Raw genomic sequence first — 288,358 nt, forward strand, 5'->3', positions numbered from 1 at the left:
CAAGTTCCAAAGGGAACGGCATAATTAAAACAATAATGAAAATACACATGACACCTTTATGATCATTCTTCTCCTATACAGAAATCAAAATAATTTTGTACTTCCCACTCAAGGTCTGCCACAGGCACACAAAAACCTTAAAGTAAAATTAAAAAATAGAAAAAACAATTCTGTCTTCAATTCTCTGACTTAAATAGGGGATGAATGTTCAGTCTTCTTCCCAGATTATTAGCTCCTGCTAATTTTTGTTTGCTAGAACAATGCAATGATCTTTAACAATCATATACTTTGAAATTACCACAGGGACTAAAGAGAGGAAATAAGAGAAGGAAACTTCCACTCTCAAAATTGAACTAAATCCTTAATAATGAAGTATTTCATTATTACTCTCTCTGACTAAATCATGGACTTACAAATGAAAAACCCGCCATTTTGTCATAGGGACAAAAAGGAAGTCAGAGAAATCCAAAGAACCACTCTGCTAATGTCAAGTGAATTTGCTTCCTGAGTGGGTCGAGATATCTAAATCCACTCCTGGCCGCATAATAAAAGCCTTACCACCTTAACAACGTGCTGTGAGGTGAAAGCAAAAGATGACATACGACTCCTAGATTTTTCAGAGGTTGTTTTAATACATTAATCTCTTTCCTTTGAGAAAAATCTTTATCTTGATGTCTATAATCGAAACCAATCACTTCTTCTCATGGGTCAGGGGTCCTATGGTCTCCTGAACTTTAATGTGGCTGTGAATCACCTGGGAATGTTAAAATACGGAACAGGATTCAGAAACTCTGGGTTGCGTGCCCAGCAAGCTCTCAGCTTGTGGCAGTACTACTGTCTGATGGACCACACTGAGCAATAGGACTCTAAGGGAGGTTTCCAAATGAAATAACCTCAACCAGATGTTTATTTTCAAAATATACAGCCTACACCAAGTTTATAAAGGGAGATAATATCCAGACCTCAACAAGATATCTGCTCCCCTTCTCATTTTTGTGATTTTTCCCATCTGGTTGCAAACTCAACGTAATACCTTAATAAAGAGCAATTTTCAAGAATATTTTTGTGCTGACCATTTATTGGGACTTGACTGACCAGGGCTTGTAAGGATGGACACAAAACTTCAAGTCTTTCGTAATGAAAGGATTGATTCAAAATAAATATTCTAAAAATTATGTCAAACACTAATGAATAAGTGACATTTACAAATAGTTTATAAGAGAATCATTTGGGATGAACAATTTTCATTTCACAAAATAAATAGCTCATATCCAAAAAAGACACCTCTCCTTAAGCAGGGAAGAAAAAGCCCAACAAAAATCAAGTCATGCCCGTGGCACAGCCCTAATGTTAGTTTTAGGGAGGAAAACACCAACACTGAGACATACAAAAGTATTTGAGGAGAATTACATGTTATTAAATTTGTCCTAGAACCTGGGGGAGAGTTCAGGGAAAGAGAACAGCTGGTATACTTAAGAAAGATTTAAATAGAAAACATTACACATGAGAGCAAAATAGTCCATTTCTCTTAAGAAAACCAATAAACACTCACAAACTTTCATTTTTAGGTTTTCAGCAATGTTTTTTTCACATTAGTCCAACTGCCACCCCAAAATCCAACCAGCCAGCATGACAATTAAGGTGACAACAGGTCCAGTTGGCCATACTCCCTGTGCACCCTTGGATGCTTTTCAAGCCAATGAGGGTAACATTTGTGGTGGCAGGAGCCAGAGTCAAGGGAGAATCACTTCTCTTCACTCAGGAGGAAACCTCCCTCTTGTGCATCTTCGGAATTTTTCATGGGAAGGCGTCTCAGTGTTTGTGCGCACGCTTCAGCCCCATAACTGTGAAGGTGGCAGCTGTCAGTTTCTCATAAACAAGGAACATGAGAGCAGCAGTGAGGACTGTCTGCAGCAGTTTGGCTTCAAGGCCTTTGTAGAGTCCCATTATTCCAAAACGTCTAAAGGGAAAGAGGTTTGAAAAAACAGAAGTCAGCTCCTGCATCAGAGAACATGCTACCTAGATAGCTACTTTGATAAGAACAAGCAATGGAGGTTTTAGATTTCAACACAGACTTCTGTTGTCAAAGTACTTTCCTTTTTTTGAGACGGAGTCTCGCTCTGTCGCCCAGGCTGGAGTGCAGTGGCGCGATCTCGGCTCACTGCAAGCTCCGCCTCCCGAGTTCATGCCATTCTCCTGCTTCAGCCTCCCTAGCAGCTGGGACTAGAGGCACCCGCCACCACACCAGGCTAATTTTTTTTTGTATTTTTAGTGGAGATGGGGTTTCACCATGTTAGCCAGGATGGTCTCGATCCCCTGACCTCGTGATCTGCCCGCCTCAGCCTCCCAAAGTGCTGGGATTACAGGTGTGAGCCACCGTGCCCGGCCCTAGTTTTTGTTTCTTACAAATAATGTCTTAAATTTGGAAGCAAGCTACGAGTCCATCAACAGATAAATGGATAAAGAAAATGTGGTACTTATACAAAATGCAGTACTATTCAGCCATCAGAAAGAATGAGAGTTTGTTGTTTGTAACAACATGGATGGAACTGGAGGTCATTCTGCTAAGTGAAACAAACCAGGCACAGAAAGACAAATATCGCATGTTCTCACTTATTTGAGGGACCTAAAAATCAAAACAATTGAACTCATGGAGATAAAGGTAGAAGGATGGTTACCAGAGACTACTGGGAAGAGTAGTGGCGGGGGGAAGGTGGGGATGGTTAATAGGTACAAAAATAGATAGTTTGAATAAGACCTAGTATTTGCTAGCACAACAGGTGACTATAGTCAATAATAATTTAATTGTACATTTAAAAATAACTAAAAGAGTATAATAGGACTGTTTGTAACAAAAAGAATAAATGTTTGAGAGGATAGATACCCCATTTTCCATGATGTGATTATTATGCTTTGCATGCCTGTATCAAAACATCTCACATACCTCAAAAATATATACCTACTATGTACCCACAAAAATCAAAAATTAAAAAATTAAAAAAAAAACAAAGCCATTATTAACATTTGTATACAAGCTTTTGTGTAGACATATGCCTTCATTTCTCTTGGGTAAATACCCTGAAGTGGATGGCTGGGTCCTATAATAGGTGTGGTATATAAACATTTTTAAACAAAATGCCAAATTGCCTTCCAAAGCAGCTGTACCATTCTATATTCCCACCAGCAGCATAAGAAAGTAAGTTCTGGTTGCTCCAACATCCCTCCCAATACTTGATATAGTGAGTATTTATTTTTTACTTTATACATATTCTTTGTCTTTTATTTTATTTTATTTTTTGATAGAAGGTCTCACTCTGTTGCTCAGGCTAGAGTGCAGTGGCACAATCACAGCTCACTGCAGCCTCGACCTCCTGGGTTCAAGCAATCCTTCCACCTCAGCCTCCTGGGTAGCTGGGACTACAGGCAGGCACCAGCATGCCTAGCTAATTTTTTATTTGTGTAGAGACAGGGTCTCACTATGTTGCCCAGGCCAGTATCAAACTCCTGAGCTAAAGCGATCTGCCTGCCTTGGCCTCCCAAAGTGCTGGGATTATAGGTCTGAGCCACCACGCCCAGCCTAATTTTGTCTTTTAGTCCCTTGAATGTTCTTTTTTTTTTTATTTTTTTTATACAAGGTCTTGCCTCTTTAGCCCAGGCTGGAGTACAGTGGTGCCATCATAGCTCAGTACAGCCTCAATCTGCCGGGCTCAAGTGAATCTCCTGCCTCAGCCTTGTGTGTAGCTGTGATTACAGGTTTGTGCCACATGCTTGGCTAATTTTGTAAATATTTTTTGTAGAGACAGGGTCTCACTACTTTGCCCAGGCTGGTCTTGAACTCCTGGCCTCAAGCCATCCTCCTGTCTCAGCCTTCCAAAGTATTGGGATTACAGGCATGAGCCACTTTGCCTGGCTGCATATTTTATTTTAATAATAAATTTATTTTCAAAGTATCTTGTATCTAGGAACAGTAATAAAGTTATAAGAGCTTTTGCTTCAAAGGAGGTCCCTGACTTATCTGACTTCACTAAATGTCAGTTTCTTTAAATGAAACAGGAAATGACAATAGTTCTTAACTCACAGAGCTACTGTTAGGATTGACAAGGCTGGGCGCGGTGGCTCACACCTGTAATCCCAGCACTTTGGGAGGCTGAGAAGGGCAGATCACGAGGTCAGGAGATCAAGACCATCCTGGCAAACACAGTGAAACCCCATCTCTACTAAAAAATACAAAAAATTAGCCAGGCGTGGTGGCAGGCGCCTGTAGTCCCAGCTACTTGGGAGGCTGAGGCAGGAGAATGGTGTGAACCCAGGAGGTGGAGCTTGCCGTGAGCAAAGATAGCGCCACTGCACTCCAGCCCGGGCAACAGAGCGAGACTCTGTCTCCAAAAAAAAAAAAAAAAAAAAAAAAAAAAGGATTGAGATTACCTATGTGTAGCCTCTAGCTCAGTGTCTGCCACATGGCAAACCACTGAAAATGTTAGCTACTCTTACCACCACCACCATCATCATTATCATCATCATCATCACTATTATCACTTTTTCCACTGCCCCCTCCCTTCTCCAGTACTCCTATTCTATAGGCAGATGTTATATTGCTAAGAGGCATCATAGGATATGCCACTGATGAAAGCACACTCAGGGTGACTGAAGTATAGAAGGGTTCTCTTTCTGAAGGAGTTCTGAATATTTGTAACTAACAAAGAATAAGAACCTGAACTTTTCCATAATTTCCCAAAATGCTGTCATACTGTACTAGGCTCCTAAAATGGGAAATGTCTAAGCACAGCAAGCAAGGGAAAGGTTTTGGAGGTTGCCACCACCAAGGCAGTAGTGTGAGAGAGGGAAATGCAACCCCTCCCTGGCAGAGATGGCTGCTGAAGGAGAGCACGGAATGTGAGGCATCTACAAAGCTCACCTTACTCGTTGGTGAAGAAGATAGAGAATATTCCGAAGACTTCCCAATGTTCTGTTTTCTGGGTTTAGTCTATGACGCCCAAACTGAGGAAAGAGGGAAAAAAAACAAAAGTACTGTTGCTGCTTTTTAAAATCGTCATTTTTACCTGGGGAGGATATTATGTTGGAGTAGTATCTTATAGCATACATTAATAAATTTATCCAATTAGTACCATAGATTTCATTAATCCTGTATTTTTCAACTGAGTGAAATATTTCAATCAAATAAGTGAAAATAAGAAAAATTTTTCCCTTTTTTTTTTTTTTTTGAGACATCTTCTCACTCTGTCACCCAGGCTGGAGTGCAATGGCACAATTTTGGCTCACTGCAACCTCCACCTCCCAGGTTCAAGTGATTCTCCTGCCTCAGCCTCCCGAGTAGTTGGGATTATAGACATGTACCACCACGCCCGGCTAATTTTTGTATTTTTAGCAGAGATGTGGTTTCACCATGTTGGCCAGGCTGGTCTCGAATTCCTGACCTCAAATGATCCACCCACCTCGGCCTCCCGAAGTTCTGGGATTACAGGCATGAGCCACCATGTCCGGCCTAAGAAAAATTTTTCAATGAAGCAAGAATAATAATTTTCATTTTATAGAGAGGTATAGGGAAAATTCTACCTCAAAAGAAAAAAATATGCCCAGGATGATGATTTAGATATTGATGGTAATAACTTCCACTTCTTTAAGAAATTCTGAGAAATGAATCATTTAGAACATCTGCAGTCTAAGCTCTTCACATTATGTGTTTACATTATAAAAGTGTTCAAATACATTTATAAGGATGCTACTGAATTCCCTTATGTTAAGTACCAATTTTAAAATAATATATTAGTAAAAATGCTTTTAACAGAAGGTACTAATTTTTCTGAACTGGAATATTCTCACTACCACCCCTATTTTATCTAGCAACAAGCCTTTTGAAATTTTTCTCCAAAACAGATCTTGAATCTGTCCTCATCCTACCCCTCTCCTCTCCAGTGCCACCACCGTGGTCCAGGCCACCATCCTCTCTTGCCTGTATTACTGAAATGGCCTCCTACTAGATTGCCCCTGGCTTTCTCTCTTAGCTTTCTGACCAATTCACCACATAACAGCCACAACAGTCTTCTTCAATTGTAAATCACAGCACATATTCCCCAGCTTAAAGCCCTTCCCATCACATATTCTCAGCTTAAAGTGCTGAGGATAAAAATCTACATTCCTCACCTACAGTTTCCCTGCTGCTCTTGCAATCTCACCCTGAGCCACGCTACTGCCATAGAGGCCTTCTTTCAGTCCCTAGGATGCACCAAATTATTAGTACATTGATATGGTTTGGCTGTGTCCCCATCCAAATCTCACCTTGAATTGTAATAATCCCCACAAGTCAAGGGCAGGGCCAGGTGGAGATAACTGAATCATGGGGGTGGTTTCCCCTATACTGTTCTTGTGGTAGTGAATAAGTCTCATGAGATCTGATGGTTTTATAGGAGGAGTTCCCCCTGCACTTGTCCTTGCTGCCGCCATGTGAAGAAGGACATGTTTGCTTCGCCTTCCACCATGATTGTAAGTTTCCTGAGGCCCCCCAGCCATGCTGAAATGTGAGCCAATTAAACCTCTTTCCTTTATAAATTACCCAGTCTCAGGCAGTCCTTTAGAGCAGCATGAGAATGGACTAACACACACATCATGCTCCCCCTGCCTGGAATGCACTTTCCTCCACTCTGCCCCGCTAGGGCCTTACCCTCCTTGGCATCTTGATTTAAATATTCCTTCTCAAAGAAGCACACCTCCAATCATGCTATCTAAGAAGAGCCCCACCATGCCCCTCTCCAGTAAATAATTTCCTTTATAGTTCTTTTTTCAATTTGTAATTACCAATTTATTTTGCTTGTTTACCTGTTCATTCTCTCTTCCACTAGCTCCATAAGGGCAGGGATTATGACTTTTATTTACCACTGCATGCCCAGGTCCTCCCACAGTGTGGATGCTTAGTAAATATTTGAATGGATAAATAACTGAATGAAATAAAAAACAGAAGTTTGAGAGTGCTTCAGAAAAGCTAAATCATTCATTTCTCCTGAGTGAACTAAAGGAATTAACCTCTGACTTTGTAAAGGATAATCCCTGCTGGGGCACCAAACCAATCAACTTGAATGAGAAGGAATCAAACTTCTGCTTTCCTGAGGTCTTTAAGGAACTTGTCTCCACATCTGTGTTTTCTGAGACATTATGTTACCTAAGAAATTACAAATGCAAACTTCATTCTAAACCAATGACAGCCAGCCTAGTTAAGCAGAATATCAAACAAATGAAAAAATGGGGGCCAGGCACAATGATTCATGCCTATAATCCCAGCACTTTGGAAGGCCAAGGTGGGAGGATCGCTTGAGTCCAGGACTTTGAGACAAGCCTGGAAAACATGGTGAGACCCCATCTTCACACAAAAAAATTTTAAATTAGCTGGACAAGGTGGTGTATGTAGTCTCAGCTACTTGGGCAGCTGAGGCAGGAGGACTGCTTGAACCTAGGAGGTCGAGGGTATAGAGACCCATGGTGCACCATGGTACTCCAACCTGGGTGACAGAGGGAGATCCTGTCTCAAAAAAAGAAAAGAAAAGAAAAAAACAGATAGGGAATATTCTGGTATACCAACTAAGTGCTTTATTGCTTTATTAACATTGTTTTAAATCAAGAGACCACATGTATTCGAATGCTGTTTGACTAAATGCGAAGAGAACTCCAGCACTCACCCTCAGAATTGACTGTACCGTCTGCAGGGGATAGGTCACCGTGGTGGCAATCGCTTTGGCTACTGCACCAATGATGAACACATCCAAGGAAGAAAGCTGGAAAGCAAAGGAAGAACAAACCATATCAATCAAGTCAACAAGAAGGTGTCAGACAGAATTATTTTACTGCTTTCAAAATCAGGGATTACCTTCATCCGTTTCTTTAAAAGCTGCCGTTTTAAACCTTCATAAAACATGAACTGGATGGCAGGATTGAAGACCAACAGCAATGAGGGAAATGTGCCATTCCATAAAGCCGAGATTCCTTCATCGCGAATGATCTGATGAAAAGCATCTAAGCAAGAAATCAGGGACTTTTGAAAAGCATGATCACAATCCCCCAACTAGAGAAGACAACATGAATTCTGTTGAAATGTACCCAGAACACAAACCATACTGGTTCTATAAAGATTTCCTTCTTGCAGCCGGTTGCAATGGCTCTTGCCTGTAGTCCCAGCACTTTGGGAGGCCGAGGCGGGTGGATCACGAGGTCAGGAGTTTGAGACCAGCCCAGCCAGCATGGTGAAACCCTGTCTCTACTAAAAATACAAAAATTAGCTAGGTGTGGCGGTGCATACCTGTAATCTCAGCTACTTGGGGGGCTGAGGCAGGAGAATTGCTTGAACCCAGGAGGCAGAGGTTGCAGTGAGCCAAGATTGTGCCACTGCACTCCAGCCTGGGTGACAGAGCAAGACTCCATTTCAAAAAAAAAAAGATTTCTTTCTTGCAATGATAGTTTGGGGGCAAGTTTATCAGTTAATTACTTTTTGATAATCAGACATTGACAGTCACCAAGTTATTGAGAGACCAACTTCAATCACAGGCAACTGTTCCTGATGATCGAATCCTCCTAAGTCATTATCACCATCACTGGGAATTCTGGATTACACAGAACTGTGAACTGAGCCCACATATTTCACAAAAAAGTCCAGCACAAGAAAAGATAAGATCGTTTCCTAGAATTTATTATACAGGATTTGACTTTTAAAAACCACTATTTCACTACAAAGATTGATATATGGGAAAGGAGAACCTGGCAATGCGGTACTATTGAAAGGCAGAAGCTCAAAGATATCAGATACCAATCTGGTGTCTATCCAAAGACAACACTAGAATAAAAAAGTATAGATCATTCTTCAAAAATATTCATTCCCTCCCATTGATACTCCTTGGGAGCAGCATACTTCTCTACCCCTTGTCTTGGGCTTGGCTATGTGATGTGCTTTGGCCACTGGGATGTCAGCAGACAAGGTGCCAACAGGGTTGAAAGGTGTTTATACCATTGGGTGTGTCCTCTTGACCTTTTGCCATCACAATGAGAAGAATATGCTCATGCTGGTCCCAGAAAGAGGAGAGCCATGTGAACTGAGACTGTCAGGCTACGGTCAGCCTAGATGAGCCAAATCCACGTCAATCCACAAACGTGTTAAAAAGAAATGCTACTGATGGATGCCGAGATTTGAGGTTGTCTGTTATGCAGCTTTTATTTTTTTTAAATTATACTTTAAGTTCTAGGGGACATGTGCACAACGTGCAGGTTTGTTACATATGTATACATGTGCCATGTCGGTTTGCTGCACCCATTAACTCATCATTTACATTAGGTAAAAGCAATGGCAACAAAAGCCAAAATAGACAAATGGGATCTAATTAAACTAAAGAGCTTCTGCACAGCAAAAGAAACTACCGTCAGAGTGAACAGGCAACGTACAGAATGGGAGAAAATTTTTACAATCTACCCATCTGACAAAGGGCTAATATCCAGAATCAACAAAGAACTTAAACAAATTTACAAGAAAAAAAATCAAACAAACCCATCAAAAAGTGGGCAAAGGATATGTTATGTAGCTTTATGTGGCAACATATTCCAGATACAAAGAAGGAAGAAAACCCTTAAATAGGAATTCAGCAAAGAGATACTTACCAATGATACCTTTGTAGTTTGTTGGTACAATGTCTTCATTCCTAAATTTTGCCCCTTGCAGCTTCAGTCTGGTGTTTACCACCCAGAGTGGAGTTGTTAGCAACACATTAACCACTCCTTTAACAAGAAAGATGGAGAGAAAAAGGGAAAGCAAAATGTCAGCTTTTAAGCTTTGCTGCTTTAAAGCTACATACCAATATTCCATTTATATCTCTGTCACTGACCTCTTAGGAGACCTAAGGTAAGGTGTCTCTTTGTGCCAGGGTACAACACAAGCCACTACTGTTAGAAGCGATTTGGAAGCTTTGCTGATAGCAAAATGGCTGGCGGCAGCAGCTCTCCAGATGAAGAGCAATAAGTTCCCTCATTTGTACAATAGGCAATCTATTTGTCAATTTATATACCATTCAAAGTAGCAATTTTGATATAGCTTTAAATATAATTTTAACGTAACAGCTTTAGAGATGAGAGTGGCTTACAGCTAACATGCTAGGTCCATGACAATATCAGATAAAACACACAATTTACAACTCTTACTTAAGTAGCTCACACGGTTTGAAGTGAGTATGGATATGGTACAATGAGTGACAGGAGGGGGAAAGGTGGTGACATTTAAAAGTGCCTTAACAGAGACTAGAAGCTCGCTGAAGAGTTCCTCCTTGCTGAGAGCATTAGGATAGGCAGGCAGCAAGCATCAGGTAAGTGTCACAGAACACCTGAAACAGCTTCACAAGCATCATGATCCTTACAAGCTTAAGGATGGGGATCTTGGCCCCCCAAGGTTGCCTCAGAGTAGAACAATACAATGAGCCAGGTGCTTCTTTTTTGAAAACATATGATCCCAATTTAACACCATCTTGAGATATTAAAATATTCCTCACCAGTCCTGAAATGATTAAAAAAAAATACCAGATAGAATTGTAACAATGTGCCTGACACATGGTATATACTTTATAAACATTTGTTAAATAAATAGTGGAAAAAATGAAGCAATGAACAAACTCAGTAAAAAAGCACACATCCAACTGTCTGGCTCTAGTCAAGATCTGAAGAACCAAGAGAAAAAATCCTAAGGAAGAGAAGTCTTTTACTAAAATCCATTTAAAGATAATTGAAGAAATAAAGTTTTGATTTAAGGTATCTCAAAATATTATATATAGGAAATACAGTCTAACCAAGGATAAACTTGACAAACAAAACAGCCAAGAGATTCAAATTCAATTTTTTCATTGGTTGCATACAGTTGTTAAAGATATTTTGCTGCCTATCTCTAAGGAGCATTATGAGAGCACATTTCTCAAAATAAAAGACATCACCTAATAATTTTATCAGTCGTATTTGTTATATTTTTATAGATTCACATAACATTAAGGAGTCATCTTTATAACTTAAAAGGCTCATACATTGTCACTGGAGGCATTGCCTATAATCTAAAAAACCCTTAGTTACAGATTCTTGCTAGTCTCATTTTTTCAAAAGCACCCATGCCCCAGAGGCCAGTATAGAGGGATATTAACACATTCCTGTTTGCCTAGATTTTAGAATGTATTCCTATTCAATGCAATGCACACTTCACTTAACAGAGAAAAACCAACAGCCAGAAAAATCAGACTAGAAAGTGCTATTGAGCAGTCTACTGCATTTGTTTTAAGAGAAAAGGAGGACAGGCGAGCTCAGGACCAGAGATCACAAGCTTCCACAGATACCGTAGAAAGGTATAGTGCACCCATCTTTCTAAACAAGTGAAATATGTTGCCTGTTAAATAAATTCTTCAGAAATAAAAATTTTCTTCATTTAAGAGGTAGGCACATACAAAAACACTTAGGAGGCAATGCAGCTAAGATTAAGATCTAACCATTCTTTAAAATTCTGCTTTCATACCCAGTGTGGTGGCTCATGCCTGTAATCTCAGCACTTTGAGAGGCTGATATGGGAGGATCACTTGAGCCTAGGGGTTCAATAGCAGCCTGGGCAAAAGAGGGAGACTCCATCTCTAATAAAAATATTAAAAATTAGCCAGGCAGGGTGGCACACTCCTGTGGTTCCAGCTACTCAAGAGGCTGAAGTGGGAAGATTGCTTCAGCCCAGGAGGTTGAGGCTGCAGTGAGCTGTGATCATGCCACTGCACTCCAGAGCTGGGCAACAGAGTGAGACCTTTTCTTATTAAAAAAAGAAAAAAGAAAAAAAAAACCTGCTTTCATATCCCCATTATTAACACAAGCAGAAAGACTAAAAGGATTCTTTTTTTTTTTTTTTTTTGAGATGGAGTCTCGCTCTTTCGCCCAGGCCGGAGTGCAGTGGTTCTATCTCGGCTCACTGCAAGCTCCACCTCCCCGGCTCACACCATTCTCCTGCCTCAGCCTCCCGAGTAGCCAGGACTACAGGCGCCCGCCACCGCGCCCGACTAATTTTTTGTATTTTTAGTAGAGACGGGGTTTCACCGTGTTAGCCAGGATGGTCTCGATCTCCTGACCTTGTGATCCGCCCGCCTCGGCCTCTCAAAGTGCTGGGATTACAGATGTGAGCCACCGCACCCGGCCTAAAAGGATTCTTCTAAAGGACAACCTCAAGTACAAAAATGTACCACATTACTTAAATAACAGATTATAAGGTCCTTGTAAGAACATTTGGTATTTCAAAGCTTTTTATCTGAGAAGTTCAAGTACTTTTTTTCACTCTCTAAGCCAAAATAGATGGAGGAGTATTTTTTAACCAGTATAATTTTATGAGTTCTGAGAGAAGCTACTCAAAATACTTGAGAATCCAAAGCTTTACTAAAACTTGCAACCTATATCATCAAGCAAAGGTCAGCATTCCACTGAGAGAAGCATGCCACAAACCATTCGTGAGTACCAATTCCAACTCCTGACAGGCCCAAAGGATAAAGAAAATTGTCTGCTTTTTTATAAGCCCGTGTAACTCTTCTGCCAGTTCCGGCCGGGTGCGGTTGCTCACGCCTGGAATCCCAGCACTTTGGGAGGCTGAGGCGGGTGGATCACAAGGTCAGGAGTTAGAGACCAGCCTGGAATCCCAGCACTTTGGGAGGCTGAGGCGGGTGGATCACAAGGTCAGGAGTTAGAGACCAGCCTGGCCAACACGGCGAAACCCTGTTTCTACTAAAAATACAAAAATTAGCCGGGCATGGTGGCGGGCGCCTGCAGTCCCACCTACTCAGGAGGCTGAGGCAGGAGAATCGCTTGAACCCGGAAGGTGGAGGTTGCAGTGAGCCGAGATCGCACTACTGCACTCCAGCCTGGGTGTCAGAGCGAGACTCCATCTCAAAACAACAACAACAACAACAACAACAACAACGACAACTCTTCCGCCAGTTCCAAGCTGTGGATGCTACTTTAGCTCTAAAGTAGAAATACAAATTAATACTTTACCTACCAAAGGGCAGAAGACTGTTTTTTTTTTCTAATTCTAATGTCTATAATTCTATTTTCTTTCTTTCTTTTATGTAACAAATCATTTACAAGAAAGAATAAACCAAAATTAAGAGATGAATAACAGTAATTGAACACACTAAAATTATTCACTAAATCAAGGAACAATTAGAACACAGCTATTTACTCCTGAAATCTTGAAAACAAATAGTTTTATCAGCAGTGAGTCTCCTTTGTTATGGAGAGAAAACACAAACGAAGTAGGCTAATTGGGTATGCACTTCTGGAAAATATGTGCAATGACCATGGATATAAGAAAATGGCAAAACAAAGGCACAAATCTAACAAATCTCACTTGACTCCGTAGGAAGGAATGAAACTTCACACACAACAGGAACAAACCTGTCTTGCCAGATTTAAGGCCAGAGGGCAGGAAATACATTTTGAACTATCACAACAATGATAATACCTTTGGCATTCAGTAAGAGTTATTGCTAAAAATTCCAATTTCATAAAAATAAGTGTCTCTTCATTTATCTGTTAAGGTTCTGTTCCCACATTATTCCCCAAGATATGAAGCTTTATAGGCTTGTTTTTCTGGGAAAATACAATAAATAATAAATTTATAAGTTTCAAGAAGAATTTGAAGAGCAACAACGCTGTTCCTAGTTCTCCTTAGAGATGATACAACTCATTTCTACAGTGATTATAATACTCACAGCAGGAAGAAAGCTGTTATAATTATTATAAAAATATGTACATATTAAGATATAAAAACTTGTTACGAAGAGAAGTTTAAAACTCACAAAAGTAATTTTCAAGGAACTCTCAACCTTCAGAAAAAGAGAAGACCTACAATCAGAGAATCTCACAATTACAAAGGATTGTAAAATTCTTTAACCCAGAGTCTCCCAACTGTGACAGTACTAATATTTTGGGGTGGAAAATTATTTGTTGTGTGTGTATGTGGGCTCTTGTGTAGGATGATTAGCAGTCTCCCTGGCCTCTACCCACTAGATGCCACATTTGACCCTGTGGGTCAAAATCAGCCTCAGTGGAGAACCACTAACCTAATCCAATCACCAAGTGATTATTCCTTTTATTCTTTACAATTTCAAAACACAGGAATTCACTTTCACACCTGTTTTATTCCATTAGCTGTTACAATTATTTATTTTATTTTGTTTTGTTTTTTTGAGACATGGTCTTGCTGCAGCCTCCTACTCCTGGGCTCAAGTGATCCTCCCTCCTTAGCCTCCCAAGTAGCTGGGATTATAGGCACATGCTGGCTAATTTATTTTTAATTTTTTACCATTCCCAGCACTGAAGTTAAAATATGTAGAGACAGCTTTAATTTGAATTAACACCATACTATCTAAAATGGTACCTCTTTTTTTCTTTTTTGGAGATGGAGTCTCGCTCTGTCTCCCAGGCTGGAGTGCAGTGGCTCGATCTCCGCTCACTGCAACCTCCGCCTCCTGGGTTCAAGTGATTCTCCTACCTCAGCCTCCCAAGTAGCTGGGATGACAGGTGCCCGCTACCACACCCAGATAATTTTTGTATTTTTAGTAGACAGGGGGTTTCGCCATGTTGGCCAGGTTGGTCTCAAACTCCTGACCTCGGTAATCCACCCGCCTCGGCCTCTCAAAGTGTTGGGATTACAGGCATGAGCCACCGCGCCCGGCCAGTGGTACCTCTTTCTAATCCTCAGTACTCTCTATCCCTTCTCTGCTTAAATTTTGTCTGTAACCTTATCCTCTAACATACTATGTATTTTCCTTGTTTATTATCTATCTTACAATATTAGATTGTAAGCTTCATGAGGACAGAGATTTTCATTTTTTATTTACTGCCATATCCTTAGCATCTAGAACTGGATTTAGCACATACTAGACACCCAATATATATTTGATGAACAAACCATGATGAATAAATGGCTTGTGGGAAAGGGTATATACTTTTTCTTTATTGTCCAAGCGAACTAAGCCAGGATCACAATATATTTACTTATCCTAAAGTATACAAAAAGTCATTTTGGAATTGCTAACTCATACGTTTGCAGGGGGAGAAAACATATGTACTAAGTTTCATCTTTGTTTCTAGTTGCTTTAAGAAGGCAGATTTAATATCAATAAAAATAAATATTCTTTTTATTTTTTTAAATATTCAGCTGGGAGCAGTGGCTAATACCTGTAATCCTAGCACTTTGGAAGGTCGAGGCAGAAGAATCGCTTGAGGCCAGGGGTTTGAAACCAGCCTGGGCAACACAGAAAGACCCCCATCTGTACAAAAAATAAAAAAAAAATTAGCTGGGTGTGGTGGCATCCCTGTAGTCCTAGCTACTTGGGAGGCCGAGGCAGGGGGATCTCTTGAGCCCAGGAGTTGGAGGCTGCAGTGAACTATGACTGCACCACTGTACTCCAGTGCCCGGATGACAGAGCAAGACCCTGTCTCAACAACAACAACAACAACAACAACAAAAAAGGAAAGGAAAAAAAATAACCTTGAAGGTTTCTCAGTATATAGTGAACTATAACCTATCTGGATCTTGTGCCAATCATAGAGTTTCAGCCAATCACAGGCAGCCAACTGTTCAAATAAGGTAAACAAGTGGTAACTAATCTGGCTGTTTCTGTACCTCACTTCTGACTTCTATATGTCACTTTCCTTTTTCTGTCCATAAATATTCTACCATGTGACAGCTCCAGAGTCACTCTGACCTTCTGGTTCTGAGGGCTGCCCAATTTGTGAATTGTTCTTTGCTTGATCAAACTCTGTTAGGCCAGGCATGGTGGCTCACGCCTGTAATCCCAACACTTTAGGAGGCTGACGCAGGTGGATCACCTTAGGTCAGGAGTTCGAGATCAGCCTGGCCAACAGAGTGAAACCCCGTCTCTACTAAAAATACAAAAATTAGCTGGGCATGATGGCTTGCGCCTGTAGTCCCAGCTACTTGGGAGGCTGAGACAGGAAAATCTCTTGAACCTGGGAGGCGGAGGTTGCAGTGAGCGGAGATCGCGCCACTGCACTCCAGCCTGGGCGACAGAGTGAGACTCCTTCTCAAAAAAACAAAAAAAAAGCTCTGTTAAACATAATTTGTCTAAAGTTTATCATTTAACAGTGGCCATTTAGGGAAAAACCTAAAAGGAGGCAAAGGAGTCATCCACATGGTTACCAGGCAGAGGTCATAGCAGGTACACAGGCAGACACATGCCAGGAGTGTTTAGGCTGGAGAAAAGAAGTCAGGGTGGCTGCAGCAGTGTAAGTAAAGAGAATAGGACGGCCGGGTTAAACAGGCTTTGCAGGACAAGGTAAGGACTTTGGCTTTTCCCCTGAGTGAGATGGGAAGCAACTGGAAGGCTCTGAACAGAGAAATGACATGATCTCATTCACTTTTTAAAATTTTTTTCTAAGAGACAGGGTCTCACTCTGAACAACTCCTGAATAGCTAGGTCTACAAGTGCATGCCACCATGCCCTGCTAATTTTTTTTTTTTTTTTGTAGAAATGAGGTCTTGCTATGGTGCCCAGGCTGTCTTAAACTCCTGGCCTCAAGCGATTCTCTCACCTTAGCCTCCCAAACTGCTGGGATTATTGACATGAGCCACTGTACCCAGCCCTCATTCATGTTTTAACATGATCACACTGGCTGCTGTGCTGAGTACAGACTGAAGGAGACTAAGGAGAAAGTGACAGATCAGTTAGGAGGTTCTGGCTGGGCACAGTGGCTCACGCCTGTAATCCCAGCACTTTGGGAGGCCAAGGCAGGCAGCTCACTTGAGGTCAGGAGTTTGAGACCAGCCTGGCCAATGTGGTGAAACTCCGTCCCACAAAAATACAAAAAATTAGCTGGGCATGGTGGTGTGTGCTTGTAATCCCAGCTACTAGAGAGGCTGAGGCAGGAGAATTGCTTGAACCCGGGTGGCAGAGGTTGCAGTGAGCCAAGATTGTGCCACTGCACTCCAGCCTGGGTGACAAAGTGAGACCCTGTGGCCAAAAAAAAAAAAAAAAAAAAAGTAGGAGGCTCTGGAGATAATTCCAGAAAGATTTGATGATGGTGGTTGGGACTGAGGTGCTGGTGGAGAGGAAAGTACGGTTACTTCGCAGTATCTTAGGGGAAGTGGATCCAGGACCCCCTTGGATATCAAGATCCCCAGATGCTCCAGTCCCTGATATAAAATGACACAAGTATTTGCATGTAACCTACATACAACCTCCCATACACTTTAATCTCTAGATTACTTATAATACAATGTAAAGGCTATGTAGATAGTTGTTATACTGTATTGTTTAGGGAATAATGACAAGAAAAAAAAGTCTACATGTTCAGTATAGATGCAACTACCCTCTTCTTTTTCCCCAAATACTTTCAATCCACAGTTGGCCGAATCCACAGATGTGGAACCCACGGATGAGGGCCGATTGTAGTTGAATTCTGGGTATCATAAGAAGAAAGCTTTGCTCATGGATTGGAGGTGGGGTCAGAGAGAAGGAAGATATATTCAAGATTTTTGGTGGAGCAACTGGAAGACCAGAGCTGCCATTTAGTAAAATGGAGAAGACTCCAGGAGGAGCAGTATTTTAAATTTAATTCATTCACTCAACGTTTAATAAGTACCTTCTATGTACTAGGCAGTGTGCTAAGACACTGGGGATATGGAAATAACAAAAATGTAATCTCTGCCTTTAAGGAGCTTACTGTCTAGCAAAAGATGAAGAAGAATATGCAGACTTATTGTTAGACAATAAACACTAAGACAGAGGTAGATGCCATGTTGGAGCACATAGAAAGGGCACCTAACCCAGAATAAAACCTAGGGGTGGTGGGTACAGGAAACAAGGAAAGATTCCTGAAGAAGAGGTAGCTGAGAATAAAGGGATGAATGGGAGTTAATAAGATGAAATAAGCAGTAAGACTGTTGTCAGACAGACCACAGTTGCTGTAGAGGAATGGGGTTACTACATGGCTTGGTACAGTCAAAGACTCACAGTTTGGCATGGAAGTACAGCCATACCATAATGCTTTCCCTACAGTAACAGATGCAACTGGCATAAGCAGATTTGAGAATAAACAGTTCACTCTTGGTAAGCGTAAAGCTCAGTTACTAGAAGTGGAAGAGCACAGGCATCCTAGCGAGTAGCCTACCTGTTACAAGGGCTCAGCGTGCTGTGGTGTCTGCAGTCAAGATCAGTAAAGATCAAGCTTGAGGTAATTTGTATCACAGCAGATAAGATATGTCAGGCTTTTATCCTATAAAAGTATACCAGCAGGAGTCTGGTATACTGAAGGTGCCAAGCTGCATGCAAGGAACAGATACTGAAAGCTTTTAAGCAGGGATAAAACAGACTTAGAGTTTCAGAATAGCAGTTCTTGACAGTTTTCTTTTCTTCTTTTTTTTTAGACTTGAAAAACACTTATTTTACTGTCTTTGACAACAACAACAACAACAACAACAAAGATAGGCAGGGAAAGTCTAGAGGACTTAGAATTGAACCAGCTCCATACAAAAATGAAGATGGTATAATGATGTGATTCAAAGAAAATGACTAAAACAAAATTTTACAAACATCTTTGTAGGTTTATGATAAACTGTCAACCTTCCATTTAATGCATTTACTTTTGTTTTATTTATAGAGATGGGGTCTCGCTATGTTGCCGAGATTGGTCTTGAACTCTGGAGCTCAAGCAATCCACCCACCTTGGCCTCCCAAAGTGCTGGGATTACAGGCGTGAGCCACTGCACTTGGCCTTAATCTGTTTACTTTTATAAGCCTTCTCTATTTAGAAGTACGCACTATACAAGTACATACATGCTGGTATTTTACCATGAAAATTTTACTTTTCATCACAAACTAGTGACTTGCCTTTTTACCCATACTTATACACATGTAATACCTTCCTAGTGGTACATCTTAATCAATATATATTTTTTAAATCTTGATTTTTAAATGAATCTTTTTGGTGCTATGACATGATGGGCTTAATTTAACAGATGAAGCATGATATGGTAACTACATTGTACTGTTTAAACTAATTCACAGGTGTAGGAAAATGTTTGATTTTTGAAATATAACCAAGATGAGGCTGGACAATAATAAACACTGGGCCGGGCGTTGCGGCTCATGCCTATAATCCCAGCACTTTGGGAGGCCAAGGCAGACAGATCACGAGGTCAGGAGTTCGAGACCAGCCTGACCAACATGGTGAAACTCCATATCTACTAAAAATACAAAAATTAGCCAGGCGTGGTGGTGTGCGCCTGTAATTCCAGCTACTCAGGAGGCTGAGGCAGCAGAATCACTTGAACCTGGGAGGCAGAGGTCACAGTGAGCCAAGATCACGCCACTGCACTCCAGCCTGGGAGAGAGAGCGAGAGTCCATCTCAAAAACTTAAAATAAAATAAAATCAAAACAAAACACTGAAATACTGGAAGACAGTGAATGAATAAATAATATGATTTTTCATCAGTGGCCATTCATTATTTTGCTTTTAGAAACCTGGAAGAAATTGTCTTCTTTGAGTTTCAAATGTTCTGGTAAATCTAGTCATTTCTTAGCTTCCTCAAAAATCACCTTGAATTGCTGAAATAAGTGACTCTCATGAATCAAAGTTCTTTTCTGGTCTGAGGTAGCCAACAATGGCCACATTCAGGATTTCCCCATAGAAGTGCTCTTTGAAGGTATGCATGGTATGTGTTTCCATGGACTTCTTCGTATTCTCATAGTATGGGTTCCATCCTATGCCCACCACCATCTTCTGACCATCTCTACTTCCAGCACTGGCCCAACCATAATAAATGCCACTGGATATATCGGCTGGCAGATTATCTACCACTTGCTCAGGAAAATTAGCTGTGGGGGATGCCCAGCTGCTTGTAGCCACGGCCGAAGCCCCATACCACTTGGTCCCGGCAGGAGTATGACAGATGCTTCGTAATGCAGTCTGCTCGAGGCATGGGCTGCAGCCCAGTCCCTGCGTCCTACAGAGCCACCGTCCACGCGGTGCCTGGACCCCGGACCAGCCACGGGGTGGGAAGGGGCGTGAGCTCTGTCTGCCGCGGGGGTGCACCAGGGGCCCGACGATGCCGATGACACGCCACGGAGGATCCCTGATGCCAGCGACTCAGGAGCTGGGTCTCCCGACCATTTTCATTTTCTTTCTTTCCTTCTTTCCCTACCTTTTAAAATATTTTGTTTGTTTGTTTGTTTGTTTATTTAGAGGTAGAGTTTCCCTCTTGTTGCCCAGGCTGGAGTGCAGTGGTGTGATCTTGGCTCACTGCAACCTCTGCCTGCCAGGTTCAAACAATTCTCCTGCCTCAGTCTCCCAAGTAGGTGGAATTACAGGCACCTGCTACCACACCTGGCTAATTTTTTGTATTTTCAGTAAAGGTGGGGTTTCACCATGTAGGCTAGGCTGTTCTCGAACTCCTGACCTCAGGTGATACACCCGCCTCAGCCTCTCAAAGTGCTGGGATTACAGGCATGAGCCACTGCGCCTGGTCTAAAATTTATTTTTTATAGAGATGGGGTCTTGCTTTGTTGCCCAGGCTGGTCTCAAACTGCGGGCTCAAGTGATCCTCCTGCCTTGACCTCCCAAACTGCTGGGATTACAGGGGTGAGCCACCACACCTGGCCTTGGACCATTTTCTGACAAGACAACAGATGATGCTCACAGTCAACACAGAGCCGTAGACTCTCCTATGTGTCAACTGTAATCCTACCCCCTTCTCACACACTGAAGAAAACACTTTAGGCTGGGCGCGGTGGCTCACGCCTGTAATCCCAGCACTTTGGGAGGCCGAGGCAGGCAGATCACCTGAGGTCAGGAGTTCGAGACCAGCCTGGCCAACATGGTGAAACCCTATCTTTACTAAAAATATAAAAAATTAGCTGGGCATGGTGGTGGGTGCCTGTAATCCCAGCTACTCAGGTGGCTGAGGTAGGAAAATTGCTTGAACCCAGGAGGTGGAGGTTGCAGCGATCCAAGATTATGCCATTGCACTCCAGCCTGGGCAACAGAGTGAGACACAATCTCAAAAAAAAAAAAAAAAAAAAAAGTGGAAGAGTGAACTTTAAAGTTAAAATACAACAATTAAGGTTAGTAGGCTATTTATTATATGTGTTACTTTAACTGACTTTTTAAAATTGAGCCCTGAAAAAAAAAAGAAAAAAATTGTTCATGAGCCCTGAAAAAAAAATTTTAAACAAGTGGAAAAAAGTAAAAAATGAAAGCTAACTGCCCTACTATACCAGTCCAGCTGTGTTAGGTATGGGGGAGTCTGCTGTAATCCTAAATTGCGCTAAGAGTTAGAAAGATGAACAGGACAGAGAGAGTAACACAGGGGTGGTATACATCTGGTGGGTAATGGGATGGCAGACACAGCAAATAAACCGCTTTGGACAATTTAAAAAGCAAAAGATTTCAACATATAGTCCATGAATTAGAAGTTTCATGGAAAGTTATATGAGTTACTCCCTGTAAGTTATAATCTTTCAAATGCAAATACATATAAACTAATCTAAAATGATTAAAATCAAAGTATTACAAATAACTGGTCTCAAGTATAGAAGATCCCACTAGATTGCCATTTGTTGTAATTTATGTAAAAAACAAGTCTTTTTCTGTACAGGAACTATTCTAATTTTTTTCCCCAAGTGAACAAATCTCAAACTTGAGTTCTTTGAGTCGTGATACTCTTTGAAAACTACTCTCCTAGAAAGGCTGCAAAACTGTGCAAAGTGGGTTCATGAGGAAGACCTCAAAGGGAAGATCAGACTATAGTGCAATAGTCCAGGTGAGCAATGATAAGGTTTGATTTGGGGAAATGGCTATGGATATGGAGAAGAGGAAATGGATCCAAGAGATAGTGAGGAGACAGACCAGTGGTTCTTGATGGCCAAGCAGATGTGGAGGGTGGGAAGGCACGAAGAGCCTGTGATGACTCCTAGACTTCTATCCTGAGTTATTTATCCAAAATTCAACCTCTCTCCCCTTCTCTCTAAGCACATGGCTGGTTCCTCTGGCCACCAGCCTCCATCCTGAAGCTATCTAGGAGCCCACCAATAGTAACTTTATTAGCCTAAACTCAGGGATAGTTCAAAGGGGCTCATTAGGAATAACAAAAGATACTACCACTCAGGAAATTCCAATGGTTTTAGGAACTGTGCCAGGAACCAGGGACAAAGGCCACATACATTTTTTATTATACCACATACAGACATCCTACAACTTCAGAGCAAAAAAATGTAATAACCTGATTAAAAAATAGACAAAGAACCAGAACAGACATTTCTGCAAAGATAATATACAAATGGCCAACAAACATATGAAAAGTGATGTTCAGCATCACTAATCATCAGAGAAATGCAAATCAAAGCCACAGTGAGATATCACCTCATACCCATTAGGATGGCTACTATCATAAAACAGAAAGTAAGTGTTAGTGAGAATGTGGAAAAATGGGAACTTCTGTGTACTGTTGGTGGGATTATAAATGTTACAGTGTTATGGAAAACAGTATGGAGGTTCCCGAGAAAACTGAACAGAATTCCAAATGATCCAGCAATCCCACTTCTGGGTATATATCCAGAAGAATGGAAAGCAGGCTCTCAAAGAGAGAGCTACACATCCATTTTCATAGCACTATTCACAACAGCCAAAAGATGGAAGCAACTTAAGTGCCTATTAACAGATGAATGGATAAACAGAATGTGATATATACATATAATGGAATATTATTCAGTCATAAAAAAGTAAGGAAGTCATGTCACATGCTATATGGCATGGATGAAAGTAGAAGACATTATACTAAGTGAAGTAAGCCAGTCACAAAAAAAACAAGTAGTGTATGATTCGACTTATATCAAGTATCTAAAGTAGTCAAATTCTTAGAAACCGAAAGTAGAATGGTGGTTACTAAGGGGCTCAGGGAAAGGGAAAAGGGGAGTTTAATGAGAATAGAATCAGGTCTGCAATATGCAAAAGTACTGGAGATTTGTTTCATAACATTGTGAACATGTTTAACACTACTGACCTTACACTTAAAATTAACATGGTAAATTTTATGTCACGTTTTTTAACACAATTAAAAAAAAAAAAAACCAAGTTGCAAAACTGGCTATATTCTTTGTAAGCATTACTTTGGGCTAAGTAACCTCTTAGAGGATATAAAACCACAAGGTAAATATAAAAACATTTTATACCCAGAAAACCTTGTTACCTGCAACAAACCCAACTACCAGATCTTTTCCAGTGGTAGAATGTTGACCTTTGACCCAGAGTGCTTTGAGGCTATTAAAAGTGTAGAAGTAGACAAAATTGGAGCAGCAGAGACTGGAAATCACTGGAAACCACCCTCGATATGGTGCCAGGCTAGGGGAAAAACACAATAAGCAAAGTAAAGGTCATGGACAAATTAGAAATTGGCAGAGAAATCCTAGGAAAGGCTGACCATCATTCACATGGTCTCAAGCTTCACTCCTACACGAATACAAGGGACTCCAAACTGTACACACACCTCACATTCTGAAGGATATCCAAATCAAGAAATCTATTCTAGCACTAATGATACCAAAGAAACAACACAAAGTCTGATTGATTTATTAATTCCTTCCCTTAATTTTCTTTAGTAACGTTGGTATATAAAATTAGAGACAACTTCCTCATGGCTGTTAGTTAATAGAGTACCATTCATGTTTCATTACAGGGCAAGAACAGTTAAAATGAAGTAATTATAGGAAATAAGTATCAAAAAAAAAAAAAGATGGGGGAATTCACAAGGGCACAGGAGCTCACAGGAGCTCCTACAGGCCAAATCTGGGGCAATTTGAATACCAAAATAATGAAGTACAGTAATCAATTGTAAACCATTGAAAAATAGACATTTCTGAGCCTATACCAATAATAAGTAGATAAATAAATGAAGGAGAAGGGGAGGTCCTGCTTATAGCAGAATGCCAACACTGGTACCTGTGGAGGCAATGCTGGAGTTGGAAAGTCGTCATTTTGCAACTTCGTGGTAAATTTAGGGGAGAAATGTTGATAAAGCACAGGATATTTGTATTGTTTTGAAGTATCTCCACATAGACTGCTTATAGTTGCAAGGGAAGAAAAAAGTAATTGCACAGTGGCTAAATCAAATTTAAGAAATCATAATTAGCCAACCAAAGGCAGGCAGACAATATGTGAGTCAAGATGTGATACCTTGAGAAGGACACAATATCACCTGTGCATTATTCAGGCCAATAATGTATAACCTCAATGGAATCATGAGGAAATGTGAGGCAAACTTAAAAATGAGAAACTTTCTATTTTTTTTTTTTTTTTGAAACGGAGTTTTGCTCTTGTTGCCCAGGCTGGAGTGCAATGGCGCGATCTCAGCTCACCGCAACCTCCACCTCCTGGGTTCAAGTGATTCTCCTGCTTCAGCCTCCTTAGTAGCTGGGATTGTAGGCATGCGCTACCACGCCCGGCTAATTTTGTATTTTTAGTAAAGACGGGGTTTCTCCATGTTGGTCAGGCTGTCTCGAACTCCTGACCTCAGGTGATCCGCCTGCCTCGGCCTCCCAAAGTGCTAGGATTACAGGCGGACTGTATTGTTTAAAAGTGTCAGTGTCATGGGGCTAAAAGGCTTTGATGTATGTAACTTACTCTCAAATAATTCAGAGGAAATTTGTGTGTGGTGTGTGTAAGGAGAGAAGGGAGGTGGGAGAGAGACAGCATGAGCAAAAATAGTAAAACAAACAGGAAAAGATGTTAACAGATGAATCTGGGTAAAGCATATACTTGTCTTCTTTGTACTAAGTTTAGTTTTGCAAATTTTTGTAAATTTAAAATTATTTCCAATAAAAAGCTAAAACAAGAAGTACATAATCTGCCTTAATGCACCTGACAGGAATGAACTAAACAACTATTATTTTTTTTTCAGTTTACTGTATATAAAACAATGCATTTTAGTTTCATGGAAGACTCCATGATCAAGAATCAAATGGCTTAAGGTAAGCATTGTATAAAAATAAATAAAAAGAATCAAATGCCTCACTACAGATCTTTAAGAAACTGAAAACAATTATGTACTTATAAATCAGGCAATTCCAAATTCACAACATTATAGTGCTATGAGAAAGATAGAAAGTAAGCATAACTCTACTGGAAGCACAGGAATCTCCTAACAAGTTGCTTTAACGAAGGTGAAATGAGGTAGTACTCACAGTCCTTCTTCTTTAATGATCTCCAGGAGCACCATGTGTGTAGTTTTGGATTTTCTTTTCTCATCAACTACAAGACCAAACAGTGCATGTTTATTTTATTAATTAAAAAAAAATTTTTTTTTTTTGAGATAGTCTCACTCTGTCGCCCAGGCTGGAGTGCAGTGGCGTGATCTCAGCTCACTGCAACCTCCACCTCCTGGGTTCAAGCGATTCTCCTGTTGCAGCCTCCCAAGTAGCTGGGATTATAGGTGCACACCACCATGCCCAGCTAATTTTTGTATTTTAGTAGAGGCAGGGTTTCGCAATTTTGGCCAGGCTGGTCTTGAACTCCTGACCTCAAGTGATCTGCCCACCTCGGCCTCCCAAAGTGCTGGGATTATAGGCATGAGCCACTGTGCCCCGCCTATTTTTTAATATTTTTAGAGACGGAGTCTCACTATGTTGCCCAGGCTGGTCTCAAACTCGTGGGCTCAAGGGATCCTCATGCCTCAGCCTCCCAAAGTGCTGGGATTACAGGCGTGAGCCACCATACTCGGCCTGTGTATGTTTAAACTAAATCCTTTGAGGATTATAATTGTCAACATCAGCAAGTTTCACTGAAATGCCATTTACCTCACCTTTGAGCTCCCTAGGTTGCCCCAGAACTAAATGATGCCCCTGTGTGACCATGTGCTAAATTCCCACTGCAGATCCCTTGCCCTTCATCTGTTACTCATGAACCATAAAGCAGTCTAATTTAATTCCTAATTTCCAAAGGAAAAGACGACAGAAAACATTTCTTCCTTTTTTTTTTTTTTGAGACGGAGTCTCGCTCTGTCACCCAGGCTGGAGTGCAGTGGCGTGATCTCGGCTCACTGCAAGCTCCACCTCCCGGGTTCACGCCATTGTCCTGCCTCAGCCACCGGAGTAGCTGGGACTACAGGTGCCCACCACGATGCCCGGCTAATTTTTTGTTTTTGTAGTAGAGACGGGGTTTCACTGTGTTAGCCAGGATGGTCTTGATCTCCTGACCTCGTGATCCACCCGTCTCGGCCTCCCAAAGTACTGGGATTACAGGCGTGAGCCACCGCGCCCAGCCTAATTTATTTCTTATATTTCATAAATTTCATAAAGCTCTCGTTTTATTCAATTAATGTATATATTTTCTCATTTTAGCATCTTATAAAGCAGAGAGGAAATAAATTACTATCTACCTTTTACAGGAGAGGCTATAGACACAAAAACTGGAAGGACAGATATGGTCGGCAGCAAAGCCAGTATTAACGTTCAAGTTTCTTTTTTCTTTTTTTTTTGAGACGGAGTCTCGCTTTGTCGCCCATGCTGGAGTGCAGTGGTGCGGTCTCGGCTCACTGCAACCTCTACCTTCTGGGTGCAAGCAATTCTCCTGCCTTAGCCTCCTCAGTAGCTGGGATTACAGGCTCCTGCCACCATGCCCAGCTAATTTTTTGTATTTTTAGTAGAGACAGGGTTTTACCATGTTGGCCAGGCTGGTCTTGAACTCCTGACCTCAGGTGATCCACCCGCCTCGGCCTCCCAAAGTGCTGGGATTACAGGCGCCAGCCACCACACCCGGCCTGAAATTCAAGTTTCTTAAAGGGTTTTAGCCTTGCGTCTGTCTCCTAATCTAAAAAATAAAAGTCTCAAAAGGACGAGGACTGTGTTTTTCCTGGCATTCTCACTGAAAACAAAACTCACCTCAATTAACTTCAAATTTCCTACCCATACCTGAAAAGTAATTTTAGAACATAAAATATGCAAATTAACCAATTTCCTAAGAATTAAAATTGGTACCAGTATGGCTTGTGGGATGGCAAACTGGCAAACTCCTATAGAAGGCAATCTGAGGCTGGGCATGGTGGCTCACGCCTGTAATCCCAGCACTTTGGGAGGCCGAGGTGGGTGGATCACCTGAGGTCAGGAGTTCGAGATCAGCCTGGCCAACGTGGCGAAACCCCGTCTCTACCAAAAATACAAAAATTAGCTGGGCATGGTGGCACATGCTGTAATCCCAGCTACTCGGGAGGCTGAGACAGGAGAATCACGTGAATCCAGGCCGAGATTGTGCCACTGCACTCCAACCTGGGTGAGAGAGACTCTGTCTCAAAAAAAAAAAAAAAAAAAAAAAAAGAAGGCAATCTGGCAATAACCATCAAAATTACAAATACAATTACCCTTTAATGCAGTAATCCTATATCTGGGAATTTATCCCATAGAATTCACAGAAACAACATGGCATAGGAACAAATCTATTCTTACATCATTTCTGTAATAACAAAAGGGTGGAAACAACCCCAGAATCTACAACAGGGGAAGGGTGATACAGATTATGTTGCATTCACACCATGGAATGGAACACTCCATGGCTGTAAGACAGACGAAGACGCTCCCAATGCGCTGATTCGGAAGGCATCTAAAACATACTGTTAAGTGAAAAGTTCAAAGTACAGGACAGCATGTAAAGTATGCTTTTTGTGTAAAAAAGGGAGAGAAAAAAAAAGTAAAAAGGGGAGAAAATTAAGACTACATATTCTTATTCGCTTGTTATTCCATAAAGAAAGTCTGCAAGGCTACTCAAGAAACTGATAAACATGTTACCTGCAGTGAAGAGGAAAGGGAGACAGGGCAGACTAAGAGTGAGCATTTTCACTGCACTGTATACCTTTTTATATATTTTGCCTGTTGAATCATGTAAAATTATTTATCCAAAAACTATAAAATTAACCAAAAATAGTAGGCATAAAGGGTTTAACCTTTGAATTACTATTCAAAGCTAATCTTACTCATCTCTTCATGCAAGTTCTGGCATAGGTTTACAATTTCAACTTGAACAAATCTGAGGGAAAAAGAAGCAAGAATCACAGTGAGTTGTAGAGTCCCATAAAGCTGCAAAGGCAGATTAGGACTACATGCCTACATTAGCAATGGCATTGAGTATGTGGCTCCAGTATGTTCCTATTCTGCCTCTTCTTTTGAGACCATCTAACTCCCTCAAAAAACTCTCCACTGTGTGCCTTAAAAAAGTCATATGGCTTTTTAGAAAAGGATTGTAACACATCAAAATTATTAATGCAAGCCCACTCAGGTTCTTAGATTAGAAAATGGCTAAGGCTATGACTCATCCAGGAATGACTCTCTGTTAATTAGGAAACATGATGTCTTCTAGAAAGAAAAGGAAAATAAACCTTAAAAATAAAAAATAAAATAGGAAACAATGATGACCAGTATTTAAAGTCAATGGTGGATCTCTATAGCATCAGAAATCATTGATTAATTCAGAAATCACTATACTGGGGTGGAGGCCGAGGTGCGCCAGGCCTGTATGCCCGGCCAGCCCTTCCTCCGCAGCCAACAAATGCACATGGGTTTTTCTTGCTGTGGCCACAAGGACATCTGATAAAGCCTTTGCCCCATGGGCACCTCTGGCTTTCCCACCCTGACCTGGAACCTCTGCAAGGGCTGTAGAGTAAGCACTGCCTCTGCACCCCGGGAGGAGCAGCGGTCCTGAGCGTCTCAGATCTGCATAGAAGGGGGCACTGCCCATTCTCATTTCCAGGCTAAAGTCACCCCAGAATGTGGCTTCACAGGGTGTGTGGAGAAAACCGCAAGCAGCTCATCTAAGGAATGAGTTTGAAAGCCTCCCGCTTGGCTCTGATGGAAATACACCTGTTCTGGAAATTCGAAGGGGCTGTTGATATGGCCTTGATCTTTGCCTGTCTTGTCATCAGTTGTCAGCAACAACTGGGCGAAAAGCTCTGGAAAAGGTCTGGAGGCAAATTGAGTCCACAGAGCTACAGTCCACCCTTTACCCTGGGATCACTGATGGGCAGAAAAAGAGTGAAAGCTTCCTTCCCCACTGTAATCTGGAGCAGGAAGTCAAGGGGCCTCTAGAGTGGGAAAGGGGGTGGGCAACTTTAGGCCCCAGTCTACCAGGTATCTATCTTCTCCCTCTTCTACAACTTATTTCAAACTTCTGGGATACAGTTTCAGCTGAAAAGTTTATTTTCTCAGTCAAAACTTGTTCCCCCTTAACCCTATCCCCTCTAGAAAAATAAAAGCACACATACATTAAAAAAAAAAAAAAAAGAGGCTGGGTACGGTGGATCATGCCTGTAATCCCAGCGCTTTGGGAAGCCAAGGCAGGAGATCACCTGAGATGAGGAGTTCAAGACCAGTCTGGCCCATATGGTGAAACCCCGTCTCTACTAAAAAAGAGGTTCCTGTAATCCCAGCTACTTGGGAGGCGGAGGCAGGAGAATCGCTTGAACCCGGGAGGCAAAGGTTGCAGTGAGCCGAGATCATGCCATTGCACTCCAGCCTGGGCTACAAAAGCGAAACTCCGTCTCAAAAAAAAAAAGAAATTACTAGAGAAAATGTTTGCTTCCTGACACCATACAAATAGGAGTATGATTTCTACTTACCCTGAAGTCGAAGTCTAGCTGTATCCAGGGGAAAAAACACTGTCATTGCTGTCACGCTTCCCTGAAAATTTGAAAAAGGCCATTACAGCATCACAAACATAGTTTAAGTCACAACTTTTTTTTTTTTGAGACAGGATCTTGCTCTGTCATCTAGGCTGGAGTGCAGTGGCGTGGTTGTGGTTTACGGCAGCCTTGAACTCTTGGGCTCAAGTGATCCTCCCACCTCAGCTTCTCAAGTAGTTGGGGTTACAAGCACATACCCTCCAGGTGTATATCACCATGTTTGGCTAATTTTTAAATTTTTCTGTAAAGATGGGGGTCTCACTTTGTTGCCCAGGCTGGGAGTCACAACTTTTTTTTTTTTTTTTTTTGAGATGGAGTCTTGTTCTGTTGCCCAGGCTAGAGTGCAGTGGCACGATCTCAACTCACTGCAACCTCCGCCTCCCAGGTCCAAGCGATTCTCCTGCCTCAGCCTCCTGAGTAGCCGGGATTACAAGTGCCTGCCACCACGCGACTATTTTTTGTATTTTTAGTAGAGACGGGGTTTCACCATGTTAGCCAGGATGGTCTCGATCTCCTGACCTCATGATCCACCCGCCTCAGGCCTCCCAAAGTGCCGGGATTACAGGCGTGAGCCACTGTGCCTGGCCGGGAGTCACAACTTTTAAATGAACAAAAGTTTATTATTAGCAATCGATCAAATCAGATTTTTAGTGAACAAATACATACAATATTTTAATCTATTAGGATTAGCAATGTTCAAGCTTCTACTATGCTTTAGTAGAAGTATTTAATTTTTCAGAAGAAAACTCCTCTTTCTGTCTCTCTCAGACACTGAAAAAGAAAACATTTCCCTGCATATGACAAACTTAGGGGTTTGCAACCTAGGACACATGTCAAAGATAGCAGGCAAATGGATTTTTAACCTTCTACAGGTCAGTTTCTGCTATCATGAGCACTCCCTGATAACCCCCAAAACCAAAATACCCGGTAATTAAACAGACACATACTTTTATTCTGTGCTTAATACATTCACCACAAATTGAAAGGACATGTAAGAATCATATTGTCTTTGAAATAGTAGTTTGCTTGTGTTTTAAATTAAATAGGAACAATCTCTTTGCTAACAATTCTTTAAGCTCATCCAAGATAACACAATGACACAAATTATCAATGAAAAAAAACAAGCAAACAACAAGTTTTTCCACTCATAAGGTCCTATATAAAAACCACAAGCATATATTTAGGGATGAAACTATATACATGAAACTTCCATTTTGGTTTATGGTTCTCAATCCAGATGCATACCCACTGGTATAGATTTACAGGCATAAAATCAAGTTTCAGACTGCTGATCTAATAATGGTTACCAAAAAAATTAACTAATTAATTAGTTAATTATTTTAGAGACAGTGTCTTGCTATGTCATCTAGGCTCCAGTGCAGTGGCGTGATCATAGTTCACTGTAACCTTGAACTCCTGGGCTCAAGCAATTTTCCTGCCTTAGCATTCCAAGTATTTAGGACTACAGATGTGTGTCACCACATCCAGATAATTTTATTTTTTGTAAAGACAGAGTCTCACTATATTTACCCAGGCTGACCTCAAACTCCTGGCCTCAAGTGATTCTCTGGCCTCAACTTCCCAAAGTGCAGGAGTACTAGGTGTGAGCCACTGCACCTGGCTTCATACAGTATTTTAATCATGAGGTAGAGGTTGCAGTAAGCCAAGATTGTGCCACTGCACTCCAGCCTGGGTGACAAAGCGAGATTCTGCCTCAAAAAAAAAAAAAAAAAAAATTGAATAAAGGCCAGGCATGATGGCTCACGCCTGTAATCAATTCCAGCACTTTGGGAGGCCAAGGTGGGCAGATCATGAGGTCAGGAGTTTGATACCAGCCTGACCAACATGGTGAAATCCCCTCTCTACTAAAAATGCAAAAAAATTAGCTGGGCCTGGTGGCATATGCCTGTAATCCCAGCTACTTGGGAAGCTGAGGCAGGGGAATTGCTTGAACCAGGGAGATGGAGGTTGCAGTGAGCCGCGATCATGCCACTGCACTCCAGCCTGGGCAAAAGGGACTCTGTCTCAAAAAAGAAAAAAGAAAAAAAACTATTTTATATATATATATATATGATAAATAACTAGGAGCTAGGTCAACTTAAATAAGAAAATTTGGTAGGCCTATTATCAATTTAAATAGGTCAGCCTCCATGACAAGGGAGAATACTCTAATATTTGTATTCTTCAAAACACATATTAAATGTTACCTCTCCCCGCCTATCAGCTTACAATTGGTTGTTCAGTCCTCTAGGTTGCCATTAGCACTTATTTATGGCTCTTTCAGCACATATACTACAGTGAAATCCAACTCTTCTGCTAATTTGTGAGAGTATTCTTTCTATATCTGTGCACATCCTAGATTCTCAATTAAACATTTATTCAATTCACTGTACTTTCACTTATTTATGCTTTTTTGATGACCCCAACATAACTGTTCTTTTCTAGTCATGATAAATGATTAAATGATACTCAATGTTTCAAGAAATGACACTCAACGACTAAATGATATTCAATGTCTCACAAAACACTGAACCCACAAAGCTTTACAAATCCTACAAATCCATGCATCCAGCATCCTTGCTCATCTTCAGGAGGCAATTTCCAAGAAAAATGGGAGCTGGAAAGTTAGAGAAAGCTTATTAAGTTTATTAAGGCTCTGGCACTCATTTTCTATCGCATGGTACTGCATTTCTTTTCTTTTTTTAAGATGGAGTCTTGCTCTTGCTGCCCAGACTGGAGGGCAATGGCGGGATTTCGGCTTACTGCAACCTCCACCTCTTGGGTTCAAGCGATTCTCCTGTCTCAGCCTCCCGAGTAGCTGGGATTAAGGGCGCCTGCCTCCATGCCCAGCTAATTTTTTGTATTTTTAGTGGAGATGGGGTTTCATCATGTTGGCCAGTCTGGTCTCGAACTCCTGACCTCAGGTGATCCACCCGCCTCGGCCTCCCAAAATGCTGGGAATACAGGCGTGAGCCACCATGCCTGGCCGGTACTGCATTTCTTTGAAGGGTACTGCATAGACAGGGCATCTCCAGACAGAAAAAGTCTAGCCTGGAAGCTACCTCTTCAAACACTGGGCCACCTTCATCCCTCTTTTCTGCCAGCTTTAAATAGATACTTGAAGGTTCCTAAACATAGAAGTCCTTGCCTACCTACCTGGATATCTTGAAGTGAAACACCAAGATAAAGAGAACAGTCAGCCCAAACAGCTCATTGGTCTATTACTACCTCAAGAACTGGCATATGAAAATTCAAATCAGGCCAGGCACGTTGGCTCAAGCCTGTAATCCCAGCACTTTGGGAAGCCGAGGCAGATGGGTCACCTGAGGTCAGGAGTTCGAGACCAGCCTGGCCAACATGGTGAAACCCCCCCCCTACTAAAATACAAAACTTAGCCAGGCGTGGTGGTGGGCACCTGTAATCCCAGCTACTTGGGAGGCTGAGGCAAGAGAATCACTTGAACCCGGGAGGCGGAGGTTGCAGTGAGCCAAGATCGTGCCACTGCACTCCAGCCTGGACAACAAGAGGGAAACTCCTTCTCAAAAAAAAGAAAATTCAAATGAGTAACACCAAGTAACAGTTTTATAAATTTAGTAGCACTGGAAAGACTGGATCAAGAGGGTTAGCTGAAAACCCACCACTGCCTCCTCCCTACTCCAATGATTAATAATGAGAACAGATTTTTATATAAAAGGACTATATAGAAAAACAAAAAGGGGTCTAATTGGTAGATGAGAATTAAAAGAATACCACAGTGAGACATTTCAAAATTTATTTATTTATAAGTGCCATGTAATAATTGTACATGTTTATGGAGTGCAATGTAGTGTTTCAATGCATGTACACACTGTATAATGATCAAACTGGGGTAATTACCACACCCATTACTTTAAACATCATTTCTTTGTGGTGATAACATCGGAAATCTTCTCTTCTAGCTATCCTGAAATACACACGACATTGTTATTTGCTATCGTCACCATAGTTTGTAATAGAACACCAGAACTTATTCATGTCTAACTTTTTCTTCTTTTAAAGAGATGGGGTCTCCCTGTGTTGCCCAAGTTGGCCTTGAACTCCTGGGTTCAGGCGATCCTCCTGCCTCAGATTCCCGAGTAGCTGGAACTGCAGCCCTGTGCCACCACAGTACCTGGCTTAAATGAAACTTTGTACCCTTTAACTAACCTCTCCTGGTCCCCCTCTCCTTCTTACCATCTCTAGCCCCTGGTAACCACTATTCTACTCTCTACTTATATAAAATCAATTTTTTTAGATTCTACTTATGAGTAAGATCATGCGATGTTTGTTCTTCTGTGCCTGGCTTACTTCACTTAACATAATATTTATTGTCCAGGTTCATCCATGTCACCACAAATGGCAGGATTTCATTCTGTTTTACAGCTGAATAAAATTCCCATTGGTATATTTACATTTTTCTTATCCATTCATCTGTAGATAAGCATTGATTCCACATTTTTTCTACTGTAAATAGCACTGCAATTAACACAGATATGCAGAGGTCTCTTTGACATGCTGATTTCATTTCCTTTGGATATATACCCAGTAATGGGATTGCTGGATCATATGGTAGTTCTATTTTTAATTTTTTGAGGAACCTCCATAATGTTTCCATAATGGCTGTACCAATTTACATTCCCATCAACAGTGTGCAAGAGTTCCCTTTTCTCAGTATCCTCACCAGCATTTGCTAGTTTTTGGTTTTTTTTTTTTTAATGGCTAAGTTGGAAAGTGGCTCACCATATGCTACACATTTCCACTATGTCGGATCTCACTTCTACTTTCCAGCTGAGCCATCTGAGGTGACTGGGCAAGTCCTTTCTCTGAATGTTTCATTTCCCATAAACGAGAAAACAGGTGGAGGGCCTTAGAGAGTTTTGATGTGAATAACAGCTATTAGATATCATCAAGAGCTTTTTCTCCAGACGACACTGACACAGGCACACTGGGTTCTGCTTTCCTTATATCCCCCTTCTGAGCCCAGGCCCTGTTCCTCTCACTTTCAATCCCAATTCGGGCTTCAAAGGACTAGCAAAATGAGTCCTTTTAATAATATCTAGTGCTCCTTTGTCCTGAAATCTGGCTAAGGGAAGATTTCAGGGCCTCAGCTGGTTGAGGAATGGTAGAGACAATCCATCCTCGCCCATCTACGCACCCAACCCCAGAGCAAGTGTGTACTTGGGGCTCGCTGGTACCTAGACGTGCAAGGTCACTCTACCAGGGCCCCTGTGAAGGAATGGGATCCCTATTTTCTGTCTTTTTTATAATAGTCAATCTAATTGGGGTGAGGTGATATCCCATTGTGATTCTGACTGGCATTTCTCTAATGATTAGTGATGTTGAGCTTTTTTTTAAGTATCTCTTGGCCAATTCTATGTCTTCTTTTGAGAAATGTCTATTCAGAGCTTTCATTTTTTTAATTATTTACTTGGTTTTTGTTTGTTTTGTTTTTGTTTGTTTTTGCTATTGAGTTGTGTGAGTTGCTTGTATATTCTGGATATTAACCTCTTGTCAGATGCATAGTTTGCAAATAGTTTCTCCTATTGTATAGGTTGTTGTCTCTTCACTCAGGCCAGCCATTACGCCCAGCCTGAAGTGTTTTATTGAGTGTGTGAGAAAAGGGTGGGATTATGGTTGACATGCAGGAGAGCCTCCGGGTCTGTGTCAATTGTGAGCATCATCTGTTGTCTTGTGAGAAAATGGCCCAAGGCCAGGTGTGGTGGCTCACCCCTGTAATCCCAGCACTTTGGGAGGTCAAGGCAGGTGGATCACTTAAGCCAGGAGTTTGAGACCAGCCTGGGCAACATAGCAAGACACTGTCTCTATAAAAATAAATATAAAAAAGGTGGGGAAAGAAAGAGAAGGAAGGAAAGAAAGAAAGAAAGAAAAAGAAAATGGTTAAGAACTGCTGTTCTGAACAAAGCATTATTGGCTGGGAGCAGTGGCTCACGCCTGTAATCCTAGCACTTTGGGAGGACAAGGCAGTAGATCACTTGAGGTCAAGAGTTCAAGACCAGCCTAGCTAAAACGGTGAAATCCTATCTCTATTAAAAATACAAAAATTAGCTGGGAGTAGTGGCACACGCCTGTAATCCCAGCTACTCAGGAGGCTGAGGCAGGAGAATCGCTTGAACCTGGGAGGCAGGAGAATCGCTTGAACCAGAGGTTGCAGTGAGCCAAGTTCGTGCTACTACACTCTAGCCTGGGCAACAGAGTGAGTGAGACTTCGTCTCAAAAAAAGATAGCAGAGGAATACAGAAGAGTAGTGGGAATGCTGCAGTGTGATAAGGACTCAACCCAACATTCCTGGCTTTGAAGATGGGATAAAAAGCCACTAGCCAAGGAATGTGGCGGCCTCTAGAAGCTGGAAAAGGCAAGGAAATGGATTATCCCCTAGAGCACACATGTCCAACCTTTTAGGGATAATCCTGGAACATACTGGAAGAAGAAGAATTGTCTTGGGCCACACATAAAATATACTAACACTAATGAGAGCTGATGAGCTTAAAAAAAGTTCTGTGCATAATTTTTGTGATATCCGCCACACCAGATAAGCAAAAAAGTCCTCGCATTCAAAGGGCTGGACACGGCTGCAGGCCTGGAGTCTCCAAAAAGGAATACAGTTCTGCTGACACTTTGATTTTAACTCTGTGAGACCCGCATCAGTCTGATCTACAGATCTACAAGAACTACAGAAAATAAATTTGTGTTATTTTAAGCCACTAAGTCTTGGTCATTTGTTACAGCAGCAATAGAAAACTAATACAGCAGGATTACTATTACGCAAATTGTGGACACAAACACTGGGAAGCAGAAGGAAGCCCTGGGCCAGCTTTCAGGTTGACTGACTGGGTGCCACAGTAATACCAGACAGGCAGTACCAGTCCCAGCTAGTAACTGTGAGTATGGGAACCTGACATGCCAAAGGTGACTTGGAGCACCCAGCTGGAACAGGAAATTCTGTGCCCAGAAAGCTAACCATTATCATATTTTGCCAGAAACCCATTCCACCTTTTTGCTACACTCCCTGGAGGCTGGAAGCAGTAAACAGATAGGCAGAGGCAGGGGGGAAAGCTGTGAAGTGGGGAGGAAACTAAAAGCTGACCAGTTTTAACCAATTAAAGGAAAGGGTACACACACATACACACACATGTATGGATTTCTTTTAGGCTTTGTTAGAAAACGTAAGTGTAAATGTGAGGGTTAAATATTTAAAGTTGAAATGTAGGCTTCCATTTCCAGCAATATGGTAGCCTAGACAACGTGCTGCAAAATACCTAGAAATGTCGAATAAAATATATATAACAAATATCCTTTAAATGCTTAGCTGAGCTTGCAAGAAAGTAAGGGAAATCCATTGGGGCCAGAAAGAAGATTAAAAACCTACAGGGTTATGAAGGCTCTTCTATTTTGGTTGTCTGAGGATTTTTTTTGCCAGTCTAATTGCTCAAGGGGCTTAAAAAAAAAGGTGGAATTAACATATTATAAAATTAACCATTTTAAAGTATTCCATTCTATATATTCATAATATTATTCAACCACTACCAAAGTTCCAAAATATTTTCATCATCCCAAAGAAAATCTCATACTCATTAAGCAAGTACTTCCCATTTCCCCCTTCACTCAGTTCCTGGCAGCCACTAATCGGCTTTCTGTCTCTATTCTGGATATTTACTCTAAAGGAAATCATGTAACCTGTGACTTTTTGCTACCGGCTTTTCCTTTCTTGTCTTAGAGATGGGGTCTTGCTATGTTGCCCAGGCTGGAGTACTGTCTGTACCTATTCATAGGCACAATCATTGTATACTACAGCCTTGAACTCCTGGCTCAAGTGATCCTTCTGCCTCACTCTCCCAAGTAGCTATGACTACTGATGATTGCCACCATGCCCGGCCATGGCTTCTTTACACTTATCATGCTTTCAAGGTTCACCCATCTTGTAGCACATACAAATTCTTCATTCCTTTTTATAGCTGAGTGTTCCATTGTGTGTATATGCCACATTTTATCTATTCAAAATGTTTTGGAATGAGATAGAGGTGGTGGTTATACAACATTGTGAATGTATTAAATACCACTGAACTATGATTGAAATAAGTTTATGTTGTATGAATTATATCTCAATTAAAAAAATTAATCCTCACAACAACCCAGTGAAGCAGGCACTATCATTCTCTTTATTTTATAGACAAGGAAGCAGATGCCAAAAGGTACAGCAATTTTCCTAAAGTCAGACAGTTTGTGATAGAATCAGTATTTGAACATAGGCAGCCTGACTACAGAACTCACGCTCTTACTATAATTAAAACTTTTAAAAAATTACTAATATAGAAATAAAAATTAGAGGCCAGGTGCGGTGGCTCACGCCTGTAATCCCACCACTTTGGGAGGCCAAGGTGGACGGATCATGAGGTCAGGAGATTGAGACCATCTTGGCTAACACAGTGAAACCCCTTCTCTACTAAAAATACAAAAAATTAGCTGGGTGTGGCAGCGTACACCTGTAGTCCCAGCTACTCAGGAGGCTGAGGCAAGAGAATAGCGTGAACACGGGAGGCGGAACTTGCAGTGAGCCGAGATCGCGCCACTGCACTCCAGCCTGGGTGACAGAGCAAGACTCCATCTCAAAAAATAATAATAATAATAATGTACTCCAAATGCTAAAGGTAAATTTGGAACACAGCATTCTATACCTCAGGGACTTGCTATATTTGTCTCCTAGCCAAGCAAACACAAAGATGACTGTTTTTATAAGCAGCTGTTACCTGAAGCAAAATTATTTGTTATATATGTGAGTCTTATGCCAAGCTGTATAAGCACCTAACTTTTCAGAATTTGAATTAAATTTATCTTAACATAAACACTCATTTTTTTCCCCGAGGACTGTCTGTTCACTTACATAAAATTAGAAGGCACAAAATACCAAGAAGATAACCACAATGTACAATACTGTTGTGCGAGAGAGGCATAAAATAAATCCATTATTTTGAGTCCCACAGAATTCTAACCATCTATCTGAGTGGGAGTTCTAACGCTGACAGCAATTACAATTTTAAAGAATCTATTTCCCAAGAGACACCCTTCTTTGTATCTCACTCAAAACATTTTTAATTACAACACTCTATCTTCCCACCCCCACAGCATTTAACCATTCAGTGTTGGGAGAATAAGTGACTTCCTACACTATATTGGCACTTGAAGCAGTGGAGTCCCTTCAGCTGAGAAGTGAGGAGATGGGGCAGGGTAGTTAAGGGGTCTGCCCAAAGCCAGAGTGGCAGAGGCAAGGTTACAACCAAGATCTCTGACTCCTACTCCTACTGTTTATTGTTCTCCTACAGAAGTTCTCAACCTTTTTTCAATGAAGACACATATGACATTGAAATTTTCTTTTCCACTTATAAAAGTGTACACAACACACACACATAAGATCTGGGAAAATCAAACAACTAATTCTTAAGAATGATTATATGGGGAGGGAGGGAATTAAGAGTGGTTTCCATTTCTCATGCTACGCATCTCTGTACAATGTTTTTATAAAGAAGCATGTGTTAAACATTTCCATTTTGAAGTGGGTAAGAGGCAAATATTTTTTGTAAAAGACATCAGAACACAAGATATAATACAGTCTAGTGATTCTCAAACTATAGTCTGGAGATCCCTAAAAGTCCCCAAATCCTTTCTAGGAGGTTTTGTAGGATTAAAAACCTTTTCATAAGAATCATTATGAAATAATAAGATGCTATTTGCCTTTCTCATTCTTATTCTCTCACAGTGTGTAGCAAAATTTTCCAAAGGCTACGCATAAATGTGTGATATTGCAACAGACTGAATTCAGAAGCAGATAAAAGGATCCAGCTATCTTCTATCAAGTCAAAGAGAGGTTTGCAAAACTATACATCAATGCCATTCATCTTATGACATTTTGGAAAATATGGCTTAAAAAATATAGCTTATGTATGTTAACATGTAATGGATGTATTTTACCTTTTTTTTTTTTGTAGAGGCGAGACAACATTGGAATTTTAGGTATGAGCAACCACACCCAGCTAATGTATTTTTAATGATTTTTAATGAATTAACAAATATCTTGGCCGGGCTCAGTGGCTCATGCCTGTAATCCTAGCACTTTGGGAGGGTGAGGTAGGAAGACTGCTTGAAGCCAAGAGTTCAAGACCACCATGGCCAACAACATAGACCACATCTCTTTAAAAAAACAAACAAACAAAAAGGCTCACACCTGTAACCCCACTTTGGGAGGCCGAGGTGGGCGGATTGCTTGAGCCCAGGAGTTCGAGACCAGCCTGAGCAACATGGTGAAACATGTAGAAACCCAGTCTCTACAAAAAAATTAAAAAAAAAAAAAAATTAGCCAGCGTGGTGGTGCACGCCTGTAATCCCAGCTATTTGGGAAGCTGAAGTGGGAGAATTGCTTGAGCCTGGGCTGTTGGGGCTACAGTAAGCTGAGATTATGCCACTGCACTCCAGCCTGGGTACACAGTGAGACCCTGTCTCAAAAAAAAACACCAAAAAACAAAACCAAATATCTCAATGATTTCTCAGTTTTAATTTCTAACACAATAATATTGATTGTTATAACCACATAAGCAAGACTCTGGGGTTGGTGAAAATTTTTAGGAGTGTGAATGGGTCCTATGAGTATAGTTTGAACACAGGCCATTAACTACAAAAAAAATACATTATTAACAAACTTCATTATTATATACTATCATCTAACCTGACATCATCACACTACCTCTGGGTTGGCCACTGTCCTTTCCAGGAAAACTCTATAAAAAGGTAAATACCTCTAGGAAGCTATATATTATATAGGATATTAATTATATCCTATAATTAATGTCTCACAGATGATCATTTATTAGGGTTTTTTTAAAATGATGGGCTGTGATATTATGATGCAAAGTATATATTTGGTCCTCATCCTAGGCTCCCGACACAGAGCTCCTGGTAAAATTCTTGTAATTTCCTGAATGACAGGAATGTCTTTTGTTATAATAGTGTCTTAGTCCCTGGTTCCTGATACAAGAGCATCCAAGACCCTTGGAATCTCCAGAGTGCTAACAGTGTCTTTTTGTATACTGGTGGTCCCTATCTTTTAGTGCATTAATTGCATCTTCAGCTGTATCTAATATGTTCAGAAATCTGTGCTTGAATCTGAACATATCACTAAGCTTCAACAATTAACAAATTCATAGCTATGCATTAAATATTCTTTTTTTTTTTTTTTTTTTTGAGACAGAGTTTCACTCTTGTTGCCCAGGCTGGAGTGCAATGGCGTAATCTCAGCTCACTGCAACCTCCACCTCCCGGGTTCAAGTGATTCTCCTGCCTCAGCCTCCTGAGTAGCTGGGATTACAGGCATGCGCCACTACGCCCGGCTGATTTTGAGTTTTTAGTAGAGACACGGTTTCTCCATGTTGGTCAGGCTGGCCTCAAACTCCCAACCTCAGGTGATCCGCCCACCTTGGCCTCCCAGAGTGCTAGGATTACAGGCGTGAGCCACCGAGCATTAAATATTCTAATAGTAAATTTTTAATCGATCAAAGCAAAGCATGCACATAGTTTAAAAAATCACATAGTATAAATGACAAAATATAGCAGTTTTTGCCCCACTCCTCTCTATTTTATCCAATCTTCCTTCAGAGAGGCAATTAAATTCTTCTAGTTGTTTGTTTTGGAATTTATACATCTCCATATAATAATATACTGATATCTTATTAATCATTTTTAGACATTATTTACATTCTCTTATGGGGAATGAGAATTCAGCTCTCTTATACCACATTCCCTCTTTTTTCGTGGTTATTGTTTTGAGACAGGGTCTCACTCTATTGCCCTGGCTGGAGTACAGTGGCACAATCTCAGCTCACTGCAACCTCCACCTCTGGGTGGAGGTCAATTAATCCTCTCACCTCAGCCTCCCAGGTAGCTGGGACCACAGACGTGAGCCACCACACCCAGCTAATTTTTGTATTTTTTGTAAAGACAGGGTTTTGCCATGTTGCCCAGGCTGGTCTTGAATCCCTCTCTTTATTCTCTCCATCCTTCTAATAGTTAAGATTTTTGCTTAAATCAATATTCAGTGTTCCCATGATTATCATGTATTAACTTTTATTTTTAATTTTTGTGTTTTTTTTTTAGTAGAGATGGGGTTTCACTGTGTTGGTCAAGCTGGTCTCAAACCCCTGGCCTCGAGTGATCTACCCGTCTCAGACTCCCGAAGTGCTGGGATTACAGGCGTGAGTCAATGAGCCTGGCCAATCGTGCAGTAACTTTTAAATTGTAGTCATTTTATTTCTAGATTTCTTTTTTTTTTGAGACAGGGTCTCATTCTGTCGCCCAGGCTGGAGTGCAGTGGTGCAATCGTGGCTCACTGCAACCTTGGCTTCCCAGACTCAAGCGATTCTCCAGCCTCAGACTCCTGAGTAGCTGAGACTACAGGTATGAGCCAGCACAGTGCTGGCATCTGCTTCTGGTGAGGGCCTCAGGTGGCTTATGATCATGGTGGAAGGTGAAAGGGGAACAGGTATGTCACATGGTAAGAGAGGGAGTAAGAGAGAGAGGCGTGGGTACCAGGCTCTTTTAAATAACCAGCTCTCCCATGAACTAACAGTGAGAACTCACTCATCACCAAGGGGATGGCACCAAGCCATTTATGAGGGATCTGCCCCCATGACCCAAACACCTCCCACTAGGCCTCACCTCCAACACTGGGGGTCACATTTCAACATGAGATTTGGAGGGGTCAAACATCCAAACTGTATCAGTCACATAAACGATTTTTAGCCTAAGTTCTTGGGGATTTGGGGGGTTCCTCTTTTTTGTGAACAATTCTGCAACTGACACCTGGATTTCTTTCTTTTTCTCTTTTTCTTTTTCTTTCTCTCTCTCTCTCTTTCTTTTTAACTTGTTTATTTTTAGAGATGAGGTCTCACTACATTGCCCAGGCTGGTCTCAAACTCCTGGCCTCAAGTGTTTTGCCTGCCTCAGCCTCTCAAAGTGCTATGATTACAGGCGTGAGTCACCACGCCCAGCCTGGCACCTGGATTTCTTAAGAATGCAACATCATCTACATTTCAGGCTACTTACTAAAAAAAAATAGATGGTTTATTCATTCTGGGCTATATCTCTCCTGTAAATATCTAAAGTATACTTTTTAATTTGGTCAACACAATCCGCATATGAAGTTGGGCTTACAGACAGAGTAAGAATGAAACACTGGGTAAATCTGGTCAAGACTTGGTCCCCCCAGCGTGTGCAATCTTATGGGAATAATAGATAGGAACATACATAAATACAGAAGCATATTTTCATGCCTTTTAAGCATAAAACAATGATGTTTGGGTTGGTATACCAACCAAATCACCAAATGTGACTGACTGTTTCTAAAATGTTGATTCATCCTAGCAGGGTGAAAACTAGTGGTGGGGGTAAAAAAGACAATGCTAGTCCAAAATCAGTTTCCAGAGGGGTCCCGAAGTGGCTGAGTCACAGCAGCACCACTGAAATCAATGTATAGCCTCTCCTGATTTAGAACACTGCATTATAGAACAGAAAGATTATTTTAAAGCCAGGCACGGTGGCTCACACCTGCAATCCCAACACTTTAGGAGGTGGGAGAATGGCTTGAGCTCAGGAGATTGAGGCTGCAGTGAGCTGTGATCATCCCACAGCACTCCAGCCTGGGAAACAGAGTGAGACTTAGTCTCAAAACAAATAAAAATTAAAAAAAATTTTTAAAAACCACCCAAGATGTTTTCTGTGGTTTGAGCTAATAAAATTCTAAAGATTAAAAGCCACTTACAATGGCTTTCATATTTAAAAATGTTATTCACCTCATCAGAGTTAATGTAAGTCTTTTCCCTGACATAACAATCAAGCTACCTCATACATACACAGACAGATAGGCAAGTTACACAAATGGCCTCATGGATGACACTCTCGAGTGTTTAGGGATAAAATCTAGGTTTAGGTCCCAAGTATAGTATATATTATATAAGTAACAAATCTCTATGTCTCAATTTCCTCATTTGTAATTTTGAGACTGGTATTTGTCAAGGTTGCTATGAGAAGTTAGAATCAAATTATGGAAAGTAGCTGGGCATGGTGGCTCACACCTGCAATCCCAGCACTTTGGGAGGCTGAGGTGGGTGGATCACTTGAGGTCAGGAGTTCGAGACCAGCCTGGCCAACATAGCGAGACCTCATCTCTACTAAAAATACAAAAATGAGCCAGGAGTGGTGGCACACACCTGTAGTCCCAGGTACTCTGGAGGATGTGGCAGGAGAATCACTTGAACCTGGGAGGCAGAGGTTGCAGTAAGCCGAGATTGTGCCACCGCACTCCAGCCTGGGTGACAGAGCGAGACTCTGTATAAAAAAAAAAATACCCTCTCTATAAAAAATACAAAAAGATTAGCCGGGTGTGGTGGCAGGCACCTGTAGTCCCAGCTACTCGGAAGGCTGAGGCAGGAGAATGGCGTGAACCCAGGAGGCGGAGCTTGCAGTGAGCCGAGATCACGCCACTGCACTCCAGCCTGGGCGACAGAGCGAGACTGAGTTTCAAAAACAACAACAAAAAATTATGGTTGGCACCTAGCATCATACCAGGCACACAGGTGGCACTCAACAATTGTTGGTTTCTACATGTCCTTTATAGCTACAGTATCTGTTAGTAGTAGAAACCACTGTTAATTTTAGGGCCCTAAAAGGAGTAATGTCTTCTCAAGTTCCTTCCAAAAGAGCAATTGCTATTTAGTAAAAAATAAACACCAACTGCTCTTTCAGAAGGAGCTTCAGAAAGGTAGAAGGGTCAACAGTATAGAATACTTACAAAGAACTGGAATCAATTAAGAATGCAAAAACAGTCAGTAGATGTATAGAGCACTCTTGACATAAGTAACTCCATCTTAGAAAAAGACTCCTATCTTTCATTTCAAAAAGCACTTTGACAACAGGGACCAGATGTTTTTCCAGATAAAGACACAACCAAGCATGCTCTTCCACTATCAGTCCTTACCAGAAGACTCTGTGACCATAAAAAGAACAGGACTTAAAGAACTCAAAATGGTCTTAACAGACACTGTCTTGCTGTCACTTGTTATAAAAGCCTGATATCTGTGTCCAAAGGCTCTGCCCACATCAAGGATTCTTTCTTACAAGACCAACACACTGCCATGATGAAACCAGGATACTTGTCTATACCACTCTCCCCGGACTGGTTAGGTAACCCTTTTTCCTCACCCTTTTCTCTTGATGTTCAATGTTACTTTGTTGCAGAATGTTTAATCTACATCATTTACGTATTAATTAGGTATACTATTATATATGATTTACAATATTGACTGACTACCTAGTGAATGAGAAGTACTAATAAAAATTGCCTCCTTGAGAACTCCATGTAACTTGCCTTTTATAACTGAAATAACACAATAAAAGTCTGACATTGTGAAAAGACACAAATGTGTGTGTACCTGGTTATCCGTGACCTTATACCATTCACAATAGTGGATTAAGCTGTTAGGAAGTCAGAGTTGACCTTTGGAAGAACAGTTCCACTGGTCAAAGTAGGATGAGGAAAGGCAGTACATGCAGAATATATATATATATATATATATATATATATATATATTTTGTTGTTGTTGTTTTGTTTTGGTTTGGTTTTTTTTGTTTTTGAGACGGAGTCTTGCTCTGTCGCCCAGGCTGGAGTGCAGTGGCGCAATCTTGGCTCACTGCAAGCTCCACCTCCCGGGTTCATGCCATTCTCCTGCCTCAGCCTCCCGAGTAGCTGGGACTACAGGCGCCTGCCTCCATGCCCGGCTAATATTTTGTATTTTTAGTAGAGATGGGGTTTCACTGTGTTAGTCAGGATGGTCTCGATCTCCTGACCTCGTGATCTGCCCGCCTCAGCCTCCCAAAGTGCTGGGATTACAGGTGTGAGCCACCACACCCGGCCCAGAATATTCTTTAAATAAGCTTAGCACAAAGGGAAAGAGAACAGGCAGAGGCTGAAGAAGCTGCCAGATTCCAGATCAGATTGGTATAGTTTTCTGATGGGACAGGCCTGACCATGTTTGAGGGCTGAACAGAAGCAGATACTAGGTTAAAGCTATAGGCAAGAGATGAAAATTACTGGAGCAAAGTCCTGGAAGAAAACTGGCCATGGGCTGGAGGGGAGGACAAAGATCGAAGGTAGCAGACACTGAATATGTCTATTTTTCCTCTGAGACCAGCAGAATGTAGAAAACACGAGTACAACTGTAATTGGAAAAAACTGAAAAAACTCATCCCAAGTAGGTTCTATTTTATCTAGAGAGTAAAAGGTAAGATCATCTGCAACAAGTGAAGGGAATGGGTGGAGATGGCCATGAGGCAAGAGAACATTTCAATTCCCTTAAATTTCTAAAACTAGGTATAAGTGCTGTATTTGCAAGAATATACTTGAGACAGAAATGAATAATTATGGTCTTACGACAATGTTCCATTATGCTAGATGCTCCACAAATATAATCACATTTACTTCTCACAAGAACCCAGTTAAGTGAGGCGTTGTTATTGTCCCTGTTTTATAGTTCGATTGACGATGACATTCATAGTTAAGCTTTACTACAGAACTTTTTTTTTCAGCTACTATGCCATATTTGCTTCTTAAAAAATTAAGTTATACAATACTATGTATGACGATATAATTTCATTAATCGTTTTTGATTCAGGCATAAACAAAGTTAGAAAAGCAATTCCAGGCCAGGCACAGTGGCTCACGCCTGTAATCCCAGCACTTTGGGAGGCCAAGGCAGGCGGATCACCTGAGGGCGGGAGCTCGAGACCAGGCTGACCAACATGGAGAAACCCCGTCTCTACTGAAAATACAAAATTAGCCAGGCGTGGTGGCACATGCCTGTAAACCCAGACACTCGGCGAGAGGCTGAGGCAGGAGAATCGCTTGAACCCAGGAGGCGGAGATTGTGGTGGGCCGAGATTGCATCACTGCACTCCATGCACTCCAGCCTGGGCAACAAGAGCGAAACTCCATCTCAAAAAAAAAAAAGAAAGAAAGAAAGAAAAAGAAAAAAAGAGAAAAATAGGCAACAAGTGAAAAAAAGAAGTATCTTTGTAGATTAAATAGAAATATATTACCACTATTGCCAGTCACTCTCTCTATAGCAGGAGTCAGAAAACTATGGCCTATGGGCCAAATCCAATCTAATATCTGTTTTTGAAAACAGTATTTTATTGGAACACAGCTCTGTCCATTCATTTACTGTCTACAGCTGATTTCACACGACCATGGCAATGTTGGGTAGCTGTGACAACGGTACACAAAGCCTAAAATATTTCCCATCTGCTCTCTTTTAAAAGTTTGCCAATCTCTATGTTCTTTTATAGCACTCAACTGTATCTAAAATTATTCTACTTATTTTTTATTTATTCATTTATTTTTTATTGTTTTTTTTTTTTTTTTTTCTTGAGACGGACTCTTGCTCTTGTCACCCAGGCTGGAGTGCAATGGCACAATTTTGGCTCACTGCAACCTCTGCCTCCCGGGTTCAAGTGATTCTCCTGCTTCAGCCTCCCGAGTAGCTGGGATTACAGGCACCCACCACCATGCCTGGCTACTTTTTGTATTTTTAGTAGAGACGGGGTTTCACCATGTTAGCCAGGCTGGTCTCGAACTCCTGACCTCAGGCGATCCGCCTGCCTCAGCCTCCCAAAGTGCTGGGATTACAGGCGTGAGCCACCGCACCCAGCCTATTCATTTATTGTCTGACTCCCCTATTGCAATGCATAGTTCATGAAGAAAAAGACCTTCTTCTCTACTGTACTCCTTGCACCTAGAACAGCGTGTGCCACATAGAATGCACTCAATAAAGGTGTTTAATGAACATTTATTGCAAGAAGGAAGAGAAAAACATTTCCCATCTTCTCACTTTCTTCTCTTAGATGCACTCCAACTATTTCCCCCACCACTCTACCAAAACTGGTCTTTTCAATTAACCACTGGATTTATCAACATGATAAATTCTCAGTTATTTCTCAGTCCTCACCTTACTTGACCCATCAGCAGCATCTGACCCAGCTGGTCTACTTCCTTCCCCAGAAACACTTTCTTCACCTGGCTTTCACTCTTAGTTCTCAGCTTCCCTCCTGCAGTACTGATCCATCCTTCGTTTGTCTCCTTTGCTGGTGCAATCTTATTTTCTCGGCCTCTTAATGGTTAGCCTGCTCCAAGACTCAGTCATTGAGATTCTTCTGTCAGTCCATATACACTTCCCTAGTGAGCTCATCTAGTCTCACGACTACTCTTAGGCATTTCAAACTCCTCCAAAACCAAAGCCAAATTTATCATTTCCCCCAAAACCTTCTCCTTCACAGCCTCTGCCATCCCAGTAAATACCACCATCCCTCCAGTTACTGAAGCCAAAAACTCTTGGAGTCAACCAACCCTCATTTTATAAATATATTCCAGGTCAATGATCACTTCTACCATGTCTGCTACCACCCTGATCCAAGTCACCATCATCTCTCGCCTGATACTTGCTTGTCCCCTGTTCCCTTACATTCTACTCTCAACACAGCAGCCAGGGTGATCACGTTTAAAGGTAAATCAGCAGTTCAACAGCTAGCCAGAGTGAAAGTCTCACACAATTTGGCCCCCTGAAACCTATTTGCCTCTTTGTTCCCTCCACTCCGGAAACACAGGCCTCCATGCCCATCTTAAAGCAAGTCACGCAAGCGTCCATCTCAGCCTTCATGCTGGCTGAAAGGCTCTTCTGGCTGAACTGAATGAACCAGGCTTCCTGAATTAGGCATTTTCATGAAATGCTGTGTCACTTAATTCTCTAAACTCTGTGAGGTAGGTATCACTTCCCCCACTTTACAGATTAAGAAAGTAAGGTTTACAGGGCATCTAGCTAACAAATGATGGAGTTAGGGTTAAATCCAGATTAGTCTACAGAGAAGGTGAGCTCTCAGTGAAGTTTCTGGAGGCTAAACAGAGGATTCATTGATGTTCCTCTGAAGTCACAGTGATTTTAACAGCTAAAGGTGTGTGCTAACAACTGGTGAAGAATATGAGAAAAGGCAGTCAAAAAGATAAAAGAACCACAAGAGGAGTCACCCAAGCCAAAAGTGGAAAGTTTTAAGGAAAAGAGGGGAGAGGGGAAGTGTCAAGTGGAACCTAGACACCAGAAGCCCAAGAATCAAGCGTATACCTCATAACAAACCACACTTGTGGTAGACAGGAACCCAGATCTTGATTTAGAAAGAAAGAAAAAAAAGCCAGGCACAGTGGCTCATGCCAGCAGTTTAGGACGCCAAATCGAGAGGATCGTTTGAGGCCAGGAATTCGACACCAGCCTGGGCAACATTGCCAGACCCCAAAAATTTTTTTAAAAAATGTAGCCGGGTGTGGTGGCTCACACCTGCAGTCCCAGCTACTCAGGAGGCTGAGGTGGGCGGATCGCTGGAGCCCGGGAGATCGAGGCTGCAGTGAGTCGTGATCGCGCCACTGCACTCCAGCTTGGGCAACAGAGCAAGACCCTGTCCGGAAAAAAAAAAAAAAAAAAAAAAAAAAAAAGGATCTATCTTCTCCTGCCAATAACGGTACCCAGAGCTATCCTACTAGGTACTGCCACTTGCCCGCGGCAAGCGTGAAGACAGGCTGTAGGGAAGCATGTGACTAAGCAACACGGCTTCACACCTACGTTCTCCTCCGGGCCAGTAAAGCAAAGTGTGTGAGTGTGCGGTGGTAGCCTGACCTTAAACTTCCCAAGGCAAAGATGCGGACCCTGAGCGGGCACGTGTGAACACGGCTCTCTACCCCACAGTCTCTAGGAGACCAGGAGGTGGCGGAGTCTCGGCCCTTACCCCGAATTCCTCCAACAACTTTCCGCCAATGGCCCATTCCTCTCTGCCCCACAGTCATGACAGTGGACCCCAACCCACACTACCTCCCTCTCAGACCCATCCCTCAGGCATATCCCGGGACTGGCCCCCGAGAAGCCTTACAACCCGTTGCGGCCCGGGCGTGAAGACCCCGTCTCACCACGGCTCCGGCCACGGCGTGGACCAGGCTTTCGTAGGACAGCACGGAAGCCATTGGTGCGGCTCCTCGAAGACCCAGCCACACTTTTCCCACAGATGCCTCAGCCAGTGGAGTTAGGAAAGGAGCACCGGAGCTCAGGGTGTGAGAGTCGCAATCCCCGCTCTCTCAAACCCGCCCGCCTGCCCTAGAACCACTTCCGGGTCGCGGGGCGGGAAAGCGGGGGGGCGGCTAAGAACGCCCCTGAACGCGGATTGGCCCCTGTGGGCGCGGGGCGGGACAGCGAGGTGTTCGCGGGGCTGGGCTCCAAGGCGCAAGGCGGCCTGACACCAGGTACCCGGCTCCTGGTTCCTCCGACGTTCTCTGGCGTTCCCGGGCCCTGACCAGTTCCTCCATCTCAGAAGTCTTAATGGCCTTCTTTTACTCTGGTGACAAAGATGGGGAAACTCAATGAGACTCCAGTCTCCCTGTTTCTCTGCGCCTGAGCTCTTTTCTATTCTGAAAGTCACATTTTGGCCAAGAGGAAAAAAACTCAGTTGCGGACTTGGAAACTTCTTCCTCCCGAAAAACCCTTGAGTGTGGTGGGAAGAGATGTTGAGCATCAGGAGCCCAAAATACAAGACGCGAGTGGGAGCCTCCCCCTAGTTGGCAACTATGGAAGTCATTTAACCTCTTGGGTTTCCTCTGTGAAATGACAATGTACTAGTACCAACAATCCCCATCTGCTGTGAGGATTACGAAAGCCAATTTATGTAGTAGTACTTCATAAAATACTGAAGGAAAAAATTTTTTTTCCATGTTGCAAAGTGACTAACAAAATTACACAGAACTAAAGAAGCCACATTCAGCTTTAACCTGTCATACTGTGAGATTCTGCTTCAGGATGCTCCTCAGGGACTCAGGGATTCTTTCCTGAGACACCATCACCACTTGTCTTTACCATGTTTCCTTTTAGAATATCCTCGTGATAACTCCTCAGTGCTGACTACATGCCAGGCTTAGTGTTTTATGCCCATCATCACACTTAATCCCTGGGAGAGGGGCCTAACAAAGTTTAACTTGGCCGTTTTCACAAAATTTGCAGAAGATACTGCTTCCAGGAACATTCCCATCACGCCATAGAATCATGACGTGAAAGTGCAGGACCAAAAGTGAAGCGAAGATGATTTTGGGCTGGGCGCAGCGGCTCAGGCCTGTAATCCTAGCACTTTGGGAGACCGTAGCGGGCAGATCACTTGAGGTCAGAAGTTTGAGACAAGCCTGGCCCATATGGCAAAACCCTGTCTCTATTAAAAATAGAAAAAATTAGCCGGACATGGTGGCACGCGCCTTGTAGAAATTACAATGTTGAAACTGCAGCTACTAGGGAGGCTGAGGCAGGAGAATCGCTTGAACCCAGGAAGCAAAGGTTGCAGTGAGCCAAGATTGCACCACTGCACTCTAGCCTGGGACAGAGTGAGACTCCTAAAAAAAAAAAAAAAAAAAAAAGATGATTTTGGCATGGGAACATAGAAACTAGTTGGCTGTAAAACTTGAGAACTCAGTTCTCATTGACTCCTGATCAAATTGGGAGCTTGCTGTCAAGAATATACTGGATTATGCATCATAGTTATGAAAACATTGTTAATACTTTGTTTTGACGTTTTTGTATCTTACATACCAAAAACATTTTGATCAGCTTTTTTTTTTTTTAAACCTGAGACAGCGTTTCTCTGCGTTGTCCAGGCTGGTCTTGTACTCCTGGGCTCAAGTGATCCACCTGCTTCAGCCACCCAAAGTGCTAGTATTACAGGCATGAGCCACTGTACCGGGCCTTGCAACCTTTTTTTTTTTTTTTTTCAGATGGAGTTTCACTCTTGTGGCCCAGGCTTGGCTCACTGCAACCTCCGCCTCCCGGGTTCAAGTGATTCTCCTACCTCAGCCTCTCGAGTAGCTGGGATTACAGGCATGCGCTACCACGCCCAGCTAATTTTTGTATTTTTAGTAGAGACGGGGTCTCATCATGTTGGTCAGGATGGTCTCAAATCTCTTGACCTCGTGATCCGCCCGCCTCGGCCTCCCAAAGTGCTGGGATTACAGGTGTGAGCCACTGCGCCCGGCCTGATCAACTGAAGACTGACATACTGAAAACAGTATTTTTTTTTGGTTTTTTTTTTTTTTTTGAGACGGAGTATCGCTCTGTCGCCTAGGCTGGAGTGCAGTGACGCAATCTTGACTCATGTTAGCCTCCATCTCCCGGGTTCAAGTGATTCTCCTGCCTCAGCATCCCGAGTAGCTGGGACTACAGGTGCACGCCCCCATACCTGGCTCATTTTTGTATTTTTAGTGGAGACAGGGTTTCACCATGTTGGCCAGGCTGTTCTCGAACTCCTGACCTCAGGTGATCCACGCACCTCGGCCTCCCAAAGTGCTCAAATTAGAGGTGTGAGCCACTGCACCCAGCCAAAGTCATTTTCATATAATCAGTATGCACTGAAAAACGTAGACATTGCATAGCTACATCAGTTATTAACTGGAACTATGAAGCTGTGATGTTCGAGACACACACACACACACACACATATATATATATATTTTTTTTTTTTTTTTTTTTGAGAGTTTTGCTCGTCGCCCAGGCTGGAGTGCAATGGCGCAACTTCAGCTCACTGCAACCTCTGCCTCCCAGGTTCAAGCAATTCTCCTTCCTCAGCCTCCCGAGTAGCTAGGACTATAGGCATGCACCACCACGCCTGGCTAATTTTTGTACTTTCTAGGGACAGGGTTTCACCATGTTGACCAGGCTGGTCTCGAACTCCTGACCTCACCACCCCACCCCACCCCCCGGCCCTTGGCCTCCCAAAGTGTTGGGATTACAGGCGTGAGCCACCGTGCCCAGTTGAGACATAATTTTTAAAAATTATAACTTAGTTGAGCACAGGGGCTCACGCCTGTAATCCCAGCACTTTGGGAGGCTGAGGCAGGAGGATTATTTGAAACCAGGAGTTCCAGACCAGCCTGGACAACAAAGTAAGACCTCACTGCTGTTAAAAACAAACAGATGGGCATGGTGGTGCACGCGTGCAGTCCCATCTACTTGGGAGGCTGAGGTGGGAGGATTGCTTGAGCCCAGGTCAAACTGTAGTGAGCTGCAATTGCATCACTGCACTCCAGTGTGGGCAACAGAGAAAGATTCTGTTTCAAAAAACCTAAGGATTGTAATTTTTGGCTGCTTTTTTCGTTCTAAACAAATATCTACTTATGTGTCCAATTTAGTGTTCATAATTACATTCTTTTCCTTAAAGAGGGTCCTTTGAATTATATAAGCATCATACCCCTTGACACTACATAAGGTATATAAAAAATTTAGGGCCATTCTATATACACCCATGCTATAAGAATTAAAGGAACCTAGCTAGTACTTGCCATTTCGTGTATGTTGCTTTTACACTGGCTTAAGTATGGTCAGGTTACTTACCCTGCAATCTAAAAATGTCCCAGTGATCTGTGTGAGTAAACTACTTAATTATGTATTAGATGCCTAGATTTTCAGAGCACCACAGACATTTACATTAGTTCTACTTACTTCCTGGCTTCTTAGAGCCGTAATTTTAAAATTAGGATTTCACCAAACGTCAAAGTTTTTATTTATTGCTAAACAACTTTATAGAAAACCATAAACTTACACTTCCACCAGCACTATATGAAAGGTCTCACTGAAAAATTGCCAACTTGACATACTATTTAAATTTGCTTTTTAAAGCTCAGTTATTCACTTTTGTTGCCTATTTACTTTAGGACATTTTCCTCTCCAAACTGTATGAGCTCTATTAAGTACATTATATACTGGTTGTAAATACTGGCACATATTGAACTTTTTATAATTACTGTACTATAATTTTTTTTACTTATTCTTGCCCTTATTTGGGGGCTCGTCATGCACTTCAATTATGCTGTGTCCCTATTAGAAACCCCCTGGATGTACACATCAGCACATCAAGTGTGTGACACTCCTTATTTAACCAACCTTATTCAAATGTACATTTTAGTTTTCCGTTCCTTAAACAATTCTGCAAGAATCAACCTTGTACACAGAGGCAGCACAGTACAGAGTTTGGGAGAAAGCCCTTTGAAGCCACAAACCTCTGTATTCAAGAATCTCAGTTTTACAAATAATCAGCTGTGTTATCCTGGGCAATTTACTTATTAAGTGCTTCAGTTTCCTTATCTATAAAATTGTAAAGTGGTGCTAACAGTATCTACCCTTATGGTCATTATCAGAATTGATCCAATACTTGCAAACTGATTATAACAGGGCTTGGCACAAACACTACTTACCTGTGCCTACTCAGGTGCATTAATTTTAGTCATCAGCAAATCTCTAAAATGAAATTGTTTCTCCTTTATCTTATCAAACTAGTATTTCCTAGTATGGTAGACTGCTAGGTGTCACCCCAAGTCATCTTTCCTGTTTCTACTCAAGTTTTCTCTTGAGCATGTGACCACACAGTTATGGATGACAAACTGGCTTTCCCTGCAGCTAAACATAGCCTGAACACACAAACTGACCAATGGGATATTAGAAGTAATAAAATGTTAACATCATATATTATCTTCAGTATCTCAGCGTGTTTCCCAGAGCCCCCTTCTCCTATTTCCTCAATTGGAGAATGAGCACCAGAGCAAGCAACTTTGGACTAGAAATGGAAGCTACCTTCTAAGTATGGCAGAATGCCTGCCTCTGAACAGCTACCCAAAATAAAGTACATGTTTTTTTAGGGGTTCTTGTTTGCAGCACTTAATAGTCTGCAGCCTAATATACCTAGTAAATAACCTGAGTACCAGAGACATAAAATAGAACATATGCTACAAAAAGTCGGGGGTGGGGGGGGAAATTAATAACTAGTTTTTGTTTTTTGAGACTGTGTTTCGTGATCTCAGCTCACTGCAACCTCTGTCTCCCAGGTTCAAGTGATTCTCCTGACTCAGCCTCCGGAGTAGCTGGAATTACAGGTGCCCAACACCATGCCTGGCTAGCTTTTGTATTTTTAGTAGAGACGGGATTTCGCCATGTTGGCCAGGCTGGTCTTGAACTCCTCACCTCAGACGATCTGCCCGCCTCGGCCTCCCAAAAGTGTTGGTATTACAGGTGTGAGCCACCGCACCTGCCCAATATCTAGTTTGAAACCGTATTTTAAAGACAGCTAGAAATATAACTATATTTTTAAGCAGAAAAAACTTCCTTCTGATAGCATCAGTACAAGAAAACATTTCTGGTTTAGAATATTGAGTTGAAAAATAAGAATGTGTATTATGGAATTTAAAAATCTAAAAGCACAGGACACATTTTCAGAAGAGGAATTTTACTTTTACCCACTTATGGTAATATTTGCAATATTAGAATATAATTAGGTTAAATAAATCAAATAAGGAATCCAGAAGAAACTGTTCTTGAGTTAAGCCAAGTACACACTGGCAATTTCGAGAAAGGAGAACTCTACACATTAACAAAAAGAACACACAAGCTCAAATGCAAGTTTATATGGTGAGTGTTTTTAAAGGATTTAAAAAGCATGCTCCATCAGCATAATAGCTTTTTCTCATTTATGTAACAGATGCATTTCTGTCTGCTTGTGTACAGCAAAGGGTTAGAACCTGAATAAACTTATTTATGATTTCAGAAATGTGCTATTTTAGAAATGTACTCCATAGAATTTACTTCACTGCTCCTACCACTGATTCTTCAAATAAGCGAAGTACGGAAGGCCTTATCCCTTGAAAATGTTTTTAAACACTAGCACTTTAAATTGAAACATTGGTAGAAACGTAGCAATGTCAGGTACAATGCCTATACTTAGTCTTATTTAAAATAAGAATTGAATGCACAACAGAAAATTTATCATTTTCTTTATCATTGGAGGGGAGGGAAAGAAAGCAAGCAGAGGTGGGGATATGGTTACACTATTTAAGAACTGAATACAAAGACAATGAGTCTTTCATAGTCTCAACTCCACAATGAATAACTGTGGATTATCTCATTTATAATTCACATTGGATAAAAAAAATCAGTTCCCCTCTGTGTGTATCAATTTAATTCAAACCTTATCTTCAGAATACAAAGATGAATACTACAAGATAAACTAACTGCAATAGGTTTTTCTAAGTAGAAGACCAAACACCAAAGGGAATCCCTCTTTCCAATGTCTTCTGATACGGCAAGATTTTGCCAGAATGGAAATCTAACACTTAAATAAGCATTCTCTTGGCCAAGTAAGAAACTACAGTTGTTGTGGGTATTACCCTACAATTACCATATGTATTACATATTAAATTAAACTCAGCATTAAATACGCTTGTATAATTATGCTGTTAATGATGATAGCAGTGATGATGCCGGTGGAAAAAGCCTGTCTTTAGCTCAAGAAAAGTAAGGGAGACAAATGTAGCAAGCAGAAAGCAAACACAGGTTTGGGCAATTTTTGACTAGGAAAGAGAATTTTAAGCATAGAAATATAAAAAGAAAAGTACTACCTTATTTCCCTTACGTGGAAATAATATGAAAAACACTTATTAGATATACTGGACAACAAGAGAACTAAGTACTCCAACTCTACTGCAGCATTACAAAAAAAATCATCCCTTCACCACAGTGTAAGATTTAAGGGCAACCTGCCCAAGGATGCATGTTATATCAAACACAGCCAGATTGCTGCTGCCCTGCCAAGTACTTCCAATCCCTACCCAGGTCCTACTGAAATACGGGTGGTCCCAATTAGTTTTATTGAAATAAATCTTTAAAGAAAAAGATAAAGCATTTAAAAAGACAAGTCAAAATGCATCAGGAACCACATATCCAACACAAACTTTATCCTCAAATGAGTTGTTTGCCTTGCACTAATAACTTTTATTTCACTCAGAGCAGTAATCTTCCATACATAAGTATATTCCCTGCCAATAATTCAAAGAAAAAAATCCAAAATGATTAGTAAAGAAAAATATAAGAATTAACAGACCCTTTAAATTTGTTTTAAATATTTTGAAGATTTAAAAAGTGTTTAAAGTTTGTAATTCCTAGTAGGAAAACATTATCTGAATGAATACCCTAATGGCAAACCACTGTAAAATGCTTCAGCTGCATTTGGGGGAGGGGGTAGGGATTATCTTCAAAGCACCCCAGCTCTCTTGATGAGAAGGTCGGAGGTACACTGGTTTGTATTATTGCGACATCCATAAGGTGATCTAGGTTGCTTTTCCTTCAGCAAGGGCTTTATCAGAAGGACATTACGCTTGACCTCCAAATTTGGCTGACAATTTACTGATGAGATTCATAACCTTTGGGTTGCTCTGGTATTTTGACATATTTGCTGGGTTCTGAGCCACATCCTGGAAAGCCACCATAACTTCTGGATCCTGAAAAGAAAGGGTTCATTAGTATTTAAAAAGTGTCCTACTGGGTCAATAAGTTTATTATCCTAAATTCCATCTCTTATTTAGACCTGTAATTTGGTGATAGTTAAGTTAAATGGGGTTTAGATGAGTGCTTGAAGTATCAAAATCAAGCTGAATTAAGTCATTTGAACTGTATGATGAAAAAAGCACAATTTTGATACAAAGAAAAGGACAACTGGATATAATTGCCAATTGCTACTAAGTATTTCCTAGTTTTAAAAATTTAAGTTACTCACTCTGCATAAAGAAAATAAATGTCACTCCTGCATAATTAGCTATTTAGTAACTGTGATAAATAAAAAATAGCTATGAGAGTAACCTTTGTCTCCACACAGAATTATGAAAGAATTGCCTTAATGATACAAAGTCCAAAGTTTTTCTTCCAAGTCTTACCTGCATGGCTGCAAGAACCTCTGGATCACTAAGAATTTCATTGAGTCCAGGCATTCCAGCCATTCCAGGCATGCCCCCTCCCATTCCAGGCATTCCTCCGGGAAAATTACCAGGCATTCCCCCAGGAAAGCCACCTGTAATAAAAAATGAATAGACACTAATCATACTCCCAAATATTCTGACACAATATTTCATCCACAAAAAGTACAGGTTCAAAGAATATGGGTGCCACTAAGCACAAAGTAGTCTGAAGAGTCTGAAAATTCTAACCAGACTGCAACAAGACACAAGTTATAGCTTCTAATTATCTCTTTAAAAACAAGGCTGTAAATCAGACTTTGCTACCTCCTGGATTAATTTTTTTCTAGTAATAACACTGTTTTTTATTTTTGTTTGTTTTGAGACGAGGTCTTGCTCTGTCGCCCAGGCTAGAGTGCAGTGGTGCCATCTTGGCTGACTGCAACCTCTGCCTCCCGGGTTTAAGCAATTCTCCTGCCTCAGCCTTCTGAGTAGCTGAGACTACAGGCACACACCACTATGCCTAATTTTTATATTTTTATAAATATATTTTTTATTTTTATAAATATGTTTTATATTTTTATATCAAGTTGGCCGGGCCGCTCTCGAACTCCTGACCCCAGGTGACCTGCCTGCCTCCCTCAACCTCCCAAAGTGCTGGGATTACCAGTGTGAGCCACCGTGCTCAGCAACTTTTTTCTAGTAATAACACTGTTAAAAAAGACTAATCTCACCTTAAAAACAAAGAGTCATCTAACAGTTCCTTAGATAATTATAAATTGTATAATTATCTTAGATTATAAAGCTAGTCATTTTGATCATCTTTCAACTCTCCATTCTTGAATATTTGTCTGTTTCAATTTAAAATTAATTCATACGAGTTTAGTTTAGGTTTTTGTTTCAACTATACTCATCTAGCATAGATCTTCCTTCAGTTCAGGACGACCTTAAAAGGCTTATCTGTTGATTTTTCATTTCCATTTCAAATAAAATAAAAATTCTCTGAAAGTGAAACTGGAAACCTGGATTTTTAACAAGAATTCCTGGTACTTCTTTACAGAGAATAATGCTCTAGCAAAAAGGATTTTTTTTTCTCAGTATAATTTGTTAGATTATAAACCCAAATAATCTACTCTGTTCTTCAATATCATAAACCTGTATGTCTACTGGAGATATTCTAAAATTACAATTAATAATATAGAGAAAGATGGCTGGGTGTGGTGGCTCAAGCCTATAATCCCAGCACTTTGGGAGGCCGAGGCGGGCAGATCACGAGGTCAGGAGATCGAGACCATCCTGGCTAACATGGTGAAACCCTGTCTCTACTAAAAATACAAAAAAAAAAAATTAGCCGGGCGTGGTGGCGGGCGCCTGTAGTCCCAGCTACTCGGGAGGCTGAGGCAGGAGAATGGCGTGAACCCGGCAGGCGGAGCTTGCAGTGAGCCGAGATTGCGCCACTGCACTCCAGCCTGGGCGACAGAGCGAGGCTCTGTCTCAATAAAAAAAAAAAATAATAATATAGAGAAAGACAACATTAATGTATTCTACAAAGGGTCACTGTAAGTAAAGCCGTTTTAAAGAAGGAAACACGTGATAAAGTCATTTCTACCTGCTTCAACAGTTAATTAAAATATGGCCATTAATAACTAACAACCAGAGATGAAGAAATCTAAGGGGACCATAAAACAACTTCTAGTTTCTCTTGCTGCCCCTACTTATCCCAAAGCTTTGAAAAATTAGTGCCTACCCGTAACGAAATTACTGACCCAAAGCTTGTCAAATCTAAATAAAATGTACATAACAGAAAATTCTCTCTAGTACTAGCCCAACATTAGCAGTCACTTTCTAAAACAAAGGTATCTGACAATAAGATTATTTATATTTTACATAGGAAGTAAACTATGAGCTAAATTTAATTTCTTGCTTTTTCTTCAAACAGCAGGTCATCCTCAATATTTGTTCTAGGTTTGTTTTCTGTTGCTGTGCACATACTCTTTCAGAATAAAGGCTAGATTTTCTAGCATCGGATCATGCAACTAAGTTCTAACCAGTGACATATAAGCATACGTAGCCTCTAAAAACTTTCCTTAAGAGAAAGCTAGTTATCATTAAACAACTGGAGACAGTTGTTTAAAAAACAAAAAATTAAGTCTTGTCCTGGTCTTTATATAAATTCCACACTGTCGTAATCAGGAAGTACTCAATAAATCTTCTGCGTGCCTTTTCCGTCTCTTCTATCTCTGTGTTAGTCCTGTCCTCTGGTATTCAAAGATTTGCCTCACTAGCAATTTCTGATCACATTTGGAAGAAAAATATGCTATTTTTACACTGGACAAAAAACATCATTTTTATGCCTAATAATTCCATCATTTCTTTTACCTAGGTTCTTCATGAATATCACTGTATAAGAGAACAAAATAAGAATATCACTTTATAATAAATATTAAGCATTATATTAAAATATCACTGTATAATAGAACAAAACAGTTTTAACTTTTCTTTAAATATACCTGGAAAAGAGCCATACTGAGCTCCTGACTGTCGTCTGGCTTCTTCCTCCTTTGATACAAAAGGAAATAAATTATATAATAGAAGAAGAAATAAGTGCTGTCCATGCAACCTGTCCATGCAAGACCATGAAAAAATTGTAAAATAACCTAGTAGATGGCAATACTGAACTGAAGGATATACTTCATACCCCCTTCAAACACATTTTTTCCAACTGGATTCTCAGTGGGCATTATTCTTGGTAATAATTTCAAGTAAAGTGTTTTACTTCTACTCTGGAAAGAAGCAAACCTGGAAAACAATTTACAGTACTAATATGAAAACTCTAAATTCATCCTGGCTTTAAAACACCCATAGGGAAGGACATGGCTAGATTACCAAGACTACCATGACTTTTGTTTCCTAGGTACATCTTTTCCGTTACTCTCCCTACATAATACAAATGTAGATTTATTGATTTGTTTTTGCTGCTTTTTAAAAGAGAAAATGAACAAAAAATAAATATCCCTCCTATGTAGTTTTAAAATTATCGAGGAGATATATTGCTTTTAAATATCAAGGAGATAAATTACTTTTAAAGATTATAAACTATAACCTTAAAATCAAGTATGATGCTTAATATTAAATGGACAAAAAATTAGAATGTAACATATTATATAATACAGCCTTAGGTTCTTTCATGTTCTTTCATTCAATAATGTTAGAAATAAGTAGGTGAATTATTGTAGCATCACACTATGTTGCCCAGGCTAGTCTCGAACTCCTGGGCTCAAGTGAACCTCCCACCGCAGCCTCCCAAGAGCTGGGACTATAGGCACTTGCCACCTTGCCCTGCTAGAATCATTTTTAAATAGCAACACATCCACTGTTGGAAGAGAGGAGGAATCATAAATTTAATTAATCTGGCGAAGCATCCTCAAAAGATCAAACAATAATACTGTCACATTTCAATTACTTGACCTGGAAAAACTCCTGATTTTATAAAAACACAAACAAGAATATAAAATGGTGAAATAAAAGCTCACTGAATAATTTATGACTAAAAATGTCCCCCAAATTAGATACAGTGAAAGGAGACTCCCCATAAGTAATATCGTTACTCTATAGAACTGTAGCCAGCATTAAATAAAAGAGCCAGGAATTAGAATTTTAGTGTCCTAAAGCCTCTACATAATTTGCTGTATTTTCCTTTCATGGCTTAGCTATAGGAAATTTACCCTCTGGGCTCTCTCATGCTCTTCTCGAGCCTTCTTAACTCGTTCTATTCTTTCTTTGATCTCTCGCTCTTCACGTTTTCGCTCATACTTTCTCCGATGTTCTGCAATTTTCTGTGCCTAGAAAAAAGAGCCATAGCAAAATAAGCTTGCTCCAAAAGCTGAATAACATCAACACAAATATTCTTTGTAGAGAGATGTTTAATTCAACATGCAGTTCAGAAAAATGACAGATTTGTCATGTAGAAAAAGACCTAACACAAGCTAAGCCTTTAAAAAAACCAACCTCAACTGCATGAGGCACTGTAAAACAGAGTAAAGGGGCCTGGGATTTGAAGTTAGAAATGTTATAATCTCAAACAATTAAGCTCAAAGATTAACAAACAGGTTTCTAAGTGCATGACAATTCTTGCCTGCTAGTTTCTATCAGATACACAGTGTTTAGGTTTCAGACGGACAGCTGAATTCAGTAGGAAGAGTATTATTACGGATGTCTGCCGTGGGAAGGCAGAGACTGGGAACACATACCCCAAGTATATGCCACAGTATATTTAAGTTTCTGTATCCATAAAATGGGAGAGGAAGAAATATTTAATATTATCAAATTGCTATAGGGATTAAGAGGGAAAAATGTAAATATGTATACCAGACACTAGTATCAAATAAATGCTCTGGATGTTATTTCCTCAGAGAATAAAATACATTTAAGAGATTCATATTCAACTGTCACTTTAGCTTGTTTACACTTTGCTGACAAAGTTACAACTTTGCCCTATTTTAAGAAGAAAACAGAAAACCAAATGAACTCTCTGGCAGTAAATAATTAAATTCAATACAATTCCCACTATCTTAAAATCTCTGAGAGTAAATTCTTGACAGCTGAACTTCCCACAAAATGAAGGATTTACCATGTAAACACATTAAAATTATTTTAACCAACAATTTTAGATAAAAATCATCCTTAAAAGCTGGAATGTTCTACTTTTGGGATTCAATATTATTATTTTTAAAAGATTGAAACTTCTTTGTTTTATTAAGACAGCCTCGCTCTGTCACCCAGGCTGGAGTGCTGTGGCGTGATCTTGGCTCACTGCAACCTTCCACCTCCCAGGTTCAAGTGATTCTCCTGCCTCAGCCTCCCGAGTAGCTGGGACTACGTAGGCGCATGCCACCACACCTGGCTAATTTTTTGTACTTTTAGTAGAGACAGGGTTTCACTACGTTGGCCAGGCTGGTCTTGAACTCCTGACCTCATGATCCACCTGCCTCGGCCTCCCAAAGTGCTGGGATTACAGGCATGAGCCACCGCGCCTGGCCGGAAAGCCTGAAACTTCTTAACTTCCACAAGGTCTTCTTGCTTTATAAAGTGGTTGTACACACCTATGATAAATAAGGACACATCAGATTCAATCCTGGGTAATGCTAATTATAGATTTTCTATTTGTTTCCTTGTTGTAAACCTGATACCCCCTTTTCTAATTTTCTGGTTATAATTCCACTGCAGGCTTCCAAACAAAGTAACAGAGTTTGCTCTAATAATGCATGAGAAATGAAAGCATGAAAACCTAATGAGATCTCCAGAGTTGAGCACAAACTTCAGCAATTACAGATTATATCTTCCAATGGTTTGTTTCTTTGCCTGTTTTTCAGATGAATTACAGCTGTCGGGGCCTAAGCACTACAGCGATGGAGTATTTAACTAATGACTTTCCCTTTCTCTACTTTGACATACCCTAGGTTGAACTTCTTTCAGCATTGCACTAGCATCTTCATCATAATCCAATTTACAGGCAAGGGCAAGATCATGGGCTGCTTCTTCCCAGTGGCCTAGAAGTCTGAAACAGATTTACACTCATTTTAGGAGCCTTTTATACATATTCACCTATGTGGCATGATATCTTTCTTCCTTACAAAAAAGGATTGTTCTAAAACAGGCTTAAGTTAAATATTAACTATAAACTTTCACCAACCAATTCAATTACTATATCCCATTTTAGTTAACTCTATAAAAACCTGAAAACATTTAAATTTCCTCTATTTAAAGCTGCTTTTCTACTAAAAGCTAAAAAACAAACAAAATCTTTCTTAATTCAGAATATCGTAATTTTCTAAGTACGTAGACCAGTAACTTTCAACTCACCCAAACCAGGACTAACATAATGTGTTAGCTTTTAGCTACCTTCTATGTAAGACAGAAGAGAAAATAATACATGTGTACAGGCTTTACGAAAAACTCAGAACAAGTAAACCAGAAACTAAAGGTTGGTGACAGTAGGTGAGAATGGGGCAGAGGAGACAGCAACGAAAATTGAGAATTCAGTGGGTATACCTTTTAACTCAGGTGTAACTCTTCGAACATTTAAATGCTTTACATACTCAAAAAATAAAATCAGAAAAATGGAAATAAAGCAAATCCTAAACCTGAATACAAACAGAAATAAGAAGCTGTGTGGCTGGGAGCGGTGGCTCACGTCTGTAATCCCAGCACTTTGGGAGGCCGAGGCGGGCAGATCGCGAGGTCAGGAGATCAAGACCATCCTGGCTAACCCGGTGAAACCCCATCTCTACTAAAAATACAAAAAACCAGGCGTGGTGGCAGGCGCCTGTAGTCCCAGCTACTCAGGAGGCTGAGGCAGGAGAATGGCGTGAACCCAGGAGGCGGAGCTTGCAGTGAGCCGAGATCGCGCCACTGCACTCTAGCCTGGGTGACAGAGGAAGACTCCATCTCAAAAAAAAAAAAAAAAAAAAAAAAAAGAAATAAGGTGTGGCTAGGCACGATGGCTCATGCCTATTATCCTAGCACTTTGGGAGGCTGAGGCTGGTGGATCACCTGAGGACAGGAGTTCAAGACCAGCCTGGCCAATGTGGCAAAACCCCATCTCTAATATAAAAAATTTGCCAGACATGGTAGCGCACACCTGTAATCCCAGCTACTTGGGAGGCTGAGGCAGGAGAACCGCTTGAGCCCGGGGCGGGTGCAGTGAGCCAAGATCGCACCACTTCACTCCAGCCTGGGTGAAGGAGCAAAATGCCTCAAAACAAAACAAAACAAAACAAAAAACTGTGTATTGCATTAACAACATAAGCTACACAGAAAAAAATGAATTCAAGTAACTTTTCATAGTTATCTTGACTGTATATTTCAAGTGGGATATATATTCTAAGAATAAGAACATCCTTGGGTCACACCTGTAATCCCAATGCTTTGGGAGGGGAAGGAGGGCAGATCACTTGAGGCCAGGAGTTTGAGAATAGCCTGGCTAATAGGCGAAACCCCCTCTCTACCAAAAATACAAAACATTAGCTGGGCATGGTGGGGCGCGACTGTAAGTAATCCCAGCTACTCAGGAGGCTGACTGAGGCAGGATAATCACTTGAACCTGGGAGGTGAAGGTTGCAGTGAGCCAAGATCGCACCACTGCACTCCAGCCTGGGCTACAGAGTGAGACTCTGTGTAGAAACAAAAGACAAAGCAAAACAAAAACTTCCCAAAAAACCTTCAAACTTTACTTAGAGTGTATACTGTTTTTAAGGTATTGTAATTCTGAAACAGTTTTATGTATATCACAGCATTGTAGTTAAGTAAATGTAAAACTAGGACAAAAATTTTTACCACACAAGTGTCAAAAATACAAACTAAAAGGTAAAACAAAACATTTAATCTTAAATTTTAATAGAAAATATCAGTATAAACTCACAATTTCAAGAATTTTTTCCCTAAATTCATGATTTTTAAAGTGTTTTTTTCTAGCTGTTCATTGAAACGACAGTACATACCAGAAGCAATGAACAGACACAGTGATCAAATCTTAGTTTCCACTATAATGAACCACGATTTCCCACAGAAATAGCTTATTTTCAGTCTGAGACAAGCAAAGCACAAGATGAGCCAACGCTGTCTTGTATTAGAAGGCAAAGAAATACTTGGACTAATGGGATTTCAAAAGGATCAACAGCAATGCATGGGCTTTTCCTGTGCTGACACAGCATTAATAAATTTTATTTCAACTTTTAATGTTTATCTTTAACATGTGTCATAAAATCCACTAGAGCTACTCTGAGTCAGCTAATACAGTTGTCCTAAAAACATATCCATCTTTATCTCCATCCACATTTGAGCACTTTCAACCCAGGTAACATGTGAAAGTCACTAAACGCTTCATTCCCAAGATACAAATATTCCTAAGTTTTGCTGCAAGGTATAATTACTAATCTGGGTTAAATTCACCTCTTTATGCCCCCCCTCCTTCTCCTAATTTTTCAGGTGGCCTAGCAGTGACTGAAGTAGTTTCAGGCTGGCATACTCCTTCTTCTATAATACACTGGTAGTTCAATGCTAACTTACAGAGTCTGAAAGTAAGAGAAAATTTGTAAGGACACTGATAAAAGATCATTCTTTCTTTTCCTGGAATTAATTTTAAGTAAAAATCCTTACCTTATATTTGGCCATGTGTAGTCAAAAACTGGTAAGAGTAGCTTTATTTGAATGAAAAAAATGAAAATACTTTTTATTTCTTCCTTCCTATATTCTCACTTCTTCTTTTAAATTTCTTTTTTTTTCTTTTACCTTTTAAGCAGCTGTCTACAAGCTATCTCACTTCTTGATACTAAGTACATACTAATTTGAAAATTAAGTCATTAGGAACTTTTGTGTTTTTGTTTAAACAAAGCATCTTAAAACATCAGATTTAAATGTAAAGAGTTCTGAAAATAATTAAATTCAATTATTTACCTGTGTGCTTTCCCCCGCCACTTGTAAGGCTGAGCTGAATCAGGATTTATTTCAATGGCTCTGTCACAGTCTCGGATGGCAGCATTTGGCTTCTGTAATTTGACGAAGACACTGAAAAATAAGTGTGTTATTAAAAAGTATTCATTTCAGTAAAAGTTTTGGGATCAACATAGAAGCAACTCTATTTAAACAAATGTGCAGAAATTATTTGCCAGGGGATGCTTTTCTGTTTAGAGTTCTCACCTGGCCCTCTTGGCATACAAAATGGCCAAGCGAGGATTCAGCTTGATGGCATCTGTGAATAAGTCAATGGCTTTCTGGAGTTCACCTAAAGTGAAACAAAAGTTATCAAGAAATATTCAGAGGATAAAAATATTAATAAAAAGTTTTGATCTGTTATCCAGTTAAGTCTTTTACATTTTTCTTTTAATCAAGTAAAAATAAAAAAGACAACTAAGTTATACTAAAACTGGCTCTTGAAAGCAAATCTTACCACACCTATACTGTAACTCACGAGGTAAGACAATTTCTGGGTACGTAAGCCCCTAACTAACAATAGAATAGCACATTCTTAGTATGACCCATATTGATCTTGTTTAAGGAAAAAGTAGACGGGCACGGTGGCTCACGCCTGTAATCCCAGCACTTTGGGAGGCCAAGGCAGGCAAATCATGAGGTCAGGAGATCGAGACCATCCTGGCTAACACGGTGAAACTCCATCTCTACTAAAAAATACAAAAAATTAGCTGGGCGTGGGGGCGGAGCCCTGTAGTCCCAGCTACTTGGGAGGCTGAGGAGTGGCGCGAACCCGGGAGGCGGAGCTTCCAGTGAGGCGAGATCACCACTGCACTCCAGCCTGGGTGACACAGCACGACTCCGTCTCAAAAAAATAAAAATAAAAATAAAAAGAAAAGAAAAAAGTAAAAAGATAAAATCAATTTAAAGGATAAGATAAATTAATTTTATTCCATTGATTTTCTTTTATCCATTAAATTAAAAAGAAAAAATTAAGCTTAGAAAGGAAAAGTAACCCATGCTAACTTCACAGGGCTGATTTTAAAAGAAAACAACAATATGCTTATTATTTGAATTCAAAGAAATGGTACAAAAATTCAAGAAAACTAGAATTCATAAAAGACCATAACCTATACTTTAATTCATTTTGTCCTATTCTCATAGTTAGCTTCTTTACTAATCCCTTATGTCATTCAACAAATAAAACACCCTATAGAATCAGAAGAGTTCTTTGCACAAAGTCTAAATCTTGGGGAGGCAAGACAAATACAGAATTTTTTTTAAGAGACAGGGTCTAACTGTCACATAGGCTAGAGTACAGTGGCATGATCATAGCTCACAGGCTGAAGTGATCATCCCACCTCAGCTTCCTGAGTAGCTGGGAATACAAGCCCACAACACTAAACCTGGCTAATTAAAAAAAATTTTTTTAGAGACTGGGCCTCACTGTGTCACCTAGGCTGCTCTCGAACTCCTGGGCTCCAGTAATCCCCCCAACTCAGCCTTCTGAGTAGCTGGGATTACCACTGTGCCAGGCCGAACACAGAAATTTTTAAATAAATGTCACAATTCACTGTGAAAGATACTTAGCCAGTTAGCGAATGAGTAAAGGACTTGAAAAGAACTCACAAAAACAACACAGAAAAATGCTCAGTCTTATTAATTACTACTACAGGTATCTATTACAGGTAATTACACTTAAATGTCTAATAAACAACTCAGACCTACCATGTTCAAAACCTAAATTTTTTTTATGACAGGGTCTTGGCCGGGCACAGTGGCTCACGCCTGTAATCTCAGCACTTTGGGAGGCCGAGGCAGGTGGATCACCTGAGGTCGGGAGTTCAAGACCAGCCTGACCAACATGGAGAAATACCAAGACCAGCCTGACCAACGTGGAGAAACCCCGTCTCTACTAAAAATATAAAATTAGCCGCATATGGTGGCGCATGCCTGTAATCCCAGCTACTCGGGAAGCTGAGGCAGGAGAATCGCTTGAACCCGGGAGGCGGAGGTTGCGGTGAGCCAAGATCGTGCCATTGCACTCCAGTCTGGGCAACAAGACCGAAACTCCGTCTCAAAAAAAAAAGGTCTTGCTCTGTCACCCAGGTTGGAGTGCAGTGACACAATCACAGCTCACTGCACCCTCAACTTCCTGGGCTCAAAGGATCCTCCCAGCCTCAAGGGAACCTCCCATCTCAGCCTCTCAAGTAGCTCATATTACAGAAACGTGCTACCACATCCAGCTAATTTTTTGTGTTTAAGAGATGGAGTCTCACTGTGTTGACCAGGCTGATCTTGAACTCCTGGACTCAAGAGATCCTTTCGCTTTGGCCCCTCAAAGTGCTGGGATTGTAAGTGTGAACCACCACGCCCAGTCAAAACTGAAAAACTGAATTCCCATTTCCTAGCCCATTTCCAAATCTATTCCCAATCTGTATCTTCCCAACTAAACAAATGGCTCCTCCATACATTTAGTTCAGGAGTTGGTAAACGTTTTCTGGAAAGGGCCAAATAAGAATTATTTTAATCTCTGCAGACCATACAATCTGTCATAACTACTCAATGATGCTGTTGTAGTGGGAAAGCAGCCACAGTTAAGTGCCAGACGTGGGATTCAAACCATACCACTCTGGCTCCATACTCCAGGTTTTAATTACATTCTCCAAACAAAACTGCCTTCACCAACCTTGGTGGAGCTTGGATTCACAACCCCTGCTTTAGAATACTAATCTTTTATCCTTTAGAATACACTATACAATTGCATAAATTCTAAAATCAGAACTAGATTAAATTTACAAAGGCACATGAACAGAGAGTTCAGAAAAAAGTGAGAAAACAAAAACATGATTAGGTGATAGCCTCATTTTCCTTTTGTTACATATTGCCGAGACAGTAAATTTTAAAATGGGCCGGGCACAGTGCCTCACACCTGTAATCCTAGCACTTTCAGATGCTGAGCTTGGGAGGCCTGCTTGAGGCCAGGAGTTCAAGACAAGCCTGGGCAACAGGATGAAACCCTATCTCTACCAAAAAAAAAAAAGAGATAATAATTAGCCAGGCATGGTGGCAGGCACCTGTATTGCCAGCTACTCAGGAAGATTGCTTGAGCCTACAAAACTTGAGGCTACAGTGAGCCATGACCATGCCACTGCACTCCAAACTGAGTGGCAGAGTAAGACTCTGTCTCGGTGGTAGGGAAATTAGCAAAAGTTTCGTGCAATGAAAAGGAATGGTACAGAAGAGCAATGGCTGGGAACAACTGATAGGTATGAATTAAAAGTTGAAATATGTGAAGAAAAGCTTTCCAGAGAAACAGTATAGCATAAATAAAAAAAAAAAAATTCTAGAACAGTAAAGTCTGACTGGAGAAAACAAGATTGGAGAAGTAAAATACAGGATCTTAGTCTGGCAGGCCTATAATCCTCCGATGAAGATCTTAAATATATATGCAAAAGTTAATCACAGGTTACAAGCAAGAGTAGAATAAAAAACAGCTCTAAGAATAACCTAGGGAAAGTAAACAGAAAGCAATAAAGGAATAAATTTTTCAGGAAGGTAAACTATTAAGGCAACTGCAGTATAAAACAGTATAAACATGTTTTAAGGAGCTAAATTAATCAGGTGGTAGAATCACAAAATGTTTAAAATATGTACTAACTCGGAACATCAATACTGAACTCATTCTAAAAATAACTTCAGTCATCTTCTAAATCTAATAATGAAGTCCAAATGCACATGAGCACTATACAATAGCATCTAGTCAACTATGGCATTGTGACACACTATCACTGTTATAAAGAGTGAAATATTACTCAAGCAGCCACAGTACCCAAGTTTATATATGATTTGTTCTTACAAATTATAACCGATCAAACATTATACTTAATACTACCATGGGCCGGGCGCAGTGGTTCGCGTCTGCAATCCCAGCACTTTGGGAGGCAGAGGCGGGCACATCACTCGAGGTCAGGAATTTGAGACCAGCCTGGCCAACATAGTGAAACCCCGTCTCTACTAAAAATACAAAAATTAGCTGGAGATGGTAGCACACGCCTGTAATCCCAGCTACTAGGGAGGCTGAGGCAGGAGAATTGCTCGACTTGGGGTGGAGGTTGCAGAGAGCCGAGATCACGCCACTGCATTCCAGCCTGGACGACAAAGCACGACTCTGTCTCAAAAATAAAAAATAAAATAAAATACAACTGAAAAACAGAAAAAAGAAAAAAATAATAACCTATTGTTACCTTGGAGAGTTAAAAAAATAAATATATTTTAGAAAAAGAGGCTGGGCGCAGTGGCTCATGCCTGTTATCCCAGCACTTTGGGAGGCTGAGGCGGGCAGATCACGAGGTCAGGAGTTCGAGACCAGACTGGCCAGCATGGTGAAACCCCTTCTCTAATAAAAATACAAAAAATTAGCTGGGCATGGTGGTACGCGCTTGTAATCCCAGCTACTCGGGAGGCTGAGGCAGGAGGACTGCTTGAACCCGGGAGGCGGAGGTTGTAGTGAGCCGAGATCGCATCACTGCACTCCAGCCTGGGCAACAGAGTGAGAATCCGTCTCAAAAAAACCAACCAACCAAACAAACAAAAAACAAAACCGAATACTATCACCACTTTCTCACTCTGAGGGGATTTACTCAAGAGAATCTAACATGCTCTGACTAGGACGAAGATTGGTATGCCTATGAACATCATCTATCAAGGGTATTAGTATGTAAAAAGTTAAGGGTCACTGTTCTAATACTACTTTTTTTTTTTTTTTTTTTTAAAGCCTTTCACCTCTTTAAAGCCTCTTCTCAGCAGAAAAACACCACGATAGGGTCAGGAAATCAGAGGCACTGAATCAAATAAGGATCTGTCCTTGCAGAGAGAAGTGATTTCAGCCTCTTTTATCAATGAGGAAGGGGTGACTGGATAATAGGACACTATCTTCTCCAGTATAGGACAGGTCCATGTAACTTCTCTTCTACTTTACACTATTTAAGTTACTGCAATAAATATTCTGACTACCATAGAAATGTAGCAAGAAGATTACTCACCATCATTTAGGGCTTCAATAGCAGCCACTTTTTTATCATTTGCCTGATCCATCATCTCCTCCGTTATCTAGGAAGAAAATAAAAATCATCTTAGAATTAGTAGAGAGAGAGAGAAGGAAGCAATTTATACTTTCTTAGGGATGAGGCGCAGTCACAATACCCATTTTCATTCATTCTTCTGTAGTCTCCAGAAAACAAAGAGACAATTATGATAACTCATTAGTGAGAAATTACATACAAGTTTTAACCTTTTATACTAAACAAATTTCACTCCTACACTCTGCCCGAGACATAACCTTTGCTTAACCTTCCATCCCAACCAAAGCATACCAGCTCCTACCTAGCTATCCATAAATATTAAACCCAATCTCCTCACAAAAAGATAACTAGCTCCTTTTAGGTTTAAATCCTCAGAAGAGAAAGGTCTCATTCCTTTGTTCCCACAAACAACTATTGAGCACCTATGCTATATAGATAGACCAAACACTGTACAAGATGCTGACAGTATAAAGATTAGTTAAGAACAAAAACGTGCATCTGGGCAACAGAGGGAGATCCCATCTCTCCAAAAAAAAGAAAAAAAAAACAAAAAAACAAGCTGGGCATGGTGGCACATGCATCTGGTCCCAGCTACTCAGGAGGCTGAGTTAGGAGGCTCGCTTGAGCTCAGGAAGTCAAGGCTGTAGTGAGTCGTGATTGTGTCACTGTACTCTAGCCTGGGTGACACAGAGCAAGACCATGTCTCACCCTACCCCTGCAAAAAAAGAACAAAGAGTTATAGCAAACATCCTCCTAAAATGGAAAGCTCAGGAGATCTTTAACCACAGGAAAAAAATATACAACTCATGCCTATAATCTCAGCACTTTGGGAGGCTGAGGCAGGTAGATCCCTTGAGCCCAGGAGTTCAAGACCAACCTGGGCAACATGGCGAAACTTCGTCTCTACAAAAAATAAAAAGAAAAAACAAATATTAAATATAAAAATAATGTTTTATTTAAAGACAGGGTCTACCTCTGTCACCCAAGCTCCGGTGCAGTGGTGCAATCACGGCTCACTGCAACCTCCATCTCCTGGGCTCAGCCTCCCCTCAAGTGTAGCTGGAACTACATGCTCGCAACCTACTAAATGTTTTGCATTTTTTTTTATAGAGACGGGTGTTCATCATGCTGCCCAGGCTGGTCTAGAACTCTTGGACTCAAGTGAGTTGCCTGCCTCACTCTCCCAAAGTGCTGGGATTAGAAGCATGAGCCGCCACTCCTGGCTGCAATTTTATTTTGAAGGTAATGCAGGACACAGGATACAAAGTCTATATTCAGAGGAAGAGAATGTATGTGGTCTAACCAGACACCTTCCAAAATAAATCTGGAACTCCAAATGCTAATACCGGCAGGCATAATGGTATAAACCTGTCCTACAGAAACGGACAGTTGAGTAGTGAGATTAAAAGAACTTCCCCTGAAAATTCAGAGCCACAGCCAGCCTTTCATCTGGAATTCTGTAATACCAAAGTAATTGGAACAAACAAAAAAACACCATGCTGAGACTTTCAAGGGGTCCTTGAGTTGGTAGCACCAATTCAGAGACTTCATGGAAGCAATCACCTTCTTACCTAGGCCTCAAAATTTTTCTACAGGTGAAGTTCCAAAGAACACATTTTCAAAATATCGCACACAACACACAAACACATCATAAAGTAAACAAGGTACCTTAATGAGCAAGAGCCATGAAAAATAAGAGTAAGACCAGCAAAGAGTTCAACAAGGAATTTAATGTGTTTAATAAAAGTAAATTCTGAAAATGAGTAAAGAGCAAAAGACTTACAAATAACCAAGTAGACTTCAAAAAGATTTGAAGTACCAAAATGAAAAACACAAGCATTCCAATTCAAACATCAATGGAACAGACAAAGCATAGACTGCTTTTCAGCAGAGTGATAAAGAAATGAAACTTAATAACGAAAGTCTAACATTACCAGGGATCCAGAATTAGAGCATAAAGTAAACAAGAAGGAGGCAATATTTAATAACAGCTGAAAATATTCTAGAGCTAAAGAAAGTTAACCCTAGAATTTGATGCTCACTGAATCCCAAGCAGGATAAATAAAAAATTATAAACCTAGACACATCATAAAAGAAGTAATACCATCAATAAACATAACATTTAACCTTTAAAGTTTCCTTTGACAAATGGTGACAGAAAGTACTTACATTTGTTCTTAACAAAAATGCACAAGACTTACGTCAGGTGCAGTGACTCATACCTGTAATCCCAGCACTCTGGAAGGCCAGGAGTTTGAGATTTTGTCTCTACTAAGAATTTTTTAAAATAAAAATAAAAAACTAGCTGGACATGGTGGTGCATGACTATAGTCCCAGCTGGTCGGGAGGCTGAGGTGGGAGGATCACTTGAGCCCAGGGGGTCAAGGGCGCAGGGAGCTATGATTGTACCACTACACTCCAGCCTGGATGGAAGAGTGAGACACTGTCTCAAAAAAAACAAAGCACAAGACTTATGGGGAACACGTTAGTAAGTTATTAAAATATTCTAAAAACACCTAAAAATTGGGCAGATAACATTATTTATGGATAGTTTATCTCAATGGTGAGGAGATATATCTTTTCCCGAACTTGATTTAGATTTAACACAATTCTAACAAAGGGGAAAAAAACCAATGGAAGGGGGGAGACTTGATTAACCTATTTCTAAAATTTACTTGGAAAAACAAAAAGCCAAGAACAGCCAAAAGACTAAAAAGTTTTGGGGGTCCTTGTTCTACAAAATAACAAGACTTAGTATCAGACGATGTGGCATTAGTGAACAGAAAAAAAATAGACAAGCAGAACAATAAACTCCTGAAACAGACCCACAATATTCAGAAACAGTGTATTTTAGTATTGGTGGGACCGGTAGATTAAAGGTGAAAGGTGAGTGTATAAAATGTTCAGAAGAGAAAAAGCAATGCACTACAGCAATTATAACCTCAAAGTAATAAAGCAGAAAATATCTGCATTAAAAGATACTATTTTTGAAACAACATGAAGAAAGATGAGTGAAGATGAGTTACAAACTAGCAGAAAATATATGCAGCACTAGCAACAAATTATTAGCATCCAGAATATTGAAATGAAATACAAAGCAGTAAGAAAAAGATCCAGCAAAAAGTGGAAAAAGTTTAAACAGGAGTTCGCAAATGCTGGTGAACAGCCAATAAACATTTAAATATGCTCAGCCTCATTAGGAATCAGGAAAATGCATTTTTTTTTTAAATAGAGTTTTGCTCTGTCGCTCAGGCTGGAGTGCAGGGGTGCGATCTCGCCTCACTGCAACCTCTGCCTCCTGGGTTCAAGTGATTCTCCTGCCTCAGCCTCCCAAGTAGCTGGGATTACAGGCATGCACCATCATGCTTGGCTTATTTTTGTATTATTAGTAGAGACGGGGTTTCACCATGTTGGCCAGGCTGGTCTCAAACTCCTGACCTTAGATGATCCACCCACCTCAGCCTCCCAAAGTGCTGGGATTACAAGCGTGAGCCACCCCGTCTGGCCAGAAAAATGCAAATTAAAAGCCACAAAAAGATACCATTTCCCACAATACTTGGCAAAGATGAAATCTGATAATATCAAGTTTTGAGGATAAAAACCAATCTTTTAAAACTGCTAATACTATATTAGAGTGTTTCTCAAATTTTTATCAGACACTAAGGAGCCTTTTTAGACATCTTTTCCTCATTTCCATATCCCCAATTTTAATACCACAGATACACTACATATTAATATTCTATGAGTCTTTGGAGGACCACTAACCATTGTAATATATAGAATTTTTTTTAAGCCCTCCTCCCAAGAACCAATTTTCACTCCCTTGAGGGCCTGTTATGACAAACCATTCTGTAATACAATTTGGCATTAGATATTCCATCAAGAGCAACTCCACTAATAGGTATGTATTTTAAGTGAATTCTGCGTTACAATGCAAGCAGTCACACCAGATGCAAATTTAAAAAACAGATAAAACAGAAAGTAACAGTATTTATTTTCATTAGTATTTTAAGTAGTAAAATACAATGCTTGCCTAAAACGCCTGAAGTCAGAGAAAGATTTACTATGCGCTTTTCCTGGAAGAATCGTGTCATAAAATCATTGCAACAGCAGGACCTTTCACATTTCTTAGAACAAGCAGGAAATCAAGTCACCGAACTTACCTCCGCATTTTCATCTCCCATTTCTTGAGGAGCATCAGTGTCTGGTTCAATCACACCTTCTTTATCAATTTCTGCCAAAGTCGAGAAAATGACAATAAGACCTGCACCGTACAATATAGTAGCCACTCCCAAGATTATTAAAAACTGACATACTATGACTACAATTAATTGAATATTTTAATTTTGATTTAAGTATTGATGCATTTTAAAATATGTTCCCATTAAACATTTCGTTACTTTGGTAAGACTACACTTTACGTTAACTGTCACATCATGTAAGATATTTATTATCAGGTTGTAGTGGGGTTGTTGACATGTGCAGTTTCTAGTATTACACATAAATACACCACTGATTTAGTCATTGTATATAAATACACCATTGTCAACAAACTGATTTAGTTCAAATAATTTTTTTCTACACACTGATGTACTATGTTTTTCAAAAATATGCAGGTAAGCTACGGTGATACTTCAACGTAAATCAAAATATTTTAATATAATTACATTCATTACTTTCCTTTTTTAAAATTAAAATAATTTTGGGGGGGGCACAGGATCTTACTATGTTGTCCAAGAAATCCTCCCACCTCGGCCTCCCAAAGCACTAGGATTCCAAGCATGAGCCACTGCACCTGGTCCCTGATTATTTTCATTTTTAAAAGTAGCATGGACAAGTTTTAATTTTAAAATAAAGGCTTACTACTGATGCAGAATCAAGTACCAAGGCTAGATTTAAAAATAAATTTAGTTTCCATATGTACAGTAGTGACCAAAGCTAGTACTTACAACCAAAACAGTAAAGAATGAAAAGCAGTATCTTGCTTTTCAAATTGTCATTTAACAGTTGTCAGTTAAATGACAACTGTAATTTGTTGCAAGAGGAAAACGAGTTTTATATACATACACACACACGCACGTATCATTTAAAAAGAACACATTTGCAAATAGTTAATTTGATAAGAAGTTTCCTTAGTCAAAAAAAAAAAAAAGAATTTAAAATCACCCACCTAAAATCAGAATTACTGTCCAGCAACAACAAAACTTGACGCATGACTGACAAACTATATATATACATATATGTATATGGTGTACAATGCGATGTTTTAACATACAGGCATATCGTTTTTTGAGACGGAGTTTCGCTTTTGTTGCCGAGGTTGGAGTGCAGTGGCGCAATCTCGGCTCACCGTAACCTCTGCCTCCCAGGTTCAAGCGATTGTCCTGCGTCAGTCTCCCAGGTAGCTGGGATTACAGGCATGTGTCACCACACCTGGCTAATTTTGTATTTTTAGTAGAGATGGGGTTTCTCCATGTTAGTCAGGCTGGTCTCCAACTCCCGACCTCAGGTGGTCCACCCGCCTCAGCCTCCCAAAATGCTGGGATTACAGGTGTGAGTCACCGTGCCCGACCTCAGGCATACCTCATTTTATTGTGTTTCACTTTACTGCACCTCACATAATGAAATGTTTCTCACCCATCATATTAATAACTATCCATCTCACATATTTATTTATTTTTGGTGAGAACACTGAAGATCCAGTCTCTCAACAAATTTCAAGTATACAGTATTATAGTCATGCTGTATACTGGATCTCTGGAATTTACTCAGATTATAGCTCAAAGTTTATGCCCTTTAACACAGTAAAAAAATTTTAATCCATTTTTTAACAGCAACTAAGCTTGTCTATCAAAGTTTGATTTGTATACAAAAAAGAAAACACTTTTAGGTGGAGAGTTGATTAAAAAATTTATTGTAGTTTTAGAAACTGGTAGAAAGTAAGACTAAAGAGGCATTTTATAAAAAGTAAAAGATCTTCAATTTAGCACTCAAACAACTGCCAGTAGAATCTAAGACCTCTAACGATATCAAAGATAATTTGATTCAGGCCAGGCGTGGTGGCTCACACCTGTAATCCCAGAACTCTGGGAGGCCAAGACGGGCAGATCACCTGAGGTCAGGAGTTTGAGACCAGCCTGGCCAACATGGTGAAACTCTGTCTCTCCTGAAAATACAAAAAAATTAGCCACGCATGGTGGCATACGCCTGTAGTCCCAGCTACTCAGGAGGCTGAGGCAGGAGACTCGCTTGAACCCAGGAGGGAGAGGTTGCAGTGAGCCGAAACTGTGCCATCACACTCCAGCCTGGGTGGCAGAGCGAAACTCAAGTCTTCCCAAAAAAACCCCCAAAAAACAACAAAAAAAAACGGATTCAAAATTTAAAACATTTCAAGTACTTTTCTTCAGGTTCTGTGATATAAGAGACTTCCAAATTCATGAAGAAATTTTGTCAATTTGTGGCCAAAAAACCAACCAAACTCATAGCACAGATAGCCACTCTTCTAAATATGAACCAGTTTTATCAACATGGTTGTAAGAACTAAACAAATACTATTTTTTGGCACTCAATTCAGTTATGGGAGAACTTTTGGCTGGGCATGGTGGCTCACATCTGTAATCCCAAACACTATGGGAGGCCAAGGCAGGTGGATCACCTGAGATCAGGAGTTCAAGACCAGCCTGACCAACATGGCAACATGGCAAAACCCTGTCTCTACAAAAAAAAAAAAAAAAATACAAAAATTAGCCGTGCCTGGTGGCACACGCCTGTAGTCCCAGCTACTAGGGAGGCTGAGGCATGAGAATTGATTGAACCTGGGAGGTGGAGGCTGCAGTGAGCTGAGATCACACCGCTGCACTCCAGCCTGGGCGACACAGTGAGACTCTGTCTCAAAAAAAGAAAAAAAAAAAAAAAAGAAAACTTTTTAAGTATGCTTAGAACAACTTTAATATGTAACCCAACTTTTTCTAATACAAACATTATGAAGTCTGATTTATTATCAATGAAAATGTAAAACCTGAATTGAGGGGTGCCACATGTATAAAATACCCTTTGGAGTTTGAATGCTATTAAAAAAAGCAGCAAAATAAATTATTAACAAATATTGAGGCCAGGTGCAGTGGCTCACGCCTGTAATCTCAGCACTTTGGGAGGCCAAGGTGGGTGGATCACGAGGTCAGGAGTTCGAGGCCAGCCTTGCCAACATGGTGAAAGCCCGTCTTTACTAAAATTATAAAAATTAGCCGAGTGTGGTGGCAGGTTCCTCTAATCCCAGTTACTCGGGAGGCTCAGGCAGGAGAATGGCTTAAACCTGGAGGTGGAGGTTGCAGTGAGCCGAGATTGTGCCAGTGCACTCCAGTCTGGGTGACAAGAGCACGACTCCATCTCAAAAAGAAAAAACAAAAAAAAAATTGATTACACATGTCAATATTTCAAACAATATGCCATTAACATCTGAATTTATTTCATCTGTTTCCTTTTACTTTCTAAAATGTGACTACTAGAACATTCTAAGTTTCATATGTGCCATTATATTTCTATTACACAGTGCTGATTTAAGTCACTTTAATAAAAATCAACAAAGTATCACATCATAGGTTTTCAAATACAAACTAACTACCGTCTCCTCACCTAGATCACTTTCCTCACTTGATGGTTCGTCTGCCTTTAAGTCTTCCTCCACCTTCTTACTATCAGGTTTTTCTTCCTAGCAAAGGGAAGACAAACAGTACTATCAGTATTTAATAACATACCGAATATTTATACTAATTTCTACAAATCTATGTATAAACTGTCAAATATGGCCAGGCATGGCGGCTCATGCCTGGAATTCCAGCACTTTGGGAGGCTGGGGTGGGTGGATCATTTGAGGTTAGGAGTTCAAGACTAGCCTGGCCAACACGGTGAAACCATCTCTACTAAAAATACAAATTAGCCGGACGTGGTGGTGCCCGCTTGTAATCCCAGCCACTTGGGAGGCTGAGGCAGGACAATCACTTGAACCTGGGAGGCGGAGGTTGCAGTGAGCTGAGATCATGCCACTGCACTCCAGCCTGGGCGACAGAGCAAGACTGTGTCTCAAAAATAAAAAAACAACTGTTCAAAATAAAGTTTGAACATTGACAATAAACAGTTTAGAGATTATAAATAGCCTCATGTCCACTCACATTATATTTTATTGCCAAATTTAGTAAAAATCTTTACAAGGGTTTTTGAGTTTTGGAACTGCAAATAAGAACCTGTGGAATTACAATAATAAACAATGAAAATTCAAAGAACTTAAAAGTGCACGACATATAGAAAGCAACATTTTCTTCCCATCCTATAAATAACCAGTGTGGTTTCTTGTATATCCCATTGCAGGATAGTCTCTCTATATATGAAACAACTCTATCCTTTGCCTTTTCCATTTAACAATGCTGTGTATCTTGTAAATTATATACCATTATCAGCCTACCTTCATCTATTCACTCAACCATATATTGTTAACCATTTTTAGGTTGCTTCCCTGTTACTTAAAAAATTAGAACCAAGGCAGGTGCAGTGGCTCATGCCTGTAATTCCAGCACTTTGGGAGTCCGAGGTGGGTGGATCACGAGGTCAGGAGATTGAGACCATCCTGGCTAACATGGTGAAACCCCGTCTCCACTAAAAACACAAAAAAATTAGCCGGACGTGGTGGTGGGCACCTGTAGTCCCAGCTACTCAGGAGGCTGAGGCAGGAGAAGGGCGTGAACCTGGGAGGCAGAGCTTGCAATGAGCCGAGAGATCGCACCACTGCACTCCAGCCTGGGCAACAGAGTGAGACTCTGTCTCAAAAAAAAAAAAAAAAAATTAGAACCAAAAACCTACCTTGTCACAAAATATTTGTTGAGTCCCTATAAAATGTACAAAGTCTAGGTATTCTAGAATATATTGAAAAGACAAGCCATAATTCTAGTTTAGAATGTTTTTCTTACAAAAAATTTTCAGCTGACACATAGGTTAAATATAATTTTGCCTTCATACACATTTGCCAAATAGCAAAATATCTAGGGCTCAGAAAATACCACTCTAATAAATGGTCCTTTTAAAAAAAAGGTAACTACTTTTTGGGCTTTTGCTTACCTTTTCGCATTCTCCTTCTTAATAGACATAACTTCCACTTTAAGATCCAAATAGATAACAATGTTTAAGTTTCTAAATAATAAAACAGCTATTTTATTGTCAATTTAAGACAGCTAATCAGAAAATTTGCAAAAAAAAAAAAAAGAGCCTTTTAGATATGAAGGCAGAAGAGAGAAATAAAAAATTATGAAGAAAGCATTCTGGGCCAGGCATGGTGGCTCACGCCTTAGTCCCAGCACTTTGGGAGGCTGAGAGATCACTTGAGGTCAGGAGTTCCGAGACCCACCTGGCCAACATGGCGAAACCCCATTTCTACTAAAAATAGAAAAATTAGCCGGGCATGGTGGGATGCACCTGTAATCCCAGATACTCGGGAGACTGAAACAGGAGAATCGCTTGAAGCCAGTAGGCTGAGGTTGCAGTGAGCCGAGATTGTACCACTGCACTCAGACCTGGGTGACACAGTGAGACTTTGTCTCAGGAAAGAAAAAACAAACAAATAAAACAAAAGAAAACATTCTTAAACATGTATGTTCCCCTTCATCTGTCTCTCAACTTCAGCTACTGGTAACCTTCTCCTAATCTTACACGTCCTTTAAGCAAATATGGTAACCCAACACCATGATTCACACTCAGAAATATCACTCAGATAGTAGCGCAAAAAAATTAAATTACTGACCTGGGATACTTCATTTACTCTGCAAATAATAAATAAAGTACCTACAATGCATATGACACACTGTAAGGCAATCATGAAGACTACGGATGCACACCATCACGGAGCTTACCACTTACAGGCCATACATGTAACTTTTATTGTCATGTATTCTAAAACAGTGAACATCCAACCCTAAATTCTCAGTTCTAAATCAGAACCCAGAGAATTCGGGTCTACAAAGTTATAAAGATAAAGAGGTCTTAAAAGGTCTTATTTCCAAGTGATCTGGGGGAAATCAGGAGTGATAATTGGAGAGCAGCAGTTTAAAAACAACCCCTAAGAAATCTTATAGTACTTTATCACAAAACATACAAATGAAATTAAAACTTACCTTGGTATTTTCTTCTGATTTAGCTTTCTGAGTAGCAGGTGGTACTTTACCACCCATGCTTGAAGAAGATGAGAAAAAAGATATTTGTTTAGAAAATTAAAATTCACTGTCACGCAACGTATTTATACCTAAAAAATAACGTTAGACATTTAGATGACTACCTTTTCAAAATTTAAAAGTAAACTCTCAATTAATCTGAATGCTGTGGTATTATTATGGTTAAATTTTTTCCAGCTTAAAATTTATTTTAAGGCTACTGGCTAATGAACCCCTTTCTTTGCCTCAATGAGTCAAATAAACATAATGTATAGCTTCTCTGTGCCTCTTCCCAGAGGAAAAGAGGCAGATATGTCAACATGCAATGACAAAATCATTTGCACAAGCTGTTAACTTAGAATTCAACTCAGTAGGTATATTTGAATCCTAAATTTGAAACTTGAAATAAGAGTTCAATTAAATTCAAATATGCAGTTTATGAAATAACTATACCGTCATGATATAATAATTCAAAATGTTTGTGTCCTGTGACTGAGACCTATGAGAATTTTTCTTGCTTATATTTGCATGCCCGTCACATTATAGATTTTCTCCTTATACACCCCTCCCAACCTCATCCATTAATACTTCCTCCTGACCCTACAAACCCTTCTTTCCCAAATAGTTCAGGGCAACACAATTCATTAAAAGCAAATAACTAGAAGAGAAAAATTACAAAGAATTAGCGTTACATGCTCCATTTGGTGCAGACCCTATAGTATATGGGCTACCTGCAACAATCCAGTGACTAAAATGGTTGATAGACTTAAGAGCACTCCACAACAGTTGGAAGCAACGTAGACATTATTAAAATTTGCCTTAAAAACAAACAACAAAAGCCATTAACTATGTAAAACAAGGGGATATATTAACTTTGAAAACAGAAAGGGTTGATTCTTTTTTTTTTTTTTTTGAGATGGAGTCTTGCTCTGTCACCCAGGCTGGAGTGCAGTGGCGCAATCTTGGCTCACTGCAACCTCCACCTCCTGGGTTCAAGCGATTCTCCTGCCTCAGCCTCCCAAGTAGCTGGGACTACAGGGTGCATGCCACCACACCCAGCTGATTTTTTGTTTTAGTAGAGACGGGGTTTCACCATGTTAGCCAGAACGGTCTCGATCTCCTGACCTCGTAATCCGCCAGCCTTGGCCTCCCAAAGTGCTGGATTTACAGGCATGAGCCACTGCGCCCGGCCTGATTCTTTGTAACTAGAGTTGTCATATCCACATTTACATTCATTTCAGTTGGGTGGAATTTGTGGTCATAAGGGTATGTGCAGGCTGAATTTAAATGGGCATCAGTTTTCTGAAGTTCTTTTATCAATTTACACTTTTATCAGCAATGTATGAGAATTCCAATTGTTTCACGCCTTGGCCAATGCTTAGCTATTGTCCATCTTAAAGATTTTTTAGCCATTCTGATAGGTGCCTACTGGCATCTCATTGCAGTTGAGTCCCTTTTCATATATTTACTGGTCATTTAAAAAGACTTTTTTGTACAGTTCAACTCTCATCCAGCTTTCTAATAGATTGTCCTTCTTTATTTGAAGGTGGTGTCTGTATTCTGCATATGAACCCTTTGTCAGCTTTATGTGTTGCAAATATTTTCTCCCACCCTGTAGCTTGCCTTTTCACTCTCTTAGTATCATCTGAGGATCCCAATATGAAGCAAAAGTATAAATGCAAAGTAGCAGATGGAATGAAAAGAAACAGAATTTGGAATTTCTTATAAGCACCATTCAAACGAAGAAAATGTGCCTACTTTTTCCATTATGTTTAATATGATAGAAGAAAATGTTACTCAGTACCCTTAATATGGAATAGCTCCCATGTCAAACATAAAGATTATATGATCCAAAACATCCTAATCTGCAATTCAAAGTAAAATGATTTAATGATAAGGAACAGGCATATAGACACCACAAAATTCTTTTCTATGGAAACACTACTTTGCAAAAGAGCACAGTAATCACCAGTCCTTTGTAGTTAAATTTTAATGAAGACACAGGGTTTCTTACACTGTGTTCTTCCTAAGTTTCAAAATGCAGCGTCAGGAATGTATTTTAGAGTGACATCCAGACATAGTATAACTTACAGTACACTAACTTTGGGAAGTGATATTCCTGCCAAGAAATGTATTAAGCTAAATCCAATCCTAAGGGAAGGCCAGACAAACCCAAATTGAGAGAAAGTCTATAAAATAACTTGCCAATAACATTCAAACTGTTAAGATCATGAAAGTCAAGGAAAGACTGAGGAATTGTTTCAGAATGGAGACTACGTGACATGGCAACTAAATGCAACACATAAATCTGAGGATTAGATAGCATAAATGCATCAGCATTAGTTTCCTAAGTTTAGTATTTGCATTGTAAAGACTTTGTAGGAAGTATACACTCACTGGTGTTGGGGTATAATGTTGGCAGCTTACTCTCAACTAGTTCAGAAAAAATTCCTTTGTACCATACCTGCAATTTTTCTGAGCTAGAAATTGTTGCAAAAAAAAAAAAAAAAACTTAAAAAAAAAAAGAGGATTTACTCATAAGCTAGATTTAGTTTCTCCCATCCCAAATTCTAGTTAACTAATGGAAGAAAACACCAACTCATAGGTACGAAATTTCAATTAATGCTTCCAAGGCTTAGAACAAGCTACTTTCTGGCCAAAACCTGCCACTTGGACTTTGGCACTACAGGCTTTTTTATGTTACACAATCAAGTAGGACCAGTGTAGACACTTTTCTCACATAGGACCACATAAAACTTCATTCACAATTCTCTTAATTTGATAACCTTCTAATCTGCTTTGTGCTATGGTTATTTGTACACATGTACAAAAAATTGGTTGCTGCACTCTAAATTCCATATTGAGGGTAGAAATGCATTCTGTTCATTTCCTTTACAACATTTAGGAAAAGCCATGTGCCACGTACTGTACTAGGGAGTAGAAAACAAAGACACTCTCTTCGATCTTAATTACCATCAAGTAAAGCCATGAAACCACATACAAGATACTAAATTGTTAAACGGGAGAAAATAGAGTGGGAGAATGCTTCTGTCTCTAAAAAGGGAAAAACAAAAATATCTCAAAACACAGTTCTTGAAAAGAACAGTCTCCCTGGATCCTCACTGACAACTAGTTCAGAAAGACTTTTAGTATTTCTCTTTGTGCAATTTAAAAGGTTAAACTAATAAATCCTTATATCAAATAAAACTAAGCTATAAACAATGCTAGCAATTATAGCAAATAGGCAGATGTACTGTTCTTCAACAGCTAAGCCTGTGAGAAACAGATGTTTTTAACTCGAGTAACCCTAACAGTAGCATCAGGCCTAGGAAGACGTCTGGACCTAGAAGTCTCCACATTCAGCCCCATCTGCCACAATCTCGAACTGCAGACTGATGAAGGCAGAGAGAAACGGATACAAACGCAAAGGCCTCAGAGTTTATAAAAATCTTAGTTTAAATACAGAAATAAGGAGAAAAAGCTTCTAATATTAAATATCTCAATGTAAGTTCAGAATAAAGTCCCTACATATGCCATGATGCTTCACCCCATACTTCAGCCAACTCAGGATGGCTAAAGAATGTAAGTGGAATCAGAAAGAAAAACTGGAATTACCTATGTTAAAATAAGGTACATGACTATTTCTTGTTTTTGTTTGGGAGATAGTAGTGCCTGACAAATATTTTGCAAACCTTAAAGTGGAATTCTCTACATAGGCACAATCACTCCAGCACAAGTCAGGAGGACACTGTTCTTACACATGCTTTTAATTTGTTCTTCTGTGTCTCCTCTTCCTCACTAGTAAGAATGAAACAAAAACATTGTATCCACTTAATGTAAAGTGGAGCCAGCTCTTGGAGCCGGCTGTTTTCTTCCTGTGATACTTGTCTACTTTACCTGGAATTTTAGAAAGAATTTATTAACTGCAGGTTCTTTCCTATAATTAGGATAAAAGCATACAAATATCTTAAGGCTTTTGGATCATCAAGCTGTTCAATAGAGAAAACAACTAAAATCTAGCCCTCAATTCCTAATCCTGACATTTCCCGGTTGAGGAGTTTGCAAAATAGACTTCTTACCAATATTCATAAAGTTACTATTAACATAGTAATATTAAATGGTCTCAGAATTTCACATATAAGTCAGTCTTCCAGTAGTTAGACAATTGGTGGGGAGCTAAAAATTGAAAAACTTCTTAGAGGAAAAAAATACAATATACAACACTGACAGACTGTAACGAGTTTTTTCCTTAGAACCAGCTTGTTGTTAAGAAATATTCTTTGAGCTATTTGGTAATCATGAGCTCATCTTCCCATATAAAAATATCACGCTGGGTGAAGTGGCTCACGCCTGTAATACCACCACTTTGGGAAGCGGGGGAGTCCCTTGAGGCCAGGAGTTCAAGACAAGCCTGGGCAACTTAATGTGACCCCCCATCTCTACAAAAAAATTAAATTAGCCAAGTATGGTGGCTCGATCCCGCACTGCTCGCCACCTGGGAGACTGATGCAGGGGGATCGCTTGTGCCCAAGAATTGGAGGCTGCAGTGATCCCGCCACTGTATGCGGCCTGGACAATCCCTGTCTCTAAAAGACAAAAATCACTAAACACATAACGTTCACAGCAGCACCTCTCAGGAGTCGCAATGGTCTCCATAGTTGCTATTTATCCCTGTTTAGTGCAATTTGTATGTCATCTTTACAGTTCCCCATTAGTAATAATTTTTTAAAAAGTCATCTTAGGGAAGACTTCCCTCTCACTTTTTCTCTTCGGTGCTCCTTCAACACATAAAATGCTAATTACTATTATACAGTAAATATCAAAACGAACTTTTCTATTTATTCGTCTAGACAGTACTTATACTGTTTCCTAGCACCAGGCACAGTGCCTTGTCAATTAACTCTTTGCACGTAGCGAAGTACTCTAAAGTTAAAGACAACAAGATTATATCCTGGAAACATGCCAGGCCTTAAGAAATTATTTTTCTCAGACGTGATTGGAGTGATAACACTGCCAAGTAACGGAGGTATAATAAGTGATTCTCAAGATAATTAATCCTACGCAGCTACAAACGCTGTAAGGTAAAAACAATCATTTTTACAGTTATCATTCTTACTAGTTTTGTAACTTTTAACTTACTAGTGTTATATTATTATAACACGATGTAAAGGGATAGTGCGTAAAGGAACTGCTATGTACCAATGAGACCTGAGCAGGGCACACAAGACTGAAAGAAAAACAACCCCACGCAAAATCTAAGTCTTGCAGTTTTCACTCCTCGCGTCTCCAGTGTCCACGCATCCGCAGTCCTGTTTTTGTATTTCGCCCAAGATACACCCCTGGGCAACCTCAGGATGCGAGGAACCCAGCTCTGCCTCCTGCTCCCCGCGGCTCCTGTACTACCCAAGGCTCGCGATCTTCCATGACCCCTCGAAGTTGCCTCCCTTTCCCGGGCAAAGAAGGGGCAGCGACCCCGCCTCGCCCGCCGGCCCGAGCCACGTCCAGCCCGGTTCCCCCTGCGGCCGTGCTTCCCCCCGCCCCCAACGGTCCTCAGGCCTGGGTCTCACCTCTCCACCCACTCCCTCAGGAAGCGCATTTCCTCGGTGTGCAGAACGCTCGGATCCTGCTTACACATTTTCACAAAGGCCCGAAGCTCGTTCACTTTGCGGGGGTCCATGGTAGGGAGGTGGTGGGCGAAACTGGGGGGCTACGGCCCGGTTCCAGGCCCAGGCGCTGGCTCGGCGTGACCGCGCAGAAGGGGGCGGCTGCCGCGAGACAGAACAGACTAGAACCTCCCCGGCCGCTGGCTCCTCCCACACAACGGTCTCGTGACCTCGGGTCCTCCGCCTGCTCATTCCTACTCCCTCTGCGCTGCTCCTGCGCGCTCCCTAGAATCTTCTAGAAGCGTGGCTGTTCGTGCTGTTGCCTGCCTCCCTGCGCATACATTCTCATATTCTTAACTAGGAACCAGCTCCCTGGATGGGGCAACCCCAGAAATGGGCGCCTTCAAGAAGGCGGGAGATAACATCCCCTCCAGGGGGCGACGTCCAAGAGCATATTGTGTGGCTGCGTGCACTGAGTAGAGCTCAACGCCCGGGACCTAAAAAAAAAAAAAAAGGGCGTGGAGCCGGAGGGTCGGTCCCAGCTCGGGGCATGACGTCACAACCTGCGCCGCCGCGCAAGGAAGGCCCGCGAGCCGCCTCCGCCGGAAGGGGAGGTGCGGCTGTCCCGGTTTCCTGGCGACGCGGCCCAGCAGGCGGTTGCATTCCCCGTCGTTACCCTCTTTCTCTTCCCGACGCGTGAGTTAGGCCGTAATGCCTTGGCTGCTCTCAGCCCCCAAGCTGGTTCCCGCTGTAGCAAACGTCCGCGGCCTCTCAGGTTAGACTCTCCTCCCACGGTCTCCTCCCATGGTGTCCCCTGGAGGGACCCAAGTTGGTCTCAGGCGATCCCTGGTTCGGCTGACCCTTCTCCTGGTGGGGCCTCCGCTCCCCAACCCTCTGTGCTCTCCGCGGATTTCTTCTATACCGGCTGCTCCTGGAAAGGGGTGGGTCCAGTGTGTTCTCTACCGTTGAGGTATTCTGTGAAGCCGAAATGACTGCAGAGAGAAAAGTGTGCCATCCCCCAGAGGGGCTGTCTTCCAAGTTACTCGGACTCCGAAGTTGTGGCAATTATCACACTTAAGTGACAATGTGTCTCACATCAAGTAGCTCTTGTTTCTGTTAGGCATGAGAGCTTGCTCCAGACTATACACGAAGCATGTTTAGTAACACAAATTCTTTCAGCAGCTCCTCTTAGGAAAGGTAACTGTTTGGAAATACTTCTGGGGCATTCTGTGTCTGAAAGTCCTGTTTGCAAAGACAAGACGAAGGATAAGGAGAATAATTTTTTGTAGGGTGTCCTCTATTGCGAGCAATTAATCTGATGAACATAAAGCTTAATCAGTGAAAACTGAATCACCTTCCTTGCAGGCGGATCTGCCATTGGATCGTATTTCAGTTTTTTGGGTCAATATATGAACAATGTGTGAACCAGAACGTATGGTGTTTGACATCAAAGCTATGTCTTGGCATATGTTTATGTTGATATACTTGAATTCATTTAAAATGGAATGTTAATTACATCGACTTCTTACTATAAAAAATAAAAAGTTATTGTCCAGTGCACAGAACTTGTTGTTCAGTTCTCATAGTAAAGCTGCAGAAAGACAACTCTCCGTGGGATTAGGTGAAAAGAAAGATGTGCAATTGTTCAGTCTTTTTTTGAGACAGGCTCTCATTCTGTTGCTCAGACTGGAGTGCAGTGGCAATCTCTGCTCATTTGCAACCTCTGCCTCCTGAGTTCAAGCAATTCTCGTGCCTCAGCCTCCCAAGGTAGCTGGGATTATAGGCGTGTGCCACCACGCCTGGCTAATTTTTGTAATTGTAGTAGAGACCAGGTTTTGCCGCGTTGGCCAAGCTGATCTCGAACTCCTGGCCTCAAGCGATCCACCCTCCTCTCTGAGCCACCGCACCAGGCCTGGAATTTGCTTTTATTTGAAAGGCTCTCCCCAACCTGACTAAAGGAGCCATACTACCAGAAGGAACACTTGCAAAGGCACAGAACTCTAAAACGGAATGGCCAGCACTAAGCGTTGCAATCGTTTAGTATGGCTGGAGAAGCTTTTTTTTTTTTTTTGAAACAGAGTCTTGCTCTTGTCGCCCAGGCTGGAGTGCAATGGCGCGATCTCTTGCCTCACTGCAACCTCCACCTCCCGAGTTCAAGCGATTCTCCTGCCTCAGCCTCCCGAGTAGCTGGGATTACAGGCGCCCGCCACCACGCCTGGCTAATTTATGTGTTTTTAGTAGAGATGGGGTTTCACCATCTTGGCCCGGCTGGTTTTGAACTCCTGACCTCGTGATCCACCCGCCTCGGCCTCCCAAAGTGCTAGGATTACAGGCGTGAGCCACCGCGCCCGGCTTAGGAAAAGATTTGTTGAAAGATGTTCTCAAACAAAATAGTAGGCATTGCACGAAAATGATTCTGTGATCAAATACTTTTGGGGAATGCTGCCTTTCATAATGTACATAATAGTTTAATTGTTTTTTTGGAGATGGAGTCTCGCCATGTTGCCCAAGGTAAACTTGAACTCTCACCTCAGCTTCTCATAGTGTTGCGATTATAAGTGTGAGCCACTGCACCCAGCCCTTAATAGTCTAGGTTTCTGAGAGATGTGTTCCGCAGTAATTTGCAAAATGTGTAAAAATGTATTTGACCATGGACCCCTTTTCTGTGATGAGTCTTGAACTGGTATCCCTGGAACAGATTTTGGGAGAAGTTGGGCTAGAGCATAAGATGAGTACAAGGAGCTGATAGGAAATCAAGTTGGGAAAAAAGCTGGTGGCTGGCTCGTGGAGGGCCTTGTGTATTATGTTAAGCAAACAATTAGCTTTTTCCTTTAGATGGTGGGAAAACTTTGAGGAATTTTAAGCTATTGAGTAAGATGATTAAATCTAAATTTTTGGTTTTCTGTTAAGAGTGAAGAAATGGACTACAGGGCATGTCATTACATTCTTAAATTTTCTGAGACACTGATTTTTGCTTTAGTTTTTGGAAAATTGCAATTTTTTTTTCAACTTTACTACCACATGCATGATAACAGATAAACTCTACTAAATATCACATCTTATATTAGAAGCATTTAAAATACCCTGGGCTTTTATTATTTTATTTTCTGAAAATAAACTTTGAATACTAATTGTCCGCAGTCTCTTCTATAGAATAAATAACCTTTCCTTCTCCCATCTGCCCACTAAAAATCAAATACCGATACAAAACATAAGCTCTTGACTATAGCTGTCTTTTAAAAATAGCAGATATTATAATTTTTTTCTAATTTTGCATGTGTATTTGGCCAAAGTTGAATAAGTTTTAGTGCTGCTAGATGTAACTCAAACTGTTTGCTCGATATCTGATGTATTTGTAACCCATCTGTTTTTCTCCCAACATGACTAAATTAAAATGGCTATAGGTGCTATTTTAGAGTAATGTATTTGTAGATTTTGTGTACAAACTCTAAACAAAAATAGAAAATTTCCTATCTGGAGTGATTCACTGATGGCCTACCATACAGACTGCTCTGAGGAATTCAGGGTAAGACTGGTCTTTAAAAAAAATGTGGTAAAATATACTACATAAAATTTACCATGTTACCCGTTTTTTAATTTTTTAAATTTTCTATAGTTTTTCTTTAGAGACGGTCACACTCTCCGCTGGAGTGCAATGGCAAGTGCAATGGCTCCCTACAACCTCAAACTCCTGGGCTCAAGCAATCCTCCCACCTCAGCCTCCTAAGTAGCTAGGACTACAGGCACGTACCACCACACCCAGCTAAATTTTTAAAAAAGTTTTTTCATAGAGGACAGGTCTCTTTATGTTACCCGGACTGTCGCGAAATTCTGACTTCAAGCAACCCTCCTGCCTGGGCCTCCCAAGATGCTAGGATTACAGGTGTGAGCCACTGCACCCAGCTAAGTCTATTTTTAACTTAAAATACTTTATACTTTAATTTTTAATTTGAAGTACCTTTAAGTTATAATGCATCAAATGCTGTACCTCCACTGGAAAAAAGCCATTTCATGAATAATTGTGTAGTCTGAACCTGTGTGTCTTAATACATTCTTGTCGCCTAATGCTATGCATGTTTTGTAAGTTTGTATAGTGGTTTTAATTAGAAAAAAGAAAAATAGGCTATAAACTCTACTAAAGAAAAATTCAAAAGTAAAAAACTCTTTGCAGTTTTCCAAATTCCTTTTTTTTTTTAAGACAGGGTCTTACTTTGTCACCCAAGCTGGAGTGCAGTGGTGTGATCCCATTACACTGCAACCTATGTCTTCCAGGCTCAAGCAGTCTTTCTACCAGCTTTCCGAGTAGCTGGGACTACAGGTGCGCACCACCACACTTGGCTAATTTTTAAATTTTTTGTAGAGAAAAGATCTCACTATACTGCCCAGGCAAATTCTTATTAGCACCAACTGTCACCACAAACTCATCCTTTTCTGACATACCCATTCAAAAAAACTACTAACCAAATGTCCACAATCCTGCTAAAAGTGTTGAAAAGCTCTTAGTATAGTATTGTGTTATCTACAAAATGTGTGATTAACCAAAACACACACAATTGTGTTCAAATGTTATATATTTGAAGAGTCAATTTAACAATTCCTTTTGGTAGACTTCTTTTGCACCTCTTTGCGCTTCTTTTTTTTCCTCTTACCACCCTCTTTGACTCCTGCTGAGAAAATAGGGGGATCCCCGTTGCTGGTAACCCAAGATATACCTCCCTCATCATTGTCCACGGAAGTATATTGAGATACATGTTTGGAGCTGTGAGAATTTGGTGAATAGTTGTTGAATGACTGTGTTCTCCAGCTGCATTCTTTTGCAAAGCCCTCTTCATTGGCCACACTATTTACAAGAAAAAATGTCAACTCTCCATTATCTTCAGCTTCTCTTTCTTGATCACTTTCAATAATTTTCTTTATATTAATATTTCTGCCATTAACAATTTTGTCTGAAGTTGTAACAGATACGTAGTTGTCCATCCCAGTATTATCAAAAGCCAGGGAAGAGAAAGAAGTAAGGCCTTCATGCCCCAATGAACCCTGTGATGTATATCCTGTATCATGTGAAGAAAATTTCTCAAAAATTGGATATTCACTGGCGGTGGAGAAAAAGTATCCTGCATCTCTGTTTCTGTTTCCATAGGAGCTTCTTGGACGATTTAACAGGTCCTCAAGCGAGTCTTCAAAGAAGTGAAAAGAAAATGGATCCCTTTTATGAAAAATTTCTTTAAAAACATCATCTGGCTTATGGAATGTGAAGCCATACTCACATCCATCATCAAAATGACTTCCACCTCCGTTTAATCCTTCTGTGCCATATTTATCATAAATGTCCCGTTTCTCATCATTTGATAATACCTCGTATGCCTCAGCTACTTCTTTGAATTTTCTCTCTGCTTCTTCTTTATTTTCTGGATTTTTATCAGGGTGCCATTTAAGTGCCACTTTATGATAAGCTTTTTTAATGTCCTCAGGTGAAGCATATCTTTGCAGTCCTAGAACTTCATAGTAATCCACCATGTTTTAACAGATAATTGGAAGTGGGTGTGCTGGGTATTGAGAACCGTGGTTTCCTCAGCTCAGGCTCTGCTGGTGGTGGTGACAGAGGTAGTGACTGCAAATAGGTACATTTTTATGTTAAAGACAATGTTATTACCATTGCTAGGAGATGAGGATACTGATTATGTGGCAAGCAGAGTTACAAATATGTCAGAGACGGCTGCATTATGGTGTCATTCTGGGGTCTGTAGGGACTGGACCTTCCAAATAGAGCTAGTCCAGAGTCGTACCAGACCATCCTGAATCCTCTGGACTGTTTCCCCTGTATGTTTCCCTGGAAGCTTCAGGCAGTGCCTCATAAGCCAATGGAATCTGTTGCTAATAGCCACAGCATATCCCTTGCATAATATGACCTCTAGATTACTGCGCCTTAATTGCTTCCCAGCTCTTCTATGCTTTGGTTTAGAAAAATGAAGTACTGACTTACGGGTGAAGAAAGTATTCAAACAGTTGACATATTTATTTCAGTCAAGAAACAGTTCAGAGGGAGATACAAACAAGTAACTTAGTTACAATGTAATAGTTATGATGAGAGGAAGTACTGGGTGCTAAACAATTACATGAGAGACAGCTCATGTACAAATAAGAGAACAAATAAAATAATTTAAGATAATGCGATATGTGCTCCAAAAAAAATAGCAATGTGCTGGGGGCAGAGTGCTACTTTAGATTGGTTTTAGAAGGCTTCTGAGGAGATGACATTATTGCTGAGACCTATAGGACAGTCAGCCACATAGTGATCTAATATGGTAGCCACTGGCCATGTTGATGGACATTTTGGTTGTTGCCAGTTGGGGCTGTTGGACATAAAGCTAGCACTTATTTCAAGTACAGTGGGAAGCCTTTGTGGGGAGTGGGGAATATGCAAGTTTAATGATGTGATTTACATTTGTAATGGATCAGTGGCTACTATTTGGAAATTCAGTCATGTATGGGAAAGTAGAATTCGAGAGCCAAGTTAGAAACAGACCAAAGGTGATTTTCTTCGGGGATAAACTACCAGTAGTCTAGACCCGAATTTAAAGGTCTTATATTCTATACCTGGCTCATTTTATTGTCTCAGAAAATTCCCTATAATCTTTGTTTTTCCTCCTCTATGTTGTGTTTATTTTATTTTCCATCACATTTATAACCCCTCAGTTAAATGATACTCTAATGAAATCTAAAACTGTAGTGTATGTTTCTAGTCTTTCAAGACCATTTGTCAGGTCTGAATTTTTTTTGCTTTGCATTTTTATATATACTCATTTTTGAGAGGTATTGTGAAATGCTTAAAACTCAATTTAAATTCTCTCCAGTGTATGTTCTTACATGTACTTATGTGTGGCTTACCCATGATTATAATTTGCCTACCACTGGAAATAATAACCAATAATGTCGAAAATTATTTGAGTACCCTCTGAGTCACACTGTAGCAAGTGCTCATTTAACTGACACAGCATTCTAGCAAAATAAATATTTTATGCCCATGAGAAAACAGACGTTCTGAGAGAGAAAGTAATTTGTCTAAGGCTACATAGCTTGTTAGTGAAAAATCTGATTTTTAAACTTGAGTCTAATTTCAAGTTCTCCTCATTCCACTCTACTGCATTTCTCGGACTAGGACTTAAAGAGTTTAGGTTCTAGGCATTCCACAAACAGATACTGAGAACCTGCTGTTACCGGAAAGGGGTCCCAATCCAGACCGCAAGAGATGGTTCTTGGATCTCGTGCAAGAAAGAATTTGAGTGGAATCCACAGAGTAAAGTGAAAGCAAGTTTATTAAGAAAGTAAAGGAATAAAGAATGGCTACTCCATAGGCAGAGCAGCCCCAAGGGCTGCTGGTTGCCCATTTTTATGGTTATTTCTTGATTATATCCTAAACAGGAAGTGGATTATTCATGCTTCCCCATTTCAGACCATATAGGGTAACTTCCTGACGTTGCCATGGCATCTGTAAACTCTTGGGGTGCTGGTGAGAGTGTAGCAGTGAGGACAATCAGAGGTTACTGTCATTGCCATCTTAGTTTTAGTGGGGTTTGGCCATCTCCTTTTTTTAAGAACATCACAGGTAAAGCTCACAGGAAGGTGACAGTCTAGGAGAAGATGTTTGCAGTGTCTAAATTTGACAGGGACTTATTTTATTATCATTATTATTGTTATTATTATTATTATTTGAGGTGGAGTGTCGCTCTTATTGCCCAGGCTGGAGTGCAATGGTGGGGTCTTGGCTCACTGCAAAATCTACCTCCCATGTTCAAGCCATTCTCCTGCCTCAGCCCGCTGAGTAGCTGGGATTACAGGCATGCGCCACCACGCCCCGCTAATTTTGTGTTTTTAGTAGAGAGGGGGTTTCTCCATGTTGGTCAGGCTGATCTCGAGCTCCCAACCTCAGGTGATCTGCCTGCCTCAGCCTCCCAAAGCGCTGGGATTACAGGCATGAGCCACCGCACCCAGCTGGTCAGCTTCTTTACTATAACCTACCTGTTTTATTAGCAGGGTTTTTATGTCCTGCATTTTGTGCTGACTTCCTATTTCATTCCTTGATTAAGACTGCCTTAACTTACTGGGAATGTAGCCCAGCAGGTCTTAGCCTTATTTTACCAAACCCCTACTGAAGATGGAGTTGCTCTGGTTCAAACGCCTCTGACACTATGATACAGAGAGAAGGTAGAAAATAGGAAATTCTGCTCTTAAGAAATTCATATAGTTTGAAAAAACTAATTTCAGTGGAGTGTAAAGTTATAATATGAGCACTTGTTTCTGCAGTTATACCCTTCTTTGTTGATCCTTTGCCTCCCAGCCATCCGCTGTGCCATTTTCTCTGCCTCTTCACAACAAAACTTATCCAGAGTATTGTCTCAGTGTCTTTGCTTTCTTACATCCTATTCCCTCCTTGGCACACTCCAATCTGTCTTCTGTCTTCTTTACTCTGCTAAAATCGCCAGGGTCTCCAGTGACTTTGATGTTACCATATCCAGTGGTTGTCCTTTTGGCTTCCTTATATTTTGAAGCACTTGCCACACTGTGAGCCCTCCCCACTTTTTTTTTTTTTTTTTTTGAGATGGAGTTTCACTCTTGTTGCCCAGGCTAGAGTGCAGTGGTGTGATCTCGGCTCACTGCAACCTCTGCTTCCCAGGTTCAAGCCATTCTCCTGCTTCAGCCTCCCGAGTAGCTGGGATTACAGGCATGCGCCACCATGCCTGGCTAATTTTGTATTTTTAGTGGAGACAGGGTTTCTCCATGTTGGTCAGGCTGGTCTCGAACTCCCGACCTCATGTGATCCACTTGCCTCGGCCTCCCAAAGTGCTGGGATTACAGGTGTGAGCCACCGCGCCTGGCATAGTCCTCCCCACTTCTTAAAACACTTGTTTTTTAACTTCCTAAATACCACACTCTTTTTTTGTGGGGGGCGGGGGGGCAGCGGGTAGAGACAGGGTTTAGCCATGTTGGCCAGGCTGGTCCCGAACTCCTGGCCTCAAGTGATCTGTCTGCCTGCGTTGGCCTCCCAAAGTGCTGGGATTACAAGCGTGAGCCACCACGCCCGGCCCTAAATACTGTACTCTTCTAGTTTTCCTTCTTTCTCCTGTGCTCTTTCTCACACTAAAATATTACAGTGCCAGGCTTTGTTCAGTCTCCCTGGGTAATGCCCATTCCCAGGGCTTTAGATGCCATCTGTGTGCTTATAACACCCTAATTTATATATCTAGCCTAGCACTTTTCTCCCTGAAATTAAGATTGCTCATTTGACCTCTCCATTAAATTTATTTCCAATAAATATCTCAGGCTTTCCTGTTTCATGTAATGGTACAACCATTTATTCACTTGTTCAAGTCAAAAATCAAGAATTATTCTTAATTCCTCTTTTTTCTTTATTTCTTATGTCCAATTAGAAGCCAGACTCATTGACTTTTAACTTCAAAATACATTCCAAATCAAGTCACTGGGAAAATAAAGTCAAATAACAAGTGATCTCTGCTTCCAAAGATTGTTCATAGTAGACTGGCAAACTAATTAGCAATTATGTGAAGTGTAGTAGGTATTAAAATAGAAATCATAGGAGCATTGGGGAAGACATCTGAAACAAGCAGAACAGAGGCAGTAGGTGTGAGAAGAGTAAGAGAAGTCTCTTGCATAAGTGATGTTTGAGCTGGTATTTTTTAGAATTTCTGTAATCATATAAGCAGGCAGTGTGCACTTTAGACTAAGAGAACTATATTTTTTAATGCAAATGCTATTATGATGGAGAATGATTTAGCCGGGGTTCTTCAAGTAGCTTAGTGTGGCTGCAATAATGTTTTTTGAGGATTAGGTCAGATAAGGGAGCAGGATCCAAATCATGAAGTTTCCTAAGCAAAAGAGTTTGAAGCTTATGAACTGGATATTTTTGAAATAGGGCTTAACACACCAGCTTTGCTACTAATTATATGACTTCGGGCAAAAGATGTTTAATGTAAGTAAAAAGCTATTGAGACCTTTTTTAAAAATTTACTGGGAATAAACATCTTAATTTATGTCTCCTGTTAAAGTGTTACTTGTTTGCTTTGAATTTAATAAAGTTAAGCTCCCTCTGCTTGAGAGTGGTCCAAAATATGCTAGGATTATTTCATATGAGCATTGAAAAAGGAATCAGTTAACTTTTTATATTCTGAAATTTTACTACCGAATGAGATTACAGAAGACACTGTGTGCATGAGTACGTGTGCACAAGCGTGCATGTGGAGAAGGTGCAGGAGGAGAGAAAGAGAAATCACCAATGCAACAGCAGCCTACTCCACCAGCGGGTTAGTGCTGCTGGAGGGAGATGAAAAGATTAGGAAGGTAAGATAGCTTTGAAGGCTTTGTATTCTAAATTAAGGAGTTAGATTTTTAACTGTCACATGAGGTAGGCATTATCATCATTATTTTACAAACACAGAATCAGACTCAGAGAAGTAATCTGGACAAGGTTACACACTTAGTACCAGAGAAGCTGAGATTCAAACTCAGGTTTATTTGACTTCATAATCTTTGCTCTTACCCCTCCCCCTTGCTGCTCACTAGGTCCTCTCTGTTTAATCTCAACAATCAATACTGTACAGTCTCCTTGTGAACATACAATTTCTGTAAGGACTATGAATTATGAATAATAATATATGTATTTGGGAGAGAAGAGTCTTAAAAGTTAATTCCAGTTAAGTTTGTAGAGGATTGTTTAGAAAAATCATAGCTTCTTCTAAAAAGATTTTAAAAAAAGAAAAATCATAGCTTCTAAGATGATTACAAAGAAATTGGTGTGGGTTTCCAACCTGGGCAACATAGTGAGACCTCATCTCTACCAAAAATTAAAAAAATTAACCAGTCTTGGTGGCACATAGCTGTAGTCCCAGCTACTTGGGAGGCTGAGCCACTGACTCCAGCCTGGGCGACAGAGTGAGACTCTGTCTTAAAAATAAATAAATGAATAAATATTGAAGGAGAGAAGGAAGGAAATATTAGTTTGCATTTTTCTAAAGCATCCAAACTGTTGGAGATGGATAAGTGCATTTATTCCATGAAGACTTTCTAGATCTATTGTTTCATTTCATTTATTGCCTAAGCCCAGAGGAACAAAGCTGCAGTGAGCTATGATCATGCCACTACACTCCAGCCTGGGCGACAGAGTGAGACCTGTCTCAAAAAAAAAAAAACCCAACAAACAAAACTCCTTATGTGTGAATCCACCATTGCATTCACCATTTAATATTGTAATGCTCTGTTTTGTCTCACCTCCACTAGACTGTGCATTCTTTAAAGACCACAGCATATAGCCTTGTCATTCATGTGTCTTTCTTTGAGCATGTTCCAATCATGTGCAAAGAATTTTTTAATGCTAATAGTAACATTTGTTGTACTCTATGATTAAGCATTTTCATAAATTATTTTATCTAGCTCTGACATTCCAAGATTAAATGAGATAGCATGTGCATATTTTCTCATGCTTAACATATTCTCAATAAAAAATGTTGATTATCTTTTCCTGAGTTTTAGGACACAGCTTTATGCTATCTCTGTGATACCCTTTCAAACTGCCTCTGTGATATCCTTCCCCTGCCTTTTTTGGTTCCTTTCTTCTGTTTTCATAGCTCCTTATTCATACCTTTATTATATATGTGTGTGTGTGTGTGTGTATGTATGTGTATAAAATATTGTAAAAGACAAATGTCTCTGAGGGTAAAGATGATCTCATTTCTGTTTTCCTAGGGCCCAACACAGAGTCTGACACAGAGCAAAGGCCATATAAATATTGAAGGAGGGCCAGGTGCAGTGGCTCATGCCTGTAATCCCAACACTTTGGGAGGCTGAGGTGGGCGGATCACTTGAGGTCAAGAGTTCGAGACCAGCCTGGCCAACAGGATTAAACCCCGTCTCTACAAAAATTAGCCAGGCATGGTGGCACGCACCTGTAATCCCAGCTACGTAGGAGGCTTGAGGCAGGAGAATCACTTGAACCCAGGAGGTGGAGGTTGCAGTGAGCCGAGATCATGCCACTGACTCTAGCCTGGGTGACAGAGTGAGACTCTGTCTTAAAAAAAAAATAAATGAATATTGAAGGAGAGAAGGAAGGAAATATTAGTTTGCATTTTTCTAAAGCATCTAAATTGCTAGAGGTAAGTGTATTTATTCCATGAAGACTTTCTAGATCTATTGTTTCATTTCATTCTCTTTATTCTTCATTCAGGATGTATGTTGTGTTCACAGCGAAGGTACTCCCTTCAGCCTGTCCCAGAAAGGAGGATTCCAAACCGATACTTAGGCCAGCCCAGCCCCTTTACACACCCACACCTCCTCAGACCAGGTAAGGCCTTTTAACTGTGCTATCTCCCCATTTAGGTTCTGTCTAGAGCAATGCTATTCAATAGAACTTCTTGCAGTAAGCTCTGGATCTGTGCTGTTCCATAAGGTAGCCACTAACCTCACATGGCCATTGTACACTAATAAGGTTGCTAGTACAGCTGAGGAGCTGAACTTTTTATTTTATTTAATTTTAATTAATTTAAATTTAAGCTTAACTACATGTAGGTACTGGTGCTTTATTGACACTAGTCTAGAACAAGGTTTAAATATGATAGACCTTATAATTCAGAATAATTAATGAAAGGTATGTCTTTCAGGATGTTTTTAAAGCAAAGTTCTATTTCTAAGTCAGCTTTTAGAAATGTATACTATTGTGAATTACTGTGTTAAAGACATTTTAGAAAACATGTTTTTTCTTGAAATTATCAAATATTTACTTTAAAATTATAACCTATTTCTATATAGATTAAGCAAGATTTCCAGATTTGTTTGTCACAGATTTGAGAGGTAGTATCCCAATTGATAAAGGTGATGCAAAAAAATGATAAAGGTTTGTTTTACTAATTTTTTTTTCTGCTATAAGATCCCAGCGTTGCTGCCAGAAGATGTCTTATAACTATTGCTCAAATTTAGACCTAAAGGTTTTTTGTTTTGATTTCTTGCACTTAAGGGGTGAACTATGACTAATGAATATCTCAAAGAGGAAGGTAGGGTAAAAGCAAACACATTGTAGAAAAAGCAATCAGGTTTTCAAGGAAAATTAATTGTTCTTTCTGCCATAAGAAATTAAATATGTATTTGCCATATAAGCATATATATTACTAATGGAAATTTACCTTTAGAAATATGTTCCTTTTTCACTATCCCCACTCAGTGAATGATACCAGTATGTTTCTCAGTGAGGGCCTCCTTTTGCTGATTTTTCATCAGACTCGAATTCCTGCTGGGAAGTTGGCTGAAACTAAGGAAATGCAGCTCACCACTGAAACCCACAAGAAATCAGAGTTTTTCAAAGCTGTAAGGTAAGCTTAATAGCAACCCAGTTGGTATTAATTTTAGTATTTATCTACCCTATCAACCTACCTGTAGACTCGAGTTATTTTTTTAAGTAGAATTGATAGTTTTACCAGCTTTGAAAATTACTGATTTTTTGTGGTGAGATATTTTTACATGGTAAGCTGCATTTTCCAGGCCTTAAACCTAGTAATTATATTGTCAAGATAATGGCCTCTGTATCTAGATTTTTTTGCTCTATACCTTAAGTGCATGTTAAGTATAAGTGAATGTAAATAAATATGTACACGTATATGTTCACATACATATGTATGTGAATATCTGGGGGAAAAGGGATGCCTGTCCTAATTTTACTCTCCTAGACGTGGGATTTTGGACATTGGGGTAAGTGAGAAGGGATGGAAGTAGATGGAATTTTAAAACAGAATTATTAGTATTTTAAACCTCAAACTATCAGATGTACCATTAGGTACAGATTTTTCTGCAGACAAAAGTATCAAAAGAATTAATCATTTGTGTTTCTCCTTCCAGAGATGCAAAACCTGTGGAAGTGTTAAAGTGATTGTAGGGTGAAGAAGAGTAAATTTTTAAGAAAAATTAAAAGGGGCCGGGCGCAGTGGCTCATACATGTAATCCCAGCACTTTGGGAGGCCAAGGTGGGTGGATCACCTGAGGCCAGGAGTTTGAGACCAGCCTAACCAATATGGTGAAATCCTGTCTCTACTAAAAATACCCCCCCAAAAAAAAATTAGCCCGGTGTGGTGGCATATGCCTATAATCTCAGCTACTGGGGAGGCTGAGGCAGGAGAATCACTTGAATCTGGGAGGCGGAGGTTGCAGTGAGCCAGAATTGTGCCACTGCACTCCAGCTTGGGGGACAGAGGGAGACTCTGTCTCAAAAAAAAAAAAAAAAAAAAAAAGGAAAAAAAATTAAAAGGCATGTAATACTTAAAAAGTCTCTTAGGCCAGGTACAGTGGCTCACGCCTATAATCCCAACACTTTGGAAAGACAAGATGAGAGGATCACTTGAGGTTAGGAGTTCGAGACGAGCATAGGCAACATAGCAAGACCCTGTCTCTATAAGAAATAAAAAAAATTAGTGCTCATGCCTATAGTCTCAGCTACTCGGGGGACTCAGGTGGGAGGATTGCACGAGCCCAGGAGGTCAAGGATGCAGTGAGCTGTGATCATGCCTCTGCACTCCATCTTGGGTGACAGAATGAGACCGTGTCTCTCTCTCAAAAAGTCTCTTACGCAGTTGGCTTGTTAGTTTAGGATATAAAATTATGTAATGTGCACTTGGTTTCTCCAAAAGGTTTCATGTTTTGCATATTTCTCTAATACATGGCAGTATGTACTTAATACTTTTGGGAAACATCTCAATGCCTTTCCTAATTATTATGCAAGTTCTATACATACAGAAAAAGAGAATACAGGTAAGCATAGATTTTTTTTTTAATTACTAATAATCCCACAACTCAGAGAAATCCACTGTTGAGAAGATTTTGGTATATGTTTCTTTTTAGTCCTATTTCTTACATAGGTGTATGTGTGCATAAGTGTACATGTGTACACATTCTTTGCATATTGCTCTATTATTTCCTTAAATTCTTAGAAGTGAAATTACTGGGGCCAGGTGCGGTGGCTCACACACCTGTAATCCCAGCACTTTGGGAGGCTGAGGCGGGTGGATCACGAGGTCAGGAGTTCGAGACCAGCCTGGCCAACATAGTGAAACCCCGTCTCTACTAAAAATAGAAAAATTAGCTGGGCATGGTGGCGCATGCCTGTAGTCTCAGCTACTCAGGAGGCTGAGGCAGGAGAATCACTTGAACCCAGGAGGCAGAGGTTGCAGTGAGCTGAGATCACGCCATTGCACTCCAGCTTGGGCAACAGAGTGAGACTTCATCTCAAAAACAAAAACAAAAGTGAAATTACTGGGCCAGTTCCTCTGAATTCTTGGGAGCTATTTTTCCTAGATTTTTCTTTGCCATACCTACCTATCCAAGTTTTCCTGAAGCATCAATAGCTTGGAAAATATTTAGCAGGATGATACGGGAAATAAAGAAATTCTGTTCTGGCTGTGCTAGGTTCTGTGATTTTACTGCTAGGTTCTAGTGATTTTCAAAACTTGTCATTTCCTTAGAGAAATCTGAGCACTGTAGACCATTTCTGCTTTTTATGACAGTGCCATCTCTGTGCTAAGGTCTGTATCTGTAGAGATGGAAAATGTTGGTCAGTCTCTTTGATTACTACCGTGTCTCACACTTGACACTCAGACATGAAAATGATTTCATGTAGGAAGGCAAGTGGCATTCTGAACTTGAGTCTACTTTTTTTTTTTTTTTGAGATGGAGTTTCGCTCTTGTCGCCCAAGCTGGAGTGCAATGACACAATCTCTGCTCACTGCAACCTCTGCCTCCCAGGTTAAAGCAGTTCTGCTGCCTCAGCCTCCCAAGTAGCTGGGATTACAGGCGCCTGCTACCACATCCGGCTAATTTTTGTATTTTTAGTAGAAATGGGGTTTCACCATGTTGGCCAGGCTAGTCTCGAACTCCTGACCTCAGGTGATCCACCCGCCTCGGCCTCCCAAAGTGCTGGGATTACAGGTGTGAGCCACCACACCCAGCAATATTTACAGATTGTACAGATTATATTATCTGTACAAGAAAGATGCTTCCATGGTTCCCTGATTATTGCCAAAGGAGTAATGTTGTCATTAGCAGGACAGCAAGACATTCATCTCAAAAAAACACTGAAACATATCAGAGAATGAACGGGAAGAATCAGTGGGATGCCTAATGAAGCACTATTTCTAAAATTTTTACATTCTCAAAATTAGTTTTAGAATATGTGGTATAGTTTGGAATGCTAGCTTTAGAAAGAGCTACTCAGGGAGTTGGGCTTGTCAGAATAACTTGTCTGACATATGTAGAACCACTTCATGGTTGTTTTCTTTTTCTTTTTCTTTTTCTTTTTCTTTTTTTTTTTTTTGAGACAGAGTCTCGCTCTGTCGCCCAGGCTGGAGTGCAGTGGCGTGATCCGGCTCACTGCAACCTCCGCCTCCCAGATTCAAGTGATTCTCCTGCCTCAGCCTCCAGAGTAGCTGGGACTACACGTGTGCGCCACCACACCTGGCTAATTTTTGTATTTTTAGTAGAGAGGGGGTTTCACCACATTGGTCAGGCTGGTTTTGAACTCCTGACCTCGTGATCTGCCTGCCTTGGCCTCCCAAAGTGCTGGGATTACATGCGTGAGCCACCATGCCTGGCCCACTTCTTGGTTTTCAACTACAGCAGCAAACAGATTTTTAGGGAAATAATCAGAATGCAACTGTGTGGCATGAAATATAAGACAATGCTTTCACCATTTACTGTTTCATCTCTATCCTCAACTATAATGGCAGAAGCCAGGTGCGGTGGCTCACGCCTGTTATCCCAGCACTTTGGGAGGCCTGGGCAACGTAGTGAGACCTTATCTCTGCAAAAAAGTAAGCAAAATTAGCTGAGTGTGTTGACACATGTCTGTAGTCCTAGCTACGCCTATAATCCCAGCACTTTGGGAAGCTGAGGTAGGAGGATTGTTTGAGCCTGGGAAGTCAAGGCTGCAGTCAGCTGAGACTGTGCCACTCCACTTCAGCCTAGGCAACAGAGCAAGACCGTCTCAAAAATAAAATAAAGTAGAAATAAAATAAATAAATATAATGGCAGAGACAATACAGTTACAGTGAATATAATATTTAAAATGATGAAATGATTGATTCTAGAGTGGGTTATAGATAATAATCCCCAAATCTTTTTCCCTTAAGAGTTTCAAAATCAGCTGCCCATCTTTCAGTGATAGTTTAATTGTAGCTGTCTCTTGAGCAAGGGATGCATTTTATTTTTAAAACTTGTTAAATATGGTTGATTTTAATAATATCTAAAAGACAAAGCTTATTTTGGTGGTGGTAAGATTTTTATACTATTTAAAAGATTAAAATGATGCTTGATAACAACTTTGGGGAGTTAGGAAGAAAAATAAAAAATAAATAAAATGATGCTTGAGACCAGGAGGTCAAGGCCATAGTGAGCCATGATTGCGCCACTGCACTCTAGCCTGGGTGACAGAGTGTTACCCCATCTCAGAAGAATTTAAAAAATTAAAAGGAATCAAGAAATAACAGAAATTGGAAGTGGTTTGAACCTGCCTAGACTGTTGGGTAAGCTTTTTCAAAATATACATACGTGCTAGGACTCTATAAAGAGCTGTTGAATGAGAATCTCAAAGGGAGGGCTTAGAACATGTGTTTTTGTTTTTGTTTTTGTTTTTTTTTGAGACAGGGTCTCACTCTGTCTCCAAGGTTGGAGTACAGTGCCGAGATCATGGCTCACTGGAGTCTTGACCTCCTGGGGTCAAACAATCTTCCTGTCTCAACCTCCTGAATAGCTGGGACTACAGGCATGCACCATCATGCCCAACTAATTTTTGTATTTTTTATAGAGATAAGGTCTCACTATGTTGCCCAGGCTGGTCTTGAACTCCTGGACTCAAGCAATTCTACCACCTTGGCCCCCCAAAGTGCTGGAATTATAGGCATGAGCCACCATACCCAACCGGCACATGTGTTTTGAAGAGCTCCCCGGGCGTTTCTCACATACACCACTAACCTAGTGGGTACTCATTTAGCTAGGTGCATGAGATGCCTGATGACTTAAGGGGACAAGCCAGATCTGTGGCCATTGGTCATGTTTTAAAGCAGAGAATGTGCCTTCCACATGCCTCTGTAGTCTCATCCCCAGTCACTCAGTCCTTAAATTCATTCACATCTTTATCATCACCACCATCAAATAAGTGATGACGTTATATTTATCTAACCATTTCAACACTTTTTTAATAGATTATACCTGATAGAATAGTAGACTAAAAGTTTTGTATCCTACAGGTTTTAAATTTAAGTTGAAGGTCTACTTTTTCTATAAGTACTTCACCATGAAGCCCACCTGTTTTTATAAAGTAATATATTTTATTTTCTCACCCCAATGTACCTATGTAATTTTATTTGTTTTTGTTTTTGCTTTTTTTGAGATGGGGTCTTGCTCTGTCTCCCAGGCTAAACTGCAGCGGCATGATCATATCTCACTGCAGTCTCGACCTCCCAAGCGATCCTCCCACTTCAGTTTCCCAAGTAGCTAGGACTACAGGCAGAAGCCACCATGCCTGGCTAATTTTTTAAATTTTTGTAGAGATGGGATCTCACTTTGTTGCCCAGGCTTACTTATATAATTTTTTTAAATCACTGTATTCATAGTGATTAAATGTTTCCTCTTGTCTTCATCTCCTGATTCAATTTTAATGCAGAATAAATAATGTCTCTATGTAAATAAATTTATAGGTGAATAAACCTGTTTTTTACTTACATGTCTAGTACATATTGATAGACCATTTCAGGATACCATTATACCGATAATCTGTAAACCACCATCTAGTGAAGAATTATAGAGGATTTCCCTGTTTGTTTGTTGTTTTTAAGCCCTAGGGAGAAATAGAAAATCTTGAAATATAATGAAGTTTTCATGTAGTATAAATACTAGAAAATTAAAAATAAATGACTTGGCTGGGCACGGTGTCTCACACCTATAATCCCAGCACTTTGGGAGGCCAAGGTGGGCTGATTGCTTGAGGCGTGGAGTTTGAGAACAGCCTGGCCAACGTAGCAAACTCCATCTCTACTAAAAAAAAAAAAAAAAAAAAAAATTAGCCAGGCATGATGGTGTATGCTTGTAATCCCAGCTACTCAGGAGACTGAGGCATGAGAATCACTTGAACCCAGGAGGCAGAGGTTGCAGTGAGCTAAGATCGCACCACTGTGCTCCAGCCTAGGCAACAGAGCAAGACTCTGTCTCAAAAAATAAATAAATAAATGACATTTGTATTTCTCTTTTTTACCTTTGTGTGTAGTCCTCATTGACACTGAGAAACTCTCTGAGGTAAAGATTAGCAAGAATCAGCCCTAGACAAGAATCAGGAGCTACCTAAAGAAATGAATAATAATGAAAAGTTTCTAAATGGTCAATGGAGATTCATTCCTAACATGTGAAAAAGCCAAAGACTTCCAGGTCTTCTATGTAAATAATTATTTTGATTTCATTTGTTGTCATAATAGCGGTTGTCCATGTAAATTTTACTCTTCTAAGATCCTGCCTGGCTTTGGATTCCAGGATGACAACCAGTTCAAGTGTAAATTTTTTATTTTGGTAATAATTATAGCTAATACTTATGTAGTGCTAAGTGTTATGTTTTAAGTGTTTTATGACTTAAATCCCCTTAGGTGGATTATTGTATAATCCACATAACAACTTTGTGAAGTCAGTGCTATTGTTATTTCCATTTTACATGAGGAAACTGAGGCACAGAGAAGTTTGGTAGCTCTTTCCAAGTCACTCAGTGAATTGCTAAGCCAGGATTCCAACTCACAAAAACCTAACTCAGAATCCACACTTTCAACCACAAAACAGTGCATAATACCTATGCCAAAAAATACTATCTGGTAATATTTTTTAAAGTATTTTCTCCTTACATATTTTATAAGACATCCATCTGAGAGAAGTCTTAGTATAAAAGTTATTTCAAGTTTGGAGAGTAGTATACTTTTTTTAAGTCAGGTAAAATTTATATGCAGCGAATTTCACAGATCTTACATATGCAGTTCAGTGAGCTTTAACAAAGGTAACCTACAGCTCAGTCAAGATACAGAACATTTCCATCGTCCTGGAAAGTTCCCTCATGCTCCTCCAGTCAGTCTCCACCTTCATAGGTAGCCACTCTTTTGGTTTCTGTCATCATAGACTGTTTTGCCTTTTCTTGACTTCGTGTAAGTAGAATCATACAGAATCATAATATGTATATGTAGCCTGTTTGTTTAGTTTTGTTCAATATATGCAAATCTATTTAGAGTATTTTTTATTCAGTCATTGCATTTTTTCTGAGAGGCCTGTTTTACATTATAAAGGAAACACTAGCTTTTTCTTTCACCCCATTCTCCAACTGCACAGTAATAGTTTATTAATTACTTCCTTATATGCTGTGAAAACTACCTAATATTAAGCAGACTTCTTTTCAAAATCAGACCATGTTAAAATTCTAATCTAGTTAGTTTCAGGAAATAATTAAAAATACAAACCTAGATTGTAGCAAAGACCTGTATCATTTCATCCATTTTCAGTCTTTGTTATATCTTCCTTTCTGGGTGTTTTGTGTAGCTGGTAAAATATGAAGAACATTATTGCTTTTCTCTTCGAGAGGCCTGATCCTAAGTGTCCTGGGAGAGCTTTCCTTCTTGGCTGCAGAATCTCAGAACTGATAGTGAGACTTTGCAGAGTCCAGCTTCCAATATCTAGGCTTTTGATTGGCTCAATAAACTTGTTAGAAGAGCCTTTCCATCTTAGGTGGTTCCACATCATAAAATGCTGACTTTGTTTTTTAATTCTTTACAGTTTTACCACGTTGCCAGAGGATCTATTGAGACATAGTTTTATCAGAAGCAATTCAGGCCAGATTGACTATAAAGTTGAGTTCTGTGATCAAAGGCCATAACACCTTCCAGGTTTACTCCTAGGGTTTAAAGGTCATTGCTTTAACACATTTTTTTTCCTCCTTCACATGAAAAGGTTTCTTTTTTCTTGAGTAAATTTTTTGTTTCTGGGTACAGTGGCTTACGCCTGTAATCCCAGCATTTTGGGAGGCCGAGGCCGGTGGATCACCTGAGGTCAGGAGTTCAAGACCAGCCTGACCAACATGGTGAAACCCCATCTGTACTAAAAATACAAAATTAGCCGGGTGTGGTGGCGCATTCCTGTAATCCCAGCTACTTGGGAAGCTGGGGCAGGAGAATTGCTTGAACCTGGGAGGCGGAGGTTGCAGTGAGCCAAGATTGTGCCATTGCACTCCAGCCTGGGCAACAAGAGGGAAGCTCTATCTCAAAAAAAAAAAAAAAAAAAAAATTGTTGTGATGGAGAGTGCTTTGTTGCATTGAGATTTTAGAAGTTTAGAAGCATTTACTTAATGATCACTCAATAGTGTTGATAATTAATAGGTTTGGGAAAATATAGCCAGTGTTTTAAATATTTCTCATGTAGTCAATTGTATGAAATTGGATTCAGCAAACATAGGAATACTTTGAAGGGTATAAAAGATAGTTTTTTTGATCCTGCTTTGATTTCCAAATAATTTTCTTGTTTTAGAAGTAACTTCCTGATATGTGTTAATGTATACTGTTACTAATGAAAATGAGAGATAACACATAAAGTTATTAAAATTATGGATTTTCTTACCTTCTGAAATAAAAAAGAATTGACTTTTAAATTTCTTTCTTTTTTTTTTTTTTTGAGACGGAATCTTACTCTGTCGCTCAGGCCGGAATGTAGTGGTGTGATCTCAGCTCACTGCAACCTCTGCCTTCTGGGTTTAAGCAATTCTCCTGCCTCACCCTCCCAAGTAGCTGGGACTACAGGTGTGCGCCACCATACCTGGCTAATTTTTTGTATTTTTAGTAGAGACGGGGTTTCATCGTGTTAGCCAGACTGGCCTTGAACTCCTGACCTCAGGTGATCTGCCTGCCTTGGCCTCTCAAAGTGCTAGGATTATGGGCGTGAGCCACTGCACCCAGCCGATTTTTAAATTTCTTTTTATTTTATGGACTATAGCTGTGAAATAGCCAAAAGCAAAGTTCAGGAAAGGAAGAAAATAAGATGAAAAAAAGGAAAGGTCGGATAATTCATCAGTTATAACCAGCCTCTGCTTTTGTAAGAGTATTTACTACTTGAGTAAATTAGGAAATTTTCAATGTTGAGTAACAGTGGCAGACTTAACATGAATAATTATCAAGGAAATAAATAGCTGTAGTACAAAGTTCAGTATTCTGCCTAAGAAACCTAGGAGACTCTTAGCTCAATCTTGAAAGAAAAAAATGTGATATGAGCTCTTCTTGGCCCCATTTTGTTGCTTCAGCTGCTTCACATTGGCCCGTAAGGCCTCCACTTATCACTCTCTCTTATTTCTTGCCAACTTCATCAACAAAAACATAAATTTGTTTCTATTGTAGATGTCTGAAAAGTTAAATAAAAATATTTTATTAATGGAATACAAGTTACAGAATTTGCTGGTGAGATAAACTATATATAGGTAAAACAATTAGATCCTAGGCCATGGGACATGGGTCACACCTGTAAATCCAACACTTTGGGAGGCCGAGGCAGGCAGATTGCTTGAGGCCGGGAGTTCGAGACCAGCCTGGGCAACATGGTGAAACCCCATCTCTACTAAAAATACAAAAATTAGGCCAGGCATGGTGGCTCATGCCTGTAATCCCAGCACTTTGGGAGGACTAGGCGGGCAGATCATTTGAGGTCAGGAGTTCGAAACCAGCCTGGACAACATGGTGAAATCTTGCCTCTACTGAAAATACAAAAATTAGCCAGGCTGTGTGGTACACACCTGTAATACTAGCTATTCGAGATGCTAAGGCAGGAGAATTGCTTGAACCGGGAAGTCGGAGGGTGCAGTGAGGTGAGATCACGCCACTGCCCTCCAGCCTGGGTGACAGAGCAAGACTCTTTCTCAAAAAATAATAGCAATAAATAAATAAAAATACAAAAACAGTCAGGCCTGGTGGCTCACGCCTGTAATCCCAGCTATTTGGGTAGCTGAGGCACAAGAATCACTTGAACCCAGGAGGTAGAGTTTCAATGGGCCAGGATCATGCCACTGCTCTCCAGCCTGGGTGACAAAGCAGGACTCTGTCTCCAAAAAAAAAAAAAAAAAAAAAAAAATTAGATCTAAGGTAATCATATACTGAACATGAGTACTAAGGAAATTCAAAGATCTTTGACCAAGCCATTTTTCTCCTGGGACTATCCCCATAATAATTAAAGCACCAGTACATGGGACATAAAAGTACTAAGATATAAGTACAAAGATATTTATTATAGCAGCAAAAAGCTGAAAAGCAGTTTGAATTCCTACAGTATAGAAATGGCTGAATAAGTTATGGTCTATTCACCCCAAGAAATGTCATGGAGGCATCAAGCAGAATGAATTGAAGCTATACCAAACAACTTGAAGGAAAAGAATTCCACGACATATTGTTCTGTTGGAAAAGGAAGATACCAAAAAGAGTGTGTAGTGTCCCATTTTGTAAAACAGTAGTGATCCAAAAAGCCCCAAATGCATGTATGTATGATTTTGTGAGAGTTGAGAAAACTCACCTGGGCAAGGTGTTGATGTGAGTAGGAGAAGGGAATAGGGATAAGGAGCCAAACAATGAAGGAAAGAAGGAAAAACATTTATTGAAATAATTCAGTATTACATTTATCTACAACTGTACAGTGTGTGTATATAAGGAAGTGAAATTGTTACCTTTTTAAAATTAAGAGGGGGCCGGGCACGGTGGCTTACACCTGTAACCCCAGCACTTTGGGAGGCTGAGGCAGGCCAAGATTGCGCCACTGCACTTCAGCCTGGGAGATAGCGAGACTCCCTCTCAAAAAAAAAAAAAAAAAAAACCGTTGGCCAAGTCAGCAAAGGCCCTATATTGTATAGTTTCATTATATAAAATCTCTGCAGTAGGCAAATCCATAGAGACAGATAATAGATTAGGAGTTGCCAGGGACTGGAGGATTGTGAGAAAATGGGGAGTAACTGCTCATAAACATGGAGGTTTTTTTTTGTTATTGAAATGTTTTAAAATGCATTGTGGTGATGGTTGCACAATTATGTGACATACCAAAAACTCTTGAATTATATACTTTATTATTATTATTTTGAGATGGAGTCTTGCTTTGTCGCGTAGGCTGGAGTGCAATGGCGGGATCTTGGCTCACTGCAACCTCCACCTCCCAGGTTCAAGCGATTCTCCTGCCTCAGCCTCCCAAGTAGCTGGGATTACAGGCATGCACCACCACACATGGCTAATTTTTGTGTTTTTTTTTAGTAGAGATGAGGTTTTACCATGTTGGCCGGGCTGGTCTTGAACTCCTGACCTCAGGTGATCTGCCTGCCTTGGCCTCCCAAAGTGCTGGGATTTCAGGTGTGAGCCACCTCAGCTAGTCGGGAGGCTGAAGTGGGAGAATTGCTTGAGCCTGAGAGGCAGAGGTTTCAGTGAACCGAGATCATGCCACTGCACTCCAGCCTGGGCAACAAGAGCGAAACTCTGTCTCAAAAAAAAAAAATTATATTCAGTGAATATAACTGAGTGAGTAAAAGAAAGAGCCAAAGACCTGGAAGAGATCTAAGGGGTCCATGATTCCAGATTTCAGGCGGGGCCACATTCAACTATCATTTCTTCCAAATTTTTACAGTGGAATAGAAATTTGAAACCTGGTTATCCTTAATTCTCCATGTGCTGTGAGGAGATTTGGCATAAATTGAACAACTGGACTTGAGTATTTCCATCTAATATTAAACTACCTTAAGTACTTTGGCACTGCAGAAATGTAAAGCATCCCTTTTATTTGTCATTTCTAGGGGAGGTAACTCCAGGACTATCTCAGGTGGAATATGCACTTCGCAGACACAAACTAATGTCTCTGATCCAGAAGGAAGCTCAAGGGCAGAGTGGGACAGACCAGACAGTGGTTGTGCTCTCCAACCCTACATACTACATGAGCAACGATATTCCCTATACTTTCCACCAAGACAACAATTTCCTGTACCTATGTGGATTCCAAGAGCCTGATAGCATTCTTGTCCTTCAGAGCCTCCCTGGCAAACAATTACCATCACACAAAGCCATACTTTTTGTGCCTCGGCGAGATCCCAGTCGAGAACTTTGGGATGGTCCGCGATCTGGCACTGATGGAGCAATAGCTCTAACTGGAGTAGACGAAGCCTATACGCTAGAAGAATTTCAACATCTTCTACCAAAAATGAAAGGTAACAAATGGGAGCAGAAGTCACATTACAAACCAGATTGGGATTAAAACCTTTCTTGCCTGTTTAGACAAGGCCTTGATTTCGTTATCGTAGCACCACCATGAAAAGACCATGAGCACCGTGAAAGAAATGTAAAGTCTTTTTCAGAAGATTGAGCTTCTTTAAAGATTTCATTTATGCCTGGTGCATTGGCTCACATCTGTAATCCCAGCACTTTGGGAGGCCAAGGCAGACAGGTTCCTTGTGGCCAGGAGTTCAAGACCAACCTGGCCAACATGGCGAAACCCCGTCTCTACTAAAAATAGAAAAATTAGCCAGGCATGGTCGCGGGCGCCTGTAATCCCAGCTACTCAGGTGGCTCAGGCAGGAGAATCACTTGAGCCCGGGAGGTGGAGGTTGCAGTGATCCGAGATCATGCCACTGCATTCCAGCCTAGGCAACAAAGCAAGACTGTCTTAAAAAAAAAAAAAAAAAGATTCATTTATTCATTTGCAGGAGGTTACAGTGAGCCAGTGAGCCAAGATCCCACCACTGCACTCCAGCCTAGGCGACAGAGCAAGACTCCATCTCAAAAAAAATAATAAAATGAAAGTATATAATTTAAGAGTTTTTGGTATAGTCATGGAATTGTGCAACCATCACCACAATGAATTTTAGAACATTTCAATAAAAAAAAAAACTCCATGTTCACTGGATTATTCATTAATGGAGACTGTTACCTATCCTAGTTTGAAATCTCAGAGAGAGAATTTTCTTTTAAAGCAAAGGATAAGCCAGACACAGTGGTATACGTCTGTAGTCCAGCTACTGGAGAGGCTGAGGTAGAAGGATCGCTTGAGGCCAGGAGTTCAGGTCCAGACTGCACAACGTAGTGAGACCCCATCTCCAAAAAATAAATTAAGGACAGGATGGGCATGGACCACTCTTCAAGATTACTGACCAGCTTCTTGATATTTGACTAGTACTTCTTATCTTAGTGCTCTTGCCAGCTCTTCAAAAGGAGGTACTGTTCTCCAAGAACGATCCATGCATCACAGCATCAGAATCACCTGGTAATGCATATTAAAATTAAAAATGCATAGTATGTAATAGAAATTAAAATCTCAGGCCTCCATCCCCTATCTACTGAATCAGAATCTGCATTTTAACAGATCTTTTGTGGTTCATATACAGTTGAGTTCTTTTTTTGTTTTTTTTTAGGCAGGGTCTCACTCTGTCACCCAGGTTGGGATGTAGGTATAGTGGCACACTCATGGCTCACTGCAACCTCGAACCCCAAAGCTCAAGCAGTCTTCCTGCCTCAGCCTCCAGAATACTGGGACTACCTGGGCACACCACTATGTCTGGCTAATTTTTTTTTTATTTTTTTGTAGAGATGGAGTTTCACTTTGTTGCCTAGGATGGTTTTGAACTCCTGGCCTCAAGTGAGCCTCCCACCTCAGCCTCCTGAAGTGCTGGGATTACAGGTGTGAGGCACCGTGCCTGGCCACAGTTGAGTTCTTGTCCCTCAAAGAAATTACTTTCTCTACAGTTATTCTGGTGAAATTTTAATCAATCCGAATGTTTTGAGATTTTTCTTCTGGGAATTTTTTCAGAACCTACACCACATTATAAACTATCTTTAGTAATTCTTAAAAAACTTTAGCTCTGGGAAGTATTTTATTTTTTGAAGTATCTTACTTGGAAAATAAGATAGATGCTCAAGTTTAAAAATACTGATTTTAGGTCAAGATAATGTATAATTATAAAGTTTTTGTTTGATTTTTCTTACATGGGTTACAAATCATATCTGAAGTTAGCTTCTAAAAGAGAATTCCAAAAATGTTTTTCCCAATCATGAAATATATTAGACTGTTTCCTGTAAAGCCTCTTTTGGAAGAAAATACTCATTTGAATATGTAAGTTCTAATACATTTGATTAAATTCTTTTTATTACTTTACAGAAATGTTTTCCATTTTATAGATAATTAGCCTGTTCAATTCATTGAACTTTCTTATGTCTTCAAAATCCACATAAATGTGGGGCATAGAATCATTTTCTTTCTAGCTTTTTTCTTACATTAGTTGCTACTTGTCATGTTCTACTGTCTAAGTTTTATTAATTCAGTATAGTTACAATCTCATGTAAAATAAATTTCTCAAAAGTACTTCTCGGTCACCATTCCTTTTTTTTTTTTTTTGAGACAGAGTTTCGCTCTTGCCCAGGCTGGAGTGCAATGGCACCATCTCGGCTCTCTGCAATTCCTGCCTTCTAGGTTTAAGTAATTCTCCTGCCTCAGCCTCCCGTGCAGCTGGGATTACAGGCACGCGCCACCATGTCTGGCGAATTTTTCTATTTTTTTTTAGTAGAGACAAGGTTTTACCATGTTAGTCAGGCTGGTCTCGAACTCCTGACCTCAGGTGATCCACCCCCCTCAGCCTCCCAGGGTGCTGGGATTACAGGCGTGAGCCACCGTGCCTGGCTGAAATCATATTTATTGAAAGGTTTAAAAACCTTTAAAAAAGTGAGCTATGATTTCATACACTTTGAACGGGTAGTAGAGATTGTTTTACTTTTTAAAAATTACAACAATTGGCTGGGTGCGGTGGCTCACGCCTGTAATCCCAGCACTTCGGGAGGCCAAGGGAGGTGGATTGCCTGAGATCAGGAGTTCGAGACCAGTCTGGCCAACATGGTGAAACCCCGTCGTCTCTACTAAAAATACGAAAAAATTGGCTGGACGTGGTGGCATGCGCCTGTAATCCCAGCTACTTGGGAGGTTGAGGCAGGGGAATTGCTTGAACCAGGGAGGTGGAGGTTGCAGTGAGCCGAGATCGCACCACTGCACTCCAGCCTGGGTGACAGAGCAAGACTACGTCTCAAAAAAAAAAAAAATTACACGACAATTAAATTTCCATCTATCGTAAGTAGGAAGGTGTTTCCCATGTAGTATATATTTAGAACCATTTTTATTTTTAAAATGAAAATATGTAGGACATAGAATCACATAGGACATAGAATCATAGAATCAGTGCATATCCAATCAAAGTTTTCTGGATTTTTTCCCCTCTACTTTCCCCAAAGTACTTTTTAGTCATATAAAATATTCAGACCTTCTCACTTGGATTGTTAGGAATACTGTTTGTAGCCTACCGTTAGAAAAAAAGAACAAATGTAGATCTGGTATTAAGTGCAAATCATTTTTATAATGAGCCTTTATATCGTATATCTTAGGCAAATACAGACCATTTCCTTAGGTCTCTAAAGTTCAAAGTTGAACTGTGATTGTTTACAAAGAGAATGTATAGCAGATGCAAAGGGAGAAGTGAGAAAATATCAACTGTAGTTTTTCCATAGCAATGAATAATTGCTCCAGAATAGGAGGAGAACCCTTTCCTCTAGTACTGAGATCATTATGTGAAAGATGGGACACTTTACCCATAAAGTCATGATCTGAGTATGCTTTTCTGTCCTTCTGTGTGCAATTATTCAACAAGTGCCTCTAGCTCAGTAAGTGGTGGTGAAGAACAGTTGTTTTAATTGTTTAATAATGAAGGCCGGGCATGGTGGTTCGCGCCTGTAATCTCAGCACTTTGGGAGACTGAGGCGGGTGGATCACAAGTCAGGAGTTCGAGACCAGCCTGACCAATATGGTGAAACCTCATCTCTACTGAAAATACAAAAATTAGCTGGGCATGGTGGCGGGTGCTTGTAATCCCAGCTACTTGGGAGGCTGAGGCAGAAGAATCGTTTGAACCTGGAAGGCGGAGGTTGCAGTGAGCCGAGATTGTGCCACTGCACTCCAGCCTGGGCAACAGAGCAAGACTCCGTCTCAAAAATAAAGAGAGAGAGAAAGAGAGAAAATCAAAGCTTGAATAAAGCTTTAGTCCTGTATCGTCCTTTATAAAGAACACTGAAGTTTAGGGGCAGAAAAGCTGTATATTCAGTCTTAGAATATCTTGCCATTTCCAGGGAATGATCTTTCTAGTGATTTATAATCAAACCTTTATTGCTTCAGTCCTGAGAGAGTCTTAAGTCTCAACACTTTAGAGTTCCACGTTAAAGGTTTTATAGTTTTGACTCTTGTTCAAGTCGTTATGACAGTTGATATTTCTTGTTGCTGGTAGTTTTGTTTTAAATTTATTTGTTGGCTTCTCATTCTAAGCTGAGACGAACATGGTTTGGTATGACTGGATGAGGCCCTCACATGCACAGCTTCACTCTGACTATATGCAGCCCCTGACTGAGGCCAAAGCCAAGAGCAAGAACAAGGTTCGGGGTGTTCAGCAGCTGATACAGCGCCTCCGGCTGATCAAATCTCCTGCAGAAATTGAACGAATGCAGATTGCTGGGAAGCTGACATCACAGGTATGATTCCTATTGAAAAAGTTTTTTCCAGCCGTGCGCGGTGGCTCACGCCTGTAATCCAAGCACTTTGGGAGGCCGAGGCAGGTGGATCACGAGGTCAGGAGATCGAGACCATCCTGGCTCAATCATGGTGAAACCCCATCTCTACTAAAAAAACATAAAAAATTAGCCGGGCATGGTGGCAGGCGCCTGTAGTCCCAGCTACTCGGTAGGCTGAGGCAGGAGAATGGTGTGAACCCGGGAGGCAGAGCTTGCAGTGAGCCGAGATCGGGCCACTGCACTCCAGCCTGGGCAACAGAGCGAGACTCCGTCTCAAAAAAAAAAAAAAAAAACAAGAAAAAAAGAAAAAGTTTTTTCCAGATTGGAAAAATCGTAAGCTCTTGAGGTCATATACCCAATGCAGCAGTCTCCTCACCGCAGAATGGCATCTAGCTTCTGCTCCAGTGTGTAGTGAACATACCTAGAGACTTGCTTAATACCTTGCAAGACAAAGTAAATCTGCCTTCTGTTAAGATGGTTCTTTTACCCATCAATCTTAATTATTTCTCCTTAGAACGACAGAAATTAATACTGTTTCTTTTCCTTATAGTTACACTAATAGTGTCAGTTAAACAGTTTGGTTCTAAGAAAGACTCAGGACCCAAAGTGACAATGCTTACAGATCTGCAGTTTATTATAGGAAAAGGGTAAAAAATAACCATAATATGAAAGTAAGGATATGTATCACAGCCAATGGCTGTCTCAAAGCAAGGAGTCTAGAGAAGCCAGGTGCAGGCTTCTGTGGTCCTCCCTAGGTAAGGGCCAGGCAGGATGTATCTTTCTCTTAACAGATTAGGAATCACGAGTGTTGTCATACTCTGCTCAGGCTGCCATTACAAAATATCACAGTCTGCATAGCTTAAACAAGAGAAATGTATTGTCTCATAATTTTGCAGTCTGGAAGTCCGAGATCAAGGTGCCATCATGGTCCATTTCTGGTGAGGGCTCTCCTGGCTTACAGAAAGCCGCTTTCTTGCTGTGTCCTTACATGACAGTGAAAGAGGGCCTTTTTACAAGGCCATAGTCCTATCAAATTAGAGCCCCACCCTTAATTACCTAATTTAACCTTAACTACCTCCTAAAGACATAGAGATTAGAGCTTTAACACATTAATTCTGTGGGAAACACAATTCAGTCCATGGCACATGCAACAGAATACCTCAGAATCAGAGACTCCAAAATGGAATCTCAGCTAGGGATTTTTGTTTTTTTGGTCACATAATCATATTCCTGCTACATAACAGTAAAGCCCCCCGAGAGTTTTCACAGAGACCAAGTGTAAACCATAAATCTCACTGGCAAACTGTTAGAAACTATCCCAAAACTCCCTATTTCATTTATTCTCTCCAAGGTGTTGGCCATTGACTTAATTTAAAAAAATGTTTTTTACTGTGGTGAAATGTGCATAACATAAAATATATCATTTTAACCATTTTTAAGTATGCAATTCAATGACGTTAAGTACATTCACATTGTTGTGCCCACTTTTTCCTGACTTTTTCCATCATTCCAAATAGAAACTATACAGATAAATAATAACTTCCCATTCTCCCCTCCTCCAGCCCCCAGTAACCTCTACTTTCTCTATGAATCTACCTATTCTAGCTACTTCATATAAATTGAATCATACAACATTTGGCTTTTTGTGACTGGCTTATCTCACTTAGCATAATGTTTTTAAGGTTCTTCCATTAGAATTTCACTTTTTTTTTTTAGATAGAGTCTCGCTCTGTTGCCCAGACTAGAGTGCAGTAGCATGATCACAGCTCACTGCAGTCTCAACCTCCTGGGTTCAAGTGATCCTCCCACCTTAGCCTCCCAAGTAGCTGGGACCATTGGTGCATGCCACCATGCCTGCTAATTTTTTAAATTTTTTGTAGAGACAGGGTTTCTCAGTGTTGTCCAGGCTAGTCTCGAACTCCTGAGCTCAAGCAGTCCGCCCACCTCGACCTCCCAAAGTGCTGGGATTACAGGTATGAGCTGCCGTGCCCAGCTTCATTCTTTTTAAAGACTGAATAATATTCCATTGTATGTGTATGCCATATCTTATTTGTCTATTCATCCATTGATAAACATTTGGTTTCTATCTTTTTTTTTTTTTTTACTATTGTGAATAATGTTGCTGTAAACATAAGTGTACAAATATCTTGTGTTCAAGTCTCTTTTAATTCCATTTGGTATATACACACAACTGGAGTTGCTAGATCAAATGGTAATTTTATGTTTAATATTTTGAGGACCACCATACTGTTATCCATAGTGGCTGCACCGTTTCACATTCCCACTAGCAACGCACCAAGGGTTTCAATTTCCCCACTCTACACCAACATTTGTTCTGTTTTTGTGGCAATAGCCAATCCTAATGTGTGTGAAGTGGTATCTTACTGTGGTTTGGATTTGTATTTCCCTAATGATTAGTGGTGTTGGGCATCTTTTTATGTGCTTCCTGCCTTCCTAATGGTTTTTTTTGTTTTGTTTTGTTTTGTTTTTTCTTTTTGAGACAGTGTCTCGCTATTGCTCAGGTTGGAGTGCATGGTGAGATCATAGCTTACTGCAACCTTGAATTCCTGGACTTAGGGGATACTCTTGCCTCAGCCTCCTGAGTAGCTTGGATTACAGGCACATACCACCATGGCTGGCTCATTTTTTAGGTTTTTGTAGAGATGGGGTGTCACTATATTACCCAGGCTGGTGTTGAACTCCTGGCCTCAAGAGATCTTCCATCCTCAGCCTCCCAAAACACTAAGATCACAGGCATGAGCCAACATGTCCAGCATCCTCTTAACACTTTCAGTCAGTATGTTTCCTGCCACACCTTGACCAAGGAAGGAACTTTAGCAAAATAGCTCTGGCTAATTCTAAGCCTGGAATTAGCACAACAGTTCACTCTACCCCCATAACCAATATTAACTCTATTTTTTGATAAAACAGTAATCCTGAGTTGACAACAGTTACTTCACTTCTCAATATCATATAGATAATCAAAATACGTAGACAAGCAGGGCATAGTGGCTCACCCCTATAATCTCAGCACTGAGGCCAAGGTGGGAGGATCACGTGAGGCAGCGAGGAGTTAGAGACCAGCCTGGCAACATGGCAAGACCTCACCTCTACAAAAAAAGATATTTTAATTAGCCAGGCATTGTGGCATATGCCTGTAGTCCTAGCTACTCTGGAGGCTGAGGCAGAAGGATCACTTGAGCCCAAAAGTTTAAGGTTACAGTGAAGTATTCTCACATCACTGCACTCCAGCCTTGGTGACAGAGCAAACACTGTCTATAAAAAAATGCATACACAGAATCCAAACATTTACAATGATCAGTGAAGGGTTGGTACTGATTTAAACAGACAGCTGAATTATCCAATTACACTTTCTTGTGTTTTTGTACGAACTGTACAGTCCTTTGGCCTCCTTGATCCACAGTTTTCTGCACTTCATGGTATATATCTGCTGAGTTATTGAAAATAATAATCTATCATTAATCAAGTCTAAATATTCATCAAGCCAATTCTCCTCCATAGGGATAACATCCCAATAGGACTTTAATTCAGTCTCTCAATGTATTTGATCATCATCATCAGTATTATACTAAATTTTATAAGCTCCTAAAATATTAATTTTACCTGACCCCTATATTACATCATATAGCAGTACCATTGAAGTGAGAAGTCAGACAAAATTTAGCTGCTAAAAGCTTACATTAAAATAAAAATTAAGACCAGGTGTGGTGACTCACACCTGTAATCCCAGCACTTTGGGAGGCTGAGGCAGGAGAATCACTTAAGCTTAGGAGTTCAAGACTAGCCTGGGCAACATGGAGAGACCCCCCCCATCTCTACAAAAAATTTTTTAAAATAGCCAAGTATGGTGGTCCCAACTGCTTGGGAGGCTGAGGTAGGATGATCACTTGAGCTGGGGCAGTTGAAGCTGCGATGAGATGTGATCGTGCCATTGCACTCCAGCCTGGGCAACAGAGTGAGACCACATCTCAAAAAAGAATAATAAAATTTTAAATAATAAAATTATCAAGACGGCTGGATGCAGTGGCTCACGCCTATAATCCCAACACTTTGGGAGGCCAAGGTGGGCAGATCACTTGAGCCCAGGAGTTCAAGCCCAGCCTGGGCAACATGGTGAAACCCTGTCTCTGCAAAATATAAAAAAATTAGCTGGGCATGGTGGTACGCACCTGTAGTCCCAGCTACTCAGGAGGCCGAAATGGGAGGATCACATGAGCCCAGGGAGGTCGAGGCTGCAGTGAGCTGAGATTGCACCACTGCACTCCAGTCTGGGTGACAGAGTGAGACCCTGTCTCAATAAAGAAATAAAGAAATAGAAGACAAAATCGTGGTGTAATTATTTTGTCCCTCCCTATGCAATTTACCTCTTCTTATATACTGTATATTATTTCTCATAGGAGTCTAAATCAGAGGTCATATCTCTGCTCTTTCAAAATTCAAAACATCTTGAAAACAGCCAGATTTCCTTCTCAAAAAGTTACATGATTTGGCCAGATGTGGTGACTCATACCTATAATCCCAGCACTTCGGGAGCCCAAGACGGGTGGATCACTTGAGCCCAGGAGTTTGAAACCAACCTAGGCCTCATAGTAAGACCCCATTTCTACAAAAAAAAAAAAAAAAAAAAGTTTTTAATTAGCTGCATGTGGTGGCACATGCCTGTAGTCCCAGCTACTTGGGAGGCTGACATGGGAAGATCACTTGAGCCCAGGAAGTCAAGGCTTCAGTAAGCCACGATCATGCCACTGCACTCTGGCATGGGTGACAGAGACCCTTCCTCAAAAAGTTACCTGGTTTAGCTGGGCGTGGTGGCTCACACCTGTAATCCCAGCACTTTGGGAAGCCGAGGCGGGCGGATCACAAGGTCAGGAGTTCGAGACCAGCCTGGCCTATATGGTGAAACCCCGTCTCTACTAAAAATACAAAAATTAGCTGGGCATGGTGGTGGGCGCCTGTAGTCCCAGCTACTTGGGAGGCTGAGGCAGGGGAATCGCTCGAACCTGGGAGGCGGAGGTTGCAGTGAGCAGAGATCGCACCACTGCACTCCAGCCTGGGTGACAGAGTGAGACTCCGTCTCAAAAAAAAAAAAAAGGTTACAAGGTTTGACAGATGTTCATTCTCAATGAGAAGGATCCTGCAACAGAACTCATTTATCTACCACAGAAAACACTAGTCCTGTTTAAAGTTTGTCCAGGATCCACAAACGGCACTACAGGAAAAGAATGCTTGACACTCAGTTGCATTGTTGGAGCTGTTAAAAAGCACCTCAACAGGCTGCATCCTTTAGTTAGAATTTCCATAGACCAGAGGTTCCGTGAGTCTCCCATGCATGCACAACGTGGGTTTCTGCTGTGGGAATCACTGGCAGTCGTGCTTGGGATACCTTGGACTCCATTTAAATTAAGATATCTGTAATGCAGCTTGTGTTAACATGCAAGCTTATTCCCGTTGTTGGGTTGCTTTGGGCATGCTGTCATAGTGCATGCTGTAAATTGTTAAGACCCATTTTGATAGCACTGTCTATCATTTCAAACAGCTTGCCACTTTTGTTCTTACTCCTGAAATAGGATGCCTTCAAGGCACACTCTTGGCATTGGCAAATGTATTTCTTTTCTTTTTTTTTTCTTTTTGAGACGGAATCGCTGTGTCACCAGGCTGGAGAGCAGTGGCACAATCTCGGCTCACTGCAACCTCCGCCTCCCAGGTTCAAGCGATTCTTCTGCCTCAGCCTCCCAAATAGCTGGGACTACAGGCGTGCACTACCATGCCCAGCTAACGTTTTTGTATTTTTAGTAGAGACGGGGTTTCACCATGTTGGCCAGGATGGTCTCAATCTCTTGACCTGGTGATCTGCCCGCCTCGGCCTCCCAAAGTGCTGGGATTACAGGTGTGAGCCACCACGCCTGGCTGGCAAATCTATTTCATCAGTATGTCTTTCCTCATTGAAAACAAATCCACCTGGCCAGTTGCTCCTAGCCTGGCTCCTAATTCCACTAAGGCTCTCTTATTTTGAGTGTGGGAACATGACATGTTGTCGCCATTAAATATTAGTACAACTAATATTTGTACAACTGTTTCATTTGTACAACTGCTTTACTACAACTAGAAAATAAATTTGGGACCCCAAAATATTGAGTCCCCCAGGCTTACGTCATATGAGTGGTAGTCACACCTAAATAGACTCATTTCAATGTACTTTCCAGAATCATCCACATTGAATTTTGAATTCTCAGGAATATAGGCCCACCAAGTTATACCTTGTTATTTATTTTTGTCACTGAGCCAAGTGTCCCAATTTTCTCTCCACCTCCTTATGCCTATTTACCCACAATAACAATGCAAATAGCTCTTTTTACACATATTATAACAGATGGAACATGGCATGAGACAGCATTCTGTCATCATATTCTGGTAACCTTTGTAAAACCGTTATCTTAATGGTTTTATGTGTTAGATTATTATCCATTGATTTTCAAATGTAACTGGCTAAATTTGAAATATTATTTATATTATATATTTAGTTTATATATAAATATAATATATATAAATATATATTATATATTGTATATTATATATTTATATATTATTATATTATAATATAATTAATATGCAAAACAGGTTGCTTTCCCAACACAGATCCTTTTTAATAGATACATCTGGCTGGGCGCTTATGCCTGTAATCCCAGCACTTTGGGAGGCCGAGGCAGGCGGATCACCTGAGGTTGGGAGTTTGAAACCAGCCTGACTAATACGGAGAAACCCAGTCTCTACTAAAATATAAAATTAGCCGGGCATGGTGGCGCATACCTGTAATCCCAGCTACTCGGGAGGCTGAGGCAGGAGAATCTTTGAACCCAGGAGGTGGAGGTTGCAGTCAGCCGAGATAGCGCCATTGCACTCCAGCCTGGGCAATAAGAGTGAAACTCTATCTCAAAAAAAAAAAAAAAAAAAAAGATGCATCCTGTGAAACAGGAATCAAGATATAGCCTTATTTGTATTATTCCACATAGTCATGGATAGCTGTCACATTTCTTTTTCTTTTTTGTTTTTTGTGTTTTGAGATGGAGTTTCACTCTTGTTGCCCTGGCTGGAGTGCAATGGCATGATCTCAGCTCACCACAACCTCCACCTCCCAGGTTCAGGTGATTCTCCTGCCTCTGCCTCCCGGGTAGCTGGGATTACAGGCACGTGCCACTACGCCTGGCTAATTTTGTATTTTTAGTAGAGACGAGGTTTCTCCATATTGGTCAGGCTGATCTAGAACTCCCAACCTCAGGTGATCTGCCCACCTCGGCCTCCCAAAGTTCTGGGATTACAGGTGTGAGCCACCGCGCCCAGCAGCTGTCCCATTTCTTCATCCATTTTGAGGACATATGTCACTCCTGGAAGTGTGCTTGTTAGACTGGCTATTGCCTAGCTCTCTTTTTGGCTCTTCAAAAGAGGAGGAGAACGCCAGACATGGTGGTGATGCCAGTAGTCCCAACTACCCAGGAGGCTGAGGGCAGGAGGATCACTTGAGGCCAGGAGTTAGAAGCTATAGTAGACTATGATACAGGTGCTGCTATGATCGTTTCTGTGAGTAGCCACTGCACTCACAGGCAACACAGCAAGACTCCGTTTCTTAAGAAAGGGGATTTCATAAGTTCTTTACCCCAAGGGGTATCTGAGTTAAAGCAAAGAGAGAATATTATTCTCTTGCTTTAAGCATCTCTTGAGACTCCAGAAGCATCTGTTGAGCTTCTGTACCACTCATTTATTGACTTCTTTCCCCTTAGCAACAACCTTGCCTTTCTTAATCATTTTTAAAATTTTTTTATTTATATATAAAGTGTACAACATATTTTGATATACGTATGCATAATACAGTGGTTACTGCAGTCAAGCAAATGCCTTTATATTAATTTGAATGCAAACCTTTCCCGCTGAAGGAAACTTCCTCGGTCAGCTATTGAGCTAGTCTAATCATAGGGAGATAAATTGGATAAATACAGAAAATGACACTATACTGTTGGCAGCCAGGACAATTTTTATTAATAGTTTAAGCTTCAATGGAGCCCACTGGTATATGTCATTGTTCAGTGCGTCACTGGCTGGCTTGAGTTCCTCCACCCATTTCATAGACTTGGTTGCCATTTCAAGAGATCAAGTTAGGCCATCAACTGTTGGTTCCAATCACCTTAAAATTCTGGCATAGAGTTTCTTTGGGATCAGCATGCCCTACTTTGATTTTTCCCTTAGAATTTTCATAGAGATTTCCAAAGAGCAGCTCCTCACATGGAGGGCCCTTCTATTGTCCAGTATTTTGTGACCCACTTGTTAGACCAATTGCAAGTCCATTAGTGACAGCCCAAGAATCAATATTTACCCAAATAATAGGGCTTTTGTGTCCAGTTCTTCTATCAGGACTATGATTATAGCCTATAATTCAGCCCTGTTGACCAACTCGTTCTTAACTTTTTCCAGAGGATTTTACTTTCTGCTGGACTCTGAACATCTACTTTTCATACAGAATTGCCCTCAGTTCTAGAACAGTCATCTGTGAACCAGTCCAATTGCCTGGCATCCATGGGCAAATAATTGAAAGGAGGGATCTTAGGAGAAAAAGACTACTTGCTCATGAATCTGATGATTCTTTCACATAGATCCCCTGGTAGCATGCTGCATATAGTTCATTTCCATTTTATGACAGAACTTCTTTGGACATTGTCTATCTTATTGAAATGCATTTCTTTTTTTCTTCTTAATAGAGATTAGTGCTTTTCTTTTCTTTTTTTTTTTGAGGCAGAGTTTTGATCTGTCGCCCAGGCTGGAGTGCAATGGCGCAATCTCTGCTCACTGCAACCTCTGCTTCCCGGGTTCAAGTGATTCTCTGCCTCAGCCTCCCAAGTAGCTGGGATTACAGACGCCCACCACCACGCCCGGCTTATTTTTATATTTTTAGTAGAGACAGGGTTTCACCATGTTCATGCCCAGGCTAATCTTGAACTGCTGACCTCAGGTGATCCACCCACCTCAGCCTCCCAAAGTACTGGGATTACAGGCATGAGCCACCGCACCCGGCCCAGACTTTTTTAAATTAAAAAATTTATAACTTTAAAAAAAAATTGAATTATAGACTTGAACCCTGGACTCTCACATTAAAAATCTGATGCTCGACCAACTGAGCTACACAGACTTCTAACCAGACTTTTTATCCTTTCACAGCAGCATCCCCACATCCCATGAGTTAATTCTGTCATTCTTAAGTTCTTCATTAAGAGGCCCAGACAGTATTGTACACTGTCTTACTCCATCCAGTAGATGTAAAAGAGTTTCTTTTCCACCTCCAGGCCATTTTACTCACACATTTGTGAAAGGTCTTGTGTTCCCTGCCAGGAGTTGGGATTATGAGATCCTGGCCTATATATCAATGTTCTTCATCTCTTACCATGCTGATATTAAAACACAGCATTTTGACATCTAATGTTAGAGACTCATTGGAACCTTTCTCTTTCTAAAATTCCTTTAAACTCAGATAATAAACATATCTGCCTTGGGATTTTTATAGTCTGAGGAGTTTAATGACAGGCAGTTGTGGATCCCAAACCTTCCTGTAAAATTCTATCAGGGTTGGCCCTCTGTCAATTTTTGTATCATTATTTTTGGAGAAACAGGGTTTCACCATGTTGGCCATGTGAGCTCGTGAGCTCGAGCACTCTGCCCACCTCGGCCTCCCAAAGTGCTGGGATTACAGGCAAGAGCCACCATGCCTGGCCTCTGTGTGTTTTTTATTTAATCGTGGTGAGATGCATATAAAATTTTATCATTTTAGGCCTAGCACGGTGGCGCATGCCTGCAATCCCAGCACTCTGGGAGGCTGAGGCAGGTGAATCACTTGAGGCCAGGAGTTTGAGACCAGCCTGGGCAACAAGGCGAAACCCCGTCTCTACTAAAAATATAGAAAATTAGCCGGCCGTGGGACACATGCCTGTAATCCCAGCAACTTGGGAGGTGGAGGTTGCAGTGAGCCGAGATCATGCTATTGCACTCCAGACTAGGCAACCGAGAGAGACTCTGCAAAAAAAAAAAAAAAATTTACCATTTTAGCCATTTTTAAGTGTATGTCTTAAAAATGGCTAAAATAGAAATTCAATGACATTAGGTATATTCACACTGTGTGTGACTATTACTACTATCTTTTTTCAGACTTTTTTATCATCCCAAATAGAAATTGTACTCAATAAATAATAACTTCCCATTCTTCCCTCCTCCCAGCCCCTGGTAACTTTTACTTTTTCTGTGACTCTGCCTATTCTAATTACCTCATATAAGTAGAATCATACAGTATTTGTCTTTTTGTAACTGGCTTACTTCACTTAGTAAAATGTTTTCAAAGTTCATGTTGTAGCATTTTTCAGAATGACATTCCTCTATGGCTGAATGGTATTCCATTGTATGTATAGACAATGTTTCCTTCATCTTTTTTTTTTTTTTTTTTTTTTTGAGACGGAGTCTCGCTGTTGCCCAGGCTGGAGTGCAGTGGCGCAATCTCGGCTCACTGCAGGCTCCGCCAGGTTCACGCCATTCTCCTGCCTCAGCCTCCTGAGTAGCTGGGACTACAGGCACCCGCCATCACGCCCAGCTAATTTTTTTGTATTTTTAGTAGAGATGGGGTTTCACTGTGTTAGCCAGGATGGTCTCGATCTCCTGACCTCGTGATCTGCCCACCTCGGCCTCCCAAAGTGCTGGGATAACAGGCGTGAGCCACCGTGCCCGGCCTCCTTCATCTTTTCATCTGTCATTGGACACTTGGGTTGTTTCCATCTTTTGGGCTCTGGTGACTAATGCTGCTATGTACCTGGGTTTACAAATAATTATTCAGGTCCCTGCTTTCAGTTCTTTGGGGTATATACCCAGAAGTAGAATTGTTAGATCTGTGGTGAGTCTGTGTTGTTTTTTTTTTTTCCTTTTTTTGAGACAGAGTCTCCATTTGTTCCCAGGCTGGAATGCAGCAGCACCATCTTAGCTCCCTGCAGCCTCGAACTCCTGGGCTCATGTGATCTTCCCACCTCAGCCTCCTGATTATACATTTAATTTTTTGAGAAACCACCATATAGTTTTCCACAGCAAATGGACCATTTCACATTTCTACCAGCAATGCACAAGGGTTCCAGTTTTTCTGCATTCTTGCCAATCGATACTTGTTATTTTCTGCCTTTTGAGTACTAGCCATCTTAATGAGTGTGAAATGACATCTCATAGTTTTTATTTGCATTTCATTAACAGTTAGTGATGTTCAGCATATTTTCATGTGTTTATTGGTTATTTGTATATCTTATTTGGAGAAATACCTGTTCAGTTCCTTTGCCCATTTTTTAAATTGGGCTGGATTTTTTTGTTGTTGAGTTGTGGGAATTCCTTATATGTTTTTGATATTAACTCTTAATCCGGTATATGGTTTGCAAATATTCTCCCATTATGAGGGTTGGCTTTTTACTATTGATAGCGTCCTTTAATGCTCAAAATGTTTTAATTTTTATAAAGTCCAGTTTGTTTTTTTGTTGTTGTTAACTGTGCTTTTGGTGTCATATCCAAGAAAATATTACCAAATCCAGTGTCATAAAGGTATTCCCCTATGTTTTCTTCTAAGAGTTTTATGTTTTATGTTTAGGTCTTTGACCCATTTTGAGTTACTATTTATATATGGTATAAACTAAGGGTCTAACCTTATTCTTTTTCATGCCGCATTTCTTTCTTGATTTTATTTCTTTTATAAAGTCCTAAACTTACTATCTTTTTATTATCCAGGAAGTTGGGATAAAAGATCTTAAACTGCCTTTTTACATCTTCCTGAGATCTAACAGCAAAGTCACATATGAAGTTCATGCTGGTGGATGCCTTTTATCACAGTATCAGTCATAACCTGGGTGAGGGGTATCCCATAATGGAGTTCATTTATGTCCTCATACAACCAGAACCGTACTGTCTGCATCCACAGCATTTCTGTAGCTTTAGGAGGCACTGACTATGTGATGAGGGAGGGGCAGGACAGTTGCCCATATCTAGATACATATGATAGGCCCCTCCCTTCATCCATTTTAATAAACTAGGGGTTTCCCTGTGAACCTTTCTCACTCAGCAATATTCAAAATGAGAGATACTGTTCTTTGATCTAAAATTCTCAGGAACCATTTTTAAAGAGTTCCTCAGGGTATTGCATGTAATAGTCTAGAAAATGGCTCATTTTCTTCACTGAATAGCCCCTTATGTCCATGGTTTTTTACCCATCGCTGTCAACTTGCCACTCGAATTATTTTAGCTGTGGTTGGTCTCAGCTGACTCATCAAAAATGATAGTAGCCCAGTTTCTTTGGGTTAGAGCTCCATCTGTTGATCAAAAAGAAGCTCATCTAAAAGAGATTCTGAGCTTACTTTCAGCCAGCACCGAAGGCACTAACCAAACTATCGAATATTTAGCAGACCTACCAGCGATTCAGAATTCCCTCCCAATCCATTTTGCTAGCTCGTGAAGTTCAGGGTCTATCATTTCCACATTCCATGATTTCAAAGCATGTGCCATATCAAACCAAGGATGAATTTTTTTAAAAATGAGTCAGTTCTGCTGGGACAGTTGGATATCCATATGCAAAAGAATGAAGTTGTGCCCGGACACAGTGGCTCACACCTGTAATCCCAGCATTTTGGGAGGCCAAGGTAGGTGGATCACGAGGTCAAGAGATAAGACCATCCTGGCCAACATGGTGAAACCTCATCTCTACTAAAAATACAAAAATTAGCTGGATGTGGAGGTGGGCACCTGTAATCCCAGCTACTTGGGAGGCTGAGACAGGAGAATTGCTTGAACCTGGTAGGTGGAGGTTGCAGTGAGCCGAGATCACGCTACTGCACTCCAGCCTGGTGACAGAGCGAGACTCTATCTCAAAAAAAAAAAAAAAAAAAAAAAAAGGAATGAAGTTGTACCCCTACTTCACACCTTATCTAAAAATTAACTTAATTAGCCAGGTGTGGTGGCATATGCCTGTAATCCCGAGTACTCGGGAGGCAGTCTCCCTTTGTTCCCAGGCTGCACTGTTGTGATAGGAGAATCACTTGAACCTAGGAGGTGGAGATTGCAGTGAGCCAAGATTACACCACTGCATTCCAGCCTGGGCAACAGAGCAAGACTCTATCTCACAAATTAAATAAATACATAAATAAAATGGATCAGTGACCTAAACTTAAGAGCTCAAATTATAAAACTATTAGGAAAAAACATAAGGGTGAATCTTCATGACCTTAGATTTGCCAAAGGATTCTTAAATATGATACCGAAAGTACAGGCAACAAAAGAAAAAGTAGATAAATTAGAATTTATCAATGTTTAAAACTTCTCTACATCAAAGGGTACTTTTCTCACACTGAGAAACAGCCTTAGGAAAAAAAAAAAAAAGGCCGGGTACGGTGACCCACGCCTATAATCCCAGTACTTTGGGAGGCTGAGGCCGGTGGATCACCTGAAGTCAGGAGTTCGAGACCAGCCTGGCCAACATAGTGAAACCCCGTCTCTATTAAAAATACAAAAAATTAGCCAGGCATGGTGGCGGGTGCCTGTAATCCCAGCTACTGGGGAGGCTGAGGCAGGAGAATTGCTTGAACCTGGTAGGCGGAGGTTGTCATGAACCGAGATCGCACCACTGCATTCCAGCCTGGGCAACAGAGCAAGACTCTGTCTCAAAAAAAATAATTAAACTTAATTTAAGAATAAATTAAAAGGCTAAGCACGGTGGCTCATGCCTGTAATCCCAACACTTTGGGAGGCCAAGGTGGGTGGATCTTTTGAGCCCAGGAATTTGAGACCAGCCTGGGCAACATGGCAAAACCCCATCTCTATGAAAAATACAAAAATAAGTTAGCTGGGTGTGGTGGCATGTTCCTGTAATTTCAGCTACTCAGAGGCTGAGGTGGGAGGATCACCAGAGCCTGGGTGGCAGAGGCTTCAGTGAGCCAAGATCGCAGCACTGCACTTCAGCTTGGGTAACAGAGTGAGACCCTGTCTCAAAACAATAATGATCTTAAAAAATAATAAAAAACAAAGGGAATGGGCGTGGTGGCTCATACCTGTAATCCTTGCATTTTGGGAGGCCAAGGCAAGGAAGATCAGTTGAACTCAGGAGTTCAAGAGCAGCCTGGGCAACATAGTGAGACCTCCTTTCTTTTTATTAAAAAAAAAGAATTTAAAATAAAAAACTTTAAAAAATTGTTTAAAAGGACACTGTCAAGAAAGTGAAAAAACGGAATGAGAGAAAATATTTGCAAATCATATATCTGATAAGGTTCTAGTATCTAGAATATTTAAAGAACTTTTTTTTTTTTTTGAGATGGAGTTTCACTCTTCTCTCGCCCAGGCTGGAGTGCAATGGCCCAATCTCTGCTCACCGCAACCTCCACCTCCCAGGTTCAAGCAATTCTCTTGCCTCAGCCTCCCAAGTAGCTGGGAATACAGGCATGCACCACCACGCCCGGCTAATTTTTGTATATTTAGTAGAGATGGGGTTTCTCCATGTTGGTCAGGCTGGTCTCTAACTCCCGACCTCAGGTGATCCACCCGCCTCAGCCTCCCAAAGTGCTGGAATTACAGGCGTGAGCCACCACGCCGGGCCTATTTAAAGAACTCTTACAGTTCAACAACAGGCCAGGGACAGTGGCTCATGCCTGTAGGCCCAGCTACTTGAGAGGCAGAGCTACTTGCGCTACCATGCCTGGCTAATTTTTGTATTTTTTGTAAAGACTGGGTTTCACCATGTTGCCAAGGCTGGTTTCGAACTGCTGGACTCAAGCAATCCACCCACCAAAGTGCTGGGACTACAGGCGTGAGCCACTGCGCCCGGCTATATGACTCCATTTATATGAAATATCCGGAATAGGTAAACCCGTAGAGACAAAAAGCAGATTAGAGGATATCAGGGAATAGGGTGAGAGGAGAATGGGAATTAACTGCTTAATGGGTAAGGGATTTTCTTTTCTGGTGATGAAAATGTTTGGGAACTAGAGAGAGGTGGTGGTTGCAAAACATTGTGAATGTACTAAATGTCACTGGGTTGTTCATTTTGTTGGTTAATTTATATGATGTGAATTTTATCTCAGTAAAAAATCAAGAATGAATTAGGTGTCTTCTAAACATTCCTTACTTTTCCTTACTTCTTTTTTTTTTTTTTTTTTTTTTGAGACGGAGTCTCGCTCTGTCGCCCAGGCTGGAGTGTGGTGGCATGATCTCGGCTCACTGCAACCTCCGCCTCCCAGGTTCAAGCGATTCTCCTGCCTCCTGCCTCAGCCTCTCAAGTAGCTGGTATTACAGGCGCCTGCCACCATGCCTGGCTAATTTTTTTTTTTTTTTTTTTTTGAGGTGGAGTCTCGCTCTGTCGCCCAGGCTGGAGTGCAGTGGTGCGATCTTGGCTTACTGCAAGCTCCACCTCCCGGGTTCACGCCATTCTCCTGCCTCAGCCTCCCAAGTAGCTGGGACTACAGGCGCCTGCCACACGCCTGGCTAATTTTTTTGTATTTTTAGTAGAGATGGGGTTTCACCATGTTAGCGAGGATGGTCTCGATCTCCTGACCTCGTGATCCACCCACCTCGGCCTCCCAAAGTGCTGGGATTACAGGCATGAGCCACCGCACCCGGCCAATTTTTGTATTTTTAGCAGAGATGGGGTTTCACCATGTTGGTCAGGCTGGTTTCAAACTCCAGACCTCATGATCCGCCTGCCTCGGCCTCCCAAAGTGTTGGGATTACAGGCGTGAGCCACCAGGCCTGGTCAACATTCCTACTTCTAAGTGGCAGTTAAATAGAGTTCAATTGTTAAAGAAGACCTAGAGATAGTGCTTGCAAATACACAGTCATTACAGGAAAAAGGTTTCAGATAGCAACTGCATTAAAGTTAAAGATATGTATCACAGCCTGTGGCTATCTCACAGCAAGGAGTCTGGAGAAGCCAGGTGCAGACTCCTGTTTTTCTCCCTATGTAAGGGCTTGGTGGTTCTCTCACAGACCAGGAACCAGTGATGAATGCCCAGAACACCTCAGAACCCAAGAGCCTAAAATGGAATCTCACTTAGGATTTTTGATTTTGGTCACATAGGCATATCCCTGCTACATAATGGTAAAGCCCTCTGAGGAGCTCATGGAGACCCAGTACAAAGCGTTGATCTGTTATCAGTACTGACAAGCTGATACAAACTGCTCTGAAACTCCCTGCAACACTGTTTATCAGTATGCTTCAGGCCGTGGCCCAAATCAGTGTCATACAGGAACTTTAGCAGAACAGCTCAGGCTAATTTCAGACCTGCTGGAATTAAACCTCACAGCATAATAGCACACAAACATTTCAGGCCTGCTTCTCTATATTCTACCTTTAGTCTTCCAAAGTTAAACGTTCTGTTTTCCTTAACCATTCCTCATATGTTATATTTCCCCTCATTTTGGTAACCCTCTTCTGTGTGCTGTCTAGTTTGTTAATATCCTTCAAGTACAGTGTTCACTGCTAGCCCCAGCCAGGCCAGCAAAGACTACTTAATACTTAAACAAGTGTGATGGACGTACATCTGTGTCTTCCTTCAAGTCATTGATTTTTTTTTTTTTTTTTTAAGATGGAGTCTTACTCTGTCGCCCAGGCTGGAGTGCAGTGGTGCGATCTAGGCTCACTGCAACCTCCGCCTCCCGGGTTCAAGCAATTCTCTGCCTCAGCCTCCCAAGTAGCTGGAATTACAGGTGCCCGCCACCACGCCCAGCTAATTTTTGTATTTTTAGTAGAGACAGGGTTTCACCATTTTGGCCAAGCAGGTCTTGAACTCCTCACCTCGTTATCTACCTGCCTCAGCTTCCCAAAGTGCTGGGATTACAGGTGTGAGCCACTGTGCCCAGTCTGAAATCATTGATTTTTAAAATAAGGAAGCTAAGAAAAGATCCATGGGACAATGTTAAGGGATCCCTCCCGCCATCTCTCTGACACACACACACACACACACACACACACACACACAACTTTCATGAAATGGTTTGTGAAATGCTTTTTCTCTCTACTCTCCCTTCTCCATTAGCTTTACAGTGTTCATTTGTGATGTGTTCTGATTATGAGATGCAGGGTGAAATGCAAAGAAAGCCCATTTTACATTTTTTAACAGTCAAAATACAAACATTCAGGTAGCACTTAGTGAAGTAAGAGTGTTAAGTCTTTATTGGGAGTATGGGCTATGTTGTGACAAGACAGTCCTAAGAAGTGCCAATCATAAAGTCTAACTCTTGATCTTTACTGGAAGGACATCAAGCATATAGTAAGGATAGGTAGCATTTGAACTGCATGTCATGTGTACCTGGAATGCTCTGTAAAGAAATTGACTCATAGGAGGCACATTCCTTACAAAAAGAAGTAAAGCAAGATTAGGCATTTGATCACCTAGGAAGGAGGAGGAACTTTTCTATCCTGTTGAGTCTGCATAACAGTTTGAAAGAGTCATGACTGTCCTGGCACAATGGTGTGCACCTACAGTCCCAGCTACTCAGGAGGCTGAAGCAGAAGGATCGCTTGAGCCCAGGAGTTCAAGGCAGTAGTGCACCATGATTGTGCCTGTGAATAGCCACTGCCCTCCAGTGTGGGCAACATAGCAAGACCCCATCTCTTAAAAAAAAATTTTTTTTAAGCCATGACATCAACAATTATCTATGCCAGGCAATAAGGGTTCAGAGCAAAATTAATAAAAAGACAAATCCTTCTTTTGAGTGAATGAAGCCACTAGGACTGCCATATGTTTTAGGTTTCATGCTAAAAATATAGTGCTGAATAAGTTATTTGTCAACATTTGTGATTGTGTGTGCAAGTGTCCTTTAATTGATTTTTTTTTTTTTTTTTTTTTTTTGAGATGGAGTCTTGCCGTGGTACCCAGGCTGGAGTGCAGTGGCACGATCTCAGCTCACTGCCACCTCCACCTTCCGGGTACAAGTGATTCTTCTACTTCAGCCTCCTGAGCAGCTGGGATTACAGGTGCCCACCACTATGCCCAGCTAATTTTTTGTATTTTTAGTGGAGACAGCAGGATTTCACCATGTTGGCCAGGCTGGTCTCGAACTCCTGGCCACAAGTGATCTACCTGCCTCAGCCTCCCAAAGTGGGATTACAGGCATGAGCCACCACACTCAGCCGTTTAATTTTTTTTTTTTTTAATTTTTTTTTGAGATAGAGTCTCACTCTTGTCACCCAGGCTGGAGTGCAGTGGCATACTCTCGGCTCACTGCAACCACTGTCTCCCAGGTTCAAGCGATTCTCCTGCCTCAGCCTCCCGAGTAACTAGGACCACAGGCGCGTACCACCACGCCCAGCTAATTTTTTTGTATTTTTAGTAGAGACCGTGTTTCACTGTGTTAGCCAGGATGATCTTGATCTCTCCACCTCGTGAACCACCGCCTCGACCGCCTGAAGTGCTGGGATCACAGGCATGAGCCACCACACCCGGCCCCTTTAATTGATTTTAATTGTTCATTATCCGGCAGATATTTACTGAACACCAACTGTGTGCCAGGCACTGCTCTGGGTTCTGAGGATACATTAGTGAGCACAATAGACTATCCATGCTCACTCTTCACAGTTACATTCTGGTGGAGGAGAGACAGTAAGCAAACAAGACATGAAGTCATCTGGAATTAAATGCTATGAAGAAAAGTGAAGCAGTGAAGGGGGATGAAATGTGATGGAAGGTGCTAATTTAGATGGGATAGTCGGGAAGGGCCTCTATGAGGAGGAAACATTTGAGGAAAGATTTGAATGAAGAAAGGGAGCAAGCCATGTAAATATTCCCACCATTGCACCACTTGCTTTTACTCTTTTGGGCATTTTGGCAATGCCGTTCAACCTCATACTATGAAATCTTTTCATGTTTTCTTTTTTTTAAGACAGAGTCTCGCACTGTGGCCCGGGCTGTAGTGCAGTGGCACGATCTCGGCTCACTGCAACCTCTGCCTCCCAGTTCACGTGATTCTCCTGTCCCAGCCTCCTGAGTAGCTGGGATTACAGGTGCACACCACCATACCCAGCTGATTTTTTGTATTTTTAGTAGAGATGGGGTTTCCCTCTGTTGGACAGACTGGACTCAAACTCTTGACCTCATGATCTGTCCGCCTCAGCCTCCCAAAGTGCTGAGATTACAGGCTTGAGCCAGCGCACCCAGCCTGTTTGTTTGTTTGTTTGTTTGTTTGTTTGTTTGTTTGTTTTTAGAGAGATAGTGTCTCACTATGTTGCCCAGGCTGGTCTCGAGCTCCTGAGCTCAAGCGATCCTCTCATCTCAGCATCCTGAAGTGCTGGGTTACAGGTGTGAGCCACGCTGGGAGGCTGAAAACATTAAAAATTGTGAAAAATTTAAAAATTAGCTGGGCATGGTGGCATGCATCTGTAGTCCCAGCTACTTAGGAGGCTAAGGCGGGAGGATCACTTGAGCCCAGGAGTTTGAGGCTGCAGTGAGTTCTGATCACTCCACTGCACTCCAGCTTGTGGGATGGAGTGAGACTCTGTCTCAAAAAAAAAAAAAAAAAATGCACACACATATAGTGTGGTTATCACAGAGAATTAATAAAATTACTTATACTGTAGGTCAGTGATTCTTAGTGGGAGAGCAGTGTTGTCCCCTAGGGAGCATTTTGGTAGTGTCCTGTTGTTACTATTGGGAATGCTTCTGGCATCCTACACTGAACAGGACAGCTCTCCCACGAGGAATTATCTGGCCCCAAATGTCAGTAGTACTGAGGCTGGGAAACGTTGCTATAGACTAGGCCATTCAATCCATAATTTCATACATGGGGCTATTGAGGTATTTTGTTACATAAATAACAAATGTATATCTTAGTATGTTTGTCCTGCTATTACAAAGTACCTGAGATTGGATAATTTATAAGCAACAGAAATGTATTTCCTCATAGTTCTGGAGGCTGGGAAGTCCAAGGTCAAGGTGCCAGCAGATTCAGTGTCTGGTGAAGGGAAATTCCTGATAGGTGGCACCCTCTAGGTATCCTCATATGGCAGAAGGGACAGAAAATCAAGAGGGGCCAAACTCACTCCACCAAGCCCCTTTATGGTCACTTATCCCATCTATGAGGGCAGAGCCCTCGTGATTTAATCACTACCCAAAAGGCCTCCCTTCTTACTATCACCCCAATGGGGATTAAGTTGCAACGTGAATTTTGGAGGGGACACATTCAAATCAAAGCAAAATGTTTTCCTTTCAGAAATCCGTATTATTGGCCCAGCACGGTGGCTCACGCCTGTATTCCCATCACTTTGGGAGGCCAAGGTAGGCGGATCACGAGGTCAGGAGATCGAGACCATCCTGGCTAACACAGTGAAACCCCGACTCTACTAAAAATACAAAAAATTAGCCGGGCGTGGTGGCGGGCGCCTGTAGTCCCAGCTACTCGAGAGGCTGAGGCAGGAGAATGGCGTGAACCCAGGAGGCAGAGCTTGCAGTGAGCCGAGATCGCGCCACTGCACTCCAGCCTGGGCAACAGAGCGAGACTCCGTCTCAAAAAAAAAAAAACAAAAAAAACTGTATTATTACCCCCAGTAGGTCACAACTTCAGGTTGACGAAATTGTGGGGAAAGGTGCTTTTCATTTGAGCTCCAGTATTTTGAATGTTTGAGTAAGCAACATAGAATGAGATCGTGTTCTTTTCATCCTCCTTTCTCTTTGCAGGCTTTCATAGAAACCATGTTCGCCAGTAAAGCCCCTGTGGAAGAAGCCTTTCTTTATGCTAAGGTGAGATTCAGATGGTTAGCTTCACCATCTTGTTGGAGATGAATATAATAATTTGATTTGCAGAAATGGCAGTGCAGTCTGCTTTTGTGATAGTGATGACCAGCATGTCATTGGAGAGGATTTGGTTCTGAAATATCACTGGTCATTTATAAGTCTAAAATATACTACGTTACAATTAAAGGAAGAAAATTGCAAAGTAGCACAGATGATGATGAAGGGAAGATTTAGCACTGTGAGGTGACAAAAGTAATACTGTTTAGGTCAATGTAAAGAAGAGGCTGAGGGCTGGGCGTGGAGCTCATGCCTGTAATCCCAGCAGTGTGGGAGGCCAAGGCGGGCAGATCACTTCAGGCCAGGAGTTTGAGACCAGCCTGGCCAACGTGGCAAAACCCCATCTCTACTAAAAATGCAAAAATTAGCTGAGTGTGGTAACGTATGCCTGTAATCCCAGCTATTCAAGTGGCTGAGACACGAGAATCACTTAAACCTGGGAGGCACAGGTTGCAGTGAGCCAAGATCATGCCACTGCACTGCACTTTAGCCTGGGCAACAGAGCAAGACTGTTTCAAAAAAAAAAAGAGGCTGAGGCCAGGCGTGCTGGCACATGCCTGTAATTCCATTACTTTGGAAGGCTGAGATGGGAGGATCACGTGAGCCCAGGAGTTTGAGACCAGCCTGGGCAACATACTGAGACCTCATCACTATAAAAATAAAAAAAAATTCGTTGGGCATGGTAGCACACCTGTAGTCCAGTTGCTCTGGAGGCTGAGGTGGGTGGATGGCTTGAGCCTGGAAGGTTCAGGCTATAGTGAACTATGATTGCCCCACTGCACTCCAGCCTGGGTGACAGCAATACCATGTCTCAAAAAATAGAGGTTGAGAAAGTGCTGTAGATAGTAGCAGATACTCACCAACCTCCAGCTCCATCCTGTATCCTGGAACGTAGTGAAATTAGTAGGACTGCAATTGTCCTAGCATCCTTTTTCACTTTTCCAGAGCATTTAGATTTGTAGCTATTTGAAAGATTGGAATTAGTAATTTAGAGCTGTTGTTAAAAATGTAAGTCACATTTCAGTGTTTAGCTAAATAAGAATAAACAAATAGTTACCCTTACATGATAGTATTTCAAGGCTCAGCCTTCATCATAGTTTTCTATCTTCTAGACTTAATTTGAAAATTATAAGAAATTTAGAGAACACTAAAGAAAAAAGAACAGATTTAATAATAGGGTTGAAATAACAGGATTTGTGGGAATAAAAAAGTATACTTACATAGATTATAGTACATGGGGTGAGAATAAAAGAAATGGACTGAAATTACAGCATAAAAGGTTTGGTTAGATATGATGAATAGCTTCCCAGTAATGACTTAAGATAAGTACTGGTATGGAGGTATGGGCTGTTGAAGAGAGCCTGGGCTGGGGCAGCCCTACAGAAACCCTTTGAGTCATACCTTGCTGTTGTTTTTCACAGTTTGAATTTGAATGCCGGGCTCGTGGCGCAGACATTTTAGCCTATCCACCTGTGGTGGCTGGTGGTAATCGGTCAAACACTTTGCACTATGTGAAAAATAATCAACTCATCAAGGTACGTGAGATGCCCTCAGTGCTACTCCCACTAGGTCCAGATAGCCTAGTAGAAAACCTGCTAATCTCATGTCCTCTCACCTTCAGCTTTCACAAATTAGCTGACATTTTAAAAGTATTTTATTGCTTATAAAATGGTTTTACAGACATTATCTCATTTTGTCCTTAAATTAACTCTGTTAGGAGGAATTATTAACATGCCTCTTTAATAGATGAGGAAAACGAACTTCAAAAAATAAAACAACATAGGCCAGGCGTGGTAGCTCAGGCCTGTAATCCTAGCACTTTGAGAGGCCAAGGCGGGTAAATCGCTTGAGGCCAGGGGTTCGAGACCAGCCTGGCCAACATGGTGAAACCATGTCTCTACTAAAAATACAAAAATTAGCCAGGCGTGGTGGCACGTGCTTGTAATCCCAGCTACTCTGGAGGCTGAGGCAGGAGAATTGCTTGAGCCCGGGAGGCATAAGTTGTAGTGAGCCGAGATCACACAACTGCACTCCAGTGCTCCAGCCTGGGCTACGGAGCAAGACTCTGTCTCTAAATAAATAAATAAATAAATAAATAAATAAATATTAAAATATTTAAAAACCTAAAACGACATATTAGTGCAGAGCCAAGTATTCTACTCTAAAGCCTCTGCTCATTTCATTATAACTCTCCTTCTCTGAGGACTTGCGGCAACAACAGTGAGCCAAGCAGATTTCCTGGGCAGAAAGATTTTAAGAAATTGCTATTAGCTGTGAGGGAACATATCTTCTATGATTTTCTTTCCATGTGACTATACAAGGAAGGAATTGTGTATTCCTTTATTAAGTCCATTTCTTTACTGATTTAGTATTCAGTAAATCCAAAAGAAAAAAATATAGCAAACATGTAAATTATACAGCATAATTTAAAAAAAAACAAAAATAAAAATGAATACCCGTGAACCAAGCAGTCGATTTTAGAGCTAGAACAGTAGCAATACAACACACCTACCCTTATGCTGTCCCATCCCACTTCCTCCCTCCCAAAGGTAACTGGTAACCTGAATTTTGTCTTTCCCTTGACTTTTAAGAAATAGTTGTATTACATATATGTGACTCCCCAAACAGTATTAATTAGCTACTGCTTGTTTATAAACTCTATACAAATTGTATGCTCTATATGTAGTTTGGAGGGATTTTTTTTAACTCCTAAATATCATAGGCTGGGTGAGGTGGCTCAAATCTGTAATCCCAGCACTTGGGGAGGTCAAGGCGGGCAGATCCCTTGAATGCAGGAGTTCAAGACTGGCCTGGGCAACATAGCAAAACCCTATCTCTACAAAAAAATACAAAAATGAACCAGGCGTGATGGCACATGCCTCTAGTCCATTACTTGGGAGGCTAAGGTGGGAAGGATCATCTGAGCCTGGGGAGTTCAAGGTTGCAGTGAGCTGTGATCACACCACTGCACTGCAGCCTGGGCAACAGAGCAAGACCCTGTCTTTAAAAAAAATAAAATATAGGCCGGGCACAGTGGCTCACACCTGTAATCCCAGCACTTTGGGAGGCCGAGGTGGGTGAATCATGAGGTCAGGAGTTCGAGACCATCCTGGTCAACATGGTGAAACCCTGTCTCTACTAAAAATACAAAAAAAAAATTAGCTGGGTGTGGTGGCGTGTGCCTGTAATCCCAGCTACTCAGGAGGCTGAGGCAGGAAAATCACTTGAACCAGGGAGTCGGAGGTTGCAATGAGCCGAGATCGCGCCACTGTACTCCAGCCTGGTGACAGAGCGAGACTCCGTCTCAAAAAATAAATAACAAATAAAATATATATGATAATATAAACCTTTCCTGACTATTTGTATCTGTTTATACTTCACTAGCAGTGTGCAATTCTGTCAGCCACATCCTCTCCATCCCCTGGTATTATCAGACCTCTTAATTTCTGCATTCTACTTGGTACAACATAGCATCTCTTTGTGCTCTTAATTTTTATTACCTTAATTACCAATGAAATTGAGCATCATTTCTTATCTTTAGCACTATTCATTTCAACTTAATAATACTTAGTTTAGGATATTCAGATCTGTGTTCACGAGTGAGTTTGGCCTATATAATTTCTTTCTTATGCTGTCTTTTTCTGGTTTTCATATCAAGGTCAAACTAAGCTCAGAAAAATTAATAGTCTCATTCTTAGTATTATGGAATGACTTGAATTAATGTTTCTTGAAAATTTGGTAAACACGTGTAGAACTCTTTGGGCCTGATATTTTCCTTCGTGCACTTTTAAACTCCTCATTCAGTATCTCTCCTATATTGAGGCATTTTCTTTCTTCTTGCATTTTTTTTTTTTTTTCAGATGGAGTTTCACTCTTGTCACCCAAACTGGAGTGCAGTAGTACAGTCTCGGCTCACTGCAACCTCCCTCTACCTCCCAGGTTCAAGCGATTCTCCTTCCTCAGCCTCCTGAGTAGGTGGGATTACAGGCGCCCACCATGCCTGGCTATTTTTGTATTTTTAGTAGAAACGAGGTTTCACCATGTTGGCCAGGCTGGTCTCAAACTCCTGGCCTCAAGTGATCCGCCCGCCTTGGCCTCCCAAAGCACTGGAATTACAGGCGTGAGCCACCATGCCCGTCCTATTGTAATTCCTATAGTATAGAGCAGCAGTTAGTGTGGTTCATGAAGTTAAATATATTGTCATAAGAACACAGACATTCTCTTACTAGTGTACACTGGAGTATCCCAGAAGTTTTATGATGATAACACAAAAAACTGAATGCACAGGCAGTGTGAGATTCCAGCTGTCTTCTGTGACACTAGACAAAAGAATTTAGAAAATGCAAACAGTGCCAATTTTCTATTTATATTTAGAAAAATAGTTTTTTTCATAAAAATGTTATTTATGTTAACATGTAATGGGTTTATTTTTAAATGAATTTAATAAATATTATAAAATTTTCTCAGTTTTAATTTCTTAGTGTGATAAATATTCATAGGTAGACATTTATGATTTTTCCAGATTCTCACTTTGATCATTCTTGTGCATTTTTCCTGGTATACAAGTTGCCAAGTTTGTCTAAGGGACACCTAATAATGGAATTGCTGGGTCATAGGATATACATATCTGCAACTGTGATAGTACCAAAGATTTCCAAAGAGATTATGTCAATTTATACTTCTACTCTTCCTAAGACAGTTTCATAAGTTATATGTTTCTACCATTTTGTCCATTTTGTCTAAATTACTCACAGTATTGTCTTACATTTTAAGCTACTTTGTATTTATAGTTATGTACCCTTTTATATTCTTGATATATTTTTGCCTTTTCTCCTTACTGTAATAAATCTCATTAGATGGTTTCTTTAAAAAGTAAACATACAGGGCCAGGCACCCCAGTGGCTCATGCCTGTAATCCCAGCACTTTGGGAGGCTGAGGCAGGTGGATCACTTGAAGCCAGGGAGTTCAAGACCATCCTGGCCAACATGGTGAAACCCCATCTCTACTAAAAATACAAAAATTAGCTGGGCGTTGTAGCGTGCGCCTGTAGTCCCAGCTACTCAGGAGGCTGAGGCGGGAGAATCGCTGGAACCCAGGAGGCAGAGATTGCAGTGAGCCAAGGTTGCGCCACTGCACTCCAGCTCTGGGCAATAGAGCAAGACTCCATCTCAAAAAAAAAGTCAACATGTCATAAAATACATTTTATCCAGGATTTAGTTGTTTACTAACAGAAATTTATTCCGTCTTTTGCCAAAAATGAAAAATCACATCCATCATTTTAAGTTGCCATTACTGTATGTTATCATTTACCCATTATTCTACTGTTTGTCAAATTTTGTACTTACTTAGATATGAATAACATACTCTGTCTTCAGGGGCATAGAGAGATAATTTCAGCATAACATGACAATTAGAAAGTTAGAGATATACTTAAAGTTTTCTTCTTTCCCCACATGTATTATGATGGAGAGCAAAAGGGGAAGTGGGGCCTGGCGCGGTGGCTCATGCCTATAATTCCAGCACTTTGGGAGGCCGAGGCAGGCGGATTATGAGATCAAGAGATCGAGACCATCCTGGCCAACATAGTTAGCCAGGTGTGGTGGCGGGCACCTGTAATCCCAGCTACTTGGGAGGCTGAGGCAGGAGAATCACTTGAACCTAGGAGGTGGAGGTTGCAGTGAGCTGAGATCACACCACTGCACTCCAGCCTGGGCAACAGAGCAAGACTCTGTCTCAAAAAAAAAAAAAAAAAAAAAAAGAGGGAAGTGATATTCCAAGGTTAAATGTTTAAGGGTGGCTGTGTTTGAATAAGGCCCGGCATACCACTGGCATACCAACGTATATAGGATTGTTTTTTTCTCTTGTTTCATAAAGCAAAGGCATATGGGTTTTTTTTTTCTTAAAAAAAATGATAATAGTGATATTTATGATGTGCTAATGTTTATACCTAGTAATTCAGTCCCAAGGAGTCTGGTTCCAAAGCCTATACACTGAAACACCACGCATTGCCAACTTTCTTGTGGCAGGGTGAATTCATCTGAAAAGTTTTGTTTTGTTTTCACATGCCCCCTGTTTCAAACATCTGAAAAGTTTAGATGCTGTGTAGATAAATAGAAGAAACCAGCAATTAGTGTCCTTTAAATTAGAGCTTTAAAAAAATAAAAAGGACCAAGTGCAGTGGCTCACGCCTGTAATCCCCGCACTTTGGGAGGCCGAGGCAGGCAGATCACCTGAGGTTGGGAGTTTGAGACATCCTGACCAACATGGAGAAACCCCGTGCCTACTAAAAATACAAAATTAGCCAGGTGTGGTGGCAATCGCCTGTAATCCCAGCTACTCGGAGGCTGAGGCAGGAGAATCACTTGAACGCGGGAAGCGGAGGTTGTGGTGAGCTGAGATCACACCATTGCACTCCAACCTGGGCAACAAGAGTGAAACTCCGTCTCAGAAAAAAAAAAAAAAAGGCATACTTTGGATTACTAGAAACAACTTATAATCATGAGCTTACCCACTTTAACCTGTCTTACTTTGTTCCAGGATGGGGAGATGGTGCTTCTGGATGGAGGTTGTGAGTCTTCCTGCTATGTGAGTGACATCACACGTACGTGGCCAGTCAATGGCAGGTAGGGCTTCTACAGAGTAACGTATCCCACTGCTTCTTAGGAGTATGAGTTGGAATATGGCTATATTTGGAATGAATGACTAAAGAAATATTATAGGTCCATTCCTGGTCAAGTTAGGTTGCAAAGCTCCTTATTATTTTCTAAGACTGTTTTGTTCATCATATCACAGGATGAGGCACATAGAAACACCTAGGTAACTAACACACAAAGATTTTTTTTTTTTTTTTTTTTTTTTTTTGGTAAGAGACAGGGTCTCGCTGTGTCATCCAGGCTGGGGTGCAGTGGCTATTCACAGGCCAAATCATAGCTCACTGCAGCCTCGAACTCCTGTCCTGAAGTGATCCTCTCTTCTCAGACCTCCTAAGTAGCTGGGACTATAGGCACATTGCCACCATGCCTGACTCACAGACATTTTTTTAAAAATAAAGTTGATTTTTTAAAATACAGAAGTAATATTCAGGTTATGGTAGAAAGCTTGATTGGATTAATTCTCCATAGATAATAATTATAAAATCTGGACAAAATATTAAAAATAACTATTTAAAGGCACCAGAGATCCCTTTGTAGCTCATGAGTGTGATGATTGGGTATTCACGTGCAGGTATGAGATGTGCTACCCTCAAACCTTCTTACAAGGTCAGCACATTACCCATCTGACATGAAAAAAATCAGAAGGCACCAGAGAGCTTTCAAAAATAGGCAGAAATTGTACAAGTCCATTCCTTTTTTTTTTTTTTTTTTGAGACGGAGTCTCGCTCTGGCACCCAGGCTGGAGTGCAGTGGCGTGATCTCGGCTCACTGCTAGCTCCACCTCCCAGGTTCACATCATTCTCCTGCTTCAGCCTCCCGAGTAGCTGGGACTACAGGCACCCACCACCACGCCTGGCTAATTTTTTGTATTTTTCGTAGAGATGGGATTTCACCGTGTTAGCTAAGTACAAGTCCATTCTTAAAAAACTATAATGGGCCAGGCCTGGTGGCTCATACCTGTAATCCCAGGACTTTGGGAGCCCAAGGCAGGCAGAGCACCTGAGGTCAGGAGTTCAGGACCAGCCTGACCAAAATGGTGAAACCCTGTCTCTACTAAAAATACAAAAATTAGCCTGGGAATGGTACTTGGGAGGCTAAGGCAGGAGAATCGCTTGAACCCAGGGGACGGAGGTTGCAGTGAGCTAAGATTGGACTCTGCACTCCAGCCTGGGTGACAGAGTGAGACTCTATCACAAAAAAAAAAAAAAAAAAAAAAAAAACTATAATGGATAAAAATGGTGATAAGGGCTTTTTGCCTGAGGACATTGCCCAATGCACATAGCTTGGGCAGCAGAAAGCCACAGCCTTATTGATTTAAGATATCAAATGATAGATTTAGGTGCTGACAGAATAGCCAGAAAGATGAAGGAAAATCCTTGACGAGAAGGGCTTGTGGAAACTGTGAGCCCCAAAATCTGCATACAGAATATTTAAAAATCCTTGGCTGATCACTGAACTATGTGTTCTGAGGAGGCCTCATGAGGCTCAGCAAAATACGAGCAGCTAGAAGCAGAATAAACTGAGCAGAGATTTTAGTTGCTTCCCAGTGAGAACAGAGTTTGTAGTTTGAAGCTATCCAAGTTAACAAAATTTCTAGACATGAGAAGAAACTGGTAATTGTGACCTGTAATCAAGAAAATCTGATAATGAAATAATCCTGGCCAGGTGCAGTGGCTCATGCCTGTAATTCTAGCACTTTGGGGGGCCGAGGTGGGCAGATTACTTGAAGTCAGGAGTTCAAGACCAGCCTGGCCAAAATATGAAACCCTGTCTCTACTAAAAATACAAAAATTAGCTGAGTGTGGTGGCGGGCACCTGTAATCCCAGCTACTCGGGAGGCTGAGGCAGGAATATCGCTTGAACCGGGAAGGGGGAGGTTGCAGTGAGCCGAGATTGTACCACTGCACTCCAGCTTGGGCGACAGAGTGAGACTCCATCTCAAACAAAGGAAAAAAAAAAGAAAGAAATGATCCTAATGTTCCAATTAGCAGAAGGACTCTAAAGTAGCTGTTATAGATAAGTTAAAGGAAGATGTAGACATAATGAGCAAACAGATGGAGAATCTCAATGAGAAATAGAAACGAAAAAGAACCAGAGATTGTGGGAAGATGGCAGCAGCAGGATAGTTTTTCAAACTTTCCAAATTGTCAAATAAACATAGAGCAACTAGCTAACAAAACCAAACACTAGGTAGTATTTGTTATCTCAAAATAATTACCTCCTAATTCACAAACATTCAGTCTGTAACTGCGCAATTAGCAAAATCTAGACTGATAAACTCTGTATGTCAAGCAGCCTGGATTCTTTAACAAATAAATTTCAAGGAAATGAAAAGAGGTGGAGGAGGAGCCTACTAACTAAAAGAGATTTTAGTTATATCAAATATATTACAAATGAACACAAAGAAAATTATCTTGGGGTGAATATTTGGGTGATAAAAATATCTTTAAAAACACAAAGGACAGCCAGGCGAGGTGCCTCATGTAATCCCAGCACATTGGGAGGCAAGACAGGAGGATCACTTGAGCTCAGGAGTTCAAGACCAACATGGGCAGCATAGTGAAACCCGGTCTTTACAAAAAAATTAGCCAGGCGTGGTGGCACATGCCTGTAGTCCCAGCTACTCAAGAGGCTGAGGTGGGAGAATTGCTTGAGCCCAGGAGACAGAGGTTGCAGTGAGCCAAGATTGCACCATTGCAGTCCAGCCTGGGTGACAGAGCCAGACCCTGTCGCAAAAAAAAAGAAAAAGAAAAAAACCCCACAATGACCAAGCATAGTGGCATGCACCTATAGTCTCAGCTACTCAGGAGGCTGAGGCAGGAGGATCACTTGAGTCCAAGAGTTCTAAGCTGCAGCCCACTATGTTGATCAGGTGTCTGCAACCAGTTAGAGGTTTTTGCACATTACCTAAGGAGGGCTGAACTGGCCCAGGTCAGAAACAGAGCAGGTCACAACTCTCGTACTGATCAGTAATGGGAACAAGCTTGTGAATAGCCAGTACACACCAGCCTGGGCAACAGAGCAAGACCCCATCTGTAAAAAAAGGAAACATTTTAATTAAAATTTTTAAAAAACACAAGGAATGGGGAGTGACTGCTAACAGATGTAAGATTTGGGAGGAGATGGTAATGAAAATTTTCTAGAATTAGTAGTGGTGATTATTGTACAACATTGTGAATATACTTAAAACCACTGAATTGTACACTTTTTTAAGTGAAGGAATTTTATGATAAGTGAATTATATATCAATAAAAATGATAAATTCGGTCAGGCATTGTGGTTCATCCTGTAATCCCAGCACTTTGGGAGGCCAAGGCGAGCAGATAACTTGAGCCCAGGAGTTCCAGACCAGCCTGGGCAACATGGCAAAACCCAATCTCTACAAAAAAACATTAAAAGTGCTTCCTTCAGCAGCACATATACTAAAATTGGAACAATACAGAAATTAGCATGGCCCCTGTGCAAGGATGACATGCAAATTTGTGAAGCGTTCCATATATAATCATGAAAGAAAAAAATAGCTGGATATGGTGTCACAGGCCTGTAGTCCCAGCTACTAGAGAGACTAAAGTGGGAGGATCACCTGAGCCCAGGAAGTTGAGGCTGCAGTGAGCTGTGACTGCACTACTACTCCAGCCTAGGCAGCAGAGTGAGACTCTGTCTAAAAAAAAAAAAAAAAAAAAAAATCATCTGTAAATATCAGTACACACAAATAAAAAAAATCACAATTAACTGACTATAAACTGATATGTCTAGCATGGTGGCTCACACTGGTAATCCCAGTGTTTTGGGAGGCTGACGCAGGAGGATCAGTTGAGGCCAGGAGTTCAAAACCAGTCTGGGCAACACAGCAAGACCTCTATATCTACAAAAAATACAAAAAATTGGCCAACTATGGTGGCGCACACGTGTAATCCCAGCTACTTAGGAGGCTGAGGTGGCAAAATCACTTGACCCCTGAAATTTTTGGTTACAGTGAACTATGATCACATCACTGTGCTCTAGCCTAGGTAACAGAGCAAGGCCCTGTCTCCAAAATAAAAAAGTTAGGCCAGGTGCAGTGGCTCACGCCTGTAATCCCAGCACTTTGGGAGGCCAACGCAGGTGGATCACCTGAGGTCAGGAGTTTGAGACCAGCCTAGCCAACATGGTGAAACCCCGTCTCTACTAAAAACACACACACACACACACACACACACACACACACACACACACAGAAATCAGCTGGGCATGGTGGTGGGTGCCTGCAGTCCCAGCTACTCAGGTGGCTGAGGCAGGAGAATCACTTGAACCCGGGAGGTGGAGGTCGCAGTGAGCCGAGATCACACCACTGTACTCCAGCCTGGGCAACAGAACGAGACTCCATCTCAAAAAAAAAAGTTAGGACGAGGGATATTTGTTGGTAAGATTGTCATTATTCTGGGACCTATAGAAGGGTATTCTGGGATAGTCTGCCAAGTTTTGGTGGGTTTTTGTTGTTGTTGTTGTTGTTGTTTTATCTGACTGGTATTCACCTTATAATATTTTTTTTTTCTTTTTTTTTTTTTTTTGAGACACAGTCTTGCTCTGTCGCCCAGGCTGGAGTGCAGTGGCGCAATCTTGGCTCACTGCAACCTTCGGCTCCCAGGTTCAAGCAATTCTCCTGCCTCAGCCTCCCAAGTAGCTGGGACTACAGGCAGATGCCACCCCGCCTGGCTAATTTTTGTATTTTTAATACAGCCACTGAATAATGTCTTAAGGTTTATGTTTGATTGATTTGTTTGGCTTTCTATATCTGTATTTTGTTTTACAATTAAAAATTTTTTTAATTTTTAAATGACAATTTTAAAGCTGAAAAGTACATTAACTGAAACAGGAAATTCACCAGGTAGACTTAACTGTAGATTGGAGACAGCAGAAGTTTGCAAACTTGAAGATAAATAGAAATTATCCAGCTGGAAGAATAGAAGTACATTGTAAAAAGGCCAGGTGCAGTGGCTCACACCTGTAATCCCAGCACTTTGGGAGGCCAAGGCGAGTGGATCACTTGAGGTCATGAGTTCGAGACCAGTCTAACCAACATGGTGAAACCCCGTCCATACTAAAATAACAAAAATTAGCTGGGTGTGGTGGCAGGTGCCTGTAATCTCAGCTACTTGGTTGGCTGAGGCAGAGAGCGATCCTCACATCTCAACCTCCCAAGTAGCTGGGATTATAGGCACGTGCCACCATGCCTGGCTAATATTTTGTTTTTTTGTAGAGACACAGTTTCGCTATGTTGCCCAGGCTGGTCTGCAACTCCTGGGCTCAAACGATTCTCTTGCCTTGGCCTGCCAAAACACTGGAATTACAGGCATGAGCCACTATGCCCAGCCAAATTCTAGGTATTTAAGAGAAATGAAAACATGTCTCAACAAAAAGGGTTGCACAAAGACATTCATAACAGCATTTATTCACAATAGTATAACAACCAAAATGTCCATCAACAGGAGAATGAATATGCAAATTGTGGTCTGTTCATACAATGGAATACCACTCAGTAATAAAAAAGAACATTTTAATTACTGATCGAATGTTTTTTGTTACTGATTGAAGCACCACCATGGATGTACTGCATAGACAACCTTCTACCCTCACTGAGCATAGATTATGTTCAGTGAAGGAAGCCAGACACAAAAGAGTATATATTATATGATTCCATTTATATGATGTTCTAGATTTGGCAAACTAAGGTCAAAATAATCACAACAGCATTTGCCTCGGAAAGTAGGGATATTGATTAGAAATGGACATGTGGGCCAGGCGTGGTGACTCATGCCTGTAATCCTAGGACTTTGGGAGGCCAAGGTGGGTGGATCACCTGAGGTCAGGAGTTCAAGACCAGCCTGGCCAACATGGCAAAAACCCATCTCTACTCAAAATACAAAAATTAGCTGGGCGTGGTGGTGGGCGCCTATAATCCCAGCTACTTGGGAGGCCGAGGCAGGAGAATCGCTTGAACCCGGTGGGGGCAGAGGTTGCAGTGAGCCGAGATCGCACCACTTCACTCCAGCCTGGGTGAAAGAGCGAAACTCCATCTCAAAAAAAGAAAAAAAGAAATGAACATGAGGAGGCTTTCAGGGGAGATGGAAATGGTCTGTATAAGGCTTGAGTCCAAAATCTATAGGGCAGACTTCAGTCCAAACTCAGGCAGGGTTTATATTATAGTCTTGAGGCAGAATTCCTTCTCCAGTATACCAAAGCAGTTGTGGCATTTGTGTTTATGTATTGTGGGTTACCTTTTGGTTTGTGTTTCAGCCAGCTAGGCAACCAAACTGTTAGAACTTTTCTGACCCCTTCAGTGGCAACGTTGAATCCAGAATCTCTGATTAGTGGACCCATATCAGTAAAGTTGCCTGATGCAACTATGTTCCTTCTACCATTATCCCACACCATAAATATTCATTCCCACCCATATTCCCAGATTTTTGTCTTTTGGAAATTGGAAACCTCATGCAGTTCTTTTTTTGTTTTGTTTTTTTGAGACGGAGTTTCACTCTTGTTGCCCAGGCTGGAGTGCAATGGCGCGATCTCGGCTCACCGCAACCTTCGCCTCCCAGTTTCAAGCGATTCTCCTGCCTCAGCCTCCCGAGTAGCTGGAATTACAGACATGCACCACCATGCCCAGCTGATTTTGTATTTTTAGTAGAGATGGGATTTCTCCATGTTGGTCAGGCTGGTCTCGAACTCCCGACCTCAGGTGATCCACCCACCTCGGCCTCCCAAAGTGTTGGGATTACAGGTGTGAGCCACCGCGCCCAGCCCCTCATGCAGTTCTTTTTGGAGTGGAGTGGACCTCCTCATGGGTCACACTTTCTGCCTAACTTGGAGCCTGCTGGGACTTGAGTGTAGTTACAGTTCTAGTAGAACCAAGGCAACTGCCTCAAGGGACATACCTACAAGTTTTCAGGCAAAACAGGGTTAACCTTCTCAGACGGGGGTGGAAGGGCCGCTTCTGCTGGCAACGAAGACTCAGCAGAATTTAGGAGTTCATTGTCCCCAGCTTCAATAGGTTTGGTACATGAATTTGTCAAAATTGTACCGTTCAAATGTATGCATTTTAGTGTATATAAAGACACTTTGGGAGGCCAAGGCAGGAGGATCGTTTGAGCCGAGGAGTTCCAGACCAACCTGGGCAACATAGTGAGACCTTGTCTCTAAAATAAAAAAAAAAAAACTATTACAAAAATGATTATTTAGTAATACTGTGGTGGGCTGGGGTATGGGTACATTATGCTGTGGGTTCGTTATGCTATTATAGTTAACCGTTCTTCTATTAGGGGACATTTAGAGTTTGTCTAATAATTTACAATTATAAAATTACAGTGAACATTTTAGTACATTCAGCTTTTTTGAATTTCAAATATTTTCTTTGGATATATTAGAGTAGAATTATAAGCTCTAGTTATATGAGCATCTTTAAGGCCTTTGATGTAATTGGCTGTATTAATTTACACTCCTATCAACAGTATGTGAGAATACATATCATGTATCATCCCAGGTCACTTTCTTATCTCGTAATTGCTAAAGAAACTGTTATTCTAAAGACACTTAAGTGCTAGTACATTACTAGTAGCCCAGATGTTGACTAGTTTATCCCATGGTATCTGCTTCACCTGTCAGAAGTGGGTCCCTAGGCTTTCTTGCCTTTTTTTTTAATGGTAGTCTATGCTGTAAGGGATTAAACAGGATCATGGCTGAGCCTCATCTGCCCACTGACTGCACTCATGGCTCAGTGCTTCTTTTGGCCCTACTTCATGTCTCTCCTGACCATTTGAAGAAGAGACTGTGTTGCTGCTCCAGCTTGAAGGATTGTTGCCCTTCCTACTGAGCACCTAGGACATGATTGAGCTCCTGGCTGTATTGATAGATTGGTACTTATTAAACATCAACAGTGCCCCAGCAACAGCAGCATCTTGGGGTTTTTCTAATCAAACTTAGTAGCAAACTTCTTAGAATATCATATTATCTAAGTTCAGGTTCTTTGGTTTTCCCGTCCCCAGGTTCACCGGACCTCAGGCAGAACTCTATGAAGCCGTTCTAGAGATCCAAAGAGATTGTTTGGCCCTCTGCTTCCCTGGGACAAGCTTGGAGAACATCTACAGCATGATGCTGACCCTGATAGGACAGAAGCTTAAAGACTTGGGGATCATGAAGAACATTAAGGAAAATAATGCCTTCAAGGTACTTCACTTCTCTTGACCCCAGTTCTCAAGAACACCTAGCATGCTGCTAGGTTTTTACCCTATATAAAGCTAATTAGACTTAGAAATGGGACAGATGTAGTGATTCATGCCTGTAATCCCAGTAGTTTAGGAGGCTGAGGCAGGAGGATTGCTTGAAGCCAGCCTGGGCAACATAGCAAGACCCATCTATATACATGTAGATATACACACACACACACACATATATATATACACACACATACGTAGATATACATACACACACACGGGGTTTTTTAAGTAAAAAGAAAAGATTTAGAAATCATCTTTGTGATCTATAAAAGGGATTTAGCTTTAACATGGATTAAAACAAAGGAAGTCAGTACTTATTTCTTCCAGAAGATGGCAGCACATGCTGATTCATTACATGCTGCATAACTAGCTCAGTATTCAGAAAACTTAAAATGAAGTCTGGTGCCGACAGGGTGAAAAAGGAAACAAGAAATGAGGAGAAGCCTGGGAAACATAGCAAGACCCTATCTCTACAAAAAAATTAAAAAGTTAGCCAGGTGTGGTGGCACACACCTCTAGTCTCAGCTACTTGGGAGGTTGAGGTGGGAGGATCACTTGACCCCAGAAGTTCAAGGCTGCAGTGAGCTATGATCGCACCACTGCACTCCAACCTGGGCCACAGAACAAGGCCCTGTGTCTAAAAAAAAAAAAAAAAAGAGATTAACTTTTAATCCTTTTATGGGTTATTCTGTAGGTCAAAGGAGAAGGTATTTGTTGTTTGTGACATTTTTGAGACTTCAGCAATATTCCCAAAGACCATGTCGTTAGTGAATTTTTTTTCTGCATCCAAAATGTGATGGTGTTCAGTAAAAATGTAAAACCTCAGCTTTAAAATTAAGATACTAGATGCCTAAGTCAGATAGACCATTAGGCATCTCCTACCTACAAGTTAAGCCTTCTAGGACTTCTGTTATCAGTAAAAATGAAGCTATAAATTGGCTGTTGCTTGGGCCAACAAATCTTAGCTAACTGACGGAAATATCCAAGCTGGCTGGGCACAGTGGCTCACACCTGTAATCCCAGCACTTTAGGAGGCTGAGGCAGGCGGATCACATGAGGTCAGGAGTTCGAGACCAACCTGGCCAACATGGTAAAACCCTGTCTCTACTAAAAATACAAAAATTAGCCAGGCATGGTGGTACATGACTATAATCCCAGCTATTTGGGAGGCTGAGGTGGGAGAATAGCTTGAACCCAGGAGACAGAGTTTGCAGTGAGCCAAGATCACACCACTGCACTCCAGCCTGGGCAGCAGAGCAAGACTCCATCTCAAAAAAAAAGAAAGAAATACCCAAGCTGGTAGGTGCCCAAAAGTATGCCTTCTCCACAAGTTGCTGTGAGCTATTTAGGGTCTCCAGAGTAGATTCCTGAGAGGGATGTGTGAACGAACATTGGAAAGAGAACTGTGATAATAGTCATCCTCTCTTTCCCAAGAAAAGAGATTTTTTTTTCTTTCTTTTATTTTTATCTTTCCTGTGGTACTGAAGAAAAGAGACTTTCATTTGCCACAGTCATTAGTTGGGATTACTCAAGTCAGCATGTGTGTAGTATATTAAATAGCGGGAATGGAAATGTGGATTGATGAGAATGCCATTGGCAGAATTGCATGTAAGAGGTCGCAGTTTTTCAGGTGCCTTTAAGTATTAGCCCAAGGAGGGATTAAACTGAAGTGGCAGAACCATGGGGGAGATAATAACACATATCTCACTGATTTATACTTGCCCAGCATTCCCTGTAAGAGGTCATTGCTCTAATGATACTGTGATAATTATCTTTTCCAGGCTGCTCGAAAATACTGCCCTCATCATGTTGGCCACTACCTTGGGATGGATGTCCATGACACTCCAGACATGCCCCGTTCCCTCCCTCTGCAGCCTGGGATGGTAATCACAATTGAGCCTGGTAAGGAGAGGTGTTACAATAGTAGTATGAGGTAAATGTTTGTTTGTTTGTTTTTGAGATGGAGTTTTGCTCTTTCGCCCAGGCTGGAGTGAAGTGGTGTGATCTTCACTCACTGCAACCTCCGCCCCCCAGGTTCAGCAATTCTCCTGCCTCAACCTCCTGAGTATCTGGGATTACAGGTGTCGGCCACCACGCCTGGCTAATTTTTATATTTTTAGTAGAGACGGGGTTTCGCCATGTTGGCCAGGCTGGTCTTGAACTCCTGACCTCAGGTGATCCACCTATCTCAGTCTCCCAAAGTGCTAGGATTATACGTGAGCTACCGCGCCCAGCCACATTGTTTGTTTTTACCTCAACCAATGTAATTAAGTTAGAAGAGACAGGAAAAAAAGTCCAGTGTGGAAGGTAATTTTATTTTCGATTTATCTTTCGTATTCTTATTTAATATCACACAATTTGTTCAGTTTGACTCCTCCAATAAACAACAGATGGGGAATACTTCCTATAAGTAGATATTAAGAAATGAATCTTTTTTAATCCTGCCTTTCCCTGGGCCAGTTTGTACTGGTCTCCCATTTAGTAGTGGGGGGCTGCTCAAGCTTCCAAAGCCCCCGGTGCTTGTGTGCAGAGAGACAGGCAGACACACTATGCTCTCAGTTTCAACACCTCTGCAAGCTGCATTGAACTACCCAGCACCATCCCACTCCTTAGTATCCATCGCCTTCCTCATAAGCTTCAGAGAAAGCTAACAATCGGATACGTTACCTAACTTGAATGGTCCTGGGTGTTGGGCAGGATTCTGAAGAGAAGCAGTGACCACAATGGTGTGTGAAGATTGATGTTGTCAGAGTTGATGGTTAAATACTGATGCTGGTTTTGTTTTGAAAACAGATCTAAATTTTAGATTTCAAGTATTTTAATCTCTGTATAAATTATGGCTGTGAAATGTAATGTCTTGTCTTTGAACCTAGTCATACATTGCTATCTGTGGCCATAGATATATCATTTAGTTCAATCTGTTTGGTACATGGGCGCTTCCTTAGACTGCGCTACATTTTCCTTTGCTGATCTTTCTTTTTTTTCAATCGCAGAGCAGTATCTGTGAGGATAGTGGAGGAAGTTTACAACTTGTTTAATATAAAAAGCCCTGGTATGTGTCTAACTTCATGATTAGAAAGGGTACCTGGGGTTCCTACATTTTTCCAAATGTACATTAAAGTCTTTCAGTTTCTCTTGTATTTTATATTACACACATCAGATATATTTAAATCTTATAATGACTGTCTCTGCAGCTTCCAGTTGTCAAGGCTAATAATCTCTAAATGTTTCTTTGAATACAGTTTAAATATATTTTGTCTTTATTTTTGCAAGGTGCTCTTTTTCCAAGGGACTCTTAGGCAGGGGAAGAATGCACTTACATAATCTGCTTGTCCCCCACATATATTGACGTACTTTTAAATTAAGTAACTTTATTGGCCTGCTTGAGCCACTAGAATATGACAGAATCATGATCAGCATTGCCGTAGTTGTATTTAGCTTGTAGTCCAATATAAAGATAACCACAATAATAATTTTAGTAATGATACCAACATGTGTTGACCATTATATGCCAGCCACTTTGACATGTATTATCTCATTTAATCCTCACAGCTTTACTAGGTAGGTACCATAAAGATCCAGTATTACAGAGGAAGGAATTTTAACCCAGAGGTTAACTTACTTGCCCCAAACCACCCAGTTACTATCATTCCTGAACAGCATGTTCTTCTTTCTACTTCACAGGCATTTATATTCCAGAGGATGACAAAGATGCCCCAGAGAAGTTTCGGGGTCTTGGTGTACGAATTGAGGATGATGTAGTGGTGACTCAGGACTCACCTCTCATCCTTTCTGCAGACTGTCCCAAAGAGATGAATGACATTGAACAGATACGCAGCCAGGCTTCTTGACCTTCACTGCGGCCCACATGCACCTCAGGTTCAAAATGGGTGTCTCCTGGCAGCCCTGCACGTGTGCTTTCTGAGTGTCTCTGTGTGTGCATTAATATATGCATTCCATTTGGGAGCATAGCAGCTGTGTGAATGTATGTAATTGTGTGTGGGGGGTTTTTTGTTTTAAGTAGTTAGAAGTCTGGGAAAATGAATTTTTGAATAGTATGTTACTGCAGCTTTGGTAACATTAATTCTATAGAATTAATGATCAGAGCAAGTTTAATTTTTAAACATAAAGGTCTTGGTTACACATGTCCATGCATTCCAGTTAACACATTTAAACATATAGAAAATTCACTTCTTCTTTCAAGTCCTTCCCTTTCTATACTTTTGCTGAGATCAACCCAATATCATAAGAAGTTTGTGTGATGCCTGTATTTTTAGCTAATTACCAAGGTCTCTGCCTATGCGAAAATTCATCTTTCGGTGATTGTGGGTGGCCAATACATACCTTCTGTAACTCCTCCCTACCTATTCTAGATCCTGCATATCTACTGGAGCCATATGAGCTCTCAGGGGCACTGGTGTCCTGCAGTCTTACTAGTCAGCCACAGTCCAGGTTCCAGCAACACTAGCTACCTACCAAACAAAACACTTCTGAGCTTTTCTTGCCATTTGGTTGCCTGGGACCTGGAAAGTGTTTAGATTCTTGATAAAGATGGAAATGGAAGAGAAAGAAAATTATATATGTATATACTAAAGATCCAGACATCAGGGCTGGGCACAGCGGTTCTGCCTGTAATCCCAGCACTTTGGGAGGTCCAAGCAGGTGGATCTCTTGAGACCAGGAGGTCAAGACCAGCCTGGCCAACGTGGTGAAACACTGTCTCTACTAAAAATACAAAAATGAGCTGGGTGTGATGATACATGCCTGTAATCCTGGCTACTTGGGAGGCTGAGGCATGAGAATTGCTTGAACCTGGGAGGTGGAGGTTGCAGTGAGCTGAGCTCATGCGACTGCACTCCAGCCTGGGTGACTGAGCAAGACTCTGCCTCAAAAAAAAAAAAAAAAAAAAAAAATCCTGACATCCTGCCATCTTTTCTCTTCAATTTAAAGATGATTTCTTAATGATGACTTCAAAAATTAATAAAAAGAAAAGAAAAAAATGATTTCTGGCCGGGCGTGGTGGCTCAAGCCTGTAATCCCAGCACTTTGGGAGGCCGAGGTGGGCGGATCACGAGGTCAGGAGATTGAGACCTCCTGGCTAACACGGTGAAACCCCGTCTCTACTAAAAATACAAAAAAAATTAGCCGGGCGTGGTGGCGGATGCCTGTAGTCCCAGCTACTCAGGAGGCTGAGGCAGGAGAATGGCGTGAACCCAGGAGGCAGAGCTTGCAGTGAGCCAAGATCGCGCCACTGCACTCCAGCCTGGGTGACAGAGCGAGACTCCATCTCAAAAAAAAAAGAAAGAAAGATTTCTTTCGCAGATATCCCTGCTCCCTCTATAGATTCTTAATGCACTGACCCTCACGGGTTACCCTTTTAGCTGTTGTGCTGCGCAGGAGCAGATCCTCTACTTACGCACCCTGTCAGAGTCACAGTAGTAGCGCCCAGTTTTCAGAGAAGTACCCCTGTTATCATTCTGTGATTTCCTCTAGTGCTAATAGAAACAAAATATGGAATCTACCAAGTACCCGTAAATATCCTATGATTCTTATCTTTCTTTGATACTAGCACTGGGAGTGCAGTGGTAAAGAGTCATACTTCTTTTTTTTTTTTTTTGGAGACAGAGTCTCGCTCTGTCGCCTGGGCTGGATGGAGTGCAGTGGCGTAATCTCAGCTCACTACAACCTCCACCACCTGGGTTCAGGCAATTCTCCTGCCTCAGCCTCCCAAGTAACTGGGACTACAGGTGCACGCTGCCATGCCCAGCTAATTTTTTGTATTTTAGTAGAGACAGGGTTTCACCCTGTTGCCCAGGCCGGTCTCAAACTCCTGAGCTCCGGCAATCCGCCCACCTCAGCCTCCCAAAGTGTTAGGATTACAGGCATGAGCCACTGCGCCCAGTGTAAGAGTCATATTTTTTTAAACACAAACATTGGATACAATTATACAGCAACTCAGTTTGCAAGATGAACAGGGCTAGATTACCACAGATAGCTTATTTAGGAGCTTCTGTGATAGAGGGAAGCTTTAAGAACGAGTGTGTTCACCTCCTTTAAACCTGGATATGAGGTCAAGATGTATAAAACATGCCAATTGTTAGAACACAAATTTGAGGGTTTCTTAAAAAAACAATTTGTATTAGGGAAGCACAAGCTAGGGGATTAACAATCTCTGTAATGCTGGAAGTTTGCCTATCTTATCAGGGAAACCCAGGGTACAGAGTGAAAAGCAGACAGGCAGTGACTTCCTCAAGAGACAGATAATGTGAAAACAAAAGTGATACAAATCATATCCTGACAGTGCTAGCCTAGGAATGCCTGGCTTTGCGCACCTTATCTAAGCAGCTCTCAGAATGGAGGCTGCACAGCTGGAGTCTCCATCCCCCATACCCACCTTCCCACCTCCCTCCAATTTCTCAATCCAGCGCTTTTTGAAAAAAGGGGAGGGAAATAACTCCACAACTCTGGCTGCTCACTTCCCAGGCTCTGTGCCCCCAACAGCCCTTTCCTTGGATTGTGTTTCCTTTGTTCATTTGTAATCCAGGAATAAGGAGTTTGCTTTTCTTCTTGTATCATTTTCTTTTCTTTTCTTTTTTTTTTTTTGAGACGGAGTCTCACACTGTCACCGGGGCTGGTGTGCAATAGCGAGATCTCAGCTCCCTGCAACCTCCATCTCCCAGGTTCAAGCGATTCTCCTGCCTCAGCCTCCCGAATAGCTAGGAATACAGGTGCCTGCCACCACACCTGGCTATTTTTTTGTATTTTAAATAGAGACGAGGTTTCACTATGTTGGCCAGGCTGGTCTCGAACTCCTGACCTCATGATCTGCCCGCCTCGGCCTCCCTAAGTGCTGCGATTACAGACGTGAGCCACCGCACCTCCTGTATCATTTTCTATGGTCTAAACTTTTCTAGCTAAAAGCCTAGGTAGCTTGTATGTATAGCAGCATACTTGGACATGAAACAGACTTCTGGTTAGATTCCAGTCAAGTTCTGTAGGTGTTATTGGTAGGCAGAAAGGCTGTTGTAGAATTCTTCTGGTGATTTTCAGTCCCTGACCCAGGTATATTGTCCTTTGAGTCCCAGATTAACTAACTATAGCAGCTAAGCGTTTGAATCAGACTTCTCATAGCAATGTTATGGGCTGTCTGATATATTCAGGATTTGTTGAGCAGATAAGCTGTGTGTGATCTTATTCATTCTCAGCCATGCCACAGACATGCCCATTTCCCTTTAGTAATTTTTTTAATACAGAGAATGCTATTAACTGTTACTGGATATCAAATAATTTTATTTTTCTAATAGTATTTTCCAAATATTTCTTAAAATTCTTAAAATTTAGGTTAAAGTTTGCTGATCTCTTACATTTAATAAAGCTGGGACTTGAAGACTTACCATAGTTTTCAACTGCCTTGCAAGTTCATAAACTTCTAAGGGTAAAAAGTGAATAAGATAAATTCAGAGTTTTAAGGTAAAGGCTTTATATTAGCTTTTTTTTTTTTTTTAAAGGTTTTTTTTGTTTTTTTTTTTTGAGATGGAGTCTCGCTCTGTCACCCAGGCTGGAGTGCAGTGGCACGATCTTGGCTCACTGCAACCTCCATCTCCCGGGTTCAGGCAATTCTTCTGCCTCAGCCTCCTGAGTAGCTGGGACTACAGGCGCGTGCCACCATGCCCGGCTAGTTTATTGTATTTTTAGTAGAGACGGGGTTTTACTGTGTTAGCCAGGATGGTCTCAATCTCCTGGCCTCATAATCTGCCCACCTCAGCCTCCCAAAGTGCTGGGATTACAGGCGTGAGCCACTGCACCCAGCCTTTTTAAAGTTTTTAATTGACATATAATTGTACGTATTTACAGGGTAAATAATGATGTTTTGATACATATATAATGATCACATCAGAACAATTAGCATATCCATCACATTGAACATTTATCATTTCTTTGTGTTGAGCCTTTAGTTCTTTTTTTTTTTTTGAGATAGAGTCTCACTCTGTCACCCAGGCTGGAGTACAGTGGTGTGATCTTGGCTCACTGCAACCTCCACCCACCGGCTTCAACCAATTCTCCTGCCTCAGCCTCCCTAGTAACTGGGATTACAGGCACCTGCCACCACACCCAATTTTTGTATTTTTAGTAGAGACAGGGTTTCACCATCTTGGCCAGGCCAGGCTGGTCTTGATCTCCTGACCTTGTGATCCACCCACCTTGGCCTCCCAAACTGCTGGGATTACAGGCATGAGCCACGGCGCCCAGCCAGAGACAGTCTTGCGTTGTTGCCAGGCTGGAGTGTAGTGGCGCCATCTTGGCTCACTGCAACCTCCAACTCCCTGGTTCAAGCAGTTCTCCTGCCTCAGCCTCCCAAGTAGCTGGGATTACAGGCACGCACCACCATGCCCAGCTAATTTTTGTATTTTTAGTAGAGACAGGGTTTCACCATGTTGGCCAGGATGGTCTTGATCTCCTGACCTCGTGATCTGCCCACCTTGGCCTCCCAAAGTGCTGGGATTACAGGCGTGAGCCACCGCGCCCAGCCAAGCCTTTAGTTCTAAGTATAATAAATAATATATATACCAGGCATTCCTATTAAAAATCTTAACTTAAAAAAAATTACTCAAATGTTACCACTGGAATTTTTCTCCCTGAGTTGAAGATACATGGTTAGATCATTAACAATACCACCTAAATGAAGGAAACATATCTGGATATCCAGTGTCACATACTTTTATGTATTTATTTCAGGAATTACTATTTTGTCACCATAATTAGGAAACAGACTGTGTTCTTTATTTGAAACACAACAGTATAAATACTATAGTAAAGTTGGGTGCAGTGGATCACAGCTATAATCCCAGCACTTTGGGAGACCAAGGAGGGATGGTCACTTGAGCCCAGGAGTTTGAGACCAGCCTAGGCAACATAGAGAGACCTAGTCTCAACAAAAAAATTTACAGTTAGCCAGGTGTGGTGGTTTGCACCTATAGTCCCAGCTACTCAGGAGGCTGAGGTGGGAGGATCGCTTGAGCTTAGGAGGTCAAGGCTGCAGTGAGCCATGATTGTGCCACTTCACTCCACCCTGGGCAACAGAGAAAGACCCTGTCTCAATAAAAAAGAAGAGAAAAACTGGAGTGAGAACTCTCCTCCTCTCATAATCATAGTATCCATGTTAGGAAAATGCTTCTGAGAGTAACTTAAAGTACTGTGTGTGCATCTTCCTTCAGAACCTTGCTTTTTTCTCAGTTTTTGTAAGGTGAGAAAGGGAAAAACCTTCACCGTAGAAATACTGTCTTGAGATTAAGATCCAAATAAAACATGTTAAACCTCCATATAAAGACATTGCAACTTATTAAAACAGAAAAATGTACCTTTGTTATGTCTTTCCAAATATCCACACCCACACCCTGTTCAGCTTTGTTAATAATACAGAGATCAGAAATGTGAAGCACAAATGCTGCTTCTCCCCCTCCTGTTCCCATATCAGAGATTGAGAAGAAAGCACAGTGAGCTGTTCACCAGTCCAGCGGTGACCTCGGAGTCCTTTGTAACAGTGTTTCCAATAACTGCTGCCAATAAAACAGAATTTGAGTTAGAACCTATCTGCTGTCCCTCAACTAGTGTCTGATAGCTGAGAATGTAATTCGTTTGTGTGTCTATTAGAAAATTAGGCAGGCACCACAGACAGTAGCAACATAAAGGAACCTGCTTAGAAGAGGTTTTTATGGTGTGATTGTGTTTTTTTTTTTTAATTTTTGTTTCCTGAAGTAGAATCCATAGCTCAAAACAAGTTTTAAGCCTGAGAAAATATAATTTGAGGTGTTTTTTATGCTCCTAATGAAAAGATGAATGAATGCATCATTAAACCTTAACAGTAGAGCAGAATTTCACTGTTACAAACCACATGGGTTCTCCTGGTTGTGCTGCTGTTCTCTACCTGTGTGTCACTGAGTTTGAGCATCATTATTGTTTGAATCAGAGGACCCACTGGAATCAAGGCTTCTTGGAGTTGCGCAAGAATCTGAGAAAACTTCAATCTTTACCAGCATTTCTTAATGCTTTCCATGACTTTTGTGCAATTATATAAGTTCAGTTTAGACAAAATGCTGTTACTTTTTAAGGCATTACTAATAACTGAAAATAGTTACGTCATTGCCCATCAAGGGAAAAGCACTTGTAACTGTCATTTAAAAAAAATAAAACTATAAAACAATATAGAGGTGTATGGTATGTGTGTGTTACTTTAGAATCTAGAGTTTACGGTCTATTTAGTATAAACAGTATAAACGTGAGACCGTCTGGTTTTACAAAATAATTTACAAAGTATTCATTAGCTGCTGTCACAAAATCATGATAGCAAACTTGAAATGATTTTATCAGTCTTGTAGAGGAAGAATCTGGTGGATTTGATCCAGCCTATTAAAAGGTTGGCACAAAACTGACTGAAAGGACTCCAGAAAGTCCCCATAACACTCAAGACTGTAAACTGTAGCCATGCACATTTTATGAAGGATGAATTTTGTGGGGAAATAGGATCAAGTTGCAAAATTATGAATATTTGACCTTTGTCAACCATATAATGAATCGTAAGTGTAGCCATCTCTCTCTCCCTGTTAGGAACCATCTTTAAAACCTGAGACTGTCTATGAGGAGTACCTTTAACATTTCTCACATTCTGGCAGGCACAAAAAGATACTTTGTATGGCACAATGGAACAAATTTGAGGGGGCTGAGTGGTAAGTACATACGACTTGTAGAAAAAAAATTATTATACATCCTTTAACTATGATAAGAAAAATATGTACAGTGAGCCACCATGGCTGACCAACAAACATGAAATTTCTTATAATGGGAATGGATTTCTAATCCAGTTGAAATATTTTATATCAAATATTTCAAAATAAGCTATAATTTGCAGCATATACATGTATTGTTAGAACAGTCACCCTGCTCACAGACTCCACTAAGAAGTACTTCATCCACAAAAGTCGTAAGTATCCAGCATATGTAAAGCAGAGATCTGGGCTGTCTGAGGCTGCATCTGGAAGCAGCCCTGGCTCAGTCTTGAGCCCCCATGACACCTATGGCTAGCAGCCCTTACATATCTGAAACACCAACCACTCTAGCTAAATTCCATGACATCCTTGTCTTTCATGTGACACTGTGCTCAACAGCTGCCACTGAAGTAGATGACCAAATGGTAACACCTCTTCTTCTCCATATTTCAGTGAGCTCTTGAAAAATAATTCTACATCTTATGACCCTAATTTAAATACCCTAATTGAAATATCATTTAGGGTATTTAATTTAGGGTCATAAGATCTAGAATTATACTGGTAAGAATTACTCTGGACATAAAAATTTGTGTGACTGGTCAGATGTGGTGGCTCATGCATGTAATCCTAGCACTTTTGGAGGCTGAGGTGGGAGGATCACTGGAGGCCAGAAGTTCAAGACCAACCTGGGCAACATAGCTAGATCCCCATCTCTACAAAAAAATTATATTAGGTGTGATGGTGCATGCATGTAGCCCCAGCTACTTAGGAGGTTGAGGTGGGAGGATCACTTGAGCCCAGGAGTCCAAGGCCCAAAGCTGCAACAAGCCATGATCATACCACTACACTTGAGTGACAAGGGCAAGACCCTGTCTCTAAAAAAAAAAGTATCTGTCACTATGTAATATTGATCTAGATTTCCACCAGTTTTTAAACCCCATTGGTTCTGAATGGTTGCCACTAAATACTACATTTTCCTAGGAAACGAAAGTGGGAAGCCTACAAGGTTAGAACAAACATTTTTATTAAAATATTCATCTTGGAGGGGCAGGGGGAGGGAGAGCATCAGGATAAACAGCTAATGCATGCAGAGCTTAATAATTCAGTGATGGGTTAATAGGTACAGCAAACCACCATGGCAAACATTTACCTATGTAACAAACCTGCACATTCTGCACAGTTGTGTACATGTATCCGGGAACTTAAACAAAAAAAAAATGGCCGGGCACAGTGGCTCACACCTGTATTCTAGCACTTTTGGAGGCCAAGGCGGGCGGATTGCCTGAGCTCAGGAGTTCGAGACCAGCCTGGTCGACATGGTGAAACTCCGTCTCTACTAAAATACAAAATTAGCTGGGCACAGTGGTGGGAGCCTGTAGTCCCAACTACTCGGGAGGCTGAGGCAGGAGAATTGCTTGAACTCGAGAGGCGGAAGTTGCAGTGAGCCGAGATCAAGCCACTGCACTCCAGTCTGGGAGAGCGAAACTCTGTCTCAAAAAAATTTTTTTTTTAATTTTTAAAATTTCACATTTTAGCAATTAAAAAAATACTCATCTTGAAAGATGTTATTAAATATTTTATTGAGGCCAGGTGTAGTGGCTCACACCTCTAATCCCGGCACTTTGGGAGGCTGGGTCAGGCGGATCACCTGAGGTCAGGAGTTCGAGAGCAGCCTGGCCAACATGGTGAAACCTCTCTACTAAAAATAAAAAATTAGCCGGGCTTGGCCGGGCATGGTGGCTCACGCCTGTAATCCCAGCACTTTGGGAGGCTGAGGCGGGAGGATCACGAAGTCAGGAGACTGAGACCATCCTGGCTAACACAGTGAAACCCCATCTCTACTAAAAATACAAAAAAAAATAGCCAGGCGTTGTGGCGGGCGCCTGCAGTCCCAGCTACTCGGGAGGCTGAGGCAGGAGAATGGCGTAAACCCGGGAGGTGGAGCTTGCAGTGAGCCGAGATTGCGCCACTGCACTCCAGCCTGGGCTACAGAGGGGGACTCCGTCTCAAAAAAAAAAAAAAAAAAAAAAAAAATTAGTCGGGCATGGTGGCAAGCACCTGTAGTCCCAGCTACTCGGGAGGCTGAGACAGGAGAATCGCTTGAACCTGGGGGGCAGAGGTTGCAGTGCGCCAGTGCACTCTAGCCTGGGCGACAGAGCAAAACTCAGTCTCAAAAAAAAAAAAAAAAATTGAAAGCAGGGACTCGGTTATTTGTACACCAATGTTCAATGCAGCATTATTAACAATAGCCAAAGGGTAGAAAAATCCAAATATCGATTGATGGATGAATGGATAAACAAAATGTGTATACATGCAATGAAATATTATTCAATTTTCTGGCCGGGCGCGGTGGCTCACGCCTGTAATCCCAGCACTTTCGGAGGCCGAGGCGGGCGGATCATGAGGTCAGGAGATCATCCTGGCTAACACGGTGAAACCCCGTCTCTACTAAAAATACAAAAAAATTAGCCGGGCATGGTGGCGGGCGCCTGTAGTCCCAGCTATTCAGGAGGCTGAGACAGGAGAATGGCATGAACCCGGGAGGTGGAGCTTGCAGTGAGCCGATTTCGCGCCACTGCACTCGCCTGGGCGACAAGGCACGACTCCGTCTCAAAAAAAAAAAAAATTATATTCTCACTTATAAGTGGGAGCTAAACATTGAGTACACATGGATCCAAAGAAGGGAACAATAGATACCAGTGCCTACTCAAGGCTGAAACAAGGAGGGTGAGGATCGAAAAATCAGCTCTCAGGTACTAGGCTCATTACCTCAGTGACAAAATAATCTGCGCACCGAACTCCAATGTTGAGCAATTTACCCATGTAACAATCATGCAGAGGTGCCCTTTGAACTTAAAAATTTGAAATAAAGAAAAATGGGTAAAATTGGGAAATTGTATGTACATTTTGCCACAATAATTTTTTTTTTTTTTTTTTTGAGACGGAGTCTTGCTCTGTCGCCCAGGCTGGAGTGCAGTGGCACGATCTCAGCTCACTGCAAGCTCCGCCTCCCGGGTTCACGCCATTCTGCCTCAGCCTCCTGAGTAGCTGGGACTACAGGTGCCCGCCACCACGCCCGGCTAATTTTTTTGTATTTTTTTTTAGTAGAGATGGGGTTCCACCGTGTTAGCCAGGATGGTCTCGATCTCCTGACCTCGTGATCCGCCCGCCTCGACCTCCCAAAGTGCTGGGATTACAGGCTTGAGCCACCGTACCCGGCAATAAAAAAAAAATTTTTTTTTGAGACAGAGTCTCTCCCTGTTCCCCAGGCTGGAGTGCAGTGGCACGATCTCGGCTCACTGCAAGCTCCCCCTCCCAGGTTCATGCCATTCACCTGCCTCAGCCTCCCAAGTAGCTGGGACTACAGGCGCCCGCCAGCACACCTGGCTAATTTTTTGTATTTTTAGTAGAGATGGGGGCTCACTGTTAGCCAGGATGGTCTCGATCTTCTGACCTCGTGATCCGCCCGCCTCGGCCTCCCAAAGTGCTGCGATTACAGGCTGGAGCCACCGCGCCCGGCAATAAAAATTTTTAATAAAGGAACTGTATCTGCGGGAGGCTGAGGCAGGAGAATTGCTTGAACCCAAGAGGCAGAGGTTGCGGTGAGTTGAGATCGCGCCATTGCACTCCAGCCTGGGCAAGGAGAGCGAAACTCTGTCTCAAAAAAAAAAAAAAGAACTATATCTGCATGTGGGCAACAGGAAGAGGAGGACTAAAGGCAGATTGAGGTTGACAGTATTTGTATTTAAGTAACTGAAATGAGAATAAAATCAAATAGCAGGAGTTTGGCCAGGCACCGTGGCTCACGCCTATAACACCACCACTTTGGGAGGCCGAGACAGGCAGATCACCTGAGCACAGGAGTTCAAGACAAGCCTAGGCAATATGGTGAAACCCCATCTCTACAAAAAAAAAAAAAAAAAAAAATCAAAAATTTTGGTGGTGCCCGCCTGTAGTCTCAGCTACTTGGGAGGCTGAAGCATGAGAATCGCTTGAACCCAGGAGGCAGAGGTTGCAGTGAGCCGAGATCGCACCACTACACTCCAGCCTGGGTGACAGAGTGAGACTCTGTCTCAAAAAAAATACAAAATTGAAAACAAAAACCAGGAGTTTATAATCTCATGGTCCCCTGCAATAATTAGATTGTTATGTTTGAAGTATCATGTGCATTTTGGGGCACCTGTTTTTAAAAAGATATGCTGGCCAGGCACAGTGGCTCATGCCTGTATTCCCAGCACTTTTGGAGGCCGAGGTGGGCAGATCACCCGAGGTCAGGAGCTCGAGACCAGCCTGGCCAACATGGCACAACCCTGTCTCTACTAAAAATACAAAAATTAGCTGGGCATGATAGTGGGTGCCTGTAATCCCAGCTACTTGGGGAGGCTGATGCTTGGACCCGGGAGGCGGAGGTTGCAGTGAGCCGAGATGGCGCCACTGCACTCCAGCCTGGGCAACAGAGTGAGATTGTGTCTCAAAAAAAAAAAAAAAAAGTTAAGTAAAAAAAATGTTAAGTAAAAAAAAGAATGTTAAGTAAATAGAATCACATCATACAGTGTGTAACCTTGAGGGATTGGCTTTTTTTTTTAATTCAGCAGAATTCTCTGGAGATTCCTGTCGTTGTTGCATATCAATAGTTCATTCCTTTTTATTGCAGAGTGGCATGGATTTACTAGTTTAGCCACTGAAGGATATCTGGCTATTAAGAATAAAACTGCTATAAACATTTATGCATAGGTTTTATGTAAATAGACGTCTTCATTTCTCTGGAATACATGCCACGAGTGCAATAGCTGGGGTTTTTTGTTTCCGTTTTGTTCTCTTTCAGAGTCAAGACCTCACTCTATCGCCCAGGCTAGAATGCAGTGGTACAATCACAGCTCAAAGGAATGCAGCCTCAAATTCCTGGGCCCAGGTGATCCTCCAGCCTCAGCCTCTGGAGTAGCTAGGACTAGGCACCTGTCACCACACTCAATGAAGTGTGTGTGTGTGTGTGAGAGAGAGAGAGAGAGAGTTTAGAGACAGGGTGGAGAGTCTTGCTATGTTGCCAAGGCTAGTCTCAAACTCCTAGTCTCAAGCAATCCTCCCACCTCTGTCTGCTTTATTTTGTAAAAATACAAAAAATTAGCCAGGCATGGTGGCACGGACCTGCAGTCCCAGCTACTTAGGAGGCTGAGGTGGGAGGATCGCTTGAGCCAGGGGCTGTCAAGGCTGCAGTGAGCCACGATCATGCCACTGCACTCCAGCCAGGGCAACAAGAGTGATACCCTGTCTCAAACAAAACAAAACACACTACCGCCAGGCGCAGTGGTGCATGCCTGTAATCCCAGCACTTTGGGAGGCCGAGGCAGATGGATCACCTGAGGTCAGGAGTTCGAGACCAGCCTGACCAACATGGTGAAACCCCTAATAAATCTCTACTAAATACAAAAAATTAGCCAGGTGTGGTGGCGCATGCCTGTAATCCCAGATACTTGGGAGGCTGAGGCAGGAGAATCGCTTGAACCCAGGAGGTGGAGGTTGCAGTGAGCCAAGATCACACCATTGCACTCCGTCCTGGGCAACAAAAGCAAAACTCCATCTAAAAAAAAAAAAAAAAAAGATACTGGAGATACTGGCAAACTTTCCAAAGTGACTGTACCATTTTGCATTTCTACCTGCAATGTATGAGTCATTCTGTTTTTCCACCTCCTCACCAGCATTTGGTGTTGTCACTGATTTTTTTGGTTTTGGGTTTTTTTGGCCATTCTGATTGGTAGTGATATCTCGTTGTGGTTTTAATTTGCATTCTCTGATGGCTAATGGTGTTGAACATCTCTTCATCTGCTTACTTGCCATTTGTATTACATATATCCTCTCCAATGAAATCTCTTTTCATGCCATTTGCTCATGTTCTAATTGGATTGTTTTTTGACAGCTGAATTTTAAGAATTCTTTCTTTATATATTCTACCTATTAGTGCTTTGTCAGATATGTGGTTTGCAAATTCTTTCTCCCACTTTATAGCTGTCTGTTCCTCCTCTTAACTGGCCCTTTCACAGAGCAAAAGTTTTAAATTCTAATGTTCAATTTATCAATTGTTCCACTTATAAATCATGCTATTATTGGTGCCAAGTCTAAGAATTCTGTCTGGCCCTAGATCCTGCAAATTTTCTCCTCTTTCATTCTAAGTTTTTTTTTTTTTTTTTTTTCTGGCTTTTTTTGCTGTTGTTTGTTTTTGAGACAGAGTCTCACTCTGTCACCCAGGCTATAGTGCAGTGGCACTATCTCGGCTCGCTGCAACCCCTGCCTCCCAGGTTCAAGCGATTCTCATGCCTCTCAGTCTCCCAAGGAGCTGGGATTACAGGCGCCCGTCACCATGCCCGGCTAATTTTTGTATTTTTAGTAGAGATCGGGTTTCTCCATGTTGGCCAGGCTGGTCTTGAACTCCTGGCCTCAAGTGATCCACCCATCTCAGCCTCCCGAGATTGTAATCTCGGGATTACTTGTAATCCAAGTGCTAGGATTACAGGCATGAGCCACCGCGCTTGGCCTTAATTCTAAAAGTTTTATAGTTTTAGGTTTAAGTTCATGATACACGTTGAGTTAATTTTTGGATAACATGTGAGACATAGGTCAAGGGTTTTTTGTTTTGGTTTGGTTTTTCTTTGCCTATAGATGTTCAATTGCTCCAGCACCATTTGTTAAAAACGGTGTGTTTTTCCTCTACTGAATTACTTTTGTACCTCTGTCAAAATTCAGTTGGGCATATTTGAGTGAGTCTTTTTCTGGGTTCTCTATTCTGTTCCATTGGTCTATGTGTCTATCCTCCACCAACACCAGTCTTGATTACTGCAGTCATAAAAAATAAGTCTTGAAAGCAGGTAAAGAGATTCCTCCCACTTTATTTTTCCTTTCCAAAATTGTTCTAGCTATTCTAGTTCCTTTGCCTTTTAATGTAAATTTTAGAATAGGCCCGGCTCAGTGGCTCATGCCTATAATCCCAGCACTTCAGGAGGTGGAGGCAGGCAGATCACCTGAGGTCAGGAGTTTGAGACCAGCCCGGCCAACATGGTGAAACCCCATCTCTACTAAAAAAATACAAAAATTGGCTGGGCGCGGTGGCTCACGCCTATAATTTCAGTACTTTCGGAGGCTGAGGCGGGCAGATCACCTGAGGTAAGGAGTTTGAGACCAGCCTGACCAATATGGTGAAATCCCGTCTCTACTAAAAATACAAAAATTAGCTGGGCATGGTGGCAGGTGCCTGTAGTCCCAGGTGTGGTGGTGGGCACCTGTAGTCCCAGCTACTCAGAAGGGTGAGACAAGAGAATTGCTTGAACCTGGGAGGCAGAGGTTGCAGTGAGCCAAGATCATGCCACTGCACTCCAGCCTGGGCAACAGAATGAGACTCCGTCTCAAAAAAAAAAAAAAAAAAAAAAAATTAGCCAGGCGTGGTGGTAGGTGCCTGTAATCCCAGCTACTTGGGAGGCTGAGGCAGGAGAATCACTTGAACCTGGGAGGTGGAGGTTGCAGTGAACCGAGATCCCGCCACTCCACTTCAGCCTGGGTGACAGAGCGAGACTCTGTCTCAAAAAAGAAAAAAATAAAATAATCATCTTGTCTATAAATAAAAAAAAAAAGCTTACTGGGATTTTGATAGGAATTTTGTTAAACTGTATATCAATTTGGTGAGAACTGACATCTTTACAATATTGAATCTTCCAACCCATGAACACCGTATGTCTATTTATTTAAAAAAAATGTGTAGACCAGGTATGGTAGCTCATGCCTGTCATCTCAGCACTTTGGGAGGCTGAGGAGCGATGATTGCTTGAGGCCAAGAGTTGGAGACCAGCCTGGGAAACATGAGAGACACATCTCTACAAAAAATACCAAAAAATTAGCTGGGCATGGTGACACACGCCTATAGTCCCAGCTACTCGGAATGCTGAAGGAAGAGGATTGCTTGAGCCCAGGAGTCCAAGGTTGCAGGGAGCTGAGATCACACCACTGCACTCCAGACTGGGCAACAAAGGGAGCTTGTGTCTCAAAAATATACATATATTTTTTATTTCTCTTATCAGTGTTGTGTAGTTTTCAGCACACAAGTCTGAAGTATGTTTTGTTAGATTTACACCTAACTATTTCACTTTTTGGATGATTAGAAGTGGCATATTCCTTTCAATTTCAGTGTCCACATATTCTTAGCTAGTATATACAAATACAATTGATTTTGGTATGTTTATCATGTATTCTGTAACCTTGCTGAACTCATTTAGTTGTAAGAGTTTTGCTAGATTCCTTGAGATTTTCTACATAAACCGTGTGTCATCTAAAAATGGGACAGTTTTATTTCCTCCTTTCCAACCTATATATGCCTTTTACTTCCCTTTTTTTTTTTTTTTTTTTTTTTTTTGAGACAGAGTCTCAATCTGCCACCCAGGCTGGAGTGCAATGGTGCGATCTGGGCTCACTGCAACCTCCAGCTCCCTGATTCAAGCGATTCTCCTGCCTCAGCCTCCCGAGTAGCTGGGATTACAGGTGTACACCACCACATCTGGCTAATTTTTGTATTTTTGGTAGAGACGGGGTTTCACCATGTTGGCCAGGCTGGTCTGGAACTCCTGATCTCAGGTGATCCACCCGCCTCAGCCTCCCAAAGTGCTAGGATTACAGGCGTGAGCCACTGCGCCCGGCTACTTCCTTTTTTTTTTTTTTGGTCTTGTCCCACTGGCTAGAAGTTCCAGTGCTATAATAAATAACAGTGAAAGAGTGATGAGGCCTTTCTTGCCTTGTTCCCAATTTTAGGAGAAAGTATTCAGCATTTCACCATTAAGTACACTTGTCCCTTGATGTCCATGGGGGATTGGCTCCAGGATCCCCCACGTATACCAAAATCCCAGGATCTTCAAGTCCCTGAGATAAAATGGTATAGTATTTGCATATAACCTAGGCATATCTTCCTGCATCCTTTAAATTATCTCTAGATTACTTATAATACAATGTAAATGCTATGTAAATATTTGACGTACCATATAGTCTAGATAGGAAATAATGACAAGGAAAAAAAGGCTGTACATGTTCAGTACAAACACAACATCCTTATTGGGTTTTTTCCCCCAAGTATTTTTGATCCCTTGTTGGTTGAATCCACAGATACAGAGGACCAGATGTATAACATTGGCGGGTTTTTGTACATTGCTCCTTATCACATTGAAGAAGTTCCCCTTCTACTTCTGTTTTTCTGAGAATTTATATCATGAATGGATGTTTAATTTTGCAAATGTTTTGTGTGCACCTATTGATATAATCGTGTGATTTTTCTTCTTGAGCCCATTAATATGGAAGAATCCATTGATTTATTTTGAAATATTGAACCAGCCTTGCATCCCTGGAAAAAACCCCACTTGGCCATGGTGAATAATCATTTTTATATTTGCTAATATTTTGTCCCATTAACAAAAATTTTAAAAATGTTTGTAGCTATCATTTGCTAATATTTTGTTGCGGATTTTTGTGTGTATATTCATGACAGTTATTATTTCTGTAGTTTTCTTTTTTGTACTCTGTCTGGTTTTGTTATCAGGGTAAAACTAGCTTCATAAAATTATAGATGATCCTCAACTTTTTGTTTTTTCCTTTGAGACAAGTTCTGGGTCTGCCCAGGCTGGAGTGCAGTAGCACGATCTCAGCTCACTACAGTTTCCACCTCCCATGCTCACGCTTGTAATCCCAGCACTTTGGGAGGCCAAGGCGGGTGTATCACTTAAGGTCAGTAGTTCGACACCAGCCTGGGCAACATGGCAAAACCCCGCCTCTACTAAAAATACAAAAATTAGCCAGGCATGGTGGCATGTGCCTGCAGTCCCAGCTACTCAGGAGACTGAGGCACAAGAATCACTTGAACCCGGGAGGCAGAGTTTGCAGTGAGCCGAGATCACACCACTGCACTCCAGCCAGGGCAACAGAGTGAGATTCTGTCTCAAAAAAAAAAAAAAAAAGTTATAGGGCTATTCAAATTATTTCATCTTGGATGACTTGTGGTAACTTGTTTTTGAGGAAGTGATCAATTTTGCCTAAGTCATTAGATTTTTTTTTTCTTTTTTTTTGAAACAGGGTCTCACTCTGTTACCCAGCTGTAGTGCAGTGGTGCAATCATGGCTCACTGCAGCCTCGACCTCCTAGGCTCAAGAGATCCTCCCACCTCAGCCTCCCATGTAGCTGAGACCACAGGTGTGTGGCACCATGCCGGGCTAATTTTTTTTTTTTTGTGTGTGAGGCAGGGTCTCACTATGTTGCCCAGACCAGTCAACTCCTATGTTCAAGCAATCCTCCCACTTCGGCCTCCCAAAGTGCTGGGATTACAGGTGTGGGCCACCGCACCTGGCTTGGACTTATCTATTTCTACTTTTAGGTCTGTCAGTTTTCACTGCACATGTTTTGCAGTGCTGTTTTTTAGTGCGTACACATTTAGGATTGCTATGCCTTCTTAGTGGATTGACTCTTTTAGCGTCGTATAATGTCCCGCTCTTTCTACGTTAATTTTCTTTGCTCCAAAGTCCACTTTAGTTTATTTTAGTATAGTCACTCTTGCTTTCCTTTGATGAATGCTTGTATGACACAACTTTTTTCATCCTTTTACTTGCAACTTGCCTATATCATATCTGTAGTGAATTTGTTGCAGATAACATACAACTGGTTTTTTTTTAAATCCACTCTGCCAATTTCTTTTAATTGGCATATTTAGACCATCTGCATTTAACGCAATTGTTGATATGTTAGGGCTGAAGTCTGTCATTTCATTTTTTTCTATTTTTCTAATCAGCTTCCTCAGGTTGAAGTGATTATTTTATTTTTGAGACAAGGTATCACTCTATCACTTACACTAGAGTATAGTGCCGAAATCGCAGCTCACGGCAGTCTTGACATTGGTGGGCTCAAGTCATCCTCCTGCCTCAGCCTCCCAAGTAGTTAAGAATACAGTTGTGCACCACCACACTCGTGTATGTGTGTGTGTGTATATATTGTTTGTAGAGATGAGGTCTCATTATGTTGCCAAGGCTGGTCTCGAACTCCTGGGCTCAAGGGATCCTCTTGCCTTGGCCTCCCAAAGTGCTGGGATTACAGATGCGAGCCAGTGTGCCCCACCTCATTTTATTTTTTGTTTTCTGCTTGTTCTCTGTTTTTCTGCCTTTCTGTGTTAAACATTTTTTAGAATTCCATTTTATAGTGTTTCTCTTCTGAGTGTGTCTCTTTGTATAGCTTTTTAAGTGACGGCTCATATATACATGACTTATGACAGTCTACTAATGTCATCATTTTACCAGTTTGAGAGAAATATAAAAACCTTACCTCCCTCTGTGTCCCTTCACCCTTCCCAGTTTATACAATAATTGTTTGAAATATTTTCTCCATATAGATTTAGGACTATATTAGATAATGCTATAATATTTTTTTTTTTGGAGACAGAGTCTCGCTCTGTCACCCAGGCTGGAGTGCAGTGGCACGATCTCAGCACACTGCAACCTCTGCCTCTCGGGTACCTGGGATTATAGGCATGTGCCACCATGCAAAGCTAATTTTTTTTTTTTTTTTTTTTTAGCAGAGACGGGGTTTCACCTTGTTGGCCAGGATGGTCTCGAATTCCTTTTTTTTTTTTTTTTTGAGACGGAGTCTCGCTCTGTCACCCAGGCTAGAGTGCAGTGGTGCGATCTCAGCTCACTGCAAGCTCTGCCTCCCGGGTTCACGCCATTCTCCGGCCTCAGCCTCCCGAGTAGCTGGGACTACAGGTGTCCGCCACCACACTCGGCTAATTTTTTTGTATTTTTAGTAGAGATGGGGTTTCACCGTGTTAGCCAGGATGGTCTCGATCTCCTGACCTCGTGATCCACCCGCCTCGGCCTCCCAAAGTGCTGGGATTACAGGCGTGAGCCACCGCGCCTGGCCTCGAATTCCTGACCTCAGGTGATCTGCCTGCCTTGGCCTCCCAAGGTGCTGGGATTACAGGCATGAGCCACTGCACCCGACCTAAAGTAAAAATTATAGCATTCCCAGCACTTTGGGAGGCCAAGGTGGGCAGATCATGAGGTCAAGAGATTGAGACCATCTTGGCTAACACAGTGAAACCCCATCTCTACTAAAAATACAAAAAATTAGCCAGGCGTGGTGTCAAGTACCTGTAGTCCCAGCTTCTTGGGAGGCTGAGGCATGAGAATTGCTTGAACCCGGGAGGTGGAGGTTGTAGTGAGCCGAGATGGCCCCACCGCACTCCAGCCTGGGCAGCAGAGCAAGACTCTGTCTCCAAAATGAATTTTTACTTCAACTGTCATACATAATTTAGAAAACTCAAAAGGATAAGAAAAGCTTATTGCATTTGCCCATATTTTTACTTTCTGTGTTTGTTTTTTCTAATTTTCCAAGGTCCTTGTTTTATTGTTTTCTTTCTTTTTAGAGAACTTCCATTAGCCCTTTCTTGGGGAAGGCCTACTGGTGACAAATTCTCTTAGTTTTCCTTCTGAGAATGTCTTGATTCCCCCTTGATTCCTGAAGGACATTTTCACTACATATAGCATTCTGAGTTGACAGGTGTTTTTTTGTATTCGCTTTTTGCATGAAAAACATTTTGCCACTTCTGCTGGCTTCTGCGGTTTGCAGTGAGAAATCTGCCATTCAAATGATTTTTCATCTTTAGGTAAGGTGTTTTCTCTGGCTGCTGTCGAAATTTCTTCTCTCTTTAGTTTTCAGAAGTTTAATTGTGATGTGTTGTGGCATGGATTTCTATGGGTGTATTCTGTGTAGTGTTTGCTCAGCTTCTTGAATCTATAGATTTTTCTTGCCAAAGTTGGCAAGTATCCAGCCATTATTTTACCCATTACCTTTTCAACCTGGCCCTCTTTATTCTCTCCTCCTGGAACCCTGAGGACAGAAATAGTAGATCTTTTGTAGTATTTCCACAGGTCCACAGGCTCTGTTTTTAATTTTGTTTTCAGTCTATTTTTATTTTCTCTTTCTTGTTCAGATCAGGTAATTTCTATTGTTTTGTTTTTTTGTTTGTTTGTTTTTTGGAGACAGTCTCACTCCATTGCCCAAGCTAGAGTGCAGTGGTGTGATCTCAGCTCACTGCAACATCCATCTCCCAGGTTCAAGTGATTTTCCTGCCTCAGCCTCCTGAGTAGCTGGGAATACAGGCACGCACCACCACACCTGGCTAATTTTTTGTACTTTTAGTAGGGACAGGGTTTCACCATGTTGCCCAGGCTGGTCTCGAACTCCCGAGCTCAGACAATCCACCTGCCTCAGCTTCCCAAAGTGCTGGGATTAGAGGTGTGAGCCACCACGCCCAGCCTTATTTCTACTGTTCTATCCTCCAGTTCAGTTATTTTTTTTTCTTCTGTCACTTCCATGTCTTTTTTTCCTCCCAGCTTCTGTTGGGAAAAATGTCACTTCCATTCTGTTATTGATCCCATCCACTGAGAGTTTTTAAATTCAGTTATTTGCATTTTTCAGTTCTAAGACTTTTGTTCTTTTTTTCTTTTGAGACAGAGTCTTTCTCTGTTGCCCAGATTGGAGTGCAGTGGCACGATCTCAGCTCACTGCAACCTCTGCCTCCTGGGTTCAAGCGATTCTCCTGCCTCAGCCTCCCAAGTAGCTGGGATTACAGGCGCGAGCCACAACACCTGGCTAATTTTTTATATTTTTGGTAGAGATGAGGTTTCACCATGTTGGCCAGGCTGGTCTTGAACTCCTGACCTCAAGTGATCTGCCCACTTTGGCCTTCCAAAGTGCTGGGATTACAGGCGCAAGCCACCCTTCCTGGAGGATACCTGAACTAAAAATACAAAAACTTACCCAGGCGTTGGTGGCGGGTGCCTATAATCCCAGCTATAGGAGAGGCTGCAGAAGGAGAATCGCTTGAATCCAGGAGTTGGAGGCTGCAGTGAGCTGAGATTACACCACTGCACTCCAGCCTGGGCAAGAGAGCAAGACCATCCAAAAGAAAAAAAAAAAAAAAACCTTCAATGCCTTCCCATAAGATCTGTAATAAAATCCCTGCATGCTCTGGCCCCTGCCTGCCTCTCTGACATCTCTTACTACTTTCTGCTTGCTCAGTAAGCTCCAAATTTATTTACTCAACACATAATGAGCACATACAATGTACCAGTTTTTGTTACCAATAAACAAATCAAAATTCCCTTTTCTTGCTGAGGACACACAAAAAACAATAATCCTAATACACAAGTAAATGTCAAAATATGTTTGTTTGTTAGGAGATAGGGTCTTGCTCTGTCACTCAGGCTGGAGTGCAGTGGTGCAATTTCAGCTCACTGCAGCCTCGAATTCCCAGGTTCAAGGGATTCTCCCACCTCCTTAGCTTCCTGAGTAGCTGGGACCACATGCCCAACTTAGAAAAAATATGTTAGAAGGTACATGTAAATTGGATGGGGAAGTAGATCATGTAGGACCATTTAAAGGACTTCAGCTTAAATGTCACTCTTCACAGAAGTCTTATTTAATCACCCAATTTACCGTTGCCTCCTTCTCCCCTCAATCTCATTACCTTGTTTTCTTCACAACACTTATTGATACCTGAGACTTTTTTTTTTTTTTTTTTTTTTTGAGACAGAGTTTCACTCTGTCACTCAGGCTGGAGTGCAATGGCACAATCTTGGCTCACTGCAACTGTCACGTCCCGGGTTCAAGCAATTCTCCTGCCTCAGCCTCCCAAGTAGCTGGGATTACAGGTGCAAGCCACCACACCCGGCTAAATTTTGTATTTTGAGTAGAGATGGGGTTTTACCATGTTGGCTGGGCTGGTCTTGAACTCCTGACCTCAGGTAATCCATCCACCTCGGCCTCCCAAAGTGCTGGGATTACAGGCATGAGCCACCATGCCCGGCCAGAGACTTTTTTCAGTGCAGCATTTTTTACTAATTTATTATGAGATAGGGTCTCGCTCTGTCACCCAGGCTGGTATGCAGTGGCGCCATCTCAGCTCACTGCAACCTCCATGTATGGGCTCAGGTAATCCTCCCCCCTCAGCCTCCAGAGTAGCTGGGACTAAAGGCATGTGCCACCACGCCTAGCTTACTTTTGTATTTTTTGTAGAGACGTTTCACCATGTTGGCCAGGCTGGTCTGGAATTCCTGGACTCAAGTGATCCGGCTGCCTTGGCCTCCCAAAGTGCTGGGATTACAGACCTAAGCCACCCCGCCTGGCGGATACGTGAAACTTTTTTTTTTTTTTTTGAGATAAACTCTCACTTTGTTGCCCAGGCTGGAGGCACGATCTTGGCTCACTGCTACCTCCACCTCCCGGGTTCAATCCATTCTCCTGCCTCAGCCTCCTGAGTAGCTGGGACTACAGGTACCCGCCACCACGCCCGGCTAATTTTTTTGTATTTTTAGTAGAGACGGGGTTTCACCATGTTGGCCAGGCTGGTCTCTAACTCCTGACCTCAGGTGATTCTCCCACCTCGGCCTCCCAAAGTGCTGGGATTACAGGCTAGGCCACCTCTACTGGCCCTGAGACTTCTTGATGTATTTATTTGTTGACTTGCGTATTATTCCCTAACTAGGGGTTTATTTGACTCTGTTATTATGTCTCTTCTGTTTAAAACAGAACCTGGTAAATATCAATACTTTTATTGAATGATTGATAAATATGTCTTCAAGACCTTAATTTACAATGGGTTTCTAGTATTCCTGTCAGGGCCTGTAGGCACACAACAAATTAACAACAGAAATTTTAACAAAGTCATTAAAACTTGGGCTAAGAAAAACTTTGTAGGGTTCTTGTAGCCCTTTAAGGTCTCACACAATTTTTCTTTCCAAGTCTGGATAAAGCTGTGGTGGTCTTTTCCCGGATCTGTTGTTGCTGTTTATAACTAACAAACAAATCGCAATTCTTTCTCTTTTATTATTTTTTTGGGGGGGGGGGGAACGGAGTCTCGCTCTGTCACCCAGGCTGGAGTGCAGTGGCTCGATCTCGGCTCACTGCCACCTCCACCTCCCGGGTTCAAGAGATTCTCCTGCCTCAGCCTCCTGAGTAGCTGGGACTACAGGCGCGTGCCACCACACGCAGCTAATTTTTGTATTTTTAGTAGGGACGGGGTTTCGTCATGTTGGCCAGGCTGGTCTCAAACTCCTGACCTCAGGTAATCCACCTGCCTCGGCCTCCCAAAGTGGCTCCCAGGCGTGAGCCACCGCGCCCAGCCTATTCTTTCTCTTTAGCAATAGAGTAAGCACGCTCCATTACCCGCCAGTTATCTTTTAAGAGAAAATACAAGGCTTCAAATGCACCTGTACGAGATCTAAGAGTGCTCTGGCAGAGTCACACCTCTGCAAGGTTAGAGATGTCAAAGGGAGTCCTGGTCTAGCCAGAAATGGGAGAGTGACAAAGTACAGGTGCTTGGGTCGGGTGGGATGGCTCACTCCTGTGATCCCAGCACTTTGGGAGGCCGAAGTGGGAGGATCACTTGGGCCCAGGAGTTCAAGACCAGCCTAGGCAACATAGCGAGACCTTGTCTCTATTTTTTAAAAAAATTAAAAAAGAAAAAAAAAAAAAAAGCGGCTCTAGCACTTTGGGAGGCCGAGGCAGGCGGATCACCTGAGGTCAGGAGTTCGGGACCAGCCTGGGTAACGTGGTGAAACCCCGTTTCTACTAAAAATACAAAAAATTAGCCGGGCGTGGTGGCGGGCGCCTGTAATCTCAGCTACTCGGGAGGCTGAGGCAGGAGAATCGCTTGAATCCTGGAGGCGGAGGTTGCAGTGGGCCGAAATCGCGCCATTACACTCCAGCCTGGGCAACAAGAGTTAAAAAAGAATGCCTCACAAAAATTCAAGAAATACAGCGACTGCAGATGGGTCGGTTTCACTACAGCACAAGCAGCGGAAAAAGGACACAGATCGGGGAGAAATCACCCTACAAAGATGACAACTGAGGAATGCGGAGTGGGGACTGACACACGTTACGGTGAAACCGTGCACCACGACCAAAGGCGGTCCTAGGACTGCGACTATGTGGGCGCAGAGGCCACCCCCCAGGCTTGGCGGGCGAGTAAAGGCAGGGCTGGGGGCCTGCTCAGTGTGGCCTTAGGGAGGAACTTCGGGGGTCTCCTCTCCCCATCGAATCCCTGAGCAGTTCCCGAACAGAAATCGGAGACCAGACGGTGCCTGGGCCCCAGCCCTCCCACGGGGACTGCACCTTGGGCCTGGCTCGGAAGCGGGTCAGAGTCTGCGAAAGACCAGCGAGGACTCTTGGGTTTCGGGGCAGGCCGCGGGCGCCCACCCCCGCCAGCACCGGGAGCCGCGCGGCGACTCGGCGAGCCCGGCAGGCAGGACAGGACTGCGGCGCAGGTCTGGCTCAGGCGGAGGAAGCAGCCGCCGCCCCAGCTGACGGAGTGCGGCCGGGGGCTTCCCAGAGGAGGCGGCGACGTCGAGCCCTTTCGAACGTTTCCACCCGGCTAGCTCACGTAGCCTCGGCCCCGCCCGGCCCCGCCCCACCCACTCCGGCCACCGCCCCCTCCCCGGCCTACACTTCGCGGGTGGGGCGACCTGCGACAGCCCCTTTAAGAGGCGTGGTCACGTGCTCCGCCCCCACCTCCGCCTCGCGCGCCAGTAAGGGGTGGGGTGCGGGAGGAGGTGCCGGGGAGGTGGGGGGAGCGAAGTGTGCGCTGCTGCGCAGGCGCGGTGGTCGGACGACAGACCGTGTGTTTCCAAAATGGCGGCAGCGATGGATGTGGATACCCCGAGCGGCACCAACAGCGGCGCGGGCAAGAAGCGCTTTGAAGTGAAAAAGGTTGGGTCTCGCCAGCGCCTTCCTCAGGGAAGCTAGAGAGGCGCGGATCTGGCTGGCAGGCCCGAGGATGGTCGAGGCGCGGAGTAAAGGGTTTCATTTCAGGGCGTTCCTGGGACCGGGTACCACGAAAGGAAGCCGGGGGGCGGGTCTTAGAGTTGATCGGCGTGACGGCGGCCCACTGTTGGGGGAAGTGTTGGTTTCGCTGTGAGGCTAAGGGGCCAATCACAGAGCTGCTTATTGAGATACGCGGGGTTGCGACTTGGCGGCGGGAGCCAAGCGCTTGAGCTGTCACTGGAGTGGTTGAGAGGTGGGGGAAGGACAGGGTAGGGTGGGGTGGGGTGGGTGGAATGGGGAGTCGAAGCGAATGCGGCGGTGGAGGATGGGGCAGTGCGGCGAAAGCCTGGAACCTGAGGTCCTACCGCATTAGAGGCCTCTGAGGAGCCCCCTTGGTGATCTTGCTCCGCCCCTTTTTGAAGCTTGGGGTCCTCTCACTTGGAGGGGTCCTCTCACTTGGAGGGATCCTCGCTGAACCGAGGCCTCACACCGCCTGGTTAGAGTCTGGAGTGTAATGCTTGGCTCTTCTGAGACGTCTGTTGGCTTTTCACACAACCACCCCACTCTTGGGTTCTCTGTCACGTCCAGAATCTCCCCCTTCCAAAATAATAATAAAAAGCATGGTGGAACTTGTTAAGAAAATCCGAGCCCAAATCCTGTGGCAGTTAGGGAGGGTTGAGTACTAGTCGCGAACGACTTGGTAAGGGTGGGAAGGCAAAAATGGAACGTGTCTTTTTGCATGAAATGCCTTTTAGTGGTTTGCCACAGTTTGGGAGAACAGTATCGATTCCCACCTAACATGAAAGCTGTTCAAAATGGAGATTCTAAAATAGGGAAGATATTCCTAGAACATCTGGCTAAACACTGACAATATCCCCCGTCCTACTGCTTTTTGGTGTCTCGTTGTGGCCACTGCTGCTCAGTTACAGCCAGCAGCCATATTGAAAAATAATAGAAGGAGGGGCTTTTCCTCCACCTTGAAGCTGTGATGTGAAAAGTGGTAAAGAAGTTACTAGGCACTGAGAATGGGGTTTGAAAGCGATGAAGGTTTGGGAGTATTTGTAATTGAGGAAGCCAGAGTTGAATGAATGAAATTCTGTTAAACTCTTACTGGAATTATTATCTTAATAGAAGAGTCTAAACATATAAAAGTTGAGAACATCAGTTTATTTTATGGTAAGAATCAAACAAAATTCTAGTGAATTGTAGAATTTGTTATGAAGTAATCTAAGATTTAAGTGATGACCTTGTTTTGTGTACTGACACGGGTATTTAATTATCCAGCTTATCCCATGATTACCCATTTTATGATCCAGTCATTATCTTAGTTCATTCTGTTCTCTAGCTTTCACTTCATTGCTCATGCTTCCAGAGCTGCGTAGAGCAGATACTTATTCAGATTTTGAGCTCTTCTGCAACTGCCACCAAAACCTGCACAAAAATTCAAGTTTGTGCCCCCTTTTTTTTTTTTTTTTTGAGATGGAGTCTCACTCTGTCGCCCAGGCTGGAGTGCAGTGGCACGATCTCGGCTCACTGCAACCTCCGTCCCCCAGATTCAGGCGATTCTCCTGCCTCAGCTTCCCAAATAGCTGGTATTATAGACACCCGCCACCAGGCCTGGCTAATTTTTGTATTTTTAGTAAAGATAGGGTTTTGCCATGTTGGCCAGGCTGGTCTTGAACTCCTGACCTCAGTGATCCGCCCGCCTCGGCCTCCCAAAATGCTAGGACTATAGGCGTGAGCCACTGCACCCGGCCAGACTAAATTATTTTAAACTATAGGAAACAAATTAAAAGATGACATTAATTTCTGTGTTCATATACTCAGCCTTTTGGAGAATAGAACATACGTGTAGTCTACTGTTGTCTTTGATATAATAAGATTAACGTAATATCCAAAAACTTTTGTTTGGTGGTTCCCTGTGGCCAAAGAGATGATAACTGCAGCTGCAGCCTGAGGTCCTAAAGAGTGTGTGTGTGTGTTACAAGCAGAATGCACTGTTACCTCTTTTTGTCTTTGCAGTGGAATGCAGTAGCCCTCTGGGCCTGGGATATTGTGGTTGATAACTGTGCCATCTGCAGGAACCACATTATGGATCTTTGTAAGTAATTGGAGGAGGATGGGAGGAAGTTGAGAAGGTTGCAGAGATTGTGACTATCTTGATGTGACTGATTTTCTTCTTCACACGAGGAGATAACAAGCCTACTCTGAGCACTCGGTCTTCTGTATCTAGTCTGTTGGTGTGTTTGAAATAGAGTAGTTTTTTTATGATGTCCTGGAGGCATACCCAGCTCTCAGAATAAATCTACTCAATCTAAAGATGGCAGGGACACATTTAGAATTAATTGTGGACAACAGGCACTGTTGATTTTTCCTGCATATCTTCCATCTTGTACCTAGACTCAAAGGTAGAAATAGTGAAAGGAGGAAAATAAACTTTGAGCTAAAATATTCTGAGGCCAAGCGCAGTGGGTCATGCTTGTAATCCCAGGACTTTGGGAGGCCAAGGCGGGCGGATCATTTGAGGCTAGGAGTTGACCAACCTGGCCAACATGGTGAAACCCTGTCTTTACTAAAAATACAAAAATTAGCTGGGCGTACTGGTGCATGTCTGTAATCCCAGCTACTTGGCAGGCTGAGGCAGGAGAATTGCTTGAACCTGGGAGGCGGAGGTGGCAGTGAGCCGAGATCACACCACTGCACTACAACCTGGGCGACACAGCAAGACTCAAAGTCTCAAAAAAAAAAAAAAGTCTATCTGATCTAATTTTTGCTGGTCATTGTTTACAAAGGAAAGAAGCGTAAGGAGTGAGGATTTTGTATGTTAGGCCCAAACATAATAAAAAGGAAATCATTGCCAACATCTAAATAAATAATTAATTGCACTAAAGAAATTTCATTTAAATCTCCACATATTTTATTACATGTAGTGGTCAGCACATAGTGATCTGATTATAGTCTTTGATGGACTGATTTCCTGTCCTTACAGTAGAAGGGACAAGAATGTTGATCACACCAGGAACAGTTGAGGTTACTTTTTCATCCGGGAACTAAAATGATTTGTTACTGAGGCCAGAAATGGAGGAAAGAAACTTCAAGTTTCTAGAAATGGAATTATAGGAACTTATTTTTCAGATCACTCACCTGCCTTTACAACTTTGTCTTGAGTCACTCCTGCTCACTCTGTTAGTTTACCTGGATGCTTTTTTTTTTTTTTTAACTGACCACGGTGGCCAAAGCAGCCATGGCTCTGGCCGGTTTTCCATTTTTTTTCCTTATTCTGAGATGGAGTCGCCCAGGTTGGAGTGCAGTGGCGTGATCTCAGCTCACTGCAACCTCCGCCTCCCGAGTTCAAGTGATTCTCCTGCCTCAGCCTCCTCAATAGCTGGGATTACAGGCGCCTGCCACCACACCCAGCTAATTTTTGTATTTTTAGTAGAGACATGGTTTCACCGTGTTGGCCAGGCTGGCCTCGAACTCCTGACCTCGGGTGATCCGTGTGCCTCTGCCTCCCAAAGTGTTGGGATAACAAGCATAAGCCACCACGCCCGGTCTGCTTTTCCATTCTTAAGTGTCCGTGCTCTATTTTAGAGCCCTTAAATAGCCTAGTCTTTTTTGCCTAGAATATTCTTCACCTCTTCTCTTCCTTGGTTTTATCTAACCCAGCACTGTCCAATCTGAATGTAAGCCAATACAAACATATATAATTTTAAATTTTCTTTTTCCTTTTTTTTTTTTTTTTTTTGTTTTTTTCAGAGACGGGATCTCGCTTTGTTGCCCAGGCTGGTCTCGAACTGGCTTCAAGTGATCCTCCCACTTTGGCCTTCCAAAATGTTGCGATTATAGGCGTGAGCCACTGTGGCTGGCCTGAAATTTTCTAGTATCCACATTCATAAAGTAAAAAGAAAATAAAAAGGTGAAATTAATGTATTTTATTTAACCTTTTATAGCCAAAATAGTTTTACTTCAACATGTAATTGATGTAAAAAAAAAATGAGATATTTTACGTTCTGTCTTTGTACTATCTTTGAAATTCTGTGTATTTTACACTTATAGCACTTCTGGATTCAGACTAGCCACATTTCAAGTGCTCAGTAGTCACATGTGGTTAATAACTACTTTATTGTGCAATGTAAGACTAACCCATAGTTGAGCTTTAGATCTTATCTTAAACTTGCTCAGATGTTTCCAACTTGAAAAGCACGAATCAAATATTTTCTGTTGGAAAGCAGTCATGGCTTATACTGGTCATGTATTGCCCTTGGCTTCTTTGAGCTTTGACACTGTTTATCTCTTCACACTACAGCCAAGGAAGATCAGCACCTACCATAATGTTTAATATAGATGACGTGAACCCATCACAGAAAAACATATGCAGGGTTTCAAATGTGTTTGGGTGGGGTCTTTGATTACATGCTTGCCAGTTTCTCGGCCTTGGATTTTCACAAGGAGTTATACCCAGAGAAAATTTTACTTTCTTGGGGCTCTGTTTTGAAAATAATGATTTTTAATGATTTTATATAACCCTGATTTTTTTTTCTCTATATTTAAGTCAGTGTATATGTGTCTCTGGATATGAGAGAATGTACTTCTTAAAAGGACCACAGAAGACAAAGGCGATCTATATTGTCTTCTCTTAGAGTGAAATGCTTGAGACATCATATTAGGCTTTCAGTGGGATACCTGTTTTGTTTCATAATATATTTTGAATGTCAGATGAAGTAGGATATTGAAATCCTATAACAAAAACTTATGAAAGTATTTTCTAAGTCCTATCTTTTCCTGATACATATCCTGAGCATCCTGGTAGGCACCAGGATAAAACAATGACTGAGATCGGGCAGGTCTTTACCTTTTTTTTTTTTTTTTTTTAAAAGACAGAGTCTCTGTCGCTCAGGCTGGAGTTCAAGTGATTCTCCTGCATCAGCCTCCCAAGTAGCTGGGACTACAGGTGTGGGCCACCTCACCCGGCTAATTTTTTGTATTTTTATGAGAGACAGAGTTTCACCATGTTGGCCAGGCTGGTCTCAAACTCCTGACCTCAGGTGATCCATTCGCCTTGGCCTCTCAAACCGCTGGGATTACAGACATGACCCATTCAAACTCCTGGCCTCAAAAAACCACCCCCCTTGGCCTCCCAAAGTGCCGGGATTATAGGTGTGAGCCACCACGTCCGACCTCAAGTCTTTACCTTTAAGAAACACACTCTTAGGCCAGGCGTGGTGGCTCACACCTGTAATCCCAGCACTTTGGGAGGCCAAGGCGGGCAGATCACAAGGTCCGGAGATCGAGACCATCCTGGCTAACAAGGTGAAACCCCGTCTCCACTAAAAATACAAAAAATTAGCCGGGTGCGATGGCGGGCGCCTGTAGTCCCAGCTACTTGGGAGGCTGAGGCAGGAGAATGGCGTGAACCCAGGAGGCGGAGGTTGCAGTGAGCTGAGATCGCGCCATTGCACTCCAGCCTGGGTGACAGAGTGAGACTCCATCTCAACAACAACAACAAAAAGAAACATACTCTTAGGCCGGGCGCGGTGGCTCATGCCTGTAATCCCAGCACTTTGGGAGGCTGAGGCGGGGGGATCATGAGGTCAGGAGATCGAGACCATCCTGGCCAACACAGTGAAACCCCATCTCTACTAAAAATACAAAATTAGCCGGGCGTGGTAGCACGCACCTGTAATCCCAGCTACATGGGAGGCTGAGGCAGGAGAATCACTTGAACCTGGGAGGCAGAGGTTGCAGTGAGCCGAGATCCTGCCATTGCACTCCATCCTGGACAAAAAGAGCAAAACTCTGTCTCAAAAAAAAAAAGACACTCCTGGCCAGGTGAGGTGGGTCACACCTGTAAACCCAAGACTTTGGGTGGCTGAGGCAGGCAGATCACTTGAGCCTAGGAGTTCAAGACCAGCCTGGGCAACATGGCGAAACCCTGTCTCTACAAAAAATTAGCCAGGCATGGTGGCTTACGCCTGTGGTCCCAGCTACTTGGGAGGCTGAGGTGGGAATATCCCTTGAGCCCGGGAGGCAGAGGTGACAGTGAGTCAAGATTTTGCCACTGCACTCCAGCCTAGGTGAGAGAGTGAGACCCTATCTCAAAAAGAGAAACACTGTTTATTTTTTATTTTTATGTATTTTTTTTGTTAGAGATAGGGTCTCACTCAAGTGCCCAGGCTGGAGCGCAGTGGCAGTCATAGCTCCCTGCAGCCTTGACCTGGGATCAAGCAGTCCTCCTACCTCAGCCTCTAAGTAGCTGGGACCACAGACGTGCACTACCACACCTAGCTAATTTTTTTTTTTTGGAGGCAGAGTCTCACACTGTCACCCAGCTGGAGTGCAGTGGCACGATCTCGGCTTACTGCAGTCTCCACCTTCTGGGTTCAAACAATTCTCCTGCCTCAGCTTCCCGAGTAGCTGGGATTACAGGTACCCGCCACCACACCTGGCTAATTTCTTGTATTTTTAGTAGAAACGGGGTTTCACTATGTTGGCCAGGCTGGTCTCGAGCTCCTGACCTCGTGATCACCCATCTCGGCCCCCAGAGTGCTGGGATTACAGGTGTGAGCCACCGCATCTAGCTGCTAATTTTTTAATTTTTTTTAGAGATTGGGTCTTGCTGTGTTGTCCAGGCTTGTCTTGAACTCCTGGACTCAAGCAATCCTCCTGCCTTGCCCTTCCAAAACACTGAGCTTACAGGTGTGAGCCACTGCCCCTGGCCACACACTTTTATTATAGACACTGAGGAGAAGTCTGAGTGCCATAACTTAAAAAAAAAAAAAGGATTTATATGGGAAAAGAACTTAGCAAGTAAAGAAAAAAATGGATTTATCATTTTTATAAAGACAATTTTTGTTAAAGATGAAAGTAAGAATCTAGATTTAGCAACGGTTGTATTTTAATAAATCTTGTCTGACCTTAAATGAGTAATTATATACATAGCTCTAAGTAAATAAGAATGATTATGGCTGTGCCCCAGTTGGATTCTGAAGACTTCCTTTTTTAAGTCCATATTGATTCTGCATGCCCTCCTGTACCTTTGTATTTATTTTATTTTACACTGTCTCCTTCCTTGGTTGTATTAAGGAGTTGCTGAAAAATCAAATATGCTAGGTTTTATTTTCTCTATTACCTCTGGTAATCTTATTCCTGATGATGGGGAATCTTCATCATCTTAGACCCAGCCTTGGCCCAGAAGATGTTAGTATCTACCTAAAACTACAGATCCATCAGTATTTTGGTTTGGTTTGGTTTGGTTTGGTTTGGTTTGTTTGAGACAGAGTCTTGCTCTGTTGCCTCGGCTGGAGTGCAGTGGCATGATCTCGGTGCACTGCAACCTCTGCCTCCCAGGTTCAAGCTATTCTCCTGCCTCAGCCTCCTGAGCAGCTGAGACTGCAGGTATGCACCAGCATGCCCAGCTAATTTTTGTATTTTTAGTAGAAACGGGGTTTCACCATGTTGGCCAGTCTGGTCTCTTTAACTCCTGACCTCGAGTGATCCACCCGGCTCGGCTTCCCAAAGTGCTGGGATTACAGCGTTTTTATCAAAGCTTAAAGGTCCCCAAGCTTTATAAATCACATGATAGGCTTCTGCCTTGGCAGGGGTGTGACATGAACCCGTTATGTGCCACTGTCAACCTGTTCTGGGTTGACAGTGAACAGTTCCTGCCCGTTTAAACTAACTGGACTCAACCCCTGTACTTACTCTCTGCAACAAAAGCTGGAAAACTTTTGTATTGAGCACATTTTACACTAATATTTAATCATTTTCCCTGCTATATCCCTTCTTATTTGGTACTCTAGATTGCAGTAATATCCCTCCTATACATTTTTGTTCTTTGTTAGGAATTTTGTAGTAAAGAATGAATCTGGCCGGGCGCGGTGGCTCACGCCTATAATCCCAGTACTTTGGGAGACCAGGACGCGTGGATCGCGTGAGGCCAGGAGTGCAAGACCAGGCTGGGCAACGTGGGGAAACCCCATCTCTACTAAAAATACAAAAAATTAGCCAGGCATGGTGGTGCATGCCTGTAGTCCCAGCTACTTGGGAGGCTGAGGCGGGAGAATCACTTGAACCTGGGAGACAGAGGTTGCAGTGAGCCAAGATTGCACCAGTGCCCTCCGGCCTGGGGGGAACAAAGCTAGACTCTGTCTAAAAGAAAAAAAGGAATGAATCTTGGTCGGATGCAGTGGCTCACGCCTGTAATCTCAGCACCATGGGAGGCCGAGGCAGGCAGATCACTTGAGGTCAGGAGTTAAAGACCAGCCTGGCCAACATGGTGAAACCCCATGTCTACTAAAAATACAAAAAAATTAGCTTGGTATGGTGGTGCACACCTGTAATCCCTGCTACTTGGGAGGCTGAGGTAGGAGAATAGCTGGAACCCGGGAGGTGGAGGTTGCAGTGTGGAGATTGTGCCACTGCCCTTCAGCCTGGGCAACAGAGCGAGACTGTCTAAAAAAAAAAAAGAATGAATCTGTATTTGTCCCGTATTTCTTCTATTTATAGAAATAGTTTTTGTTTGCTTGTCCAAGTACCAAGAGCCTAATTTGCACCTGGCATAGAAAGACCAGGTCCCTGCTCTGTGGGAGCTTTGAGTTGGGGAAGGAGGGAGGTCAGGTATGTAAAGAGATACTCATAATTGATGTGTTAAGAGTGCCTGAAGGAGAGGAAAATGACTCAGGGTGGAAGAGTCAGGAAAAGCTTCAGTCAAGAAGTAGGGATTTAAGCTGGGTCTTGAAGGGTGGGGAGGACTTGAGAGTGATAGGAGGAGGAGCATGTTCCAGGTATGGCAGGGACGAAGGAAAGGACTCTACCGTGAAGGGAGCCTGAAGGGTTCTTTAGGTTAGTAGTGCCATGGCCACAGTCAAAAGAAAGACCCAGATCAAATTTAAACACGATAATGTACCTTGAAACAGTTTTGATTTTCACTTTAATAATTGTGGCTCTTATTTAGCTAATTTTATAATACGTAGTCTTCCTCTAAGTTAGAGGATCCAGCTTAAAGGACATCATATTTATTTTTCTCTGCCATTCTTTTAATTATAGTAGTGTATTCCAGTTTCAATAAGTTCTTAAATACACTGCATAGACCCTAGATCCCTTTTTTGTTAGTTTTTAAGATGGAGTCTCGCTCTTTCACCCAGGGTAGAGTGCAGTGGCGCGATCCCAGCTCACTGCAACCTCTGCCTCCCAGGTTCCAGCGATTCTCCTGCCTCAGCCTCTCTAGTAGCTGGGATTATAGGCATGCGCCACCCACCACACCCGGCTAATTGTTTGTATTTTTAGAAGAGACAGAGTTTCGCCATGTTGGCCAGGCTGGTCTCGAACTCCTGACCTCAGATGATCTGCCTGCCTCGACTTCCCAAAGTGCTGGGATTACAGACATGAGCCACCACTCCCGGCCGAGCCACCATGCCTGGCCTTTGTTTTTTTTTTTTTTTTTGATACAAGGTTTTGCTCTGTCACCTAGGCTGGAGTGCAGTGGTACGATCATGGTGCACTGCAGCCTCAACCGCCTGTGCTCAAGCCATTCTCCTGCCTCAGCCTCCTTAGTAGCTGGGACCACAGGCATGTGCTACCACAACTGGCTAATTTTTTTATTTCTAGAGATGAGATGTTGCTGTGTTGCCCAGCCTGGTCTTGAATTCGTGGGCTAAAGTGATCCTGCTGCCTTGGCCTCCCAAAATGCTGGGATTACAGGTGTGAGCGACTGTGCCTGACCCAATTCTTTATTTTTATTTTATTTTATTATTTTTATTTTTATTTTTTGAGACAGAGTCTCGCTGTGTTACCCAGGCTGGAGTGCAGTGGTGCGATCTCGGCTCACTGCAAGCTCCGCCTCCCAGGTTCACACCATTCTCCTGCCTCAGCCTCCTGAGTAGCTGGGACTACAGGTGCCCGCCACCACGCCTGGCTAATTTTTTAATATTTTTAGTAGAGACCATGTTAGCCAGGATGGTCTCGATCTCCTGACCTCGTGATCCACCCGCCTCAGCCTCCCAAAACGCTGGGATTATAGGCGTGAGCCACCGGGCCGGGCCCCAATTCTTTATTTTTATCAGTTGGCAAACCAAGTTACTCTGTAGTGTGAAACTGGCTAGCAAAAGTAAGTGCTTTGCTTTCTCTCTCTGTGTGTGTGTGTGTGTGTGTGTGTGTGTGTGTGTGTGTCAGTGTCAGTCAGTCTTACTCTGTCACCCAGGCTGGAATGCAGTGGTGTGATCTCGGCTCACTGCAGCCTCTGCCTCCTGGGTTCAAGTGATTCTCCTGCCTCAGCCTCCTGAGTAGCTGGGATTACAGATATCCACCACCATGCCTGGCTAATTTTTGCCTTCTTAGTAGAGAGGGGGTTTTGCCATGTTTGCCAGGCTGGTCTCGAACCCTGACATCAAGTGATCCGCCACCCTCGTCCTTCCAAAGCATTGGGATTGCAGGCGTGAGCCACTACTCCCAGCCTTTTTTGGTTTGTTTGTTTGTTTGTTTGTTTTTTGAGACAGAGTCTTGCTCTTTTGCCCAGGCTGGAGTACAGTGGTGTGCAACTTCGGCTCACTGCAACCTCTGCCCCTTGGGTTCAAGCAATTCTCCTACCTCAGCCTCCCAAGTAACTGGGATTGCAGACATGTACCACCATGCACCACTAACTTTTGTATTTTTAGTAGAGATTGGGTTTTGCCGTGTTGGTCAGGCTGGTCTCGAATTCCTGACTTCAGCCTCTCATAGTGCTGGCATTACAGGTGTGAGCCAACATGCCCGGCCCACTTTCCACATTTTCGAAGAGTGAAAAGAAAAAAGTATTATCATGGTATCTCTTCCCCTAAAACTACACATGCCCATTAACATCTAGTTTTGTTTTTTTTTTAATAGTTTTACTTTTTTTTTTTTTTTTTTTTTTTTTGAGACAGAGTCTCACTGTGTCACCCAGGCTGGAGTGCAGTGGCGCAGTCTTGGCTCACTGCAACCTCTGCCTCCCGGATTCAAGCAATTCTTCTGCCTCAGCCTCCTGAGTAGCTGGGACTACAGGCGCCCACCACCACACACACCTGGCTAATTTTTATTTATTTATTTATTTTTATTTTTATTTATTTATTTTTTGAGACGGAGTCTTGCACTGTCGCCCAGGCTCCAGTGCAGTGATGCAGTCTTGGCTCACTGCAAGCTCCGCCTCCTGGGTTCAAGCAATTCTCCTGCCTCAGCCTCCTGAGTAGCTGGGACTACAGGCACCCGCCACCACGCCCAGCTAATTTTTTTTTTTTTTTTTTTTTTTAGTAGAGACAGGGTTTCACCATGTTGGCCAGGATGGTCTCAAAGTCCTGACCTCATGATGTGCCTGCCTCGGCCTCCCAAAGTGCTGAGATTACAGGAGTGAGCCATCGCGCCCGGCCTACTCCCGGCTAGTTTTTTGTATTTTTAGTAGAGACAGGTTTTACCATGTTGGGTGGGCTAGTCTTGAACTCTTGACCTCGTGATCCGCCTGCCTCAGCCTCCCAAAGTGCTGGGATTACAGGTGTGAGCCACCACGCCCAGCCATAGTTTTACTATTTTTCACCTGTAGTAGTTTGAAGTAATTATCCCCTATTAAATAGTTTCTCCTGAAGCTTTTTATTCTTCAGAAGGGAGACTCCATTTAGTTACTATGATCAGAGAAAGCAAGTTATGCATTAGTAATTCTTGTTCTGTGAATATTTATCCCCAGTTGTGCTTTACCCATCAGATCTTGATCTCAGTCAAGAACTCATTGCAGGCCGGGTGCGGTGGCTCACGCCTGTAATCCCAGCACTTTGGGAGGCTGAGGTGGGCAGATCACCGGAGGTCAGGAGTTTGAGACCAGCCTGGCCAACACGGAGAAACCCCATCTCTACTAAAAATACAAAATTAGCCAGGCATGGTGGTGTGCGCCTGTTAATTCCAGCTACTTGGGAGTCTGAGACACGAGAATCGCTTGAACTCGGGGGGCGGAGGTTGCAGTGAGCCAAGATTGTGCTATTGCACTTCAGCCTGGGCAACAAGAGGGAAACTCCATCTCAAAAGGAAAAAAACTCAGTCTAGGCAACATGGTGAAACTCCATCTCTACAAAAAATACAAACAATTAGCTGGTGTGGTGGCGCGCACCTGTAGTCCCAGCTACTCAGGAGGCTGAGGGAGAATCACCTAAGCCCAGGAAGTCAAGGCTGCAGTGAGCCATGCTCATGCCACTGCACTGTAGCCTGGGCAACGGGAGTGAGATGTGCATTTCCCATTTGTTACTCTTTTTAAACAAGGATAGGAAATCGTCAGAAAGCATACTGTTATCTCTGTCTTCTCTGTTCTTCCTTTCCCACATTCATTAAAAAACAATTATGGCTAATTAACCACTTGAGAATTGTTTTGGCTGCTATAGATTGAAACGTTGCTGCTCCCAAGGTCCAGTGATCCTGTTGCTCTTGTTCCCACAGGCATAGAATGTCAAGCTAACCAGGCGTCCGCTACTTCAGAAGAGTGTACTGTCGCATGGGGAGTCTGTAACGTAAGGAAGCATCTTTACCTGTCAGCATGGCTTGTAAACATATTTCCACTTTTCCTGCTTTGCTAGTCTTGAAAATAACTAGGGAAAAAAATGACTAGTCCACCTTTCTCCCAAAAGTATACAAATAGTAAAAAAGATTTTAAATCATAATACTATTCACCTGTTACAGGGTAAAAATTACAGTTACTGCAAAAAGGCACTTATTTGTCTTAATTATAAAGTGGACCCAATTTTGTTAGCAGTATTTTGGGGCTTCATCTATGATAATTGCCTTCAAAACCTACATGCACCCTTTGGAATATTCTCGTGGTAGAACTTTGTACCTTTGAAACAGACTTTTTTAAAGACCAGGTGTCTAATGGAACTAAGTTTGATGAGTAAATTGAGTGTTTAAGTCTCTGTGTATGTGTGTTTTAAGTGTGGCTTATGTACTGAGATAAGATTATTTTTTAACATGGCTTATGCCAGAAATGTTTTGTGTAGCTTTATTGGACTGAATGGCCTTTCAAGAGTGTGACAGCTGTGAAGGATAACAAATATCAAATATGTTAGTTCTAGCATGTGTTAAAAATTCATTCTTTAAGCTGTAAAGTCCCAGTCACATGAGCTAAAATTGTCTTGTCAGGGCCTCCTGTGTCATGGGGACAGAATACCCACAGTTCCCAGCATGACACAGGGATAAGAGATTCTAGAGTCAGACCACCATTCCCTGTCTTTGTGACTTACTTGCTAAGTGACATTAGGCAAGGCATTTAACATCTCTAATCCTGGGTTCCCTCATGTAAAATGGGGCTGATAGTGGACCACATAAAATTGTAATCCGGATTAGATGATTTATGTTAAAATGTGATTAAACAACTCCCGGCGCATAGTAAGCACAAGTGCTTGTTAAAAAAAAAATCTAAATAGGCCGGACGCGGTGGCTCACGCCTGTAATCCCAGCACTCTGGGAGGCCGAGGCGGGTGCATCATGAGGTCAACAGATCGAGACCATCCTGGCTAACACGGTGAAACCCCGTCTCTACTAAAAATACAAAAAATTAGCCGGGTGTGGTGGCAGGCGCCTGTAGTCCCAGCTACTCGGGTGGCTGAGGCAGGAGAATGGTGTGAACCTGGGAGGCGGAGCTTGTAGTGAGCCAAGACCACACCACTGCACTCCAGCCTGGGTGACAAAGTGAGACTCTGTCTCAAAAAAAAAAAAATCTAAATAAATACAAATTTGAGGTAGAGGTGTTACTGTGTAGATGGTGTTCTCAGTAGTTTTTCCTGTTGGGTTGCAACTCTTTTTCGTACCTACACTGGTTTTTTTTTTTTTTTTTTTTTAAGACGGAGTCTCACTATGTGGCCCAGGCTGGAGTGCAGTGACGCAATCCCGGCTTACTGCAACCTTTACCTCCTGGGTTCAAGTGATTGTCCTGCTTCAGCCTTCCGAGTAGCTGGGATTACAGGTGTGTACCACCACACCCAGCTAATTTTTGTATTTTTAGTAGAGATGGGGTTTCGCCATGTTGGCCAGGCTGGTCTTAAACTCCTGACCTTGGGGCGATCTGCCAGCCTCGGCCTCCCAAAGTGCTGGGATTACAGGCGTGAGCCACCGTGCCCAGCCCCTACCCACACTTTCGGGTACACCTTCTTCCATCTTTGTTGGGACCCTTTGGCCAGGTTCATAGTAGACCATGTTGGCCATGGGGGAGCGTTAATCGTTCATGGGGATAAAGGAAGTATATTGGGCTCTTTGCCCTCTCTGGCATACAGACATATACTAAGAACCATGTTCCTTTATGTGGAAAGAAAAGAGAGTGAACATCCCCTTAAATTTGGCTAAGGAGAGATTCTCTCAGAGAGCCTGCCGTAGAAGAGAGCCAGCATGGTGTGGCAGAAGCCTCTGGATTAGTCCTGGGTTCTAGTTCTGGGTCTTCTACAAACCAGCTTCATGAATTAGGCAAGTCACTTGTCTGGGTTTCAGTTTCCTGTCTGTAAAATGAAGATAAAAATATCTGTCATGCTTGCCTGCCAGGGTTGATGTGAGGCCTCAAATGAGGTAATACATGTCAACATCTTCTGTAAACTGTCAAGTACTATAAATTTATCTTCTGTAAATTGTACTTTGACCGCTAAATATATCCATTAATACATCTTAGTAAATGTTCAGGGGTGCTGTCACCTCCCTGACACCTCCTTTACAGCCCCCTTTTCCCCAGCGCGTGGTATGCTCTGACTTAGTTGGGCTCTACCAGGACACCGTACTGCTGCAAAGTGCTCAGTGGGTGAGGTGGGAGAGGGAGAAGCTGTCGAATACCCTTCGGTGAGCCCGACCCCAACACCTGATGGTTAAGAAAAATGTCTCTGCTTTCTGCCTTTTGGAAATTTTGCTCTTTCTCTTTTTCACAGTGAGTTATACAAGAGTCAGCTGAAAAGGGATCTTCCAAAAGGCTGTCACTCTAAGAGAATATTTGTCCTCTTGGGTATCCCTAGTGTACTAGCTGTGGATTCCACTCTTAGTTACTGAATTATATTTTTGTCTTTGTCAAAAGACATTTCACAAGATAATAATCCATATTATATAATCCCTTATGTTCCATACATACTTTGGGAGACGTACCGACCAGATTTCAGTTGTTATTAAATGAAGCTTGTAAAGCTTTTGTTGTTTTGTTAGGGTGAGTATTTCTCCCCATGCCCCACCACAGTGCACCAATCACAGACGAAATGAAGGAAGCACTTGCTGCGTCTGTCCTAATACGCACATGAGCAGGGGGAGAAGTGCTCATTTGCAGAAGCATTGTGATTAGCATCTGCATGTCATGAGCCCACGCCAAAAAACTGCATGCAGATTGTCCTTTTCCCAAATCTAAGCAGACTTCTAGCTCCCTGTCAGTTACCAGTGTTCTTGATACTCTTGTCTTTTTACTTCTTGTCTTGATTATGAAATAAGCCTTTTGATGCTCTTTAGGCTGCTTGTGTGCCGTTTGTCCCTCATAAGAATACTTCCTTTTACCCCAATTTTCTTTTATCTCATTCCCTAAGACAAAGTCCCTCACCCATTAAAGGCACGTGAAGTACTGAGCTCTTGTAATATCAATATGTCTGTGAATAAATCTAGAAATAAAGTTTCTTTGACCAGAGCTGAGCTGGGTGTGGGGAGGTTGGGGAAGTGCCCGTCTCAGTTCTGGGTGGGCGGCAGTGACCATGCACTTCTCTACCAAGGGCTGGGGAGAAGGCTCTGCTCCTACAGGTCGCATTCTCCAGGGGCAGGAGGGTGGGAGGGAAGCTAGAGACCCAGAATGGGGATATTTGAAATCTGCATTGATCAGGGGCCTCCTTTCCCAAAGAAAGTGGAAGTATCCCCTTACAGGCTGAATGGGACCAAGGAGCCACATTCCATGTTCTCTTAAATAGAAGAGAGCTCAGTGCTGGCACATACTCCTGTGCTTCCTGAATGATTTCCTTTAGTAGTAATGACATTTCTAACAAATGTTTTGTTGGAAATATCCTTGCATCTAACCAAGATATAATCAGTTGTTGAACTTTTGCCTCTCGTTGTCTTCTTTTCTTTTCTTGCCCACTATATGTCACCCATGCCACTACCCTGTGGGACCTGTTGTCGCTCGATGGCTGAGCCTGCACAGAGTTATTTTTAATAAAATATATGTTTTCTTTCAGCATGCTTTTCACTTCCACTGCATCTCTCGCTGGCTCAAAACACGACAGGTGTGTCCATTGGACAACAGAGAGTGGGAATTCCAAAAGTAGGTATCTTTGGTTGTTTTGATGGGGCTTTTTGACTTGCCTCAGGCTGAAAGGAGCGTGGTCTTGGGGGTTGGAGACATGATACATGCCTTGTTTTTTTTAAAACTAGTTTTTGGTTACTTAAGCTAGGACTTATCTATATGGAAAATGCACAAAGGATTAGCCAACATTAGACATTTGCAGCCTAGGGTTTCCCAACCTTTTTTTTTTTTTTTTTTTTTTTTTTTTTTTGAGACGGAATCTCGCTCTGTTGCCCAGGCTGGAGTGCAGTGGTGCTATCTTGGCTCACTGCAACCTCCACCTCCCAGATTCAAGCGATCCTCCCACCTCAGCCTAGCAAGTGGCTGGGATTACAAGTGTGTGCCACCATGCACAGCTAATTTTTGTATTTTTCGTAGAGATTGGGTTTCACCATGTTGGCCAGGCTGGTCTTGAACTCCTGATCTCAAATGATCTGCCTGCCTCGGTCTCCCAAAGTGCTGGGATTACAGGTGTGAGCCACCATGCCCGGCAGGTTTCCCAACCTTCTAGGGTCTGTGAAAGTAGAAAATGTGATAATCTATGAACTCTTAAATATTTCCAGAATTACATCCTAATGAGGCTCCATGGACTACCTAATGTCAGGTAGCTTTGGGCTAGACTTGTATCCACTTATCATATTTCACTGGTTTATTTCACAGTGATTAATTCTGATATAGCATTTATGGCTATCCTGATTAGATTTTATTGTTATATAAATAAAATATGACCTGGTAAACTTTTAAAAATTTAAATGGTTGAAAGGGTATACCACAAAATATGAATTTCCCACTGTAGGCCCCTGCTCCGGCTTGCTGGAGCTAGCCATCAGCAACAGGACAGCTTCTTAGGAGATTTTCTGACTATCTCTTATATGTCCCGGTATTTACATGTTTGTGTGTATATATATTTTTTTGTTAACATAAAAGTGAGTATCCTATACAGTAATTCACCTTTTTTTTTTTTCATTTTGTACATTTTGGAGATTTTCCATTTCCACAAATAACAAACTACCTCATTTCTAATGGTTGCAGAGTATTTCTTTATGTAAATGTACCTTAACTTTTTTCTTTTCTTTTTTTATTTGTTTGCATGTTTTTAACAATTTTTATATTTTTTAAAAAGTCAGTCCCTGGCCAGGCACGGTGGCTCACGCCTGTAATCCCAGCACTTTGGGAGGCCGAGGCGGGCGGATCACCTGAGGTTGGGTGTTCAAGACCAGCCTGGCCAACATGGAGAAACCCCGTCTCTACTAAAAATACAAAATTAGCTGGGCGTGGGGGCACATACCTGTAATCCCAGCTACTTGGAAGGCTGAGGCAGGAGAATCACTTGAACCCAGGAGGCGGAGGTTGTGGTGGGCTGAGATCACACCATCGCACTCCAACAAGAGCGAAACTCCGTCTCAAAAAACAAAGTCAGTCCCTATTGGTGGACATTTGTGTTTCCGGTTTTTCACTGATGCAAGCAATGTGAAGGGAGAAACATCCTTATACATGAAGCTTTGTGCAAATGTGTAGCTGTATCTGGAGCAGTAATTCCTAAAAGAGGAATTTATGGGTAAAGAGTATGGCTGGGCTTGGTGGCTCACACCTGTGATCCCAACACTTTAGGAGGCCAAGGTGGGCAGATTGCTTGAGTCCACCAGTTCGAGACCAGCCTGGTAACATGTTGAAACCCCATCTCTACCAAAAAATAGTAAATTAGGCCATGCCTGATGGCTCATGCCTGTAATCCCAGCACTTTGGCAGGTCGAGGCAGGTGGATCATTTGAGGTCAGGAGTTTGAGACCAGCCTGGCCCACATGGTAAAACCCCGTCTCTACTTTAAAAAAATACAAAAATTAGCTGGGCGGTAGTGGTGCATGCCTGGAATCCCAGTTACTCCAGAGGCTGAGGCAGGAGAATCACTTGAGCCTGGGAGGCAGAGGTTGCAGTGAGCAGAGATCGTGCCACTGCACTCCAGTCTAAATGACAGAGTGAGACCCTATCTCAAAAAAAAAAAAAAAAAGAAAGAAAATTAGCTGGATGTGGTGCCATGCACTTGTAGTCCCAGCTGCTCTGGAGGCTGAGGTGGGAGGATCGCTTGAGCCCAGGAGGCGGAGGTTGCAGTAAGCTGAGATCATGCCACTGCACTCCAGCCTAGGTAATAGACCCAGTTTAAAAAAAAAAAAAAAAAAGCCCAGGTGCAGTTGCTCACACCTGTCATCCTAGCACTTTAGGAGGCTGAGGCGGGTGGATCACCTGAGGTCAGGAGTTCAAGACCAGCCTGGCCAACATGGTGAAACCCCCTCTCTACTAAAAATACAAAAATTAGCCAGGCATGGTGGTGCCTATAATCCCAGCTACTTGGGAGGCTGAGGCAGGAGAATCATCGCTTGAACCCGGGAGCCCAGAGGCTTCAGTGAGCTGAGATCACGCCACATCAGCCAGGGCAAAAGAGCAAAACTGCGTCTCAAAAAAAAAAAAAAAAAAGAATGTAGATTTTTGTTTTTGATAAATAGTGTCAGGTTTTCCATTCCTAAGAATACACACTAATTTATACTCCCTCCAAACAGTGAAGCAGAACTCCCCTTTCTTCATTTCCTGCCAGTGCTTCATTATACAGTTTTTCCATCTTAGCCACTCTGATAGGTGACAATCAGTATTCGATTTTCATTTTTGAATTTTCAGTAAGATTGGGCAATTGTTCATGTTTTTATATCTCTTACGCTTTTCTGTGAACTGCTGTGTTTATCTTCCTGCACGTTGCTTTATTTTGAATTAATTGGTCATTTTCTTTACTGAATTTTTTATGGGAAAGGAGTTTCTTAATTTAAATATGTCTTTATTAGGCTATTCTTGGGTTTAAAAAAACCAAAAAATAGGATTCTTTTGTTTGTGAAATGTTTAGAAATCCATTATTGGTGCAGTGATTTTGCCTTTAATTCAATAATTTATTTTGGTAAAACATTTGGAAGTCTTATCAATGCGTATTCAGTTTTTAAGAAACCTGCCAAATACTCAGTATCTGAGTGGTACTGTTGGGCTCCCTTCAGCAAAATATATGCTAAGTACCGTGTAAAATATAAAAACATTTGAGACGGTCCTTCCTGCCCTTGGAGCTTGCATTCTACAGGGAACCATAACAGGAATACATGTCAAGGCAGAGGACTTTTCTGAGTTTTCAGGGGGCCTTTGTAATTGGCTCTGCCCTACAGCAGGCTCAAGGTTCCATTTTAGACCAGAATGGTCTCGTTTTGCCAGTACATGTGCCCAGGGCTAAATCTAAGAATTGCGGGGGTATGAAGAATTCCTTATCTGGGGCTTTGACTCTGCCACTCTAACTGGTGACTTTCCCAGGTGGTAGTTATCAGTGCATTGGGAAAACAAATTCTTCAGCTTTCTTTAATCTGATAGGGTTGTTCTACAGCCCATCTCACATGCTAGAGCCTAACCTATGTGGAATTTGGCACAACAGCTTTTTAAAGACAATATTCAAGTAGATTTCTTATGAGAAGCTGTGATCCAGAGTTCCAGTGCCCTAGTTTCTATCCAAATAACAAATTATTTTGATCAGGTTAACTGTCTAAAAAGATCCAGGACAAAAGATAATAATGAGGGATCTTGTGTTCAAGAAATCTGTTTATATGTGGAAGAAATTCCTTGGCTTTATTTATTTTTATTTATATATATATATTTTGAGACAGAGTCTCACTGTGTCACCTAGGCTGGAGTGCAGTGGTGTGATCTCGGTTCACTGCAACCTCCAACTCCCGGGTTGAAGCAGTTCTCTTACCTCAGTCTCCTGAGTAGCTGGGATTACAGGCACCTGCCACCACGCCCAGCTAATTTTTGTATTTTTAGTAGAGACGGGGTTTCACCGTGTTGGCCAGGCTGGTTTTGAACTCCTGACCTCAGGTGATCTGCCCACCTCAGCCCCCCAAAGTGCTGGGATTACAGGAGTGAGCCACTGCACCCGGCCCCCGTTAATTTTTGTAATCTTCTTAGAGCCAAATTTTGGTTTCTGGGGAAAACAGAAACCTCCAGAATCCACGCCTAGCTTCTCTTCTCTTTGTATAGAACTGACTGTAATCAGAGTTGTAATTGGAGCTGATGACAGATTTTGAAATTGAAGGCTGATCAATTGCTATTCTCATTATTAGCTTTACCCTAAACATGCCTGAGTACTGGAGTTCAGGTGAAAATAGGCCGCCATGATCAGGGCAGCCCGAAAGTTCAAACTGTCTGAGCCCCTGTTGGGAGTGAGCAGGCGGAGCTCCCTTTCACAACCACCAATGACTTTTCCCTCTCACCTCCCTAATACCACCAGGCAGCTACTGGCACCTGTCAGGTGGGCATGGTTGAGTCAGAGGGAGAGCCTGTCCCTAAGAGGGGGCAGTAGGCAAGAAGTCCTGTAAGATGGGGAGGGGAAAGGGGAATCACAGCGACAGCCAAGCTAGTGTCAGTGTCGTCACCCAATCCTGGAGCACACTGTGATCACTTAGGTTCTAACTAAAGTTGCTTATGTGTTTAAGCAGGTTTTATGTCTCAAACAGGAAATTACCTTGGAATTAATCAGAGTAATTTACTTTGTCTTTCAGGTATGGGCACTAGGAAAAGACTTCTTCCATCAAGCTTAATTGTTTTGTTATTCATTTAATGACTTTCCCTGCTGTTACCTAATTACAAATTGGATGGAACTGTGTTTTTTTCTGCTTTGTTTTTTCAGTTTGCTGTTTCTGTAGCCATATTGTATTCTGTGTCAAATAAAGTCCAGTTGGATTCTAGAACGGATGCTCTCTCTTGTGTATGTGAACAAAGTGAACATAAATGAAGAGTCTCCCCTTCCAAGGCTGAAAACTCAGCTTTTGAAAGTGAAATGTTTGTTCATCGGGGCCAGAGCAGGGTTGTCCTCTGAGCGCATCACTTAGTCACGAGGAATCCGACAGCTCAAGGCAGAGTGTGGATCGCCGGCTCCCGAAAACAGCAGTCAGCCCTTCTTTCTCCTCCTGTGTGACAGCAGTGGGCAGCTGAAAGAGGGAAGAATGTGGGATTCAGTCATCAAACCCAGTTCTGAGTCCTGGTTCCACAGCTTGGGTACTGATGGCAATCTTGGCAAAGTTGTCTCTCTACTCTGAACTTTCCTCCTCTGTACTGTGGGCTTCTGAGGACTAAGTGGCATCATGTGGGCACAGAGAGAAGCTTTGTAAAATGTAAAACCACTATACAAATGTGACCTTTGGTTGTGTATGACAGCAGTCCCCAACCTTTTTGCCACCAGGGATTGGTTTCATGGAAGACGATTTTTCCATGGACCGGGGGTGGGGCGGGGGTGTGCTTGGGGATGGTTTTGGAACTATTCCACCTGAGATCATGAGGCAGTAGATGGACCGCGCAACCTAGATCCCTCACATGCACGGTTCGCCAATAGGGTTGAAGCTCCTATGAGAATCTAACGTTGCCGCTGATGTGACAGGCAGAGCTCAGGCGGTAATGCTCGGTCACCACCCTGCTCACCTCTTGCTGTACAGCCGGGTTCCTAGCAGGCCATGGACTGGCATCCACTCCGCAGCTCAAGGGTTAGGGAACCCTGGTGTATGACATGTTGCTTTCTCTTCTTAGCTTAGAAAAATAAAGATATGTATAATCTTGGCTGGCAAAGGGACAATTTAAGAACTCAAGTTAAAAATTGATATTGGCTGGGTGTGGTGGTTCACGCCTATAATCAGGCGATCACGAGGTGAGGAGTTCGAGATCAGCCTGACCAACATGGTGAAACCCCGTCTCTACTAAAAATACAAAAATTAGCCAGGCGTGGTGGTGTGCGCCTGTAATCTGAGCTACTCAGGAGGCTGAGGCAGGAGAATCCCTTGAACCTGGGAGGCAGAGGTTGCAGTGAGCCGAGATCGCGCCATTGCACTCCAGCCTGGGCAACAAGAGCGAAACTCCGTCTCAAAGAAAAAAGAAAAAAATCTTGGGAGATGGAAATAATTGTCAGTTCTAATACTAATTCAATGGTTAATAATATAGACTTTTTAACTGAGAAGCAATATAGTTTGTTGCAGTGGTTCTCAAAGTATCATCTGAGGATTCCTGACAAGGGGGTACCTGAAACCCTTTCAGGGGGTTCATGAACCGCAAGTCTATGTGAAAGTTTTTCTTTATATTCAACCAAAGCAGCATATCTAATGAAGACACCGACTTAAGAATCCAGTGTCTTCTATTAAGTCAGATGTAAAAGACATTAGCAAAAATACAAAAACAATGCTAGTCTCACATTTTTTTGTTTAAAAAAATAATTTTAATAAAAATATGCTCATAAGTGATGGGTTTTTATTCTTTTCAGTCATTTTTTTAAATTTCTGGGCTTTTTTTGTGTGTGGGGGGGGGGCGGGATTTGAGACATGGTCTTGCTCTGTCCCCAAGGCTGGAGTGCAGTGGTGAGATGACAGCTCACTGCAGCCCCAACCTGCTGAGTTCAAGTGATCTTCCAGCCTCAGCCTCCTAAGTAGCTGGGATTACATGCGTGCACCACCATACCCGGCTAATTTTTTTTTTTTTTTTTTTGAAAGTCTCGCTCTTGTCGCCCAGGCTGGAGTGCAGTGGCACCATCTTAGCTCACTGCAACCTCCTTCTCTCGGGTTCAAGCGATTCTCCTGCCTCAGCCTCCCGAGGAGCTGGGATTACAGGTGCATGCCACCACGCCTGGCTAATTTTTGTATTTTTATTAGCAACGAGGTTTCGCCATGTTGGCCAGGCTAGCCTCAAACTCCTGACCTCAATCCACTCGCCTCGGCTTCCCAAAGTGCTGGGATTACAGGTGTGAGCAACCCCGCCAGGCCCCACAGTGAGCTAATTTTTAAATTTTGTGTAGGGTCTTGGCCAGGCATGGTAGCTCACACCTGTAATCCCAACACTTTGGGAGGTCAAGGATTGCTTGACTCCAAGAGTTCAAGACCAGCCTGGGCAACATGGTGAAACCCCATCTCCAAAAAATAGAAAAATTAGCTGTGCGTGGGGGCATGTACCTGTAGTCCCAGCTGCTGGGGAGGCTGAGGCAGGAAGGTTGCTTGTGCCCAGAAGGTGGAGGTTGCCGTGAGCTGAGATCCTGTCACTACACTCCAGCCTGGGCAACAAAGGGAGACACTGTCTCAAAGAGAGTCTCACTATGTTCCCCAGGCTAATTTCTCAGTTCCGGTTTCCACTATGGTAAATATTTGTAGATAAAACCCACATAAAACTCTTTGGAGTCCTCAGTTTTTAATATCATAGAAGGGTCCTGATACTAAAAAGTTTGAAAACCTTTATTTAGCTTAGTCATTAAGAACTTCGGCCAGGCGCAGTGGCTCACGCCTGTAATCCCAGCACTTTGGGAGGCCGAGGCGGGTGGATCACAAGGTCAGGAGATCGAGACCATCCTGGCCAACATGGTGAAACCCCGTCTCTACTAAAATACAAAAAATTAGCCGGGCATGGTGGTAGTCCCAGCTACTTGGGAGGCTGAGGCAGGGGAATCGCTTGAACCCGGGAGGTGGAGATTGCACTGAGCCGAGATCGCACCACTGCACTCCAGCCTGGAGACAGAGTGAGACTCTGTCTAAAAAAAAAAAAAAAAACTTCAAAGTCTAACCTGGAACAAAACTGGCTCCCCCACTAAACCCACTAAACTACCACAGTACCTATTATGTAGCAAGCACTCAAATGGAGGCAGCTGCTACTGTTCCTATTTGTATCATTTTGGGACTACCATCCTCAGCAGAAATTCCTTCTTTTAAACCCTTTCCAGGCAGCATTCAGACTGCATAAATACTTTCATTAATGAAGAACACATTGCTTTTTGCACAGATGACACATTACATATTTGCAGAATTCTGCTTGGGTTTTGATCAGAATTCTTTGTGTAAAGTACAGAAATCCAGCTTCTGCTTGGGCAAAAGGGAAATTTCTTGGAGGGCTATAGAGGTCTGCAATGCAACAGAAGAAAGGGCTGGAGACGCAGCTGGATCTAAGACTGAAGAGAACCAGGGAATCCATGCGGCTGGGATTCTCACTGCTTCTCTTTTTTATTTTTTTTATTTTTATTTTTGGAGACAGAGTTTTGCTCTGTCACCCAGGCTGGAGTCCAGTGGCGTGATCTCAGCTCACTGCAACCTGCACCTCCCAGGTTCAAGTGATTCTCCTGCCTCAACCTCCCGTGTGCCACCACGCCCGGCTAATTTTTGTATTTTTAGTAGAGGCGGGGTTTCGCCATGTTAGCCGGGCTGTTCTCGAACTCCTGACCTCAGGCGATCTGCCCGTCTCGGCCTCACAAAGTGCTGGGATTACAGGCGTGAGCCACCGCACCCGGCCCTCACTTCTTCTCTTTCACAGAGACCAGCTTCAGACATGACAGGAAAACTGTGGATGCCAAAGACTCTGCCACCTTTCCCACAGCTTCTGCCACAGGCAAGGGACCAACTCCAAGTTCTTTCCTTAAAAAATGAATTGGCTGGGCGCGGTGGCTCACGCCTGTAATCCCAACACTTTGGGAGGCCAAGGCGAGAGGATCGCTTGAGCCCAGGAGTTTGAGACCAGCCTGGCAAATATGGCGAAACCTCGTCTCTACTAAAAAATATAAAAATTAGCTGGACGTGGTGGTGCTCACCTATAGGTTGCAGTAAGCCAAGATCACGCCACTGCACTCCAGCCTGGGCGACAGAGCAAGACTCTGTCTCAGGAAAAAAAAAAAAAAAAAAAAAGAAAAGAAAGAAAAAGGAAAAAAAAAAGGCAGGGCATGGTGGCTCACACCTGTAATGCCAGCACTTTTGGAGGCCAAGACGGGTGGATCACTTGAGGTCAGGGGCTCGAGACCAGCCTGGCCAACATGGTGAAATCCTGTCTCTACTAAAAATACAAAAAAAAAAATCAGCCGGGCGTGGTGGTGAGCAACTATAGTCCCAGCTACTCGGGAGACTGAGGCAACGAGAATCGCTTGAGCCCAAGAAGTGGAGGTTGCAGTGAGCCGAGATTGCGCCACTGCACTCCAGCCTGGGCGACAGAGCGAGGCTCTGTCTCAAAAAAAAAAAAAAGAAGGAAAAAAAAAAAGAAAGTCAATGAATAATAGAGCATGACAATAATAACAATACCAAATAATTATTAAGCTCCTAGACTCATATATTAAAAAACACGCAGACACAAATTATTTCAAAGTGAACCATAACTGTTGCAGGGGTCAGGACAAATACTTATGTCTATATCATTAGTTTAATACTGTCTCCCAGTGGACCACAAGATCCTGACCAGATAATTGGCTTGAAAGACACGAAAGAAGTCAAAGTCAGGGCCACTCATTTGTTCATTCCTTCATTCGTTTATTCAGCCAGTATTTATTAGGGCACCATGTTGAGTGCTGGAGATTCACAGGTGAACAGGACAGACAAGGCTTTTGCTCTGCTGGAGCCTCAGAACCAGGAGGGTAGACAGGCTGTAAAGAAGTAATCACATATGTGACTAATGTTTTAGATAGTGCTAAGTGTCATGTAGACAGTGAAGAGGGTTGAGGTGTCATAGAGTAAAACTGTGTGGCTACTTCTAACAGAGGGGCAGGGAAGTCCTCTTTGGGGATATGACAGGCAAGTTGTGAGACTTGATGAAGACAGTCATCTGAGATAGGTGGGGAGTCACAGGCCAAGTCCCCGGGGCAGACGATGACTTGCTCCAGTGTGGTTGGAGCTCTGTGAACACAGGAGGGAGCGTCATTTTCACAGAGGAAGGCCGGGGCTAGTTCACCTGGAGACGTGTTGGCCTCGGTAAGAAGTTTCTGTTGTTGTTGAGGCAGAGTCTGGCTCTGTCGCCCAGGAGGCTGAAGTGCAGTGGCACGACCATGGCTCACTGCAACCTCCACCTTCCAGGTTCAAGCGATTCTCCTGCCTCAGCCTCCCTAGCAGCTGGAATTACAGGCATGCGCAACCATGCCTGGCTGATTTTTGTATTTTTAGTAGAGACAGGGTTTTGCTATGTTGGTCAGGCTGGTCTCGAACTCCTGACCTCAGGAGGAGGTCCACCTGCCTCAGCCTCCCAAAGTGCCAGGATTGCAGGTGTGTTCCACCTTGCCCGGCCTATTCATTGACTTTCAATGATGTGCCAGGCACAAGAGAAAACTGCACCATCCACGTATTCATCACAAAAATAGAGCCTGTGGGCCAGGCACAGTGGTTCACACCTGTAATTCCAGCACTTTGGGAGGCCAAGGCGGGTGGATCACTGCAGGTCAGGAGTTTGAGACCAGCCTGGCCAACATGGTGAAACCCTGTCTCTACTAAAAATATAAAAATTAGCCAGGCGTGGTGGCGGCAGGCGCCTGTAATCCCAGCTACTCAGGAGGCTGAGGCAGAAGAATCGCTTGAACCCAGGAGGCGGAGCTTGCAGTGAGCCGAGATGGCGCCACTGCACTCTGGCCTGGGCAAGAGAGCAAGACTCCATCTCAAAAAACAAAAAACAACAAAAATAGAGCCTGTAAAATTAATTCTGTTATTGCCCCGATGCTGCACATCAGGAAACTGATACCCAGAGAACTAAGTGACTCGTTTAAGTTCCCGTCATAGGAAATGGCAGAGGTAGAATTTTTTTTTCTTTTTTTTTTTTTTTTTTGAGACCGAGTCTTGCTCTGTCACCCAGGCTGGAGTGCAGTGGCACAATCTCAGCTCACTGCAAGCTCTGCCTCCTAGGTTCACACCATTCTCCTGCCTCAGCCTCCCGGGTAGCTGGGACTACAGGCACCCGACACCATGCCCGGCTAATTTAATTTTTTGTATTTTTAGTAGAGACGGGGTTTCACCGTGTTAGCCAGGATGGTCTCGATCTCCTGACCTCGTGATCCACCCACCTTGGCCTCTCAAAGTGCTGGGATTACAGGTGTGAGACACTGTGCCCAGCCGGCAGAGGCAGAATTTGAATCGGGGTCTGCCTGACTCCAAGGCTGGTGTCCTCATCCTTGGCCCACAGTTGATACCAAGCCCTGTCCCCTTACCCACCCAGAGGATTTGCTTACCCTCTCTTGGTCTTTGGTGATGATGGTTTTACCTCACCCTACCCTTTGCAGAGGGCTGCCCACCCTGCAGTATCATCATTCATGATTCAGAGTAGACAAGCTTTTTATTTTTTATGCAATATATATATTTATTTATTTGAGACAGAGTCTCGCTCTGTTGCCCAGGCTGGAGTGCAGTGATCTCGGCTCCCTGCAACCTCCGCCTCCCGGGTTCAAGCAATTCTCCTGCCTCAGTCTCCCTGGAGCTAGGATTACAGGCATGCACCACGACACCCAACTAATTTTTGTATTTTTAGTAGAGATGGGGTTTCACCATGTTGGTCAGGCTGGTTTCGAACTCCTGACCTCAGGTGATCCTCCCACCTCGGCCTCCCAAAGTGCTGGGGTTACAGGCGTGAGGCATCAGGACCGGACTAATTTTTGTATTTTTTAGTAGAGATGGGGTTTCGCAGTGTTGGCCAGGCTGGTCTTGAACGCCTGACCTCAGGTGATCTGCCTACCTCAGCCTCCCAAATTGCTGGGATTACAGGCGTGAGCCACCGCACCTGGCTGCTTGGTTTTTTTTTTGTTTTTTTTTACCTTTTGGCTGTCACAAACAATGTCGCAATAAACACAATGTATACAAATGTCTCTAGGAGACCCTGCTTTCAGTTCTTTTGGGTATATATCGAGAAGTAGAATTGTTGGGTCATACAGTAAATTCTATGTTTAGCTTTTTTAGTAATTGCCAAATTTTTCCACAGGTATACTATTTTACATTCCCACCAGCAATGCACTTCAATTTTTCCAAATTTGTATTAGTCTACTAAGGCTGTTCTAACAAAATACCATAGATTGGGCAGCTTCAACAACAGAAATTTATTTTCTATTCTGTTCTGGAGGCCGGAAGTTCAAGATCAAGGTGCCAGTAAATTCAGTTTCTGATGAGGGCTCTCTTCCTGGCTTGTAGACGGCTGCCTTCCTGCTGCATCCTGGCATGGCCTTTGGAGAGAGAGAGAGCTCTGGGTGATAGCCCAGGGCTCATCTGGTTGTCCCTGCAGAAGTGTTCGCTGCTTCTCAGCACCCACAGCAGATTTTTGTTGCTGCTTCTCTTTTCTTCTAGTGCCACTGTCTAAATTTAGATTCCCCTAAAGAAGAGCCTGAGATGAGAACTTGGTAGCTTATTTTGGAGTTGATTCCAGGAAGCACAGCACGGGAGAGGGAATGAGAGACAGGGGAGTGAGGAAAGCCACTGAGCAGGTCACCTCTGCAGGCAACTGGGCTCAGTCCCCCGCCGGGCCCACTGAGGGGTCGTGCAGAGCACAGCACAGCACTGCACGCCCAGGGATGGGAAGCCCGGACTCTTCTTTCTCTTCTTCTAAGACACCAGTCCTATTGGAATCGGTCCCCAACTTTTACCTCAGTTAAGCTTAATTATCTCCAAAAGACGTTATCTCCAAATACAGTCATACTAGGAGTTAGGGCTTCAACATATGAATTTGCAGGGAGGGGTACAATTCAGTCCACAGCGACATCCTTGCCAACACTTGTCATTTTACAAATTTTGATAATAGCCATCCTGGGGAATAAGAACTATTTGTGGTTTTGATGCTGTTGAGCATCTTTTCATGGCTTCTTTCTTAGCCATTTTTGGTTTTTGTTTTGTTTTGTTTTTTGAGACAGAGTCTTTTTTTTTTTTTTTTTTGAGTCGGAGTCTCACTCTGTCGCCAGGCTGGAGTGCAGTGGCACGATCTCGGCTTACTGCAACCTCCGCCTCCCAGGTTCATGCCATTCTCCTGCCTCAGCGTCCCGAGTAGCTGGGACCACAGGCGCCCGCCACCACACCCAGCTAATTTTTGTATTTTTAGTAGAGACGGGGTTTCACCGTGTTGGCCAGGATGGTCTCGATCTCTTGACCTTGTGATTTGCCCACTCGGCCTCCCAAAGTGCTGGGATTATAGGCGTGAACCACCGCGCCTGACCAAGTCAGAGTCTTATTCTGTTGCTCAAGCTGGAGTGCAGTGGTGAGATCTGGGCTCACTGTCACCTCTGCCTCCCAGGTTCAAGCAATTCTCCTGCCTCAGCCTCCCGAGTAGCTAGGATTACAGGCGTCCACCACCATGCCTGGCTAAATTTTGTAATTTTAGTAGAGACAGGGTTTCACCATGTTGGCCAGGCTGGCCTCGACCTCCTGACCTCAAGTGAGCTGCCCACCTCAGTCTCCCAAAGTGCTGGAATTACAGGCATGAGCCACCATGCCTGGCCCCTTTGCCATTTTTTAATTGGGTTGGTTTTTGGGGTTTTTGTTTTTTGGGTGGTTTTTTGGTGGTGGTGAGTTGTTGGAACTTTTTATATAATGTGGATATTAAATCGTTACCAGATATATGATTTGCAAAAATTTGCTTCCATTCTGTGGGTTGCCTTTTCACTCTCTTGATAGTATCCCAGCTGGACGTGGTGGCTTACACTTGTAATCCCAGCACTTTAGGAGGCCAAGACAGGAGGTTCGCTTGAGCCCAGGAGTTTGAGACCAGCCTGAGCAAGGTGGTGAAACCCCGTCTCTACAAAAAAATTCAAAAATTAGCCAGGCATGGTGCCACATCACATGCCTGTAGACCCAGCTACTCAGGAGGCTGAGGTGGGAGGATAGCTTGCTTGAGCCTGGGAGGTGAAGGCTGCAGTGAGCCGAGATCACACCACTGCGCTCCAGCCTGGGCAATAGAGGGAAACTCTGTCTCAAACAAACAAAAAAACAACAACAACAACAAAACCCATAATATCCTTTGATACACAAAAGTTTTTAACTTTGATGAATTGCAATCTATTTGTTTTTTCTTTTGGTGTCACATTTAATAAATTGTTGTCAAATCCAACATCATGAATATTTGCCCCTATATTTTCATCTAAGAGTTTTCGTGGTTTTAGTTCTTAGATGTAGGTCTTTCATCCTATTTTTTTTGAGATGGAGTCTCACTCTGTCACTCTAGGCTGGAGTGCAGTGGCACGATCATGGCCACTGCAACCTCCGCCTCCCAGGTTCAAGCGATTCTCTTGCCTCAGCCTCCTGAATAGCTGGGGCTACAGGCATGTGCCACCATGCCCGGCTAATTATTGTATTTTTAGTAGAGACGGGGTTTTGTCATGTTGGTCAGGATGGTCTCGAATTCCTGACCTCCCAAATTACTGGGATTACAGGCATAAGTCACCATGCCTGGCCTACTTCCTACTTTGTTTTTGTTGTTGCTGTTGTTTTTTGTTTGTTTTGTTTTTGTTTTTGTTTTTGAGACAGAGTCTCCCTCTCTCCCCCAGGCTGGAGTGCAGTGGCGCAATTTCAGCTCACTGCAACCTCCATCTCCCGGGTTGAAGCGATTCTTCCGCCTCTGCCTCCTGAGTAGCTGGGACTGCAGGCATGTGCCACCAATCCTGGCTTTTTTTTTTTTTTTTTGAGATGGAGTTTCGCTCTTGTTTCCCAGGCTGGAGCACAATGGCACGGCCTTGGTTCAGTGCAACCTCTGCCTCCCGGGTTCAGGCGATTCTCCCGCCTCAGCCTCCTGGGTAGCTGGGATTACAGGCATGTGCCACCACACCCAGCTAATTTTGTATTTTTAGTAAAGACAGGGTTTTACCATGTTGGTCAGGCTGGTCTCGAACTCCTGACCTCAGGTGATCCGCCCATCTCGGCCTCCCAAAGTGCTGGGATTACAGGTGTGAGCCACCGCGCCTGGCCTACTTTGTTTTTTAAGATATTACCTCCCTTGCAAGTTGTCAAGAGAATGAGAGTTGAAAGTGAAGTGCCTGCCACAGAGCTGGACACATAGTAGGTGCCTAACAAACAGCAGCTCTCCATAGGAGAAGGCTGGTTCAGTCCCTTCAGGTTGAAAGGACCAGAGACTTCTCGGGTTCCCTCAAGCACACTGGTAGCACAGCAGGTTCACAGGAAATCCTCCCTGTCTGTGCAATCTGGCCTGGGAGACTGGAATGTCGCTCAGTAGGCCGCAGGTCTCCATCTGGTTGTCCCTGCAGAAGTGTCCGCTGCTTCTCAGCACCCACAGCAGATTTTTGTTGCTGCTTCTCTTTTCTTCTAGTGCCACTGTCTAAATTTAGATTCCCCTGAAGAAGAGCCTGAGACGAGAACTTGGTAGCTTATTTTGGAGTTGATTCCAGGAAGCACAGCGCGGGAGAGGGAATGAGAGACAGGGGAGTGAGGAAAGACACTGAGCAGGTCACCTCTGCGGACAACTGGGCTCAGTCCCCCGCCGGGCCCGCTGGGGAGACGTGCAGAGGACAGCACAGCACTGCACGCCCAGGGATGGGAAGCCCAGGTACTGAGCCAGGCCCTGGAGGTGTTAAATCCGTGGCCCTTCTGGGTTACCCTGCACAAAAGGCTGAGCAAGTGTTCACTGCTCCAGAAAAAAACCCCTCAGGCTGAGAAGCAGAGAGATGGGGGTACTGAAGTGAAGCTTGTGTGTGCAGGGAACCACCGCCTACACCTGCAGGTGGACTAAGAAGCCCCAAGGGGATACAGCGCAGGGGACCAACAGCTCCTGCAACCACCACGGCCTCTCCGCCGCCTTACTCCTGCGTACTCCTGCATGCTTAAAGCTTCTACTGCCTCAACTTCTACGTTTAGCTGTCATCTCTGTGGATCTCTGGGTTTCTGTGTCTCTGCTGCACAAATCTCCACGTAAGCCTTGCGTTTCATCTGTCCACAAGAAACAGGTGATTGGGCAGGACTGTCCACGCTAGCCCAGCTCACAGGGCACTGACCTCCAGAGATGGCTGCCCTTGCCACAGTCACCTGATCCTCTTTCAGTCCATGTGTCTGAAGTCCGAGGAATAGAGCATAGCAACTTGTTCATAAAAACAATTTGTGGGCCAGGAGCAGTGGCTCACGCCTGTAATCCCAGCACTTTGGGAGGCCAAGGTGGGTGGATCATTTGAGGTCAGGAGTTTGAGACCAGCCTGGCCAACATGGCGAAATCCCGTCTCTACTGAAAATACAAAAAATAGCTGGGCATGGTGACGGGCGCCTGTAGTCCCAGGTACTCAGGAGGCTGGGGTGGGAGAATCGCTTGAACCTGGGAGATGGAAGTTACAGTGAGCCAAGATCATGCCATTGCACTCCAGCCTGGGCGACAGAGCGAGACTCTGTCTCAAAAAGAAAAAAAGAAAAAAAAAGTCTGACACCTTCTCTAGTCGGGGCTGTGGAGTGGCAGCACCCAGGGTCTCCTGGATGGCTGATCTGTAGTAAGTACTGTTACCCCCTTTACAAATGAGAGTATGGGGCTCAGAGTGTTGGAGAGACTGTGCCCGGAGGCCGATTTGGACCTGAGTGCAGTCTCCTGACTCCAAACCTCATGTTCTTTCCACTGAATGACTTTACCTCTTACGCAGGGAACAAACTCTCCAAGTGTTGAGTATTATGAAATCTTCCTATTTGGAGCTGGGTGCGGTAGCTCACGCCTGTAATCCCAGCTCTTTGGGAGGCTGAGGCGGGCGGATCACCTGAGGTCGGGAGTTCGAGACCAGCCTGACCAACATGGTGAAACCCCATCTCTACTAAAAATACAAAAATTAGCCATGCGTGGTGGCCGGCGCCTGTAGTCCCAGCTACAGGGGAGGCTGAGGCAGGAGAATTGCTTGAACCTGGGAGGCAGAGGTTTCAGTGAGCCGAGATCGCGCCACTGCACTCCAGCCTGGGCAACAGACGAAGACTCCATCTAAAAAAAAAAAAAAGAAAGAAGAAGAAATCTTCCTATTTGGGGTGTGGGTGTGGGAGTCATCTCCCGATAGAAAGGGATCTGCCCAGGGAACCTCAGGCTTTCCAGGGCTCTGGGTTCCTGGGTGGCAGCACCTGCGTGGATGTTCACTAAAGCCGGAATAAATCAACCTGTAGCTCTCGAGTCAGATGAAATACAACCTTTTCCTGCCGGGCGCAGTGGCTCATGCCTGTAATCCCAGCACTTTGGGAGGCCGAGGTGGGCGGATCACGAGGTCAGGAAATCGAGACCATCCTGGCTAACACGGTGAAACCCCGTCTCTACTAAAAATACAAAAAAATTAGCCGCGCATGGTGGCGGGTGCCCGTAGTCCCAGCTACTCGGGAGGCTGAGGCAGGAGAATGGCGTGAACCCGGGAGGCGGAGCTTGCAGTGAGCCGAGATCGCGCCATTGCACTCCAGCCTGAGTAACAGAGCGAGACTCCGTCTCAAAAAAATAATAATAATAAATAAATAAATACAACTTTTATGAAATTCTAGTGGAGGCGAGTCATAGTAGACATCAAAGATTTCAGAAAATTTTGTGGGAGAAAAGCATTAGACTGAAAAGAATTCTATGTATTCCCTTAAATATTTCTGGGAACTGGGGTGAGCTATTGGTACCAGTCAGGTTCCTGGTGGCAAACAGAAGAGACCAACTGGCTAGCTTGTGCAGGAAGGGGATTTATTGGGAGACCATCAGACAGCTCAGCAAATGGCAGGAAGGGTTGGACAAGGGATTACACACCTGTGATCCCATCTCCTTGGGAGGCCAAGGTAGGAGGATTGCTTCAGCACAGGTGTTCGAGACCAGCCTGGGAAACATGGTGAAACCCCATCTCTACAAAAAATACAAAGATTAGCCAGGTGTGGTGGCACATGCCTGTAGTTCCAGCTACTTGGGAGACTGAGGTGGGAGGATCACCTGAGCCCAAGGAGGTCAAGGTTGCAGTAAGCCATGATCACGTCACTGCACTCCAGCCTAGGTGACAGAGCAAGATCCTGTCTCAAAAACAAACAAAATGAACAAATGGCAGGAAGGCTAGAGAAGAAACTTAGAAAAAAAAAAGGCCAAACCAAGAGGGACAATAAGGCAGCAGAGACCAAACCACAGGAGCTGTCGGCCGACACCACCACTCCTGGACACTCATCATGGCCTGCAAGCACGTGGCCCCTGTGACACTCACTGCCCACCACTGGCCCCTAATCCCACCCTCTATATAGGAGCCTCTCAGATTGACCCAGTCTGTGTCACATGCCCACGCCGGCTGCCCAGGGTGGGTGGCAGGAGGTGATGCCTGATCGGCTTCTCAACTTGTCACTTCCAAACCTCTGCAGGAACTCAGAGGCTCCGCTCGGTGAAACCCTCTATTCTCTAGCCACTGGCCCTATTTCTTTTTTTCTTTTCTTTTCTTTCTTTTTTTTTTTTTTTTTTTTTTGAGATGGAGTCTTACTCTGTCACCCAGGCTGGAGTGCAATGGCGTGATCTTGGCTCACTGCAACCTCCGCCACCCGGATTCAAGCAATTCTCCTGCCTCAGCCTCCCAAGTGTCTGGGATTACAAGCAAGTGCCACCACGCCCGGCTAAATTTTGTATTTTTAGTAGAGATGGGATTTCACCATGTTGGCCAAACTGGTCTCCAACTCCTGACCTCAAACGATCCGCCTGCCTTGGCCTCCCAAAGTGCTGGGATTACAGGCGTGAGCCACCATGTCTGGCCCACTGGCCCTATTTCTTTGTTAATTGCCATCATCTATTATAGAGTATGACAGGAGCAGGCTCAAATGTTATGGAGCCTGGAGCTTATGCATTCAGGAGGAGACTCTTTAAAAGGTAATACAAAGTTGCACATAGAAATTGCTAGAGCCCCTCTCTGGGCCTTGGAAGGGGGTGGTGCAAATGAGAGGCCTGCAGCTTAAGCTTCAGCAACTTCATCGTGAATCCCCCGAGGAGAGACAGACCAGTTCATGAGCCATTTCCTATCCGTGGATGTCATAGATTTGTCAGGTTTTCTGCTGTTACAAAAATGCTGCAAAGAACATTCTAATATGCAACTCTTTTGTGAACATGTGTAAGTATTTCTCCAGGTTAGACGGAAAGAGCTGGAATTGCCAAGCTGTAGAACATGAGTCTTTTCATTTTTATCTGATGGTGTCCTGCCAAATTGCCTCCAAAGGGGTGTCACTAAATCCCACTCCCATCAGAGTTGCAGTGAGAGTTTTCTCACATCTTTGCCAGCACTGGATATAATAATATTTTTCATTTTTTTGCCAATGGACGGAAAAAATGAAAGCGATCTCAACGTTGTTTTAATTTGCTGTGTTAGTTTTTTAGGGGTGGTATAACAAAGGACCACACACTAGGTGGTTTAAAAACAGAAATATGGCCAAGTGCGGTGGCTAACGCCTGTCATCCCAGCACTTTGGGAGACCGAGGCGGGCGGATCACTTGAGGCCAGGAGTTGGAGACCAGCCTGGCCAACATGGTGAAACAACGATTCTACTAAAAATACAAAAATGAGCCAGGCGTGCTGATGCATCCCTGTGATCCCAGCTACTTGTGTGGCTGAGGCACAAGAATCACTTAAACCTGGAAGGCGGAGGTTGCAGTGAGCCAAGATTGTGCCACTGCACGCCAGCCTGGGCAACAGAGTGAGATTCCATCTCAAAAAATCAATGAATGAATAAATAAATAAATCGAAATGTATTGTCTTACAGTTTTGGAGGCTCGAAGTCCAAAATCAAAGCGCTGGCTGGGCGAGGTGGCTCACACCTGTAATCCCAGCACTTTGGGAGGCCAAGGCAGGCGGATCACTTGAGGTAAGGAATTCGAGACCAGCCTGACCAACATGGTGAAACCTTGTCTCTACCAAAAATATAAAAAAATGTGCCGGGTATGGTAGCTCATGCCTGTAATCCCAGCTACTTGGGAGGCAGAGGCAGGAGAATTGCTCAAACCCCCGAGGCAGAGGTTGCAGTGAGCTGAGATTGTGCCACTGCACTCCAGCTTGGGTAATAGAGCAAGACTCCATCTCAAAAAAAAAAAAACAAATAAACAAACAACAAAAAAAATCAAAGTGTGGACAAGACCATGCTTATGCTGAAACCTGTAGCATAGAATCCTTCCTCGCCCCAGCCGGGCACGGTGGCTCACACCTGTAATCCCAGCACTTTGGGAGGCAGAGGTGGGCGGATCACCTGAGGTCGGGAGTTCAAGACCAGCCTGGCCAACATAGAGAAACCCTGTCTCTACTAAAAATAAAATAAAAATAAAAATAAAAATAAATTAGCCGAGCATGGTGGCATATGCCTGTAATCCCAGCTACTTGGGAGGCTGAGGCAGAAGAATTGCTTGAACCTGGGAGGCGGAAGTTGCAGTGAGCCGAGATCATGTCATTGCACCCAGCCTGGGCAACAGAGCAAAACTCTGTCTAAAAAAAAAAAAAAATCCTTCCTTGCCCCAGCCCAGCCTCTGGTGGTTTGCTGGCAATCTTTAGCATTCCTTGGTCTGGAGATGCCTCCCTCCAATCTTCCTGTCTGTGTGTCTCCGTCTTCACTGGCCAGCTCCTTCTAAGGACGCCACGTTGGATGGGAGCCCACCCTACTCCAGTATGACCCCGTCTTGACCAACTACCTCTGCAATTACCCTGTTTCCACAAAGATCGCATTCTGAGGTGGGTGGAGGTTAGGACTAAAACATATTTTTTTGGGAATGACACACTTCAGCCCGTAACATTTACATTCCTCTAATTTCCAGGGACACTGAACATCTTTTCCTAGGTTTACTGGGAATTTGGACCCTTCTTCAAATCACCCTTTCATATGAGTTGCCCGGTTTCCTATTGGGTTTTCTTATTTGTTTTGTTTTGTTTTGTTTTTGTCATTTTCTTATTTCTTTCAAGATTCTCTCTATTTTTCATTATGAAGCTGTTATACTGTGGCAGGCAAAGTTTTCTCCCAGCCCGTCACATGTGTGTTGACTTTAGTTTTTGTTCGTTTTGTTTGTTTGAGACGGAGTTTCACTCTTGTCGCCCAGGCTGGAGTGCAATGGCACAATCTTGGCTCACTGCAACCTCCGCCTCCCAGGTTCAAGCGATTCTCCTGCCTCAGCCTCCCGAGTAGCTGGGATTACAGGCACACGCCACCATGCCTGGCTAATTTTTGTATTTTTAGTAGAGATGGGATTTCACCATGTTGGTCAGGTTGGTCTCAATCTCTTGACCTCGTGATCCACCCGCCTTGGCCTCCCAAAGTGCTGGTATTACAGGCATGAGCCACCGTGCCCGGCCTGTTTTTTTTTTTTTTTTTTTTTTTAAGACAGAGTCTCACTCTGTCACCCAGGCTGGAGTGCACTGGCTCTATCTCAGCTCACTGCAACCTCCACCTCCTGGTTCATGTGATCCTCCCACCTCAGTCTCCCAAGTAGCTGGGACTACAGGTGTGCACCACCACACTCGGCTAATTTTTTTTTTTTTTTTTGTATTTTTAGTAGAGACAGGGTTTCACCATGTTGGCCAGGCTGGTGTCAAACTCCTGATCTCAAGTGATCCTCCTACCTCGGCCTCCCAAAGTGCTGGGATTACAGGCGTGAGCCACCACGCCCAGCCCCTGCAGGCCTTTTCACTTGAGAGTTCTCCCTTGAAAGCATCCGTCTCACTCATTTCCTTCAAGTATTACATTTCATTTTCTCAATGACCTTTCTTCTTCCCTAAGCTCAAATTCAGGTAGAGCTCCCCACTCCTACCGGTGTTTAGCCCAGTGAGCAGTAATGTGCACCCAGCCCCTGAACTCCAAAACACATGCAGCCCATGAGTGAGAGGGAAGGTGGGTGCCCCAAGCCTGCTCCATTCCACTTTTCAGAGACAACAGAGACTCAGGTCATGGAAGACAGAAAGATGTCCCGCCCTTCAGGGTAAGAACTTGTCTTTTATTGTGCTGAAAGACGCATACTCTCTTCCTGCGCTGCCCAAGACCTGGTACCAACCAAGAAATAAAATATTACTTGATGTGCTCTTGGCTGCTGCTCCTCCTTGACTACCTGCCTAATACCGAGGATGAATTGCCTTGGGGAGAATTAGAATTGCTAAAGCAGGAATCATAAATTCAGCTTTTGACTTTTCAGAACAGGCTCTTGAGGCCCAAATAAAATAAAATAGGCTTCTTTAGTTATCCACTTATTCAACAAATATTTATTACACCCCTGCTATCAGCTGGGCAGGTTCAAGGCGTGGGATACAGCAGTGGAAAAGGTGATGCTTCAAAGGAGGGCCTTGAAAACAAACAGGAAAGACCACGAGCGGTGGCTCACTCCTGTAATCCCAGCATTCCGGGAGGCCAAGGAGGGTGGATCACCTGAGGTCAGGAGTTCAAGACCAGCCTGGCCAACATGGTGAAACCCTGTCTCTACTAAAAATACAAAAAATTAGCTGGGTGTGGTGGCTCACGCCTTTAGTCCCAGCTACTCAGGAGGCTGAGACGGGAGAATTGCTTGAACCTGGGAGGTGGAGGCTGCAGCGAGCCGAGATGGTGCCACTGCACGCACCAGCCTGGGAGACAAAAGGAAACCGTCTCAAAAGAAAAGAAAAGAAAAAGATGGTGTTTTGCCCACATCCTCCATGGAGCTTGTCCTAGTGGAGAGAGGAAAATCATCAAATCAACAAGGAAACATCGGTATGTCAGGTGCTATGGATTGATCTAGAGAATAACAGAGCAGAGCAACAGGAGAGAGTGGAGGAGGGATTGTTCTGTGGCAGGACCTTCAGGGTGGGGGTGGGCCTCTGGGAGGAGGTGGCATTGGAGCAGATGTGAGTGTTTTGAGAAGAGAGAGTAAGGAGGGCCAGTGAGGCGGGGGATGGGAGGGCAAAGGTGACCATGGCGGGGAGTGAGGTGGGAAGGAGCCCTCCTGCGGGACCCAGCCATGGACTCAGGAATCTATCCCAAGCACTTTAGGAAGCCGAAGGAGGGGAGGAGCTGGCTCTGATGTGGGTCTGGGGAGGTTCACTCTGGCTGCTCCTGTGGGAGGGTGGAAGCTGTGCCTGGGCCGGGTGAGCAGTGGCGGAAGCAGGGACCCAGCAGCAGCCATGGGGCCACAAGTGCACACGGCCCTGGTGGCTTCCGAAGCAGGAGACGCTGGCACCTGGTGTTGGGTTGGGAAAGGGGGAAAAGGAAACAGAGGTCTCTAAGGTGACTTCTGGGTTTTTGTCCTAAGCGACAGAGTGGACGGTGGTGCCGTTTCCTGGGGGAAGAGCGGGTTTGAGGGACCACGCCTTGCACTTTGGAAGGTGTTTAAAACATCCACGTGGCAGTGCCCAGCAGGTAATCCCATGTGCAGGCTGGAGCGCTGCGGAGAGGCTGGAGGTGGAGATAAATGTGGGAGTCACTCATTGGCAGAGTGTACTCCAGTGGGAGTGGGTTAAATCCCCTATAGAGTGAGCTTCAATAGAGAGGAGGAGGAGTCTGAGGAACATTCAGGGGACAAGAGCCCATGAGGCTCCACGCTGCCTAAAGCCCTTGTCTCCCAGCTCACGTGTTGTCACCTGAATGCCTGGCCCCACATGGCTGTCGACATACCTCTATCTGACCAGTCTCACGCCCCTCCTCATCTGCCAAGTGCCCCACCTGTCCTCAGGCCCCAGCCCCTGCCCACAGCAAAGCCCTCTATGTCCCCACCCCCTTCTCTGCTCACCTGACTCTTCCCTGAGTGAGGACACGGCTTCCTTTCAACCCTTCAAGGGGGCTGCTTTTTCCTTCCAGGCTCCCTGTCCCAAAAGGCTGGAGATGGGGTCGGGCTCTCCCAAGTTCCTCGTTGCTTCTTCCCGATCATTGTCCCTCTCTCCTTCCTCAAACCTCGCAGCACCTTTGGTGCACAGGCTCTGGAGTGATCTCCCTGGTTCCAGCCACATGCCTTCCTCCCAGGCAATCCACGTCAGCCAGGATCACACACGCAGTGGCTCCCCGTCTGTCTCTCAGCCGCTATTCCCTCCACCTCCCTTTGCCAGGATTTCAGCATCATGGATGTAGACAGCCCATCCAACCCAGGACCTAGGGCCCAGACCTGCCTGCTGCCAAGGATCTGTTCTTTGGCCACCTGCTGACCTGGTCATATTATCATTGGCAAGAACAGTAGCTGCTGCCGAACTGCTACTTTTAACCCCCCGTCTCAGACCTCCACCTCCAAATGATATTCTGTCTTCTTCCTCTTAGTGTCCTGATGTGACAACTTCCTTACATTTGGGACTCCTAAGCCACCAATGCTCCATCTTTTAACTGGTCACCATTCCCTTTCCTATTCTTTTTTTTTTTTTGAGACGGAGTTTTGCTGTGTCGCCCATGCTGGAGTGCAGTGGTACAATCTCAGCTCACTGCAACCTCTGCCTCTCGGGTTCAAGCGATTCTCCTGCCTCAGCCTCCCGAGTAGCTGGGACTACAGGCACGTGCCACCATGCCCGGTTAATTTTTGTATTTTTAGTAGAGACAGGGTTTCACTATGTTGGCCAGGCTGGTCTTGAACTCCTGACCTCGTGATCTGCCTGCCTCAGCTTCCCAGAGTGCTGGGATTACAGGCATGAGCCACCACGCCCAGCCGAGCCAGAGTTTTTGATGTCACGTGCTTGGCTTTGAGCCCCTGAATGGGGGAGGACATGGTATTTATCTACTGACAGTACATTGGAAGAGAAGAGATTCACCAGAGTGGGAGGAAGTTACACCTAGGGGCTTGCAGGGAGTTTGCTGGGGCCTTCTTGACCTGGGAGAAGAGCAGGAGTCGCAATCCTCTCCCAGTGCCAAGCACTCTGCAGGTGACGGAACCACCTGCTGGGACTAGGAGACACCTGCCACTTGAATGAGCTCTGCTACGCATTTCACCTGCGCCCTGCATCCAGGAGGGCTGAGCCGTGCGTCTGCCCTCAGACGAAAGCTCCCAGGACCAGCTGCTCGCACATCACCCATGGGCCATCCAGCTGGGATGCTCTTCAGCCCAAATTGGTTTGATTCGGCAATAAGGAGGTTGTTAGTGACCTGCAATAAAAGTTTCAGTGGAATTTGGGAGAAGCCAGGTGGCTCCAGGGAGTATGTGGTATGTGAGGAAACTGAGGCAGCCAATGTAAACAACTCTTTGAAAAAGTGCTTTGGGGCCGGTTGCGGTGTCTCATGCCTGTAATCCCAGCACTACGGGAGATTGAGGCAGGAGGATCACTGGAGCTCAGGAGTTTAAGACCAACCTGGGCAACATAGGAAGATCCTGTCTGTACAAAAACAAAAAAACAAAAAAAACAAATTAGCCAGGTATAGTGGTGTGCACCTGTAGTTCCAGCTACTTGGGAAGCTGAGGTGGAAGGATCGCTTGAGCCCAGAAGGTCGAGGCTGCAGTGAGCTGTGATTGCACCACTGCACTCCAGTCTGGGAGACAGAAGAAAACCCTGTCTCAACAACAACAACAAAAAGTGCTTTGGCTTCAGAGCTAGGTTACTTGTTAGAAAAAGACACAAGGTGGAGAGAGGGAGGTAGACATGGAAGGGTTCTTGTTTGTTCTTGGCAAGGAGTCAGTAGAGAGAGAGAGATGGAAGAAGCCCAAGAGCATCCAGGAGCCAAAGGTGGAATTGAGGGAATCAGACGGTGCACAGCGGGGAGGCCTGGCCTTCAGTGGGAAAAGGACACATCTCCCCTCCAGGAGATGATAGATGGGGCAGTCAGATAGGCACCTGGGTGGCAGGATAATGGGAGAGTTCCTGTCTGAAAGCTTCCAGTTTCTGAGTATAACAGAAAGTGAGGTTTTCAATAGCCACGATGGATGATTTTGGGGGCGAGCTGATGAGGAGAGTCAAGCTGCTGGCAGGTAGTATTGGAGGACACAGTTATGGTTGATGTCCGTGGATTGATGGCACCAGATTCTGCAGTGATGTGATTTTCTCCAGCACAGCTTAGGACCCAGGTGTAGCCAAGAAGGATGAGCAGACTGGCTCTGAGTCAGGGCTTCCGGGTTAGTGCATCAGTGAGACAGGTCAAGAAAAGTCAGGATTTCAGGCGAGGTGTCTCACGCCTGTAATCCCAGCACTTTGAGAGGCCAAGGCGGGTGGACCACCTGAGGTCAGGGGTTCAAGACCAGCCTGACCAACATGGAGAAACCCCATCTCTACTAAAAATATAAAAATTAGCCAGGCGTGGTGGTGCATGCCTGTAATCCCAGCTACTCAGGAGGCTGAGGCAGGAGAATCGCTTGAATCCGGGAGGCGGAGGTCGTGGTGAGACAAGATCGCGCCATTGCACTCCAGCCTGGGCAACAAGAGCAAAACTCCGTCTCAAAAAAAAAAAAAGAGAGAAGTCAGGATGTTGTCAAGAGATTGGCCAAGGTAAGTAACTGTGGAATCCATGCTGGGGAAAGAAGCAAAGACTGGAGGGAGAGGCCAGACAGGAGGATTGGAGTTAAAGATTGTCTTGCAGTAGAAAGGATGGAAGTGAGAGCAGCCAACAGCAGGAGAGTAGATGACCACGGAAAGAGAAAGGACCACCCCGAACGTAGTAACTCAGGGGTGGGACACTCGGCTGCAACTTCTGGCCTTGCAAAGGGGGCAGAGCTCGAGGGAAGGTGAAATGACTGGGGGAGAAGGAAGCCAGGGAAATGACAGAGAGGTTGGTTGGTGTATGGGTCACGTAAGCGAACATGAGACATACCTAGAACAGAGGCAGAGACTGCGAGAAAGAGGAAAATAGAAAGTATGTCTGGGGTCGGGCGTGGTGGCTCAAGCCTATAATACCAGCAGTTTGGGAGGCTGAGACGGGCAGATCATTTGAGGTCAGGAGTTCAAGACCAGCCTAGTCAAAAAGACGAAACTCTGTCTCTACTAAAAATACAAAAATTAGCCGGGCGGTAGTGGCACATGCCTGTAATCCCAGCTACTCGGGAGACTGAGGCAGGAGAATCTCTTAAGTCTGGGAGGTGGAGGTTGTGGTGAGCCAAGATCATGCCACTGTACTCCAGTCTGGGTGATAGAATGAGACCCTCTCTCAAAAAAAAAGAAAAAGAAAAAGAAAAGAAAGTACACCTGGGTCTAATGTTGTCACGAATCAGTATAACTGAGAGGCAAGGACTTTGAGGGTGACAAGGTCTTTAAAAGACAATATTAGCTTGTCTTTAGTGTGCACCTGTATTCCCAACTACTCAGGAGGCTGAGGCAGGAGGATCTCTTAAGCCTAGGAACTCGAGGCTGCAGTGAGCTGAGATCGTGCCACTGCACTCCAGCCAGGGCAATAGAGCAAGACCCTGTTTCTAAAAATAAATAAATAGATAAACAAAATAAAAGATAGTGAATGATGATGGCTGGAAGAAGCCTCAGGGCTGGCTCCAGAGGGTCAAGGTGTGAGGAAGAAGGAGCAGCCTCCCCGGGGGAGGGGTGCTGGGAAGTGGGAACCCCAGAAGAGCACGTGATTTCTGTTAAAACATAGGCTCCAAACTGGTAGCCAATAAGCCAAACACTAGTTTGCTTTGCCTGCTCAAAAATTAAGCCAATAAAGTCCGAACCTGGTGGCTCCCACCTGTAATCCCAGCACTTTGAGAGGCCGAGGCTGGTGGATCACTTGAGGTCAGGAGTACAAGAGCAGCCTGGCCAATATGGAGAAGCTCTGTCTCTATTAAAAATACAAAAATTGGCCCAATGCAGTGGCTCATGCCTGTAATCCCAGCACTTTGGGAGGATGAGGCAGGCAGATGACCTGAGGTCAGGAGTTCAAGACCAGTTTGGTCAACATGGTGAAACCCCATCTCTACTAAAAATACAAAATTAGCTGGATGTGGTGGTAGGCACCTGTAATCCCAGCTACTCAGGAGACTGAGGCAGGAGAATCACTTGAACGCAGGCAGCAGAGGTTGCAGTGAGCCGAGATTGCGCCACTGCACTCCAGCCTGGGCAACAAGAATGAAATTCCGTCTCAAAAAAAAAAACAAAAAACAAAAAAAACCACGTCTGGGCTCAGTGGCTCACGACTGTAATCCCAGCACTTTGGGAGGCCGAGGCGGGTGGATCACGAGGTCAGGAGTTCAAGAGCAGCCTGGCCAACATAGTGAAGCCCCGTCTCTACTAAAAACACAAAAATTAGCCAGGCATGGTGGCGCGCGCCTGTAGTCCCAGCTACTCAGGAGGCTGAGGCAGGAGAATCGCTTGAACCCAGGAGGTGGAGGCTGCAGTAAGCCGAGATCATGCCACTACACACCAGCCTGGGTGACAGAGTGAGACGCCATCTCAAAAAATAAAAATTAAAACATTAAAATAAATAGCACTGCTATAAACATTCGTGTGAAAGTTGGCATGTGGACATATGTTTTCAGTTCTGTTGGGTAGATATCTAGCTAGGAGTGGAATTACTGGGTCATGTGGTAACTCTTTGCTTAACTTTTTGAGGAATCACCAAACTGTTTTCCATAGTGCCACGCTATTTTACATCCCTACCAGCAGTGTGTGAGGGTTTCTTGCCTCTTTTAAATTATCTGAAGATCTGGCCATGCTGGGTCCACATTCCCACATGCCAGCACTCAGCCTGGAGCTGGATCAGGGAATGTGGGCTCTCACCCTCCCGAGTTCTCACTACTCACAGTCCAGGCACAGACATTACCCACTGCCTTTGGCCCTTCATGCTCCATACATTTTCTTTTTCTTTCTTTCTTTCTTTTTTTTTGAGACGGAGTTTTGCTCTTGTCGCCCAGGCTGGGGAGCAATGGTGGTATCTTGGCTCACTGCAGCCTCCACCTCTCGGATTCAAGCAATTCTCCTGCCTCAGCCTGCTGAGTAGCTGGGATTACAGGTGCCCACCACCATGCCCGGCTAATTTTGTATTTTTGGTACAGACAGGGTTTCACCATGTTGGCCAGGCTGGTCTCAAACTCCTGACCTCAGGTGATCTGCTCACCTTGGCCTCCCAAAGTGTTGGGATTACAGGTGCGAGCCACCCTGCCTGGCCTCCATGCATTTTCCTTACCTGCTGGGCCCCCGAGCAAACCCCAGGCAGGGGAAGACTGTGGTGTGAAGGGCGGGGTTGAGGACAAGTTTGTTGACCAAGAGCCAGCTTTCGAAGGGCCAAGTAAAAAGGTCTTAGAAGGTAGGGAACAGGGAGTTGTCAAGATGAGAGGAATTAACAGTGTGGAAATGACAGCAGAAGAGAAGAGATGACCAGAGGAGCTGACATTTTGAGCAGTGACTGGGTATAACAGAGACACGAGGTGTGGTGGGAGGAGCATCCTAGCTGGGCTCTGCAGGCTGAAGCCAGGAGGCTCCCACAGTGGTCCTGGTGGAGTCAGAAGGCCAGTTCTCCAGGCCCTGAAGCTCATTAATTTAGGTGCTCAAGGAGGGATTCGTCGTTTTATTTTGTTTTGTTTTGTTGAGAGACAGAGTCTTGCACTGTCACCCAGGCTGGAGTGCCGTGGCATGATCTCAGCTTGCTGCAACCTCTGCCTCCCGGGTTCAAGTGATTCTTCTGCCTCAGCCTCCCTAGTAGCTGGGATTACAGGCATGCGCCACCACACCCAGCTAGTTTTTTATATTTTTAGTAGAGACACTGTTTCACCATGCCAGGCAGGTCTCGAACTCCTCACCTCAGTTGATCCACCCACCTCGGCCTCCCAAAGTGCTGGGATTACAAGCGTGAGCCACCACCCCCGGCCAGATTTGTTTTTATCTAGATCAGAACTGTCCAACAAAAATAGAATACAAGCCATCTACATTATGAAACCATTTTTATCTTTGCCAATCATTTAGTGTAAATGGAATCTCATTGTGGATTTAAGTGAAGTTGAGCATCCCTTTATTTAAGAGCCATAATAATTTTCTTTTCTGTGAATTCTCTTTTTTTTTTTTTTTTTTTTTTTTTTGAGACAGAGTCTTACTCTGTCGCCCAGGCTGGTGTGCAGTCAGGCGATCTCAGCTCACTGCCACCTCTGCCTCCCAGGTTCAAGTGACTCTCCTGCCTCAGCCTCCCAAATAGCTGGGAGTACAGAAATTTGCCACCACACCTGGATGATTTATTGCATAATCCATTCTTTCCTTTGTGTATTCGGGTGTGTTTCAGGACTTTGTATTCTATTAATGTTGTCTATTTGTGTTCCCCCAAAGAGTATTTCAATTTTTTTGTATTTTTAGTAGAGACCGGTTTTCACCACTTTGGCCAGGCTGGTGTCAAACTCCCAACCTCAGACGATCCACCCACCTCGGCCTTCCCAAGTGCTGGGATTACAGGCATGAGTCACCGCGCCCACCCTGTTTTCAGTGAATTCTTTCTTCACATCACATCCCATGACTGTTTTTCTATAGGATTTTACTCTTTTGCACTTCAGTTTACAGGACTTTTTTTTTTTTTTGAGACAGAGTTTCAGTCTTTTGCCCAGGCTGGAGTGCAGTGGCGTGATCTTGGCTCGCTGCAACCCTCACCTCCCAGGTAGAGTTTCAGTCTTTTGCCCAGGCTGGAGTGCAGTGGCGTGATCTTGGCTCGCTGCAACCCTCACCTCCCAGGTTCAAGCAATTCTCATGCCTCAGCCTCCAAAGTAGCTGGGATTACAGGCACCTGCCACTATGCTCAGCTAATTTGTGTAGTTTTAGTAGAGATAGGGTTTCACTATGTTGGCCAGGCTGGTCTCGAACTCCCAACCTCAGGTGATCCACCCATCTCGGCCTCCAAAAGTACTGGGATTACAGGCGTGAGCCACCACACCCAGCATTTTTAATTTTATTTTATTTTGTTTTTGAAATAAAGTCTTGCTCTGTCACCCAAGCTGGAGTGCAGTGATGCGATCTTGGCTCACTGCAACCTCCACCTCCTGGGTTCAAGCAATTCTTGTGCCTCAGTCTCCCAAGTAGCTGAGACTACAGGCACATGGCACCACATTCAACTAAATTTTTGTAGTTTTTGTAGAGACAGGCTTATTGAGGCTGGTCTCGAACTTCTGACTTCAAGTGATCTGCCCGCCTCAGCCTCCCAAAGTGCCGGGATTACAAGCGTGAGCCACCATGCATGGCCAAGGAGTCCTTTTTATGCAGTAGAAATTTGTCCTTTTTTTTTTTTTTTTTTGAGACTCTGGGCTCAAGCAATTCTACTGCCTCAGCCTCCTGAGTAGCTGGGATTACAGGCACATGCCACCACACCTGGATAATTTTTTTTTTTTGAGACGGAGTTTTGCTCTTGTTGCCCAGGCTGGAGGGCAATGGCGCGATTTCAGCTCACTGCAACCTCCGCCTCCCGGGTTCAAGAGATTCTCCTGCCTCAGCCTCCCGAGTAGCTGGGATTACAGGCATGCGCCACCACACCCAGCTAATTTTGTATTTTTAGTAGAGACAGGGTTTCTCCATGTTGGTCAGGCTGGTCTCGAACTCCCGACCTCAGGTGATCCACTCGCCTCGGCCTCCCAAAGTGCTGGGATTACAGGTGTGCGCCATGGCACCTAGCCAGAAATTTGTCTTATTCGTTGCATATATTATTGTTCAGTTTGTTTTCTTTTGACTATTATTTTTCCCTGGAAAATGTTAAAATTTTTACTGTGGTCAAAGTTGATAACTTCTGAGTTTTGAGTCATGCTTAAGTAAGCCCATCCCACTGCAAGATTATAAATTTTTTTAATCTGGTTACTTTTATGGTTTCATGTTTTAGACGTGTATCATTGAGCCTTTGAAACTTATTTTAGTGTAAGTAATGCAGGAAGGATACAAAGGCATTGTTTCCAGATGGCTACTCAATATTCCAGAATGATTTATTGCATAAGCCATCCTTTCCTTTGTGTATTTGGGTGTGTTTCAGGACTTTGTATTCTATTAATGTTGTCTATTTGTGTTCCCCCAAAAAGTATTTTAATATAATAGTTGTGTTTTTTTGTTTGTTTTGTTTTTTTGAGATGGAGTTTCACTCTTGTTGCCCAGGCTGGAGTGCAATGGCGTGATCTCAGTTCACCACAACCTCTGCCTCCTTGGGTTCCAGTGATTCTCCTACCTCAGCCTCCCGAGTAGCTGGAATTACAGGCATGTGCCTCCACGCACGGCTACTTTTTTGTATTTTTAGTAGAGACAGGATTTCTCCATGTTGGTCAGGCTGGTCTCGAACTCCCGACCTCAGGTGATCCGCCCACCTTGGCCTCCCAAAGTGCTGGGATTACAGGCGTGAGCCACTGCACCAGGCCTAATTATAATGGTTTTATAATATATTTTAATATCTGGTTGGGCTTGTTCCTTTCTCTTTAAGAATTTCCTTAGTTCTTTTGTTTTTGTTTGTTTTTGTTTTTCAAGACAGGGTCTCGTTCTGTTGCCTAGGCTGGAGTGCGGTGGCGTGATCATGACTCACTGCAGCCTCTACCTCCCAGGCTCAAGCAATCCTCCCACCTCAGCCTCCCAAGTAGCTGGGACTACAGGCACGCACCACCATGCCTGGCTGATTTTTGTATTTTTTTTTTTGTAGAGATGGCATCTCGCCATGTTGCCCAGGCTAGTCTTGAACTTCTGGGCTCAAGCGATCCATCTGCCTCAGCCTCCCTAAAGTGCAGAAATTACAGGTGTGAGCCACCACACCCAGCTATGAATTCTCTTCGTCCTTAAAACCAGCTTTTCTGTTTCTTGGGGGGTCTCACAATTAATTTATAAATTAATTGAGAAATAATTGGCATCTTTATAATATTTATTTCCCTCCTTTTTTTTTACTCAAAGTTAGCATACCATATAATCTATTCTGCTCCTTGCTTTTTTTCACTAAACAATATATTCCAGAGATCTTCCTTTCACACTTCATAGATTTTCCTTATTCTTTTGTATAGCTGCATAGTATTCCATTGGTAGATGTACCATACCCTGTTTAATTGGTCCCTTACAGATGAATACTTAGACTTTGAATCCTTTGCTGTTACCACCATTACTGTAATGAAATCTTGCGCATGACTCCTTTTGTGTGTACACACCAGGTTCGATCCTACCACAGGGACTTTGCCCTTTCCTCCCCACCACCCATATTCACATGGCTCACTCCCTCACTGCCTTCTTTCTCCAAGAGGCTCACCCAGCCTTCTCAATCTCCCTATCCTGTTCAATTTTTTTCATATAGCAATCATCACCTTCAGACAGAGTATATATAATTTACTCTTTGATTCTGTTTATTGTCTGTTTCCTACCACCAGATTGCAAGGGGTTTTGTTGCTGTTTTGTTTTGGTTTTGTCCAATTTGTTCACTGATTTGTATTCCTGGCACCAGAAAGGTAACTGATACTAAAATAATAATTGCTGAAGGGCCAGGTTTGGTGGCTCATGCCTGTAATCCCAGGACTTTGGGAGGCCAAGCCCAGGAGTTCAAGACTAGCCTAGGCAACATAGCGAGACTCCATCTCTATTAAAAAAAAAGAGAGAGAGAGAGAGAGACAGAAAGAAAATTTTTAAAAAGAAGCAAATATAAGCATAGCATTTAGCAGAACAAAGACTAAAAAAAAAACTGTTGAATTAATATACAAATATATTTGTAAGATAAATTCCTAGAACGGGCTTGCTGGGTCAAAATGTAGGTCTTCTATTTTATTTCAAATTAATCTTCTTTTTTTTTTTTTTTTTTTTTTTGAGATAGGTTTTCTCTCTGTCCCCCAGGCTGGAGTCCAGTGGCACAATCACAGCTCACTGCAGCCTCGACCTCCTGGGCTCAAGCAATCCTCCCACCTCAGCTTCCTGGATAGCTGGGTAGGTGGCATGCGCCACCACACCCGACTAATATTTTGTATTTTTTTGTAGAGGCGGGCTTTCGCCATGTTGCCCAGGCTGGTCTCTAACTCCTGAGCTCAAGCGATCTGCCTGCCTTGGCCTCCCAAAGTGCTGGAATTACGGGTGTGAGCCACTGCGCCTGGCCAGGCTTTCTCATTTATTTGTGTAATAATCACAGTCCTTTTAGGGTTCTTTGTAGCTATGGTTATTTTCTCATTTCATTTCTAATTTTGTTAGAAATGGTCTTAAGTAGGTATTTTCAATATTTCAAGAAGTCCAAATTCTACAGGCTTGCTTGCACTAACTAGCAAAATAAAATGCTCCAAGATTTCCTGCTTTGAGCTAAAATGCTATTAGCTCAGTGGGGTAATGGTGGTGATCTCCTGCTGATATGAGGCTCTGACAGTAGCTTGAAAATTGTTGATGTGTAAAGAGTGGAGTTACAGCTTAGTTAGCACTTAAAGGCAGGTATTCTCAATAGACAAGTTTTCTAAAACATGGATCTGTGGTGAAGGTGGTGGTATTGGGGCAAACAAAGGGGTCCTTGGTCAATAACAATGGCCAATAACCGTAAAGCTGTGTTAGGAAATCTCTTCTAGCCTTTGCTGCTTTGTGTTAACCCTTGTCAGCTTGGACAGAAGAGCCGTAACCTGTTTAGCAAGAAACAGGTCCACTGTTTTTGTCCTGGATTGCCTGCAGCTGTTATTTCTAAAAGTTCTAAAAGTTCAGTTACCATGACAACTATGTGAAAGCCCCAGAACATCTATCAACTTTGAACAGAGTGAATCTGGATGGAGGTGCGGCAGAGTGGGAAGAGCAAGGTGTGACTCATTCATTCATTAAATGCCTCTTTTTTTTTTTTTTTTCTCTTCTGAGATAGGGCTTGGCTTTGTAGCCCAGGCTAGAGTGCAGTGGTGTAATCAAGGCTCACTGCAGCCTCAACCTCCTGGGCTCAAGCCATCCTCCCACCTCAATCTCCCGATACTTTTTTTTTTTGAGATTGAGTCTCACTCTGTCACCCAGGCTGGAGTGCAGTGGTGTGATCTCGGCTCACTGCAACCTCCGCCCCCTAGGTTCAAGCGATTCTCCTGCCTCAGCCTCCCGAGTAGCTGGGATTACAGGCGCACTGTAATTTTTGTATTTTTAGTAGAGACGGGGTTTCACCATCTTGGCCAGGTTGGTCTTGAACTCCTGACCTCATGATCCACCCGCCTCGGCCTCCCAAAGTGCTGGGATCACAGGCGTGAGCCACCGCATCCGGCGAATCTCCCGATATTAAATGAGTTTTGAACCCTCCTCAGTATCAGGCACTGGGGATACATAGATGAGCATGGCAGATAAGGGCTCAGGAAGAACTGTAGATTGTTGAAGAGTCAGGTTTTGTTTTGTTTTGTTTGTTTGTTTTTTGAGATGGAGTCTCGCTTTGTCACCCAGGCTAGAATGCAGTGGCGCAATCTCGGCTCACTGCAACCTCCGCCCCCAGGGTTCAAGCTATTCTCCTGCCTCAGCCTCCTGAGTAGCTGGGATTACAGGCACACGCCACCACGCCAGGCTGATTTTTGTATATTTAGTAGTGACAGATTTTCACCATGTTGGCCAGGCTGGTCTCGAATGCCTGACCTCGTGATCCACCCGCCTCAGCCTCCCAAAGTGCTGGAATTACAGGTGTGAGCCACCACGCCCAGCTGTAGGCCTATATTTTAATAGTGTCTCTGCCTCTTAGTAGCTCGGTGATATCGGCCACTCACTAAGCTTCTCTGAATCTCATGAGCAGAATGGGGTTACTAACACCTCCTTTGCCGGGTAAGGCTCTGGATATAGGGCACGTGCTATATAAATGTTAGTTTCCTTCCTCCTAACCCTGGCTCAGCCATTTACTGGCTCTGTGGCCTGGGAGAAGGTCTTTACCTTCTTGGAGCTTCTGTTTCCTCATAGGTATCTCTAAAGTCGCTTCTACACCTGGGAGCCTTGGGCCCTGATGGGTTAAATATGGAAGCTCTGAGAAGCCAGGTTGGCTGCTCCAGCTCCTTCTTTCCCAACCAAAACAAACTCGGAAGTACAGGTTCTTTCTGATGACAGCAACCCCCAGCCACAGGTTTTCCAGGGCTGGGCTAATTTCAGACGAGAATCCCGTGCTTGTCAGACCAGATTTCCTGCTTTGGGACTTGGGAAATCCAGTTGCCTTAAACTGACCTTTCTCTGGGCCACTCTTCTTGTACCAGGTGGAGAACCTGTAGCAAAAAAAAAAAAAAAAACTGGTCACAGTCCGCAGACCCACGGCCTCGTAGAGAACGGCAGTGGGAGTCACGACATAGTGCTGGGTCCCAGGGGCCTGGTGTTAAGTTCTCCATGGAGCTTTCTGTTTTTCTTTCTTTCTTTTTATAATTGAGGTGAAATTCACATAACATAAAGTTAATCATTTTTAAGTGTACAGTGGCCAGGTATGGTAGCTCAAACCTGTAATACCAGCACTTTGGGAGGCTGAGCTGGGAGGATTGCTTGAGCTCGGGGTGAGACCCCATCACTATTGGTTTTTTTGTGTGTGTGTGTGAGATGGAGTCTCGCTCTGTTGCCCAGGCTGGAGTGCAATGGCGCAATCTCAGTTCAGTGCAGCCTCCACCTCCCAGGTTCAAGTGATTCTCCTACCTCAGCCTCCCAAGTAGCTAGGACTATAGGACTACAGGAGCCCGCTACAACACCCAGCTAATTTTTGTATTTTTAGTAAAGTAAGGGTTTCATCATGTTGGCTAGGCTGGTCTCAAACTCCTGACCTCAGGTGATCCACCCGCCCCGGCCTCCTAAAGTGCTGGGATTACAGGCATGAGCCACTGTGCCCCGCCCTCCATCACTATTAAAATAAATAAATAAATAAATAAATAAAAGTGTACAGTTCAGAATCAGTATATTCACAGTATACCCCTTAATGAGTATACTGCTTAATGAGTATGGGGTATATAATGAGGAGTTCAAGACCAGCCTGGCCAACATAGCGAAACCCTTCTCTCCAAAAAATATAAAAAATTAACCAGGCATGGTGGCATGCTCCTGTAATCCCAGCTACTTGGGAGGCTGAGGCACAAGAATTGCTTGGGCCTGGGAGGCAGAGCTTTCAGTGAGCCAAGATTGCACCACTGCACTCCAGCCTGGGTGACAGAGCAAGATTCCATCTCAAAAAAATATATTATTATTATTATTATTATTATTTTGACACAGGGTCTCACTCTGTCACCCAGGCTAGAGTACAGTGGCACAATCGTAGCTCACTGCAGCATTAAACTCCTGGACTCAGGTGATCCATCTACTTCAAATTCCCCAATAGTTGGGACTACAAGTGCACATTACCATGCCCAGCTAATTTTCAAAAAATTTTTTGTAGAGATGAGGGTCTCGCTGTATTGCCCAGGCTGGTCTTGAACTCCTGGCCTCAAGCAATCCTCCCACCTCAGCCTCCCAAAGTGTTGGGATTACAGGCATAAGCCACCATGCCCAGCCCCTGAGTTACATTTTAAAGGCTAACCCAGCCTGGGTGACAGAGCAATACCCTGTCTCTGAAAATAATAAAAGAAGAAAAGACTAATAACCCAAAATATAAGTTAGATTGTGTTGTTTCTATGCTCAAAGCCCTGCCGTAGCTTCTCTTTACTTGGCTGGTGATGCCCTACGTGATCTGGCCACTTTACCTCTGACTTCATCCCTGTCACTTTCCCTAGCTCACTCCACTCCATCCACCCCACCTAAAGAAATTCACACTGGCCTGCTCCTTCTGTGCAAATACCCTTTCCTGAGATATGGCACATCTGTCTGCCTTCCTGCCAGTCTTTCTTTTCATTTTTTAATTTATTTTTATTTTTATTTTTGAGATGGAGTTTCGCTCTTGTCACCCAGGCTGGAGTGCAGTGGCATGATCTTGGCTCACCACAACCTCCGCCTCCCAGGTTCAAGCAATTCTCCTGCCTCAGCCTCCTGAGTAGCTGGGATTACAGGCGTGCGCCACCACACTCGGCTAATTTTGTATTTTTAGTAGAGACGGGGTTTCTCCATGTTGGTCAGAATGGTCTCAAACTCCCAATCTCAGGTGATCTGCCTGCCTTCGCCTCCCAAAGTGCTGGGATGCCACATGAGCCACCGTGCCCAGCCTATTATTAATTTTTTGAGATAGAGTCTCATTCTGTCACCAGGCTGGAGTGCTTGGTGCAATTTCCACTCACTGCAACCTCCTGGGTTCAAGCGATTCTCTTGCCTCAGCCTCCTGAGTAGCTGGGACTACAGGCGCGCACCACCAGACCCAGCTAATTTTTGTATTTTTAGTAGTGATGGGGTTTCACCATGTTAGCCAGGCTGGTCTCGAACTCCTGACCTCAAGTGATCCACCCGCCTTGGTCTCCCAAAGTACTGGGATTGCAGGCATGAGCCACCATGCCTGACCCCAGTGCCACTTTCTAATGCGGCCTTCTAATAGGGCCACCCTATTTAAAATGACAACCCAATCCATCCTTCTTCCTCTGCATCCCCTCCCCCACTCTATTTTCTTCTTCCATAACATCTTTCACCTTCCAATGATACTTCATTTACTCTTTCCTTGTGTTTATTGTCCCTCTCCCTGGCCTGAACAGAAACCCCGTGATGGAAGGGTCTTGGCATGTTTTGTCCAGTGCCTAGAAAGGACCCTGCATGTAGTAGGCACTTGATACATATTTGTTGAATTAGTAAACAATACTACTAATAATGATGTTGGCCGGGTGCGGTGGCTCATGCCTATAATCCCAGCACTTTGGGAGGCCGAGGCAGGCAGATCACGAGGTCAGGAGATTGAGACCATCCTGGCTAACACGGTGAAAACCCATCTCTACTAAAAACAAAAAAAAAATTAGCCGAGCGTGCGTGGTGGCGGGCGCCTATAGTTCCAGCTGCTGGGGAGGCTGAGGCAGGAGAATGGTGTCAACCCGTGAGGCGGAGCTTGCAGTGAGCCGACATCATGCCACTGCATTCCAGCCTGGGCGACAGAGCGAGACACTGTCTCAAAAAATAAATAAATAATAAATACATAAATAAAGTATCACAAAATATTTTTTAATTAAAAAATAAAAAATAAATACTGGTGACCATTTATTAAGCCCATTACCCACATGCTCTACAAGCATTCCATGTAAACCTCATAAGCAAGGTGGAATTTTTTTGCTTCCATTTTACAGTTAGGGAACCTAAGGCAGATGGTGTTTTAAGTGATTTGCCCAAATCCGCAGAGCTAGCTCCATAGCAGGGAAGGATTTGAGCCTGGGTTTTTAGTTGCCTTTGGAACTCTTGGTCTTTTCTACTTCGCTCAGTGTTCACTGTAGCTGCATTTAACATGGCTCACTCATTCATTCATTTGTTCATTTAGTAAATATTTCCCAAGCCTCCTCCATCCCTCCGCCACCCAAAATGCCAGGCCCTGTCCTGCACACTGGGGACCCATACATCCATGGGTCACGGACCTTGCCCCAGAGGAGCTCTGGTCCCACGGCCTCGGCAATAAGTGTCCCTGTGGGCTTCATTTTTGTTTTCTATTTTTTAAGAGACAGGGTCTTGCTCTGTTACCCAGGCTGGAGTATAGTGGTACCATCACAGCTCACTGCAGCCTCAAACTCCTGGGCTCAAGTGTTTCTCTTGCCTCAGCCTCCCAAGTGGCTGAGACTATAGGCATGCACCTCCACGCCTGGCTAAAGTTTTGTTTTGTTGGGTTTTTTTTTTTTTTTTTTTTTTTTTTTTTTTGAGCCTCTATCCCCCAGGCTCAAGCAATCCTGCCTATGTTGCTCAGGCTGACCTCACCCTCCTGGGCTCAAGCCATCTTCCACCTCAGCCTCCCAAAGTGCTAGGGTTACATGCATGAGCCATCACATTTGGCTCCCACGGGGGGTTTTGTAAACTGAACAAAGGGAGCTCCCTTTCCCCAGCAATTCATCCCTGGAGTCCATATGAACCAATGTTCCTCATTTACAGCAGAAAAAGCAGCTTCCCATGCTCTAACCCCTGCCTGCTCCTCAGCTGAATGAGGCTGACAGGTGCACACCCTGCAGCATCCTACACCTCACCAGGTAAACAGGCCTGAAGGAGGGAGGCCATGGGTGTGGGCACAGGCTCAGGGCCAAGCTGACCTCGCAAAGGCTGAGGGGCGGGAAGAACAGGAGGAAGTGTGGGCAGTGGGGAGCTGCTGGGTCTGGAGCAATTGCCATTGCCACATGGTGAAGACACCAGCCCAGAGGCTGACCTGGGGCTCAGCAGAGCCCAGCGGTAGGGTAGGAAGGGGCCCACCCTTGCTCCTCCAGCTCCCTTTTCTCCCCACCCCTCAACCCCAAACTCTGTCCCTCCTCCTCACTGCCCTGCTGTCAGTTCACCTCCTTTAACCCTTTCCTCCCGTGCCTCCCAAGGAAAAGGGGAAACTAACAGGCCAACTGATCTTCAACGGCCATGGAGCTTCGTTTCTTAAAAATTCATTAAGAGGCCAGGCGCAGTGGCTCATGCCTGTAATCCCAGCACTTTGGGAAGCCGATGGAGGTGGATCACTTGCGGTCAGGAGTTCAAGACCAGCCTGGTCAACATGGTGGAACCCCGTCCCTACTAAAAATACAAAAACGCGCTGGGCATGGTGGTGCATGCCTATAATCTCAGCTACTCGGGAGGCTGAGGCAAGAGAATCATTTGAACCTGGGAGGCGGAGGTTGCAGTGAGCTGAGATTGCATCACTGCACTCCAGTCTGGGCGACAGAGGGAGATTCTGTCTCCAAAATAATAATAATAAATAAATTCACTAAAGAAGACCAGGTGTGGTGGCTCATGCCTGTAATCCCAGCACTTTGGGAGGGTAAGGTGTGAGGATGGCTTGAATCCACGAATTTGTGACCATTCTGGGTAATATAAAGAGACCCCATCTCTACAAAAAATTTAAAACTCAGCCAGGCGTGGTGGTGCCCACCTGTAGTCCCAGCTACTATGGAGGCTGAGGCAAGAGGATTGCTTGAGCCTGGGAGGTTGAGGATGCAGTGAGCCATGATCATGCCACTGCACTCCAACCTGGGCAAGAGAGTGAAATGCTGTCTCAAAAAAAAAAAAAAAAAAAGTCACTAAGGAGTTGGTAATTGGGTTTGGAGTCTGACTAAACACACACTCTTGGCCACACACCTGGGTTGCTTTCCTTCCATATATTCATTTAGTTCACACTCATTGTGTGCCAGACCCTCTGGCAGGTGCTGGCGTCCTGAGGAGCTCAGGGTCAGCTGGAGAAGCTGGAGAGGCTATGGTTAAACACAGTACAGCTCTGGGCCAGGAGGGGCTGCAGGGGTCCAGAGAAAGAAGTGAATGACAACGTCGTAATGACAATCCAATCAAGCCCCAGGGGTCTGAAGTGGAGCTCATTAGACAATTCAAGGGCCTACCTTTTGCAGGACACTGTCCTTCAGAGGCATACAGGCTACTCTGATTGAGCCCTGATGTTATTCCCTGCCTAGAATCCAGGCTAGGTCTCGTTGGAAGAGTGGTGTGGACAGCAGAGTGAAGTTTCTGTCATTGGAACTGTACAGCTGGGAGGTTTTAGAAAAGACACGCTCCCTTCACCCCTGGAAAAAGAAAAAAAGGAAAGGGCACACCCATCATAGAGAGCAGCAAACTGAGTCACAAGAGGTGAGATTTGCTCACTCCCTTAGACCACAGGCTGTCTGGAGGCAAGATATCAGGCTTATCACCATGTTCGTAGCACCTGGGGCATAAAAGGCCTTAAAAAATTATCCAGAGGTAGAATATACATATATATATATTTATTTATTTTTGAGACAAGGTCTCGCTCTGTCACCCAGTCTGGAGTACAGTAGCACAATCCGTGCTGACTGCAGCCTCAACCTCCAGGCAAAAGCGATCCTCCCACCTTGGCCTCCTGAGTAGCTGAGACTACAGGCAGGCACCACCATGCCTGGCTAATTTTTAAAACATTTTTATAGAGACAGGGTAGAATATTTATTGATAGGGTAATATAGAAATGGGTTACTAAAAAGATATATGTTATCTAATCTAAATTTTAAAAAATACAGGCTGGGTGTGGTGGCTCACGCTTGTAATCCCAGCACTTTGGGAGGCCAAGATGGGTGGATCATGAGGTCAGGAGTTCAAGACCAGCCTGGCCAACATAGTGAAACCCCATCTCTACTAAAAATACAAAAATTAGCCAGGCATGGTGGTGCGCCTGTGGTCCCAGCTACTCGGGAGGCTGAGGCAGGAGAATCACTTGAACCTGGGAGGTGGAGGTTGTGGTAAGCCTAGATTGCGCCACTGCACTCCAGCCTGGGCAACAGAATGAGGCTCTGTCTCAAAAAAAAAAAAAAAAAAAAAAACCATAGGCACATACACATATATTTTTAAAAGACAGACACTGGTAGACTACAAAATGTTGATGACTGTTATCTGTAACTTGTAGATTGCAGTTGTTTTTAAAAGACTTTTTAAGGCCGGGCACAGTGGCTCACGCCTGTAATCCCAGCACTTTGGGAGGCCAAGGCGGGCAGATCACGATGTCAGGAGATCAAGACCATCCTGGCTAACATGGTGAAACCCCATCTCTAGTAAAAATACAAAAAATTAGCCGGGCATGGTGGTGGGCGCCTGTAGTCCCAGCTACTCGGGAGGCTGAGGCAGGAGAGTGGCATGAACCCGGGAGGCAGAACTTGCAGTGAACCGAGATTGGGCCACGGCACTCCAGCCTGGGCGACAGAGCAAGACTCCATCTCAAAAAAAAAAAAAAAAGACTTTTTATTAGGTAAAATTTGAACATGCACCAAAAAATAGAATCAGATGATGAATCTTGGCAGCTAGTCCCAACACCCATCAACCCATGGCTGATCATGCGCCATCCACACTCCATCCTTTTCCTTTGGAAATATTACATGGAAGTAAAGCCCACACATCATATCCTTTCTTCTGTAAACATTTCAGTGTGCAGTGTGTATCTCTAAAACTCAGGCCTAAAAAACATACCTAACTACAGTACCATTGTAACAACTAAAAAGATATACAATTATTCCTTGATATCAAATGGTCTAGTCAGCGTTCAAATTTCCAGTGGTCTCATAAATGATATTAGATGTTTCTGTTTTGCAGTGGTTTTTTAGTTTTGTTTTTTTTTTTTTGACAGTCTTGCTCTGTTGCCCAGGCTGAAGTACAGTGGTGTGATCATGGCTCACTGCAGCCTCCAACTCCTGGGCTCAAGTGATCCTTCTGCCTCAGCCACCTGAGTAGCTGAGACTAACAGGTGTGTTCCACCATGCCTGGCTAATGTAGAGACAGGGTCTTGCCATGTTGCCCAGGGTGGTCTTGAATTCCTGGGCTCAAGCAATCCTCTCATCTCAGCCTCCCAAAGTGCTAGGATTACAGGTGTGAGTGACCACGCCCAGCCTGTTTTTGTTTTGTTTTGTTTTGTTTAATCAGGATAAAAATAAGGACCAACCAGGCGTGGTGGCATATGCCTGTAGTCCCAGCTACTCGGGAGGCTGAGGCAGGAAGATTGTTTGAGCCCAGGAGGTTGAGGCTGCAGGGAGCCATGATCATACCATTGTACTTCAGCCTGGGCAACAGAGCAAGACCCTGTCAAAACAAACAAACAAACAAATAAACATAGCCGGGTGCAGTGGCTCATACCTGTAATCCCAACACTTTGAGAGGCCGAGGCAGACAGATCACTTGAGGTCAGGAATTCGAGACCAGCCTGGCCAACATGGTGAAACCCTGTCTCTACTAAAAATACAAAAGTTAGCCAGGCATGGTGGTGCATGCCTGTAACCCCAGCTATTTGGGAGGCTGAGGCAGAAGAATCGCTTGAACCCTGGAGGCAGAGGTTGCAATGAGCCAGGATCGAGCCATCACACTCCAGCCTGGGCAAGGATTGCAAAACTCCATCTCAAAAAAAAAAACAAAACAAAACACTGTAAAACAGAAATATCTAATGTCATTTACAAGACTAACGTCATTGGAAGTGTGAATGTTGACTAGACCATTTAACATCAAAGAATTATTGTATATCTTTTTAGTTGTTATAATGGTACTGTAGTTATGTATTTTTTTTAGGCCTGAGTTTTAGAGATACACACTGCACACTGAAATGTTTAAGGAAGAAAGAGACACATGCACCACTACACTCCAGCCTCGGAGACAGAGTGAGACCCTGTCTCTAAAATAAATAAATAAATAAGGACCGCACTGTGCAATCAGCTGATGTGTCATTTAGGTCTCTTATCTCTAGTTTCTCCTTCCAGCTCTTTCAATTTTCAATGTAAACACATCATTTGTTCTATCATATCCTCCAATTTGGATTTTCCTGATTGCATCCCTGTGGTACAATTTAACAAGATTTCTGTGCTTTGTATTTCCGTAAATTCATAGTTTCTTATAGGGCCTGATCAAATTTAGATTAGAGGGTCTGTTGTTGTTGTTACTGCTGTTGCTTTAGAGACTGGGTCTCACTCTGTGGCCCAGGCTGGAGTGCAGTGGTGCGATCATAGCTCACTGCAGCCTTCACCTCCTGGGCTCAAGAGATCCTTCCACCTCAGCCTCCCAAGTAGATGGGATTCAGGCACATGCCACCCTGCCCAGCTCAGATTAGAGGTTTTTTCTTTTTTTTCTTCTTGTTTTTTGGACACAGAGTCTTGCTCTGTCACCCAGGCTGGAGTGCAGTGGTGCGATCATAGCTCACTGCAGCCTTCACCTCGTGGGCTCAAGAGATCCTTCCACCTCAGCCTCCCAAGTAGATGGGATTCAGGCACCTGCCACCCTGCTCAGCCCAGATTAGAGGTTTTTTCTTTTTTTTCTTCTTGTTTTTTGGACACAGAGTCTCGCTCTGTCGCCTGGGCTGGAGTTCAGTGGTGCATTCTCTGCTTACTGCAACAACCTCCGCCTCCTGGGTTCAAGCAATTCAGATTAGAGTTTTTTGACATGAATAATTCATGGAAAGTGTGTGATTTCATTAAGAGGCAAATAATGTCTGGTTGTCTTTTTTTGGTGTAACATCAGCAGCCACTACTGTTCAATGCTCAGATCCCTTAGTTCATGAAGGGATGCAAGATGACGATAACCTAATGTGACCATTCTCTCTCTTTTTTTATTTTTTTAGATAGGGTCTCACTCTGTCACCCAGGCTAGAGTGCAGTGGTGTGATCACAGCTCACTGTAGCCTTCACCTCCCAGGCCCAAGTGATCCTCCTTCTACCTCAGCTTCCAGGGTAGCTGGGACTACAGGCTTGCACCACTACGCCTGGCTAAATTTTTTAATTTATTTTTTCTTTGAGCCGGAGTCTCGCTCTGTCGCCCAGGCTGGAGTGCAGTGGCGTGATCTCAGCTCACTGCAACCTCTGCCTTCCAGATTCAAGCAATTCTGCTGCCTCAGCCTCCTGAGTAGCTAGGACTACAGCTGTCCACCACCACACTCGGCTAGTTTTTTGTATTTTTAGTAGAGACGGGGTTTCACCATGTTAGCCAGGATGGTCTCGATCTCCTGACCTCGTGATCTGCCCGCCTCGGCCTCCCAAAGTGCTGGGATTACAGGTGTGAACCACTGTGCCCACCCCCCTGTGAGTCTTTGACAGCTTCTTTGCTCGCTGATTTTTCTAGATGTTCCAGACTCTTCCTGTGTTCTGCCCCATACCTGGAATCAGTGTTTCTCTAAGGAGTCTTGGTTCCCTTGAGAAGGAAATGGTATTTAGAGATCACAAGCTGGGTGCTAGAGGTATAATCGGCTTTAATTTTTTTTCACTTTTTATTTTGAAATAATTTTAGACTTACAGAAATGTTGCAAAAATAGCACAGAGTTCCCGTATATCCTCTTACCCAGCTTCCTCTAAGGTTAACATCTTACGTAACCGTAGTGCAGTTATCAAACCAATACATTCACATTGGCACAATACTATTAGCTGAACTACAGACTTGATTCCAATTTTACCAATTTTTCCACTAATGTCCCATTTTTGGGTGTGTTTGTTTTTCTGTCCTAGGATCCAATCCAGGTAAATCATCATGTCTCCTTACCTTCCTTATGACAATTCCTCAGTCTTTCCTTATCCATGACCTCAACACTTTTGAAGAATACTGGTCAGGTATTTGGGGGTTTGTTTGTTTTGTTTTGTTTTGTTTTTGAGACAGAGTCTCACTCTGTCACCCAGGCTGGAGTGCAGTGGCGCGATCTCGGCTCACTGCAACCTCCGCCCCCCGGGTTCAAGCGATTCTCCTGCCTCAGCCTCCTGAGTAGCTGGGATTACAGGCACATGCCACCACGCCCAGCTAATTTTTTTTTTTTTAATTTTAGTAGAGATTGGGTTTCACCATGTTGCCCAGGCTGGTCTTGAACTCCTGAGCTCAGGTGATTCACCCAACTCAGCCTCCCAAAGTGCTGGGATTACAGGCGTGAGCCACCTCGCCTGGCCTGTTTTTTTTGTTGTTGTTGTTTTGTTTTGAGACAGGGTCTTGCTCTGTCGCCCAGGCTGGAGTGCAGTGGCACAAACCCTTTTACTGCAGCCTCAACCTCCTGGGCTCATGCAATGCTCCTACCTCAGCCTCTCGATTAGCTGGGACCACAGGTGCACACTAATTACTTTTTAATATTTTGTAGAGACGGGGTTTCACTATGTTTCCCAGGCTGGTCTCAAACACCTGGGTTCAAGCCATCCACCCATCTAGGCCTCCCAAAGCGCTGGAAGACAGGCATGAGCCACTGCATCCGGCCTGGTCAGGTGTTTCACAGAATGTCCTTCACTTTGTTCATTTGTTGCCTGTTCCCCTCCCCTCCCCTTCCTTCTTTTTTTCAGATGGTGGAGTTTTGCTCTTGTTGCCCAGGCTGCAGTGCAATGGCGTGATCTCAGCTCACTGCAACATCTGCCTCCCATGTTCAAGTGATTCTCCTGCCTCAGCCTCCCAGGAAGCTGGAATTACAGGTGCGTGGCACCACGCGTGGCTGATTTTGTATTTTGAATAGAGATGGTGTTTCGCCATGTTGGCCAGGCTGGTCTCGAAGTCCTGACCTCAGGTGATCCACCCACCCTGGCCCCCAGAGTGCTGAGATTACAGTGTTGCCTGTTTCTTTATAACTAGATTGAGGTTATACCTTTTGGGGAAGACAAACAGGAAGAGTGACTCTCTCTTCTCAGTGCATCAGGGGTGAACAGTGTTGGCATGTTTTATTCTTGGTGATGTGCAAATCATTTGGCTAATCATTTAAGATGGTATCTGCAAGATTTCTCCATTGTCCAGTTATTATCTGTACAATTATCTTTGCATTTGCGATTAATAAACATTGGAGGGGAGATATTTTGAGATTATGCCAATATTCTATTTCTCCTTAAACTTTTACCCACAAATTTTAGCACCCATTGGAGGATCTTGTCTGTAACAATTACAATTGGTGTTCCAGTGTTGACTTTCTCTTTTTTTTTGAGACGGAGTCTCACTCTGTCGCCCAGGCTAGAGTGCAGTGGCGAGATCTTGGCTCACTACAACCTCCACCTCCCAGGTTTAAGCAATTCTCATGCCTCAGCCTCCCAAGCTGGGATTACAGGTGGACACCATCACGCTCCACTAATTTTTCTATTTTTAGTAGAGATAGGGTTTCCCCATGTTGGCTAGATTGTTCTTGAATTCCCGACCTCAAGTAATCCTCCTACCTCAGCCTCCCAAAGTGTTGGGATTACAGGCGTGAGCCACCGCGCCCAGCCTAATGTTGAGTTTCTATTTCTCTCATTCCCATTTATTGATCTATTGATCGATTTATTATTTATTTACAGATAAAGTCTCACTCTGTTACCCAGGCTGGAGTGCAGTGGTGCAATCTTAGCCACTTGATTGTTCGTTCGAGTGATCCTCCTATCTCAGGATTACAGGTGTGAGCCACCGTGCCCAGCCTCCTTCTGCATTTGTTAATTAGATTTTTTTCCATAAGAAAGAGCTGTCCCTTCCTCTCTCCCCAACTATTTATTTATTTATTCAATTATTTATTCATATCAGTATGGATTTGTGGATATTTTATTCTATGCGTTATAATCTAGGACTGCTGTTAGTATAATAGGCTTTTAATAAATATTTAAGCCAGGCGCGGTGGCTCATGCCTATAATCCAAGCACTTTGGGAGGCCGAAGCAGACAGATCATCTGAGGTCAGGAGTTCGAGACCAGCCTGACCAACATGGTGAAATCCCATCTCAACTAAAAATACAAAAAATTAGCCAGGCGTGGTGGTGGGCACCTGTAATCCCAGCTACTTGGGAAGCTGAGGCAGGAGAATCGCTTGAACCCAGGAGGCAGAGGTTGCAGTGAGCCAAGATCGTGCCACGGCACTCCAGCCTGCGCCATAAGAGCAAAATTCTGTCTCAAAAATAAAAAAATTAAAAATAATAATAATAAATGAAGGCCGGGCGCGGTGGCTCATGCCTGTAATCCCAGCACTTTGGGAGGCTGAGGCGGGCGGATCACGAGGTCAGGAGATCGAGACCATCCTGGCTAACACGGTGAAACCCCGTCTCTACTAAAAATACAAAAAATTAGCTGGGCGTGGTGGCGGGCGCCTGTAGTCCCAGCTACTCGGGAGGCTGAGGGAGGAGAATGGCGTGAACCTGGAAGGTGGAGCTTGCAGTGAGCCAAGACTGCACCACTGCACTCCAGCCTGGGCAATAGAGCGAAACTCCGTCTCAAAAAAAAAAAAAAAAAATGAGGTGAGAGAGACCCTGTCTCTAAGCAAAACAAAAGGCCTCATATCTGTTTCCTGGGATTGTCAAAAGAGTTGGCCTGAGATGAGGGACGGGAAGATGGAACTTCTCACACAGGCTTTGGAAGTACCCTCTGGCCAGGCCAGAGACTTCTTAGACTCCTGGGGGCACAGCTTCCACCTGCCTGCTGGTCTCTGGTCTCCTCTGCTGGCATTGGGTGGGCATGCAACCTGATTATGATTATTTGCTTGAGGTACATCTTCAAAACTCACTAGACCCCTCAGGGACAAGCTGGTCCAAATCTTAACCCCTTCATTCATTCATTCATTCACTCACTCACTCACTCCACATATGCCGCGGTAGACATGAGGGAGTCCAAGTACAATAAGACTGACATGCAATCAAGGAGCTCAGTCCTTGAGGAGGAACCAGGAGAGTGAACAGGCCACTGTGATCTGGCAACATCCAATCCACACAGTCCTGCCTGAAGAGGCAGATGGGTAGTGGGCACGACAGGTGGATGGCACAGCTGTGTTAAGGCAAGGAAGTGAGAACCATTTTTACTGCATCTTAAAGTCTGTGGTGGAGTGGATGGAGGAAAGGCTAAAAATGTGGCCCAGGACCTTGTAAGCCTCCTGAAGGAGTCTGGGTTTATTCAGAAGGCAAATGGCATCCCTCGCAGAGGGTTAAGGATGGAATTATTAGCCAGGTGTGATGGTGCACACTTGTAGTCCCAGCTAAGAACTATGGAGGCTGAGGTGAGAGGATCGCTTGAACCCAAGAGTTAGAGGCTGTAGTGAGCTATGATCGTGTCTCTGCAATCCAGCCTGGGTGATGGAGTGAGGCCTCATATCTAAGAAAAAGAAATGATGGAATTAAAATGTTTAGTAAGATTCCAGGTAGGGATGGATTAAAATGGGAGCACTGAGGCCGGGCACAGTAGTTCCTACCTGTAAGCCCAGCACTTTGGGAGGCCAAGGCAGGCGGATCACTTGAGGCCAGGAGTTCAAGACAAGCCTGGCCAACATGGTGAAAACCTGTCTCTACTAAAATACAAAAATTAGCCAGGCATGGTGGCGTACTCCTGTAATTCCAGCTACTCAGAAGGCTGAGGTAGGAGGATCGCTTGAGCCCAGGGGTCAGAGGTTGCAGTGAGCCCAGATCGTGCCACTGCACTCCAGCCTGGGAGACAGAGTGAGATCCTATCTCAAAAAAAAAAAAAAAAAAAAAAGCGGGGAGGCCGGGTGCAGTGGCTGACACCTGTAACCCCAGCACTTTGGGAGGCCGAGGCAGGCGGATCATGAGGTCAAGAGATCGAGACCATCCTGGCCAACATAGTGAAACTCCGTCTCTACTAAAAATACAAAAAATATTAAATTAGCTGTAGTCCCAGCTACTCGGGAGGCTGAGGCGGGAGAATGGCTTGAACCTGGGAGGCAGAAGTTGCAGTGAGCTGAGATCACGCCACTGCACCCCAGCCTGGGAGACAGAGCAAGACTCCGTCTCAAAAAAAAAAAAAAAAAAAAAAGAAGGAGCACTGCCAGTTGGCAAGGAAGGACTCTGTGTGGTGATCTAGGGACAAATGGTGAGACCTCGAGGGAATTGAGGGACATTTCAGGGTAGAATCAATAGGAACTGGACCCTGCCTGAGCTGCTGGTCCTTCTAGCTTCCAGAATGATAACCCCACCCCAAGCTGCCTCTGGCACCTGCTCGGGCAGCACTAGGAATACCACACTGAGACTGTGCATACCCAGCAGGGCAGGGTGGAATGCTCGTTGCCTGTGTAGTTCACCCAGCGGCAGGGCCTGGCTTAACTTCCAACCTGGCCTTGGCTTAACTTCCTGAGTGACCTGTGTCTGCCATCCCCTACCGCACTCCCATCTCTATATATGATGCATGAATTTAGTACCTGAAGTAGTCCCTGGCGCAGCATAGATACTCATGAAGTGGTAGCTGAGTTTTTTTTGTTGTTCTTGTTTGTTTGTTTGCTTGTTTGTTGTAGAGACAGGGCCTCACTGTTGCCCAGGCTGGTCTCGAACTCCTGGCCTCAAGCGATCCTCCCATCTTGGCTTGCCAAGGTGCTGGGATTACAGGTGTGAGCCACTGCTCCCAGCCCGGTAGCTAAGATCATTAATTCCTTATGGCTCTGGGGAGCATTCAGAGAGACAAAAGAACACTTCATCCAGTTACTCACTATTCACCTACTGTACAGCTTTGGTCCCTCCCCAGAGCTGGGGGACAGGTCCTGGAGAGGACTAAGTTATACACAGTGTTGAAACTAAAGGAAGATGAAGGCATCAGACACTAAGCACCACAGAACTCAGGACGGCTGCGGAGAAATCGAGTTCCCTTCAGAGCTCATCAAAATTCAGATGTGTAAAGAAAAAAGGATATTTGTCAGGGTCAGGCTTCTCTTGGTCCACACTGAGCATTTTACCATCATCTGGGAAGAGCACCAAGAGCCATCAGGCCACTGGATCTTTTAAAAACATGTGAGGTGAGCCAGGCGTGGTGGCTCACACCTGTAATCCCAGCACTTTGGGAGGCCGAAGCAGGTGGATCACGAGGTCAGGAGTTCAAGATCAGCCTGACCAATATGGTGAAACCCCGTCTCTACTAAAAATACAAAAATTAGCAGGGCGCTGTGGCAGGTGCCTGTAATCCCAGCTACTCGGGAGGCTGAGGTAGGAGAATTGCTTGAACCTGGGTGGCAGAGGTTGCAGTGAGCCAAAACCACGCCACTGCACTCCAGCCTGGGTGAACAGAGTAAGACACTGTCTCAAAAAAAAAAAAAAAAAAAAGTGAGGTGAGAGAGACCGTCTCTAAAAAAAGAAAGAAAGAAAGAAAAGAAAAGAAAAACAACAGACTGGGCATGTGGCTCACGCCTGTAATTCCAGAATTCGGGGAGGCTGAGGCGGGAGGATTGCTTGAGCCCAGGAGTTTGAGACCAGCCTGGGCAACACGGCAAAACCCCGCCTCTATTCAAAAAAACAAAACCAAAAACCTGTTAGGGAGCAAATCTCCAAGTGCAGGGCAGGACCTGGAGATCCTGGGCTCTCGCCCGCGGAAGGGCCTGGGGTAGGACAGGGCCCTGGGCTGGCTGGCTCCTGGCATCTTCCAGGGCCTGCTTCTGTGGTGACACCTGGCCCCAGGAGGGGAGCCTGCTCTTTTATTGGCTTCACCAGGCCGAGCATGCTGCCTTCATCTCGGCAGCATCCGCCGGCAAAGGGCTGGCGCCGAAGCCTCAGAATATTCGATGGAAGAATGAAAGGAGAGTGACTGGGTCTGTCCCACATTGTGCATTACAGCACATTTTCTAGGTTTGTGTGTGCATTTCCCTCAGGGGCAAGGGGGCCCAGAGACGGGGCTCTTCATTTGCTGAGCTCAATGAGTGCCAGGCACTCACGTGTCATTTAAAATTGCCGTTTCCATTATACCGGGAAACTGAGGCTCAGAGAGGTGACTTGATGAGGTCGCACAGATGGTGGGTGGACGCGCTGCCTCAAGCAGTGTCCTGTATACTCTGTCCCTGTGCCTTCGAACCCCTACCCAGTATAAAGGGATTGCGGTGGGGAGAGGCTCCTCAGTCTGTGATGGAAGCAATGAAGGACTCAACCGTCCTGCCCCGCCCCGCCCGGCCTCCTGCTTCTCCCGGTTTCCCTGCCGCAGGCCCCGCTCAACCCCCTCCTCTGCCTGCGTCCCGGCCCTCCTTTGCCGCGCCCAGCTCCGAAATGCTGCGGCGGGGGCTCGGCGGGGGCTGGGCGGGGGCCGCAGGGCCACAAGCTCCCCCGCCCCCAGCACCCACTTATGTCTCCTCTGCTCTCCAAACGGGTCCCAGGGCCACACCTGTCTCCTGATCACGACCTGGCCGGAGCCGGGACATGGGCGCCATTTCCGCAGCCCAGCTCGGGTCGCGTCGGTTTTGAAATCAGATAGTCTTTCCTCCCGACTCCAAGGGCGTCTGCCCCGCCCAGGGCTGGGCCGGAGGCGGAGGGGGCGGACACCCCGGGGGCGCGCGCCGCTGGGGGAAGGAGGGGCCCCGAACTTGGAAAAAAGGGAACTCGCACGGAAAAATCAAATCCAAGTGGTTTGCGTTCACCCCTGCTTGGGAGACACAAAGGAAGGGCGCGCGGGGCGGCGGAGGCGCGGGGCTCCGGAGCTGGCGACGCCCGCGGCTCCCGCGCCCGGGCCGCTTCCGCAGAGGACGACAATCCGGGCCGCCTGGGCTGGCTTCGGCCACACCCAGAGGCCGCACCTGGGCCGGCGCCCTCTCTCGGCGCAGCCTCGCGCGCCCGGGTCCCCGCCGCGCTCGCGTCCCGGGGGGCGAGTGGGTTCAGATCCCACGAACCCCAGCAGGGACCCGCCCTCCCAAGCTCCGGGGCCAAGGTGGGCCACCTCTCTCTCGGGCTCTTCTCTTTCTGATCTTTGTTATGGCCTAAACTCGAGATCTCTCCACCCTAGTGCCCCCACCCTGCCACCCAACCCAAGGACTGAGTCTGGAGGTCGACCCTGAGCCTTCCCTGATCCTCTACGACGTTCCGCGGCCGCAGTCCTCCCGGGCCCCAGGGCGGCAGGTCACGTGCCCGCGGTGGGGGCAGGGAGGGACGCGCAGCGGAGTCCCCGGGCTGCACGTGCAAGGCCTCGGGGAGGGTGGAGTTCTGGCTGCCCGAGCTGCGCTCGCTCCCGGCTTCCGCCGAGGTGCCCAGGGCGCCGGCCTGGAGCAGGCGGGGGTCTGGGTGCCTGGGCTGCGGTCGGGAGCGCCTCCGAAGAAGCACTCGGTGCCTGCCCCGCTGGAGCGCAAGCATTATTACCTATCAGCGCCTCACTTAACAGTTGTTAATAGCAGTAAGCCCTCACTAAATTGTCACTGCTGGCAGACCGCAGTAACTAGGTCTGACCTCAAGCACCCGATAAAAGAGTTCTTGTCCGTAAAGTCAGTTACGTAGGAGTTGGTAATCTCGGGTTTTCATTATGGAGAATTTTGAACATAAACAAAAGTCAGGATGGTAAAGTGAGCTCCTGGCGAGCATCCCCCCACACAGAACGAGCAACTCCTGATCCTGTTTTTTTTTCTTTCCCCAGCCCCTACCCACTGTTCCTCCCTATTATTGTGAAACAAATCCCTGACATCGTGTCATATTTCAGCATATGCCCCCTGAAACAATGGATGAAAGGCCCATTGTTTGTTTAGAAAACTTTTAAAAGTCGGGTAGATAAAAATGTTAGAGTGGAGATAAAAATGTTCCTAGGAGGTGATGATAAAGAGAATTAAAAAGCGGTTAAAGGAGTGAAAAGACTTAAGTGATATCTGTAAGCCGTGCCCATGCTTTCTGGGACATCAGGTGGCCCACGTAAGACCTTGAGCTGGGTGGAGGCAGTGGCGCTGATGAGAAGAGGCTGATTCAGGGAACTAATTGGAGGTGGAAGTGACCAGATTGGCTAATGGATTGTAGTGGGGACTTGAGGAAAAGAGAGCTTCAAGGATGAGACGCTGGCTTGGTTGAAGGGGTTCTTAACTGTAATGGGCAAGGAGCAGATATGAGAGAATGGGGAGATCAAAATAGGGTTTGGCCATGTTACATCTGAGCTGCCTTTTATTTTATTTTTGATACAGGGTCTCTATCAGTCTTCCAGGCTTATTGCAGCCTCCACCTTTAGGGCTCAAGTGATCCTCCCATCTCAGCCTCTTGAGTAGCTGGAACTACAGGCATGTGCCACCATGCCTGGCTAATTTTTTTTTTAGTAGAGACAGGGTTTCACCGTCTTGGCCAGGCTGGTCTTGAACCTCTGACATTGTGATCTACCCGCCTCGGCCTCCCAAAGTGCTGGGATTACAGGTGTGAGCCACTGCACCCAGCTTAATTTTTGTATTTTTAATAGAGATGGGGTTTCACCATGTTGGCCACGCTGGTCTTGAACTCCTGACCTCGTGATCCATCCGCCTCCGCCTCCCAAAGTGCTGGGATTACAGGCGTGAGCCACCGTGCCCGGCCTACTTATTTATTTTTTGAGACGGAGTCTTGCTCTGTCACCCAGGCTTGAGTGCAGTGGCACGATCTCGGCCCACTGCAACCTCAGCCTCCCAAGTAGCTGGGATTACAGGCTCGTGCCACCACACCCGGCTGATTTTTGTGTTTTTAGTAGAGATGGGGTTTCACCATGTTGGCCAGGCTGGTCTTGAACTCCCGACCTCAGATGATCCACCCGCCTCAGCCTCCCAAAGTGCTGGGATTACAGGTGTGAGCCACTGCACCTGGCCCTGAGCTGCCTTTTTAATATCAAAGTGGAGAAGTCACACAAAGCAAGTGACAAAGTAAGTTCTCAGAGAAGAGAGCAGGGCTGGAGATAAAAATCCAGGAGTGAAGAGGAGTGAGGAGTGTGTTCAAAATCATGGGACTGGAGTTGGTAGAGATAGTGACTAATGAGACTAGAGAGAAACCGGGGGGCTGTGGTCTCCCAGAAGCCAAGGAAGAATGTGTCCCAAAAAAGAGAGACCTGGCCGGGTGCAGTGGCTCATGCCTGTAATCCCAGCACTTTGGGAGGCTGAGGTAGGTGGATCACCTGAGGTCAGGAGTTTGAGACCAGCCTGACCAACGTGGAGAAACCTCGTCTCTACTAAAAATACAAAATTAGCTGGGCGTGGTGGTACATGCCTGTAATCCCAGCTACTTGGGAGGCTAAGGCAGGAGAATCGCTTGAACCCAGGAGGCAGAGGTTGCGGTGAGCTGAGATGGCGCCATTGCACCATCCTGCAATTCCAGCCTGGGCAACAAGAGCGAAACTCCGTCTCAAAAATAAAAATAAAGAAAGAAAGAGAGATCCACAGTGTGAAATGCCAGGAAGAGGTCAGGTAGAAGGACAAAAGAGTGACCATTGGATTTAGTAACATGGACTCCCTTGGTGACCTTGGGAAGGGCAGTGTCAAAGGATTGACAGAGCTGAAAGCCAAACCACAGAGAATGGGTGAGGGAGTCATAGATTAATCTTTGAAGAAATTTTGATGTGAAGGGCATGAGGTCAAGATACATTTAGAAAACAAAACCCAAAAGAAAACCACCTTTTGGTACAGAAAATTTATTTAATTATTTTTATTTCTTTTTTTGAGATGGAGTCTTGCTCTGTCGCCCTGGCTGGAATGCAGTGGCACGATCTCAGCTCACTGCAACCTTCACCTCCCGGATTTAAGCAGTTCTCCTGCCTCAGCCTCCCGAGTAGCTGGGACTACAGGTGCCTGCCATCACACTGGGCTAATTTTTGTATTTTTTAGTAAAGACAGGATTTCACCATGTTGGCCAGGCTGGTCTTGAACTCCTGACCTCAAGTGATCCACCCGCCTTGACCTCCCAAAGTGCTGGGATTACAAGCGTGAGCCACTGCGCCCGGCCAGTACAGAAAAATTAAAACTCACACAAAAAGGAGCAAATAATATTATGTACCCATACCTATCATCCAGCTTCAGTGATTATCAACATATAGCCAATCTTGTTTTGTCTTTGTCTTCCTTGCTATTTTAAAGCAAAACTCAGAATTCATTCTATTTCTATCAAAAATATTACTAGACTTCAGAATGTATCTCTAGGAGATTAGGATTCAATCTTTAATAATAGTCAAGGACTTTTCTTTAACATATCTATAATACAATTATCACACCTAAAAATAATTAACAGTAATTCCTTAATATCATCTAATATCCAGTCACCAGTGTTCACATTTTCCTGATTGTCTCATAAATGATTTTTTTTTTTATAATTGGGTTGTTATAATCACCATCCAAACAGGTCCATGTGTTGTATTTGGCTGATATGTGTCTTAAGCCCCTTTTACCCCATAGCATTTCCTCTTCCTCCTTTAAACAAAATGTAGTCCCAGCACTTTGGGAGGCCAAGGCGGGTGGATCATGATGTCAGGGGATCAAGACCAGCCTGGCCAATGTGGTGAAACCCTGTCTTTACTAAAAAGACAAAAATTACCTGGGCATGGTGGCACGTGCCTGCAGTCCCAGCTGCTCGGGAGGCTGAGGCAGGAAAATCACTTGAACCAGGAGGCAGAGGTTGCAGTGAGCTGAGATCATGCCGCTGCACTCCAGCCTGGGCAACAGAGCGAGACTCCGTCTCAAAAAAAAAAAAAAAAAAAAAGAAACCAGATCATGGCCGGGCACGGTGGCTGGCCAGACGCAGTGGCTCACGCCTGTAATCCCAATACTTTGGGAGGCCGAGGCGGGCAGATTGCTTGAGGTCAGGAGTTCGAGACCAGACTGGCCAACATGGTGAAACCCCGTCTCTACTAAAAATACAAAAATTAACTGGACATGGTGCCAGGCGCCTGAAAACCCAGCTACTTGAGAGGCTGAGGCAGAAGAATCGCTTGAACCCGGGAGGTGGAGATTGCAGTGAGCAGTGATCGCACCACTGCACCCCAGCCTGGGTGACAGAGCGAGACTCCGCCTCAAAAACTAAAAAGAAAAACAGAAAACAGATCATTTGTCCTTGAGAATTTCTCACATTCTGGGTTTGCACTGTCATGAGGATGCCATTGGCAGTAAGTCTGGTTGTCTCTGTGACTGGCCAGCAGATTCACGAGTTGTCTGCCTCATCCGTCCATTGTCAGTCTCTCATCAGCCTTTCATGGTCACCCCCATCAGCATTACGACCCCAATCAAAGTACTCTGGAAAGACAATGATGGAGAGAAATCCTCCCAAGGGGCAGAACTTGGAGCAGAATATTTAATTGTCCATATGGTTAGGACTTGGAGATGGCCTGAAATTGGACTAATGGTCAGTGGCTAACACACCTGAAAGAACAGGACTGGAAGATAGGCAACAGGAAATCTGGGGAAAAGGTACATGTGGATGGACCTCTCAGAACAGACACAGTGAACAGTGTTCCATGTGAATAGTCTCCAAGGGACATTTACTGCAGAAGAGGCTCTCAGTAATCAAGTGGACAAAGCGACGTATTCCGTGGATGTCACTCAACCTCTTTCCCCAGCCAACCTGGTGCTTGTTCGGTGGATCTATGGGACAGAGGTGTGGGCTAGACAGGGACCAAACAAGACCATCCCCTTATCAAGACTGACCTGGTTACTACTATTTTTTTTTTTTAGACAGAGATTCGCTCTTGTTGCCCAAGCTGGAGTGCAATGGCACGATCTCGGCTCACTATAACCTTCGCCTCCCAGGTTCAAGCAATTCTGCCTCAGCCTCCCGAGTAGCTGGGGTTACAGGCATACACCACCACACCTGGCTAATTTTTTGTATTTTTAGTAGAGATGGGGTTTCACCATGTTGGCCAGGCTGGTCTCGAACTCCTGACCTCAGGTGATCTGCTCTCCTCACCCTCCCAAAGTACTGGCATTACAGGTGTGAGCCACCACGTCCAGCTGGTTACTACTATTCCTGAGTGTTTAACCCTCCAACAGCAGAGACCAAGACTGAATCCTCCTCTCCCCTCAACATGCCGCCATACCCCAGAGGGACCAGCCAGCCACCTACTGGGCATTGATTACACTGGAATCATAAACCTTCCATCATGGAGGAGACAGCAGTTTGCTTTCACTAGAATAAATATGTGTTGTGGATAGGATCGGCCTTCCCTGTCTATTGCTTCTGCCAGTGCCACTGTCCATAGACTTTCAGAATGCCTTATACACTTTCAAGGTAATCCATATAACAGTGCTTCTGATCAAAAAAATAATTTCTGGCCGGGCGCAGTGGTTCACGCCTGTAATCCCAGCATCTTGGGAGGCCGAGGCAGGTGGATCACTTGAGGTCAGGAGTTTGAGATCAGCCTGGCCAACATGGTGAAACTTTGTCTCTACTAAAAATACAAAATTAGTCGGGCATGGTGGCGGGCGTGCCTGTAATCCCAGTTACTCGAGAGGCTGAGGCAGGAGGATCACTTGAATCCAGGAGGCGGCGGTTACAGTGAGTGAAGATCGCATCACTGCACTCCAGCCTGGGCGACAGAGCAAGACTCCATCTCAAAAACAAAACAAAAAATTTCCTAGGTTGGGGACGGTGGCTTATTCCTGTAATCCCGGCAATATGGGAGGCCAAGGCAGGAGGATCACTTGAGCCCAGGCGTTCAAGAACAGCCTGGACAACATAGAGAGACACCATCTCTACAAAAAAAAATTAAAATTAGCTAGGCGTGGTGGCCTGGCTACTAGGGAGGCTGAGGCAGGGGGATCACTTGAGCCTAGGAGGTCAAGGCTGCAGTGAGCCCTGATAGCATGACTGCACTCTAGCCTGGGCGACAGAGTGCGACCCCATCTCTCAAAAACAACAGGTTGGGCACGATGGCTCACGCCTGTAATCCCATCACTTTGGGAGGCCGAGGCAGGTAGATCCCCTGAGGTCAGGACTTTGTGACTAGCCTGGCCAACATGGCAAAGCCCCTTCTCTACTAAAAATACAAAAATTAGCCGGGTATGGCGGCAGGCACTTGCTATTCCAGCTACTCGGGAGGCTGAGGCAGGAGAATCACTTGAATCTGGGAGGCAGAGGTTGCAGTGAGCTGAGATTGTGCAATTGCACTACAGCCTGGACCACAAGAGGGAAACTGTCTCAAAAACAAAAAACAAAACAAAAAAAATCAAACAACAACAACAACAAAAATTCCTAGCAAAAGCATAGCAGCAATTCACTAATATTACCGTGTAGTCCATCGCCCAAAAGCAGCTGGCCTGAAGGAATGCTAGCATGGCCTATTGAAGATTCTGTTCTGGTCCCAGTTGAGAAAAACTGCCTGAAAAGAATGGGATCTGTCTTACACAATGCAGTATATGCTGTGAACTGGTGGTCAATATATAATGCTATTTGAAGGTCTGGAAATAGGAGTAGCTCCTCTTGCTATTACACCTATTTTTAACTCCTGCTCCCATAGCTTTGAGCTCTGATGAAAGGTCTTAGTTCTCAAGAGAGGAGTATTTGCTAACAAGAGGGGACACAAGTATGGTTTCATTGAATTGGAATCTGGACATTTTTCTCTTCTCAACTGGTAAGAAAGAGGTTACTCTACTGGCCAGGATGACTCATTCTGATTACCAAATTGAGTTGTTGCTTTACAATGCGGGCAGCAAAACTATGTCTGAAACACAGAAGATTCTGTGTGGCACCTCTTAGTAATTCCATGCCCACTAGTAAAAACTAATGGGGAATAAAAAAGTTAATGGGAAATTAAAGCAACCCTAACAAAGCAGGACCCCTGAGAATTCAGACCCTTTTGAAATGAAGTTTGGATGTCCAGCACAATCACAGAACAAAAATGAAAGGGGCCTGGTGTGGTGGCTCGCGCCTGTAATTCTAGGATTTGGGGAGGCCCAGGTGGGCAGATCACTTGAGATCAGGAGTTCAAGACAAGCCTGGCCAACATGGTAAAACCCTGTCTCTACTAAAAATACAAAAATTAGCCAGGCGTGGTGGCAGCACCTAAAATTCCAGCTACTTGGGAGGCTGAGGCAGGATAATTGCTTGAACCTGGGAGGCAGAGGTTGCAGTGAGCCAAGATCGCATCTTTGCACTCCAGCCTGGGCAACAAGAGTGAAACTCCATCTCAAAAAAAAAAAAAAGAGAGAAAGAAAAAGAAAGGAAGGAAGGAGAGAAAGAAAACGTACTAGAAGAGGCAATTTATGAATATTAACCACAGCCTCGTGAGCAGTTACAGACCTGATACAGAGGATTACAGCAGCTATGCACTGCCGTGGTGCCTTTAGACATCATGCTAACATTCTATCAGACCAGCAGCTTCAAAGTGATGGGCTATAAGGTAGGATCAGTGTCAAGCTATTGAGGTTCTTTCAGACTATATTGTGATGGAAAGCAGGAGAGGTAGCCCTGGTGTACCCTGGGAATGTGGCCTGCTATCCATCCAGTTAAATGCAATTTGCTTTGAGCTTTTTTTCAGGTAGCCATCGAAAAGAATACATTTGCCAGATCAATAGTAGCCTACTGGGTGCCAGAGGCTGTGTTGCTCTATAATGGTCAAGATACTACTTCCTCAAGGGAACTTGGCCTCCCCTTTCATTCGATGGGTTTTGGGCATAAGAGCCTCTCAAATAGGTGAGAGATTGAGATTTTCCAATTTAATGGCTGACATCAGCCATCTGCCAAGACTGTCACTACAGATCTGTATGCTAAAGATCACCTCATTGTCATTCCAGCTTTGTTCCCCATTACAGTAATTGTGTCTACCCTGTCTCTGACGATTAAGTGCTACCACCTGACCTCTGCTGTTTTCAAATCCTACCATCTGTATTGGGGCACCAGGGAGTCCAGGTCCATAGCTGCTTCTTTTATGTAAACCCTGGCCCAAAAGGACAGCTACCATAGAGTTTCTCAACAATGTTGACCCTTCGCTGGTGCATTCTGTGTTGCTTTAGTGAAGATGGTGTCTTCTAGAGGTCGTGGTCAGCTCTCAGGTTCTCTGCTTTTACATAATAAATCCATTCTCATGGCTTTCTCAGCTTTTTGGTCCCTTCCTCCACACCCTGCAAAGGCAAGTCCAGCATCTCCACCCAACTCACTGTAGAATATCATTGTTTCCAAGCTTTATAAGGAGTAACTCCAGAGGGTATTAGAACTGACCACAGGCCAGGCACAGTGGCTCACCCCTGTAATCCCAGCACTTTGGGAGGCCGAGGCAGGCGGATCACCTGAGGTCAGCAGTTCAAGACCAGCCTGGCCAACACGGTGACAGAGCAAGACTTCATCTCAAAAAAAAAAAAAAAAAAAAAAAAAAAAGAAGGCCAGGTGTGGTGGCTCATGCCTGTAATCCCAGCACTTTGGGAGGCCGAGGTGGGCGGATCACCTGAGGTTGGAAGTTCAACACCAGCCTGACCAACATGGAGAAACCCGTCTCTACTAAAAATACAAAATTAGCCAGGTGTGGTCGTGCATGTCTGTAATCCCAGCTACTCAGGAGGCTGAAGCAGGAGAATCGCTTGAACCTGGGAGGCGGAGGTTGTGGTAAGCTGAGATTGCGCCATTACACTCCAGCCTGAGCAACAAGAGCGAAACCCCATCTCAAAAAAGAAAAACAAAAACAAAAAAAGAACTGACCACAGGAGTCTTGGACGGGATATTAAATCCTGAGTCATGAGAGGGTTCCCTCATATCAGTAAACTCTCCCAATGCCAGCTTTATAATCCACTCTCCCTGGTCCAACACTGTCAAGATTCATTCCTAGGCATGTTCTGCTTGTCCTGCTGGAACACACTAGCCAAGTTCTGAAGCTCTTTTGCTAAGACCTGACCTTAGTTTTTGGTCTAGAAGCCTTGACGGCAAGAAAAGGTAGATCTCAAGGAGGGCAAGTGTCATTGTCCAAGACATCTGCCTTTCTTTTTTTTTTTTTTTTTTTTTTGAGACGGAATCTCGCTGTGTCGCCCAGGCTGGAGTGCAGTGGTGCGATCTCAGCTCACTGCGAACTCCACCCCCCGGGTTCACACCATTCTCCTGCCTCAGCCTCTCAAGTAGCTGGGACTACAGGTGCCCACCACCATGCCCGGCTAATTTTTTGTATTTTTTTTAGTAGAGACAGGGTTTCACCATGTTAGCCAGGATGGTCTCAATCTTCTGACCTCGTGATCCACCCGCCTCGGCCTCCCAAAGTGCTGGGATTACAGGCATGAGCCATCGCGCCTGGCCTTGACATCTGCCTTTCATGAGAACTTTGCATGGTCTCCAGGTAATGGGAATCCCTCTACTACTTTCCCCTAGCACAGGGTTGGGGCCAGTTCTGCTGTCCCAGATGGTTAAAGTGAATCTTAAATTTTAAGGTTCTCAGCTGCATCTGCTCAAATGTTGCTTCTAGGTCTCGGACACCCACTCCCCTCCAGTCCCTAGCACGGTGACGCCATACTGAGGCTGTGAATTTGACCTCCTTTGCAACTCTTCCACTCTTAAAATCTTGGGCCAGATTTTCAGTACTCTCCATCTTCTGGTTATAGGAGATAGGACTCTCTTTAAATGCCTCCAGAGAGACTTTTCGGCTTTCACAGCATGCTCTGAGTGGATAGTTGGCTGCCTTGAGCCTATTATTTTTAAATTTTTTTCCTTGGGCTTTTTTTTCTTTCAAAATAAAATAAAATAAAATAACAGGGTCTTGCTCTGTTGCCCAGGCTGGAGTGTAGAGGCTTGATCCTGGTTCACTGCAGCCTCAAACTCCTGAGCTCAAGAGATCCTCTGGCCTCAACCTCCCAAGTAGCTAGGACTACAGGTGCATGCCACTGCACTCAGCTTATCTTTTTTTTTTTTTCTTTTGAGACAGGGCCTCACTCTGTCGCCCAGGTTGGAGTGCAGTGGCACAATCACAGCTCACTGCAGCCTCAACCTCCTGGGCTCAAGTGATCCTCCCACCTCAGCACCCTGAGTAGCTGGGACTACATTACAGGTGCACACCACACCCGGCTAATATTTGGTATTTTTAATAGAGACAGGGTTTCACTCTGTTGCCCAGGCTGGTCTCGAACTCTGGGACTCCAGTGATCTGCCCTCCTCAGCTTCCCAAAATTGGCTTTTATAAAGAGTTGGCAGTTAAAATAGCCAAGCAGTTTACAATCCTTCCAATAACTATTATCCTCATATGTTTCAAGTGATAAAGTTGTTGGCCTGAGCCAGTGCATCTTCTGCCAGCTGTACCCCATCTTCATTTACCAAAGGTGAGACTCAGTAGCTGTGCCAGTGCCTCATGCTGGGGGTTATCCCCACCCAGCTGAATATCAATAACAGGCTCCTTCTTGCCATCTGACTGGCTAATGATCCAGTTCCAAAACTGCATCCTGAGAGCTTGATTTCTGGAGCCACTTCCAATAAGATCTTGTTTTAGCTTCCATCAAATGCAGATCCTTAGGCAAGGATTTGAGAGCAGGTAGCTTATTTAAAAAATGAACCCTGGGGCTTGGCACGGTGGCTCACACCTGTAATCCCAACAGTTTGGGATGCTGAGGAGGGTGGATCACCTGAGGTCAGGAGTTCGAGACCAGCCTGGCCAACATGGTGAAACCCCCCTCTCTACTAAAAATACAAAAATTAGCTGAGCGTGGTAGCTCACACCTGTAGTCCCAGCTACTTAGGAGGCTGAGGCACGAGAATCACTTGAACACAGGAGGCAGAGGCTGCAGTGAGCCGAGATCACGCCACTGCACTCCAGCCTGGGCAACAGAGTGAGATGCGGTCTCAAAAAAAGGAAAAAAGACCCCTGGAAACACAAGTTGATTAGTGGGAAAGTGCACCGGGAATGGTAAGGAAGCTGATATACTGGGTGTGGTTGATATACAGGATCCGCTATTTTTATTGTATTGTATTGTATTGTATTGTATTGTATTGTATTTTTGAGATGGAGTTTCACTCTTGTTGCCCAGGCTGGAGTGCAATGGCATGATCTCAGCTCACCGCAACCTCCGCCTCCCGGGTTCAAGCGATTCTCCTACCTTAGCCTCCTGAGTAGCTGGGAATACAGGCATGCACCACCATGGCCAGCTAATTTTATATTTTTAGTAGAGACGGGGTTTCTCCATGTTGGTCAGGCTGGTCTTGAACTCCCAACCTCAGGTGATCTGCCCACCTCGGTCTCCCAAAGTGCTGGGATTACAGGCATGAGCCACTGCACCCGGCCTATTTTATTTTATTATTATTATTATTTTTTTTTTTTTTTGAGACAGAGTCTTGCTCTTGTCGCCCAGGCTGGAGTGCAATGGTGTGATCCTGGCTCACTGCAACCTCCACCTCCCAGGTTCAAGTGATTCTCCTGCCTCAGCCTCCCAAGTAGCTGGGATTACAGGCGCCTGCCACCACGCCTGGCTAATTTTTGTATTTTTAGTAGAGACGGGGTTTCACCATATTGGCCAGGCTGGTCTTAAACTCCTGACCTCAGGCAATCCACCCACCTCAGCCTCCCAAAGTGCTGGGATTACAGGCGTGAGCCACCGTGCCCGGCTTATTTTATTATTATTATTATTTAATTTTTTAAATTTTTATTTTATTTTATTTTTATATTTTGAGACAGAGTCTTGCTCTGTTGCCCAGGCTGGAGTGCAGTGGCTCCATCTCGGCTCACTGCAACCTCCACCTCCCGGGTTGAAACGATTCTCCTGCCTCAGCCTCTCCAGTAGTTGGGATTACAGGCACTTGCCACCACACCTGGTTTATTTTTGTATTTTTTAATAGAGACAGGGTTTCACTGTGTTGGCCAGGCTTGTCTGGAACTCCTGACCTCAGGTAATCCACCTGTCTTGGCCTCCCAAAATGCTGGGATTATAAGGCATGAGCCACCGCACTCGGCCCAGGGTCCATTAATGAGTGGTCACCCTTTTGACAACTAGAGTCCCATCTCAGCTCCCATCTAGGTGGTGTGGAGCACTCCTCAGGGTTGTTCTACTCTAGGAGTAAGATACTTAGCATTTGTTCACTAACTCCCACCTTTCATCATTTGGGGCTTCTCCTGGGAACGTTAACTTTCTAGCACTTCCTTACTGCCCGTGTTCAGGCTGAGCATGTTCCTGTGGCCAGAGAAAGCCCTGCAGGATTCAAGTCCTGGTGCATGCAGCAGGAAGCCTTGGGGTGCACAGGAACAGTGAGTGCTGCAAGGATATGCGAGAGGTGACATAGTGTGTGTCACACACAGCTTTCTCAGCAGTCTAGGTCTCAGCTCCATGGAGCCGCTCTTCCAGGCTTTTAAGTTCTGTAACCTCAGCCTCTTGCCTTTGTTTTCCCACTTCTATGGGTGGTAGCTGCTTTCTGCATCTTGGCTGTGCCTGTATGTGGATGGCCCCTGCTGACACTGGTTTCTTTTCCCTTCCCTTTTTTTTTTTTTTTTTTTTTTTGAGACAGGGTCTTGCTGCGTCACCCAGGCTGGGGTGCAGTGGCGTAATCACAACTCATTTCAGCCTTGACTTCCCAGGCTGAAGTGATCCTCCCACCTCAACCTCCTGAGTAGCTGGGGCTGGGACTACAGGCATGTGCCACCACCTCCAGCTAATTTTCCCTTCCTTCCTGCCTTCCTTCCTTCCTTTCTTCCTTCCTTCTGTCTCTCTCTTTCTCTCTTTCCAGATGGGGGGGTCTCACTATGTCACCCAGGCTGGTCTCAAACTCCTGGGCTCAAGTGATTCTCCCACCTCAGCCTCCCAAAATGCTAAGATTACAGGCATGAGCCATAGCACCCACCCTTTCCCTTCTGTCTCTGTTCCATCCTCAGCTTTATTCAGCAAACACTCTACTGACCAGGGCAGTCCAGTGCCTGTGCTAGAGTGGGTCGTGCTGGGATGTCTGTCCTTTGTTTCAAGAGAACTCTGATCTTGCGGTCTAAACTTTGGGACTGGCTTGAACCTTCATGGGTATAGATTTTAGGAATCTTGGTGCACCCGCTGCTCCACTGATTGAACTTCCCTGTGGCTTCAGACATACCTTGTGGTTCCATACCTGGGGACCTTTGCTTGTGATGTTCTTTTCGCCAAGAGCATTGTTCCTCCTGTTCCTTCTTATTATCGTGACAAACTTCTGCCCCTCTCTCAAGACCTAACTGAGGCCAGGTGCGGTGGCTCATGCCTGTAATCCCAGCATTTTGGGAGGCCGAGGTAGGTGGATCACCTGAGGTTGGGAGTTCGAGACCAGCCTGGCCAACATGATGAAACCCCGTCTCTACTAAAAATACAAAAATTAGTTGGGCATGGTGGCGCACACCCGTAATCCCAGCTACTCAGGAGGCTGAGGCATGAGAATCGCTTGAATCCAGGAGGTGGAGGTTGCAATGGGCCGAGATCCAAAATCACGCCACCACACTCCAGCCTGAAGGACAGATTCAGACTTTCTCTCAAAGAAAAAAAAAAAAGGCCTAACTGAAATGTCCCCTCTCCTTTCCTTGACTTTCCTAAACAGGACAGTAGCTTCCTCCTTGCAATTTACATATGCACAGATGCATCTGTTATGGCCTGTATTACAACCCTTTTTTTTTTTTTTTCTTTTTGAGATGGAGTCTTGCTCTGTCAGCCAGGCTGCAGTGTAGTGGTATGATCTCGGCTCACTGCAACCTCCACCTCCCGGGTTCAAGAGATTCTCCTGCCTCAGTCTCCCAAGGGGTTGGGATTACAGGCGCCTGCCACCACGCCCAGCTAATTTTTGTATTTTTAGTAGAGATGGGGTTTCACCATGTTGGCCAGGTTGGCCTCGAACTCCTGACCTCAGGTGATTCGCCTGCCTCGGCCTCCCAAAGTTCTGGAATTACAGGCATGAGCCACCACGCCCGGCCTTTTTTTTTTTTTGAGGCGGAGTTTCACTGTTGTTACCCAGGCTGGAGTGCAGCGGCGCAATCTCGGCTCACTACAACCTCTGCCTCCTGGGTTCAAGCGATTCTCTTGCCTCAGCCTCCCAAGTAGCTGGGATTACAGCCGCCCGCCACCACGCATTGGCTAATTTTTTGTATATTTATTCCAGATAGGGTTTAGATGGGGCCAGGCTGGTCTCGAACTCCCGACCTCAGGTGATCCACTCGCCTTGGCTTCCTCAAGTGCTGTGATTACAGGCGTCAGCCGCTGCGCCCGACCTACAACTTTTTTTTTTAGTATATTTTTCTTTTTTTTTTTTTTTCTGAGACAGAGTCTCTGTCGCCCAAGCTAGAGTACAATGGTATGACCTTGGCTCACTGTAGCCTCCACCTCCCGGGTTCAAATGATTCTCCTGCCTCAGCCTCCTGCATAGCAGGCACGCACCACCACATCCGGCTATTTTCTGCATTTTTACTAGAGATGGTGTTTCACTATGTTGGCCAGGCTGGTCTCGAACTCCTGACCTCAGGTAATCTGCCCACCTTGGCCTCCCAAAGTGCTGGGATTACAGGCATGAGCCACTGCGCCCGGCCTTTAGTCTGCTTTTCTCCTTCCCAGAGCATGACCTCCTTTGGGGCCTCATTCATCCCTGTGTCTTCATTCATTCATTCAACAAATCTTTTCTGAGTGCTTGCCTATCCCAGGCGTGGGAGCAGCTCACTCAATGTCTACTGAAGGGATGAATGAATTGGCGAGAGGTTGCTACCCCAATAGATGTTGTGTTGCTAGGTTACAGGCTCTAGTGAGGATTGGAGAGGAGGGGGCGTGAATGCTGTTGTGTGAAATGAGAGTGAGCGTCTACACATATTCCTGCAGGATCAGGGAAACTTTGTGGGTGGAAATTCCATACTTCAGTACTGACAGTGTGGCAGGAGTGAGGTTTGGGTTTCTGACAGTGACTTTCATTATGCGTGGGAGAGGATGGGAAGAAGGACGGTAGGAAGGAGTTGTGTTAGAGTCTTTTCAGTATACAAAAGTAGTTTGAAAAATCTTTCAGAGAATATTCTTCCATCATACCTCAAGTTGAGAATTAGTGAATTAAAAGCTTTCTAAGGTGGGGTACAGCGGCTCATGCCTGTAATCCCAATCCTGAACCTTTGGTAGGCTTAGACGAGAGGATTACTTAAGCCCGGGAGTTCCAGGCCAGCCTGGGCAACATAATGAGACCTCCATCTCTACAAAAAATAAAATAAAATTAGCTGGGCATGGTGGCACATGCCTGTGGTTTCAGCTACATGGGAGGCTAAGGCAGGAGGATCACTTGAACCTGGGAGATCAAGGCTGCAGGTGAGCTATGATCTCACCTCTGCAGTCCAGGTGGGGCAACAGAGCAAAACCAGCTTTCCTTTATTTTTTATTTTTATTTTTTTTTTGAGGTGGAGTCTCGCTCTGTTGCCCAGGCTGGAGTGCAGTGGCACAATCTCAGCTCACTGCAAGCTCCGCCTCCCGGGTTCACGCCATTCTCCTGCCTCAGCCTCCCAAGTAGCTGGGACTACAGGCTCCTGCCACCACACCCGGCTAATTTTTTTTATTTTTAGTAGAGATGGGGTTTCACCGTGTTAGCCAGGATGGTCTGGATCTCCTGACCTCGTGATCCGCCTGCCTCGGCTTCCCAAAGTGCTGGGATTACAGGTGTGAACCACCGCGCCCAGCCTAAGACCAGCTTTCTTTTCTTTTCTTTTCTTTTTTTTTTAGACAGAGTCTCACTCTGTTGCCCAAGCTGGAGTGCAGTGGCACCATCTCGGCTCACTGCAACCTCCGAGCCTCCCGGGGTCAAGTGATTCTCCTGCCTCAGCCTCCCGAGTAGCTAAGACTACAGGCACCTGCCACCACACCGACTAATTTTTGTATTTTTAGTAGAGACGGGGTTTCACCCTATTGGCCAGGCTGGTCTCAAACTCCTGACTTTGTGATCCACCCGCCTCAGCCTCCCAAAGTGCTGGGATTACAGGCATGAGCCACTGCACCTGGCCAAGACCTGCTTTCTAAATAAGTAAATAAATAGGCTAGGCCAGGTGCAAAAGCTCACACCTGTAATCCCAGCATTTTGGGAGGTCAAGGTGAGTGGATCACCTGAGGTCAGGAGTTTGAGGCCAGCCTGGCCAAGATGACGAAACCCCGTCTCTACTAAAAATACAAAAATTAGCCAGGTGCAATTGCATACGCCTGTAGTCCCAGCTACTTGGGAGGCTGAGGCAGGAGAGTCACTTGAACCTGGGAGGCGGAGGTTGCAGTGAGGCAAGATCGCACCACTGCACTCCAGCCTGGGTGACAGAGGGAGACTCCACCTCAAAAATAAATGAATAATAAAGACTAAGAAAAAAAGAGTCTACATAGATGCCTGCCAGGACCAGGCACAAAAATGTAAGTGAGAGGCAGTGATTGGTGGAGAATGTGGCTCCTGTCTGGAGGGAGTCATTGCTACTTAGCACCAAGCGGAAGCCTCCGGAGGAACGGTGGGCCCAGTGTTGCAAGATCTTCCAATTTTTCGGTAGAGGCTACAATTCCAGGTTTTAATGTGAGATCATCCCCAGGCACTGCTCCCTGCCGACGCTCTCCCTGGACACAAGGTACTCTTCCTTCTTACTCTTTCTCTGATGGGCTCTTTGCACATGTCTCGTTGGCAGGGAGGAAGAAGAGAGAGAAAGAATTGGAACTAGAAGGGGAAACTGTGAATCTCCACAGCTACTGAATGACCATTTCTACATGCTTTTTGTGGGGGAAGGGAATTTAATGGTACAGAATTTACAAAACACCAAATACAACCCCAAACTCCTGCCACTGACCGCAGCCTAGGTGGATGGGTGTCAAGAGATTAAATTGCTGCATGGTTGCCTTGGCAACCAAATTTGTTAGTGATAAAACACCAGAGAGAAAGCTGCAACTTACAACCCAGATTTATGTAGTAAAACAAAATTCTATGGCCACAAGCTGGGTGCATTGGCTCATACCTGTAATCCCAGCATCTTGGGAGGCCAAGGCAGGAGAATGGCTTGAGCCCAGGAGTTTGAGACCAACCCAGGCAACAGTGAGACCCCTGTCTCTCTCTAAAAAATATATATATATATCCTGTGGCCGGGAGCTGTGGCTCACTCTGTAATCCCAGGACTTTAGGAGGTCAAGGTGGGAGGATTGCTTGAATCCAGGAGTTTCAGACCAGCCTGGGCAACATGGGGAGACCTCATCTCTTAAAGAAAAAAAAGAATGAAAAAATTAGCCTGGCATGGTGGGGCACACCTGTGGTCCCAGCTACTCAGGAGGCTGAGGTGGGAGGATCGCTTCAGCCCAGGAGGTCGAGGTGCAATAAGCCATGATCATGCCACTACACTCTAGCCTGGTGACAAAAGGAGACCTTGTGTCAAAAAAAAAAAGAAGAAGAAGAAGAAGAAAGAAAAGAAAAGAACAGAAAGAGGGAGGGGCCAGGCACAGTGGGTTGCGCCTGTAATCCTGGCACTTCGGGAGGCCAAGGCGGGCGGATCACTTAAGGTCAGGAGTTCAAGACATGCCTGCCCAAAATGGTGACACCCCATCTCTAATAAAAATACAAAAAAATTAGCCAGGCATGGTGGTGCACACCTGTGATCCCAGCCACTCGGGAGGCTGAGGCAGAAGAATCGCTTGAACCTGGGAGACAAAGGTTGCAGTGAGCGCAGATCGCGCCACTGCATTCCTGCACTCCATCCTGGGCAACAAAGCGAGACTCCAGGTCAAGAAGAAGAAAAAAAGAAAAAGAAAGACCTGTCTGTCTGAGGTGAGGCTCTCTGGGAAGAAGTGAGGTGGTTTCTTTCTTTTTTTTCTTGAGACGGAATTTCACTCTTGTTGCCCAGGCTGGAGTGCAATGGTGGGATCTCGGCTCACCGCAACCTCCACCTCCCGGGTTCAAGTGATCCTCCCACCTCAGCCTGCCGAGTAGCTGAGACTAAGGCACATACCACCACACTCAGCTAATTTTTGTAATTTTTGTAGAGATGCAGTCTCGCCACGCTGCCCAGGCTGGTCTCAAACTGCTGGACTCAAGCAATCCACCTGCCTCAACCTCTCAAAGTGCTGGGATTACAGGCATGAGCTGCCACACCTGGCCTTTCTCTGTTTTATTAGAAGGTAAAAAGATACTCCCTTGGCTGAATTCTGACACTGACTGAACATGGGTGAAGCCAATCAGTTAAGGCTCTGCTATTTCCGAAGGGAGGATGTAGTTTGGGGGAGCCACTACATAGTGGGCCACAGAAATTATTTCCTAATGTTCCAGCCCCCAAATGAGAGTATTATGCAATAACTTTCATTATGTCTTTCCTTAAAATCTGTTATTTCTTGGTTTCTTTTTTCTTCATAACACTAGTATTACATTATGGAAAATTTGGTAACACACAACTTGATTTTGTGTATTTCTTTTTAGTCCTCTTTTTCCTTTATTAGGTATATTTCAGTTTTCTAATATCATTGTAGTCATATTGTATGTGTGATTTTATTTATTTATTTATTTTTGAGACAGAGTCTTGCTCTGTCGCCCAGGCTGGAGTGCAGTGGTGTGATTTCGGCTCACTGTAAGCTCTGCCTCCCGGGTTCATGCCATTCTCCTGCCTCAGCCTCCCAAGTAGCTGGGACTGCAGGCGCCCGCCACCACGCCCGGCTAATTTTTCTATTTTTAGTAAAGACGGGGTTTCACCGTGTTAGCTATGATGGCCTCGATCTCCTGACCTCATGATCCGCCCGCCTCGGCCTTCCAAAGTGCTGGGATTACAGGCGTGAGCCACCATGCCAGGCTGTATGTTTGATTATAGATTTCCCTTTTCTCACTTGATATCATAGAAAAGCGTTTTTAACTTAGAAGAGTAAATAAAATAAGCTTTCGCATGCATAAACATATGCAATGAGCCAGGCGCGGTGGCTCACGCCTGTAACCCCAGCACTTCGGGAGGCCAAGGTGGGTGGATCACGAGGTCAGGAGCTCAAGACTAGCTTGGACAATATGGTGAAACCCCATCTCTACTAAAAATACAAAAATTAGCCGGGCGTGGTCGTGGGCGCCTGTAATCCCAGCTACTCAGGAGGCTGAGGCAGGAGAATCTCTTGAACCTGGGAAGCGGAGGTTGCAGTGAGCCAAGATCGTGCCACTGCACTCCAGCCTGGGTGACAGAGCAAGACTCCATCCCCCACCCCTACCACCCGGCCCCCCAAAAAATATATATGCAATGGTGGTCCCTTCAATTTCATTACCACACATTTATTTATTTATTTAAATTTTTTTTCTTTAGAAATGGGGTCTCACTACGTTGCCCAGGCTGGAGTACAGTGGCTATTCACAGGTGCAATCGTAGAACCCTACAACCTCAAACTCCTGGGCTCACGCAATCCACCTGCCTCACCTTCCCAAGTCGCTGGAACTACGGGTACATGCCCCTGTGCCTGGCTTTACTATACTTTTAAAGGTAGTATGGGGCAAAAATAATTCTTTCGTTACTGTTTTATGCTATGTGAAAGGAAATTGCACCTGCTTTTTATATTGATATTGAAGACAACGTTACACCAAAAAATGTAATTTGATTTTTCTTTTCTTTCTTTTTTTTTTTTTTTTTGAGATGGACTCTTGCTCTGTTGCCCAGGCTGGAGTGCAGTGGCGCGATCTCGGCTCACTACAACACCCTCCTCTCGGGTTCAAGCGATTCTCCTGCCTCAGACTCCCGAGTAGCTGGGATTACAGGCGCCTGCCACCACGCCTGGCTAATTTTTGTAGTTTTAGTACAGACGCGGTTTCACCATGTTGGCCAGGATGGTCTCCATCTCTTGACCTCATGATCCGCCTGCCTCAGCCTCCCAAAATGCCGGGATTACAGGCGTGAGCCACCGCTCTCAGCCTTGATTTAGTTTTTTTAAGAGTTTACAAATAGTGTGTGCTAAATAAAACCGTTTTGCAGCAAATAGGTTGATATAACTTTCTTTTTTTTAGTTTTTATTTTAGATTTGAGGGTACATGTGATTTGTTACATAGGTAAACACATGTCATGGGGCTTTGTTGTACATATAATTTCATCACACAGGTATTACTCCAATACCCAATAGTTATCTTTCCTGCTCCTCTCCCCGCTCCCAACCTCCCCCCTCAAGTAGACCACACTGTCTATTGTTTCCTTCTTTGTGTTCATAGGTTCTTATCATTTAGCTCCCAGATATAATTTTCTGCCCACAATTTTAAATCACATGGGAAAGATTTAAAGAGAGGGAAAGAATTGGACCTAGAAGGAAGAAGTGTTTCTTTCCACAGCCACTGAATGACCATTTCTATGTACTTTTTGTGGGGGAAGGGAATTCAATGGTACACAATTTACAAAACACCAAATGGAAAGGAAGATTTGGTAGGTAATGCATGTTTAATATGTGTGTGTGTATATATATATGTATGTGTGTGCATATGTGTGTGTATGTATGTGTGTATATGTATATGCATGTTTATATATGTGTGTGCATAGGTGTGTATATGTGTGTGTATATGTGTGTGTGTATATGTGTGTATATGTGTATATATATGTGTGTGTATATATATGTGGGTGCATATAGACCCATCGTAGCCACTATTTACTTTGCCTTTTTTTTTTTTTTTTGAGACAGAGTCTTGCTCTGTCTCCTAGGCTGGAGTGCAATGGCAAAATCTTGGCTCACTGCAACCTCCACCTCCTGGGTTCAAGCAATTCTCCTGCCTCAGCCTCCCAAGTAGCTGGGATTATAGGTACCTGCCACCACACCTGACTAATTTTTTGTATTTTTCGTAGAGATGGGGTTTTGCCATGTTGGCTAGGGTGGTCTCGAACTCCTGACCTCAGGTGATCCTCCTGCCTCACCCTCCCTAAGTGCTGGAATTACAGATGTGACCCACCACGCCCAGCTATTCTCCCGTTTTGTAAGACAAACGTTTTAATTACAATGATTGAATATTTATAAATATTTAAAGTATTTAAAGGATATTTATTTCACCTAAAAGTAAGATGCAGGCCGGGCACAGTGGCTCATGCCTGTAATCCCAGCACATTGGGAGGCCGAGATGGGCAAATCACTTGAGGTCAGGAGTTCGAGACCAGACTGGCCAACATGACAAATCTCCATCCATACTAAAAATACAAAAATTAGCCAGGCATGGTGGCAGGCGCCTGTAGACCCAGCTACTTGGGAGGCTGAGGCAGGAGAATCGTTTGAACCCAGGAGGCAGAGGTTGCAGTGAGCCAAGATGGTGCCATTGCACTCTAGCCTGGGCGACAGAGTGAGACTCTGTCTCAAAAAAAAAAAAAAAAACCCAAAAAACTTACAATGCAATGTAAGAATTTAATTTTTAAAAAACAATTTGAAGAGGTTACTAATCAGAAATTATAAGGCAATAGGAGCAACTGAAAGCTAACAGTTAGCAAACAGCTAATTACATGATACTATATGCACTATCTCAACAGACTGCTGAGCAGCCATTGCGAATGAGAATCGTAAAGAAAATGTCGCAACATGAAAAACCGCTCCTGTACATGCAAAAGCAGAACTAGAAATTTCATATGCTCTAAGATTATTTAGCCCGATGCCTAGGACCCAGGAAGTATTCAATAAATAATAGATACTGTTATACTATTATTAATTAGTTGTGCAAATACTTTCTAAATTAATTATATATACATATATAACTCCTGAGCTCAGGCAATCCACCCGCCTTGGCCTCCCAAAGTGCTAGGATTACAGGCATGAGCAACCACACCTGGCCTATTTTTGGTAAATGTTTAAAATTATATTTTGGACTGGACACAGTGCCTCACCCCTGTAATCCCAAAACTTTGGGAGACTGAGGTAGGCAGACTGCCTGAGCCCAGGACTTCGAGACCATCCTAGGCAACACACAAAACCCTAAAAAACAAAACAAAAAAAAAAAAATTAGCTGGGTGTGGTGGTGCGTGCCTGTAGTCCCAGCTACTCAGGAGACTAAGGTAGGAGGACCACTTGAGCCTAGGAGGTGAAGGCTGCCGTAAGCCTTGATCATGTCACTGCACCCCCAGCCTGAGTGACAGAGTGAGACCCTATCTCAAATAACAATAATATTTGGAATTTTATTTTAAAATTTAATAATGATGCAGAACAAACAACCCAATACAAAAATGGAATCAAAAAATGAACAAAGGAGCTCTCATTAGTGGAAATACAAATGAGTCAAACAAATGAAAAAAATTCAGCCTCCCTCATAATAGGAGAAAGGTAAGTTATAATTGGCCTGACATGTCACTTTATTTTATTTTATTTATTTTATTTTATTTTATTATTTTTTAATTTTTTTGTCGAGACAGAGTCTCCCTCTGTTGCCCAGGCTGGAGTGCAGCGGCACAACCTCAGCTCACTGCAACCTCCGCCTCCTGGGTTCAAGTGATTCTCCTACCTCAGTCTTCCGAGTAGCTGGGATTACAGGCGCACACCACCACACCCAGCTAATTTTTGTATTTTTTTTAGTAGAGATGGGGGTTCCCCATGTTGGCAAGGCTGGTCTCGAACTCCTGACCTCAAGTGATCCACCTTCCTCAGCCTCCCAAAGTGCTGGGATTACAGAAGTGAGCCACCACGCCTGGCCCTGACATGTCATTTTAAATCTATCGGATTGGCAGAGTCCAAAGCATTTGATAACACTATGTTACAATAGTGTAGGTAAACACGTGCTCTCATACTTTGCTTATGAGTCTGTAAAATGGTACTATTTGTGGCTAGCAATTTGTCAATATTTACTAAATATAAAATAGATCTGTCTCTGTCCCTCTAATTCCACTTCTGAGAAATTACTGTACGATCTACTTAAATGTATACAAAATAACATAAAAACACTTATCTATGGAGGCATTGATGTAATACCAAATGATTGGAAATGATCTATTATAAATGTCTCCTAATACGGGTTTGTTTCAATAGTCCACACAAAGGAGCATTCTATAGCCTTTAAAAAGGATGGGGACGGGAGCTAAGTGCATTGAAACGAAGAGTCTTCAGTGTGGTATAAGTGATTAGAAGCAAGGTGTGTAAAGCCTGTTTCCCTTTGTGTGAATAAGAAACAAACAAAAAAGGCTGGTGTAAGGATAGTGGATTATCAGAACTTATTAACATCACTGTCACTAAAGTTGGTATACAGCTTCCCACTGCTAAATTTAACTGGCAAAAAACGAAACAAAACAAAACATGTTTGCCGAGGCAGGTGGATCACATGAGGTCAGGAGTTCGAGACCAGCTTGACCAACATGGAGAAACCCCGCCTCCACTAAAAATACAAAATTAGCCGGGCGTGGTGGCGCATGCCTGTACTCCCAGCTACTCAGGAGGCTGAGGCGGGAGAATCACTTGAACCTGGGAAGCGGAGGTTGCGGTGAGCCGAGATTGCGCCATTGCACTCCAGCCTGGGCAACAAGAGCAAAACTCCACCTCAAAAAAAAAAAAAAAAAAAAAAAAGCACATTTACTATCTCTGGCAGGTTGCACAGAAGTCTCTGTGGTGGTTCTTGGGGCAGAGACACAAAAGAACAATGGTAAGGCGGCTTTTTTTTTTTTTTTTTGAGACAGGATCTTGCTCTCTCATCTGTACTGGAGTGCAGTGGCACAATTATAACTCACTGTAACCTCAAACTCCTGGGCTCAAGTGATCCTCCCGCCTCAGCCTCCGGGGACTACAGGTATGTGCCACCAAGCCTGCCTCAGGGCTTCTTCTTATATACCTTCTTTTTGTTTGTTTTTGAGAGAGAGAGTCTTGCTCTGTCACCCAGACTGGACTGCAGTGGTGGGATCTCAGCTCACTGCAACCTCTGCCTCCCAGGTTCAAGCGATCCTCCTGCTTTAGCCTCCCAAGTAGCTGGGACTACAGGCGCATGCCACTACACCTAGGTAATTTTTTGTACATTTAGTAGAGATAGGTTTCTCCATGTTGGAGAAACAGGTTTAGTAGAGACAGCTTTCTCCATATTGGCTAGAAACTCCTGGCCTCAAGTGATCAGCCCACCTCGGCCTCCCAAAGTGCCAGGATTACAGGCGTGAGCCACTTCACCCAGCCTTATATACCTTTTTTGTAACTTTCAAATTTTGTAGCTTTTGCATGTTACCAATTCAAAAACTAACTGAATAAAATAACATCTCTTTTAATTTAAAAAGATGCAAAAAGGTAATCACTATTATTTTGTTTTATTTATTTTTTTATTTTTGAGACGGAGTTTCGCTCTTGTTGCCCAGGCTGGAGTGCAATGGCGCAATCTTGGCTCACCGCAGCCTTCACCTCCCAGGTTCAAGCAATTCTCCTGCCTCAGACTCCCGGGTAGCTGGGATTACAGGCATGCACCACCACACTTGGCTAATTTTGTATTTTTAGTAGGGACAGGGTTTCTCCATGTTGGTCAGACTGGTCTTGAACTCCTGACCTCAGGTGATCCGCCCACCTAGGCCTCCCAAAGTGTTGGGATTACAGGTGTGAGCCATCGCACCCAGCCACTATTATTTTAAAAATTAATAAAATCACGGTCCTTTAAAAGGTTTCTTAATTTTTTGCAGAAATCACCTGGTTCAATGGGATGGCAGCAGGGAGAGTTCGAAATCTCAGTCCTGATTCTGTCTCTGAATCAGTGGGCAATAGTGACTGCCTTCTCTCTTTTCGTCTTCCTTTCTTCATTTCCTGCCCTTCTTTTTCTTTCTTTCCTACTTCCTTCCTTTATTTCATAAATTGGCAAGTTATATTTGTATATATTTATGTGGTACTGTGTGATGTTATATGTATGCAATGTCGAATGACTAAATCAAGCTGATTAACATATCCATCACCTCAAATATTTATTTTTTGTGGTAAGAACATTTGAAATTTACTCTTAGCAATTTTTTTAATTTTAATTTTAATTTTTATTATTTTTTTTGAGACAGAGTCTCACTCTTGTCGTCCAGGCTGGAGTGCAGTGGCGTGATCTCGGCTCACTGCAACCTCTGCCTCCCAGGTTCAAGCTATTCTCCCACCTCAGCCTCCCAAGCAGCTGGGATTACAAGCGCCTGCCACCATGTATGGCTAATTTTTGTATTTTTAGTAGAGATGGGATTTCACCATGTTGGCCAGGCTGGTCTCGAACTCCTGACTCAGGTGATCCGCCCGCCTCAGCCTCCCAAAGTGCTGGGATTACAGGTGTGAGCCACCGCGCCCGGCCTATTTTTATTTTTTTAGACAGGGTCTCACTCTGTCCCCCATGCTGGAGTGCAGTGCCTCAATCTCAGCTCACTACAACCTCTGCCGCCCCACTCAAGTGATCCTCCCACCTCAGCCTCCCACCTCAGTTCCCACCTCAGCTGGAACCACAGGCAAGTGTCATCACACTCAGCTAATTTTTAAATTTTTTTGTAGAGACAGAGACTCACAACGTTGCCCAGGCTGGTCTCGAACTCCTGGGCTCAAGTGATCCTCCCTCCTCAGCCACCCAAAGTGCTGGGATTGCAGGCGTGAGCCACCACGCCTGTCCTCTTTTAGCAATTTTGAAATATACAATGTAGTTACTGGTTTCTCTTTGACCCTTCCTTTCTTTTTCAGTATAGCAATGGAATTGGATTAGGCAATCCTCATGTTCCTTTCACTTTTTGAGTTTCTTTGGAAATATTTTAAGTTGTTTACAAAAAAGATATCACTCACAAACATCTGTTAAAGTAAATGTTTTATTGCAGCATAACACAGAAAAGCACACAAATCACAAGTGTTCAACTTGGTAATCAAGTGAACAGACTCCTGTAACTCACATGTGGATCCATCTGAATCTCCAAAAACCCTTCCAGTCACTACCACCCCCAGGGCCGCTATTATCCTGACCCCATAGATTAGATTTGCCAAGGACAATTAAAAGCAAATCATTCCAGCATCCTAAAACAACTACATTCACATTTGCACTTTTCTTTCCAGTCTTTTCAAGATGTAAACATAGGCGCACACGGTGGCTCACGCCTGTAAGTCTAGCACATTGGGAGGCCGAGACAGGCAGATCGCTTGAGCTCAGGAGTTCGAGACCATCCTGGCCAACATGGTGAAACCCCGTCTCTACTAAAAGTAAAAAATTAGCCGGGTGTGGTGGTGCACTCCTATAATCCCAGCTACTCGGGAGGCTGAGGCAAGATAATTGCTTGAACCTGGGAGGCGGAGGCTGCATGGAGCCGAGATTGCGCCATTGCACTCCAGCCTGGGCAACAGAGTGAGACTCTGTCTCAAAAAAAAAAAAAAAAAGATGTAAACAGGTGCTGACAGTTGTAACTAGTTGACATGCACTTTTGTTTTCACATACACACTCCCAACAATTTTTTTACCTTTATGTACCTAATGACAACATAATCATTAATGCTATTCTCCTTTCTGGTGCCTATTACGATATTAAAGGGAAAATGCCATTATAGACATTTCTAGGCGAATCGCACTGGAGCAGTAAACACGTGGATGAACTGCCCGGAATCCACTCTCATCAGATAAGAGAAGAATCCAGCTGCCTCTTGCTGCACCGCAGCTCCCTTTCCCTGGGGCTGTGTTTCCGATTCCTCTTGGCTCTACTTTCCCGGCCTCTGCCTGGTGGCCTGAGAGCTGCGGGCTATGGCTGGCCAGGGGGCGGGCCCAGGCGCGGAGCATGTGTTTTGAGCATTAGTGGAATCTGTCGGATTAGTGCTTCCTGCTCATGCTGGTTTCACAGAGACAGCAGAGGCAAGATGGATGCGGGAGGCACAGGCGTGTCCCCGCGGTCCTGTAGTGTGGGTACAATGGCTTTATTTCAGACTTTGTCTCCCGGTTTCCAACTTGGCTTATCCATGTGTCCGTCCCCTGCAAGTCCACGCTGCTTCCGCTGTGGAGTCTACAGACATCTGGTTATCGAGGGAAGCATTTGTCCAGCGAGGATTCAAAGCCAGACACAAAGCCACCACTGGCTTGAGTGCCATGGATGGGGTTTATAGGGGAGTGAGTTCTGAGTCCCTGCCTGCTCCCGCAGCCCACCCACCATGGGGAGGAGCAGCCGCTGACTATGCCGACCTGTTTAGTGTCGCCAGTGATTTATGGCCCAATGGGGCCCAGCTGTTGGCCGTGGACACAGCAGCTGCTCAAGGTTAAGCAGGCCCTGTGTGAGGGATGCAAGTCACAGGATGGATCCAGTGCAGTTGTTCCCTCTTGGGTTCAAGGGGGCGATCATGTTGCCAGTCTGAAAACCAACGCAAGCTAAGGAGGGCTGTCCCCTGCAACACACATGCACTTGCCCCCTCCAGCTAAGGCCCAAAGCTCTGCTCTAAGTCTGAATCCGCTGCGTGGCTGTTGGTGCCAGGCTGAGCTGAGAGGTTGTTCAGGAGGCCTTGTGCAGCCCTGCAGGAACATGTGGGTTGTCAGAGCTGCTGCCCTGTTGTCCCATGGCATTACCTGATTGTCACCCAAGAAGGAACGTGCCTTGGAGTAAGGGCTGAGAGAGGAAGGGAACAGCCAGCTCTTTATGGAACCCTCACCATGGGCCAGGCCCTGTCCAAATGCTTTCCTTGGGTTTTCACATCTAACCCTTGCAACAAGTCAGTGGGGTAGACTTTACTAATATTTCCCTAAACCTCCTGAAAATGGGAGTTCAGAGAGGGTGAGGAAACTGACCAAGGTCACACAGCTAGGCTAGTGCCTGTCTCTGGGGCCAGAATTTTTTTTTTTTTTTTTTCTGAGATGGAGTCTCGCTGTGTCACCCAGGCTGGAGTGCAGTGGCGCAATCTAAGCTCACTGCAACCTCCACCTCCCGGATTCAAGCAATTCCCTGCCTCAGCCTCCCTAGTAGCTGGGACTACAGGCACCTGCCACCACGCCCGGCTAATTTTTGTATTTTTTTTTTCAGTACAGACAGGGTTTCACCATCTTGGCCAGGGTTGTCTTGAACTCCTGACCTCGTGATCCACCCACCTTGGCCTCCCAAAGTGCTGGGATTACAGGCATGAGCCACCGCACCTGGCCTTTTTTTTTTTTTTTTTCATGAGACAGAGTGTTGCTCTGTTGCCCAGGCTGGAGTGCAGTGGCGAGATCTCCGCTCACTGCAACCTCTGCCTTTCGGGTTCAAGCGATTCTCCTGCCTCAGCACCCCAAGTAGCCGGGATTACAGGCACCCCCCACCATGCCCGATTAATTTTTGTATTTTTAGTAGAGATGGGGTTTCATCATGTTGGCCAGGCTGGTCTCGAACTCCTGACCTCAAGTGATCTGCCCTCAGCCTCCCAAAGTGCTGGGATTACAGGTGTGCACCACGCACGCAGCTTGGAGCCAGAACTTTTAACAACTAAAGTGCGTGCTTTGTGCCAGACAGTTTGCTAAGGCTACAGTATTCAACCCCAAAAGGCCTCGATCTCCTGATCTCGTGATCCACCCGCCTCAGCCTCCCAAAGTACTGGGATTACAGGCATGAGCCACCACGCCCGGCCGGCCATTCACTTTTTGCCAGTGGGCCAGGACAGCCTGGGGTGGGCACTGCTTTCTACCTGTACCCTCCTGTCCACTCACTTGCTTTTGACACACTTGAGTCCTCTGCCTTCCTCAAAAACGCCCCTCTCTTGGCCTCAGCTAGTCCACATTTTCGTGGGTTTCTCTTATCCTGTTGGCTGCTTCTACTCAGCCTTCTTTCCTGAATTCCACCTCCTTTCTCGCCCTCCAACGTGGAAAGTCCTCAGGACTTGATCCTGCCTGCACCCACCTACCTCCCTATGCCTCTCCAGTGAGACCTCACTCAGCCTCACCTGTGGCCAAGTCATTCCCAGTTTATTTCTCCTCCTTCATCCTCAGTCGTGAGGGTGACATACCCAGCTGTCTGCTCCGCTGGACATTCTTTTAGACAACTTTATTGAGATGTAATTCACATACAATTTATCCCCTTAGAGCGCACCATTCAGTGGTTCTTAGTGTATACACAAAGCTGTGCAACCATCACCACAGTCAATTTTAGAGCATTTTCTTTCTTTCTTTTTTTTTTTTTGAGATGGAGTCTCGCTCTGTCACCCACGTTGGCGTGCAGTGGCACGATCTCAGCTCACTGCAACCTCCGCCTTCCAGGTTCAAGTGATTCTCCCGCCCCTGTCTCCCAAGTAGCTGGGATTACAGGCACCTGCCTTTGTGCCCGGATAATTTTTGTATTTTTGTAGAGATGGAGTTTCACCATGTTGGCCAGGCTGGTCTCGAACTCTGGACCTCAGGTGATCTGCCCGCCTTGGCCTCCCAAAGTGCTGGGATTACAGGTGTGAGCCACCGCGCCCAGCTGGGTTTTTTTGTTGTTGTTATTTGTTTTTTTTTTTTTAGATGGAATCTCCTGCCTCAGCCCCCCGAGTAGCTGGTACTTCAGGCACTACACCCGGCTAATTTTTGTATTTTTAGTAGAGACAGGGTTTTGCCATGTTGGCCAAGCTAGTCTCAAACTACTGACCTGCCCGCCTTGGCTTCCCAAAGTGCTGAGATTACAGGCATGAGCCACCATGCCCAGCCTAGCACATTTTCTTTCTTTCTTTGAGATGGAGTCTTGCTCTGTCACCCAGGCTGGAATGCAGTGGTGTCATCATGGCTCGCTGCAGCCTCGACCTCCTGGGCTCAAGCAATCCTCCCACCTCAGCCTCCTAAGTAGCTGGGACCACAGGCACATGCCACCACACCCAGCTAATTTTTTAAATTTTTTTGTAAAGACGAGGTCTCACTAAGTTACCCAGGGTGGTCTCAAACTCCTGGCCTCAAGCTATTCTCCCACCTCAGCCTCCCAAAGTGTTGTTCTAGCCATGCCTGGCCAGAACATTTTCATTACCCCAGAAACAAACCCCGAATCCATTAACGGTCACTGTCTATTTCCCTCTGACTTCCACAGGCCTTAGCAAGTACTAATCTGCTTTCTGTCTATATGAATTTGCCTATCCTGGACATTTCGTAGAAATGGGATCATACAGCATGGACCTTTTATGACTAGCTTCTTTCACTTAGCATGGTATTTTCAAGGTTCGTCCATATTGTAGCATGTATCAGAACTTCACTCTTTTTATTTATTTATTTATTTTTCAAATTAATTTTTTTTTGGGGGGGATGGAGTTTTGCTCTTGTTGCCCAAGCTGGAGTGTAATGAATGGTGCGATCTCAGCTGACCACAACCTCTGCCTCCTGGGTTCAAGCGGTTCTCCTGCCTCAGCCTCCTGAGTAGCTGGGATTACAGGCATGTGCCACCACACCCAGCTAATTTTGTATTTTTTAAAACACTTTTCTTTTTTTTTTGAGATGGAGTCTCGCTGTGTCACCCAGGCTGGAGTGCAGTGGCGTGATCTTGGCTCACTGCAAGCTCCGCCTCCCGAGTTCACACCATTCTCTTGCCTCAGCCTCCCAAGTAGCTGGGACTACAGGCACCTGCCACCATGCCTGGCTAATTTTTGAATTTTTAGTAGAGATGGGGTTTCACTGTGTTAGCCAGGATGGTCTCAATCTCCTGACCTCGTGATCCACCCACCTCGGCCTCCCAAAGTGCTGGGATTACAGGCGTAAGCCACCGCACCTGGCCAATTTTTTTTTGTATTCTTTAGTAGAGACGGGGTTTCTCCATGTTAGTCAGGCTGGTCTTGAACTCCCGACCTCAGGTGATCCACCCACCTTGGCCTCCCAAAGTGCTGGGATTACAGGCGTGAGCCACCACACCAGGCCACTTCACTCTTTTTAATAGCCAAATAATATTCCATTGTATGGGTATCCCACATTTTCCTTAGCCACTGTAGTGATGGACATTCATGCTGTTTCCAGTTTTTCACTATTATAAATAATGCTGCTATTAATATTTATGTAAACAATTTTGTGTGGACATATGTTTTCATTTCTCTTGGATATATACCTAGGAATGGAATTGCTGGGTCATATGGTAACTGCTTAACTTTTTGAAGAACCACCAAACTTTCTTTTTTCTTTTTTTTTTTTTTTTTTCAAGACAGTCTCACTCTGTCACCCAGGCTGGAGTGCGGTGGTGCGATCTCAGCTCACTGCAACCTCTGCCTCCCGGGTTCAAGCGATTCTCCTGCCTGAGCCTTCCAAGTAGCTGGGACTACAGATGGGCACCACCACGCCGGCTCATTTTTGTATTTTTAGTAGAGACGGGGTTTCACCATGTTGTCCAGGCTGGTCTCAAACTCCTGGCCTCAAGTGATCCACCCGCCTTGGCCTCCCGAAGTGCTGGGATTACTGGAGTGAACCACTGCACTTGGCTTCTTTTTTTTAAAGGCAGGGTATTGCCATGTTGCCCAGGCTGGAGTGCCGTGGCTGGCTGTTCACAGGTATGATCCCACTACTGATCAGCATGGGACAAACTTTTTGAGAAACCACCAAACTGTTTTCCCCAGTGATGTACCATTTCACATTCCTACCACTAATGTATGAGGGTTGCAATTTCTCCACATGTTCACCAGCATTTGTCTGTCTTTGATTATAGCCATCCTAATGTGTATGAAGTGGTATCTCACTGTGGTTTTGATTAATACTTGGTCTAATGGCTAATAACATTGAGACTATTTTCATGTACTTATTGTCCATTCATGTATCTTTTTTTTTAGAGAAATATCTTTCTCTAAAAAGTTTTAAATCTTAAAAATTAAATCCTTTAAAAAATCTTTCTCTAAAAATAGTTTAAAAACTATTTTAAAAATTAAGTTACTGTGGTCGGGCTCGGTGTCTCACGTCTGTAATCCCAACACTTTGGGAGGCCAAAGCAGGCATATTACCTGAGATCAGGAGTTTGAGACCACCCTGGCCAACCTGATGAAACCCTGTCTCTACTAAAAATACAAAAAATTAGCTAGGCATGGTGGCAGATGTCTGTAATCCCAGCTATTCAGGAGGCTGAGGCAGGAGAATCTCTTGAACCTGGGAGGCGGAGGTTGCAGTGAGCCAAGATCGTGCCACTGCATTTCAGCCTGGGCAACAAGAGTGAAACTTCATCTCAAAAAAAAAAAAATTAAGTTATTGTCTTAAAAAAATTTCTTTTAAATAGAGTCAGGGTCTCACTGTGTTGCCCAGGATGGTCTTGAACTCCTGGGCTCAAGCAATCCTCTTGCCTCAATCTCCCAAAGTGCTGGAATTACAGGCGTGAGCTACCACACTGCACCCAGCCTATCTTTTTATCATTGAATTATAAATATTCTTTCTATATACTCTGGATACATGATTTGCAAAGATTTTCTACCATTCTGTGTGCTGTCTTTTTGCTTTCTTTTTTTCTCCACTTTTTTATTTTTATTTTTTTGAGACGGAGTCTTGCTCTGCCACCCAGGCTGGAGTGCAGTGGCATGATCTCTGCTCAATGCAAGCTCCGCCTCCCGGGTTCACGCCATTCTCCTGCCTCAGCCTCCCGAGTAGCTGGGACTACAGGTGCCTGCCATTGCGCCCTGCTAATTTTTTGTATTTTTAGTAGAGACGGGGTTTCACCGTGTTATCCAGGAGGGTCTCGATCTCCTGACCTCATGATTCACCCGCCTTGGCCTCCCAAAGTGCTGGGATTACAGGCATGAGCCACCGCGCCCAGCTGTCTTTTTGCTTCTTGGTAATGTCCCTTGAAATACAAAAGTTTTCATTTTTTTTTTAGACAGGGTCTGACTCTGTCACCCAGGCTGGAGTGCAGCAGCACCATCTTGACTCACTGCAGCCTCCCCCTCTTGAATTCAAGTGATTCTCCTGTCTCTGCCTCTCTAGTAGCTGGGATTACAGGCACCCACCATCACACCTAGCTAATTTTTGTATTTTTAGTAGAGACAAGGTTTCACCATGTTGGCCAGGCTGGTCTTGAACTCCTGACCTCAAGTGATCTGCCCACCTCCACCTCCCAAAGTTCTGCAATTACAAGCATGAGCCACCATGCCCGGCCTAATGATTTTAAATATGTGTCAGTGGTCCCCAAGACTGCTCTCAGGATGGATGATTTATAAGGAGGACCCAGAGGACTTAGCATGTAGTCATTTTCACAGCTAAGATTTATTATACTGAAAAGATACAAAGCAAAATCAGCAAAGGGAAACAGCTCATGGGACAAAGTCCAGAGAAAACCAAGCACAAGCTTCCAGAGTGCTCTTCTAGTGGAGTCAACATATTACATATCTAATTCCTCCAGCCGCAAGTTGTGATAACATGCGTGAAATGTTGTCTACCGGAGAAGCTCACATGAGATTCAGTGCCCAAGTTGTTAAATTGGGGCTGGTCATGTATGCACTCTCTGCCTAGCACATACCAAAGTTGCAGACTCACAGAAGGAAAGCAAGTATTTAGCATAAACCACATTGTTTGTATAGTTTAGGCACAGTGAGCCACTCTTAGGAGTCCTGAAATCCATTTCTCCAGACATTAACCAAGGGTCAACCTTGAAAGCATGAATTTCTAAGGATAGCAGTCTCACGCCCACCACGTTAAGTCTTTTCTACATAAGATGTTAAACCAGTTTTGCATCATAGGGATAAATTCCTTTGATCATGGTGTGTAACTGGTTTTGTTTTGTTTTGTTTTTACAGACAGGGTTTCATTCTATCAACCAGACTAGAGTGCAGTGGCAAGATCATAGCTCACTGCAGCCTTGACCTCCTGGGCTCATATGATTCTCCCACCTCAGGCTCCTGAGTAGCTGGGATTACAGTCACACACCACCATATCCACCTCATTTTTTTGGTATTTTCTGTAGAGACAAGGTCTCTCTATGTTGCCCAGGCTGGTCTCAAATTCCTGGGCTCAAGCAACCACCTGCCTGAGCCTCCCAAAGTGCTGAGATGAGCTACTGCGCCCGGCCTGTAACCCTTTTTATATATTGTGGGATTCAGTTTCCTAGTATGTATTTTATTCAGGATTTTTGTGTCTAAATGAATAAGGGATAATGATCTGTGGTTTCCTTTTCTTATGATATCTTTGTGTGGTTTCAGTATCAGAGTAATACTGGCATCATACAATGATTGGAAAGTGTTCCCTCCTCCTCTGTTTTTTGTAACAGTTTGTGAAAGATTGGTTTAAGCATATTGATTGGCCTGTTGCAGTAGCTAATGCCTGTAATTCCAGCACTTCGGGATGTTGAGGTGGGAGGATTGCTTTAGCAGGAGTTCAAGACCAACCTGGGCAACAAAGCAAGACCTGATCTCTTCAAAAAAAATTTTTTTTAATTAAAAAAAAAATAAGACCGGGCCCGGTGGCTCACGCCTGTAATCCCAGCACTTTGGGAGGGCAAGGCGGGCAGATCACCTGAGGTCGGGAGTTCAAGACCAGCCTGACCAACATGGAGAAACCCTGTCTCTGCTAAAAATACAAAATTAGCTGGGCGTGGTGGTGCATGCCTGTAATCCCAGCTACTCAGGAGGCTGAGGCAGGAGAATCATTTGAACCCAGGAGGTGGATGTTGCAGTGAACTGAGATGGCACCATGGCACTCCAGCCTGGGTGATAGAGCAAGACTCTGTCTCAAAAAAATAAATAAATAAAAATAAATAAATAGGCCGGGCGCAGTGGTTCACACCTGTAATCACAGCACTTTGGGAGGCTGAGGTGGGCGGATCACCTGAAGTCAGGAATTTGAGACCAGCCTGGCCAACATGTTGAAAGGCAGTCTCTACTAAAAAAATACAAAAATTAGCCTGGCGTGGTGGCAGGTGACTTAATCCCAGCTATGTGGGAGGCAGAGGCAGGAGAATCATTTGAACCTGGGAGGCGGAGGTTGCAGTGAGCCGAGATCGAGCCATTGCACTCAAACCTGGGGAATATGAGCGAGACTTCTCTCAAAAAAAAATAAATAATAAATAATAAATAAATAAATAAAATTAAGTAAATTGGTAGAAGTTTCCTATTACTGCTATAACAAATTACTACAAACTTATTGACTTAAAAAAGCACAAATTAATTCTTTTTTTTTTTTTTTTTGAGACGGAGTCTCTCTCTGTCACGCAGGCTGGAGTACAATGGCACAATCTTGACTCACTGCAACCTCCACCTCCCGGGTTCAAGCGATTCTCCTGTCTCAGTCTCCCGAGTAGCTGGGATTGCAGGCCAGCAGGCCCACACCCCCACGCCTGGCTAATTTTTTGTATTTTAGTAGAGACCGGGTTTCCCCATGTTGCCCAGGCTGGTGTTTTTAACTCCTGAGCTCAGGCAATCCACCTGCCTTGGCCTCCCAAGGTGCTAGGATTACAGGTGTGAGCCACCACGCCCAGCCACAGATTTATTCTTTTACAATTTTGGAGATTGAAAGTTCAAAATGGGTCTTACAGAACTGCAGCCAGGTGTCAGCAGGGCTGGTTCCTCCTGGAAGCTGCAGGATAGGAATCCGCTTCTTGCTTCTTCCAATTTCTAGAGGCTGCTCATGGCTCTTTCTTCCATCCTCAAAGCCAGCTAAGTGGCAGCTTCTCTTTTAGACTCTACGTACCTCCACTTCCTTCTTCCTATGGCTTTGGAACCTTGACTCTTTCTGCATCCCTCTTATAATTTCCCTTGTAATCACATCTGGTCCACCCATATACTCCAAAATAATCTCCCCACTTTGAGATTCTTAATTACATTTGCAAAATCCCTTTTGCCATATAAAGGAACACTCATAGGTTCTGCAGATTAGGGCATAGATATTTTGGGAGGGCCATTATTCAGTATTCCATAATTGGTATTAATTTTTCTTTGACTATTTGGTAGAATTCACCAGTGAAGCTATCTAGGCCTGGATTTTTCTTTATGGAGAGTTTATTATTATTATTATTATTATTATTATTATTATTATTATTTTGAGACAAGCTCTGGCTGTATCTCCCAGGCTGGAGTAAGGTGGCACAATCCCAACTCACTACAACCTCTGCCTCCTGGACTCTCGCCGTCCTCCCACTTCAGCCTCCCAAGTAGCTGGGACTATAGGCGTGCACCACCATGTCCAGCTAAATTTTGTATTTTTTGTAGAAACGGGTTTCTGCCATGTTGCCCAGGCTGGTCTCAAACTCCTGAGCTCAAGCAATTCACCCACTTCAGCCTTCCAAAGTGCTGGGATTACAGGAATGATCCACTGCACCCGACAAGTTTTTATTATTAATTTGATGTCTTTACTTGTTATAGGCCTACTCAGATTTTTGGTATCTTTTTGAGTCAGTTCTGGTAATTTTTTTTCCTAGAATTTGTCCATTTCATCTAAGTTACCTAATTTGTTGGACTACAGCTGTTCATAGTATTCCCTTGCAATCTTTTTTTTTTTTTTTTTTTTGAAACAGAGTCTCGCTCTGTCACCAGGCTGGTATGCAGAGGTGTGATCTTGGCTCACTGCAACCTCTGCCTCCTGGGTTCAAGCGATTCTCCTGCCTCAGCCTCCTGAGTAGCTGGGATTACAGGTGTGTGCCACCACACCTGGGTAATTTTTGTATTTTTAGTAGAGACCATGTTGGTCAGGCTGGTCTCGAACTCCTGACCTCGTGATCCACCCGCCTTGGCCTCCCAAAGTGCTGGGATTACAGGTGTTAGCGACTGCGCCCAGTATAATCTTTTTTTTTTTTTTTTTTTTTTTTTTGATACAGGGTCTTACTCTGTTGCCCAGGCTGGAGTGCAGTGGTGCCATCTCAGCTCACTGCAACCTCTGCCTCCCGGATTCAAGCAATTCTCCTGCCTCAGCGGGTGCCTGGGATTACAGGCGCCCGCCACCACGCCCGGATAATTTTTTGTATTTTTAGTAGAGACGGGGTTTCACCACCAATGTGGATATGTTCTAAGAGGCCCAGTGGATGCCCGAATCCTCAGATAGTACTGAACCCTATATATACTATGTTTTTTCATATACATACATACCTATGATAAAGTTTAATTTATAAATGTATAAATTAGGCACGGTAAGACATTAACAAAAATAATAAAATAGAACAATTATAACAATATACCACTCTCGTGCTTTGGGACCATTATTAAACCGAATAAGGATAACTTGGACACAGGCACTGCAATCCCAAGACAATCTGATAACTGAGAAAGCTACTACGTTACGGCCAGTAGCATCTAGAGCCTGGACAAGCTAGACAAAGGGATCATTCTCATCCTGGGCAGGACGGAGTGAGATGGTGCGAGATTTCATCATATTACTCAGAACTGCTCGAAATTTAAAACATGAATTGCTTATTTCTGGAATTTTCCATTTAATATTTTCAGAGGGCGTTAACGGCAGGTAACCACAGAAATCAAAATTGCTGATAAATGGGGGGGATCTAGTGTAGTATAACACTCTGGCTGGGATTAATAGCAATTTAATTCCAATTAATAAACTACAACTTTACTTCTCTGTGGCTGTTTTCCACCTCCTTTGTGCTGTTATTGTCACAAATTACATTTTTTCTTAGATAACATGTCCTTGAAACAAATTACATTTTTATACGCTGTGTGCTCATCAACAGATTTATAATTCTTGATTTATGCAGTTGTCTTTTAAATCACACAGGAGAAAAAAGATAAACAAAACGTATTTATACTTGTCTTTTGTATTTACCTATATAAAAGTATGTACTCTGCTGGTAATCCCCAATTACAATGGCCCAAGAGTTCTATAATGCAGAGATTTTCAGGGCTGAAAAAAAAAAGCCATCTGCTTTGGTATTTCAGATCTAAGTACTTATAAGGAGTGGCTTGGGAGCAGTAGCCTTAGCAAGAGGTAAGACTTAACTTCCCCCAGGGGCTATGAGCTGAAAGGCAAAATTGGGAGTAAAGATGTTGGCTTCTCAACCCTGTTTCAGAAGGATTGAAGGTGGCTACCACCTTCAAGCTCAGCACAGGCTCATTTGTAGAAGACCAAAGAACAGTATTGAGGCTTAAAAGGTATGTCTAGGCCGAGCGTGGTGGCTCACGCTTGTAATCCCAACACTTTGGGAGGCCAAGACAGGCAGATCACCTGAGGTCAGGAGTTTAAGACCAGCCTGGCCAACATGGTGAAACCCTGTCACTACTAAAAATACAAAAATTAGCCACTGTGGTGTCAGGTGCCTGTAATCCCAGCTACTCAGGAGGCTGAAGCATGAGAATTGCTTGAACCTGAGAGACAAAGGTTGCAGTGAGCCAAGATCGCGCCACTGCACTCCAGCCTGGGGGATAGAAGCGAGACTCTGTCTCCAAAAAAAACCCAAAAAAACAAAAAAGGTGTGTTTAGATGAGATCTTTGGCTGTAGTCATTAGCACAATTAAGCCAACAGCCAGAAACCTGCTAAATGTTTGAAGGAATTATATTACCAAAGAAACCACTAGCTGGCTCACAAAAATTATAGCTACTCAACCCCTGAAGCCATTCCCAGGCTCCAAAACCTGCACTAGCAGGATGCAGGCTCTGAAAACTGGGCAGCTTACAACAGGCCAATCTCTCCAGGGCCCACCTCTCCCGTGTCCATGGGGGATAATGCCAAAGGAAGAACCTCCCAGAAGGCAGAGCTAGGGGCTATCAGACAGTTGCACCCAAGAACTAATTCTACTGCCATACAAGAGAATCTACCCTCTTCCTGCCCAGATACCTTTACCGACTGCAAGGGACAAGCATCTGCAGCGTGTTTCATATCCCCACATTTTTGGAGTGCTTTTTTTTTTTTTTCTTTTGAGACGGGATCTAGCTCTTGTTGCCTATGCAAGAGTGCAGTAGTACAGTCAGGGCTCACTGCAG

General features: G+C 43.6%; 5 protein-coding genes, 2 non-coding genes and 1 pseudogene across 11 annotated transcripts; 4 read left to right on the forward strand and 4 right to left on the reverse strand.

Moving 5' to 3' along the window:
• Positions 1–1,060: 1,060 nt before the first annotated feature.
• SLC25A17 (solute carrier family 25 member 17) lies at positions 1,061–50,030 on the reverse strand. Its single transcript, XM_003814613.5, has 9 exons — positions 49,810–50,030; positions 29,667–29,727; positions 25,249–25,315; positions 23,259–23,410; positions 9,652–9,768; positions 7,877–8,022; positions 7,689–7,784; positions 4,916–4,998; positions 1,061–1,960 (listed from the first exon to the last, which is right to left on the reverse strand). The coding sequence occupies exons 1-9, from the start codon at positions 49,861–49,863 to the stop codon at positions 1,813–1,815; spliced, it is 924 nt and encodes a 307-aa protein (XP_003814661.1). The 5' UTR covers positions 49,864–50,030; the 3' UTR covers positions 1,061–1,812.
• LOC129394995 (riboflavin kinase-like) lies at positions 19,211–23,252 on the reverse strand (annotated as a pseudogene).
• A 6,635-nt stretch (positions 50,031–56,665) lies between the features above and the next one.
• On the reverse strand, positions 56,666–87,175 carry ST13 (ST13 Hsp70 interacting protein). The gene is made up of 12 exons (XM_003814611.5): positions 86,956–87,175; positions 81,353–81,410; positions 78,828–78,903; positions 75,359–75,429; positions 71,157–71,223; positions 66,340–66,424; positions 66,097–66,207; positions 63,097–63,199; positions 61,368–61,484; positions 60,153–60,201; positions 57,625–57,758; positions 56,666–57,192 (listed from the first exon to the last, which is right to left on the reverse strand). The coding sequence occupies exons 1-12, from the start codon at positions 87,063–87,065 to the stop codon at positions 57,064–57,066; spliced, it is 1,110 nt and encodes a 369-aa protein (XP_003814659.1). The 5' UTR covers positions 87,066–87,175; the 3' UTR covers positions 56,666–57,063.
• On the reverse strand, positions 81,352–92,508 carry DNAJB7 (DnaJ heat shock protein family (Hsp40) member B7). The gene has a single exon (XM_057300976.2). The coding sequence runs from the start codon at positions 92,506–92,508 to the stop codon at positions 91,579–91,581; it is 930 nt and encodes a 309-aa protein (XP_057156959.2). The 3' UTR covers positions 81,352–91,578.
• On the forward strand, positions 87,562–162,606 carry XPNPEP3 (X-prolyl aminopeptidase 3). 5 transcript variants are annotated; one of them, XM_034948936.3, is made up of 11 exons: positions 99,140–99,155; positions 99,247–99,343; positions 100,273–100,364; positions 111,860–112,267; positions 116,413–116,615; positions 137,384–137,446; positions 138,919–139,032; positions 144,036–144,121; positions 152,173–152,353; positions 154,185–154,305; positions 156,088–162,606. In XM_034948936.3, the coding sequence occupies exons 4-11, from the start codon at positions 111,916–111,918 to the stop codon at positions 156,252–156,254; spliced, it is 1,287 nt and encodes a 428-aa protein (XP_034804827.2). In that variant the 5' UTR covers positions 99,140–99,155; positions 99,247–99,343; positions 100,273–100,364; positions 111,860–111,915; the 3' UTR covers positions 156,255–162,606. The 5 variants fall into 5 exon arrangements, with proteins under 5 accessions (XP_003814664.3, XP_008965624.3, XP_008965625.3 ...); XM_003814616.7 differs by lacking the exons at positions 99,140–99,155; positions 100,273–100,364 and adding an exon at positions 87,562–87,766 and having other exon boundaries at positions 99,227–99,343; XM_008967376.5 differs by lacking the exons at positions 99,140–99,155; positions 100,273–100,364 and adding an exon at positions 87,625–89,502 and having other exon boundaries at positions 99,227–99,343.
• On the forward strand, positions 144,677–144,780 carry LOC112438200 (small nucleolar RNA U13). The gene has a single exon (XR_003026676.1). It is a non-coding gene; the product is annotated as a small nucleolar RNA U13 (small nucleolar RNA).
• LOC112438174 (U6 spliceosomal RNA) lies at positions 147,550–147,653 on the forward strand. The gene has a single exon (XR_003026652.1). It is a non-coding gene; the product is annotated as a U6 spliceosomal RNA (small nuclear RNA).
• Positions 162,607–180,764: 18,158 nt separating the features above from the next.
• Positions 180,765–202,034, forward strand: RBX1 (ring-box 1). The gene is made up of 5 exons (XM_003814619.5): positions 180,765–180,941; positions 183,018–183,096; positions 193,425–193,495; positions 197,159–197,244; positions 201,846–202,034. Exons 1-5 carry the CDS (start codon positions 180,864–180,866, stop codon positions 201,856–201,858), a joined length of 327 nt encoding a protein of 108 aa, XP_003814667.1. The 5' UTR covers positions 180,765–180,863; the 3' UTR covers positions 201,859–202,034.
• Positions 202,035–288,358: the final 86,324 nt, after the last annotated feature.

The sequence above is a fragment of the Pan paniscus genome, chromosome 23, assembly GCF_029289425.2.
Source record: "Pan paniscus chromosome 23, NHGRI_mPanPan1-v2.0_pri, whole genome shotgun sequence".
In the NCBI taxonomy this organism is placed as follows: Eukaryota; Metazoa; Chordata; class Mammalia; order Primates; family Hominidae; genus Pan; species Pan paniscus.

Bases quoted from the DNA above. Each gene is read 5' to 3' on its own strand.
- ST13 (XM_003814611.5), bottom strand. From the start codon at position 87,065: ATGGACCCCCGCAAAGTGAACGAGCTTCGGGCCTTTGTGAAAATGTGT. The intron at 57,759-60,152 runs GTATATTTAAAG...TTTTTATTACAG, and splicing joins TCAGTATGGCTCTTTTCCAG to GTGGCTTTCCTGGGGGAATG. The intron at 57,193-57,624 runs GTAAGACTTGGA...CTTTCTTTTCAG, and splicing joins AGGTTCTTGCAGCCATGCAG to GATCCAGAAGTTATGGTGGC.
- XPNPEP3 (XM_003814616.7), top strand. From the start codon at position 87,703: ATGCCTTGGCTGCTCTCAGCCCCCAAGCTGGTTCCCGCTGTAGCAAAC. The intron at 87,767-99,226 runs GTTAGACTCTCC...TTCTTCATTCAG, and splicing joins AAACGTCCGCGGCCTCTCAG to GATGTATGTTGTGTTCACAG. The intron at 137,447-138,918 runs GTGAGATTCAGA...TGTTTTTCACAG, and splicing joins AAGCCTTTCTTTATGCTAAG to TTTGAATTTGAATGCCGGGC.
- SLC25A17 (XM_003814613.5), bottom strand. From the start codon at position 49,863: ATGGCTTCCGTGCTGTCCTACGAAAGCCTGGTCCACGCCGTGGCCGGA. The intron at 7,785-7,876 runs GTAATCCCTGAT...TTTGCTTTCCAG, and splicing joins TTTTAAAGAAACGGATGAAG to CTTTCTTCCTTGGATGTGTT. The intron at 4,999-7,688 runs GTGAGTGCTGGA...CTCTTTCCTCAG, and splicing joins CGGTACAGTCAATTCTGAGG to TTTGGGCGTCATAGACTAAA.
- DNAJB7 (XM_057300976.2), bottom strand. From the start codon at position 92,508: ATGGTGGATTACTATGAAGTTCTAGGACTGCAAAGATATGCTTCACCT.
- RBX1 (XM_003814619.5), top strand. From the start codon at position 180,864: ATGGCGGCAGCGATGGATGTGGATACCCCGAGCGGCACCAACAGCGGC. The intron at 183,097-193,424 runs GTAAGTAATTGG...TTGTTCCCACAG, and splicing joins GAACCACATTATGGATCTTT to GCATAGAATGTCAAGCTAAC. The intron at 193,496-197,158 runs GTAAGGAAGCAT...GTTTTCTTTCAG, and splicing joins TCGCATGGGGAGTCTGTAAC to CATGCTTTTCACTTCCACTG.